The 288,358-nt window shown below is 41.7% G+C and overlaps 5 protein-coding genes, 1 non-coding gene and 2 pseudogenes across 14 annotated transcripts; 4 read left to right on the top strand and 4 right to left on the bottom strand.

Moving 5' to 3' along the window:
- Positions 1–15,814: 15,814 nt before the first annotated feature.
- LOC110310508 (alpha-enolase pseudogene) lies at positions 15,815–17,194 on the bottom strand (annotated as a pseudogene).
- A 7,826-nt stretch (positions 17,195–25,020) lies between these two features.
- LOC110310354 (glyceraldehyde-3-phosphate dehydrogenase pseudogene) lies at positions 25,021–25,751 on the bottom strand (annotated as a pseudogene).
- A 32,993-nt stretch (positions 25,752–58,744) lies between these two features.
- On the top strand, positions 58,745–59,559 carry LOC110310839 (synaptojanin-2-binding protein). The gene has a single exon (XM_021183952.2). The coding sequence runs from the start codon at positions 58,808–58,810 to the stop codon at positions 59,243–59,245; it is 438 nt and encodes a 145-aa protein (XP_021039611.2). The 5' UTR covers positions 58,745–58,807; the 3' UTR covers positions 59,246–59,559.
- A 344-nt stretch (positions 59,560–59,903) lies between these two features.
- LOC147000809 (small nucleolar RNA SNORA40) lies at positions 59,904–60,029 on the bottom strand. Its single transcript, XR_015045663.1, has one exon. It is a non-coding gene; the product is annotated as a small nucleolar RNA SNORA40 (small nucleolar RNA).
- Positions 60,030–76,782: 16,753 nt separating this feature from the next.
- Ranbp3l (RAN binding protein 3 like) lies at positions 76,783–139,655 on the top strand. Of its 4 annotated transcripts, none has more exons than XM_021183869.3 (15): positions 76,783–77,346; positions 100,881–100,939; positions 101,691–101,730; positions 102,554–102,631; positions 103,157–103,231; positions 114,070–114,141; positions 114,973–115,115; positions 119,538–119,644; positions 121,620–121,704; positions 126,232–126,334; positions 127,712–127,836; positions 130,613–130,733; positions 132,891–133,033; positions 135,099–135,291; positions 137,078–139,655. In XM_021183869.3, the coding sequence occupies exons 1-15, from the start codon at positions 77,256–77,258 to the stop codon at positions 137,119–137,121; spliced, it is 1,479 nt and encodes a 492-aa protein (XP_021039528.1). In that variant the 5' UTR covers positions 76,783–77,255; the 3' UTR covers positions 137,122–139,655. The 4 variants fall into 4 exon arrangements, with proteins under 4 accessions (XP_021039528.1, XP_029325411.1, XP_029325410.1 ...); XM_029469551.2 differs by lacking the exon at positions 137,078–139,655 and adding an exon at positions 136,440–137,051; XM_029469550.2 differs by lacking the exon at positions 137,078–139,655 and adding an exon at positions 136,437–137,051.
- A 3,706-nt stretch (positions 139,656–143,361) lies between these two features.
- On the top strand, positions 143,362–183,945 carry Nadk2 (NAD kinase 2, mitochondrial). Of its 2 annotated transcripts, XM_021183622.3 has the most exons (13): positions 143,362–143,845; positions 155,355–155,443; positions 156,231–156,319; positions 158,274–158,355; positions 164,315–164,398; positions 165,777–165,913; positions 169,940–170,018; positions 172,671–172,736; positions 174,090–174,185; positions 176,936–176,991; positions 177,179–177,232; positions 180,490–180,613; positions 181,947–183,945. In XM_021183622.3, the coding sequence occupies exons 1-13, from the start codon at positions 143,582–143,584 to the stop codon at positions 182,083–182,085; spliced, it is 1,359 nt and encodes a 452-aa protein (XP_021039281.1). In that variant the 5' UTR covers positions 143,362–143,581; the 3' UTR covers positions 182,086–183,945. The 2 variants fall into 2 exon arrangements, with proteins under 2 accessions (XP_021039281.1, XP_021039282.1); XM_021183623.3 differs by lacking the exon at positions 172,671–172,736.
- Positions 183,946–185,378: 1,433 nt separating this feature from the next.
- On the bottom strand, positions 185,379–229,281 carry Skp2 (S-phase kinase associated protein 2). 2 transcript variants are annotated; one of them, XM_021183336.3, is made up of 10 exons: positions 229,218–229,281; positions 214,330–214,601; positions 202,090–202,201; positions 199,268–199,411; positions 198,127–198,261; positions 196,441–196,539; positions 195,527–195,657; positions 191,118–191,169; positions 190,882–190,989; positions 185,379–187,698 (listed from the first exon to the last, which is right to left on the bottom strand). In XM_021183336.3, the coding sequence occupies exons 2-10, from the start codon at positions 214,502–214,504 to the stop codon at positions 187,485–187,487; spliced, it is 1,170 nt and encodes a 389-aa protein (XP_021038995.1). In that variant the 5' UTR covers positions 214,505–214,601; positions 229,218–229,281; the 3' UTR covers positions 185,379–187,484. The 2 variants fall into 2 exon arrangements, with proteins under 2 accessions (XP_021038995.1, XP_021038994.1); XM_021183335.3 differs by lacking the exon at positions 229,218–229,281 and adding an exon at positions 215,097–215,268.
- On the top strand, positions 215,460–283,750 carry Lmbrd2 (LMBR1 domain containing 2). 4 transcript variants are annotated; one of them, XM_021183334.3, is made up of 19 exons: positions 215,460–215,653; positions 223,103–223,339; positions 223,589–223,686; positions 225,597–225,692; positions 230,180–230,347; positions 231,246–231,456; positions 239,777–239,851; positions 244,976–245,089; positions 245,910–246,093; positions 249,202–249,383; positions 249,867–250,000; positions 251,477–251,582; positions 252,062–252,159; positions 256,269–256,372; positions 257,694–257,740; positions 260,341–260,446; positions 276,002–276,128; positions 277,929–278,022; positions 279,347–283,750. In XM_021183334.3, the coding sequence occupies exons 2-18, from the start codon at positions 223,166–223,168 to the stop codon at positions 277,987–277,989; spliced, it is 2,085 nt and encodes a 694-aa protein (XP_021038993.1). In that variant the 5' UTR covers positions 215,460–215,653; positions 223,103–223,165; the 3' UTR covers positions 277,990–278,022; positions 279,347–283,750. The 4 variants fall into 4 exon arrangements, with proteins under 4 accessions (XP_021038993.1, XP_029325538.1, XP_029325537.1 ...); XM_029469678.2 differs by having other exon boundaries at positions 215,460–215,645; positions 277,929–283,750; XM_029469677.2 differs by having other exon boundaries at positions 223,110–223,339; positions 277,929–283,750.
- The last annotated feature ends 4,608 nt before the right edge of the window (positions 283,751–288,358 follow it).

The raw sequence follows: 288,358 nt of genomic DNA, 5'->3' as shown, positions 1-288,358 counted from the left end.
CGTGCTCTGGGAGAGGGACAGTGGTTGCCCCTATGAAACAACAGACTCGAGATGGAAGAAAATGCTAAGGCCAGAGAGTGAGATATGGGTTCTGGCTAAAATGGAATGAATGTCTAAGGAGCGTGGATTTTGTTAAAAGGGAAATAAGAAGCCATCAAAGAATTTAAAGCAGATGAGGGGGAAAACAGTATGTATTAGGAGCTAGTGCCTCATACTCACTACTGATACAGAGACACAGACAAAGGCTTCCTTAGAAACCAGAGGAAAAGCAGAATCCAAACTTTACCCCTAAGCCTCCCATATATACGAGTCATCTGTTAGCAATATTTTTCATCTTGAGTAAGAGAGAATTATGGGAAAGACCATGAAATACACTGTTGGCATTTCCAGCTGGAGACCAGATTATCTCTAGAATACAGGCTAGTCTGATCAAACGGACGGTTCAAAATAGTGGAAGAAACTGTTTTTCTATGTTCAGGTCAAAATAGGTAGAAGGAAATGTTTTGTTTTCAATCACCTGGGGGACACATCTGTGACGGTGTTTCACATAAATGTATTTGAGAAGGAAAGACTTGCCCTGAGCGATCCTCCAGTGGAACAATCTTAGACCCAAGGGAGGGGGTGGGAGGATAAAATGGGCAGAGCACCCGTGTTCATCAGCAAGTTCTTCCTTACTATAGAAACAACGAGGCCCACTGTCCGACAGCCTCACCACTGTGACTTCCTCATCTTGATAGACTATGCCCTCAAACCCTGTCTCCTGTTCTCAACTTTCCTACTGCTGGGACCCTTTAACACAGTTCCTCACTTTGTGGTGACCCACAACCATAAAATTATTTTCATTGCTACTTAAATAACTGTAATTTCTGTTATGAATCGTAATGTAAATATCTATGTTTCCTGATGGTCTTAGGAGACCCCTGCAAAAGAACCATTCAATTAGTAGGAGGTTGCGACCCACAGGTTGAGAACCACTGCCTCAAGCCCTTCCTCTCTTCTGTTCTCTTTGTCGGGTATTTTCTCGCAGCCACAAGTAAAATAACTAACACAGCCACTGATTCTGAGAGCAGCTCCACTCCCTGCAGCTCTCCTCCACTTTCAGCAAGATTCACATTGAAATCCAGGGCTTCTTCCAATCAGCAAGTCAGGCTATGCCTGACGTGTGAAGCAGGCCCACGTGACTAATATAGCTTTCTTCGGGATGGTCCATTTTCTAAAGATCTTAGAAAACACAGTGTGTGTGTGTGTGTGTGTGTGTGTGTGTGTGTGTGTGGTGGGGGTTGAATTGACTGTCATTAGATATGTGCTTATTAATAGGATGGGCTGGGTTGCTTGGTACAAGCCTTACTTGACTTTGGAGATGGGCTTTGTCGTTTAAGACCCAGGGTAGCTGAACCATTTAACCAAGGCCAAGGAACTAGATTCAGATTTATATTTTTCATCTCGATGCCTACACAAGAACTGGGCTGGTGTTGCGGGGTGGAGGGTCAGGGGGGCTGCCTGTTGTGAGGGGCTGAAATGACAGGATGGCATCTCATAACAGGGGCAAAGGAATAGGGAAGTGGAAAGAGGGAGGGTGGAAATACACGGAGGACGAAAGCAATGGAGAGAGCCTGCCAACCCCCCCAACAAGGCTCAAACAATCCAGGCCTAATCCAAATCAGGCCAGGTCTTTGATTGGCTCATCCGGCTGAGTTCTCCAAGCTGTGGTTCCTGTAGTGTGCCCAGCTGGCAGGATAAAAACCATTTGAAAAAAAAAATCCGGAAATTGCCACTCTCCAGGGAGCATCTGTGAAAAACACTGGCCACAAATGAGCTGGCAGAGGTTCAGAGATCGCCATTTGCCCTGCTTCGCTCGCGTCTTGAAAGGGTTCCGGAGCTGTTTCCCAGATGGGCCTTTCAGCAGCTGGAGCTGCACTGAGCCTCGTGGATATTTTTGCAGAATGCTTCCGCAGGGCAAGAAGTGTGGTTAGGACTTCTTCCGCCGCAGACGAAGCTGTCTAGTACCTAGACATATAACTCTCAAGATATTTTATTTATTTGTGTGAGTCCATGTGTGTGAGTGTGTGTGTGTGAGTGTGTGTGTGTGTGTGTGTGTGTGTGGTGTGTGTGTGTGTAAATGTGTACAGATGCAGACCAGAAGAGGGCATTGGATCCCTTGGAGAGAGAGTTATAGACATTTGAGGGCTACCTGGCCTGCTATGTACATGCTGGAATCTGAACTCTGGTTGTCATGATTGTGTAGCAAGAGCTCTTTTTTTTTTTTTTTTTTTTTTTTTTTAGTTCTGAGCCCCATTTTTTTTGATTTTTTTTTGATTTTTAATATTTTTATTACATATTTTCCTCAATTACATTTCCAATGCTATCCCAAAAGTCCCCCATAGCGCCCCCCACTTCCCTACCCACCCATTCCCATTCTTTTGGCCCTGGCATTCCCCTATATTGGGGCATATAAAGTTTGCAAGTCCAATGGGCCTCTCTTTCCAATGATGGCCGACTAGGCCATCTTTCGATACATATGCAGCTAGAGACAAGAGCTCCGGGGTTCTGGTTAGTACATCATGTTGTTCCAACAATAGGGTGTAGCAAGAGCTCTTTAACTCTGAGCCACCTCTCCAGCCAACTGAGTCATAATTTTCAATAGACTTGTGAATAGTCCTATAGGGATGCACTACGTTTCTTTCTTAAAGCAAAGGACTTTTCATAATAATTTGCAATTTTATAAAATCTGAAGTCTTGTAAAAAGCGCTCAGGGTTGTGAGAGCAAAGAACTTCGAGGGCTCTGAGAAGTACTTTGTACCTTTGGACAACGCTGCAGGGGAAGAGTAAACAAGAGACTCTCATCCTGGGGGTGTGGAATTGTAGAAACTGGCCTCCCTTGCAGACATTTGCCCAGAGTCTAACATGCATATCACTGACACTTTAAGAATAAAACCTAGGAAAAGTCTAACCCAACATCTTATCTTTTTTTTTTTCTCCCTTGGTTTCAGTTTTGGTTTTTCAAGACAGGATTTTTCTCTGTGTAGCCCTGGCTGTCCTGGATTTCAGTCTGTAGACCAGGCTGGTCTCGAGCTCAGAGATCTGCCTGCCTCTGTCTCCTGAGTGCTGGGATTTAAGGAGTCTGTCACTACTACGTCCCGCGCTATCTTATCCTTTCTCATCCCAGGTTCGCCCCACGTCATTCAACCCTTTTACTGCACCATGACATCTCTCACCAAGGGACCAGCGATACACACAGAGAGATAATGTCTTTACTTTGGATTGTCTCAGAGTCCCGCCTCTTTCTCCTCTTTCAGAGTGAGTCTGTTGTTGACACTTCACCGCTGCCTGCTGCTTGGTGGTCTTTCTGCCTACTGGAAATGATGGAGCAGTTCACAAAGAGGCCTGCTGACATTTCTTCAAATAGTTAAGCATAAAATACTTTTTTTGCTGTCTGGATACACAAACTGTTCTATTCATGAACTTCTATCCTTCTGGTGGCCTCTCTGGTGACTTCTATCTGTCTCAGACAGATATGAAACCACAGAACTGACAGAGACAGAAACGACCTCAAGTGGACCGTAAGATCCAAGTGTAGAGAAGCTAAAAATGCCATGCTCAGGGTGGAACTCCCTCAAAGGCCTGTCTGTCTGGTGGTTCCCTCCCGAGTTCTCCAGCTTCCAGCTTCACTGAGAAGAGTTGTGAGAGAGCTCACAGTAGGAGAGGGGCTCTGAGCTTAGTAAGAGCAATGTAATCTCTCTAATGTCTTCAAATGAGAAGTAGAATTTTTTTTCCATTAACTTTGCTCTTGGGAATAGCCTTAAGATAGACCTGGATAATGCTAAAATCCTACTTCCTCTCTGGCCTATATGATCTTCCAAATCAAATGAGATCTTCAGGCTGAAAGGATAAAGGGCTAATCGCCCTCCTATATAAGTATCCACTAAGAGTTTCATGAAATCATTGTTTTTAATGGCTGAGTAGTACTGCATTGTGTAAATGTACCACATTTTCTGTATCCATTCCTCTGTTGAGGGGCATCTGGGTTCTTTCCAGCTTCTGGCTATTATAAATAAGGCTGCTATGAACACAGTGGAGCATGTGTCCTTGTTATATGTTGTAGCATCTTCTGGGTATATGCCCAGGAGTGGTATAGCTGAGTCATCAGGTAGAACTATGACCAATTTTCTGAGAGACAGACTGATTTCCAGAGTGGTTGTACCATCTTGCAATCCCACCAGTAATGGAGGAGTGTTGCTCTTTCTCCACATCCTCACCTGCATCTGCTGTCATCTGAGTTTTTGATCTTAGACATTCTGACTGGTGTAAGGTGGAATCCCAGGGTCATTTTGATTTGCATTTCCCTGATGACTAAGGATGCTGAACATCAGTCATTCAAGATTTATCAGTAGAGAATTATCTGTTTAGCTCTGTACCCCATTTTTATTTTTTAAGAACTAGATGACATCTATATTCAGAAGGTATCTTTTTTTTATCATTTCCAATTTTTTAATTAGGTATTTTCTTCATTTACATTTCAAATGCTATCCCAAAAGTCCCCCATGTCCTCCCCCCCTCCGACTCCCCTACCCACCCACTCCCATTTCTTGGCCCTGGCGTTCCCCTGTACTGAGGCATATAGTTTGCAAGATCAAGGGGTCTCTCTTCCCAATGATGGCCGACTAGGCCATCTTCTGCTACATATGCAGCTAGAGACACGAGCTCCGGGGGTACTGGTTAGTTCGTATTGTAGTTCCACCTATAGGGTTGCAGACCCCTTTAGCTCCTTGGGTACTTTCTCTAGCTCCTCCATTGGGGGCCCTGTGTTCCATCCAATAGCTGACTGTGAGCATCCACTTCTGTGTTTGCCAGGCACCGGCATAGTCTCACAAGACACAGCTATATCAGGGTACTTTCAGCAAAATCTTGCTGGTGTATGCAATGGTGTCAGCGTTTGGAGGCTGATTATGGGATGCATCCCCGGATATGGCAGTCTCTAGATGGTCCATCCTTTCATCTCAGCTCCAAACTTTGTCTCTGTAATTCCTTCGATGGGTGTTTTGTTCCCAATTCTAAGAAGGGGCAAAGTGTCCACACTTTGGTATTCATTCTTCTTGAGTTTCATGTGTTTTGCAAATTATATCTTGTATCTTGGATATTCTAAGTTTCTGGGCTAATATCTACTTATCAGTGAGTACATATCATGTGAGTTCTTTTGTGATTGGGTTACCTCACTCAGGATGATACCCTCCAGGTCCATCCATTTACCTAGGAATTTCATAAATTCATTCTTTTTAATAGTTGAGTAGTACTCCATTGTGTAAATGTACCACATTTTCTGTATCCATTCCTCTGTTGAGGGACATCTGGGTTCTTTCCAGCTTCTGGCTATTATAAATAAGGCTACTATGAACATAGTGGAGCATGTGTCCTTCTTATCAGTTGGAACATCTTCTGGATATATGTCCAGGAGAGGTATTTCAGGATCCTCCAGTAGTACTATGTCCAATTTTCTGAGGAACCGCCAGACTGATTTCCAGAGTGGTTGTACAAGCTTGCAATCCCACCAACAATGGAGGAGTGTTCCTCTTTCTCTACATCCTCGCCAGTGTCTGCTGTCACCTGAATTTTTGATCTTAGCCATTCTGACAGGTGTGAGATGGAATCTCAGGGTTGTTTTGATTTGCATTTCCGTGATGATTAAGGATGCTGAACATTTTTTCAGGTGCTTCTCAGCCATTTGGTATTCCTCAGGTGAGAATTCTTTGTTTAGTTCTGAGCCCTATTTTTTTAATGGGGTTATTTGATTTTTCTGGAGTCTACCTTTTGAGTTCTTTACATATATTGGATATTATCTGATTTAGGATTGGTAAAGATCCTTTCCCAATCTGTTGGTGGCCTTTTTGTCTTATTGACAGTGTCTTTTGCCTTATAGAAGCTTTGCAATTTTATGAGGTCCCCTTTGTCGATTCTCAATTTTACAGCACAAGCCATTGATGTTCTGTTCAGGAATTTTTCCTTTGTGCCCATATCTTTGAGGCTTTTCCCCACTTTCTCCTCTATAAGTTTTACTGTCTCTGGTTTTATGTGGAGTTCCATGATCCACTTAGATTTAACCTTAGTACAAGGAGATAGGAATAGATCAATTCATATTCTTCTACATGATAACTGCCAGTTGTGCCAGCATCATTTGTTGAAAATGCTGTCTTTTTTCCACTGGATGGTTTTAGCTCCCTTGTCAAAGATCAAGTGACCATAGGTGTGTGGGTTCATTTCTGGGTCTTCAATGTATCCCATTTTTAAATAGGGTTATTTGGTTCTCTGAATTCTACCTTCTGGAGTTCTTTGTATATTTTGGATATTAGCTCTCTATTGGATATAGAGTTGGTAAAGATTTTTGCCCAATGTGTGGGTTGTTGTTTTATTTTTTTGACAGTGTCCTTTGCCTTACAGGAGCTTTTCAGTTTTATGAGGTTCCATTTGCCAATTGTTGATCTTAGAGCATAAGCCATTGGTGTTCTGTTCAGGAAATTTTCGCCTGTGCCAATGTGTTGAAGGTTCTTCCCCGCTTTCTCTTCTATTAGTTTCACTGTATCTGGTTTTATGTGGAGGTCCTGGATCTACTTGGACTTGATCTTTGTACAAGGAGATAAGAATGGATTGATTTGCACTCTTTTACATGCTGACCGCCAGTTGAACTAGCACCATTTGTTGAAAATGTTGTCTTTTTTTTCCACTGGATAGTTTTGGCTCCTTTGTCAAAGGTCAAGTGACTATAGGTGTATGGGTTCATTTCTGGGTCTTCAATTCTATTCCATTGATCTACCTGCCTGTCTCTGTACCAATACCATGCAGTTTTTATCACTATTGCTCTGTAGAATAGCTTGAGGTCAGGGATGGTGATTCCCCCAGAAGTCCTTTTATTGTTGAGAATGATTTTTGCTATCCTGAGTTTTTTGTTATTCCAGATAAATTTGAGAATTGCTCTTTCTATCTCTGTGAAGAATTGAGTTGGAATTTCGATGGGGATTACATTGGATCTATAGATTGCTTTTGGTATGATAGCCATTTTTACTATGCTACCCTGAGCTGACCCATGAGCTTCATGAGATTCACAAGGCAGATGGATGGAACTTGAATATATCATCCTGTGTGAGGTAACCTGGTCTCAAAGGAACACACATGGTATGTACTCACTGATAAGTGGATATTCGCCCCAAAGAAGCTCAGAATACCCATAATACAACTCACAGACCATACATATGAAACCCAAGAAGAAAGAAGAGCAGACCAAAGTGTGGATGCTACAGTTCTACTCAGAAGGGGGAAGAAAATAATCTTGGGAAGTAGAGGGAGAGAGGGATCTGGGAGGGGGAGAGGAGGGGGAGGGAAAATGGGGGGGGGGCTGGTTCAGATATGGGAGGAGATGGGGGAGAAGTACAGAGGGTCTGAAATTTGAAAGGAGGTAAGTAGTAGTGGGGGGCGGGGAGCTGGGGATAGCCAGTAGAAAGTCCCATATGCCAGGGACCCAAAAGTGTTCCCAGGACCCAACAGGGAGGACATTAGCCAAAATACCCAACAAAGGGAAGATAGAACCTATAGATAGAACCTAGGGATCCATCCCATCTGCAGACACCAAACCCAATCACTATTGCTGATGCCAAGAAGTGCTTGCTGACAGGAGCCTGGCACAACTGTCCCCTGAGAGGCTCTGCCAGAGCCTGACCAATACAGATGCAGATGCATACAGCCAAACATTGTACAGAGTGTGGGGATCCCAATAGAGAAGTTAGAGCTAGGAATGTGGAGGTTTTCAACCCCATACGAAGAACAACAATATCAACCAAACAGACCCCCCAGGGATTAAATCACCAACCAAAGAGTACACATGGAGAGACCCATGGCTCCAGCCACATATGTAGCAGAGAATTGCCTTATCTGGCACCATGGGGGAGGGGAGCCCTTTGGTCCTGTGGAGGCTCAATGACCCAGGGTAGGGGAATGCTAGGGCTCTAAGGAAGGAGTGGGTGGGCAGGTGGGTGAGCACCCTCATAGAGGCAGGGGGAGGAGATAAAGGGTTTGTGGAGGGGAAACTGGGAAGGGGAATAACATTTGAAATGGAAAGAAAGAAAGAAAGAAAGAAAGAAAGAAAGAAAGAAAGAAAGAAAGAGAGAGAGAAAGAGAGAGAAAGAACAAAAGAAAGAAAGAAAGAACAAAAGAAAGAGAGAGAGAGAGAGAGAGAAAGAAAGAAAGAAAGAAAGAAAGAAAGAAAGAAAGAAAGAAAGAAAGAAAGAAAGAAAGAAAGAGGAAAAAAATGTATCCACTAGGTGGTGTCACACAGAAGAATTTGCAGCACATTTAAGTGGGTCTGGTGTAGTCACCTGGGATGCTGGCCAGGTCAGCCCTGCTATGTGTGGGACTCGATATCTTTCTTTTATAATCATGGTTTTATATGTGATCTATGTGAAGCTCCTATGGCTTAGTATCCTTTTGATTTTCTTATATTACAGAGAAACAAGTTTCTTGTTTACGTGGACAGACCCTTGTCTGCTGTGGCAAATGTGGAGTTTGCTGAAGAACCACTGCCAAACCTCCTGGAGACGGAAGACTGTGCTGAGAGGCTCACAAGCTCAACTGTGCACCAGAATTATGGAAGAGGGGATGCCACTGAGAAGCAGGGACTCTAAGATTTGAAGCCAGAGGTGGTATCACCTAGCCAGAGGCCTATCATCTAGCACTCAGAAAGTGGATAAAAGGAATATTGATACAAGTTTAGGATCAGGAAATCACACGTGCTCTCAGACACACACACACACACACACACACACACACACACACACACACACCATGGATTCCAGGGTTTATGCCAGTGATCTAGTCTACAATTAGATCTCAAATCTCTACATTTTAACTTGAAATTCCAGTGGTTCTGTCAGAAGTGGTCCTTGACTGTTCTTTGAGACCATTGGATAGAAGTGCTTTTAGAGCTGAGCCCTTGGAGGAGGTGCCCAGAGAATCGGCAACCGCCTATAAACCTGTGACCCATGGTTACTACCATACCTAAGTAATCAAAAGGGAAAAGCAACGGCCAACCAGTTGCGTCACTGAAGTGGACGTTTCTGGCTGTGTCATGTGATATAGGCTTACGTGGTGCTTTGCTGAGGCAAGACCCATGAGAGGACAGGAGATGTTTGGAAAGAGTATGAATAGGACTCAACAGACAGTGTTGGTGTGCTTGCATAGCTAGCTAAGTGACATAAGCCAGGATAATGGAAAGAGTCTTGGGCTTGCAATCAAGCCTAGATGCCAATACTAGATTCCTCCTTTGCTCTGCAACTCTGGGGGTGTATTTTAATCCCTGTAGGTTAATGAGGATCAAACAGGCTCCTGTCAAGTGCCTGTCACGGTCTAGTGTTTGAAGGGAAATCTAATAGTGTGTTTTCAAGCATTCCAGGAACCAGCTCAGGACCAGCTTACAAATGAGCAGATAAGTACTAGGCTCTGTAAAGGCCAGCTAGCCTAGCCATTCACTCCTTTAAACTCAGCTAAGCTACCTAGCCCAACCCAAAGTAATAGTTTAGAGTAGAATATTACTCACAGCCAATCTTCTCTGCGAGATTACCCATTGGTTAGGCTTTAAAAGAAACAGGGTATAAAAGACAGAGATGAATCCATTGCTGCTGCTGTTGTTGAAATAAAAAGCCAGGGATAATTGACAAAGATAAGACCTGGATGGTGTGCAAGTTGGACCCTCCTGAGGAAGGGTCATGTTGTTATATAAAAATTCTTCTCTGGCTCCATCAGCATGCCTGACATTCTCTGCCGATACCTGACTGTACAAGGCCATGAAATAAACTGCCTAGTACTTGCAATTCCCCATGTTCTTTTTTGTTTTATTAGATATTTTCTTCATTTACATTTCAAATGCTATCCAGAAAGTCCCCTATATACTCCCCCCCACCCCTGCTCCCCAACCCACCCACTGCTGATTCCTGGCCCTGAAATTCCCATGTACTGGGGCATATAATCTTCACAAGACAAAGGGCCTTTCCTCCCATTGATGGCTGACTAGCCATCCTCTGCTACATATGCAACTACAGACAAGAGCTCTGGGGCAATGGGGGATTGTACTAGATAGTTCATATTGTTGTTCCTCCTATAGGTTTGCGGACCCCTTCAGCATCTTGGGTACTTTCTCTAGCTCCTTCATTTAGGGGCCCTGTGTTCCATCCAATAGATGACTGTGAGCATCCACTTCTGTATTTGTCAGGCACTGGCATAGCCTCACAAGAGACAGCTATATCCTATCAGCAAAATCTTACTGGAATATGCAATAGAGACTGGGTTTGGTGGTTGTATATGGAATGGATCCCCAGGTGGGGCAGTCTCTGGATGGTCCTTCCTTCCGTCTCAGCTCTGAACTTTGACTCCTTCCATGGGTATTTTGTTCCCCATTCTAAGGAGGAACGAAGTGTCCACACTTTGGTCTTCCTTCTTCTTGAGTTTCATGTGTTTTGCAAATTTTATCTTGAGTATTCTAAGTTTCTGGGCTAATATCTGCTTATCAGTGAGTGCATATCCTGTGTGCTCTTTTGTGATTGGGCTACTTCAATCAGGATGATGTCCTCCAGATGCATCCATTTGCCTAAGAATTTCATAAATTCATTGTTTTCAATGGCTGAGTAGTACTCCATTGTGTAAATGTACCACATTTTCTGTATCCATTCCTCTGTGGAAGGAAATCTGGGCTCTTTCCAGCTTCTGGCTATTATAGATAAGGTTGCTATGAACATAGTGGAGCATGAGTCCTTATTACAAGTTGCAACATCTTCTGGGTATATGCCCAGGAGAGGAATTGCTGGATCTCCCGATAGTAATATGTCCAATTTTCTGAGGAACGGCCATACTGATTTCCAGAGTGGTTGTACCGGCTTGCAATCCCACCAATAATGGAGGAATGTTCCTCTTTCTACACATCCTCACCAGCATCTGCTGTCACTTGAATTGTTGATTTTAGCCATTCTGACTGGGGTTAGGTGGGATCTCAGGGTTGTTTTGATTTGGTGATTAAGGATGTCGAACATTTTTTCAGGTGCTTCTGAGACATTTGGTATTCCTCAGTTGAGAATTCTTTGTTTAGCTCTGTGCCCCATTTTAAAATAGGGTTATTTGATTTTCTGGAGTCAAAACTTCTTGAGTTTTTTATATGTATTGGATATTAGTCCCCTATCTGATTTAGGATTGGTAAAGATCCTTTCCCAATCTGTTGGTGGCCTTTTTGTCTTATTGACAGTGTCTTTTGCCTTACAGAAGCTTTGCAATTTTATGAGGTGCCATTTGTCGATTCTCAGTTTTACAGCACAAGCCATTGCTGTTCTGTTCAGGAATTTTCCCCCTGTGCCCATATCTTTGAGGCTTTTCCCCACTTTCTCCTCTGTAAGTTTCAGTGTCTCTGGTTTTATGTGGAGTTCCTTGATCCACTTAGACTTGAGCTTTGTAAGGAGACAAGAATGGATCAATTTGCATTCTTCTACATAATAACCACCAGTTGTGCCAGCACCATTTGTTGAAAATGCTGTCTTTTTTTCCACTGGATGGTTTTAGCTCCCTTGTCATAGATCAAGTGACCATATGTGTGTGGGTTAATTGCTGGGTCTTCAATTCTATTCTATTGATCTACCTGTCGGTCTCTGTACCAGTACCATGCAGTTTCTATTACAATTGCTCTGTAGTACAGCTTAAGGTCAGGGATGGTGATTCCACCAGAGGTTCTTTTATCATTGAGAAGAGTTTTTACTATCCTAGGTTTTTTGTTATTCCAGATGAATTTCCAAATTGCCCTTTCTAACTCAGTGAAGAATTGAGTTGGAATTTTTATGGGGATTGCAATGAATCTGTAGATTGCTTTCAGCAAGATAGCCATTTTTACTATATTAATCCTGCCAATCCATGAGCATGGGAGATCTTTCCATCTTCTGAGATCTTCTTTGATTTCTTTCTTCAGAAACTTGAAGTTCTTATCATACAGATCTTTCACTTCCTTAGTTAGAGTCACAGCAAGGTGTTTTATATTATTTGTGACTATTGAGAAGGGTGTTGTTTCCCTAATTTCTGAGCCTGTTTATCCTTTGTGTAGAGAAAGGACACTCATTTGTTTGAGTTAATTTTATATTCAGCTACTTCACTGAAGCTGTTTATCGGGTTTAGGAGTTCTCTGGTGTAATTTTTAGGGTCACTTATATATACTATCATATCATCTGGAAAGAGTGATATTTTGACTTATTCCTTTCCAATTTGTATCCCCTTGTTCTCCTTTTGTTGTCTAATTCCTCTGGCTAGGTCTTTGAGTGGTATATTGAATAGGTAGGGAGAAAGTGGGCAGCCTTGTCTAGTCCCTGACTTTAGTGGGATTGCTTCCAGCTTCATTCCATTAAGTTTGATGTTGGCTACTGGTTTGCTGTAGATTGCTTTTCTTATGTTTAGGTATGGGCCTTGAATTCCTGATCATTCCAAGACTTTTATCATGAATGGGTATTGGATTTTGTCAAATGCTTTCTGCGCATCTAACGAGATGATCATGTGGTTTTTGTCTTTGAGTTTGTTTACATAGTGGACTACGTTGTATATTAAACTATTCCTGCATCCCTGGGATGATGGATGATCATTTTGATGTGTTCTTGGATTTGGTTACCGAAAATTTTCTTGAGTATTTTTGCATCGATATTCATAAGGGAAATTGTTCTGAAGTTCTCTTTCTTTGTTGGGTTTTTATGTGGTTTAGGTATCAGAGTAATTGTGGCTTCATAGAATGAACTGGGTAGAGCACATTCTGCTTCTGTTTTGTGGAATAGTTTGAGGAGAATTGGAATTAGATCTTCTTTGAAGGTCTGATAGAACTCTGCACTAAACCCATCTGGTCCTGGGCTTTCTTTGGTTGGGAGACTATTAACTATTGCTTCTATTTCTTTAGGGGATATGGGACTGTTTAGATCATTAATCTGATTCTGATTTAACTTTGGTACCTGGTATCTGTCTAGAAATTTGTCCATTTCATCCATGTTTTCCAGTTTTGTTGAGTATAGCCTTTTGAAGTAGGATCTGATGATGTTTTTGATTTCCTCAGGTTCTGTTGTTATGTCTCCCTTTTCATTTTTGATTTTGATAATTAGGATACTGTCCCTGTGCCCTCAAGTTAGTCTAGCTTAAGGGTTTATCTATCTTGTTGATTTTCTCAAAGAACCAGCTTTTGGTTTGGTTGATTCTTTGAATAATTCTTTTTGTTTCCACTTGGTTGATTTCAGCCCTGAGTTTTATTATTTCCTGCTGTCTACTCCTCTTGGGTGAATTTGCTTCACTTTGTTCTAGAGCTTTTAGGTGTGTTGTCAAGCTGCTAGTGTATGCTCTCTCTAGTTTCTTTTTGGAGGCACTCAGAGCTATGAGTTTTCCTCTTAAGACTGCCTTCATTGTGTCCCATAAGTTTCGGTATGTTGTGGCTTCATTTTCATTAAACTCTAAAAAGTATTTAATTTCTTTCTTTATTTCTTCCTTGACCAAGGTATCATTGAGAAGAGTGTTGTTCAGTTTCCACGTGAATGTTGGCTTTCTATTATTTATGTTGTTATTGAAGATCAGCCTTAGTCTGTGGTCATCTGATAGGATGCATGGGATAATTTCAATATTTTTATATCTGTTGAGGCCTGTTTTGTGACCTATTATATGGTCAGTTTTGGAGAAGATACCATGAGGTGCTGAGAAGAAGGTATATCCTTTTATTTTAGGGTAAAATGTTCTGTAGGTATCTGTTAAATCCATTTGTTTTATAACTTCTGTTAGTGTCCATGTGTCTCTGTTTAGTTTCTCTTTCCAGGATATGCCCATAGATGAGAGTGGGGTGTTGAAGTCTCCTACTATTATTGTATGAGGTGCAATGTGTGCTTTGAGCTTTACTAAAGTTTCTTTAATGAATGTGGCTGCCCTTGCATTTGGAGCATAGATATTCAGAATTGAGAGTTCCTCTTGGAAGATTTTACCTTTGATGAGTATGAAGTGCCGCTCCTTGTCTTTTTTGATAACTTTGGGTTGGAAGTCGATTTTATTAGATATTAGAATGGCTACTCCAGCTTGTTTCTTCAAACCATTTGCTTGGAAAATTGTTTTTCAGCCTTTCACTCTGAGGTTGTGTCCGTCTTTTTCCCTGAGTTGGGTTTCCTGTAAGCAGCAAAATGTTGGGTCCTGTTTATGTAGCCAGTTTGTTAGTCTATATCTTTTTATTGGGGAATTGAGTCCATTGATGTTAAGAGATATTAAGGAAAAGTAATTGTTGCTTCCTGTTATTTTTGTTGTTAGAGTTGGGATTCTGTTCTTGTGGCTGTCTTCTTCTTTTAGGTTTGTTGAAGGATTATTTTCTTGCTTTTCTAGGGCATAATTTCTGTCCTTGTGTTGGTGTTTTCCCTTTGTTATCCTTTGAAGGGCTGGATTCGTGGAAAGATAATGTGTGAATTTGGTTTTGTCATGGAATATTTTGGTTTATTCATCTATGGTAATTGAGAGTTTTGCTGGGTATAGTAGCCTGGGCTGGCATTTGTGATCTCTTAGGGTCTGTATAACATCTGTCCAGGATCTTCTGTCTTTCATAGTCTCTGGTGAGAAGTATGGTGTAATTCTAATAGGTCTGCTGTTATATGTTACTTGACCTTTTTCCCTTACTGCTTTTAATATTCTATCTTTATTTAGTGCATTTGTTGTTCTGATTATTATGTGTCAGAAGGAATTTCTTTTCTGGTCCAGTCTATTTGGAGTTCTGTAGGCTTTCTTGTATGTTCATGGGCATATTTTTCTTTTGGTTAGGGAAGTTTTCTTCTATAATTTTGTTGAAGATATTTACTGGCCCTTTAAGTTGAAAATCTTCATTCTCATCTATACCTATTATCCTTAGGTTTGGTCTTCTCATTGTGTCCTGGATTTCCTGGATGTTTTGAGTTAGGATTTTTTTTTTTTTTTTGTATTTTGCATTTCTTTGATTATTGTGTTCATGTTTTCTATGGAATCTTTTGCACCTGAAATTCTCTCTTCCATCTCTTCTATTCTGTTGCTGATGCTCACATCTATGGTTCCAGATTTCTTTCCTAGGATTTCTATCTCCAGAGTTGTTTCCCTTTGGGTTTCCTTTATTGTGTCTACTTCCATTTTTAGATCTTCGATGGTTTTGTTCAAATCCATCACCTTTTTGGTTGTATTTTCTTATAATTCTTTAAGGGATTTTTGTGTTTCTTTTTTAAGGATTTCTACCTGTTTAGTAGTGTTTTCCTGTATTTCTTTTTTTTCTTCTTTCTTTCTTTCTTTCTTTCTTTCTTTTTTTTTTTTTTTTTTGGACTTCTGGGGCTTTTATTTATTTATTTATTTATTTATTTTTGGTTTTTTGAGACAGGGTTTCTCTGTGTAGCCTTGGCTGTCCTGGAACTCACTTTGTAGACCAGGCTGGCCTCGAACTCAGAAATCCGCCTGCCTCTGCCTCCCGAGTGCTGGGATTAAAGGCGTGCGCCACCACGCCCGGCTGGGGCTTTTATTTTTGCATGTAAACCACTGGGGGTTTCTTGACAGTGGGCACCCTAGAGATTACACTGGATTTGAGGGCTCCAGACACTAGCTGGGAAGTGAGGTGGCAGAAACAATGATTCAGACCAATCACATGATTGCAAAGCTGGGTCTCCAGCAGGGATTCTGGTGGTCAGGTGTGGATGCCTAAGAAAGCAGTGACATGGGAGGGGCACGCACTGGGCTGGCCGTGAGCCTCCTGGATGACATCAGGGACAGAGGACCTAACAGCTGGTATCTCCAGGGATCTCCAGTCCATGCTTTACTTGGCCAGGGGGTTCCTGAAGGACCTGCCAGCAAACTTGGCTTTGCTGCCCAGCTCTTCCTCGATTCTAAGATTCTGATTGTACTTGGCCAGGCGCTCAGATCGGCAAGGGGCACCAGTCTTGATCTGCCCAGTGCAGAGCCCCACCACCAGGTCTGCGATGAAAGTGTCCTCAGTTTCCTCAGGTCGGTGGGACACCATGACGCCCCAGCCATTGGATTGGGCCAGCTTACACGCCTGCAGGGACTCAGTCACGGAGCCGATCTGGTTCACTTTGAGCAGGAGGCAGTTGCAGGACTTCTTGCTCGCGGCCTTGGCAATCCGTTTAGGGTTGGTAACTGTGAGGTCATCTCCCACCACCTGGATGCCCGCACTAGCCGTGAACTTCTGTCAGGCGCCCCAGTCGTCTTGGTCAAAGGGATCTTCGATGGACACCACTGGGTAGTTCTGGATGAAGGACTTGTACAGGTCAGCCAGCTGGTCGGGCGTGATGTACCTGCTGGGGTCATCCGGAGACTTGATGTCCAGGTCATACTTGCCAGACCTGTAGAACTCGGAGGCAGCCACATCCATGCCGATGACAACCTGGTCAGTGTAGCCGGCCTTTGCGATTGCAGTCTTGAGCAGCTCCAGTGCTTCTTTGTTCTCCAGGATGTTAGGTGCGAATCCACCCTCATCACCCACATTGGTGGCGTCCTTCCCGTACTTCTCCTTGATCACGTTCTTCAGGTTGTGGTAAACCTCTGCTCCAATGCGCATGGCTTCCCGGAAGCTGGATGCCCCCACAGGCAGGATCATGAACTCTTGCATGGCCAGCTTGTTGCCAGCATGAGAACCACTGTTGATCACATTGAAAGCGGGGACTGGCAGGATGACTTCAGGGTTGCCGGCCAAGTCAGCAATGTGGCGGTAAAGGGGCATCCCCTTTTCCACGGTACCAGCTTTGCAGACAGTCAGGGACACTCCCAGGATGGCATTTGCACCAAATTTAGATTTATTCTCTGTGCCGTCCATCTTGATCATCAGCTTGTCAATCTTCTCTTGTTCCACAACATTCACTTTCTTGCTAACCAGAGCAGGCACAATAGTGTTATTGATGTGCTCAACAGCCTGTGAGACACCCTTCCCCATGAAGCGGGTCTTATCATTGTCTCGGAGTTCTAGGGCCTCGTAGATGCCAGTGGACGCACCGCTGGGCACCGCAGCTCGGAAGAGACCTTTTGCGGTGTACAGATCGACCTCAACAGTGGGATTCCCACGGGAGTCAAAGCTCTCCCTGGCGTGGATCCTGAGAATAGACATGGCGAACTTCTGGCAGTAGGATCGCTGCGAAGGAAAGAAAGAGGGTGCTGTGGACACCGAGGAGAGCCTGTCCTGTAATTCTTTAAGGGATTTTTGTGCTTCCTCTTTAAGCACTTCTACCTGTTTAGCAGTGTTCTCCTGTATTTCTTTAAGTGAGTTATTAATGTCCTTTTTAAAATCCTCTACCAGCATCATGAGATATGATTTTAAACCCGAATCTTGGTTTTTGGATGTATTGGGGTATCCAGGACTCGCTGTGGTGGGAGTGCTGGGTTCTGATGATGCTGAGTGGTCTTGGTTTCTGTTAGTGAGATTCTTACGTTTGCCTTTCACCATCTTATAATCTCTGGTGTTAGATGTTCTAGCTGTCTCTGGCTGGAGCTTGTTCCTCCTGTGATTCTGTTAGCCTCTGTCAGCACACCTGGGAGTCCATCTCTCTCCTGAGTCTCAGTGGTCAGAGCTTTGTGCAGGCAAGCTCTCCTCTTGCAGGGAAGGTGCACAGAGGTCTGGAACTCAGCTCTGCCTCTTGGCTGAAGATGAAGGCCCAAATGAACCCTGTCCAAGATGTTATGTTGCTTCTGCAGCCTGTGCACTCTCCTGCACGGACTGGTCTCTGAGAGACCCAGGATACAAGATGGCATTCTCACCTGGTCCCAGGGTCAGAACCCTCCCTGGATGCTGACTCTCCTCTGGTGGTGAAAGTGCGCCGAGGTCTGGGTCTCAGTTCTGTCTCCTGGCTGAAGATGAAGGCCCGAAAGGACCCTGTGCAAGAAGCTAAGTTGCTTCTGCAGCCCGTGTGCTCTCCTGCGCAGACTGGTCTCTGAGGGTCCCCCATGTTCTTATGAAATAAGAATGTGCTTACTATGAAGTAAGGAGCATTGTTTCCCATAATAGGAGTTTCTGTATTTTCCTCCTCTTTCTCTTTTACGTTTGTGTTTAGTACTCTTTTAGGGAGCAGGAAAAGAAGGCTGAGTAAGGCTTATGCTTCCTCAAAGAATGGTAGGTGGAGACACCCAGACAACACTGAGAATCCAGGGTATATACAGAGTTGAACGGAGTAGCGAGGGTTGGTCTATACAGCTTTCTCTGGTAGTTGATGATTTCTATGAACTTGAACTCTTCATGCTGTTACGTGACTTCTTACTCACAGACTGAGTTGGACTCTTTTATGACTCAGAATAATTATTAATTCTGGCAAAATGCTAAGGATTCAGGGGAAATTATGCTACAAATCAATGTCACTCAGTCCCATTTTTCTTTGGACCTGTTAACCTAGCAAGCATTTGAGTATCTCTAGATCTAAAGAGTGAATGGCAGTGGATTGCATTTTGGGACATAGATTTCACAGATTCAGTTATTGCCCAAAGTCTCTCTGTAGAAACAGGCAGAGATTGGTATATGTGATGATTCATAGCATTTCAATATCCATTTCAACTAAGAATGTCTTGTTTTTCCACATTATTGTTAAGACTATCTTGGGCAATAAAGCTTATTTTGGCCTGCATGGCATTCCCCCTTTTAATGGTTCTGAACATATAATAGACCTTTGAAGTGGAAGTTTCTGGATATGTCAGGTCATACAGACTCAGTTGGTGTTTTGCTAAGGCAACACCCATGGAAGAACACATGATGTTTGGAAAGAGTTTAAATGGGACTCAACAGACTGTCGGTGTGCTTGCATAGATATCTGTACAACTCTTTCTTTGTCTCCAATCTTCATCTTTGCTGATCTTCACTTCATTGAGAGAGGCAAGGCAGAGAGAACTTTACCTGGCATCCCTGCTGGTACTGGTTGCTGGCTTGGCGGTTTCTGCTAGATTGTGCCACTGTTGCTGATTCGTGTTTGGTATGCTGACACTACTGAACTGGACTGCTGGTATCCTGAAAGAGACTGCAATCATCCCAACGAACTACTTCTAAACACCCCCTTGTCCTATTTACTATCTTTCCTTCCCTACCTTTGGACAGTGGGCTAGAAGGGGGGTTAAAGCATTTGAGAATCCTTATTAAAATAGATTTTAAAAAATCTAAGCCTACAGATCTTTGCCTTTCATGTTTTAGTTTTAAAACATTATTTTTAGTACTGTGATAGAATAGTGACTAGTAATATTCAAACTATAAAATTTAACTCAACTATACATAATTTATATACATGTTCAACTATTATTAGCTAATTTCTCAAATCATGATGTATATTACAGGCAATACAAGCATTAATAATAATGTTTAAAAACCTGTATATTAAATTATCTTAGTAGTTGCAATTTGGGAACACACTTCATTGTCACATGGTATAACATGTATTTTCTTACATTATTTTTGAAAGACATATGAGTAAATGAGTCTCTGCCAAGGTATTTTTGTACACTTATTAGATTGTATTATTGCAAACAGTTTCCTCACCTGACAGTCTCATGTGGAACTCTGTTCTGTCAGGTTTAGTTAAGACTGGGTATTTCTGGCCAGTTCTGAAGCCATTCAACAGAGTGAAGGACTCAGGTTCTGTCTATTCTTCTTCTAGGACACTTCACACTCTGTTCACACTTTTCCTAGGAGACTTCACACTCCCTCACCTGTTGTATGAACCTGATTGTCTGACATGCAAGCACAATGAAGTCATCTGCAGAATGTTGGTAGAACCCATTTGCTTTCTTTCTCAGAATTTGAATGAACACAAAAAGGAGTTCTAATATTTTCTTTAGGCTTCCCACCAGGTGACCCCCATCCTTTGCAGTTATGTGCTGCACACCTTCAGCCAGAACTTCAGTCTCTGTCAGAGTAGCTTCACACCTGCACTGAACAGGAGGATCACAAGCACTGTGACCTGGGCTCTGACCAGAGGGTGGAGTTGGGGCAGGGTTAGGGTGGGGTTGGGGTGGGGTCTCTACTCCTGAAGCTCCTCTAGCAGAGCAGCAACAAACAGAACCATGACACATTAACATCTCAGTCACTGTGAAAATTCAGAAACTTCTACCTGGTGTAATCATTAAAGACAAATTTCATAGCTTAGAAAATGATTTTAGAGATCCGAACACACTTTATTGGGGGATGGGGAAGAGGGGAAGGAAAGGGAGCAGGAGACATTTTCTCAACTCAGTTTCAGGAGGAGAAAAGGGAAAGATAATGTCATGGTTTGTATATGCTTGGCCCAGGAAGTGTCATTCTTAGTGTCGCTCCTTGTTGGAGTAGGTGTGTCACTGTGGGTGTGGGCTTAAGACCCTCACCCTAGCTGCCTGGAGGCCAGTATTCTGCTAGCAGCCTTCAGATGAAGATGTAGAACTCTCAGCTCCTCCTGCACCATGCCTGCTTGGATGCTGTCATGATACTGGACTAAACCTCTGAACCTATAAGCCAGCCCCAATTAAATGTTGTTCTTTTAAGAGTTGCCTTGGCCATAGTATCTGTTCACAGCAGTAAAACCCTAACTAAGACAGATAAGCTTTGTCCATCAATGACTGACGCAAACTGGGTAATTCATTTATTAAAATAGATAGTCTTACAATTTCAGTCTATATATAAGAACTAAAAAACTGTATTTCTACAGGAGAATGCTATTCTATATCTTCTTTTACTCCTTTCTGTCCTTCCTGGAACACATGTAGCAAAAGCATTTTAATCTTTGTATCATGAATATTTGCTTGAAAACCATAAGCATCTTTTCATATAACCTTTAAAAGCATAAATAATATATTTTGAATTTTAAAAAAGATCCATAATATTGAACTATTAAAAAACAGCTAATACATGATATGTTAGTAGATTTGTTTGTTTAATAATGTATAATATAGGCTGCCGCCATGTTGTTGTGGTTGTGAGAAGGCCGTGGCCGGCGGAGACGCTCCAACGGCCTAGGCACTGGCCCCCGCAGACCCTGGCTGGCAGCCTCCTGGAGTGGCGGAGGAGGCCTTGCGGTGGCGCGCCTCGCCATGTCCTGCCGCCTGATTTCGTTGTGAAACCTGGTAGAAGAAAAAGTTCTCAGAACGATACTCATTTGTGCTTCAGAGTCACAGACTGGTGCAACCTGGCTAGGTAGAGAATGAAATCAGTGAACCCCCAGTTCAGCAGCAGATCCTGCCTTAGTAAATAGTGTAAAAGGTCTCAAGCAGAAGAGAAAGAATAGCCTTGTCAGAGACTAGAGAAGGACACGGTCTCTTCTGACCTGGCCCGGTCATGGATGAAGAGATGTGGCATAGCCTTGAGTGCATCCAGGCCAATCAGATCTTTCCCAGGAAGCAGCTGATTCGGGAGGATGAGAATCTTCAGGTTCCTTTCCTTGAACTTCATGGAGAGAGCACAGAGTATGTGGGCCGTGCTGAGGAGGCCATCATTGCCCTTTCTAATTACAGACTTCACATCAAGTTTAAGGAGTCTCTTGTTAATGTTCCATTACAGCTTATTGAAAGCGTTGAATGCCGTGATATATTTCAGCTTCATTTGACATGCAAAGACTGCAAAGTTATCAGGTGTCAGTTCCCAACCTTTGAGCAATGTCAAGATTGGCTTAAGAGATTGAACAATGCAATCCGACCACCTGGTAAAATAGAAGATCTCTTCTCATTTGCATACCATGCTTGGTGCATGGAGGTCTATGCCAGTGAAAAGGAGCAGCATGCAGACCTGTGCAGACCAGGGGAACATGTGACGTCAAGGTTTAAGAATGAAGTGGAGCAGATGGGTTTTGATATGAACAATGCCTGGAGGATTTCCAACATCAATGAGAAATACAAACTATGTTTAAATTAAGTTAAGAAATACAAATTAAGTTATCCACAAGAGCTCATAGTTCCTGCTTGGATCACTGACAAAGAACTGGAAAGTGTGGCAGGCTTCAGATCCTGGAAGCACATCCCTGCTGTCATCTACAGGCACCAGAGCAATGGAGCTGTCATTGCCTGCTGCCGACAACCGGAGGTTAGCTGGTGGGGCTGGCAAAATGCTGATGATGAACATCTGGTGCAGTCAGTGGCCAGAGCCTGTGCTTCTGACTCTCAGTCAAGTATCAGCAAGGTTTCCACACAGATGCCAGATCCTGGAAAGGCTGATCACTTGGTATTGAATAATCAATTCGGAGGCTCTTCCCAATCTAGTTAGTCCTTAGTTGACCTGTAGTTTTTGTTTGGGGTACCCAGCCTCACTGGTACATGGGTAACACAGTTCTGTCACAGGGTTTGGCTGTGTAGCACATAATAGATCTCAGTCCTCAGAACAGAAGCAGCAAACCCTTCTCTGTTGGTTGTTGCCACAATATGAGTGCCACTGTGGTACATGGTAGCAGTCAGCCCTGAGGATGAAGCAGCGTCTGACTCTTAGTCACTATTCTATTGCTGTAAAAAGAATCAAGACTGGGCTTAATGGTTAAGTACTGACTGCTCTTCCAGAAGTCCTGAGTTCAAATCCCATCAACCCATGGTGGCTCATAGTCATCTGTGACAAGATCTAATGCCTTCTTCTGGTGTGTTTGAAGACAGCTACAATGTACTCATATACATAAAATAAATAAAATCTTTAAAGAAAAAAATGTATAATATAAGATGTGATGGCAATTCTGTCAGAATTTCAAAGCATTGACAAATATAAACAAATATAAATGTGATATTTGATAACTATAGAGGGATTTAATATCCTTAACTCCTACTGTTGACATCAGCAATACTACAGTGGCCAGTTGATTATATTTATAATAAAATGAGATGCTGGAAATCCCATAATGTTCTAGAGGAATAAAGTTATAAATTTTCCATACAATTTAATTTGTCCATGAATATTACTCAGGTCAGGAACCTTCTTTTTCTTTTCTTTTTTTTTTTTTTTTTTTGGTTTTTTTCGAGACAGGGTTTCTCTGTGTAGCCCTGGCTGTCCTGGAACTCACTTTGTAGACCAGGCTGGCCTCAAACTCAGAAATCCGCCTGCCTCTGCCTCCCGAGTGCTGGGATTAAAGGCGTGCGCCACCACGCCCGGCTGGTTTTTCTTTTTCTTTTTCTTTTTTTTTTTTTTTTTTTTGGTTTGTAGGTTTGTGCCACTAGCTCAACTCCAGCTTTTTTTTTTTTTTTTAGGTTTTTCGAGACAGGGTTTCTCTGTATAGCCCTGGCTGTCCTGGCACTCACTTTGTAGACCAGGCTGGCCTCGAACTCAGAAATCCGCCTGCCTCTGCCTCCCGAGTGCTGGGATTAAAGGCGTGCGCCACCACGCCCGGCTAGGAACCTTCTAGAATGAGGTTCCCAGAACCTACCACACTGTTCCCAACAGGTACCTACCCTCCTGAGTGCAGAGCAAAGGAATTTTGAGGGAGTGTACTTGTGTACTTCCCAGAAGGTGTCAGGCTTGTGTTACTGAAGAATCAAGTTCTCTTGATGAGACCAAATTTAAGTGTCCTGCCTCTGATTCACGAAGTCTGGGTCACTGAAAATTAGGTGGAAATGCCCCCAAAGAGAAACAAGGGCTCCAAGAAAACAGATCTACGAGAATTAAGACTATTCAAATGAAGAAATGGTATGGCTAAGAGTCATCAGATGAAATTAAATTGTTCTCTGGTCTCCTCAGTCTCAAACAGGATTTATGTCATCAATCAGATCAGACACCATGAAATTTCTGATCATGCATCTCAGAAGACATGCAGGGGAAGGTGGAGTGTTTATCTTTTCACATAAAGGGCAGATTTATAGATCAGTAGAGACACTGAAAATACAGGCTGTGTGGAAAGACTTTTAATACAAAGCAGGGATTTGACTATGGTTCTTTTATCTGAGTGGTATTGTTACAATTCTTCAGGCTTTCCTGGAAATCAAAGAACTGTTTGGAAAGCCAATACATATGTGTGTGTGTGTGTGTATATACACACATGTACACACATATACATCACTGTTCTTATATGGGTTGTATGGGACATGACATTTTTCATAACATGTTTATGAGACATGAAATTTTTTCACTGGAATCCCTTTTACCTAAGATTCATCAAAAATTGATTCTATCTACAGTGAGTTCATTTTTTCTCTTTGCTTTTCAGATTATAGCTTTGTATTGTTCTTCATTTGAAAGTGATGCTTGTAATATTCTTCACTGTTGTTCCTAATGTCTCCTCCCCATAGGACAAATAGCAAATGTAGTATTAATAAATGTTTGCTTTTATTAATGGAATACAATAAAAAAGTGACATGTCAAATCCTCCTCTTCTCTGCCTTAAAAATGAAGCGCCTCAGATCAGAACTGCTCTTTCCTGACTGAATTTTGAAGTGGCCCCTATTTCAAGTATTTCTCTTGTTGACTAAAATAATGTAGTCAGATAACAATTTTTGCTAACATGTAAAACTAAAAATAGTTACCTTAAGAAAAGTATAGCTGGAGAGATGGCTCAGAGGCTAAGAGCATCCAGTGCTGGGTGCTCTTTCAGAGAACCACTCTGGTTTACACCCAGCTCCCATATGGTGGCTCACAATCATCTATACCTCCAGTCCCTGGAGGTTTGTTGTCCTCGTCTGCCCCCATGGGCACTGAACACCTGCAGTGTACAGGCATGCATTCAGGCCAAACACTCATACACATAGAAATAAATAAATGAAGGAAGGAAGAAATAAAAGATATGACTCTCAAAAGATATGATGTGTCAAAACCTAACTCTCTTTTGCCAGCCCAGTATTGATGTTTTGGGTTTTTTTTGGGGGGGACAGAGAACTTTATTGATGGTATTCAACAGAGTAGGGAGAGCTCTCTAGGCTCCTCCTGTTATGGGGGTCTGGGGTGGAAATTGTGAGGGAGATGCTCACTGTTGGGGGCCGAGTTGGGATAGGGAATAGTAGTATAATAGCAAATGTAGTTCCCAGCAACTGAGGGCCTCTCTCTTGCTCTCAGTGTTCTTGCTGGAGTGGGTGGTCCAGGGTTTCTTACTCCTTGGAGGCCATGTAGACCATGAGGTCCACTACCCTGTTGCTGTAGCCATATTCATTTTCATACCAGGAAATGAGCTTTACAAAGTTGTCATTGAGAGCAATGCCAGCCCCGGCATCGAAGGTGGAAGAGTGGGAGTTGCTGTTGAAGTCACAGGAGACAACCTGGTGCTCAGTGAAGCCCAGGATGTCCTTCAGTGGGCCCTCAGATGCCTGCTTCACCACCTTCTTGATGTCTTCATACTTGGCAGGTTTCCTCAGACAGCATGTCAGATCCACGATGGACACACTGGGGGTAGGAACACGGAAGGCCATGCCAGTGAGCTTCCTGTTCAGCTCTGGGATGACCTTGCTCACAGCCTTGGCAGCACCAATGGATGTAGGGATGATGTTCTGGGCAGCCGCATGGCCATCATGCCACAGCTTTCCAGAAGGGCCTTCCACAGTCTTCTGAGTGGCAGTGATAGCATGGACCATGGTCATGAGCCCTTCCACAATGCCAAAGTTGTCATGGATGACCTTGGCCAAGGGGGCTAAGCAGTTGGTGGTGCAGGATGCATTGCTGACAATCTTGAGTGAGTTGTCATATTTCTCGTGGTTCACACCCATCACAAACATGGGGGCATCAGCAGAAGGGGCGGAAATGATAACTCTTTAGGCTCCACCCTTCAAGTGGGCCCCGGCCTTCTCCATGGTGGTGAAGACACCAACAGACTCCACGACATACTCAGCACTGGCATCACCCCATTTGATGTTAGCAGGGTCTCGCTCCTGGAAGATGGTGATGGGCTTCCCGTTGATGACAAGCTTCCCATTCTCGGCCTTGACCGTGCCGTTGAATTTGCCATGGGTGGAGTCATACTGGAACATGTAGACCATGTAGTTGAGGTCAATGAAGGGGTCGTTGATGGCAACAATCTCCACTTTGCCATGTGGAGAGCAGAAGGCAGTCCTGGTAACCAGGTGCCTAATACGGTTCACAAATCTGTTCACACCAAATCCGTTCACACCGACCTTCACCATTTTGTCTACGGGACAAGGCTGGCACTGCACAAGAAGATGCGGCTGTCTCTGGAACAGAGAGGAGCAAAGCTGATGTTTTTGAGAAATGATTGGATGGTGATTGTGTAGGCATGAGGGTGTGATGGTTTGTATATCCTTGGACCAGGGAGTGGCACCATCTGAAGGTGTGGCCTTGTTGCAATAGGTGTGACCTGGTTGGAATGGGTGTGTCACTGTGGGTGTGGGTATAAGATCCTCACCCTAGTTGCCTGGAAGTCAGTCTTCCACTAGCAGCCTTTGGATGAAGACATAGAACTCTCGGCTCCTCCTGCGCCATGCCTGCCTGGATACTGCCATGCTCCCACCTTGCTGATAATGGACTGAACCTCTGAACCTGTAAGCCAGCCCCAATTAAATGTTGTTTTTTATAAGACTTACCTTGGTCATGGTGTCTGTTCACAGCAGTAAAACCCTAACTAAGACAGAAATTGGTACCAGCAGAGTGGGGTATTCCTGTGACAACCTGACCATGTTTTGGGGAGGACTGTGGAAGGACTTTGGAACTTTGGGCTTGAAGATCCATTCGTTGTTAAGAGCTCTGTCAGATGTTGTGTAGGAGCTTGGAAGATAATGCTGAGAACAGTGCAGAAGATGGAGGCCTGGTTTGTGAAATTTCAGGGGGAAAATTAAAGACTCTCTTCAGGGCCATTGCTGTTTTTATTGTGAAGATTTTGTAGTTCTGGTTAGCTGGGGCTGAAGAATCAGCTGTGATTAACAAGATACCAGAACTACTAAAGCAAAAACTTTGCATTACTGGGACTATTGATGCTGGTTAGCTGGAGCTAAGAAATTAGCGGTGATTAAGAAGAGACCAGCATCGTTGAGGTGACATCTTCTGGGAAGTGTTTTCTGAAAGCACAAAGAGGCCGTGTTCCAGAGATAGGCAAGGTTGTACTCCTTCTGCAGTGGGACTTGGTAATGTGTAAGGGTCACCCAGGTGGTACTGGTTTTGAAGGCATGAAGGGGTCACACAGCAGCTCAGGCTCGGCACTGTGAGAGGCCATGGAAGGCCATTGGTGAAGGTGCAGCCCCAGTTGTAATTGAAGGCCCAGGACTGAAGGGGTCATGCAGTGTTTTGGAGATGCCAGTACCACGAGATGACCACCAAGAGCAGCAGCAGCAGTGGAGTACAGGCATCTGGAGCCCAGAGGACGACGTGTGTGCTACAAAGGGCATGGCTGGAGAAGTGACCCAAGCCCTTGGAGGAGCCCAGAAGATCGTGAGTTGGATCCCAGACGTTGGACGGTTGGAGATTGATTTTTGCTTTGATTGTGACTGTGCCCTGATATTTTCCCTCTTGAAGGAAGAAACTGTTTTAGTGGAGCCCACAGTTAAGAGACTTTTAATTGTAAAAAGACTTTGGATTTTAAAAGAGATGGATATTTTAAAGAGATTGAAATTTTAAGAATATGTAAAGACTGTGGGACTTTTAAAGTTATTTAGATCTTGGGGATGAATAAGAATGTAAGGGTTGAGGCTTACTAGTGATGTGCTTGTGTGTCAAGTTGACAAGGGGTCAATTGTACTGGCTGGTTTTGTGTGTCAACTTGACACAGCTGGAGTTATCACAGAGAAAGGAGCTTCAGTTGAGGAAATGCCTCCATGAGATCCAACTGTAAGGCATTTTCTCAATTAGTGATCAAGGGGGAAAGGCCCCTTGTGGGTGGGACCATCCCTGGGCTGGTAGTCTTGGGTTCTATAAGAGAGTAGGCTGAGCAAGCCAGGGGGGCAAGCCAGTAAAGAACATCCCTCCATGGCTTCTGCATCAGCTCCTGCTTTCTGACCTGTTTGAGTTCCAGTCCTGACTTCCTTTGGTGATGAACAGCAGCATGGAAGTGTAAGCCGAATAAACCCTTTCCTCCCCAACTTGCTTCTTGGTCATGATGTTTGTGCAGGAATAGAAACCCTGACTAAGACAGAGGGTAAATGTGGGATGGACTATTCAGTTCTGCCCTAGAGGCATAGATGATTGTTTATGTTACAGAAACTCATGGATGCTATTCAGTTACGATAGATCATTTATATACTCGCACATGGTACTTTGCAGTAAAATGTTTTAAATATGTGATAACAATAACCATAGCCTGATCAAGACTCATAAAAGTTTTGTAAGCACAAAGTGTAACTCATGATGTCCCTTTGTTGTTTAGCAGAAAAACTACATGGCATTCTGGGCTAGAAAGCAAGCACATTCCAATTTAGCACATTTTAAAAATAAACATCTTACCTGGAAAAAATGGCACTACCTGTGTACTTATATAATGATACAATTATTTAGTTAATTATACATTACATACTTAAGTAGTAATGTAAATAATTAACTACATCTAAAGTACAAGGTTCTGGGTGTGTCACCCTATGTGATTATTAGCAGTTCACAGAGGGACAACAGTCTACCATCTTATAATTCCAGTTTTGAAGAGAAAAAGGCACAATAACCAACTTATTAATAAATTATTTTTAAGTAAATTTAAAAAAATCCTTTTTTTTTTTTTTTTTTTTTTTTGGTTTTTGAGACAGGTTTCTCTGTATAGTCCTGGCTGTCCTGGAACTAACTTTGTAGACCAGGCTGGCCTCGAATTCAGAAATCTGCCTGCCTCTGCCTCCTGAGTGCTAGGATAAAGCATGCGCCACCACACCCAGCTCAAGAAAAAAATCTTGATTCTCCTCTTGTTCTGACTACTGCCTCTGTTGTCTTAGAAGTCACCCAGTTTGGCTAGCATATCTGACACCTTGGGAGGGCCTTACTTTGCTCTTCAAATCTTTTATAGCCCTGTTTTCACACAAACTTTTAAAGTCAGAGCTTCAGGCTTTGCCCTCAGCAATGACATAGTTCTGTCCATAATCACTAGGGATCTGACCTTTGGGGTTCTTTCTCAATCTGAACTCAGTCTCCTCTTAAATTTGGAGCATCTCTGCAAGGTTGTGTTATTCTATGACTCAGACAACTGGGTCTTGAGGGCTCTGTTGACCAAAAAGAGTGAAAGACCACAGAGGGAATGAGATTGTGCATCCTAGCTCTCTGAGTCAGCCAAGTACACATTCCTCAAACCCATCCCCCACCAAGCTAGAATTTTAAGAATTAAAACAGCTCTTCCGGTCTGACCAGCACCGGGGTAGCTAGAGCGCAGGGTCGGCTGACACCTGCCAGCTACCCACGACACCCGCCACAGGATCTTGAGACTTCTGGTGAGTGGAACACAGCTTCTGCTCCAGTCCAATCGTGCGGGAACTGAGACTGCTTTGGTTGGGGAGGCAGAAATCCGGCCTGAGTAGGGCCACAAGCCTCTTCCGGTCTGACCAGCACCTGGGTAGCTAGAGCACAGGGTCGGCTGACACCTGCCAGCTACCCACGACACCCGCCACAGGATTTTGAGACTTCTGGTGAGTGGAACACAGAGTCTGCTCCAATCTTTAAACAGTGACAACGATAACAACTAACCCCAGAGATTACCAGATGGCGAAAGGTAAACGTAATAATCTTACTAACAGAAACCAAGACCACTCACCATCATCAGAACCCAGCACTCCCACTTCGCCCAGTCCAGGGCACCCCAACACACTGGAAAAGCTAGACCCGGATCTAAAAGCATATCTCATGATGATGGTAGAGGACATCAAGAAGGACTTTAATAACAAACTTAAAGAAATACAGGAGAACATTAAAGAGGAAGCACAAAAATCCCTTAAAGAATTGCAGGAGAACACTGCTAAACAGGTAGAAGACATTAAAGAGGAAGCACAAAAATCCCCTAAAGAATTGCAGGAGAACACTGCTAAACAGGTAGAAGACATTAAAGAGGAAGCACAAAAATCCATTAAAGAATTGCAGGAAAACCAGACCAAACAGGTGATGGAATTGAATAAAAACATCCAAGACCTAAAAAGGGAAGTAGAGACAATGAAGAAAACCCAAATTGAGGCAACACTGGAGATAGAAACCCTAGGAAAGAAATCTGGAACCATAGATGCGAGCATCAGCAACAGAATACAAGAGATGGAAGAAAGAATCTCAGGTACAGAAGACTCCATAGAGAACATCGGCACGACAATCAAAGAAAATACAAAATCCAAAAATATCCTAACTCAAAACATACAGGAAATCCAGGACAAAATGAGAAGACCAAACCTACGGATAATAGGAGTAGATGAGAATGAAGATTTTCAACTCAAAGGACCAGCAATTATCTTCAACAAAATTATAGAAGAAAACTTCCCAAACCTAAAGAAAGAGATGCCCATGAACATACAAGAAGCTTACAGAACTCCAAATAGACTGGACCAGAAAAGAAATTCCTTCCGACACATAATAATCAGAACAACAAATGCACTAAATAAAGATAGAATACTAAAAGCAGTAAGGGAAAAAGGTCAAGTAACATATAAAGGCAAGCCTATCAGAATTACACCGGATTTTTCACCAGAGACTATGAAAGCCAGAAGGCCCTGGACAGATGTTATACAGAAACTAAGAGAACACAATTTCCAGCCCAGGCTACTATACCCAGCCAAACTCTCAATTACCATAGATGGAGAAACCAAAGTATTCCACGATAAAACCAAATTCACACATTATCTTTCCACGAATCCAGCCCTTCAAAGGATAATAACAGAAAAAAACCAATACAAGGACGGAAACCACGTCCTAGAAAAAGCAAGAAGGTAATCCCTCAACAAACCTAAAAGAAGACAGCCACAAAAACAGAACACCAACTCTAACAACAAAAATAAAAGGAAGCAACAATTACTTCTCCCTAATATCTCTTAATATCAATGGACTCAACTCCCCAATAAAAAGACATAGACTAACAGGCTCGCTACAGAAACAGGACCCAACATTTTGCTGCTTACGGGAAACTCATCTCAGAGAAAAAGATATACACTACCTCAGAATGAAAGGCTGGAAAACAATTTTCCAATCAAATGGTAGGAAGAAACAAGCTGGAGTAGCCATTATAATATCTGATAAGATTGCCTTCCAACCCAAAGTCATCAAAAAAGACAAGGAAGGGCACTTCATTCTCATCAAAGGTAAAATCCTCCAAGAGGAACTATCAATCCTGAATATCTATGCTCCAAATACAAGGGCAGCCACATTCATTAAAGATACTTTAGTAAAGCTCAAAGCACACATTGCACCTCACACAATAATAGTGGGAGACTTCAATACACCACTTTCACCAATGGACAGATCATGGAAACAGTAACTAAACAGGGACACAGTGAAACTAACAGAGGTTATGAAACAAATGGATCTGACAGATATCTACAGAACATTTTATCCTAAAACAAAAGGATATACCTTCTTCTCAGCACCTCACGGTACCTTCTCCAAAATTGACCACATAATTGGTCACAAAACAAGCCTCAACATATACAAAAATATTGAAATTGTCCCATGCACCCTATCAGATCACCATGGACTAAGACTGATCTTCAATAACAAAATAAATAATAAAATGCCAACACACACGTGGAAACTAAACAACACTCTTCTCAATGATACCTTGGTCAAGGAAGGAATAAAGAAAGAAATTAAGGACTTTCTGGAGTTTAATGAAAATGAAGCCACAACATACCCAAACTTATGGGACACATTGAAAGCATTTCTAAGAGGAAAACTCATAGCTCTGAGTGCCTCCAAAAAGAAACTAGAGAGAGCACACATTAGCAGCTTGACAACACATCTAAAAGCTCTAGAACGAAAGGAAGCAAATTCACCCAAGAGGAGTAGACGGCAAGAAATAATCAAACTCAGGGGTGAAATCAACCAAGTGGAAACAAGAAGAACAATTCAAAGAATCAACCAATCAAGGAGCTGGTTCTTTGAGAAAATCAACAAGATAGATAAACCCTTAGCCAGACTCACTAGAGGGCATAGGGAAAGTATTCTAATTAACAAAATCAGAAATGAAAAGGGAGACATAACAACAGACCCTGAAGAAATCCAAAACACCATCAGATCCTTCTACAAAAGGCTATACTCAACAAAACTGGAGAACCTGGATGAAATGGACATGTTTCTAGACAGATACCAGGTACCAAAGTTAAATCAAGATCAGGTTAATGATCTAAACAGTCCCATATCCCCTAAAGAAATCCCCTAAAGCAGTCATTAATAGTCTCCCAACCAAGAAAAGCCCAGGACCAGATGGGTTTAGTGCAGAGTTCTATCAAACCTTCAAAGAAGAACTAATCCCAGTTCTTCACAAACTATTCCACAAAATAGAATCAGAAGGTACTCTACCCAACTCATTCTATGAAGCCACAATTACTCTGATACCTAAACCACATAAAGACCCAACAAAAATAGAGAACTTCAGACCAATTTCCCTTATGAATATTGATGCAAAAATCCTCAATAAAGTTCTCGCTAACCAAATTCAAGAACACATCAAAACAATCATCCATCCTGACCAAGTAGGTTTCATCCCAGGGATGCAAGGATGGTTCAATATATGAAAATCCATCAATGTAATCCATTATATAAACAAACTCAAAGACAAAAACCACATGATCATCTCGTTAGATGCTGAAAAAGCATTTGACAAAATCCAACACCCATTCATGATAAAAGTCTTGGAATGATCAGGAATTCAAGGCCCATACCTAAACATGATAAAAGCAATATACAGCAAACCAGTAGCCAACATCAAAGTAAATGGTGAGAAGCTGGAAGCAATCCCTCTAAAATCAGGGACTAGACAAGGCTGCCAAATCTCTCCCTACCTATTCAACATTGTACTTGAAGTCCTAGCCAGAGCAATTAGACAACAAAAGGAGATCAAGGGGATACAAATCGGAAAAGAAGAAGTCAAAATATCGCTTTTTGCAGATGATATGATAGTATACATAAGTGACCCTAAAAAATTCCACCAGAGAACTCCTAAGCCTGATAAATAGCTTCGGTGAAGTAGCTGGATATAAAATTAACTCAAGCAAGTTAATGGCCTTTCTGTACACAAAGGATAAACAGGCAGAGAAGGAAATTAGGGAAACAACACCCTTCTCAATAGTCACAAACAATATAAAATACCTTGGCGTGACTCTAACTAAGGAAGTAAAAGATCTGTATGACAAGTACTTCAAGTCCCTGAAGAAAGATATTAAAGAAGATCTCAGAAGATGGAAAGATCTCCCATGCTCATGGATTGGCAGGATCAACATTGTAAAAATGGCCATCTTACCAAAAGCAATCTACAGATTCAATGCAATCCCCATCAAAATTCCAACTCAATTCTTCAACGAATTAGAAATGGCAATCTGCAAATTCATCTGGAACAACAAAAAACCTAGGATAGCAAAAACTCTTCTCAAGGATAAAAGAACCTCTGGTGGAATCACCATGCCTGACCTAAAGCTGTACTACAGAGCAATTGTGATAAAAACTGCATGGTACTGGTATAATGACAGACAAGTAGACCAATGGAACAGAATTGAAGACCCTGAGATCAACCCACATACCTATGGTCACTTGATCTTTGACAAGAGAGCAAAAACCATCCAGTGGAAAAAAGACAGCATTTTCAACAAATGGTGCTGGCACAACTGGCGGTTATCATGTAGAAGAATGCGAATTGATCCATTCCTATCTCCTTGTACCAAGGTCAAATCTAAGTGGATTAAGGAACTCCACATAAAACCAGAGACACTGAAACTTATAGAGGAGAAAGTAGGGAAAAGCCTTGAAGATATGGGTACAGGGGAAAAATTCCTGAATAGAACAGCAAAGGCTTGTGCTGTAAGATCGAGAATCAATAAATGGGACCTCATAAAGTTGCAAAGCTTCTGCAAGGCAAAAGACACCGTCAATAAGACAAAAAGACCACCAACAGATTGGGAAAGGATCTTTACCTATCCTAAATTAGATAGGGGACTAATATCCAATATATATAAGGAACTCAAGAAGGTGGACTCCAGAAAATCAAATAACCCCGTTAAAAAATGGGGCTCAGAACTGAACAAAGAATTCTCACCTGAGGAATACGGAATAGCAGAGAAGCACCTGAAAAAATGTTCAACATCCTTAATCATCAGGGAAATGCAAATCAAAACAACCCTGAGATTCCACCTCACACCAGTCAGAATGGCTAAGATCAAAAATTCAGGTGACAGCAGATGCTGGCGAGGATGTGGAGAAAGAGGAACACTCCTTCATTGTTGGTGGGATTGCAAGCTGGTACAACCACTCTGGAAATCAGTTTGGTGGTTCCTCAGAAAATTGGACATAGTACTACCAGAGGATCCAGCAATACCTCTCCTGGGCATATATCCTGAAGATGTTCCAACCGGTAAGAAGGACACATGCTCCACTATGTTCATAGCAGCCTTATTTATAATAGCCAGAAGCTGGAAAGAACCCAGATGCCCCTCAACAGAGGAATGGATACAGAAAATGTGGTACATTTACACAATGGAGTTCTACTCAGCTATTAAAAAGAATGAATTTATGAAATTCCTAGGCAAATGGATGGATCTGGAGGGCATCATCCTGAGTGAGGTAACATATTCACAAAGGAACTCACACAATATGTATTCACTGATAAGTGGATATTAGCCCAAAAACTTAGGATACCCAAGATATAAGATACAATTTGTTAAACGCATGAAACTCAAGAAGAACGAAGACCAAAGTGTGGACACTGTGCCCCTTCTTGGAATTGGGAACAAAACACCCATGGAAAGAGTTACAAAGATAAAGTTTGGAGCTGTGAAGAAAGGATGGACCATCTAAAGACTGCCATATCCAGGAATCCATCCCATAATCAGCTTCCAAACGCTGACACCATTGCATACACTAGCAAGATTTTGCTGAAAGGACCCAGATATAGCTGTCTCTTGTGAGACAATGCCGGGGCCTAAGAAACACAGAAGTGGATGCTTACAGTCAGCTATTGGATGGATCACAGGGCCCCCAATGGAGAAGCTAGAGAAAGTACCCAAGGAGCCAAAGGGAACTGCAACCCCATAGGTGGAACATTATTATGAACTAACCAGTACCCCAGAGCTCTTGACTCTAGCTGCATTTGTATCAAAAGATGGCCTAGTGGGCCATCACTGGAAAGAGAGGCCCATTGGACTTGCCAACTTTATATGCCCCAGTATAGGAGAATGCCAGGGCCAAGGGGTTCGGGGTGGGTGGGTGAGGGACTGGGGGGGGGGGAGTGTATTGGGGACTTTTTGGATAGCATTGGAAATGTAATTGAGGAAAATACCTAATAAAAAATAAATAAAAAAAATAAAAATTTCAAGATGGAAAAAAAAAAAAGAATTAAAACAACCCTCAAACAAAAGATGCTGAATTAATTTGGTCCATGACAGCCCATATGAAAGACCACCATCCTAATTTCCTTTTCAACTTTATATACTCATGTGACTAAACACTGGTCACTGAGGTGAGAGTAATTACAAATGAAGCATACAGACCATAATAAGAAAGCAGCATGGTTCTTCCCACCCCATCTCATTTCTAACACCTGTCCACTGAGAGGTGGATATGATGGCAGGGCAAGACAATACTCAATGGCTGTCAGATAACAAAAGAAGTCTGGGACCTTGATAACTTGGCAAGGACTACCTGCCTTAACAGTTCTGATTTCGATAAAGGAAAAACTTCTGTTACACGTCCTTGTTATTTTCAGTCTTTGGGACACAAAGCCAAACTACATTTCAACTGGTGCAGGGGCCATCTGACTTAGTGGTCCTCACCAGAAACAGGAAGTGTGACTGTTTCCTGGGAAATATTTGGTGATATATGGAGATAGTTCTGGTTGTCATACATGAAGAGACTATGAAATATGCTGCCCATATCTACCCAGGGACACTGCCAAACACCCCAAAACCAAGGCAGTCTCCTTACAAGAAAAGAATTGTGCTGTCCCAAATACCAAAATATCAGATACCCTCAACTATCAAAAGCACCTGTGAGGTTGGTAAGTCACTGAAGCAACCCTAAGATCTAGAGACTGTCAGGCTACGGTGCCACACTGATGACTGTGACTAAGCCCATTGCTCTTGTTCTAACTATGCTATTTTACGAGTCACTATAATAGATCCACTTTATTTTCTGGGTTTGATGTTTAAGTCACTCCACATAGATCTAGGGCCAGCAGTGCTTCATCACCAGACTTTTGCTAAACGCCTACTTAATATAAATTTCTAGGCTGGTTTCCAGTTTTAAATCTAGTTGAAGAACTCAAGCATATATGAAAAGGGAAGGTTCTTAGTGTAACGGAGCAAAGGATGGAGCCTGGAGGAATCCGGCTGTGGATGCCAAGATGGGGAGATGTTAGAGGGCTCTGATAGAAAGGATATTGGCCACTGAACCAGGTTTTTAGGCCACAGACTTCTGATTTGAAGGTAATGTTTTGAACATCAAAGTCTTCACCAGGGTTGTGTAAATTATTAAGCACAGCCCCTAGGCACAAGCTCTTCCCCTAGGTGTTTGTAATGGACATTTGTTAGGCTGACCAGCTCCAGGCACAAGCTCTTCCCCTAGGTGTTTGTAATGGACATTTGTTAGGCTGACCAGCTCCAGGCACAAGCTCTTCCCCTAGGTGTTTGTAATGGACATTTGTTAGGCTGACCAGCTCCAGGCACAAGCTCTTCCCCTAGGTGTTTGTAATGGACATTTGTTTGTTAGGCTGACCAGCTCCTCATCACTTTGTTCTCTTGTCATGGAGTAACAACCTGCTTTCCCTTTGCAAGGTAACTCCTCTTAGTGGCTGACCACATTGGGGATTGCAATCACACCTTTTATTACAGATATATTTTATAATGTAAAATAATATGTTATAATTATTATATTATTATTATTTGTTGCGGGAAATATTAAAAAGAACGACAAGTTGGGCACCAACAGGCCATATGGCTCCAGTGGGGTGTTCTCACAGCAGATTCTCTGGCCCGGAGCTCCCAAGTTCCTTTGGTGGGTTGTTGCCACACCAGCCCCAATGCAATGATCACCCACCTCTCAGTTAGCTATCACAATTCCTAGTAACCTGATAAAATCAAAACTCGAGAGGCTTATAATTAATCAGTCAGGTTTATATATCAATAAACTCTCAATACACAAGATGCCCACACAATAAATTCAGGGCCAATTGATAGTGGTGGAAGCTTCCCACCTATATTAGACAAGTTACCCCAATTATTCTATCCCTACATGATATCATATCTACCTGTGGCTATTTAAAGCCATGTGGAGTCGGAATCATCCTGTTCATCCTCCATTTTGCTTCCTTCTCCTTCTCCTGTGTCACTCCCTGTCTCTACAACTCTTAGTTCTGCCTCCCTTTTCCCTCTCTAATCACAGGTCTCCTGCTGCACTAATATTTAAATTAATTGGACAGGGATTAATTAATACTGCCACAATTATTAATTTGCCACCTTGCTTTTCAAGCTTCTTTCTCTGTCTACTTGGCCCATCTAGATGAGACAAGGTGTCCCATTCTGTCTGGTCTTCACTTGGGTTTAGCTGTTGGGCCACTGATTGAAAAGATAGAGAGCGAGGCATGGACATTTCTCGATGGTGACTTTGCTGGTGGCTGTGTTCCTCTGAAAGGCTTGGCTTCTATCAAGAGCACTTTCTGTTCCACTACCTCTCCTCTTCACAGGAATCCTCTCACTGACCCTTCTGAATTCAGAATGGTAAGGACTTTCTATCCTTGTTTGCCTTAATACCCCATAGTGCTTCATTAATCACTGTCATACCTCTGTTGGTGTTCACACTTGTGGTGGTTTGAAAATGCTTGGCCTAGGGAGTGGCACTATTAGGAGGTGTGGCCTTGTTGGAGTAGGTGTGGCCTTGTTGGAGGAGTGTGTCACTTTGGGGATGGGCCACGAGATGCTCCTCCTAACCACATGGGAGTCAATCTTCTTCAGATGAAGATGTAGAACTCTCAGCTCCTCCTTCACCATGCCTGCCTGGATGCTGCCATGCTCCTGCCTTGATGATAATGGACCAAACCTCTGAACCTATAAACCAGCCCCAATGTTGTCCTTATAAGAGTTGCCTTGGTCATGCTGTTTGTTCACAGCAGTAAAACCCTAACTATGACAACATTATTGCCCTTTTATAATTCTCCCTCTGAGTACATAGCAGTGTGAATTTAACTGACCTAAAAACCTATCCCCAACCACAAGAGTAGACATGCTACTATTCCATGGAGTCGGATGCTAGAGTTGCTCCATAGACTGCGTGTTTGATGTATAACAAGACTGTGTGGAGCTCTTCCCTGAGGCTTTGAGGATGATAGTGGATACAGAATCACTTCCTTCCCGGTCACCAACTGGAATGTATAAGCCTGTTTGTCAATGCTAGCTCCTTTCCTGCAGACAGAAAGCCCAAGACTAATGGGATAGGACAGAAGATGAGACTAGTCTAGACAGAATTAGAGATAGAGACCTGAGAAGATCGTTTGAATCCCTGGCCCAGTCACACACAGTCTTTGTAGTTAGGTTTGTAGATAAGGTTTGCTCATTTTGCTTTTTTTCTGGATATTTGGGATAATCATAATTTTAGAAAGTGAGTCTGGAATGGTAGGGATGTGAGATACCTTGAAGGTGGTGATGGTGGTTGTAAGTAGGTGTTACTTCCCTTGGATGGAAAGAAGAGGTCTGGTTAGGCCTTGAAAAGATAAATGATACACCCACTTACAAATCCAGACCACAGTTATGTTGACCTGCATTGTGGGCCTGTGGTGAGGCAGAAACATCATGGCTGAGGCAGAATGGAAGAAATCTATGTACTTCAAGAAATGGAGGGAGAAAAGAAGAGGAAAGAGGAAAGAAGAAAGAGGGGGAGACAGAGGTGGAGGTGGAAAGACAGAGAGAGAAGAAAGAGAAAGAGGAGAGACAGACAAACAGACAGACAGACAGACACACACACACACACACACACAGAGAGAGAGAGAGAGAGAAAACCCTTCAAAAATCTTCCCCCAGTGACCTTCCTTCTGCAAACAGCCCTGTCTCCTAGTAACCTATTTAGTTATGAACTCATCAGTATGCTATTTAATACTCTAAGAAGTCCACACTCTCGTGATCTAATACACTCATGACCTAGTCAGCCCTCAACAGTACCAGTGCATGAACCAACTCTTCAAGACTTGAACATTTAGGGGGATGCCTCATCACCAAACTGTCACAACAACCATTGCACAAACACAACTGAGCATCCTGACCTGTCATGGAGGGAAGCACAAGAGTTGGCAACTTTAGAGAGAATCTGGACAGATCTCTCAGGACCATACCTGTGCAGATTATACTGACAGCGTGTGCTTCACTCTGGAACTGCACTGAATGTGCTAAAAGATGGCCCTAAGACCGCCTCCTCCCACTCATGGGCGCACATACTAAGAAAGCCTCTAATCTCCTCTTCAGTGTCAGGGATTGCCATTAGTAGAGCAACGCAAAAGACCGAGATGACTAGATCTCATAACTGCCCACAGAAAAATAGTGGAAAGTCTGATGCTTGACAAAAATCTCCAAAGGCCAACCAAGATGGCGGGGCCTGCCGAGCAAACAGGTGATATCTGGATTCTACTTTTGTGTCATTCTTCTCCCTTTAGACAAACGTCCTTTGTACAGTTTTATCTCAGTTTTATGCCATTAGTCCTGGAACAGACTCTTGCTGTTCCTAGATACTCTCTGGGATACCCATACAACTGTGGTACAGCTGTGACCCTCTCATATCTTCAGTGTCCTGGGGAAAAGGTAGACAGACAGGGAGGGACGTGTGCCAACTCATGTTGTCCATGCTTGCACCGAAATCAGCAACATTTGTTTGCGTGAGACTGGCTCGCAAATAGAACTTTAACATGCAGTATTGGTACTTTTGTTCCCTAAACGCTACAGCTTAAGGAATAGGGTCCCTCAGCTACTTACTTCAAAGGCCATTACTGTAACAGATAATCAATCACTGCTTCTATTGATGTGATTGACTACACAATCTTAGACAGAAAGGCAAGCTTTTCAGTTAGCGTTTTCAACTCCCCAGTTTTGTCTTTATGATAAAAGCTGAGGGTTAGCTTAAGTGCTACTTTGGGGTTCCTAAGGCTTTGAACTTTCATCTTTCTCCACGCACTAATTACTTGCATTAATATTTTTGTTTATATGAGTCAATATGTTTATTAGACTGCTCTAAAGAGCTCTTTCCTTAGCAACTACAATTAGTAATGCTTTTGGAATGGAGATTAGTGGGTCTGAGAGGGAATGTGGCCATGCCAAAGGGACACATACAATAAACAAGCCAAGAAAGGGCCTCCTGGTGACTTCAGAAAACACTGGAAGACCAAGAAAGTTATAGGGAAACAATTATGACACAGTCTTATGAAGGATCAATGAGGGAACATTTTACACACACACACACACACACACACACACACACACACAGAGAGAGAGAGAGAGAGAGAGAGAGAGAGAGAGAGAGAGAGAGAGAGAGAGAGTTTTTGCATGTATGTAAACACTTTAGCTCAAAGAGACAGTCCTTTCCACTCCTTCCACAACAAAGCAAACAATGGAAATTTCCAGGGCAGCCAAAGTCAGTTTCTACTTGTAGCTCCCTGTTTCCCGAGCTTGAGCCTGGCTTTACGGTAGCTACAGCCTACCCACAAAGTTTGCCTAAGGAACTGTAAATTTTCCATGCCCTTCTGTGTCTAAGTGCTCCCTCTACTTGCTTCATGTGGGAAAACTTCCTCTTCTAATAATTAAGCTTAATTGCTATTAAGATTATAGGGAGATAACTGGACAGACTTTTTAAAAAAATTGCATTTTAAGAACACCAGTGTAGAGTTGTACCAAACAGCAAGCTACAGCTGCTTGATGCTTAGATCTGTGTCATCTTAGAAAAGAGAGTATTTTCCGAATCAGTGAAGAGACTAGACAGAACTTTCAACATCATTATCCACCCGGCTTACCCAGCAGTACTTTAATGCTCATGAGGAAGGGCATCATTCATGGCTTTTGAATTTCCCTTCTTCCAAATACCAGCTCAGGAGTAGAAATGACCTGAATTTTGATTCAAAGAGCTCCTGGTTTCAGCTGCTATTGTCAAAGTTTCATAACTGCACACATGCTAGTAACAGCCACCCCAATACAAACTGTTGGTAAAGACAACAACAGCTTACTGAGTACTTTATAAGATATAAACTACTACTTTCAGCCTCACTTTACATTTGATAAAATGAAGTTTAGAGAGGGAAAATGGCTTGCTTGAGATCAAAGGAGTACATATTCAGATCTTGGATTTGAGTTCAGGTCATCTAAAGGTCAAAAATGGAGTTCTCTCTTCCTTCCTTCCTTCCTTCCTTCCTTCCTTCCTTCCTTCCTTCCTTCCTTCCTTCCTTCCTCCCTCCCTCCCCCCTCCCTCCCTCCCTCCCTCCCCCTCTCTCTTTCTCTTTCTTTCTTTCTTTCTTTCTTTCTTTCTTTCTTTCTTTCTTTCTTTCTTTCTCTCTCTCTTTCTTTCTTTTTTCAGCCTTTCCTTCCTTCCTTCCTTTCTTTCTTTCTTTCTTTCTTTCTTTCTTTCTTTCTTTCTTTCTTTCTTTCTTTCTAATGTGTACATGTGTATAAATGTTGTATATATGATGTATAGGTAATGTGTATATGTATAGACATATAATATGTATATGACATATATGTATATGTTGGAGATATATATGTGTGTGTAATATATACGTGTGCATGTGTGTGTGTGTGTGTGTGTGTGTATGCATGCATGCAAGTGTCCATAGAAACCAAAGAGAGTGTTGGTTACCTAGAGCTGGAGTTACATGGAGTTGCTGGGAACCAAACTTTTGCCCTCTGGAAGAATAGCAAATGTTCTTAACCACTGAGCCATCTCTCCAGCCCCAAAGATGGAGTTCTTAACCACTACATTGGAAAGCCTCTTACTGGGGTTGGGGGTAGTCACTAACTAAATGAATATTTTATTACTCCTCCTCTCTCCGACACCCTAAACCGCCTAGTTGCACTAAGGATGAAGTTTATACCAGATAATCAATTCTGCCTTTGTTTGTTGAAATCCCAATATTGAGTGTATTATTTGCATCTCAGCTCTCCAGGTTTTGCTCCCATTCCTATACTATCAAATACATTTCAGAAGAAAGTTTAAAGTGGGGTGGAAAGGGGCAGAGGGTCCTGGGCCCCTCAGTAAAGGGACAATCAGAAGAGACAAAGTATGAGGGAGAGGGTTCATCTTGAACAGATCAACTGTACTGTTCTGAGAAGTTATGGAAATGAGGCATGCCTAGCTCTTCCAACAATAGAGCGGAAAAATGCTGTCTTCCATGGGGCATTACTGGGTGAAAGCCAGCACTGTGTTATTGCCAGGTGGTGGATGGCATAGGAGTGGAGGAGAGAAGGAAAAATGGACGTAGGACATCTCCTGTAAACAAGCAGTTCTTTTGAAAATCCGTGCATGTGATATTTTCTAGAGAACTCATCAGTGCGACGGAGGCTGCTAATGGTGAGACATGTGTGAGACAGGGGCCTCTCTAACACTCATATAATACTGAATCGCTAGCCCCAATCTTACTGTTAATACAACAGCTATGGGAAGCTATGAGTACAGTGAGAAATGGCAAAAATCTTCAGAGTCCTGCAGAGTGTCGTCCTGTGGCAATGGTGAGATGTGAAGATGGAGGAAGCCTGAGGTTCTTGTCATATATTCCATTCAAGATGAATCCTAGGATCTTGCAGAGCCACCTAACCCTCTCAGGCCCCCTCCTACACCTATTCTCTTTTCCGTGCCAGAGACGTGTAGGTTCTGAGCACAGAAACGCAGCATCCTCCAAATCCCTGCTGTTTTCTCTTGAGACCAACTATACGCGGGTATCAGGAGGAAGGACACTACAGACCTCCTTGCTCAGAGCCCTTTCAGATGGGCAGAGGGAACTCTTCTTGTACCTACCTAAGACCATGGCTTTCTGACACCAGCCTGAGACCTCTGAATACAGCACTACTGGGGAAATTGTTTGCTCGTTTGTTTTGTTTCTCCAAAGTCTGTGGGCATAATCACAGGTGTCAGGAGATTCTGATATCGCAAAGATCACCTCACTCTCAGAACGGTTAACAACTAGTGGGAGGGCAAGGTACCTCAGTCTAACCCTCCTGCTCCCTCATTTAGACTCCTGTCCCACAGCATCTGGGGAAGAAAACAATTCTATCGGGTTGTCTTAGTTAGGGTTTCATTGCTGTGAACAGACACCATGACCACAGCAATGCTTATACAAGAAAACATTTAATTGGTTTAGTTTCTGAGGTTTAGTCCAGTATCATCATGACAGGAAACGTGGTAGTGTACAGGTAGACATGGCAGTGCAGAGGAGCCGAGAGTTCTACATCTTGATCTACAGGCAGCAGGGAGAGACTGTCACACTGGTTGTAGCTTCCACAGTGACACACTTTCTCCAACAAGGCCACACCTACTCCAAGAAAGCCACACCTCCTAACAGTACCACTCCTCATTCCCTATGAGCCAAACATTCAAACACATGAGTCTGACTTGGGGGGTGGGGATACCTGTTCACACCACCACATAGATCCTCTTCCAAAATTGATTATATATATATATATATATATATATATATATATATATATATATAAACTTTATGTGCATTGGTATTTTATCTGCATGTATGTCTCTATGAGGAAGTTGGAGCCACTGGATCTGGAGTTATAGACAGTTGTGAGCTGCCATATAGGTGCTGGGAATTGAACCCTGGTCTTCTGGAAGAGTTCTAGTTCTCCTAACAGCCAAGCTGTCTCTTCAGCCCCCAAGGTTTATTTCTCTAATAGTATAAGCTTTCAAGCATTTGCCCTGATTCAGCTGCCACTTCAAACCTCCTCTTCCCTAAAATCACAAATATGACCATTTTATTCAGTTTTCCTCTCTGCAATAATCCCTGGAGAATGTGCCCACTCCCTGGATGCTGCCCCCACAGTACATGCCTTGTATATTTTCTTTAGAATAGATATTTAGCAATCAATTTTGGGAACACCGTTTTGTTCCTGAGGTGCTGCTCCACACTTGTCATCCCCATGCAGTGAAGGCACTCTGACTGCTGCTGGGTAGAGAGGTGGTGTCCAAGGGAGAAAGGAATAGGATCCCTTCAGCTCTGAGTATCCCACATCCAGCCCGGAGAGGGGACAATGGGAGTTTTGTTACCATAGGAACAGACCTGACTTTAGGGTCAGGCTCGAGATTATTCAAACTGCCTTCCAGTTCAAGGGGGCCCAGCCTGGGTGCTATAGGTAACCACTGCCCAGGTAACCATCAATGAAATCTAGAGGCTGGGTAGCACATTGTCTATCAGAATTGGATCAGGAATTAAAGGACCATGGTGGAGTTGTGCAGGGATGATGGAGAGGCAGATGCTAGACTTGGCGTAGTGGCTAGAGTTCAGGGAAAGAGATCTGGCCTAGGAGGAGAACGTGGAAAGGGACAGATGATAAGGGGAGACGAGATTACATGGAAGGTGGTGGGCATTGTGAACTATGTCACCAAAGGTGTGAAGGCTGTGCCTTGGTCCTAAAATCCTGGCCCCCACAGCTCTTCCCAGGGACATCTAACACTGATCCATGAAACATTATATTTAAGAGCCAGACTTGTCCCCTGAGAGGCTCTGCCAGAGTCTGACCAATACAGCTGCAGAGGCACACAGCCAACCATCAGACTAAGCACTGAGACCCCAATGGAGGAGTTAGGGGAAGGACTGAAGGAGCTGAAGGGGTTTGCAACCCCATAGGAAGAACAACAATATCAACCAACCAGATAACCCAGAGCTCCCAGAGACTAAACCACCAACCAGAGTACACATGGAGGGACTCATGGCTCCAGCAGATGTAGCTAAGCTTCCAGATTCTTACCTTGGGAGGTTTGTCCCATCTTAAGGTCCTGTGAAGTAGGACACATACGTCTCATACACTGCCTGTTCCCAATATGATTAGCTCAAGACATAGTGTGTGTGTGTGTGTGGGGGGAGGTAATCCTATGTCAGAAATTCCAGTTGCAGGGAGGCTATTTAGGGAAACAAAAAAATGAAAAACAAAACAAAACAAAACAAAAACCCAACATGATAAACCACAGAAAGAAGAGCCTGGTGGTTTATGGAAATTCCAGCTGTACTTCTAGAAAAAAAAAAAAAAAGATTCTCTGCCCCTATCAGTGGGTGGGGCCTTAGCCCCTTCACATTTCAAGTACACATTTTATTCATTTATCCATACATCCATTCATCAGTTCATCCAGTGAATCCTTTCTGGTGCTTGTAGAGGATCAGGCACCGTGCTAGATGCTGGAGAAACACAGAGAATGAAATACACAGCTCCAGGTCCGATATTTTTGTGGTCTAAATTCATGACTCCAATATGACAGGTATACGTGAGGTTATTCTGGGAAAGAGAAAAAGCTGTACTGGATTTGCTATCCTTTTGCATCCTCTGACTGATGCTTTAAAAATGACGTACGTGAGGTCTGAGGAGATGAAGGAATACTTCCTATTTAGACCGAAGTGGAAAGTTACTGGTATGCTCAGAAGCGAGCTTACATAATTACGGGCTGGGCTCAGATAAACTATAGTTGTTAATTTCTAGAATTTCCTCGGGCCATGAGTAAACTGCCCTTTGACCCAGGTAAAAATATATGCCTACTTTAAGTGGAAAAATACACAGAGGGTGGAAATTTTATGTTATTTACCAGTAACCAGCTTCAGCTTCCTACACCACTTTCTGACCAGAAGGGTTGCTCAGTCTACCATTTTTTCCAATAGGTCCTAGGAGAATGGCTTTAGGCTCTGAGTGCATGGATTATGATTTGGAGTTCAGTCCCTGGAGTAAAAAGACAGTTCTGGATTCTCTCTCCATTCCTCACTAGCTTCGCAGAAGCTAAGAAGTACCAGGCACCACTGAGACTCAGGCCCATCAACAAAGTGTATATAATAATACCTCTCACACAGGGTTTGCAGATTTAAAGATGCGTTATGCAAAAGATATTAACTGCGTGGCGCAGGGTTAGAGCTCAGAGCATGTTAACTGTGAGGACCTGAGGTGGAAGTAGAGGGTAACAAATCCTTTCTCGGATGGATTTCTGGGCTGAAGTCAGTTAACCCCTGACAGGAAGTTGGTATCTTCATGTTCAGACATGGCCTTATGCTCAACAGACTGAGCCAGTTCGACCTGTCTTCTACTTTCTCACTTCACCTGCAAACTGGCTGAGAACATGCAGATCTTCAAGCATTTAGCCAGAGATCTGCTCAGTGGTAGAGTGTCCAGAGTTGAGGGTGGGCCATTCTCGAGGGTCTGTAAGATAAACAGATCCAGAGCCTCACTGGATCAATCTATGTGAGGTCAAGAGAAGGTGGCTCTTGAAAGGCACCTCTAGTAAGTGCTTGTTGAGTATAAAGTATGGAACAATTGAGCCCAAATGTGGTCACCCCTTGGCCTGGGAGAAAGATTTAGGAATCATAGTAGATGTCATCATTAAGAAGTGTAATTTAAATCTATAAGAAAGTGCAGTCTGGAAGAGTTAAAATCAAGCATATGGTGCAACCAACACTGAAGAGCGAACCAGAAAACAGCATGCTTGGCAGAGTGGGCAGGGAGTAAAGAGTTGGAGAGGAACTGAGGAACAATGACAGCTAAGGTCCTTAAACTGGCCACTAAAGGTTTGACAAGGGTTGGGTGAAATGTCACAAATAGAACCCAGATTGCTAGAGACTCTGGAGTGACAAAGGAAGTGAGGAGGGGTAAACGGGGCCAGCAGTTCATCTGTAGGATCCCTAAGGTGACAATCTATGTGAATGTTTTATGAAGCTTTTATATCCTGCCAAATTGCACAAGATTCTTTGTGACTGACCTACTTGGGACAGGGGGTAGAGAAATGATCAAATCTGGTCCTTTGGTTTGAGGGAGTGTTCAAATAGCAAAGCTTCCCTACCACTTCTTTGACCACTAAGTGCATTGTACCACCCTTTGAGAATAAGGTTTTTGAAAACTTCCTCCATTGCAGTCCTTGCTGGCAAGAATGGTTGGCATACATGTCCTTTGCCAGGTAAGCTTGGAACCACAGACACGGGCCTTCCAAAGATCCAGAGTAGTCGGGAAAGAGGCCAGATATTGAATCTCACAATGCATAAGCCACAAAGGCAGGGACAAGAGTCTCTTGATCTGCTAGGAGGAGACTTGGTTGCTCTTGGGTAAATGAGAAAGATAATTGAGCTTCAGTTCTACCACAAGGTCAGAGGCTCTGCATGAACAGAAAGGAGCCCTGGTGGTGTTGGGAGGCAGATCTTGCCTCCTACTAAATAATCACAGCCTCAAAGTTGTTCATGCAGATCAGCCGTGCAAACGCCAAGAAAAATATTTCCATGGTCGTTTTTTCTATTTCACAAAGCCAAGAGTCTTGGGCTATCACAACAACCTAATGTTTTCATACTTTGTTAGTATTAAAGTCTTTTTCCGTGACCTAACATAATCACTGCCCTGGTGTGTGTGTGTGTGTGTGTATGTGTGTGTGTATGTGTGTGTGTGTATGTGTGTGCGTGTGTGTGTGAGTGTGTGTGTGTGTATGTGTGTGTGTATGTGTGTGTGTGTGTGCGTGTGTCTAGATGTGCATGATATCTTTTAAAAACATCCCAACTGATTAAAGTTGCTGCTCTAAATTATCTCCATTTTACTAAGAAGACCTCCCATTTTTAGTAAAATCCCCTTTGAACTAGTGGTTAGGAGAAACAGTGATGTTGTTTAATCAAACATGACTACACATTCCTGGCACTACTTTTATCAGAAGATACCATCAGGTTTCCTTTATCAGAAGATACCATCAGGTTTCCTTTCCCCACTTGGACCTGGGCTGGCATTGAGCCCTTCTTTAACCAACAAATGTGGTAAAAGTTGCATTGTGCTTGTCCCAGGCCTAGATTTTAAGGATGTCAGCATCTTCTGCCTTTGTTCCCTTGTAGGATTCAGCCATTTTAAAAAGTGGTCCAGATGCCTTCATAGGAAAAATGGTATGTATGGCTGTTCCAGCCATTCTTAAGAGTGTATACATGTATGGACATAAACATATATATATATATGTATGTATATATATATATATAAAACATATTTGCAAGTTATGCCACTTTAAATGTAGCCTTAAGACTATTGTAAAAGGAAGTCCCTATTGGCTATGTGGTATAGGACTAAGGAATCATAGCCAGTAGCTGTGGATCAGCTTCTGGTTGATTGCAAACTCATGATCCAGGAAGACTAGTAGAAGACCCAGTCTACTGCAGAATCATAAAGAAAGAACATAGTTTTCACTTATGTCTTAAGTGAAAAAAGCTTTAGACATGTTTGTTACACAGCAAGTGTAACTGAAAGAGAAGAAGGAAATAGAGAACCTGTGCAGCTGGCTTTGCATAGTTTGTCTGAGGCCCCAAGAGTGGCAGAGCCTGCTCGTCATGGAGATGGAGAAAGTAGTGAAGGCCTTGCAGTTAGAAGGCAGAGGAAGCACAATTTGTACTGGCTAAAGCCAAATTATTAGACCACACTGTTGTTTGTGGTAATATATTAATTGATGTGTAGATCAGGCACAGGAAATGTTCAGTGGAAACACTGGAATTGAAGCTTGGCCTGCTTGAGTGAACCATTCTAAGGGAGGACAGAAGCCAGCCACAGGACAAATCTTCCTTCTAAAACCAGAGTTAAGAGGAAAGGTTCCAATCTTATCTGAGGCATCATAGACATAGACCTAGACAGAAGTGAGGATGCTTTTGTTTCTAGCCTCTAAATGAGGCGGAAGGACAGGTTCTCGAGGCAAAGGCCAAATTCAGAGTCTCCAGTAAAGATCAACGTGAAGTTGTATGACTTTGGTTTGTGGCACACAGCCTTTTGTTAAAACCTCACATATCTTCAGATGCAAAAACTTCAAAACATTTCTTCACAACACTCTTATGGGTAGTTTACAAAAATGTCCGTTGTATCAGAGGAGTTTATACATATGACTTTCATCTCATGAAGTGAATTAAGAATTGAATGTTCAAAGCATGCAAAAAAGGAAGTTCTAATAAAAGCACCATCTGCCTGGGATTAGAGTGATAACATTTGGGAATGGAAAGATGGCTCAGTGGTTTAAGAATATTTGCTGCTCTTGTAGTGGACCCAAATTCAGTTCCCAATACTCACACTGTGGTTCACAACCTTGTGTAACTCAGTATCAGGGGATCTGTCACCCTCTTCTGACCTCCTCAAGTACCAGTCACACATGTAGTGTAAATACATACATGTAGGCAGACACTCACACATGTAAAACTAACATGAGCAAGTCTTCAAAGATATAAGCAAGATATAACGTGGTAGTACAAAATGAAATAGAACTTCTGGGATCCCAACTTTACATAAGCAAAAAACCAGGCAGGAATATCTGCTCAGCTTCAGAAGCAGAAAGGTAGGAAGAGGGTTTTCTTGCTGGCGATGTTTTGGTGATGAGTGTGTGAGCATAAATACAAGATAAAGAGGGTGGAGTCAAGAACAATATAAAAAGGAGCCAAAGAATGAAATGAGAATGAAAACGAAATGGTAGTGGCAGAAGTGGGCACTAATCTAGAAACACAGGAACATTGCATTGGATTTAAGATCCCGTGTCCAAGGAAACTTAAAAAATCACTGTGTGCCAGTGACCAATCTGCACTACTGTTCTATCACCTTTTGAATGAGAATGTGTGCTAGTGTTCATAATTCCCTGTGCCATCTTCCTATGAGGAGCTTTGGCAAGGCACATAGATTGCCCTTTAAGTTCAGAAGTCTATTGGTAACATGGTTTGAGACTGGACCCAGTCTTTTGGAACTGCATTCAAATCTGGACCTGATCTGAATGACAGAATGCTGGCTATTCAGCCTGACCAGCTGTCATCATAGTATGAAGAATTGCGGATCTTGGATGGTATATTTTGCACTGGGATTGTCTTAGTTAGGGTTTCCATTGCTATGAACAGACACCATGACCAATGCAACTCTTACAAAGGACAACATTTAATTGGGGCTGGCTTACAGGGTCTGAGGTCCAGTTCATTATGATCATGGCAGGGAGCACAGCAGTGCCCAGGCAGGCATAGCACTGGAGGAGCTGAGAGTTCTACATCTTGTTCCAAAGGCAAGCAAGAGAACACTAACAACTTCCAGGCAGCTCAAAGTCTCTCAAAACTCACTACCACAGTGACACACTTCCTTCAACGAGGTCACACTTCCTAATAGTGCCGATCCCTGGGTCAACCGTATTCAAACCACCACAGGGAGGAATATAAATAGTTTAGAAGCACATTGTATTAAAGGTGGTCACAAAGTCTGTACTTTTACTCAATTAGGAAATGGTGTTTTTTTTTTTTTCTCACTCTTTTAGTATGGGCTGACATGGTGAACTTGTTTATCTAGTGGCTAGTGTGGTAAAGCCTACTCTAGTCCAGTAATAGACTTTAAGAATGAACAGCCTTTGCTTGATGAAAATGTTGGAATACCATGTAAGGAGTCCAGCTATCTTGACAGAGACACCACATGGCCAGCTCTAAGATACTCCAGCCATTTCATCTAAAATGGCAGGCATTCAATTAACTACATTGGGATGTTTATCTTGAGAGTGTTGTTTGTGAGGAAGCCGAGCAGTCACACTGAGATGCTACATCGAGAACACAGGCAGTGCATCTGTGGGCTGACACCCGAGGTAGTTACAGGAATGACCTCTGACAAGATTATAAGAAGTCCTATTCATTCAACCCATAGACTCATTAGAAATATTTGTTATTTTAAGCCACCAAGTTTGGGAGAGGTTTGTTTCATAAAATGAATAACTGACAAGGTAGGAACTTCAGTTGCCATATTCTAGACATGCATTTTAGCAGAAATGCCAGCTAAACGAGCCTTTGTTTGTTTATATTATAGAGGATTTCCCCTACATCTCAGGGTGACACAAATCAAATCAATACTAAGATTTACTTACCTCGTTTAATTGTTTTTGAGACAGTGTCACACTTCGTTGCCCAAGATGTCCTGGCTCTCTCTATGTAGTTCAGGATGCCCTACTTCAAACTCTTGCCTACTTCAAACTCTTGACCCTAAGCTAAAGAGCTATTGTGCCTACTGTTACAACTGCTGTGGGTTCATATGTGTATCTGCGCTACTGATGTAGAAAACACTGGTTTCTGAAAGACTCTGAGAGGAGCCCCTCGCTCAGACCTCAGGACAATAGCGGACACCCAAGAACTCACGATAGACTGAGCTTGTTGCAAACCACATGAGGCTTTATTTGGGGAAAGCCAGAGCTCTGGGGACGACTCATATGCCACACAGGGGTAGAGGAGTCGACCTCGAGGGGAAAGAGGTCCCAGTTTTTATAGGTCCTCAGGGGAGAAAGGAGAAGTGGGGGGGAGTAGGGGATTTCCAGATCTAAACAATGTCTATTCTCAAGAAATGGGTATGGGAGGGGTACAAGGAAAGAGTCTGGTGCAGGTGTAGCAACTCAGGATTGGCCGGGCTGTGGTTGCTGGGGAGATTTTCTGACTCTTTCTCAGAGACCAATATCACAAACACCTGGCAATGGGCTTCATCAGTGGGCACACACATGGATTCAAGGAATGGTCAAAACATTGGCAGACACACAGGTTTAAGGAGTGGCCAGAGCATTGTGCAACTCTATTTTTCTAAATCAGTGAAGCTAGTTCTGCTAACAGTGACATCTATCTTGCCAATTTCAGGGCTTCTGTGACCTTTTACATTCTGTCAGGATCTTTCAGTTTCTTATATTTATCCATCACCTCTGACTCCTACAATCTTTCTGCTCTCTCTCCCACAATAATATAGGAGCCCAGGGAAAAGGAATGTGATACACATATAAATGAGAATTCCCAAGTCTCTTATTCTCTACACCTAACCAGTTGTAAGTGCTAGTGTTAATCACCACCTACTGCAAAAGGAAGCGTCTCTAGTGAGGGTTAATTTTATGAGGCATTAATTTTATGGATGCAACAAAAAACACTCGGAGTTAGTTTAATAATATGTCAATTTAACAGAATAATAGTAGCATATTCTCCCCGAGAGCCTATGACCTGTCTGTTTAGCCACAGGTTCTTGGTCCAGTAATACTGTCAGGTATTAGGTCCATATTGTGGAGTGGGTCTTAAATACAACCAGAAGGTGGTTGGTTCCTCCAATTACATCTATGCCTTTATTGTACTGGTGTACTTGCCGTGCCATGCCAGCCGTGATTGTGGCTTGCAGTATTCACAGCTCACTGAGATTGGTGATTACTTTTTCCTCTAGTAGCATGAACAGCCCCTTCTAGGACTATGAAAGCTAACCATTAGGGATGGAGCTTCCGGCTGAGTACCAGCTTCTTTTTTATGTATTCTATGTCTCATGCACATGGTTTATTCTGTAATAGCGTCTTACTGTCAAGTTCTAGAGGGTAGCAAGGAGCATTGGCAAAGGCCAGCAATTCCAGTGAGATTGATGTTAAGCTTTTGTGTTAGTTACTTTATATTATCTTTCAGGGCATTGTTGCATTTAGTTATATGCTAAATCCATTTAAACTCTCTCTGTCTCTCTCTGTCTCTGTCTCTCTCTCTCTGTCTCTCTCTCACACACACAAAATGAAGTTTCTATGGTAGTAGGAATCTACATGACTTTTTAAAATGTCCTTAATATTAATTATTTCTCCTCGTATTTTTCCTTTACCCTACATACACCCTACCCACTTATCCTGACCTCTATCCTAATGTAACTCTTCATAGAAATTGGAAAATATAATATTAAATTTCACGTGGAAACACAAAAGACCCAGGAATAGTCCAAACTGTCCTGAACAATGAAAGGATTCCTGGAGGAATCTCAGATCTGTACCAGCTCAGAGCTATGTCAATACAAACAGCATGGTGCTATCATAAAAACAGACGCACTACTCAATGGGACTGAATTGAGGACTCGCATATAAATCCTGCAGCACATACACTCCTGAAGCTGCCTGATTTTGGAGAGAGAGAGAGAGTTTGAGAGAGAGAGAGAGGTTTCAACAAATGCTTTCAGTCAAACATATCAAACTTGATCCTCTTTCTCACTGTGCACAAAACTCAAATCCAAATGATCTAAGACCTCACCAAAAAAAATGCTGGCTTAAATTTTATAGAGGGGAAAGCAGGGATGAGCCTGAACTCATTGGCACAAGAAGATTTTCTAAACAGAACTCTCATAGCACAAGCTTTAAGCCCAACAATTAATAAATGAAATCCAATGAAGCTTAAGCTCTTGTATAGTAAAAGGAACCATCGTGCAAGTAAAGAGGCACCTACAGAGTGGGAAAAGAATTTACTGGCTACACATTTAAAAGATCTCAAACACCCATAATATAAACAACCCAATTAAAAATCTATCATAGAGCTAAACAGGGAGTTTTTGTCTTAATTAAGGTTTCTATTGCTGAAATAAAACACCATGACTGGAAGCAACTTGATAAGGAAATGGTTTATTACATCTCACAACGTGTGTGTTGTCTCGCATCCTAGGAAATGAGGAAACAAACTCAAAGCAGAACTTGATGTCATGATCTGATACAGAAACCATGGAAGGATGCTACTTACTGGCTTGCACCTCATGGCTTGCTCAGCCTGCTTTCTTATTCACCCTCTGGACCACCTCAGGACCACCACAATGCTCTGGGCCCTACCACATAATCAATCTAGAAAATGCATCACACAGGTTTGCCTACTGACTCAACCTGGTTGGGGTGTTTTCTCAGTTGAGGTTTCTTCTTCTAAAATGACGCTATCCTGTGTCAAGTTGATGAAAATTAGACGATACAGTTCTCAAAGGAAGAAATATGTATGGCTAAGAAGTATTTTAAGTGTTAGATATCTTAGCAATCTGACATATTCAAATTAAAACTGTTTGAAATTTTATCTTATTTCAAACAGAATGACTAAGACTAAGAAAACAAATGACAATACATGCTGTGAGGATGTGAATGAGGATCTCTTAGTCCTATTAGAATGTGACTTGGTGTTGCCACTATGGAAATCAGTGTGGAAGTTCCTCGAAGGGCTAGAAATAAATGTACCCTATGATCCAGCGATTCCACCCCTGGGCATTTATCCAAGAAGATCTACATTGTACTAGAGAGAGATTCTTGCTTATCTGTGTTCTTTGCTGCTCTATCCACAATAGCTAGGAAACAGAAACAACCTAGATGTCCATAATGAAATGTTTGCACAACACAGTATCATTCAGCTAAGGGAAATGAAGTCATAAAATTCTGCAGTCAACGGATGAAAGACAAATGTTGTGTGTGTGTCATCTCATTTGTGGATGATAGCGTTGATTTTTTATATATGTGCATTTTGTTTGGAATACCATAGAGGTTGGGAAAGGGACCATGGGAGAATTTCAATAGAGGAAAGATAGAACACAGTGATACAAAGGGTCAAATGGAACAATGAAATCAACTCTTTGATTAATGGTTTTTCAATGTTTCGTTTTTAAATTTTTATTGCATTTATTTATTTTGTGCATGAATATGTGCATTCCTTTGTGTATGTGTGTTGGGTGTGGTTTATGTACCATGGTTTCCACATCTTGGGGCCAGGGGCCAGTCCTCTCCCTCCACCAGGAGGGTCCCAGGAACTGAACTCTGATCATCAGCTTGAGAGTAAAGACCGCAACCCTTGCCAAATCTTGCTGGCTCCCTCTTCTTTTTTCCACTTTCAGTTTTACTGGTCTGTGCTGTAATTTTCTTCCTTCTGTTTTTTTGGGATTAGATCAGTCTTATTTTTATAGTTCCTCAAGTCTTTTTATTCTTTATAAATATTTTAGTTAAGTATAAGTATAGGTTTCACTAAATACAGTATACATTAAATATTATCAATGGATTATTTAGTGAATGTGTATTTTCCCATAGTACATACAGAATCCCTCCAACATGTTCACAAGAAGCCGTATGAGTATATCCAAAAATAATAAAACTTACAAAATGTATGTGGGTGAAAAAAACTCAATCACACTGGCTATTGCATGTCTCGTGTTTTGGGAGGTGCCAATCAACACGACTCACACAGTATCAAGAGAAAGCCATCAATCTTTTTCCTACTGCTCTGAAATTTTCCCCTAGGCAGTAACCACACAGTGGAAAATCCCCAGCATGAAAGTTTGTAGATGGAGAGTATAAACATACGCTGCTTGCTAGATTTGCAGGTTGATGGTGTCTCCAATAACGAACAGCTCTCTGAACAAAGGATCTGAATGGGGCAAGACTCAGCCCAGTAGCCAGCTGCACGGAGAACCAACGAGCTTCAAAAGGAATGGCTGGCATCTTTTCTTTTTATATTTGAATCCATGTTTACTTAAAATTATTTGTCCAAGTTTTTAAGACAAAGAACAAACCACTCAGTTGAATTTTTAAATTATAAATCTTTTAAGATATAGAGAACTTGAGAGGAAACTGGCATCCAGAACTATGGAATATTTTCTTCAAAGTCACTCACCTGGGCATGAGTGGTGCCTGCGTTCAGATTCCCAACCTTGTTCTCCTAATTATTAATAATTAATAAATACCAATAATATTAAATGCTTTAAAGTATTATCAATCCTATAATATTCCAAATTCTAGGTTGCAGAAGAAAAGCATCCTTCATCCCATCAACCCAGAGTAGGGGGAAATAATAAATAAAGTATTAATGGTGTGTGCTTTATAGAATGATGCGCTTTACGTGTGATAGAGAAGGCAAAGCAGAGGGGAACTGAGGGTTGGGCAGCGATGGTGAAACGGGATTCTAAATAGGGTGACCAGGTGTCCCTTGGGTGCATGGGGATTGTATGGAGACAGCGATCCTGAAATTTCTGAGATGCTCCCGTCTTGTTTGAGGAATAGATGTCACCTACAATACCTTCTGTAATATGCCATCCAAAATCACAGAAGGGCAGGCTTATAGTGCTGGGAAAACCTGAAAACCTGTCAAGCCCAACTTCTCAGCTGAATGATGAGGGCTCAGCATGGAGCACAGGGCATGGAGCACGGAACACAGCGCAGAGCCCAGACCCACCTCTCAATTGATGTATGTGTGTCTAGTACAGAACACAGACTCACCTCTCAGCAGATGCATGAATGCTCAGCAAACAGTGCAGGGTACAGACCCACCTCACAGCTGAAGTATGAGTTCCCAGCACAGAGCACAGGCCACACTTACCCTGATTTTCAGTGAGTGGCCCTGGACCCAGATCACAGTGTCTTGTATAGCACTGAAACCCTCCATCTTTATTGGGCTACCTCTGGTGACTCAACATTCTTATAGTGAGCACAGATCTGCCTCCTTCAGCCTCACCTTGTGATTCAGCCTCTACTCTTTGAAGCAACCCAAAACTGTGTTCAAACATTTTCCACCATTCCTTTGGCCAGAGACATCTCTGAGATAGTTTGCACAAAGTTATGAATGGGCCTGAAGTTAGATGGGACTGAGTTCAGACGTGTTTAGACATTATTCAAGATTGGGAAAGCTCCTTAATCCCCTTGAATTTGGGGGAAATTCTCATCCCGCAGGCTGCTGGGAGCATCTGAGACCATATCTGAGCTCAGTAACTGTCAGTCTCTGTATTTTTCATCTGTCAGGTAACATAACCGTTCCTTGTATTCCCTGTACTATTGAAAGCCATTTTATCTGTGGCCCCACAAGTAGAGCTAATTTAGATTCAGAAATCTAGAGCTCTTTCTGTGCCCTTGATACAATGGGCCTTTTCGGTTTTATCTCTTGATTTCAATCCTAAACAAAATACCCAGATAGCCCTGGCTAGCTGCTGTCTGGTTTTATGGTTTTTCCCACCACAGATCATCTGCCTCATTAATTGACTCTCTTACCTAGGGAAATGTAGTGAAGAGAGGAAAGGCTTCACGGAGTGAAAAGTTTTCCAGATAAGCACTCTGTTGCCAGCACATAGTGGGGATAACAAGGGGGAGTCACAGGCAATATGGCTGCCTTAGTCAGTCACTGCTGCTGCGAAGAGACACCATGATCAAGGCAACTCTTATAAAGGAAAGCAGTTAAGTGGGAGCTTCCTTACAGTTTCAGAGACTTGGTCCATTGTCACGGCAGAGAATATGGCACAGGTAGGTAAGGTGCTGAAGAGGTAGCTGAGAACTACTGAGATCTGCAAGCAAAAAGAGCATCACTGGGTCTGACAGAAACCTCAAAGCCCCGTCCCCCAGTGACACACTTCCTCCAAGAGAGACACACCCCTAAATCCTTCTAATCTATTCAAATAGTGCCACTCCCTGGTGACAAGCATACAAAAATATGAGCCTACGGGGCGGGGGTGGCATTCTTAATTCAAACTACTACAACAACTAAAGCACAGTGAGCTACAAGCACGGAGTGTTTTCTCAGATGTGATGTTCCATCTACTCAATGCAACAGACCCAGAGCAATGCTTGGAAGAGTCTTGGGGGCCATCCTGTTGCCTAACCAAATTGCCAAGAATTCAAGTATGGACTCCGCAGAGCCTCTTTGACAGGTAGTCTTACAGTAATTATGATGTAAAAGATGATGGCTGTAATATCAGATGTAATTACCTTTTATTAAATAGTACCTGTGTGTGGTGGTTTGAATATGCTTGTTCTAGGAAATGGCACTATTAGGATGTGTGGCCTTGTTGAGTTGGGTGTGGCCTTGTTGGAGGAAGTGTGTCACTGTGGGGGTGGGCTTTGAGACCCTTCTCCTAGCTTCCTGAGGACTGTCTGCTCCTGGCCTCCTTTGGAGGAAGATGTAGAACCCTCAGCTCCTCCTGCACCATACCTGCTGTCTTAGTCAGGGTTTCTATTCCTGTACCAACATCATGACCAAGAAGCAAGTTGGAGAGGAATGGGTTTATTCAGCTTACACTTTCCACATTGCTGTTGATCACCAAAGGATTCCAGGACTGGAACTCAAGCAGGTCAGGGAGCAGGAGCTGATGCAGAAGCCATGGAGGGATGTTCTTTACTGGCTTGCTTCCCCTGGCTTGCTCAGCCTGCTCTCTTATAGAACCCAAGACTACCAGCCCAGAGATGGTCCCACCCACAAGGGGCCTTTCCTCCTTGATCACTAATTGGGAAAATGCCTTACAGCTGGATCTCATGGGGGTATTTCCTCACCTGAAGCTCCTTTCTCTGTGATAACTCCAGCTTGCGTCAAGTTGACACAAAACCAGCCAGTACACCTGCCTAGACACTGCCATGAATCTGCCTTGGTAATAATGGGTTGAACTTCTGAACCTGTAAGCCAGCCTCAATTAAATGTTGTCTGCCTTGGACATGGTGTCTGTTCACAGCAGTAAAACCCTAAGACACTGTGTACCAGGCCTGCAGAAGTAAATGTTGTATATCCTTAGAAAATATAAAACAAACAATACAATTCATCCTTGGTCAAATTTCCTTGCAGCTAGCAGTGCAAAAACAGAAGAGCCACTGACCACTGCTCTTCCTCTTCTCCTCTCTGCAAAACCTCTCCCATCTCCTTGGCCCTTCTTTCCACTGGGAAGGTAATCAAATCAGTTCAGGCAGAATTAACTAATACTTGTAAAATCCTCCAATAGTCACTGCAAGCACATTCTGCGAGTCAACAGGTTCTTTGAAAGGTAATTAATTCTGGGTTTAAAAAAGACTCATTATAGCTTGATCCACCTTCACCTGCTCTGGGCACCCGCTGACCCCGGGTTTCCGCCCGGAGAGCAGTCAGATATGAACGGACGGGTGGATTATTTAGTCACGGAGGAAGAGATCAACCTGACGAGAGGACCTTCGGGGCTGGGCTTCAACATCGTCGGTGGGACAGATCAACAGTATGTCTCCAACGACAGTGGCATCTACGTCAGCCGTATCAAAGAGGATGGGGCTGCGGCCCAGGATGGGCGGCTCCAGGAGGGTGATAAGATCCTCTCGGTAAATGGCCAAGATCTGAAGAACCTGCTGCACCAAGATGCTGTAGACCTCTTCCGTAATGCGGGATGTGCTGTGTCCCTGAGAGTACAGCACAGGTTACCAGTGCAGAACGGACCTATAGTACATCGAGGTGAAGGAGAGCCAAGTGGAGTTCCTGAAGCTATGGTGCTGCTACCAGTGTTTGCCCTCACCATGGTAGCAGTTTGGGCCTTCGTGAGATACCGAAAGCAGCTTTGAAATGCTTGCTGTCTTCCAGTGTGTCCAATGAACTATCTCTCTCTCACTCACCATCTCTGACATCCTCCCATATTCTTTCTCCTCCACATAGCCAATACATGATTTAAAGTGACTGCTTATCACCCAAAACCCTGCTATTCAAAATCTCCAATTCTAATGGAAGAGTACAGGGGTTATTTGAAGAAAAGCTGTGGTGGTGGTGGTGCGGGGGAAGCCTTGCTTAGAATGAATGAGAAGTTACATATTTTACTAGGACTGCCAATAAAAACTCAGCTATCATCCAAAGAGGAAAAGCTCGGCCTTCCTGTCTCCATGGACGACACCTTTCTCTTAGCTGGCGTGCTTTGATGGCTAGCTGTGCTATGTGAAAGGGGGAGCTGATTTTTTTTTTATTTAAACGCTTTTTCTTGGGAAGTATTTGTGGCCTTTAATTTGTAACTATATACCTAGATGCCTATATTGGACATAGGCGAATGAAGTTTTTTTTTTCTTTCTTTTTTATTTTTTTAAATTAAAAAAGAAAATACATGTATACAGTAATACACACACACACACACACACAGAGTAGCATAAAATTGATGCCTTATGGAGAATTAAAGAGGTAAGAAAGCTACTGGTTCTTGGGTTTCTAATGGACAATTTTTGGGGACTAGGGGATCATATTCCCTCATATACAATCAAGACTCATATTGAAAAATGAGTTCTGGATGTAAAGAGAACTTACTTTTTCCACTTGCCTGTAAGTCTTTGTCCACAAGTTAAAAACATACACCATGCTAAGGAATGATCATAACTGAAACATTTCAAGAACTCTTAGCAGAGCATGTATATTGAGAATGGGGAAGTTAGCTTTAAAAGAGAATGCTCAGTCAGTGACATTAGGAAAATAATGACTGAAGCAATTAGTTAAAAATTGTAGAGCAACTGGTGTTACTCAGTAGCTACAGTGCTGTGGGAAATTGTAGTAAGGCAGCTCTACTCAAGTCAATTTGTTCAAAAGGCTTTGGGGTATAAAGATGAGTCCCATCAGTCTCTGAACTGCCTTAGTTGCTATTTTACAGTACTGTTAAAGGATCCATTGGTATGGGATGGGAAGCAGCAGGGCCCAATCAACCATCAAGACAGCTGAAAAAGATCATGTCTCAAGGTGGCACTTGAGCCTTCAAAGCTGCTTAACAATTCTCAGTTTCTAGTGTCAGACAAAAAGCCTAAGGGAAGGAACTGCCCTGCTGGCAGGATGGACCTGAATCAGCCTGCTTCTGACTGAGTTAGGATGAGAAGGCATTGGTATGGGTTTTCTTTTTGAAAAAAAAAAAAAAAAGTGTTTTTTGAAAAAGGTATTTTCCCCCAAAGCTATAAACACTAGTTTTGGTTTTAATAAGGTTAATGGACCATTTTTCAAAAAAGGAGAAGGAATAAGTTTTGTTTGTTTGTAGAGGGTGCAAGGAAATTTGGTGAGCATTGCTGAGGAAAGCCTGAGTCCACAGTGTAGATGAAGAGATGCTGGAGATGCAGGGATATTGGCGAGGTGGGAGCTGTCCTGTTCGTGTAGCATCTAAGTTGGTTTTAGAGTACTGAGGATAGTTGAACCAAGCCTATTTTTTTTTCACTTTAACAAAATAATTTCCTTCTTTTCAATACATTGGCCAGACTATTATTTTGACATAAGATTATGAAGAGTTTTCCTGACAGTCTAGCAGTCACTTAACAGATGTTGATTGCACATTAGTTTTGTCAGGACACCTTTATAAAAAGAGAAATGCACATATTTCATCCAAAGGGACATTGTGGTTACAGTTAGGAAGAAAACCCTTAAAATGGAGTTAGTTATCTAAGTATAAGTTGTTTATATTACAGACAGCAAAAGAAAATAGCTCCTGAGATCTGGGCACTGAGGATTTCATAGAAGAGGGAATCGTTAGGTGTCCAATCATCTAGTAAGAGCATGCATAAATAGAGGAAAAGTTAAGAATCTTATCAGGGTGAGTAATAAACACAGCCAGTAAGAAAAATATTGCCATGCAAAACAGAGCACAGTGCAGCAACAGAGAAGATAAGCAGACAACCAGCAAGTATTGTAAGGAATTCAGAAAAGGAAAGCCATCCTGTAGTGGCATCAGGGGAGAATGGAAAGCAAAGTCTAGAACAGTCCAGTGAGACTTTGCCTCTGGGAAAGCTCTTGATGCAGGGAGACATTTGCTTTAAACAGTCTTCACATAACTAAGCCATTCAGTTCTTTCTGAAACTGACTTAGTAACAGGAGCCATTGTAAGCTCCATAGAAGGCAAGACGTATTCCAGAGCTTGTCTTGACCAGCAGCACTCTGGAGGCCCAGTGTCTGCTACCCTTCTTGTATCTGATGGCATGGGTAACAGATCTGCCATGGGCCTGCTTACTTCTAGTATTCACCTCAGGGCTTGGAAATTGATTTTGAAAGGCCTTCAGACATAGAAAGTAAAACTAATGGCAAGGAGGATAAAACACTGCTGTGTGTTGTATTGTTGATCTAAATAAAAAATATCATTGGTAGAAGTTTTACTAACACTTGGGTCTCCTTAGGAAAGAAACACTTAACTAAAACATTTAATTTTTAGGCAAATACTGTAATATTTCACTCTTAGTTATATGAAAACTAGATGAGATGTTGAGAATCTATATAGATTATTCAAATTTTATGTTCCTTATAGACTAACTCAAATATTCCTACCACCTTAAAATTATATATGATGCACCTACCACATAAATTATAATGTTTAATGTTTTGAAAATTGATTATAGGTATTTTTAAGTTTCCATAAAGTATTTCTTATATTTGTCATTGTGAATTATATGTAATTCTAATAGACAAAAAAAAAAAAAAAGACTCATTATAGAACTTGCTCTTTAGCAAGTGTGAATTAGAAAGTCACCATGCAGTGGTGTGGTGCGTGCTTCATGCTGTGTGTTCATCTCTGTGTGTACATTATTTAGACTGACTGATGTATTTACCCAGCAACATGGCAACTGAATCTCTGCTCCATCTTTTCCCCTGCATTTCTTGTAGACAGAACAAATTTTGGGTCAAAAGTTTTGTGGGTATGTTGGTATTCTTGTCCCTTCACTGGGGGGGGGGGGTGTCTGCCTGGCTACAGGAGGCGGCCACTTCAGGTTCCATATCCCCACTGCTAGGAGTCTCAGCTAAAGTCACCCCCATAGATTCCTGGGAGCCTCCCCCATCCCAGGTCTCTGGCTTGTCCTAGAGAAGCCCCCTAAACCTCCATTGCCACAAGCAGCAGATTTCCATTCATTTTCCTAGCCCTCTGGCCCTTTCTCCTCTCTCCCCACACTTAGTCCTGAAACCCTCCCCCCCATTTCCCTCCCCGTCCCCTCTCCCACCCATTTCCCTCTCTCCATCCTATGATTATTTTATTCCCCCTTCTAAATGAGATTCAAGAATCCTTGCTTGGGCCTTCCTTCTTGTTTAACTTCTTTGGATCTGTGTCCTCTAAGATTCTTAAGCGGGAACCTGATCTCTGGGAGCAGAGGCTTCAATTGATAACAAGGTCATGAAGACAGATCCCTAACCTACCCTGGAAGGAAGAAGCTTAGAGAGACTGCATCTTCTCTGTGATAGGTGAAAACTGAGTGAGAACACAGATATATACAGCACCCCCACCAGACATCAGATCTGCTAGCACCTCGATGTTAGACTACCAGCCTTCAGAACAATAAGAAACAGGTGCTCTTCCTGCCCAGCCTTTGGGGTATCTATTATATCGCAGCTCAAACTGACTCACACATCTCCCACAAACTGAAGGAATGACCACTGCTTCTTCCCACTACTCCAACGTTTATACTCGTGTGTCAAACTCAAGATTTAATATAAAGGGCAAGGGCTTTCTTTGTTCTTCTAACTGTCATAACCTTGGTTCTCCTAATAGCTCCCAAATGTATTTTGAATACAATATATATTTTGAATACAAGATTACATAAGCAAACACCAGATCAAACACCTCAGGGTTCACTAACCAGCAAAGATGTTATTCCAAGCAACAGGCAGTGAGTTCTGAGAGAGACAGCTGTAAAAATATTAAGAAGACCACGGCAAGGTAAGCGCTGCTTTCTTATTTCTGGAACGAGCACAACTTGATAAGCCCTTGATTTTCATATCAAAGCATATCCCAAGGGAAGCCAAATCCAGAAAACAGCTTCGACTGCCTGCCTTCATGACCGAGTCTGGACAAAGTAAACACCAAAGTGGTGATAGTCCTTTGAAAAGTGGACGGTGTGAAGCGTAGCAGGGATTTATCCAAACACCGCGTCTTCAGAGAGTTTTGTAACTGTGTTGTCTTCGCCTCGCATGGACTGAAACTCCTTTGAGAAGGTGTGTGAGAAACCTTTACAGATGAAATGAGTTTATTCCGTAGCATTTTTAATCCACTTCCCTTCATAACTAAAATTTAATGTCTTTATTTATATCATTTATCTATATACTTCTATATACTCCTGCTTCTGGTCAACAGCAGCCAAATGGACCAACAGGCTATTTTGTTTTTCTCCAGTATTTATTTGGCTTTTTAAAAAACCTATTCTCTCATACATTACAACCCATCGGTAGGTTCTCCTGCCTCCTCTTCTCCCAGTACCTCCTGGATCTCCCCTTTTCTCCCCAGGATCTGTTTCCCTTATAAAGAAAATAAAATCAAAAGAGCAAACCTCCAAGGGATATCTACCCAGAACGATACAAGATACAATAAGACTGGACACAAACCCTCATATTAAGGCTGGACAAGGCAACCTTGTAGGAGGAAAAGGGTCCCAAGCATAGGCACAAGAGCCAGAGACAGCCCCACCCCTCCTGTTAGGAGTCTACACTAACACCAAGCTACACAAACATAAGGTACAAGAGGACGCAGCTCAGACTCATAGAGAGACTGTGTGTGTGTGTCGCTTCAGTTTCTGTGTTTCCCTATGAGCCTTTCTTCCTTGAGTCTGTGGCCTGTGTTTGAGAGGTCAAATCTTTTTAGTTCAGACTCATTTTAGAGAACCTGACCTAAGTTTGAACTCTGATAAACTAACAGGCTGGTACCTAGTATTAGTTTCCAAGTAGCTCCAGTCTCTAGGCTAATACCCAACAAGACCAGCATCTCCAGGTTATTCCTCCAACAAACCTGAAGTCCTGGGTTACAAGCCCACATCTTGCCTAATGACCACCAATGCAGAGGGGAGCAGAAGTTAAGTTTATGATATGACTCCCAGCAGCAGCCAATTATATTAAAGGCCACAGGAGCTTTCCAATTAGATGCTTGCACACTTACACACCACCCCCCTGGCTTGTTGCTTACTGTAAAGAGCCTGATAGATATCCAGGGTTCACCCATCATCAAAACCATCTTGCATGACGGTGAGTCATTGAAGGGGCCCCAGCTAGCTCGAATAGAATGAAGACCCTGCTGTAAATTGCATCAGATCAGCTCCTGTCTGTTTTTTTTTTTTTTGGGGGGGGGGGAGGGGAGTTAAACCCGTCCCTGGCACTACATGTTCTTGTGGTATCTTCCATCCCTCTGACTCCTATAGCCCTGCCTCTCCTTCCCTGGGTTGCCCCTGCCTCTGCCTGGTGTTTGGATGTGAGTCCTGCATTTGTTCCCATTGGTTGCTTTTTTCTCCACGGAGAGCAAGCTGCCTTTGCAATTTTCCCAAAGCAACTGTGTACATATGTGTTAGTTTATTTCAGAATAACTCATTCCATATACAGATCTATCTACATGTATTGGTATTGGTCTTTTCCTATTTACATTCCTATAACTATAACACAGCTGGGGAAATGGCTCAGTGGTTAAGAGCACTGACTGCTCTTCCAGAGGTCCTGAGTTCAATTCCCAGCAACCACAAGGTGGCCCACAACCTATAACTATAACAAATCTTCATCAAGTAATATTAGTTCTCTGATTCTGTTCTTTCTCAAAATAAATCTGGCCTAGTCTATGTCCTTCTGATTTCTACTCGTTAGTCAATTTGTACAGTTATATTTATTGAAACCACCAATTTCCTTCTGAAATCAGTAATTTTCCAGCTAAAACTAAACCTGGACAGACTGAGACCAGAGCAGTGTGGAGTCTTCTGTCCTATGAACATGGTGTGTTTCTCCATCACTCATGTCTTCAATGTTGGGATTATTATCGTGTTTTGTCAGATCTTCCTCCTAAGACTTCATCCTTCTTGATACTGTTGCTAGTGGTATTGTCTTGCTTCACTTGGTGATTTCTGTGGCTAGTACATAGAAGTACAGTCCAATTTCCACACCAATTTAAAAATCTACCTCTGTACTAAACTCATTTATTCATGTGGCAATTGTGCCTACATTTCTACATAGATGATTGTATCATCTGAAAAAATCATTTACTTCTTCCATTTCAGTCTGGGTGATTTTTTTTAAATTTTTAATATTTTTATTACATATTTTCCTCAGTTACATTTCCAATGCTATCCCAAAAGTCCCCCATAGCGCCCCCCACTTCCCTACCCACCCATTCCCATTCTTTTGGCCCTGGCATTCCCCTATATTGGGGCATATAAAGTTTACAAGTCCAATGGGCCTCTCTTTCCAGTGATGGCCGACTAGGCCATCTTTCGATACATATGCAGCTAGAGACAAGAGCTCCGGGGTTCTGGTTAGTACATCATGTTGTTCCGACAATAGGGTTGCAGATCCCTTTAGCTCCTTGGGTACTTTCTCTAGCTTCTCCATTGGGAGCCCTGTGATACATCCAATAGTTGACTGTGAACATCCACTCCTGTGTTTGCTAGGCCCCGGCATCGTCTCACAAGAGACAGCTATATTTGGGTCCTTTCAGCAAAATCTTGTTAGTGTATGCAATGGTGTCAGCGTTTAGAAGCTGCTTATGGGATGGATCCCTGGATACGGCAGTCTCTAAATGGTCCATCCTTTCATCACAGCTATGAACTTTGTCTCTGTAACTCCTTCCCTGGGTGTTTTGTTCCCAATTCTAAGAAGGGGCACAGTGTCCACACTTTGGTCTTCATTCTTCTTGAGTTTCATGCGTTTAGTAAATTGTATCTTATATCTTGGGTACCCTAAGTTTTGGGCTAATATCCACTTATCAGTGAATACATATTGTGTGAGTTCTTTTGTGATTGTGTTACTTCACTCAAGATGATGCCCTCCAGGTCCATCCATTTGGCTAGGAATTTCATAAATTCATTCTTTTTAATAGCTGAGTAGTACTCCATTGTGTAAATGTACCATAATTTGTGTATCCATTCCTCTGTTGAGGGACATCTGGGTTCTTTCCAGCTTCTGGCTATTATAAATAGGGCTGCTATGAACATAGTGGAGCATGTGTCCTTCTTACCGGTTGGGACATCTTCTGGATATATGCCCAGGAGAGGTATTGCTGGATCCTCCGGTAGTACTATGTCCAATTTTCTGAGGAACCGCCAGACTGATTTCCAGAGTGGTTGTACAAGCTTGCAATCCCACCAACAATGGAGGAGTGTTCCTCTTTCTCCACATCCTCGCCAGCATCTGCTGTCACCTGAATTTTTGATCTTAGCCATTCTGACTGGTGTGAGGTGGAATCTCAGGGTTGTTTTGATTTGCATTTCCCTGATGATTAAGGATGTTGAACATTTTTTCAGGTGCTTCTCTGTCATGGTGATTTTATTTTATTTTTTCTTGCCTTTTTACACTGACCAGAACATCCCATACAATTTTAAAAATAATGTTCATATTATTCCTTATTAATTTCATATAATGTATTTTTAATTGAACTGTTGAAATAGACATTCTTGTGTGTGTTTCTGGGGGGAATAATGCATTCTTTCATCATTGAGTCTGAGGTAGGTATGGGCTGCATATCCATTTCCTCTGTAAAACTGAGGAATTTTCTTTTTTTTTTCCTAAAGAATTATTTATTATATATGTAGGGCTACCTTGTAGCTATCTTCAGATACACCAGAAGAGAGCATCAAATCCGACTACAGATGGTTGTGAGCAACCATGTGGTTGCTAGGAATTGAACTCAGGACCTCTGAGAACAGCCAACGTCCTTAACCACTGAGCAGTCTCTAGCCCAAGGAAGTCCCTTGTATTTGTAACTTGTTAAAGATTTTAAAATCATCATGAGTGAGATCTCTCTTCTTAACTTCATTTTAATGACATAAAATCTACTCTAATTATTATTTTCCCTCTATATGTATTATATATGTCTTGACATTGTTTTCATTATGAATCTTGTGCTTGAATTTGTGGGCTTATAATGGTTATCAAACACACACACACACACACGAATTCACGACTCTGTTTATTTTTAGACTTAGGAATCATGAGGTCCCCATTGTGAATCCTGGGTACAAGCGCTATTCTGACCCTGTGTGATTGTCAGGCATCCTAACCTGACTCTGTTCCAAGTGATTGTATTTCTGGCCTAGGGTAGTTTCATGCTGTGCCCATCAGCTGAAGTCAGGAGCTGTGAGTGTTCTGACATGTGTGTCTACACAGCTCAATTCATGACCAGCATTCTCTCCTGTGGATTCCAGTCGCCTTGCTCATTCTGAACCTAGCTCTTATCATCCCAGAGTATTCCAAGATTGCATGGATCTCCTCCCTTTTCTGTAGACTTGAGCTGCTCTTAAGACATTAACTCGAGTAATCTTAGGGCTGACCCCATTTGTGTCCTCCCTTTCAGAAGTTTGTTACCTTTCTTGTATTGAAAACATGGTTAAGTACATTTTCTTGGTGGCCGAAGAGGCTCCTAGGGGAACAAATTTGGTCCTGTTTCTACATATTCGCTACCATTGTGTCTTGTAATATATAATAACATTTATATGGAGAACAATACATATCCTATGACAGAGATGCAGATAGATAACAATCTGGTTTTAAATTTTAAGATTTGCAGCACTTTCCACAAAACTTGACTCTTTATAGTAAGATGGTCTACATGCTGATGTTTGCGTTAGAAAGACTTTCATTTGGTTGTGCAAAGTTGAAAAATTAGAAATTGGTATCTCACTCAATAAAAAAAATTACTGGGATATCAAATTTCAAAGTCTAGAAAACAGTAGTTGAGATGTCAGAGTTACAAACTAGTAAACTCCAGATGGCTAAGAAATCATTAATTTCTTTGATGGTGGGACAAACAAATAAACAAACAAAAAATAATAACAAAAACAGAACAGTGTGAAGCTTGGCATCATATCCCTCAGTTTTATTTTCAGATTCTAGAATATACTTGGTGCCTAATATCCATTGGCTGAATAAATGGGTAAAATTTGTACTAATCCTATAATTGTCTAAGGCTGCTGCCCTGGCAGCCTCAGGAATTTACAGTAGAGCCCTCCTCCCATAATGGATCTGTGTCATTAAAATAAATGGAAGCAGTACAACTGATCGGCTTCAATACAGCTGATTTTCACTCTTTATTTTCACTGTTTATTTTTAAAATAAACAGAGTCACTCCTGTGACTGTCACACACTCCTCAGAAAAGGAAAAAAAAAAATGTCTGTTGTGCAAAGCACCTGAGGCCAAAGACATAATCAGTAGAATAAACTGGAGAATATCCCCAAAGCTGAGACAAACACAGACACAAACCAACCAGATGCCTACCCCATGGTCTAACCATGAATGCCCATTAGAATCACCCGAGATGCTTTAAAACATGGATGCAAAGCCACATACCAGCGTTTCAGGCTCAGTCTGGATGGTGGTAAAGAAACAGATATTGTGAAGTTCTGGGGTAATACAGTTGTGCACAAATCATACATCGGTGCTTCCAGTGACATCTGATTCAAAGTGTCCTATTTTCTAGTGAGGTGCTGTCAAAAAGTAGTGTTCGTCAGAAAAACTCAAATAAGACTTGATTAAAAGGCCACATCTTCACTTCGCTATGTGTTTTTTTCCAGTTCTCTTTTCCAAGCCCTGCTCTTGCTATCCAGCTGAAATATTAAAGCACACTTTGGTTTGCATTGGTCGAATTTCCTATATCTGTAATCAAACTTAATATTTTTATTTCACTGACTATCCAGTTCAAAACTTCCTTCTCAAGTCTCACCGGATTTCAAGGGGTGGAGCATCACACTTGAGGACAAAGTTAAGAGCAAGCTACAGAAGTGCAGTGAGCAGAAGGAAGTGGGACAGCTGCCTTGAGAAGCTTCTCTGTTGACTCCAGCTGAGGATGTCATCCTGTCTGCTCTGTGGGTGTCTTCATTCCATCCCAGAGTTCCTCTGATGTCTTCTATATATTTAAGTGATTCTCCCAACTCCACTGAGGAGTGGGGTCCAAATACCAAACTTTTCGTGTGTTAGAAAAGTCCTCTACCACTGAGTTATAACTGACCCTGCATTTAAGGCCGCTTAAACCAAGCTAACAAGTAGCTCAGTGAAACGGGCCTCAGTCTCCTGTGTATACCTTAAGCACACTAATTGGAAAAATACGTAAAGCCAAATAGCAAAGATTATTGAATTTATACTTGGCACATACTTAAAATCCCAGCACTTGGGAGGTAAAGGCAGGAAGACTAAAGATTAAAATTTAAGTATATAAAATGTAAGTATGTATCATGAATTATTTTAATGAAATTTTTATTCATTTCTCTCTTAAATGTATTCATCCTTTAAGAATTTCATTCGTGGTTTGATCAGCTTTGCCCCTCCCCTGACTCCTCCTAGATCCACCCCTCCCCTAACCTCACAATTTTCTCTTCTCCATTTTTAATCCATCAAGTTCAGTTGGTATTGCTACTTTATGCAGTTTTGTTGGTTTGACTTAATTGCATTATTGTTCACTTTCTTCTTCCCCTTTTTGTGCTAGGGGCTTTATGGTTTGCTGTGCTGGACATGAGTTCCTTCCCAATTCTCCTTCGATTATCTATCTCTCTTATGTCATATATTCTTGTACATTTGTGAATGTGGTTACCTCTTCCCTCTCTGTGCATAGAATTCCTTTAAGTATTTTTTTCTTAATTGTCATAAATTGCCTTAGTTTTTTTTTCCCTTGCTTTGAGATGTTATTTCTTCACCAATTTATCTGCCTTTTTTTTTTGTTTTGTTTTAAGATGTCCTTGAGAGTCACTAGCCTCTGTCTCCCAGATGCTGGGATTAAAGGTGTGCACCAATGCCCAGCTTTCTCAATCATTTTAAAGAGAGAGCTTTGCTAGGCATGAGTAGTTTGGGCTGTCATTTACTCACAAGGTTTAGAATATAACATTGTATACATTCCTGGCTTTTAGAGTCCCAACAAGCAATGTGATATTATTGTAATATATTCACTTTCATAGGCAAATTGACACTTTCCCCAGAGCTTTTAATATTGTTTCTTCACTTTTTATTCTTGACATTTTGATTGTGATATATCATGAAGTGATTTTTCTCTGGTTATGTCGATCTGGGGTCCTAAATTGTCCTGGCTGATTTTGTGGACAGGAGCCAGAGTCATCTGTGAGAAAGGAGCCTTAGTTAAGGAAAGGCCTCCATGAGATCCAGCTGTAAGGCATTTTTTCAATTAGTGATCAGTGGGAGAGGACCCAGCTCCTTGTGGGTGGTGCCATCCTGGGGCTGGCAATTCTGGGTTCTATAAGAGAGCAGACAGAGCAAGCAAGTAAGTAGCACCTCTGCATCAGCTCCTGCCTCCAGGTCCCTGCCCTGTTTGAGTTCCTGTCTTGACTTCCTTTAGTGATGAACAGCAATGTGGAGGTGTAAGCCATATAAACACTCCCCTCCCCAACTTGCTTTTTGGTCATGCTGTTTTGCAACAGCAATGGTAACCCTAACACACACATATTCATATTCATAAAAATATGAATATATTTTCATATGTTCAAAAATATATTCATATATTTCTTTATCTTTATTTTCTTCTGTTGTCAGCCACATAGCTTGTTTACACCACTTGGTTATTGTAAATAGTGTTAAATAAATACCAGTTTACCAATATTTCTGAGATGTGTTGACTTGGTTTCCTTTGGGTAACTAGCCAGGAATGGCAGAGCTAGGTCATAGGGCAGATCTATTTTCAGTTTTCTTGAGGAAGCTGCATATTAATGTTCACAGTGGCTGAACCAGTTTCCATGCCCACCAGCAATGAATTCTGGTTCCTTGTGCCCACACCCTTGCCAGCCTGTGTGGTTTGCTTTCTCAAGCACTACCATCCTGACCAGAGTGAGATAAAACCTTAACATAATCTTCATTTTGCACACTAAAAATGGGAGAACGCCTTTGCTAGCTACATATCCGATAGAGAATTAGTATCTAGAACAAAGAACTCAAAATAATTAAACAGGAAGAAATGAAGTACTCGATCAAGAAGTGAGCTAATGAGACAGTTATCGAAAGACAGAATGCGAATGGCCAACGTGGATATGAAAACCACACCAGCCACCAGAGGAATGCAAATTAATTTCATTTTTATACATTACAACCATTCTAAATGTGACATAGTTATCATAAAAGTAACAGAGAATGAGGAGAAGTAGAGATAGAAAAGGAAGAGAAAATAGATGGACCCAGAAAACCCAAATCACCCAACAAGGAAGGTAGTTACGACAGGATGGGAGACACTGATTAGCATTTATTCCCATTAATGTAAGCTTAGATGAAGTAACAAAAGTTTGATTTTATGAAGGTTTATTTACATATTTACCTGCAAAAAGCTCTTTCTGTCCAACCCATTTGATTCATCTTGGTGTCAGCACCTCCAGCACCTGTAGACAATGTCAGACTCCAGGGCCAGCTTACCCCTCCCGGAGGGCGGACATTATGGGACCAGGATCAACGTACTTTGGGTATATTTTCCCCTAAAGCAATCAAATAAAACAGCTTTTTTTTCTCTTGAACTCTGGTTTTACTTTGTTTTATTGGGGCTCTCAGAGTCTGACCCACCAACCAAGGAAGATACACAGGCTGGCCCTAGGCCTCCCCACTCATACGGAGCAGATGTGCAGCTTGGTCTTCACGTGGGTCCTGAACAACTGTAACTAGGGCTATCCCAAAAGCGGTTGCCTGTACATGGGATATGTTCTTCTAGCGGGGCTGCTTCGCCTGGCCTCAGTGGAGAGGAAGCACCTAACCTCAAAGAGACTTGAAGTGCTGGGTGTGTGGGGGGGGGAGGTTATCCATGGAGGACTACCACTACCACCTACTGAGAGGAGAAGGGAAGGGGGCATAGGGAAGGATGGAGTGCAGTGAGCAGGTTGTAAAGTGAATAAGTAAAAAACAAAAAATTAAATAAAAAAAAAAGATGTCTGCCACATATGGGGCCAGCGCCATGGGTCTCTCCATGTGTATTCTTTATTGGTGGTTCAGCCCCTGGGAGTTCTAGGGGGTGGAGGGGTCTGACCTGTTAACACTGTTGGTCCTTCCATGGGGCTGCAAACCCTCTCAGCTCCTTCAGTTCCTTCTCCAACTCCTCCATCAGGGACCCCCGAGCTCAGTCCAATGGTTGGCTGCAAGCTTCTTCCCCTGTATTTGTCAGGCTCTGGCAGAACCTCTCAGGAGACAGCCATATCAGGCTTCCATCAGCACGTACTTCCCAGCATCCACAATAGCGTCTGGGTTTGGCGACTGTATATGGGATGGATTCCCAGGTAGCGAAGTCTCTGGATGGCCTTTCCTTCAGTCGCTGCTCCACACTTTGTCTCCATATCTCCTTCTGTGAGTATTTTGTTTACCCTTCTAAAAAACACTGAAGCATCCATCCACATTTGACCTTCCTTCTTCTTCGGCTTCATACATCAGTGGGAGGAGAGACCCTTGGGTTTGAGGGTATTCAATGCCCCAGTGTAGGAGATGCCAGGGCAGGAGGATGGGAGTGGGTGGGTGGGTGAGAGCACCCTCATAGAGGCAGGGGGTGGAGGGATGGGATAGGGGTTCTGAAGGGGAGACCTGGAAAGGGGAAAACATTTGAAATGTAAATAAAGAAAATATCCAATTAAAAAACAATTGGGAAAAAGAGACTTCAATAAAGATAAACGAATGTGCAGCTTTGGGACATTAAATCCCACTACACAGCAACCAGATTTCACCATGAGGAGGAGGACCTGGGAGCTTTCCCACCTCTGCAGATACAGACTACAAGCATCTCCTAAACTCGCAGACATTCCACTTGCAATCCTGTGGCTCTCAGGTCCCTTGGGGCTGAGGTGATTCAGTGCACTAACCTTGGGTTCTGCTGACCTCCAGAGGGAGCCCTGCAGCAGCCAGAACTAGTGCTCGCCAGCCAAAGAACAGACATTATTACTCTGAACTACCACGGCCTTGACAATAAGACTGAGATGAGGTTTTTGATACCCAAGACTGAAATGTTCAATGGATTGGAGATTTCTGAATAGTGAGTCTTAGTCAGGGTTTCTATTCCTGCACAAAACATCATGACCAAGAAGCAAGTCGGGGAGGAAAGGGTTTATTCAGCTTACATTTCCACATTGCTGTTCATCACCAAGGAAGTCAGGACTGGAACTCAAGCAGGGCAGGAAGCAGGAGCTGATGCAGAAGCCATGGAGGGATGTTCTTACTGGCTTGCTTCCTCTGTCTTGCTCAGCCTGCTCTCTTATAGAACCCAGGACTACCAGCCCAGGGATGGCACCACCTACAATGGGCCCTCCCACTTTGGTCACTAATTGAGAAAATGCCTTACAGTTGGATCTCATGGAGGCATTTCCTCAACTGAAGCTCCTTTCTCTGTGATAACTCCAGCCTGTGTCAAGCTGACACACAAAACCAGCCAGGACAATACCTTTTATGAGTAGGCAGTGTCTCTGGATAATAGGTATTCAAGCAAACCGGTGTCTAGTAAAGCCATGTTTTCACAGAGGATACCAGTGAGAATTCAGGCAGTTGTATTACTTAGGAAGCTCTATGAGATTAAAAACTTAGAGTAACCTGCAATAATATGACTCTAGCTAGACATGTCCCTCTTTGATGGCTGATTTATTATACATTGTAAGATCCTGAAACTCAGGATCTTATTATCATCTTATTACAATCCATAATATTGCTGGTCAATATATTAAGGGTGAATGATCTGGGAGTAGGAACTACAACTGGCTTACATAAAGGAACAAAGATTCTGTTATTTGAAATTAACAGGAAGCCTAAAGTCTCAGTGGTAATTAATTATACCTGAACTATAATAGCCTTTTAAACATTCCATAGTTTTGAAGTAATATTGAGACCAGACCAGGTTCTCCAGTTTTAATCTGTTATGGATTTTTTTCCTGTCCTTTGAGGATGAAGATAAATGTCATGTTATTGTTTGAAGTCCGTGTAACATATTTCACCAAAGACTGTAAGAGCTGGAGGTGGTGAATTGATACTAGGAAGGAGTGTCTTCTGGACAGAAAAGGTGCACATATGAACTCGCAGCAGAGTAGCCTCAAGCCAGACTACACGGATAGGAGAAGGTGGGCATGAAGACTCACTCCTAGCAAATGTACTACTGACTGCTGATGGCTGCCAGGAGAGGAATAATCAACGCTTATCAAGAGTGTTGCCATCATTCAGTTGACCATGCTGCATCAGAAATCTACTTCCAACAGTATATACGATAGTTTAATATGATTTGATGGGGTAAAAGGAGGGACACCAAGTTAGATAGGTAGGGAAGAAGTGGACCTGAAAGAAGGTGGGGGAGAGGATGGATATAGTCAAAACTTGTATGAAGCTGGGCGGTGGTGGCACACGCTTTTAATTCCAGCAGAGGCAGAGGGGCAGAGAGGGGCAGAGGGGCGGAAAGGGACAGAGAGGGACAGAGAGGGGCAGAGAGGGGCAGAGAGGGGCAGAGAGGGGCAGAGAGGGGCAGAGAGGGGCAGAGAGGGGCAGAGAGGGGCAGAGAGGGGCAGAGAGGGGCAGAGAGGGGCAGGAGGCAGAGGTAGGAGGCAGAGGCAGGAGGCAGGAGGCAGGAGGCAGGAGGCAGAGGCAGAGGCAGAGGCAGAGGCAGAGGCAGAGGCAGAGGCAGAGGCAGAGGCAGAGGCAGAGGCAGAGGCAGAGGCAGAGGCAGAGGCAGAGGCAGAGGCAGAGGCAGAGGCAGAGGCAGAGGCGACAAGTGTATTTCTGAGTTCGGGGTCAGCCTGGTCTACAAAGTGAGTTCCAGGACAGCCAGGGTTATACAGAGAAACCCTGTCTCGAAACAAAACAAAAAAACTTGTATGAAATTCTCAAAACTAAACTCAAACTAAAAATATCATTTACCCATAGACTTGATGACATTGCAAATATATTTGAGAAAAGGAGAGCTGTGAATTAAGCAAGTAACTTTCTTGAGGACTAATGTAATGCATTTCTGCTTTGTAAATAGGGTTCAACTGAGAAGAGAGAATTCTCTAGTGAATGCAATACCATTAGATTGTTCAACTGAATTGTCAACTCTAATAATGAGACACCAAGTTCCAAGTATCTCCCCTAAGAGTAGCAGCTGACAAGCCTCTTACCTGTAACAATGTATCTTTCCACTCTACTCTTTGGAGAGCACAAAGATGCAGGTTTCCAAAAAAGAAGAAAATTCTCCTGGAACAGAGAATTAAGAAACACATGTGCGTGGGTGTGCATGTGTGTGCGTTCGTTCACACACATTTGGGTTTGGATACATGTGTGATTTGGTGTGCATTGTCTCAGGTGTGAGTGTATGCCCGGGTATGCACATACAAACATATGTGTGTGAGAGTGTGTAGATTTCATACTTAACTTTATATCTCGGATTGTGCCCAGGAATCCACTTCTTCAAGTCTACATCTTTATGCCAGCTTTATCAAATAAAACCCAAAATATAATACAAAAATTTCATTTGAATTAGTCACAGGAATTACAAAGGTGAAGTGATATATGCATTTCATGTGTTTTCAGAAATGAAAATATGCTTGGGAAATTGTGAATTGCCTTAGGATGAAAGAAGAAAACAAGAAGAGACACAATCCCCCTGCCTCTAGATATCATGAGGAGGCAACCTTATTAGGGTGTTTTATACCAGTTTCCAAATTCAAGCAGAGCATCTCGCTCAGAGTCACGCTGCAAGGCAGGACCTATGATGTTCTTTATGACTTCACTGAATCTAAGGAGTTTAGGGTTTGGTTTCTAACAGTGATGGACCGGCAAGCACAAGAAACCTCACAAGCTGCCTTGTCTTACAACCCAGAGGCAGCAGTGGTCGAGACTGTGCTGGGAAGCAAAGGTAATGTTTCCGGGTAGTGTTTTGTGCTCCTCTCCTGGAGCCTCGGAGCTGTTTACAGAGTTCGAGAGTCCCAGCAGTACATTTCCATGAGCTCCTGACCAGATCCAGCTGGATCTTTTCCATTTCGCATGTGCCGGAGAATAACTGCACTGCCCAAGCCCTGCTTTGGGCTTGGGCTTTAATGACAACACAGCAGAAGTAAAGTGGTTAATTGCTGTGCTGTCCGGACATCTTTACCATCCCTGCTTTGGTCACTCCATTAAAACAGAATGCTATTTCTTGCCTGCCTCTCTATGCTAATCAGCTAGCTCAGTCTCCTCCCCTCCAGCCTCCCTTAAGAACTGTTCACATCCAACTGTCACAAGGGGCGAACTCCAACCAGGCAGATTTAAGCCTTGATTTAATCCTGCAGCGCTTTCCCCCTTTGCTTGTTTCTCTAGCAGTCCTCTCTATACTAGAGGGACTGGACTTTACAGCAGAGAAGGAACTGAAAACGGCTAAAATTGAACGAGAGAGCTAGTTTCACCGAGAGACATCGTTTCTTTTTGAACATTCTAAAAGGGGAAAGGTCCAGGGCGCTTTGAAATAAACTAAGAGTTAAGTCGTGTTTCCAGCCAAATAAGTTGGCATCTTTATAGGCAGGAGGTGCGATACTGGTAAATATTTACTGCAGAATTCTTAGCCAGTAGAAACCCTGGCATGCTTTTCGAGGAGTAAATGTTTTACATGCGAGGCGAGATCTGCGCGTGCCTCTGTGTTCTTTCCAAGTAATTTCTGAAGGCAGTTTTTGATGTCTGACTAAGACAAACTGTGCTAGTGGTCCCCGAGTCACAGCCAGATCGTTGGTACCATGTCTACAACACAAAGGGAAAACGACAGCCACCTGTTCACCAGTTCGTGCACGCGTCAGCTGCAGGTGCAGGAGAATCTGCAACAGCAAGGTGGGTCTAGAGAGCAAAGTCCTGCGCTCTGTGACTTTCTGACCGTTTGTATGTCTGGGGAAGGGTGGGCTGGTGAAGAGCCTGGACTCTCTGGGAGGAAGAATAATAGGCTGGACAGTCGGTTCCCGTGGCCTCGCTGTTGATTTAAAGGATTATCATTTCTTGAACGACTTTTGAGAATACATATTCCTTGGAAACAGGTACTCAAACTTCTAGACACTGTCAGTTGTGTAGAGTGTGCTCGAGTGTGTATAATTGAAAACACCCATCAGGGCAAGGCTGACTGGGCTACTGAGGAAATTTAGCCAAGAGCAGCTTTGTTAGCCTGGCGCTAACCACATGTCCTACTACTGGTAGGGGCTCTGCTTACATCTAAGTTTGTGAAGACCTCTGACTCATTCAGTTGTGGAAAATGCATATTTTGACACTCATTTTTAGAATCCAAAGAGATCTGGAACAGACAGTGTGGCATTTGACTTGATGGACATCTAAACGCCACACCTCACCAGGCTTCCCACAAATAATCTTTAAAAGCATTTCAGATTGACTACCCAGCCAGACGATTGATACAAATAGACCAACTACTACTCTATTCCCTTGATAAGGACAACAGAAGACACTAGTGGAAAAGGCTGTGAGCTGATGACATCAGCACCACCCCTGCCCCTCCCCCAGGCTAAGAACTTTCCAAATGCATCTAACTCCTTGCAGCCTGTCATGGATCTAGGATATACAGTGCATGAGAGCCTCATTTATTTCTGTGTATACTTGGCTTTGGATTTCACTCTCCTGGTGGGTAGCTGCTAATGGACGGAAACCTCCCACATTCAAGGTAGTGTCGGTGTGCTAACATTTGGTGAATGTCTCAAGCCACCTCCCTGCAAGATTCCGGAGCTGAGCCGAGTGACCTCATGCCACACGGGGCTTAGCAGAGCAGGGACAGGAGATGATTCCTGTGTAAGGAGTACAGTATAAGCCTTTCAGAGCACGCTGCACCACCCAGGTTAAAAGAGGGAATTTTGAGCCAATAGCCTTAGACGTGGCACTGTCCACGTGGCTCACGTGTTACTAGGAAATCTTCGTTTTTGTCTAGGTGTTTCTTTGCTGCTCTCTTTTATTTAAAATGTGCAAGAACTCAGCTTCTCTCATTCAGATATAATATTTATAATAGAAAATTTGGTGAGAGGAGCCTCGAGAAGTGAGTAAAAAGAAGTCCTGTAAGTGACTTCCTAAAGACGCCTGCTGTGAATATTTTAACAGGCAGCCTAGTCTCTTCTTCAATGTATGTGCTTGGGCTGTTATTTTGCTTGCTTTTAAAAACAAAAAGACTCCACTTATTTGGCACGAAGTACTCTGTAAACTGCCCTTTAAATGCCAGTACATGATGGACAAATTCTTGCATCATTACATATGATCTCTCCAACATTATTTTTAGTGGGCAATATCAGACACTTGTCACTAAAGTTAACCCAGTTAAGCTTAAGTTAATAGTTATAACTGTACACAGACGATTCATTTCATGGGGCAAATTCTTAGAGGATGATATGTCCTAAAGATTATGCAATTTTTAAACTTTTTTTTTTTTTCTGGACAAGTGGTTTTCCACTCTCCAGGACTGAAGTTCGGAAAGGGCATGATCCCCGTAAGACTGGGCATTAGCTTTAGAGTTTGTTTCCAATTTTATAAGTGGAAAATAATATCCCTCTGTTGTTTTAATTTAAGGATGGCTGTCTTGATGGTTTCTCATTTACTGGCCATCCAGAGAAGCCTGGAAATATCATTATGATGACATACTTCCCAAAATACCAAGAAGGCTCCAGCCTGCTCCTCCCTTCCCAACCGGGAGCTCTTCACTTGGAATCTTTGGAAAGCAACCACACTCTTCTGGGGCCAATTCTGAAAATATATGCCCACCAAAACCACCATCCCTGAAGTTGTGAGGCATGCTAATGAAATCCAGACTAGCCACTGGGTGCCACAAGAAATGTCATCTAGAGGTCTGACCAGTGACCTGTTAAATGGCAGCCCAGTTCCTATAACCTACATGTTTACATCTATTGCAGTCTTGAGGTTTGAAGGTGCTCATTCGGTGTGGTGGCAATGGGTTTTCCCAAAGCTATATTTGTGCCTTGCTATTTTGCAAAGTTCAGCAAAGGTCCAAGGAGGCAAAGCTGTTCATTGCCTTCTAAAAGGAAGTCACTGTGGGTCTGTACCCCAGCTTCATTTGCCAGCATCCATAAGTGCTCCCTCCCTCTCTCCCTCTCCCTCTCCCCCATCTCTGTCTCTCTCTCCCTCTCTGTCTTTGTCTCCCTCTATCCATATTCCCCTCTCCCTCTCTCCCTCTCCCCTTCCCTCTCCCCTTCCCTCTCCCTCTCCCTCTCCCTCTCCCTCTCCCTCTCCCTCTCCCTCTCCCTCTCCCTCTCCCTCTCCCTCTCCCTCTCCCTCTCCCTCTCCCTCTCCCTCTCCCCCCTCCTCTCTCTCTCACACACAAACCATGACTAATTCCCTTTTTGGATGTTTGCTGCATGTGTTGATTAAGAACATATATAAACTCATATGAATATGAGGCTTTTGGCCTCACTTCAGCCAGGTTAATTCTAGTTCTCATCTACCATGTGGACTTTGATTTATTAACATATAACTCTGCTAAAGCATGGTCAGATTTAGTACACACATGTATTTCTAGCCCTGCACACAGTATGCTAATGTATTCTACTTTAACTCTGGTATTTGAGTCTTACTATCTAGTCATTCATGAAAATATACCATTTTGTTTGATTGCATAGATAGAGGTTATTAACTCTTTGACTGTTTGGGCAACAACTATGTGAAGCCTTGGGTTACATGCTTGGTAGATAAATGAATTAATCCAATTAAGCTAAGGTTCCTGTCCACCCTAAGCTGACTCTCAATGACAGACATTACACTTTTTCAGAACAGAAATTTAGCACCTTTCTCTCTCTTTCTGCTTCCTCTTACCTTACAGCTTCTTCCTTGCTATTTTTCATCTACTTATCTGTAATCTGGACAAAACTGGTAAGGATTGATGTTTACATCTGTGAGGTAACACAGACAACACTGGTAAGTATAAATGTTTTCATGTCAGGTTCATTATGCATTACATATATCAAACCAGCAGCCATTTTTGTGTTGTGTAGTGCTTTAAAATTTATAAATGACTTCATGTGTGTTCTCATTTAATGCATGCAACAAACATATAAAGTAGTGCACTAGTAATGGTGAGAAACAGGGCAATTATGGATGCTGGCAAGTCTAGGTATGAGCCTGAGCCCAAGATGAGACCGATGATGATGGTGATGGTGACGATGCTGCTCCAGTTGGTGGCTGCTCCTCTCTGTTCAACGGAGAGAAATCCTTTGTTTTATTCAGGCCTTGAGATGACTGGGGGGAACCTGTATACATTGTGAAGAACTGTGTCCTAAGCCATACATTTTAATGTCACTCAAAGCACTTGTAGATATATTGACTATATTGGTACTGTAACCCAGCCAAATTGAGCCATAAAATGATCTAAAACCCAGTGTAATGAGCTCATTTTAAAGATGTGTAGAAATACCCTCCAACCTTAAATGACCTTCCTAAGATTACATCATAATTAAGGGCTATTTGGAAAGTTAGTTTTGTTCTGTATAACTCTTTTCCAGAGTGTATACCTTAGTGTTACAATATTTGATCATTTTTCATAGGTTCATATCAAAGAAACTTTCTCACAAGCATCCAAAATGCCTTGGAATGCCTCTTAATATTCTTTGTGTGTATTGATACAATTCTGACATCAGTTCTTTGAGTTTCTTGTGATTCAATCCAATTCTGTCACTACCAAGAGGCAGCAAAGACTCCACACGTAATCACATAATCTTACAAGGCTGTCCCACTTCAGACACCCATCACTAATTCCAGGAGCTTGCAAACTAATCGCAGCTCTGCAGGATCAGCCACAAATTCAAAATGTCCTAGTCCTCTCCCAGACTTGATAATTCACCAGGATGAGCCACAGAATTCTGTATTACTTGACTTGTGATCATTCCTTCATTACAGAGGATGCAGATTATTAACCAGGTCAGAGATTTGAACTGTAGGTCTGGGTGGATTATGAGCAGAGGGGCTGGTCTCCACGGAGTCAGTTTGTGCCCTGCTCCCACACACTGATAGATTTATCAGCCAGCAGAACCCTCTGGTCTGTGTCTAAAGTTTTCATATGAGTTGCATTGATGATGTCATTGATCACTTGACTGAGCTCAGTTATCATTCCTTCTCTATATCCCTTCAGTGAGCAGAAGCTGAAGAGTTCAGCCTCCAATAATGTGGCCAGCCCTACCCTTAAAAATATCTTGAGTCTAATTGCCATTTCACTGGCATAACAAAGTCACATCTGCTGCTCAGAAAATTCAGTTTGTGAAGCTTTGTGAAAGACACAGGGACAAAGAACATGTATTTATTATATTTGGTCATTTTTCAGTCTGTGCTTTATCCCCAACGTACATTATTCTAGGTAGTTTCCTAAAAGTCAAGAATTGAAAGACATCCTCAGATGCCTGTTTGCTTTTTAATGAGAAACAGAAAGGGTTGGATTCCTCTGGGAGGTGTGGTATGGAGGAACTGGGAGATGTTAGGGGAGAGGAAAACATAATCAAAATACAGTGTTTGAAAAAATTTATTTTTCAATAAAAAACATACAAAATAGAAAGAAATACAGACTGACACCCCAGCCCAGCCTTTAATTTGTAATCAACACATTTTAATGATACCTACCATCATGTAGATGAACGTCAGAGCCTGAGAATGCAAACATGTCTTTTCTCTCAAGATTGATTTCATATGGGGGTTTTCTGAGGAATTAAATATTAAAAACTAGGCTAATATTCTTTAACACTTTGGATAGAGTTAAAATACACATTACATTTGGATTATTATGCGTATACTATTTTCTTCAATTCTTTCCTATAGCTATGTATGAATGTACTTTATTTATTACCTAGGGGACTTATGACATAAATGAAATAAACATACCGTACGAAGAGGGACTACAGTTGCTACTGCACCATTATAAATGTGTAATTCCTTTAGATGAGATTTTCATGAGACAATGTGATGGTTCTCCAAATAGATTTGTACCTTCCTTTGTGGTCCTGAAACACTGATGCTGTACATCCAGTGTGGCATCATGTAAATGACACATAGTCAGAATGAACTCGGACCAAAGGTGGAAGGATCCACACTGCAACCTAAAGAGAGCCTTGCGGAGGCTCGAGTGACTTTTGTTCTGACTGTGGAGAATTGCTTGTATTGATCTTCACACATGAATAGAGATAGATATGGATTACTTTTAAAGAGTTGGGAAAATAAGAAGCTTTGTGCCTGAAAAACGGTTTGACTCTTGTGTTCAAGCTTGGACTTGGTGTTGGGATCCTTACTTTAATAAACTTCCCCCATGGATGGAGTGGTGAACGATGGCTTAATGATGCAGTTTCTGTTTATAAAGTAAAGCGTTCTGGAGGTGGATGAACAGCGATAGCAATATCATTACTTCTTCTGAACTGAATGCTTGCCACAAGGACAAACTTTGTAGCAAGTGTATTTTACCACATTTTAGAAAGGTCACAGTTCCGCAAGGCCACATTTATTACATATTTGAATGCATATTTAAGGAAACCAAAGAAACAAATGTTGTTTGTTTTTCTAGTCTCCAGAATAAAGCTTTAAGGAAGTAATCAACTCATCCTTGGTTCTCAGGAGCTATTTCCTGGAAAACAATTAAATTGATAAACTTTTCAACTCTAATTGGTAAAATAAAAATCAAAATATTAGACTGGAAGTGAGCTTTCTTAACTGATGAGAGCAGAACTTTTATAAGATAAGCAATGTTAATGTCAATGGATAATAGAAGACAAGAGAATTGCTTTCTGAAGAACTGAGGGTACTCACTGCTACCACTTCTAGTCAACATGATGTTGAAGATTCTAGCCAGTGTACTAAGTTTCCTTGGAAGAAATAAAAGGTTTACATATAGAAAGAATGTAAAGTGATTTTACTAAAAGATGATAGAAAAACCCCAAAGAGAATCAGGAATAACAAGTCAACACACAAACTAAATTTTAACTCGTATATTGAGTTTAAAATATTATATGTGCAAATTAAGCCAACAAAAATGTGTATAAAGCCTGAGTACTTAAACACTTGCAAGAGGAATAATAGTACAGTGAAGTATAAAAGAAAATATCTATCCTTGGGGACTGGAGATAGCCAGATGGTAAGAGTGCTTATTGTGAAACTATGAGTACTGAGCTCAGACCTCAGCACCTATATAAAAAGCAGGGTGTGGCTTGTAGGTATACATGTATATACATATACATATATATATACATACATACATACATATATACATATATATACACACACATATATATACACATATACACACCTATATATATACATAGGTATATAGAGATGTGTATATAGGTGTATATATGTATAGGTGTCTATATGGCTATATATAAGTATATATAGGTATATATGGGTAATCGATATATATATGTAAATATATAAAGGTATATATAGGAGTATATATAGGTATATATGCATAGGTATATATGTGTGTGTGTGTATCCCTAGCACTGTGGTGGCAAAGAAAAGAGTATCCCTGGGCTTTCTGGCCACCAGCCTGGTTCAGAAAGAGACCCTCATTCAAGGGAGTAAGCTCTCTCTCTCTCTCTCTCTCTCTCTCTCTCTCTCTCTCTCTCTCTTTGTCTCTTTGTCTCTGTCTCTTTCTGTGTGTGTGTGTGTGTGTGTGATGTGTCTGTGTGTGGGGTCATGGCATGCATGTGCCATGGCTCAAATGTAAAAAATTAAAGGTCAACTGGAGGCTGCCACTATTCTCCTTCCACCATATGAACCCAAGTCATCAAGCTTGGCAGCAAGCCTGGTGCCTTTACCTGCTGGGCCATCTCACCATCCACACACATGGTTGTTGATGAATGTCCCAAATAGGACAAAGGGTAGTCTTTTCTGGGATAATTCTATAACAAATATGAGGACACGTTACTGAGGAAATGAATTTCAAAACACATTTTCCATAAGTTAGTTTGTGATGGGATGTGTCTGAAATATAAAAACTAAATGTATAAAGTTTCTAGACAAAAGCATAAGAAAATATCCCTACCATTAGAATGGACAGTTTTTCATGACAGACATAAAAATCAGTAAGCTATAAAAGTATGCAAATTAATTTTTCATCATTAAAACTGTCTTTTCTTTAAAAGATACTATGAGGAGGGCAGACTGGGAGAAAACAATTTTCCCACATATACACACAATTTGCAGCCAGAATAGTAAGAGTTAAGCACTCTCACAACTCAAGAATAATTTAATTTGAAATGTGAACCAATGATCTGATACATACTTCAAAAATAAAATAGCCAACAAGAACATGTAAAAGCCCCAACAGTGTTCTTTCTTAAAGCAACATGAAATAAGGCCACCATAGGACATCACTATGTCTCAGTGAATGCATAGTTTGAATTTGGGACATCATCCACTCAGGTCCATGAGTTAAAGCCTACTAACCTGGTGTGGTACTACTGGGAGGCACTGGAGCCCACTGGGAGGCCTAACGGCTGTGAAGCAGACAGGGAGCCTTTTGCTCCTTTTCCCTTCTTTGTAAAGTTCTTGACTATGAAGTGAGTGAGTGGATTTGCTGTCCTATGTTCTCCCGTACCGATGTGCCAACCCAGTCCCAGAATGATGGGATGAACTGACCATGGACTCAAACTTCTCAGACTGTGAGCCAGAATACATATGTCCTCTTTCTAAGTAGGTCATTGGAGATATTTTGTCACATGGAAATTACCATGGAAAGATTACTAATGTAACCACTATGGTTAAAATTTAAATTACATTATGATATGGCATTTGAAAGATGTGGAGAACTCTCGTGCCTTGCTGTGAAGTGGTTTAACCAGTTTGAAAACTGGGTCAGCAGTTTATTTAAACAGTTAACCCTATAAACCATCACTTCCACTGAGAATTAAGAAATTAATAAATGCACATAGCAGATTATGTTCATAAATGGCCACACATAGATAAGCACATTGTGTCTATTCATAGGCTGGAACATCGTTCAGTAGAAAGAAATGAATCACTGAAATACACAGCCGTGAACGTAAGACTCAGGAAACGCTATTTTGACTCATAATAAGTCAGCCCCAAAATATATGATGTATTATTCTAGCTACATGAAATTCTAAAACAAAACTAGGTTATGATGACAGAAATCGTGACAGTTGTTCCCAAGGTAAGGAAATTATTCAAACAGGATATGAGGGACCTTGTAGGCAGTGGATATATCTTACATCAGGACAGCGGTTTGATTACATGAGGACATAGATTTATCAAATCTTACCCACATGTCACATTGTCCCCATGGCCTTTGTGGTGACATCTGGCAAACCCACATTTTGCCGCCGTACCTTTCTCTCTTGAACCCAGATGAGCTGCTGCATGAAGAAAAGGGCAACACAAACTTAGTTCAGAAATGATGCTAACTCAATCTCTGGGAGCAACAACTAAAACCTAGTCTTGTAAGCCTTATTAAAATCCCATTCCTCAGGAGGTGAATCCTTGGGGATCCTCCATGATCCCGGAAAACTCTAGCAGCTACATCTTAACCCTCTGCTGTCCCTGTTCCAAAAAGACCTAACTCTCTCCTGCTTCCTCTCTTCCTCCATCCAACCCAGAAGCCCCGCCTACTCACCCAGTGATTGATTCATTAGGGGACTGGTTCACAAGAAGCCACCTAAGCACGTGACTCATTCCTCATTCCAGGTAACATCTCCTGGGAGAGCAGAATTAACATAAAATACAAGCAACCCAGAGCCATGCACAACATTTTCTTCCTATTTTTTTAAGTGTGAGATTATCTGGGAGGCGTTGCTTTCTAAAGGTGCCTGCAGGCTTCTAATAGCAACTTCAGTGCGTGACTAAGGGGTAGGAGTGTCTTTGTGATTTTTAACTGCTTGCCCAAGGAGCAAGAACATTATGGTGTTCTACTGGTGGGGTAGCTGCTATGGGGTCTCAGTATGAAGTGTGGGTCATTACCTAAGTGAGCTTAATAATTACTACAGCTGCTTGTTAAAATTATCCCTGAAGATTAGAATACCCATATTAATAACACAGTTACCTAACTCCCATATTAATAACACAGTTACCTAAAATAGCAAATTAATGGGATTAACACAGAATAAATGAAAATATAAAATCATCGTGTCACAGTTTGGGCTGAGAGTGCAGATTAGTGGTGGATAAGCGTGATAAGCGTGAACAAAGTCTTACAGTTTGGTTCTCTGAGTCCCCCAAAAGTAGTTAGGGAGAGACTTTAGTGGTTTTTAGGTCTTGCATAGAACATTGTTTAGAATCAATGGCTTCTCTGAAAGTTTTTTAAATTTGGTTTTTATTAAATCTATGGTGTCTTATAGATATTCTTGAAGTAAACAGCCAACGTTTAGTGAGCTTTATTTCCCGTCTCAATTTCCCCTCTTGCTTAAACTCACAACGTGCTTCATTCACTCTAGTAAACATATATATCGCGAACCTCTGCCCTGGATGAGGTACTGTGTTAAGGTTCCAGAGAGCAAAGCATTCAGAACTTCTTGCCCACAAGGTGCCACTGTCTGACAGGCAGAAGGGCAGACAGTAAAGAAAATAAACAAATAAAAATCTTAGTGTAAGTGGTTATACTGCAGAGGGATGAAATGTAGAATAGAAAGAATAGAGTGTCATGGCAGAGTGTGCTCCAGGCAGGCCTCTATAAGAGGAACGTGAAGAGGGACCTGCAGGAGGCTGGGGAGAAAGCTGGGCAACACTGGGGTCATAGCCCTCTGGGTTTAGTTTGGTGCAGATGCAGACTGGGAGGCTCATGACTTAAGACTCTGCATGTGATTCTAGCTGTTGGTTCACTTGCTTTAGTACAACATCACTGCATTGTTGCCTTCAGGTACCAAGGGATGACTATCCACACACCTATGATAAACGTTATTATAGATTTAGCATAGTACAGAGGTTAAGACCATACTGAGCCAAACAGAACACTTACAAGGATATCTGAGCATACCTGGGGGACTGTCCCATAACAGCTGTGCCAACTGGTGAGGCTGCATGAGCACTTGAGGGCCAGTGGCAGGAGGATTGCAAGTTCCAGGCCAGCCTTGGCTACAAAGCAAGACTGTCTCAAAGTTTTTACTAACCATCAGATGGGCACAGTTGCTGGAACTTGCTGGGTTTCCCTGTGGCTTTCCAATTAGAATGACTCAGGAAGGAGGCTGGGGATGGGGCTGAGTGTTTTCCTTTCAAACACATTCCCATTGACTATTTGCACTTCTGTGGGCCACACTTTGGGTAGAAGCACGTTGGAAGGACCAAAAGAGACCTGAGTGGTCTTAGGTGCATGTTAAGAAGATGGAGGACATTTCTATAAGAGCTTTGGTTTTGACTGTGCATGAGACAGGAGTACGAATATACTAATATACATACTAATTTGGGCCATTTGGTCATTTTACAGCTTTTGCATTCTTGTGGAGAGGTAACTGCCAAAATGTTAGAGGTGAGGAAAAAATTAAGTTATTCCTCAACAACTGTGTTGTCATGTTAAAATAAAACAAGTCTTAGGCCAAGCTCTTCTGAATGGACAGACACTTGTTAAGCACACATTTATGTGCAATCAAACACAAAGTACTTCACATGCTGTCCCAAACTTTGTTATCTTTAAGTAATCTGATTACACTTTGCCTACCAACTTTGCTCAGACAAAATAGCATTCCTCAGACAGTGTTCTGTGTAGTCAGTCAGTAGCCAGGGAGTCAGACAGTATTCTGTGTAGTCAGTCAGTAGCCAGGGAGTCAGACAGTGTTCTGTGTAGTCAGTCAGTAGCCAGGGAGTCTTCTATTTGTTAGTGGAGACTGGACCGACACTGAACTTGGGGGCCTTGCTGGAGCCTTCCATCCATTTGTGCAAGACGAGGAGGTACTCCTAAAGTATTAGATAAAATGTTAGATCAGCCAAGATTCTTGACTGTCAATGCTTTCAGTAAAAAGTCCTTTCTGATGCTTACGGCAATAACTGTCAACAAGCTCTGATATTGAGACAGATAAATGAGGGGCTAGTAGTGAGAGTTTCCTGGTGTTGGAAACAGCCTCTAGGGTCCAAGTCTTGAGGCATGTCATCGGTACCGCCCACCTTTGCCTATTCTTCCGGTGTACGTCCTTAACCTTTGCTGATGTCTTCTAAAGCCAGGTGCAGCTGTCATAAGAAAAGTGTCTTCTCACATGTTCTGCAATCAGAAATGCATATATAATAGTAATAAAATATGCACAGCACTCCCATGGAATAAAGAGACAAACCTTGTACAGCCTACACACCTGTGTACTGACACCAGAGCGCTAGGGCCTATCTAACTTTAATCTGTATTTTCTGTTCTGTGTAATGTGTGGGTGATGCTTTCCAACAGGGACTCACAAGACCTCACTCAAAACCAAGACCCTGTGGTTTAAGGAAACAACACATACCTGAATAAAATAACCAATGTTTTACAACCTTTTTGAGAGCAGAAAAGTATGTTTGTATCTTAGACCGTATCACAGCATTAACATGTCACTTACAAACAAATCACGTACGGAACATTTGCTATATGCCAGACACTAGCAATCACTTCACGTATTTATTTCATTACAAAAGGTAGCTAAGTTAACCTTGACTTGGGCCTGGGTCTGGATTGACTGCGCCATGCTCACTGCCTGGAAGATACTCTGGTTACTTGGGAAAGAGCTGGCCTGGTGGCTGGTGCCCTTGAAATCAGTTTGTGCATTGCTTTTTCCAGATAGGCAGTTATTAAGCCACCAGTTAAATTCTATATGGATTTTGAACCACGTCCAACTGATTTCAGGAGGGTGATTTTTAGTCTAAACAGAGTCGGTAAGAAAATACAGCTGTGTCAATGCAAATGTATGGTTCCTGAGCCAGCAACTTGCAGGCCAGGTGAGCAGCGTTGTTTGACGCTGAAAGCCCATGTCTTGTATATTTTATAAAATATTAAGCAAAGTAATACACCATGTTTAAAAAACTGGGGTGAAATGACTTGAGAGAAATGGTTTGAGTTTTTTGGTTAAACAAACTATCAATGTCCAAAGCTACAAGTTGAAAAGGGCTAAATCATGGTCACCACTATGATTCACCTTTTGTTTGTGTCATTGCTGCTGCTGCTGCTGCTGCTGCTGGGCAAGTGCTCTACTGCAGAGATATAGCCCTAGGCCCAGCTTTCTTTTTAAATGGAAACTGGATGCTGTGTTTCAAATGTTGGGTCAGCTTTTGTATTAAATCATTAACTGAATCTGAAATTTTAATCAACATTTTGGTAAAGGAAGTTTCACACCTGAGTTACTTCTTAATGAAGTTGATGGGCAAATCTAGCAAAATAACCAAAAGTCAGGATTCAAAACGCACTAAAAACTTTATTCCTCGTAAAGCTCCATTCCTTCTACCCACTCATCAGACACTTCATCTGCCAAGCATGGCCACAGACAACCAGGGGTCACAGGAATACAACCTAGGCTTGCGACCAGGGACAGTGACCTGGAGGGATTTGTACAGTAACCTGCTGAAGTCATTGGCACCAAAACTTGTCTTTTTCTGATATAATTTACAAAAAGTTGGGGTAGAGTGGGCATTGTGGAATATCCTTATAATCCTAGCTATTCTGGAGACTGAAGCAGAAGAGTCACCAAGCTCAAAGTAGGCGTGGCCTAGGGGCAAGTTCTGTCAAGGGCAGCCTGGGCAACTTAGGGAGATCTTGTCCTAAAGTAAAAAAGAAAGAAAGAAAGAAAGAAAGAAAGAAAGAAAGAAAGAAAGAAAGAAAGAGAGAGAGAGAGAAAGAGAAAGAAAAGAAAGAGAAAGAAAAGAAAGAGAACAAAAGAAAGAAAGAAAGGAAGAAAGAAAGAAAGAAAGAAGAAAGGAAGGAAGAAAAAGGGAAAAAGAAAAAATAGAGAGAAAGGAGGAAACGAAAAGAAAAAGAAAAAGAAAAAGAAAAAAGAAAAAAGAAAAAAGAAAAAAGAAAAGAAAACTAATACTTACTTACCCCGAAAGCATTAAGCCCTAGGTTAATCCACAGAATGGTCAACCAACCAAAAAACAGAAAAAAAAAAGTGCCTAAGTTTTAAGATAGGCAGGGACACTGCCATCTAAGGACCAAGAGTAAAAAGTAAGGAAAAGGTTAAAGTGTTGCAAGTTGGCCATTTCAGTTTGGGGTTGGCTGTGTTACCTTTAGTCATCTGCAGAGAAATGTGATTGTAGATAGACTGGGGGTGGGGAGTGGGGGGGCAAGACATATCCTGGCAGTACTGACTGTCCTCTCTTTATTTAATAAGACAACTTTATTTTTTTATAAGATGCTTCATTTCCAAACATGGATAGAGTGTTTCTCTTCTTGAGAAAAGAACTAAGCTAAAATCAGTTAAGGAGAGTGTCTTACTTAGGGTTTTACTGCTGTGAACAGATACCAAATCCAAGGCAAGCCTTATAAAGGACAACATTTAATTAAGGCTGGCTTACAGGTTCAGAGGTTCAGTCCAGTATCATCAAGATAGGAACATGGCAGCACCTAGGCAGGCATGGTGCAGGATGAGCTGAGAGTTCTACATCTTCATCTGAAGGCTGCTAGCAAAATACTGGTCTCCAGGAAGCTAGGGTGAGGGTCTTAAGCCCACACCCACAGTGACACACCTACTCCAACAAGGCCACACCTCCTAATAGTGCTACTCTTTGGGCCAAGCATATACAAACCATCATAGAGAGTAACTGTTTTGATGGTGAGGAAACAACACAGGCTTGGAGGGCCTTTTAGAAAACAAGTCTAGCTACAACCTTTTTTCCACCTTTGTGAATAATTTGCACCCTTCTACCATAAGCTTAAAATATTGCTACTCTCTTTGATTGGAACAAACAATTAACTCTTAATAAATGAATAAATATTTTTCTAAATAATTAATTCAAGTTATTGGCATTTATAAATCACTGCATGTCCAGGCTTCAAAGGTCACTCATGTCCACTGACATCACACAGCTCAAGCCTGAAACTGGGATTGAGAAGTCATGGTTAGGACAAAGAATGACGTCAGTGTACAGCTATGAAAGAGCTGCCACCACAGAAAGATAGAGAATGTATGATGAGGTAACTGGAAATTTATTTCATTTGAAAAATACCAGAGTACTTAGGGACCAGTGTATGGCTCAGGGTTAAGCTAGCCTAGCATGCATAAGGCCATAGGTTCAGCCCCCAGCACTGTACATAGAAGAAAATAGACCTGACATATAATAATTCCAATATTAAGCATATAAATGAGTGTGTGAGAACAGGGAAAAGAAGAAGAAAGGACAAGAAAGTGAGAGGTAACTCACGGAAGTGTAGAGCCAACTGCACCACAGAAATGAGGAGGAGGACAGGAAATCCTGATTTAAATATCCATCAATGAATAAATGATTTAAAATGCACTATGTATTATATAATATGAGGTAGTGAATGTCACAGTGCACTCCTCTTTTATATGTACTTCACAACTGAGCAAACGAGTGAGAGAGAGTGAGAGAGACGGAGACAGAGAGAGAGAGAGAGAGAACTAAATAAACATTATTCAGCCTTTGCTGCTACACAGATAAAGACATTATATGCTAAGTGAAATCAGCTAAATACAAGACAAAAATGGGGCCAGAGAGACGGTTCAGCAGGTAAACACATTGCCACCAAGTCTGATGGTGACCTGAATTCCTTTTCTGGAACCCAAAGGATGGAAAAAGAAAAACAACTCCCCCAAGTTGTCCCCTGACCTCCATGTGTGCACTGTGCTATGCACGTGTGCATGCACACACACACACACACAATCTAATTTTAAAAATAAATTTTTTAAGTCAAATATTGAGTCTTCCACTTCTATGAAGTATGTGGAACTGTCAAAGTCCATAAGTAAATAATGGTTTCTAGGGCTGGTGAATGGGGTGTGGAACAAGGTGTTACTGTTAACTAAATGCAAGGTCTCAAGCCAAGGCAGACAGTGAGACTCTGGGGATATGGTTGTGGCGAATGCTCTGCAGTGGTGTGAGTGTAGTTAATGTCATTTAGTATCCTTAAAATGGTAAAATGGTAAATGCTTTGCTATGTGCACTTTAGTATTTAGACAAATTAAAAGGTCACCACACAATTAGGATAACTTTCCCAGTCCTCAGATTTGATTTATTCTGAGACTCCAATGAGCATGAGATCTTACCACAAAGGGCTGTTTTCAACCTCCCTGGGAAAACCTTCAGGCCACATAAACTTTAAGAATGAAATCTGTTCTTGTACTTTCTAGACAGTGATGAACAAAGTATTTGTAGTTAAGTGTACAAAAGGCTACCTGCACAGAACAATCTAGACTTTAGCTTCTACAGCAAGCATAACTTTATCCATACTCACTCCCAGCTCCTGGGGGTCTGGAGGGTAGGTGAGCCTTTACATCAAGGAGCAGACTGTGCCTGGCCCTGGGCTTTCTGTGTGTCCCAGAGAGGAAAGGGGTTCTAGCCTGTGAGATTTGTGAGGCTGGATTGCAGGTTAGCCTCTTGTTTGTTGCTTTCCTTTTTTCAAAGACCTGACCACAGCAGAACACGTTGTTACCCCTGTGGAAATCAGGAAACAGGGACTCTATTCCCCTTGAGTACTCAGACTCAATGGATATGGATAGGTTTTAGAAATTGGAGAAAGTCACACTCATATTTTCATCCTGACTGTATTTTGTGAGTCCATGAAGGAATTTAAAAACTGTATCTCTCTGCTGAAATGGAAGAATCTGATACTTGGATATATAATAACCTATCGGTAGTCCTTTAGAATAGCGACTTAATTGTTATGAAGATTATTTTGTATCAAAATTACTTGCTGAATTTTAACAGTCAACACTGATGGATAATTATTTTGAGATTGACTTTAAGAATAAGGCACTTTGAACCCACGTGCCTGGCCAGGACACGTCTTCAGTGTCCTATGATGCCTAGACTCTATTTTCACTCCTCTCCTTTCTCAGCAAAGTGAGGATTCATTTCCAGCATATGGAAGCTTTTTCGCACTGTGAGCTATTCTGAGGGGAAAATGTGTGACTTACAAATGCTGTCAAATGAAATATGTATTGCCAAATGGTACTGGTTGACCATGCGCATCCTAGGTCACGTTCTACATTGTTATCAGCCTTCAGACCCAAACAAGGGAAGGGTGTAGAGAGACAGAGCTGATCACTCTGGAATCATCCCTCCAGAAGCTCACATATGCTCCAACAAACATATTTAAGTCTACAGGTACCCTTCTCACAGACTCACACAATGGTTCTTATTGATAATAAAATACCACCTCCAAACTATGGAGGGATGGGTATATTCTTGTCAATGGTAATACATTCTTTTGTTACTGTTTTGCCAGTGGCTGAGCACATTGACATGAGACTTCGTGTCGTTAGGATCACCATGTCCTTTGCCTGCAGACACTCTGGAACAAACCTCCTTAGAGTCAGAATATGAACACGTAACTAAAAACAAAAGACTCCTTCTATATAACTTAAAAGGCAAAACTCAATGTGTAAGAACAGGCATGCAGCATCAGATTGCATCACCACTAGGCTTGGCCAGGTCCAAGGGAGCAGGAAAGAGTGGCCACTCAGCCATACCCCACTGCAGGAACAACTGTTGTAGAGCTTCTCGTGGAAGCCCAGACGGAGGCTGGATGAACACGAAAGCTAGGAGGTTTGGAATCAGCTATGAGAACTTGGAACCTCAGGTACTCTCTGTATGACATCGGCACATGATATGATTTTTAAAGTCCTAAACCCTTTGTTGATAAAGGGTATAATAATCCACTCCTGAAGAGTATGTCATTGTAGTAAGAATGAAACATTTCTTATAAGCCAGGCACTGTGCTCAGTGGTAACCATAGCAACCTTCCTTAATCACAACTACTCAGTGAGGCATTAGGATCCACAGATGAGGAAGTCTGCTCAGAGGAGCCAATGACCTTCCTGAAATCACACAGCAAATTGAGGAAGGCAAACTTGGTCTCTATCTTCTCAAAGCTCAGGCTTCTAAAAGCAGTATATTCTGGCTCCTAGGAATCATTTATTCATTTGCCAAATAGAAATATATTTGAATATGTTTCTCAATAGCTAAAGTGCGATGCAAATGTGTAAGTCTTTGTACTACACCGGGGCATAAGAGCAGAGCTCAGCAAGGTCTAATGTTCACAGTGCTTGTTGGGGTCATATCCAGTTAAACATTCCACAAGGCAAATGGGCGAAGACAAGTCAGGATTTGCGTAAGCATTTCATATATCAGTTACTGCCTTGAAGAGGGAGGGGAGAAAGGAAATTATCCAAACAGCAGTCTCTTGACATTGAAGCATGCAGTGCAGCATGTTGTGATAGCCATGAAAAATAAAATGTATTGAAAATAATCTTTTTTTAAAAAAATTATTAGGGAATGAACTTTAAAAAATGAGTATCATTTTGCATTCTCATTGGTTCATTGCTGGACATTTTACCTTTTTATTGAAAAAATATATTTTTTAATTTAATTTTATTTTTAATTTATTTTTTACACTCCTTATTCCATTCCCGCCCCTCCCCATCCACTCTCCGACTGTTCCACATCCCACACCTCCTCCCCACCACACCGCATCTCCACATGGATGCCCCCACCCCCCACCCCATCTGACCTCTAAACTCCCTAGGGCCTCCAGTCTCTTGAGGGTTAAGTACATCATCTCTGAATGAACACAGACCCAGCAGTCCTCTACTGTATGTGTGCTGGGGGCCTCGTATCAACTGGTGTTTGCTGTCTGTTTGGTGACTTAGTGTTTGAAAGATCTCAGGGGTCCAGATTAATTGAGACTGCTCTTCCTCCTGTAGGATCGCCCTTCTCCTCAGCCTCTTTCAGCCTTCCCTAATTCAACAACAGGGGTCAGCTGTTTCTGTCCATTGGTTGGGTGGAAAACAGATATTTTAAAAATTTAATACATTTCATGATGGTTTTCCCTCTCTCCATTCCTCCCAGATCTTCCTGGCCAAGCAAATATTCCTTTCATCTTTCATTAGGATACAAACAGGCATCTAAAAATATAATAACTATAAAATCAAATTAGATAAAAGAAAACCAAACAAATCAGAATAGGAGAGAACAAACAGACAGAAGGAAAAAAAAACAAAGAAAGAAAGAAAAAGCTCAAGAAACACATACAGATCAGAGATGCACATTGACACACATAGAATCCCATAAAAAACACAGAACTAGAAAACCATAATATAGGAGCTGGGGATGGCTCAGGGTTTAAGAGCATCGGCTGCTCTTCCAGAGGTCCTGAGTTCAATTCCCAACAATGACATGGTGGCTCACAACATCTATAAATGGGATCTGACGCCCTCCTCTGGCATGCAGGGGTACATGCAGGTAGAGCACTCGTACTTAAAATAAGTCTGAAAAAACATAATATATATACATATATATATTTATAATGCATATGCATTATGTGCATACACGTACATAAGGGAAAAATACAAAGAACTGACTAGGCATTATAAGACAAACAAATCTTCAAAGCCACTAAGTTCCTTTTGTGCTGGCCAGTTACCTCTAGGCATGCTGTCTCACCTTAAGAGTGGTTTGTATATTTAGTTTGTACATCCATTGGAGAGAACTAAGTTTTCATTTGCAAAAAGCTATCGGTTGGACATAGCGTCTGAGTTAGGGATGTGGGCTTGTGTCCCCTGATAGCAGGCCCAGACCTCTGCAGACTCCACCCACGCTGCTACTGTCTCTGTGAGTTCCTATGTGCACAGAGTCTGCTGGTTTTTAGAAGGCCTTGTGTCCTTAGGATCCTCCATACACTCTGGGTCTTAAAATCTTTTCCGCCTCCTTTTCCTCATGGTTCCCTGGACCTTGAGAGGAGAGATTTGAGGGAGACATTTCATTTCGGACCAAGTATTCCAAGGGTTACTGTTCTGCAGTGTCCCTTTGTAGCTGTGGCTCTCTGTATTTGTTCCCATCGACAGCACGGGGGCTTTTCTCAAGATGGCTGACCTAGAGACACATCAGAATGACTTAGTAGTCAAAAAAAAAAAAAAAAAAAAAAAGGAAAAATAAGATAAAAGGGGAAGCAGTGTTCTTCACTTGCTTCTCTCTTGCATGTTTTTCTCATAAATGAATTCAAATCAAGAATTGCTAGGTTCCTGACAGTTGGCAGCTGACAACTCAGTTTCTAATGGAAACAGAAAGAGGTATTTAAAGTTGCAGAATTATACAAACAGGAGAAAGGGGTTTTCTTCCTTTTTTATTTAGCAAACTTCTGTATGTCTTACAATCAGCTGATACTTACAATACACAAATTGCGTATATAATTTCAGCAGGGGTGAGCAGCCTTAAGCCACTGGGGGGTGGTACTCACTTAGCCAGTGCTTTGTGGGTCTGCCTGATTCACTCTGGGGTCCTGCCATTCTTCCTTCAAGCCAGAGCAAAGCATAAGATAGAACTGAGAGTTCATCGTCATAGCGAGTTGTAATGAGATGAGACTCTGTGGTGTCACCAACCTCATCTATGGAGGCATGTCCTCAAATGTCATCACGGGCAATTTACTGCTTACTTCATCCTGTGTGCCTTTCACAGCGTCCCCCACACATGGCTAGAGACATCATCACACAGTGACACATGCTTGTGATTCGTGACTCATGTGTGAGTTGGGACCAATTCCATCTTCTGGGACCATGTTTTGTCTGTCTCAGAACATCATCAGAAGATTTTAATAAACTCCTGGATTTCATTTATTTTATCCTTTCTAAAAAGAACAAACAAAAACAAACAAAACAAAACAACAACAAACCTTTGCAGGGTTCCATGCAGTAACTCAGGTCATCTGATAATGATTTGTCTACTCTTCCTAAAGATGTGATTTTTTTCACATTTGACACTTCAAATGTTTCATATTCATTTTGAAGAATCTTAGAACTGTCATAGATGCTTTTGGTGAAATGTGTGCTTCCAGGCTAATTTTGCAGAAACATTATTAATTAGTGTTTAATAATTTCACCCAATGGCATCATATTTTTAAAACAGCAAACTTCTGCAACTCAGAGGGAATCATGCGAATCTGAATGACTGGTTTCAATATCAATAGTGACATTTCAATATCCTTAATATAGATATTACTTTTAAATTGACTGGAGTGGCCTGTGGATTTACACTGGATCATTATCAGTGTAAATCCACAGTGTGTGGTTTGAATGACGTCATTTCCTTCCTCACTAACTGCCAGCCTTCTCAGCACGTTCCGCAGAGTTAGTCACTGACTCCAGGAGTCTCTCCTGATGCCTTTGTAGATTTGACCTTGGTTGAAAGAAATCTGGTGTTCTTCCTGAGCGACTTAACTCACCAAGAAAGTGGGTCATATACAGACTTTAACTCACAATCTGCATCTCCGGCAGACTCAGGCCAATGCTGCTGTTTTATCTCAGTCATATCTTTTTACATGTGTGCATGTGTAGTTGATGGTTCTGTAGAGTGTATATGTGTGTGTGTGTGCACATGACTCTCAAGTGTTGGTCCTTGTCTTCCACTGGGTCTTTTGTTGTTCATTGAGACTTACACCAGGTTAGCTGGCTGCAAACTTCCAAGAGTTATCTTGTCTCTGACTCTAATCTTGTTGTGGGAGTGAGGGTTTACAACTGACTTAGAGTCCTCAGGATCCAAACTCAGACCTGTGACAAGCAACTTACTCATTAAGCCATCTCACCAATCCAAGCTTCACAATTCCAGGAGCAAGCGTTTCTAAGACAACTTCTGGTTACAGCTTGAATACAGAACTATATTGATGTTAAACTGTTTCAAAAGAAGGGGGAGGAGAGGCAGAAGAAAACTCACAGTAAGAGTAAGAAAGCGAGTGAAAAGAAAATGCTATTTAGGGGGCCAGATGGCTGAGCAGGTAAGAGCACTGACTTCTCTTCTGAAGGTCCTGAGTTCAAATCCCAGCAACCACACGGTGGCTCACAACCACTTATAATGAGATCTGACGCCCTCTTCTGGTGTGTCAGAAGACAGCTACAGTGTTCTTATGTATAATAATAAGTAAATCTTTGGGCAGGAGCAAGCAGAGCCGACTAGAGCGAGCAGAGGTCCTAAGAATTCAATTCCCAACAACTACATATGAAGGCTCACATAAATAAATAAATAAATAAATAAATAAATAAATAAATAAATAAATAAATAAATAAATCTTTAAAAAACAAAGATTTTTTTAAAAAAATGCTATTGCCGTGAGTGACTTTCTTCCACCAGAGCTACCACAAAGTAGAACAGCCACTGACTGCTGAAAGCATAAGAACCTAGAGGAGGGAAAGGAGTCCAAGTTTTAATGAGTGTCTTCTATACAACCTGTAACCTCATGCACCGTTATATGTTCACAGAGAGAGCGAGAGAGAGAGAGAGAGAGAGAGAGAGAGAGAGATAACATGGCAGGAAAAGCATGTGCATAAGAACTAAATAGTGTATCTCAGCAGGATGGATGGAAAAAAAAGTTATTTTGACTCAACTGGTTCCTGGGGAGTAACTAGAGTTAGTGTGGTGGAGTTTTAGACACTAGCGTACAGGACATAATCATGGGGAATGGAGTTTCCTTTTTTTTTCATGTTTATAAGGAGTGACTGTGATAATTCCTTAAAACTCTTCAGCTGGAGCTTTATTAGGCTCAGGGATGCAAATTAGTGATCATGGCACACCACTGACAGTATGTTGATAATGACTGCTCGAAGGAGATAGTATGAATTGATGTTTGACTTAGGCTCGTTAACAGTGTGTTATCATCAGCTGGTGTGGTAGTTTGAATATGAATGGTCTCCATAGGTTCATAGATTTGAATGTTAGGAAGGAAGGAAGGAAGGAAGGAAGGAAGGAAGGAAGGAAGGAAGGAAGGAAGGAAGGAAGGAAGGAAGGAAGGAAAGAAAGAAGGAGGGAGGGAGGGAGAGAGGGAAGGAGGAAGGAAGGGTTAGGGATAAGACTAAGAAGAGAGATGAAAAGTCTTATGGGGTTTTTTGTACTTTGTAGTATTTTGTAAGATTAATCTTTAACCCAAATATTGAAAACATAGTTTAGTATAGGCAACTCCAGTGGAGAAAATACGAGTTTGGGGATAATTTCACGGATAGAATCTATTGCATGCACACACACACCATAACGCTATTATGTTGCGACTTCATAACTGTAATTTTGCCACTGTTACAGATTGTAATGTAAATATTTTTGAAGATAGAGGTTTGTCAAAGGGGTTGTGACACCCAGGTTGAAAGCCACTGTTTTAAAGAGACCATCTTTCTTCTTATATACATGCTATATACTGTACTAAGGGGCGGCAGCATTAGGAAGGTTGAGAAGCACTGAGTTACGGGATCATCTCTACCCCTCCCCCCAGTGTTATTTCCATTATTGACCGCATCTATCAGCAATAGTTAGTATTTTACCCAAAGTTAAGCGTTGTAGATACCTTTCTGTTGCTGTGATAAAAAATACCATGATCAAGATAACTTATAAAAGAAAGCATTTAGCTAATGGCTTCAGGTTAGATAGAGTCCATGATGGTAGAGCAAAGAGACATCTTGGAATTCATACCTTGATCCATAACCACAGGGCAGAAACACAGAGGGAAGCAAGGAGTGAGGAAGGGAGGGGGAGAGGTTGGGAAAATTAGGAATAGCACCATTCTCGTGGGCCCTTGAAGTCCACTGCCTTAGTTAGCGTTATTACTGCTGTGAAGAGATACTATGACTGAGGCAACTTACAGAGGAAGGTGTTTAACTGAGGATTCGCTTACAGTTTCAGCAGTGAGTACATGATCATCATGGCAGGTAGCACGGTGACAGGCAGGCAAGCGTCAGGCTGGAGCAGTAGGTGAGAGCTCACGTCCTCATTGGCAGGTAGCAGGCAGAGAGAGAGAGAGGCAAACAGACACACACAGAGAGACAGAGGAAGAGAAACAGAGACAGAGATAGAGACAGACAGAAACAGAAAGAGTCAGACAGAGGTAGACAGAGACAGAGAGAGTGCAAGAGAGAGAGAAACAGAGACAGAGACAGAAACAGACACAGACACACAGAGAGAGACAGAGAAAGAGAGACAGAGAGACAGACAGAGATAGACAGAGACAGAATTCGAGAGAGAGAGACTGACCTGGCATGGGATTTTAAAATTTCAAAGCCCACCCCCAGTGACATACCTTCTCTAACAGGTCCACACATCCTAATCCTTCCAAAACATTTCCATGGACTGGGATCAAATATTCAAACATATTCTTCTGAGGTGGCTATTATTAATCAAATTACCACAAGAAAGCTGCAAACCAAAAAAACTTTCTTGAAGTATTTTTAGGTGGCATTGGAGACATCAGTGTGCTTTGATTTTTTGACTATTCTTTTCTTTTACAGAAAAATATGTCATTGCTCAGCCAATATTTGTTTTTGAGAAAGGAGGACACAATTTTAAGGTAAGATCAGGATATTTTGGTTCTGATAAATAATACTCTAAGGAGGTTTTTATACTAAGATATAGTAGCTGCATGAGTTTGTCTAGTTCCCCACAGAATGTTCATGTAGCTTGGATTCAGGGGCAGCAGCCTGGTTGAACTCTGTAGGTTGTGAGTAAAGTGCTCTATCTAAAGAAATATACTTATTTAGAGTGATTAAAAGATGGGGGGGGGTGCAGAAAAAGATTAGGATGGTAAAGAACTCCTTTGTTCCTCATTACTGAAAGAGCCTAAAACTGGGTATAAAAAGCTCCAGCATGCAGTTTCGATACTGGTTTGAAAGACTTAAAGAATCTATGTGATGTTGAAGCATCGCCCTGGAACTGTGGGAGCTGATGGATCAGCTGTACCGACCTTGTTATGGCTTTCAGAATTCATTCTTACATGCAGTCATTAACAAATGTCTCACATGATAAACTCAAGGAAGCTCAACTTCACTCCAGATCAAGCACGGCAGAATCCCAGGAGAAGGTGTCCGGAAAAGATAAAATAAATAAATAAAAGTCTGCATTTAAAACAACCACTTAGAAATGATTCCATAGTCGTTGAAATCTGTGACCATTGGCTAGACTTCTCTGTTGACATGTTCTTGGTGAAACTATGGTGTGTTGCTTTGTCCTTGTGAGCTGAAGAGCTCTGGCTCCTGAAAATTCTCTCAATACAGAAATAGGGTGGAAAATTGATGCAAAAACAGAGTTTCATGTCTTTTCAGAGACCTGCAGAAGACAGCCTGGAAGAAACGGCAGAGCCTGGTAATGAAATACGTTCTGATTTGCACAACACTGACCCTGTCTTAGTCAGGGTTTCTATTCCTGCACAAACATCATGACCAAGAAGCAAGTTGGGGAGTAAAGGGTTTATTCGGCTTACAGTTCCATGCTACTGTTCATCACCAAAGGAAGTCAGGACTGGAACTCAAACAGGTCAGGGAGCAGGAGCTGATGCAGAGGCCATGGAGGGATGTTCTTTACTGGCTTGCCTCTCCTGGCTTGCTCAGCCTGCTCTCTTATAGAACCAAGACTACCAGCCCAGAGATGGTCCCACCCACAAGGGGCCTTTCCCCCTTGATCACTAATTGAGAAAATGCCTTACAGTTGGATCTCATGGAGGCATTTCCTCAACTGAAGCTCCTTTCTCTGTGATAACTCCAGCTGTGTCAAGTTGACACAAAAATAGCCAGTACAGACCCCAAACTTTATTTTAAAAAAAAAAAAAAGCAAGCAAGCACAAGCATTTGGACTTGTGGCACAGGCTCTATGATACTTAATGGTTTTCCTGGTTTTTGAAAAATGGCAGGCAGAGACCCGAGAACAGTAATGTGAGCACATAGTCCCTGTGATTTCCTGCAGAACTTCAGGAAATGAATACTTTCCTGCGGAAGACTCATTTCTACCTGCTCCATGCTAATATGAGACACGTGTGGCCTATCATCACCTTAACATTGCTACTATTTAATTCTGGGCTTCAAGAGGCAGCACGTTGTAAAACACTGACCTAAGCCTGTAAGGGTTGATTATCCTACTGTACTGTGTGTTATTTTAAACAACGTTACCATTCCTATGAAATGTCTTTCAGAATTCACTGGTTTCTTGAGAAAGCGTGTAAGGTCTTCATCTGTTACGCTTCATACTACAGATCCTCCGTCTCTAGGAGGTAGGTATAGTTGTGACTTTTATGTGGAATGTGAAATTATTTTTTCTTTTAAAAGCTTTCCAACTGGCCATTGAAGAGTAAGCATCTACAAAATAAAAACATGCTGGCACTTTAAGAAGAACTTTATTACATATTGTTTTCTGAGCCAGTTGAGAACACAGTTTGCCCATCTGGGCATCAACATACCCCAGTGCTTCTCTGCCTAATGTGTTTAACAGCCTTTGGGCTTTGCAAAGCAGCAATTTATGTACATCTGTCTCCACCCACTACGAGTTTACACGTGGCATTTTGTGCCTAACAGAATGTCTAATACACAGTCAGCATTCAAGGAATATTTTCTGAGTTGAATGAAAATAAGGTTAATTTATGATCCCCAGAGTCAGTCTCTGTTTTGATTGATAAAAATCAGGAAAAAAAATGTTTTTGTTTAAATTGGAGATCTGAATTTTTTTTCTCCAAACAACAGAATCCCAGTCAAACAAAAGGCCAATTCCTTAGTAACCTGCATTTGCAATCTGCTTTTAGTGGCAACTTTGTCTCAAACGCGTCTGAGGTCCTCCTCCTTCACTGATGTCCCAGCCTTCCCTCCATGCAGGCCAGGTAAGGACGGACTCCTAGAACCTCACTCCTGACACTCTGGTGCCTCAGAAACCATTCTTCTCAGTGATCAGTTTTATCTCTTAGACAGCACAAGATTCTAATTTTTTGAGCAACAAATGAGAGATGAGCCATAGATAAGCATGCAAGAGGGCTGGCCATCTTACACATTTCACAACTCCACTTGGTGTAGTTTATTTTGGGCAAAAAGTTTAAACTTGGCATATTTTAGGACTTCATATATGAGAGAAACAGATGCCTACATTTAAAGACGAATTCTGTTATGTACCGGATGCTGAATCAGTTGGGAATTTAGTTAGCCTTCTTTCTATATCATAGGTCTTCAGAAATTCTCTTCATAATAAATAGGTCTTACAGACTTTGTATCATAAGCATTACTTTATGGAGGGTAAATCTACAAACTAAAAATGGTTTTCTTTGCTTTATTTTGTATTGTCTACAAATATAGCTTATATAGCACTCAAAATATAGCCATGCTTTTGATTCATGTTCTAAGGCTTAGAATGTGATTAATGAAAATTAATGACTAATGAAAATGTTATTTTTATTTACTTTAAATTCCTTATGCTTTGCCAATTGAACAATTTTTTTTATGAGATCCTTGCTTTATTTGGCAGCTGTTGCTTTAATCTTGATTTTGTTTTGTTCTCTCTCTCTCTCTCTCTCTCTCTCCTTGACTTAAGAGTAAGATTCTGAAAATTCATATTGGAATAAGTTCCTCCAACCATATGAATCAGACCTGAATTATTACAAATATTGAATAAATCCAGTTTCAAACACTTTCTGAAGTGTCTACATGGCACCATGTATTAAATCTCTAATTAGGGTTGGGCTTATATTTTTTCTAGTCCTCAGGCAATGTTGATTCCTTTTGAGCATGCTCTATGAAGCCACTGCCCCGTTTTCAGTTTAAACATTTTATTATTTTTTTTTTTACTTTTTTCCAAATTTTCTTTTTTTTTTATTTTTAATATTTTTATTACATATTTTCCTCAATTACATTTCCAATGCTATCCCAAAAGTCCCCCATAGCGCCCCCCACTTCCCTACCCACCCATTCCCATTCTTTTGGCCCTGGCATTCCCCTATATTGGGGCATATAAAGTTTGCAAGTCCAATGGGACTCTCTTTCCATTGATGGCCGACTAGGCCATCTTTCGATACATATGCAGCTAGAGACAAGAGCTCCGGGGTTCTGGTTAGTACATCATGTTGTTCCAACAATAGGGTTGCAGATCCCTTTAGCTCCTTGGGTACTTTCTCTAGCTTCTCCATTGGGAGCCCTGTGATACATCCAATAGCTGACTGTGAACATCCACTCCTGTGTTTGCTAGGCCCCGGCATCGTCTCACAAGAGACAGCTATATTTGGGTCCTTTCAGCAAAATCTTGCTAGTGTATGCAATGGTGTCAGCGTTTAGAAGCTGATTATGGGATGGATCCCTGGATACGGCAGTCTCTAAATGGTCCATCCTTTCATCACAGCTACGAACTTTGTCTCTGTAACTCCTTCCCTGGGTGTTTTGTTCCCAATTCTAAGAAGGTGCACAGTGTCCACACTTTGGTCTTCATTCTTCTTGAGTTTCATGCGTTTATCAAATTGTATCTTATATCTTGGGTATCCTAAGTTTTGGGGTAATATCCACTTATCAGTGAATACATATTGTGTGAGTTCTTTTGTGATTGTGTTACTTCACTCAAGATGATGCCCTCCAGGTCCATCCATTTGGCTAGGAATTTCATAAATTCATTCTTTTTAATAGCTGAGTAGTACTCCATTGTGTAAATGTACCATAATTTCTGTATCCATTCCTCTGTTGAGGGACATCTGGGTTCTTTCCAGCTTCTGGCTATTATAAATAGGGCTGCTATGAACATAGTGGAGCATGTGTCCTTTTTACCGGTTGGGACATCTTCTGGATATATGCCCAGGAGAGGTATTGCTGGATCCTCCGGTAGTACTATGTCCAATTTTCTGAGGAACCGCCAGACTGATTTCCAGAGTGGTTGTACAAGCTTGCAATCCCACCAACAATGGAGGAGTGTTCCTCTTTCTCCACATCCTCGCCAGCATCTGCTGTCACCTGAATTTTTGATCTTAGCCATTCTGACTGGTGTGAGGTGGAATCTCAGGGTTGTTTTGATTTGCATTTCCCTGATGATTAAGGATGTTGAACATTTTTTCAGGTGCTTCTCTGCCATTCGGTATTCCTCAGGTGAGAATTCTTTGTTCAGTTCTGAGCCCCATTTTTTAATGGGGTTATTTGACTTTCTGGAGTCCACCTTCTTGAGTTCTTTATATATATTGGATATTAGTCCCTTGTCTGATTTAGGATAGGTGAAGATCCTTTCCCAATCTGTTGGTGGTTTTTTTGTCTTATTGTCTTTTGCCTTGCAGAAGCTTTGTAGTTTCATGAGGTCCCACTTGTCAATTCTCGATCTTACAGCACAAGCCATTACTGTTCTATTCAGGAATTTTTCCCCTGTGCCCATATCTTCAAGGCTTTTCCCCACTTTCTCCTCTATAAGTTTCAGTGTCTCTGGTTTTATGTGAAGTTCCTTGATCCACTTAGACTTGACCTTAGTACAAGGAGATAGGAATGGATCGATTCGCATTCTTCTACATGTTAACAACCAGTTGTGCCAGCACCATTTGTTGAAAATGCTGTCTTTCTTCCACTGGATGTTTTTAGCTCCCTTGTCGAAGATCAAGTGACCGTAGGTGTGTGGGTTCATTTCTGGGTCTTCAATTCTATTCCATTGGTCTATTTGTCTGTCACTATACCAGTACCATGCAGTTTTTATCACAATTGCTCTATAGTAGAGCTTTAGGTCCGGCATGGTGATTCCACCAGAGGTTCTTTTATCCTTGAGAAGAGTTTTTGCTATCCTAGGTTTTTTGTTATTCCAGATGAATTTGCAGATTGCACTTTCTAATTCGTTGAAGAATTGATTTGGAATTTTGATGGGGATTGCATTGAATCTGTAGATTGCTTTTGGCAAGATAGCCATTTTTACAATGTTGATCCTGCCAATCCATGAGCATGGGAGATCTTTCCATCTTCTGAGATCTTCTAGAATTTCTTTCTTCAGAGACTTGAAGTTTTTATTATACAGATCTTTCACTTCCTTAGTTAGAGTCACGCCAAGATATTTTATATTATTTGTGACTATTGAGAAGGGTGTTGTTTCCCTAATTTCTTTCTCAGCCTGTTTATTCTTTGTGTAGAAAAAGGCCATTGATTTGTTTGAGTTAATTTTATATCCAGCTACTTCACCGAAGCTGTTTATCAGGCTTAGGAGTTCTCTGGTGGAATTTTTAGGGTCACTTATATATACTATCATATCATCTGCAAAGAGTGATATTTTGACTTCATCTTTTCCAATTTGTATCCCTTTGATCTCCTTTTGTTGTCGAATTGCTCTGGCTAGGACTTCAAGTACAATGTTGAATAGGTATGGAGAAAGTGGACAGCCTTGTCTAGTCCCTGATTTTAGAGGGATTGCTTCAAGCTTCTCACCATTTACTTTGATGTTGGCTACTGGTTTGCTGTAGATTGCTTTTATCATGTTTAGGTATGGGCCTTGAATTCCTGATCTTTCCAAGACTTTTATCATGAATGGGTGTTGGATCTTGTCAAATGCTTTTTCCGCATCTAACGAGATGACCATGTGGTTTTTGTCTTTGTGTTTGTTTATATACTGGATTACGTTGATGGATTTCCGTATATTGAACCATCCCTGCATCCCTGGGATGAAACCTACTTGGTCAGGATGGATGATTGTTTTGATGTGTTCTTGGATTCGGTTAGCAAGAACTTTATTGAGGATTTTTTGCATCAATATTCATAAGGGATATTGGTCTGAAGTTTTCTATCTTTGTTGGGTCTTTTTGTGGTTTAGGTATCAGAGTAATTGTGGCTTCATAGAATGAGTTGGGTAGAGTACCTTCTGTTTCTATTTTGTGGAATAGTTTGTGAAGAACTGGGATTAGATCTTCTTTGAAGGTCTGATAGAACTCTGCACTAAACCCATCTGGTCCTGGGCTTTTTTTAGTTGGGAGACTATTAATGACTGCTTCTATTTCTTTGGGGGATATAGGGCTGTTTAGATCATTAACCTGATCTTGATTCAACTTTGGTACCTGGTATCTGTCTAGGAACTTCTCCATTTCATCCAGGTTCTCCAGTTTTGTTGAGTATAGCCTTTGGTAGAAGGATCTGATGGTGTTTTGGATGTCTTCAGGATCTGTTGTTATGTCTCCTTTTTCATTTCTGATTTTGTTAATTAGGATGCTTTCCCTGTGCCCTCTAATGAGTCTGGCTAAGGGTTTATCTATCTTGTTGATTTTCTCAAAGAACCAGCTCCTTGATTGGTTGATTCTTTGAATAGTTTTTCTTGTTTCCACTTGGTTGATTTCACCCCTGAGTTTGATTATTTCCTGCCGTCTACTCCTCTTGGGTGAATTTGCTTCCTTTTGTTCTAGTGCTTTTAGGTGTGTTGTCAAGCTGCTAATGTGTGCTCTCTCTAGTTTCCTTTTGGAGGCACTCAGAGCTATGAGTTTTCCTCTTAGAAATGCTTTCATTGCGTCCCATAAGTTTGGGTATGTTGTGGCTTCATTTTCATTGAACTCTAAAAAGTCCTTAATTTCTTTCTTTATTCCTTCCTTGACCAAGGTATCATTGAGAAGAGTGTTGTTCAGTTTCCACGTGAAGGTTGGCTTTCTATTATTTATTTTGTTATTGAAGATCAGCCTTAGTCCATGGTGATCTGATAGGATGCATGGGACAATTTCAATATTTTTGTATCTGTTGAGGCCTGCTTTGTGACCAATTATGTGGTCAATTTTGGAGAAGGTACCATGAGGTGCTGAGAAGAAGGTATATCCTTTTGTTTTAGGATAGAATGTTCTGTAGATATCTGCCAGATCCATTTGATTCATAATTTCTGTTAGTTTCACTGTGTCCCTGTTTAGTTTCTGTTTCCATGATCTGTCCATTGGTGAAAGTGGTGTGTTGAAGTCTCCCACTATTATTGTATGAGGTGCAATGTGTGCTTTGAGTTTTACTAAAGTTTCTTTAATGAATGTGGCTGCCTTTGTATTTGGAGCATAGATATTCAGGATTGATAGTTCCTCTTGGAGGATTTTACCTTTGATGAGTATGAAGTGTCCCTCCCTGTCTTTTTTAATGACTTTGGGTTGGAAGTCAATCTTATCAGATATTAGAATGGCTACTCCAGCTTGTTTCTTCATGCCATTTGCTTGGAAAATTGTTTTCCATCCTTTCATTCTGAGGTAGTGTCTATCCTTTTCTCTGAGATGAGTTTCCTGTAAGCAGCAAAATGTTGGGTCTTGTTTGTGTAGCCAGTTTGTTAGTCTATGTCTTTTTATCGGGGAGTTGAGTCCATTGATATTAAGAGATATTAAGGAAAAGTAATTGTTGTTTCCTGTTATTATTGTTGTTAAAGTTGGCATTTTGTTCTTGTGGCTGTCTTCTTTTAGGTTTGTTGAGGGATTACCTTCTTGTTGTTTCTAGGGCGTGGTTCCTGTCCTTGTATTGGTTTTTTTCTGTTATTATCCTTTGAAGGGCTGGATTCGTGGAGAGATAATGTGTGAATTTGGTTTTGTTGTGGAATACTTTGGTTTCTCCATCTATGTTAATTGAGAGTTTGGCTGGGTATAGTAGCCTGGGCTGGAATTTGTGTTCTTTTAGTGTCTGTATAACATCCGTCCAGGATCTTCTGGCTTTCATAGTCTCTGGTGAAAAATCTGGTGTAATTCTGATAGGCTTGCCTTTATATGTTACTTGGCCTTTTTCTCTTACTGCTTTTAGTATTCTATCTTTATTTAGAGCATTTGTTGTTCTGATTATAATGTGTCGGGAGGTATTTCTTTTCTGGTCCAGTCTATTTGGAGTTCTGTAGGCTTCTTGTATGTTCATGGGCATCTCTTTCTTTAGATTTGGGAAGTTTTCTTCTATAATTTTGTTGAAGATGTTTGCTGGTCCTTTGAGTTGAAAATCTTCATTCTCATCCACTCCTATTATCCGTAGGTTTGGTCTTCTCATTGCGTCCTGTATTTCTTGGATGTTTTGAGTTAGGATCTTTTTGCATTTTACATTTTCCTTGATTGTTGTGCCGATGTTCTCTATGGAATCTTCTGCACCTGAGATTCTCTCTTCCATCTCTTGTATTCTGTTGCTGATGCTCGTATCTATGGTTCCAGATTTCTTTCCTAGGGTTTCTATCTCCAGTGTTGCCTCATTTTGGGTTTTCTTTATTGTGTCTACTTCCCTTTTTAGGTCTAGTATGGTTTTGTTCATTTCCATCATCTGTTTGGATGTGTTTTCCTGTTTTTCTGTAAGGACTTCTACCTGTTTGATTATGTTATCCTGTTTTTCTTTAAGGATTTGTAACTCTTTAGCAGTGTTCTCCTGCAATTCTTTAAGGGATTTTTGTGCTTCCTCTTTATTGTCTTCTGCCTGTTTAGCAGTGTTCTCCTGCATTTCTTTAAGTGTGTTATTAAAGTCCTTCTTGAAGTCCTCTATCATCATCAGGAGATATGCTTTTAAATCCGTGTCTAGCTTTTCCGGTGTGTTGGGGTGCCCTGGACTGGGCGAAGTGGGGGTGCTGGGTTCTGATGATGGTGAGTGGTCTTGGTTTCTGTTAGTAAGATTATTACGTTTACCTTTCGCCATCTGGTAATCTCTGGGGTTAGTTGTTATCGTTGTCACTGTTTAAAGATTGGAGCAGAAGCTGTGTTCCACTCACCAGCAGTCCCAAAATCCTGCGGCGGGGGTCGTGGGTAGCTGGCGGGTGTCAGGCAACCCTGCTCTCCCGCTACCCCGGCGCTGATCCGGCCGGATGAGGCCTGTGGCCCTACTCAGGCCTCAGTTTCTGCTTCCCTAACTAATGCAGTCTCAGGTCCCGAGCACTTGGATTGGAGCAGAAGCTGTGCTCCACTCACCAGAAGTCTTAAGATCCTGTGGCGGGTGTTGTGGGTAGCTGGCGAGTGTCAGCCGACCCTGCGCCCCAGCTGCCCTGGTGATTTTCTGACCGGAAGAGGGTTGTGGCCCTATGTAGGCCGGATTTCTCTCTCCCCAACCAGAGCAGTCTCAGGTCCCGCGTGATTGGACTGGAGCAGAAGCTGTGTTCCACTCACCAGCAGTCCCAAAATCCTGCGTCGGGGGTCGTGGGTAGCTGGCGGGTGTCAGGCAACCCTGCGCTCCCGCTACCCCGGCGCTGATCCGGCCGGATGAGGCCTGTGGCCCTACTCAGGCCGGTTTCTGCTTCCCTAACTAATGCAGTCTCAGGTCCCGCGCAATTGGATTGGAGCAGAAGCTGTGCTCCACTCACCAGAAGTCTTAAGATCCTGTGGCGGGTGTTGTGGGTAGCTGTAGAGTGTCAGCGGACCCTGCGCCCCAGCTGCCCCGGTGCTTTTCTGACCGGAAGAGCAATTGAACAATTTTATCATGCTGAAATGTTTAGCACAATGAAATGATTGGCACTATCTCCACATTAAACAGTGACTTACATTCTTGGGTATTTTTGTCTGTACTGAACAATCAACTGCATTTTCTAGTATTTATTACTATGAAATCTATTTGCTATCAATCATCTATCTATCAATCATTTATCTATCTCTCATCTATATATTCATTTATCTATCAGTCATCTATCTATCCATATCTATTTATCTATCAATCATTTATCTATCATCTATTCATTTATCTATCAATCATCTATCTAAATCTATTTATCTGTCTATCAATCATCCATCTACCATCTATCATCTATCTTCTTTCTTTTTGATTGATTGTTCTCTACCTAAGAACTTCAGTTTTCAAACCAATGAATCCATATTAATAACAAGGATTACAATCATAACTGTGCAGCAGTGTGTCAGACACTTTCCAGTGGCAGAAGAGATGCCGCTCAGTTCAACTGACTTTCAGAACCCACGTGGCAAGCTGTATAAGAGAAATGGGGGTAGGCTAATCCCAAGGACAGAACATTCTATTTTACTATGTTTCCTTGTAAAACAATGGGATAGTTTTACTTTATCTATGTAATTATGTCATCTTTAAAAATCAGATACACAAAGGATGACCATACTGGAAGGCACTAATGAGTAAGCACCATTTCTTTTTCTTTTAATTAGATATTTTCTTTATTTACATTTCAAATGTTATCCCCTTTCTTCGTTTCCCCTCCGAAAACCTCCTATCTCATCCTGCTCACCAACCCACCCACTCCTATTTCCCTGTCCTGGCATTCCCCTACAGTGGGCCATCGAGCATTCACAGGACCAAGGGCCTCTCCTCCCATTGATGTCCAACAAGGCCATCCTCTGCTGCATATGCGTCTGGAGCTGTGGGTCCCTCCTTGTATACTCTTTGGTTGGTGGTTTAGTCCCTGGGAGCTCTGGGGGTACTGGTTGGTTCATATTGTTATTCCTCCTATGGGACTGCAAACCCCTTAGGCTTCTTGGGTCCTTTCTCTAGTTCCTCCATTGAGGATCCTGTGCTCAGTCCAATGATTGACTGAGAGCATCCACCTCTGTATTTGTCAGGCACTGGCAGAGCCTATCAGGAGACAGCTATATCAGGCTCCTGTCAGCAAGTATTTGTTGGCATCCACAATAGATTCTGGGTTTGGTAACTGTCTATGGGATGGATCCCCAGGAGGGAAATGCAAATCAAAACAACCCCAAGATTCTACCTGACACCAGTCAGAATGGCTAAGATCAAAAACTCAGGTGACAGCAGATGCTGGCAAGGATGTAGAGAAAGAGGAACACTTCTCCATTGCTGGTGAGATTGCAAGCTGGTACAACCACTCTGGAAATCAGTTTGGCGTTTCCTCAGAAAATTGAACATAGTATTACCTGAGGACCCAGCTATACCACTCCTGGGCGTATACCCAGAAGATGGTCCAACATGTAATAAGGACACATGTTCCACTATGTTCATAGCAGCCTTATTTATAATAGCCAGAAGGTAGAAAGAACCCAGATGTCCCTCAACAGAGGAATGGATACAGAAAATGTGGTACATTTACACATCGGAGTACTACTCAGCTACTAAAAACAATGACTTCATGAAATTCTTAGGCAAATGGATAGAACTAGAAAATATCACCCTGGAGCTGGAAAGATGACTCAGCGGTTAAGAGCACTGGCTGCTCTTCCAGAGGTCCTGAGTTCAATTCCTAGCAACCACATGGTGGCTCATAACCATCTGTAATGGGACCCGATGCCCTCTTTTAGTGTTCTAAAGACATCTATAGTGTACTACTCATAAACATAAGATACATAAATAATTCTTTAAAAAGAAAAAGAAAGAAAATATCATCCTGAGTGAGGTAACCCAATCACAAAAGAACACACATGGTATGCACTCACCGATAAGTGGATATTAGCCCAAAAGTTTAGACTACCCAAGATAGAATTCACAGACCACAGGAGGTTCAAGAAGAAGGAAGATCAAAGTGTGGATACTTTGGTCCTTCTTAGAAGGGGGAACAAAATACTCATGGGAGGAGATATAAAGACAAAGTGTGGAGCAGAGACTAGAGGAAAGGCCATCCAGAGACTGCCCCACCTGGGGATCCATCCCATATACAGTAAGCAGCATTTCTAATATATGCTCTTCAGATTAATGAGAAAATGGTACAATTTATATTTGTTTCAAACAATACAGATAATAGACTACTAAATCCAACTTTGGCTAGAACAGCAATTCCACCCCAACATTCACGGGATGGTATGGTGAAGAGTACCTTAAAGAAGTGCTTCTTAGTCTCTTGTCGTCGTCATCGTCATTAGTTAGATGCCTGGCCACTTGCAGTATCAAGGCAATTGCCTCCCTTTGAAAAGTCCAGAAATCCTATACTGGTAGCCAACCCACAGCACCCACAACATCTAGAGGAAAACAACTTGGCATCTTTGTTACCATAGTTTAGTTTCTGTTACCTTGACAAAACACTGAGGAGAAACAACTTAGGAGAGGAACGGGTATGTTTTACCTTACAATTTATAGTCCACCACAGAGGGAAATCAGAGCAAGAACCTGGAGGCCAGAACTGAAGCAGACACGGGGGTAGGGTGGGACAATGGGGCTGCATCCTGGCTTACCCTCTAAGGCATGCTCAGCTTGCTTCTTCAACAACAGCTTGCCCGGGTGTGTCACTGGCCACAGTGTGCTGGATCCTCCTGGCATCAATCAGGACGAGGTCCCCCACAGACTTGCCTAAAGGCCTATTTTATGTAGGGTTTTTTTTTTTTTTTTTTTTTGAGTGATATTCCCTCTTCCAAGATGGCTCTAGCTTGTGTCAAGTTGACAAACAGCAAAGAAACTAATTAACTAACAAAGAAGCCAGCATAGTTGCCATCTTTATTTCTCTCCTGAGTATCATTTTTTAAAAGATGTGAAGGATTTCTTAACAGTCTTGTAGCATTCTCTGAGAGGTATTCAGACACACACAGGGTTCAGTATCACTTCGGGGTTTGCAGAATCTGCAAATTTCCTACAACACACCATTTAATTATAATAAATAAGATTACCTCTTCTATCAAAGGTTTACTTTTAGACTTTTTGAGAATTGAGCAAACGTAGTTAGCAAATCTCGCCTGGCAATCCCGGTTACTGAGACCAGCCCTCCAATCAGCACCACTTTCTAGCGGCATTAGTGCCAATAGCGACACCTACTGGTGATGCCTCAGCAAGCCTTTTCTCCAAAGTGCAAACTTTTTTAATTTTTAATTTTTAATTTTTTTAATGGCCTGGTTTGTTTGTTTGTTTGTTTGGATTTTTCTTATAGTGAGGAAAAACAATGTTTTTATGACATCACATCTGCTGCAAAGGAGTGATGACATGAACAATATAGAGCAAGGTATGAATCTTCCATTTCAAGAACCCCTGAAATTCTATGTCTCATCATCTATTACTTATCCATCTATCCATTATCCATCCATCCATCCATCCATCCATCCATCCATCCATCCATCCATCCATCCATCCATTCACTTACTTACTTACTTAGTTGAGGTACAAGGGAAATTGTGTTAAAACTTAGAAGAATAACAACAGGTCCAGCAAGCTCTATAACCCCCATAGCTGCCTGGAGAAGAGAAGGGGACAAAGCCACGCCATTGAGGCTGTCTTGAAGGTCAGACACTTGGTGGATAAGCAGTCACGTGGAGGGGGGAAGCTTTAGCGAAAGAGAAAGGAAGCTCGGAACACTGGTGGAAACCCAAAGTTTCAAGGGAGGCATATTTAGAGAAGAGATAAAAAGAAATAAATTTTAAGGTTTTCTAAATAATTTAGAAAAGTAGGTAGACTAATGACCCCATATGACTACAGTCTATGGCTTCTGCTTACCATGCATATTTTAATGTCTCTTTCTCCCCCGTGTGTGTGTGTGTGTGTGTGTGTGTGTGTGTGTGTGTGTGTGGTGTTGGGTGTAGGGTGTATATAGACAGGACAGAGTGACAGAACATGAAGGATAAAAATATTTGGTTAGACAAGCCGCGTGATCAAAAGAAACACTAATTTGGCAAAAAGCTAGGCAGAAAGTAAGCAGTGGGCGATTCACGGACTGCACTGACTTTGGTCTCTGAAAATTCAGTTGTGATAATTTTTTTTTCTAAAGCATTATTTAAAAATAGGGACAAAGCAGCATTTCATTAACAATTTATTGATCCTTTCATTCTGCTGTCTTAAGGACCCCCCGTGAGATCTTCGGAACAGGTTCTAAGACCCCCTGTTCTGCAGCCGTCTCAAACTCAGAGCTGTCAGAAAGCAGGCACAACATTTGGGCCCGGTGCATCGAAATCCTACAAAACTAAGGAAAAGGCCGAGCACGAGGTAAGAAAAATCCTTGGTAACAGAAGCGACAGTGAAAATGTTCTTGGTAATCTTAGGAAATGAGAGAGTGTTCCCCGGACCAGATTTTGTAGTTGCTGTCACTCTCAAGTGGAAAAACTGTGCGGCAGGCAGTGGGAATTCATGAGCGTAGTAGGACTGCCAGAATGATGACAGTATAAAACGCGGAGGGGCGGGGGAGGCAATGAGATGGGCACGGGCGGAAACTGTAGTCAAATAATGGGTAAGGTGTTCTGCATCCCCAGCTGTCCAACATCACAGTGAAGCAAGCTTTGTCAGCTTAGTTCACACTAGACACATCTTCATGGATAATAGCAGCAAAAATTACATACACAGGGTGCAGAGGTGGGGTAGGGGAACTTAGCAGCTTCCAGAGATGTATCGCTTCTGAATACCAGAAGGTCTGAATCCCTGACTGCAAGCTCTCCTAAGGCGAGAGCCTTTGTGTGGGGCATGCAGATGTGGGGCTCCAGGAGGTTCTGCGACTGCAGCTCTAGCTGTGGTACTCAGGAGGAATGGGGACACAGCTTAGGTGGTGGGAATTTGAGTTATTCCGTCAGCCATTTGTCTTCAGTCACTTGAGGTTGTTCAACTGGCTTTCCCTGAACACAGTGACAGTAAGACATGGCAGTGAGGTATATCAGCCATTTTGATTAAGGAAGAAAGCAGAGTGGAAATCAGTCTTGCCCAGAACTATCTACACTTAACCAAGCCAGGCACCCAGTACTCTACCATCAGCGAAAACAAGGGATTTGAACGGGTTTAGCGGTTTCCAAAATTGTTATGCTTCCAAGCCATCTTCTTTGTAAGATAGGATTTTGTGAGGCCCATTGTGATTTTTAATAATAATTTAATCAATTAAGCACAGCAGATGACAAGTAATTTATAAGGTAAAACACAATCTTAATTTTAGATTAGTATATTACTAAAAATTATCGTCAACTATAATTTTGTAATTACTTTTATCTATTTAGGAATACTGGAGAGTAAGGTGTTAAATTAGTCTTAAGTTTTGTAAGGAAATTTTTGAAAATTTACACAGCATTTTGGAATGGTGTAAGTATAGGCCAAGATTTTATTATGTTATTACATCCAAATTTGTTCCTTGCCATGACTTTTATAAATCTCCTCTGGGCATGGACGTGCATGGGTGTACATTTGCAGGTCAGAGAACTACCTTGAGTGTCATCTACCAGGAGCCCTTTCCTGTGCTTTGAGACAGGGTCACTCATTGGTTCAGAGCTTGACAATTAGGCTACCTGGCCAGCAGCCCTAGAAATCTGCCTCCCTACTGCCCAGCCCTGGGATTATAAATGTTTGCTATTGCACTTGGTTTTCTGGGCACTGAGCTCAGAATCTCAAGACTGCAATTTATTATTTATCACCTTTTTTTCTGCCTAAATTATAAAACAGAAAGGCTCCAGCTCTGGTTTGCAAATATTTCTTCATAATTTAAAGGTCTAATGAATAGGGATGTCCTAGCTAGATGAGAGGCCCAGCTGGATATGCCTATTACTGACTTTTCTGTTGTATGATGGTCTTTGGAATGAAATGAAATTCTATGAATTTCAATGAAATGAAATTCTATGACTCCAGCTTAACTAAGTGGATGTAATTTGTAGATAATGTGAAAATTATCCTAAAGTGAATTTATAGACTTATATTCCTTATTGACACATATCAAAACTTGATAAATCAGTGTCCACCCTGTTACTTTTTAATAAAAATATTCGCTGTCACTCATAATTAAAGAACTACAAACCAAAACAGGGCACCATAATATAGTATAACGTTTAATGTAACGTTAATAGTATAAACGTTTAATGAAAATATAAGCTTTGTATGTTGGGTGGTCTTATGTGTCAACCTGACAGAAGCTGGAGTCTTCAGAGAGGAAGAAGCCTGAGTTGAGGAAATGCCTCTGTGAGATCCAGCTGTAACACATTTTCTCAATTAGTGATTAGTTGGGGAGGGCTCAGCTCATGGTGGGTGGCCCCATCCCTGGGCTGGTGATCCTGGGTTCTATAAGCAGACTTGCTGAGCAAGCCACGGGAAGCAAGGCAGTCAGCAGCACCCCTCCATGGCCTCTGCATCAGCTCCTGACTCCACGATCCTGTTCTGTTTAATTCTTGTCCTGACTTCCTCCAATGAAGAACTATGATCTGGAAGGGTAAGCCAAATAAACTGTAGTAAAATATATTAGTAAATCCCAGAGTGGGTTTGTTACCCATCTCAATGGCTTATGCTTCCTGATAAAAGACACACACACACACACACACAGTCTTTCTGTGTGTGTCTTAAGCAGCACTGTAGATAGCTGGGCATCTGCCTAACTTCCATGTAGAATCTACCTCCTGACAATAACTCTGAATTACTGTTAACTAATTTCTATGTCCCATCTTGGCTGCTCTTGATCCTATTGAGTAGCAGCCCTGTGGGCCACATTCTCTTGGCCCCTTTACATCAGGGCTCTTCTCTGGCCAGAACACTCTTAACACATGGTGCCTCTCCTCCCACTCCTTCGTCTATGTCCCAAGCCCAGAAAATCTAAAAAACTCTGCCTGTGTCTCTTCTCCCCAGCTCTTGGCTGCTGACATCTTTACCAATCAAAATTAACTGAGGACAGGGTCCCAGAAGCTACCTGTAGATCTGCTCATACAAACAGTTTTGGGGGACCCAATTAACATTGGAATACAAGTAGCTACTCCCTAATTTGATTTTTGTTCAGGGTGTTTCCAACACAGCAATAGAAACCCTAACTAAGACACTTTGGTAACACTGTTTCTTATAGTCTTTAAAACTTTCCCTGTTGGTATTAGAAAATCAACTGGTATGTTCTTCCTTGTGGGAGACTGTTTCTCCTGCTGTCATCATGGCTTAGTTGCCTGTCCATTGTGTAGGGTTGAGGCCTTGTGCGCTGTCTCCTCACTTCTCCTGATCTGGTCCATTTTAGTATAATTATTACTGTCGTATGTGTTCAGCTTGTGTTTAGACAGTCCTGTTGGTGAGACTTTATGGAATGCTCAGTCCTGAAAACATACACATGTAAATAACATTACACAGACTAAGCATGGTGTGTTTGTGTATTTAGGAATTTGCATATATACATGAATGCAGGTGTGTATGTAACAAGAGTTAGTGAGAAAAAGAGGCTGTGAATTGGAAAGAGCACGGAAAAGCATTTGGGAAGATTTGGAGAGAGGAAAGGAAATGGGGAAATAACATAATTATATTATGATCTCAAAAAGTTAGAGAAATATTTACAAGGAATTGGGGAATTGACTTAGTGGTAGAGCACTTGCCCTGCAAGCACAAGGCCCTGAGTTTGATCATTAGCTCCTAAAAAGAAAATTCCTCTTATTTAGCATACACATTATAGCCTCTCCGTGCATATATAGCATCTTCATCCCTCCTCTCCTGCTGGTCCTATTCCTTCTTTCAAATAGTGCTCCCTAAACAGTGCTCTCTCTGCTTTCTTATTACATATTTTTAAAAACTTACATTCTGCAATCTCCATTTATTGTGTATAAATCAAGGCAAACATACCTTAAACTTCTTTACACAACGAAGAATAACATCTATCATTTAGACTGAAGGGTAATTTGTTTTAGTAACAAGGTCATCAGCACATACATGCTCTCTTGTAGGCTTTTGTCAGCTTGCAGGACCCCATTATAAGAGGGAAACGTTAATACTTTTATTGATTGGTATAAAAATTCAAGTGGAAACAGAACCCTTTGAAAACATGAACTCACCCCCAGAACAAATTTGCAGATCCCTACCAGGGGAAGAGAGATGTCCAAAAGCACAGTAAATATTGGACCAGATGAGTTTTTTATAGCTAGACTTACTCCAACTCTAAAATCCCTCTTCCCCACACTTATGGTATTAATATAGACTGTGCACCTTATGTAGATGCTCAAAACCAGCTTCAGCTGGCTCAGTTACCCATGGAAAATGTCAGGATGAAAAAATGGGCAGTTTCCTCTTACACTAGTGGAGCTCTTAGGATATTTTCAGAGATTAAATAGTCCTAAAAAGTAATTCTACTGATCCAGAAATAATAATTAAACCCAGTGGATGGAATATATCCATGTGCTTTGTAGGTCTAAGAAGAATGTGGTCTCTGGGGTCAGAAAGACTTGTCCTTAGTTAGCGTCATTCCCACTTGGGTGTGTGATTTGGGTGAGCTCTCTAAGGTCTGTCAGTCGGCTCGCATGTAGACTGTGGGCAGTGGAAGTACGGAGTGCACAGAGCTGTGAGGAGCACGTGGGATGAGGTGCAGGAAGGGCTGGCGCGTATCTGCACACAGGAAACGATTAACACGTGTGGCTGTAGACATAGCAAGTCTAATGAACTTTCAGATTGGCTTCTTCATTCTTTTTTTCTTTTTCCTTTTTCCAGATTCCTGAAGTTGGACATTCCTCTAGTTTACTAAGTGGAAATTTACCGAATGCCAGAAGCTCAGTCCAGCTGTCTACTGAGCCATGCATCTCAGAGGCACCATCGGGGTAAAACAGTCAACACAACTCGTGTGCTCCTTCTCCAAAGTGTTTGCGACTAGAAGGGTTTCAGATTTCTTTCTTTTAGATTTTTGTGACATCTGAATGCACATATGGTAACTAATATCTTAGGGATGAGATCAACTCTAAACACAAAATTCACGAACACAGATTTACACACACCTTAGGTGTGTAATCTTAATGTACTTGTATACAATATTTTTTAATGAGTTTTGACTATGACCCATTATATGAGGCCAGGAATTTTTTACTTATGATATCATTCCTCAATGTGTTTCAGATTTGGGAGATTTTTGTACTGGCAATTCTCTGAATAGGGATGTTCAATCTCATGAGAAACCCAAGAAGTTTCCTTTACCTTTTTGTTTCCTTTGACCCACTTCAACTCTCCATATACTGTAATTTTCTGATATCGTATGAATAAATTAACATTCGTCTGAAAACGTGCTTTACATATTAGTCAGGGTTCTCTAGAGTCACAGAACTTATAGAATGTCTCTCTATATTAGGGCAATTTACTGTAATGACTTACAGTCTGCAGTCCAACTAACCCAGCAATGGGCAGCTGTGAATGGGAAGTTCAACAATCTAGTAGTTGCTCAGTCCCACGAGGCTAGCTGTTTCAGCAGGTCTTCTGTATAAGCTGGGCTCTTGAAGAAATAGGTTCCAACAGATGGGCTGGCAAGTAAATGCAAGCAGGTGAACAAGAGTGAGTCTCTCTTCTTCCAATGTCCCAGCAGAAGTTGTGACTCAGATTAAAGGTCTGGATCTGGAACTTGCTTTGTCCCAGGCTGACCTTGAACTCAGAGATCTGCTTGCCTGAGTCTCCTGGGATTAAAGGCACGTATAATGTTGCCTGGAGCTAAGCTTTTCATGGCCACTCTGCCTCAAGATCTCCTTGTCAAGATCTATGTCTGAAGCCTGTGATCTTCTAGCTTCAAGATCTGGATCACAGGTGTGTCCTCCATTTCTAGACTGTAGTTCATTCCAGATGCAGTCAAGTTCACAACAGGAATAGCCATCACATTTTATAAGAACTTTAGTTTGGAAAGCTCTTCAGAATACCTCAGCTACTTCATTATCATTATTATAATATTGTATAGCCTTCATTACCTCATGGACTTGGGTCGGAATATTTCAAAAAGATATGGCCAAACTTATGGTACAAGTTATCTTGCTATTAATCTCCCTTCCTTTTTTCCTTGATGTCCTTTCTCCCTCTTTCTAATCAGTGGTGCTGGCTATGATTAATTGGCATTAGTTGTGCAGATAAGAGGAAAGCAGGGCACATGTGTTGAGTGAGAAGTTCACATTAGTTAGTATCACTGTTGATGACTGGAAAGTTTTGCCTGAAAGGACACAAACTGGCTGTGGACAAATGCTGGCTCACATGAGTACACTGAATCCAAGTAAAGAACTATGAGGTCAGAGGGATGCACTGAGAACCATTCGTGCATCTACCTACCAAGAGAGGGCTACATGTTTGGTTTTGTTCATCGTGTAGAACAATTATTTTTTTAATATAAAAAATAAAATTTCTTGGAGGAGAAGAATTAAGGCAATGCACACTCAAGAATAATTGATAAGACCCTGAAGACCTTGGAGTGCTAGCAACATCACTGGCCACTTGGGATAAAGACTAATGATAGAGATGTCTGGAGTATAACCAGATAAGGGATGGGCAGCCCTCCAGCTGAGCATGCAGCCCACAAAGTGAATGAGATCATCCACACAGGTCAACTCCAATCTTGTAACAGTCAGCAACAATCTTCTGAATATTACCCTTGGGAGTCCTTAGCTCACGTTTTCCCTCTCGCTTCTCATCCATTTCATCTGCACAAAGCAGTGTGTTTACCTTCTATAAAAACATATTAAGCCACCTAATTATTTTACTGGCTAAAGTTGAAAGTGGCTCCATCCACAAATTTAAGATACCAAACACTTTTTTTTTTCTTTTCTGTAGATGCCAACCAAAGGAAGATAAGTGTTCTTTTACAAGCTGCAGTTCTGACTTCGTATTTGGAGAAAACATGATTGAAAGAGTTTTGGTAAGCTTTTGATAAATTACCTTAGAGGAACTGTTGTTCACATCTCTGAAGGCAAATTAATTAGCATTCAGTTCAAGCCACTTCTTAGTGCTGGGTTAAAAGTCACAATTTCTTTAACTGTAAAAGGCTTTGGGAAGCATGTCCTATCTGTTTGAATAATAGATATGAAACCCATAGAGCAGTGCTTCTGAACCTGCCTACCTCTGCAACCCTTTAACTCAGTCCCTCATGTTGTGGTGACCCCCCCCCCCACACACACACCATAAAATCATTTTGTTGCTGCTTAAGAACTGTAATTTTGCTCCTGTAATGAATTAAAATGTAAATATCTCATATGCATGATGGTCCCTGTGAAGGGTCATTTGAAGCACCCCCCATACACACACACAGGGGGACACATTGCCATAGAGTCCAACAGATCTTTGACTTGTGTTGAGCCCAAAGTACCCACGGAACTCTCAGAAACATGCAGCAGTTGGATAAACTCAGTAATGTTTTAATATGGTATTTTCAGCAGCATTTTTTCTTTAACTTTAAAAAAATCGTTTGACAGCTTCCTATGCTATGACTTTTTGCCATTTTCACACCCCTCCCCCACTCTCCTCTTCCTCCCTCTCCTGCTGGAGCTGTTCCCAAGTCTCCATCCTGCATTCATGGCTTCCTTTCCTGTGAGCCACTGAAGTTAGAGTTCCTTGCCTGAGCATGAAAGAGAGGTTACTGGGTCTCACTGGTTACACTACTGAATAAATGTCCCCTGTTTACAAGAATGAACCAATACATTCTTATTAACCACAGCTGAACGTTTACTTTGAAAAGCATATATAACTCTTTACATTTGAAAAGAAAAAGTCTGGGTGTTTTACTTGTCTAGAAAATATACTTGTCAAGTGAAAACTCCAATTCTTGTTTGGTTGGTTGGTTGGTTTTGTTTTTCAAGACAGAATTTCTCTGTGTGACAGCCCTGGCTGTCCTGGAACTCACTCTGTAGACCAGACTGGTCTCAAACTCATAGAAATCTGCCTGGCTCTGCCTCTTCCATGCTGGGATTAAAGGCATTCGCCACCATTGCCTGGCTATTGCTATCATTCTTATTTAAACTCCCAGCTGTTGGGCCTTGCTCAAAACTTTGATTTCTAAGACAGTATAACTGGAAGCAAGGAAGAGCAAACTGGAAAAGCTGTAGCCTGCCTGCACACATCTCTGCCTCACAGGGTTTTCCAGCTTTACTTAAACTAGGGTGATGTCTGAGCTGGACCTAGGGGTCTTAGGGTTACTGTTATATGAGGCAGGTTAATGACGTGGCAGAGACTCTAATGATCAAAGAACATGGTAAGTATGTATGAAAATGTTACATTGTCACAAATGAGGGGCTGGGGAGACGGCTCAGCGGGTATGAGCATTTGCTATGGAAGAATGAGAATCTTTGTTTGAATCTTCAGGGCCTGTGTGAAAACTAGCCTAGCTAAAATGGCAAGCTTCTCCCAAGCGAGGGAGTAAGGGGTTTCATGGGACTAGGTAGAGAGCAATAGAGGGGAGCACCAATATCTTCCTCCTCTGGCCTCTGCATGCCTGCACTGCACTGCTGCACACTCACAAGTGCACATATACTACAAATGCATGATACACACACATGTACACACACATGCACGAATGCACAGAATGCTACAACAAATGCATTATCTTGTACATTAGCATATGCTAATAAAACGGAAAAGACTCTCAAAGCTAGCTGATTCCAAGATTTTTAGGGCTTTCCTCAGTCAGTTGGGTTTTGGATCTTGCTTGTTGTAGGTATAACCAGAATTGTCCTCAATTGCAAAGGTAGTTCTGTGGCCTTTTAGCTTAAAGTACCCTTCTGTCATTCCCAAGAAGGCCAGTTCTAACTGGTGGTGCTGGTCCATGCCTCACACCCTAGCACTGGCAGGTTAAGGTAGAAGGATAGACAGTTTGAGGTCAGCCTGCTTTAAATAGTGAGACTATCTCAGACAGACAGAAAAGAAGGAACGGGGAGGAGGAGGGGAGAGGGAGGAAGGGGGAGAGGAAGAAGAAGAAGAAGAAGAAGAAGAAGAAGAAGAAGAAGAAGAAGAAGAAGAAGAAGAAGAAGAAGAAGAAGAGAAGAAGAAGAAGAAGAAGAAGAAGAAGAAGAAGAAGAAGAAGAAGAAGAAGAAGAAGAAGAAGAAGAAGAAGAAGAAGAAGAAGAAGGAGAAACTTTGTTAATTTTGTATTTTATTTTTCCAGGTTTGAAGTCCACCTAAGTGGTTATGCAAAGCTAAAGCAGGCTGTACTCTAGAGAGGCTTACAATGTAGGAAAGGAGACAGAGACACATAGGAGAACAAGATACAATTGGGACCACAGAGGTTCGGTCTGAGGGAGTGCTTGTCAGTATTTCTCATGGATGTATTGGATGTAGCTTATAAAAGGACTGAAGCTTCCCATTTCTCTCAAAGAGGATATCCCAAGATGTTGGAACAGTCCAGAGAGTTTGTGTTTTTCCTCTAATTAACCTTGTGAACCCATAGCCTTGTGATACAGGGGTCAAGGTGCATTCCTGGCTTGTTGGTTGACTGTGTGCTTTTGGAATGAGTCACTGATCTATTTGAGCCGGCATTTCTATTTTCTTAAAGTGAAAACGCTTACATTCCATCATTACCTAGTTACAGGGACTATACTGATTTCCTGTTCAATAACACGGAAGAATCTTGAGTTCATAAAGGCAAGATTTGAATGTCTTCTTAAGTAGCACTGTTCCACATTTACCATTCTGCAGGGAGTTGCACACAGAGCTATGACTAGCGCAGTTGTTCATCTTTTCTATACAGTCTTTTGATCAAGCCAGCTCAGTCAGTCAATAGGTTCTCCAGTGCAGGAGTGAGGATTAAAAAGAAAAAAGACAATAAGACAACATTGTAGTATGGCCTCAGTCAATTCTAAGAGTGAAGGCAGGTTTAATTTTTTCCAATCCGCTTTTATACCATTTTAATTACATGCAGGTATTAAGGATGAGCAATTCAATGAGGGATCAAGCAAGACAATAAACACAAAGTCCCATTGAAAGAACCTAGTGGGGAAACCCCCACTCAATTCCCGATTCGGCATGCACCCAAGAATCATGAACAGAACTGAACGCCTTGATGTAAAAACATGAGGTAGTTTAATGGCAGAGCTCTGGGTCGAAACATATCTCACGCAGGAAACAGTGGATTTGACCGCTTAATGGTGGAGCTCTGGATCGAAATGTATCTCACACAGGAGACAGTGGATTCAACCACGAGACTTGGAAGATAGGGAGTTTTATAGAAAAGGGGTTGGGGCTGGGGGAGGAATTGGTGCGGTTTCACATGATTGGCCCATTTAAACATCAGCAGACTGTACATGCAGATAACATTTAACTTAGGTCAGAAAGGCAGGAGATAGGGAGGCATTGGGCCAGTCTGAACATGTCATTCTCTTTATCTTTATGGCCAAGCAGACTCAGGAATGTCTTAACGACGGGCCGGGCATGTCCTGGCCTGTTCTGCTATGTTCTCAGCCCCAGGTTTCAAAGCTCACAAACAACTCTTTGGGCTATTTGACAAAAATTACATGAATCACAGGTCTCAAGTTTTATTTTCTTTCACCATGATCTCTCAGGTGATTGCTGTTTCTAAGGATGATCAAGATATCTGAGCCTACTTCTTTGTTTTACCCTAGAATCAGATTCTTACTTCCTTGTCCTTGTTCTTGGCCAAAGTCAGGTCTCAGGTCTATGCCTGAACTTACTTCTTTGTCATGGCCTAATGTCAGATTCCTGCCAAGTGGCACCCCAAAGGTCTTTTGTCACAGCAGATATACAACTGTGTTGCAAATAACTGTTGGTGGACGGGGGTTGGGGGGGGGGGTGGGGGGTGGAGGAGGGTGGGGGGATGGGGGGGATGACACAGAGGTAAAGCTCTAGCTGTGAAGCTTGGTGAGCTGAGCTTGACCGGAGGGACCCACATGGTGGAAGAAAGAAACTGATTCCAGCAAACTGTTCTCTGATCTTCACACATGTGCATGTGCAGTCCTACACACACACACACACACACACACACACACACACACACACACACACATACAGAGGTGCTGACAAACACTATCAGAGGAAAACTTAGGATTCCTGTTCTCTGAAACAACTAGTGCAGTTTTCTTTCCTGGAAATAGACAGCAGTGGTTAATCTCTGGAATCCCTGAAAAACACTGTAAGAGAATCCAATGGTGCTTTGGTCAGCCTGGTGGGACACAGAGGGACAACACAGAGGGACAGCCACTCTGTGTGCTCTCTGCTACTCCAGCTTCTCTTATTTCCCTAAAACCAGACCCATCTGGACAGGTTGGGATAAGTGGGTTCTGTTTTTGACAATGCTTCATGATGGTCACCCAGTTCTTTGTGCAGAGGGAGCCTGGAACAAAAACCCAGTGTGCTGTGTTGAGAAAGAAAAATCTATATTTTGGCTTTAATGCAAATATCTAGGCATAAGATTAAACAGTGCATATTTTCTCCCACTTAGGGCACTCAAAAACTTACTCAGCCTCCACTTCAAAATCTTTCATATGCCAAGGAAAAAACATTCAAATCTGTTCTGAAATTCCCTAATGCTGTTTCAAATTCAAGTAAGAAATATTTAACTTCAATGTCTCCTATTGGTTTTGCTTTTGTTGTTATTTTTGTTTTCTGAGTTTTTATGTGTATGAGTGCTTTATATGCATGATGTGTGTACTCAGAAAGACCAGCAGAGGGCAGCAGATCCTTTGGGACTGGTGTTACAATAACCATCAATGTGAATGCGGGGGAATAGGAGTTGGGTCCCCCCTCAGCAGAGGAATGGAGACAGAAAACGTGGTGCATTTACACAATGGAGTACTACTCAGCTATTAAAAACAGTGCATTTATGAAATTCTTAGGCAAATGGATGGACCTGGAGGACATCATCCTAAGTGAGGTAACCCAATCACAAAAGAAGTCATTAGATATGCACTCACTGATAAGTGGATATTAGCCCAGAAACTTAGAATACCCAAGATACAATTTGCAAAACACAAGAAACTCAAGAAGGAAGACCAGCGTGTAGATACTTCATTCCTCCTTAGAACAGGGAACAAAATACCCATGGAAGGAGTTGCAGAGACAAAGTTTGGAGCTAAGATGAAAGGATGAACCATCCAGAGACTGCCCCACCCGGGGATCCATCCCATAATCAGCCACCAAACTCGGACACTATTGCATATGCCAGCAAGATATTGCTGACAGGACCCTGATATAGCTGTCTCATATGAGGCTATGCCAGTGCCTGGCAAATACAGAAGTGGATGCTCATAGTCAGCTATTGGATGGAACACAGGTCCCCCAATGGAGGAGCTAGAGAAAGTATCCAAGGAGCTGGGGGGATTTGCAATCCTATAGGTGGAACAACAATATGAACTAACCAGTACCCTCAGAGCTTGTGTCTCTAGCTGCATATGTATCAAAAGATGGCCTAGTCGGCCATCATTGGAAAGAGAGGCCCCTAGGTCTTGCAAACTTTATATGCCTCAGTACAGAAGAACACCAGGGCCAAGAAGTGGGAGTGGGTGGGTAGGGGAGCAGGGTGGGGGACTTTCAGGATAGCATTTGAAATGTAAATGAAGAAAATATCTAATAATTTTTTTTAAAAAAAGAAGAAGTTGGGTCTTCTGAACAGTGGACAGCACTCTGAATCCCTGAGTTATCTCTCCAGCCCCTTGTCTCTTATTTTTAATGACATTTACTTAATATCCACACAGTTTAAAAAGCCTATAACCCACTACTGAAAAAAGTTTTGACAAGGATTAAAACATATAAGAAACTTTAAAATTACTGGCTTAATACTATGGGAAAGTAAATTAGGTGGCTTAAATCTGTTTATTAAACAGTTTGGCCTTTAAAGTGTAAGGTAAGAAGATATAGCAAACAAGTTCCATTGCAGAGAAAGCAATCTTACATATTTTTTCTCCTGTATTTCTTTGAAACAGACTCGATTGAAAACATATCCCTAGTCGAATCAGCTGCTGCTTTTTCCTCCAAACCATCACAAAAATGCTTGCTTGAGAAGATTGATGTTATAACAGGAGAAGAAACTGAACATAATGTGTTAAAGGTTTGTATGATATATATACATACATATATATATATATATATACATATACATATATAGCTTTCCCTCGTCTTATATAGACTAAAGCTGACATCAGCAGAGACATCAAAAATAGCTAGGAATAGATAGAAATGGTTTCATGATGACTAAGTTGCTTGAATAAAAACTGTTTGAAGCTTGTCACATCACTGTTAAACTAAGATGGTGTTATTTTCTTTTCTCTGTGTGTTTGGGCATGCATGTGTTTGTATTTGTGTGTGTGTGTTTGTTTGTGTGTAAGCGGGGGGGGGGGGGGACTTACAACCACTCACTCTTGTCCTCTAAGAAGAAAGAGGCAGGGATCCTAACTTTAGAATCCTTTTGCCTCAGCTTCCTGAGTTCTGGGGTTATGTATACAGTGGCTAGGGTCCTGTCTTATAACTTCAGGCTTCCACTTTATCTCTCATGTCTGCTCTCACAACCAGTGCCGTTACTATGAGCAAATCTAATACTGAAAGATGACTTGATTCAAGTTTGTTTGTTTGTTAAAGTGTAGACTTTCACATAAATCAAGAACCTCACAGTATCTAACTCAGTGCTGAGTGGTGTCAGGGTTCTTATTGTGACCTCATTGTTTGTTTACAGGCACTCTATGCCCTTTACCCTTTCCTCCTTCTCCCACACTCCCCATCATCTCCACTGGGACTCAAGGATACTTTCAGTCTAAGTAAGCACATCTCAAATATAGTTCTGGCCTAACTGAACTAGGGGTCAATCGTTGGCTCACTTTTCATCCAGATGTACCAATGACTTCATATTCATGGGCGTAGTTGAGAACTGGCAACCACTAAATCACCACAAGGGACCCTGTGTTATCATGTCATAGCTCTCCATGTCTGTTTGTGGTGTTTGAAACATTTCAGCATGCAAATCACTCCATAATTCATTTCTTTCAAATAATATTATGTGGCCAAAATAATATCAAGTTTAATGCATTTATTGGCATATAGAGACATATATTTTTTTTAATTTTTAATATTTTTATTACATATTTTCCTCAATTACATTTCCAATGCTATCCCAAAAGTCCCCCATAGCGCCCCCCACTTCCCTACCCACCCATTCCCATTCTTTTGGCCCTGGCATTCCCCTATATTGGGGCATATAAAGTTTGCAAGTCCAATGGGCCTCTCTTTCCATTGATGGCCGACTAGGCCATCTTTCGATACATATGCAGCTAGAGACAAGAGCTCCGGGGTTCTGGTTAGTACATCATGTTGTTCCAACAATAGGGTTGCAGATCCCTTTAGCTCCTTGGGTACTTTCTCTAGCTTCTCCATTGGGAGCCCTGTGATACATCCAATAGCTGACTGTGAACATCCACTCCTGTGTTTGCTAGGCCCCGGCATCGTCTCACAAGAGACAGCTATATTTGGGTCCTTTCAGCAAAATCTTGCTAGTGTATGCAATGGTGTCAGCGTTTAGAAGCTGATTATGGGACGGATCCCTGGATACGGCAGTCTCTAAATGGTCCATCCTTTCATCACAGCTACGAAATTTGTCTCTGTAACTCCTTCCCTGGGTGTTTTGTTCCCAATTCTAAGAAGGGGCACAGTGTCCACACTTTGGTCTTCATTCTTCTTGAGTTTCATGCGTTTAGCAAATTGTATCTTATATCTTGGGTACCCTAAGTTTTGGGCTAATATCCACTTATCAGTGAATACATATTTTGTGAGTTCTTTTGTGATTGTGTTACTTCACTCAAGATGATGCCCTCCAGGTCCATCCATTTGGCTAGGAATTTCATAAATTCATTCTTTTTAATAGCTGAGTAGTACTCCATTGTGTAAATGTACCATAATTTCTGTATCCATTCCTCTGTTGAGGGACATCTGGGTTCTTTCCAGCTTCTGGCTATTATAAATAGGGCTGCTATGAACATAGTGGAGCATGTGTCCTTCTTACCGGTTGGGACATCTTCTGGATATATGCCCAGGAGAGGTATTGCTGGATCCTCCGGTAGTACTATGTCCAATTTTCTGAGGAACCGCCAGACTGATTTCCAGAGTGGTTGTACAAGCTTGCAATCCCACCAACAATGGAGGAGTGTTCCTCTTTCTCCACATCCTGGCCAGCATCTGCTGTCACCTGAATTTTTGATCTTAGCCATTCTGACTGGTGTGAGGTGGAATCTCAGGGTTGTTTTGATTTGCATTTCCCTGATGATTAAGGATGTTGAATATTTTTTCAGGTGCTTCTCTGCCATTCGGTATTCCTCAGGTGAGAATTCTTTGTTCAGTTCTGAGCCCCATTTTTTAATGGGGTTTTGACTTTCTGGAGTCCACCTTCTTGAGTTCTTTATATATATTGGATATTAGTCCCTTATCTGATTTAGGATAGGTGAAGATCCTTTCCCAATCTGTTGGTGGTTAGATAAGGCAGCATGTATACACAGTATCCTATAGTTTTATACAAAGATGAGAACATATATGTATGTATGTATGTATGTATGTGTACAAACATGGATAAATAAAATGCAACAGTTGCCACCTATTACAGAAGTGGAATATGGAAAGCCAAGGTTGGGACCCTTTTCATTCCTATTCTATGAATTTACAGTTTGAACTATTCAGGGATTGCATGTTCTAGAAAGTTAAATAAATCTCAAACTCTAGTTTATTTATCATTAACAAAATGATTTAGTACAAGATAAGCCAGGTCTAATAGTGTGAGGGCACAAGAAAGAATTTAATTTGAAAAAAAATTGATGTGTTGGACATTTATAAAAACTGTCATTTAGATCAACTGCAAGATCTTTGTATTCAACAAAGCCACAGAATCCTGGAGTGAAAGAGGCCAAGGGATTTTGCGACTGAACGACACAGCCGGCCGAGAGTGTGGAACACTGCAGTCAAGACTAAGTAAGGAACAATTTAGAGTAAGCCATGGTTTCTCAGGGTAAAATGTCTCACCAATAAACCTGAGGGTGGACTACAATGTTTCTAATGTACACTAGAAGATCACTTGTCAGACAGCACCCGTTCCAGTTTTCATTCCACCACTGACTAGCGACCTCAAAGAAATGGCTTGACCTTAAGAATTCAGAGTGTGAATAATTTAGTCGGTGGCTTATTCGGTGTTTGTGAGATTTATGGAGAGACTGTAATTCAAATCTCTTTGAGCAACTGTGGATGTTTGATGAGGGGCTGTGTGCAAAGCCCCTGTGTCACAGCTAAGCAAGCACACACCTGAACAGTGGTATCATTGGTATTGGAAAGGGTATAAAGCGAACAACTCTGTAAGGTGTAGAGTTTTGGGGGAAGAAATACCAGACACATCATAGATCATTGGTATCTGAATACAGCATGGAGCTGGGACAAAGGGTTGGTGTCTGTGGAACTAAGTGTATGACTTCTCTGTCCTGTGGCAGATGGGTGGACAGATTTTTATATGTTTTGCATCCAAAGGGCACCAGTGGGTTTTGTTCAGAGGCCTGGATTGCAAGTGAGCGTGGGCAGAGGGCTGGTGTGGTGGATTCTCTTGTCGGTCAATTCTGAGAAGTTCAAGTTTTAAAGGAACCACACGTACAATCTGGACCTGGGCATGTGAGGGTTTGTTGCCTTTCAAATGTCAAGCTCAAAGAATGGGAAGGGATAGAATTCAGATCAAAAGAACAGGAACAGGGTCTTCAACCTTGCAATGGACACACACATAATGCAACCAAGCGACATTTTCCAGGCAGTGCTGGTTGCTGTCTACTCTGGTTTAATTCTACTGCTTGCCAGAAAAAAAAAAAAAATTAAACCCAAGATTTCCAAACAACTTTGTTGTTGTTGTGTGAGTAATACGGGCTCACTATAGAAAGCGGAAAATAAGTCAACCAAAGAAGAAGTAAGATCGGGCTGGAGAGATGGCTCAGCGGTTAAGAGCACTGACTGCTCTTCTGAAGGTCCTGAGTTCAAATCCCAGCAACCACATGGTGGCTCACAACCATCCGTAATGAGATCTGATGCCTTCTTCTGGAGTGTATGAAGACAGCTACAGTGTACTTACATGTAATAAATAAATAAATCTTAAAAAAAAAAAAAAAGACTAAGTAAGATCACATTAGGGCCTACCTTCTAGGGACTGTCTGGTAATGCATTCTGTGGGTGCCAGTCTCTGTACATTTCGATGTCACTGTCCAGTTTGTCGTTTAGGGTGAAATGCTGATCTGGCCTTTTCTACATAGTATTCCATGATCATCTTCCCATATGAGTATCTCTCCCCAGTATTTTAAAAAAGATTTATTTATCTTATGTATGTGAGTGCCTGGTCTGCATGTATACTTTCATGCCAGAAGAGGGCATCAGATCCCATTACAGATGGTTGTGAGCCACCATGTGGTTGTGGGATTTAAACTCAGAACCTCTAGTAAGAGCAGTCAGTGCTCTTAACCACTGAGCCATCTCTCCAGCCTCTCTCTTCAGTATTGCTAATGGATTTGTAGTATTCTCTCTCATGGCTGAGATGTATGTTATCTGATTCAATGTTTTGACCCTTAAATCATTTTGTTTCTGTTTTTCTTCTTATCATAAACATTTCTCAGATAATCGTCACATCACCAGATCTTTTTTTTTTTTAAAGACATTTATTTTTTATATGAGTACACTGTAGCTGCCACCACCAGAAGAGGGTATCGGATCTCATGACAGATGGTTGTGCGTCACCATGTGGTTGCTGGGAATTTAAATCAGGACCTCTGGAAGAGCAGTCAGTGCTCTTAACTGCTGAGCCATCTCTCCAGCCCCATGTCACCAGATCTTATAGGAAGCCCCTCAAATTTAATAATTTAAACATTCTAGAAAAAATATGTAATTCTAGCACTGAAACTAAAGTAAAAGATAAACTTCTACTTTTCCCTGACATAAGGCCCAATTTGAAAACCCAGTTTTCATCTAGTTCCATTACCACTCCCTCCCTAGTGAAAACTCGGCTTGAGAGACAGCTATGGGATTAACTTTTCCTTCAAAAACTTGCTTTTCAGGTTAAGACATTGTGAACTCCAATCTGACTTGTTATTCTTGCCCCTGCCCCAGTCATGCGCAACCAAGGCAGTCTGAGGCTGGTCCTCAATAGCAGACTCTGGGCTCAGATGAAGATTCAAAGAGCAAGTCAGAAAAATTTGCGAATAACTGCGACTGATTTAGAAGATGATGGTATAAAAATATTTTTAATTCAGGTAAGTTACAGATTTCAGTGATGATTGGTTATTAATTATATAATAATGAGCCTTTTGCAGTTCCTAATTCATTTTTCCATTTGGCTATGATAATTATTATGGCATGCAAAGAAATCAGCCATCATTATGGTTATTGACAGTCTAATATGGCCCAATGTCTATTCAACTTGACACGAAAGTCAATATTAATCAATTAGTCCTTATTCTAAGACACTTGGATGTCTTTTCCTATCATTTCCTTTACTATTAAAATTATGTTAACAAGCATCTAAGTTTCCAGTGACTACATTGTGAGAATTGGCCCCTAGGAAGTTGTAACCTGTCACTCACCCAAAGACAGAGGAGGCTTGGTCACAGCCAAGGAGCTAGCGTGGAATGGAAAAGCACAGGACACACATCACAGCCAGTGCAACAGCAGATTCTGATTCTGAACATGAGTACATCTCCTGGGTAACGGGGTAGAAGCGCAGTCGAGCTGTTTGTTCCCTACGGCAGGAATGCCTGACCTCAAATACAAGCTACAGATACAAGAGAGCTGCCAAGAACAAAGCCTTCTTTTCCCCACCCCCAACCTCCAACCTTTGGCTGGGTTTTCCCCATAGCCTGAGACTGGGAAGACTTGAAAAAATATGAGTATCTAAATGATATTGGAGTAGGTGATAATATAATTGGTTAGGCTTCTACTAAATAATGGAGAAAGAATGGTATGTGATGATACCAAAAAATTAGAATAAGATATTAACTCCTGCTTATCACATAAGGACATAATACTCCTGAGGCACCGTGGTTTTCAGGGGGTAACGCATTATGTCTCTCAGACTGACTCTGAGATTGACTCTATCCACCATCACCACAGTGCTGCCCCACACTGGCTTTTAAACTGTGGCCCATTTACAAGAGATAAACACCAAACACAATAAAAATAATTTGTTGTGATCACCATCAATATTTTAACATTGTACCAATAGGCTAAGCATCCTTGATTTAAAACACTGGGATCCAAAATGCTCCCAACTCCAGCATGTTATGAAGCTCAACATGGAAATTTCCACATCTGACCTTGTGTGGTGGGTTCCAGTCAACAAACAAGGCACACTAAAATAGTGTAGAAAATTTCCTACAGGTAGTGTATGCAAGGTGTGTATGAGCCATAAATGCATTCTCTGGTTAGCCTTGGGCCCCACCCACAAAATAATTTCATTATGTATGTGTAAAATGTTTATTATAAAACCAGGAAAACCCCAAATACATACATATCTACATTGTACTAACTGTCTGACCTCCAGACAAGTTGTTTAGCATGCATTAAACTAACTCACAGGGAAAGGAGGCAGTAACAGTATACTTTATAAAGCTGCTGAGATCAAACAGCTAACATGATTACAAAATATTAATCTTTCTTACTGTAAGTGAGGGAGGGCTTCAATGCTGTAACTTAGGCATGCCCTTTTATTCTTTTCAGCCACAAGATTTTCATTTGTAAAGGGAAGAGGGATGAATATATTGGTACTTCTTGTTTTGCTAATCTGAATGGACTAAAGATACAATGGCTACGGCTCTGTCACTAGTAAATGACTGCTGCTATCATTTTATATTAATGGCAACCAAAAATGAGCTTGGGGAGGTTTTGAGAAGTCTGATGTCTGAAAATGTGACCCGTTGGCTGGAACTTCGCTTCTCCACAAAGCTATGTGGGTTGGAGGGTGGGTAGGTAAAGTGATGGACAGAGTCCTTAAACTTACAGTGGTCTACAGCATAAGGCAGCAGAAGAAGGACTAGCTTGAAGACTTAAATTCAAACAGGATTCCTGAATGCCAAAACTCTGTTTTCTCCATTTAAAATGTATGGGTTGAGAGCCCATTACTTTACTCACGTTGAGATACAATTTGGTGCAAAATGAATTGGCATCACTTTTTAATCACGTTGGGCTGTTGGTATTTATTTACCTTTCAGATGTATGTAACAGAATCTCTTCCTTTATAAACAGCGAGAGATCAAAAAGATGTAAGCACGGCTGTACTTATTCTCTACTTACAGTCTTAACAACTTAACCTTTCTCTTGAAGGCTAGTGCCAAAGATACAGCCTTTCTGTATGCAGCAATCCACCACCGTCTGGTCGCACTTCGAAGCCTCGGTAAGCAGGGTGATGGTGGTCCAGCCGAAAGCCAGTTTGATACAGCCCTCCTCCCTCAGCTCAGTGGCGAGAGCTGTGACGAGGATGAGGATGAGATCGCACAAGTCACTAAAAATGGATCAGGTAAATAATTCTTGTTTCGTTGAGTCAGAGCCTAAAAGCAATGCTGCAAGCATAGTCCAGCGTATTAAATAGGCTTTTCAGCTGCTTTAAGTGAGAGATGGTTGGGGCCTCGCTGTTTGGACCCAGGAGTGGGTTAGATCTGTCTTTTACAAGTAGTCTTCAAGTTAGCATCCCTGAGATATCCATAAGTCATTTACATATAAATTCCATAAAAGACTATTTCACAACTTAAAGAAGTACATTGCTGCCTTGAAAGTAACCACTACTCCTGCTCATCTCTCCACGGTCCTGTCTATTATTGGCTATAGGTGGAGGAATTAGCAATGTATGAAGTGAGGATCCAGGTAAATCTAAAGTCCTGAAAATCGTATTTTTTTCCCGTTTTGGAATTTGATTGCTTAGAGAAATATCTAAATTGTATAAGTATTATCTGCAAGGTCCTCCTTTGACTAGGGCAAAAAAAAAAAAAAAAAAAAGAATACTTTTCAAAGCTGGGTCAGGATTTACAAATAAACTGAATCAGAAATGAACAGGTTTTTCGAGTTTACTGCTTGTCCTGAAGTGAGGGTCTAAAAGTACCAACATCATTGTTGGTGGGGCGGTGCCAAAGGCCTCAAAAGCGCTGCTCTGTTCTATGGATGGAACTAATCTAATAGAGTCACAAAGTCATTTTCAGTGACAATTTCACTTACTCTGAATTCCATTTATGAGTTCTTGACACCATAAAATGATAATACAGTGAGCATTCCCAACTTTCAATCATTTTAAAATCTTAAAACTGCTTTTAAATTATATGTTATTTAAAAATTATCAAAGGACATATAAAACAGGATGAAAGACTTTGTTTAATATTATCATTAAAAGAAAAATTGTACCATATGTGCAGATTAGGATCACACATATAGTTGCTTGATTCAGTAAGCCAGAGAATTACAGGAATATGGTTTTCTACTTTAAACAAATCTATTGAGCAGAAAGTTTATGATTCTCCAAAATCTATAAAAGGAATAAGTAAATTATCTTTTATATTACTATGTTTATATTGTCCACAATAAAATGAAGCCTATTATAAATGTCAACTTGGAATAGAGACAAAATGGCAAGATTTAATCAATGAGACACAGTCATGAAACTTTTACTTTCAGAAGGGGTTGATATGCAACCATCTTACTGCTAAATCAATGGCAACAATATGCGCAGCTGTCAACCATGGCACCCTCTTCTCTGCTGATGCTTCCCCCTTTGCCCAGCATCTTCTTCAGGAGGTGTTGCAATCGATGCTACAATGTTACCAAAGCTATAAAATGTATGTTTGGACTTTGTTGCCCATGAATTAAATAACATTTTACTTGTCAGAAAATGCCACCTTTAAAATTATTAGTAACATTGTTGGTGAGATGCCCAGCATGCAAAGCATGTGTCAAGCAAGCCTGACAATGGGAGTTTGAGCCCCAGCACACATTTGAAGGCGAGAACCAGCATCACTAAGTTATCCTCTGGCCTCTTTACATATGCCTTGCACATGTGTGCTCCCCATCACACACACTCGATGGTGATGTTGATGATGATAAATCCAAAAGCCTGAAAAACAACACACATATATTAAAACCAACTACACTTGCTAAAGGGTGGGAGAAAAAATTATTAGCAATATTTTGGAATGTTAATTATAAAACACACATTTTTATCCTTCATTTCTTTATCACCAAGCTACTTATGCTTATCTACATTTGATATTAAGTCTAAATATCATACTGTGTAATAAAATATTTTAAATTTATCACAGATCCTTCAAGGTGGAGCCACAGACAGTCAATTGTCTGTTCATAAGCCCGCTCTGCTATAAACAGGACATCTACAGAAAGAGTGGCCACTCTATTGAAAGGCAAGATCATCCTAACTGAGAACACTCTACTCATACCTTAAAGAGTTTTTTAATTAAAGAAACAAACACAATTTATTGTAATTAAAAGTTTTAATTTTTCATTATTGTGGACAGAATTTAAGAAATGGCCTTCAGAATTTATCCTTTGTGGATTACTCTAGAATAAGATTTGATAACTAACTTGGACTATTCATTACACTGACAGATATATTAATTAAAAGTACAAATTGTCAGCTTTGATAAATCTTTGATACATACCTAAAGTATTTATTTTAAGTCACATATTGTCTGGCTATAAAATATAGAATATAGAATATTTTACTAAATTTACAGTAATCTCTTTAGAAAATACCATAACTGCAAGGCATTTCATTAAACCATGTGTATATTCTGAGAAATTTGTATTTTCACTTACACTTTGAATTTCCTAATACATACAAGAATTCTTTTACAAGAGTGCCCATTCATGGACTTTTATCCATTATATCTTATGTATTTGACTCAAAGTCAGCTCACAAGAGTAATGAATAATTGAACAAAATGTATTACCTATGTGTCAAAAAATGTACAGAAGCCAAATATCAATGTGCTTTATTTATGTGGTCATCTTAATAGTCTAGTAGGTGTAAGGCGGTGAGAGAAGCCATGTTTTAGCAAATGTCTCATTTATATATGGGCAAATGAGTATCTCAAATTCCATCATTATGATATAGTAATTTTAATAATTTTTTAGCAGATGCTTTATGCCTTTTTGATATTTTAGAGACACTTTATGAATCATGCATGAAAATCCATGTCAGAATTGAGGGCAATATTTTATTTTATTAGTATCCCCAAACAATCTCATTACAGGATAAAGATTCAAGGTCGTAAATGATTTTGGATGTGTTCTGAATCTTGATATGTTTATAATAAGACTGAGACTTTACAAACTGTTACACTGAGGAAAATATTCTTTGAAAGCATACATATGAATATATATTTTAAAAGTTGACAATGCTTTATTGATTCCATACAACAGAAGTATCCGCATGTGCCTATCTATTAATCAAATCTCAGCTTAAATCTGAAAGTCTGGCATACAATCGCTGAGTAAGGTCTTTTCGAGTAGGATTTAATTAATATGTTCAGAAGAAGAGAGAAAGACTTTCCACCAGGGAAAGGAGTAAACGCAGATGATTAAGATGATCTCTCTCCCCTACTCTGTGGCAGAGTACAAATCATAGGACGATTCTAACAAGAAACATCAGCAGAGAGGCATTTGAAGAAGATATGAAAGTACTGGTTCACCCATAGGATGTTAGCGTTGAGGGAACTTTCTGATTGTACGGTGATTTTTAAAGTGAAGCAGAGAACAGAGGTCTTCTCTATCCCTTGGCATGTTTCTTCTTGGTCTCATACTGGAATGGAAATGAAGTAAAAAATTTTTTTGTGTGTTCCAAATATTTTAATAGAAGTTGAATCGACTGATTTTCTTTGGTCTTCTGTACAGATGGCAAATGAGAAAGAGACTTACTTGTAACCCATACAGAAATGCCAGGAGGTGCCCAAGTAGGTTAGAATGTCAGCCTGGCAGAGAGACAGTGCCAACCTCAGGGTCATGAAACGGTGACAAGGAGCAGAGACATGACATACATTGCAAGAGTCCTCCATCTTTTTTTTTTTTTTCCGATACAGGGTTTCTCTGTGTAGCCTTGGCTGTCCTGGAACTCACTTTGTAGACCAGGCTGGCCTCGAACTCAGAAATCTGCCTGCCTCTGCCTGCCTCCGGAGTGCTGGGATTAAAGGCGTGTGCCACTACGCCCAGCTGAGTCCTCCATCTTGATTAGGAGAAACATTTCCTAGATTTTCTTTATCTTGTATTTTTATCTAGCCTCCTCCTGCCCCCACTTTTTGGGTCTTCTACACTCTTTGTCTCCTTTCAATGTGAAGCAATCAACTATACTATAATACTCATTTTCATAAGTTATTCAGACAGGTGAGTGGGAATCTTACATTCTGGATTTCCATATAAGCTATTTTTTATTAAAATCTGATTAACTGATTTCCAAATTTATTACATATGTATCTAAATTTATATTGAATTATATATCTTATATAAAGATAATCTAAATATTGTCTTTCAATAGTATTTACTCTAATTGTTTAGCATAATTATGAATCATTAAAACATTTCCTGCTACAAAATATTATCTTACATCCTTTCTGTTGCTGTGATAAAGTATCAGAATCAAGGGTACTTACAGAGGGAAGAGTGGTTTGGGTTTACAGTTACAGAGAAAGAACACACAATGATGGGGAAGCCTGGCAGGCAGGCAGGCAGCGCAGGAAGCTAGTTCACATCTCCAGCCACACATGGAAAGCAGAGCGAACCAGAAGTAAGATCAGGCTATAAACCTTCAAAGCCAGTGACACACTTCCTAAAGGTTCTATCCCAGTGTCACCAACCAGAGACTAAGTGTTCACACACCTGAACCTACGGGGACATTTATTAAACCACCACACACATTGATCAAAGATGCCCTTCAACCACAGGGAAAAATAACTCTTCAAGTCCTCGGCTGTATGAGCATTATGAAGAGGGGTATATGTCTTTCACAGAGTTCCATGTGCATGAGTGTTGTCGAGTCTGGGAAGAGTACATCTAAGACTTCTGGAAATCTCCAAGCTGCAGATATCAGTGACAGACAGTGTTTTCATAAAATGTTAGGAAGAGTAGCATTAGCTTTTAGGATGCAAGGATCATGTAGTTGCATGGATCATTCATTAGAAAACCATATTGGCTTTGCCATATTATCCCAGTGGGATAGAGTTTAAAATTTGGTATCTTTAAAATTTCACTTTTGTGTGAGGGTGTACGTAACTGATACCCAGTCCAGTGAGTTCCAGGAGTTTTGTGTTTTTGCGTTAGTCAGATCATACCTCCAGTATATACTCTACTATACTGATTACTTTTTTTTTTTTAATATCAGACTTCTTCTAGTTATCAAACTGGAATATGAGAATACAGTAGAACGTCTAAGAGAGTATTTGTAAACCTTAGTAATGGTGGAATTATTTAGCTGATTGAGGAATGGTCTCGCCTAGTAAGGTCCTGATGATTTGATAGGATTCTCACTAGAATATTACTAGGATTTTTAAATTTCTACCATCTATTGGATAAAAGCTATTTCACGATGACCTTAGTTTGTATTTTCTGATTTTTAATATAACTGAACATTTATTACTTCAGGGGTTTATTTATCGCATGTCTTTTAAATCTTTTAATGACTTTGCAAAGCTAATTATGCCATCTTGCCATCTTTGATGTTTTCTAGTATATATCACATAAAAGCCAAGCTCCTTGGTGTGGTCATAACACTTGCCATAAGCTTTCCCCATCGCCTCCCAGTGTCATCTACTGCTCACAGTTCACAAGGAATTCAAAGTTGCTTCGCTACTGGGTCTCGACATATTTGTTTATGCTACTTCTTCTGCAGAAACCCTTTCTCATTCTTGATGGCTCTATTATCTTACTGTTACTTCAGGACATTCTTCTAAATGTGCTCCTCTTAATTCTTATAAAGCACTCTAAAATTCTACTATTGTATGACCTCTGGCTCCTAAAGAGCAAAGACTCTTTATCATTCAATTTCTAGCACCTGATAGGATGTTCTACTCAAATATAATTTTGTGTCCACTGACAACATGTACATTTGAACTGAAGTGACATCATCCTATATAGTAAGATATAAATAAGGATTTGAAGTTCAGAAGAATGGTATGAGCTAAAGATGTTGGTAATAGCTGAAGTCATTTAAGGCAAAGGGAGCTAATAAGTCTCGGGTCTAATTTACAGTGGATACAGGGTTAGGTATTTATCAATTTCCGTACAACTTTACAAGGTAGCTACTGTTGATAAATAAGACAATCGGCTCAGAAAGGTTAAGCAACCAGTTCAAGGTTCACAAAGTAAATACACACCAAAGTTGGGATTTGATACAGTCCTTCAAAGCCCAAACTCTTCATTACACAACAGAGATGGATTCACCAAGTAGAGTGGAGTAGGGGTGGAAAATGACCAGGGAGAAGGCTAGAGGAGACAAGGGCAGAAGCTACATCCAAGGAAAGGGTCTAGAAAGAGGGGGACTGAAAGGAAGAAGGAACGCCATTAGGGACTGCTGGCGTGCAGCAACAGAAAGAATGGAGGCACTTCTGCACTTCACAAACCCGAGTGGTTTAAGAGTTAAATGGGTTCTTCTGAACAGCCACCTGGTCATTCGGTAACTTTGCAAATAGTGGTTAAGTAAGCACAGGAAGGAGACGTTGGCAGTTCCCTCAACTGACTGCTCCCAGCCTGCCCTGTTTCCCACCCCCAAAAAAGGTTGGCTGCAAGAATGCTTGGCAAGATGAACCGATTATTCTGTCCTGAACCTGTATCAGTGGTTCTCAACCTTAACGCTGCGACCCTTTAATACAGTTCCTCATATTGGTGACCCCCAACCATAGTTACTTGGCCATCATTGGGAAGAGAGGACCCTCGGTCTAGCAAACTTTATATGCCCCAGTACAGGGGAAAGCCAGGGCCAAGAAGTGGGAGTGGGTGGATAGGGGATCAGGGCAGGGGGAGGGGGGAGGGTATAGGGGACTTTTGGGATAGCATTTGAAATGTAAATGAAGAAAATAGCCAATAAAAATAAAAACAAAACAACAAAACAAAACAACAAAAAAACTTACTCCTAAGTAAAAAAAAAATAGAGAAATTGGTTATGATACAAAAAAAAAAGAAAAAAAAAGAATTGTAAGTTTGCTACTGTGGTGAAACATAATGAAAATATCTGATATACAGGACATCGGATATATGACCCAGAGGTTGAGAACCGCTGAACATATCTGTAAGTGGGAGTTAGGGAACAGGTAAACAACTGGGGTGTAGAAGGCTCTTTCAATCTGTAAAGTTTTAAATGTCCTAGACATGGGGATCGTAAGAACTGAAGTGGAAAACCCACAGGGGTTTTCCTGAGAGAATTCAAGACACATCCAGGAGGATGGTGTAATGAAGCAATGTTTTGGAAGAGGCAGAAGAAAGGATCCAAAATAAGATTTGACTAGGATATCCCATTGAGATGTTTCCAGCTAGAAGTGGGAGTCAAAAGTGTAGTTTTCTGTGACGTGAAAGAGAAAAATAGGTCCGATATCACAGAGGCATCTGAGTGTCACAAACATGAAATAGCATGCCCGGAATCCAGAGGCCACTTACTGGGAGTGCCAGGATCGCAAAGGAAAGGACGCCACAGCAAGGACCTCAGGGCAGGAGCCACCTACCCTGTCTTGTGACTTTCCCTTCATTGTAGCTTTCCCTTTTATTCTTAATCAGCTTACATGGTTGTGTAACTGTTCCCACAGACTCCGATAACTACCCAACATTCCAAAGTCAGATCAATAATCATCAAACACTGCTCTGAGCTTGCCTACAGGATAAAGTGCAAACCATTCTTAACCCTTCAGTCTGGTCCTACACAGCTTTCCAACCTTATCTCGCGGTCTAGACAGACACACAGGACTAGACAAGACTCCTTCCCTCATTATCCTCCACGATTCTCCCTGATAGCACTGCCTCTCTAGGCTGGTGGTCTTTTGGTGGTCACCGGAACACGAAGCTTAAGGCCTCTGAGCTCGGGCTAATGCTCTGTGATCCTTCTCGGTTAGTTGTAATTCCTCTCTAATAAAGGGCTCGGCATCTTTCTTTATTTGCCATCAGGCCCCGCAAAACGAAGCCGCTTGGAGCGAGGTCACCGCTCCCAGCTCTTACTCCAGCGACGGCCACATCAGCCATCCAGCAGACACTGGTTAAAATTTACCCCAGACGAGCACGACTAACTACCCAGAAAGCAAGTAAAAATGAAAGCACCTAGGGGAAGATGCGCAAGAAACTTGCTTTCCCGCCAGGCGCTCAAAACTCCGCCTGCACCCCCCAACGCCGCCCCAGACCAGTTCCAACTGGATTTCTTCGGGCAGCTCGAAAGCCAAATAGAATTTCGGCCCTTTCCCGGCCCCAGCCAATCCCCGCAGCCCCTCGGGCTCCCAAACCTTCCGGACCTCTGATTAGCTGACAGATCTGGCCCGGGGGCGGGCTTAGAGCGGCCTCCCTGAAAGGGTGAAGAGGGAGGTGGGGCCGGGCCGAGAGGCCACTGCGCAGGCGCCTAAGAAGACGGATAAACAAACAAATAAAACCCACTGCCCCGGGGCCAGCCCGGATCCCCGCCTCCCGGGTCCTCCCGGGGCTCTCCGCCCTCGCGTGCGTCTGGGCACGTCCCCCCCCCCCCCAGTGGCGCGTTCCACGCACGTCCCCGCACTTAACCTGTGCGCGGCCGGCGCGGTGCTGGCGGCAGGGAGCGCGAGCCTGCACCCGCAGCCCCGCGGACCATGACTTGCTACCGGGGCTTCCTGCTGGGCAGCTGCCGGCGCGTGGCGGGTGGCCGCGCGGCTCTGCGGGGCTCGGGCTCGGGCGCGGACGGCCGGCGGCACTTGGGGCACGGGCAGCCGCGCGAGCTGGCGGGCGGTGGTAGCCCCGCCGACGGCGGCTTCCGCCCCTCGCGGGTGGTGGTGGTGGCGAAAACCACCCGCTACGAGTTCGAGCAGCAGCGGTACCGCTATGCGGAGCTCTCGGAGGAGGACCTGAAGCAGCTGGTGGGTCCTGGCGGGGGACGGCCGGTACTGGGGGTGGGGGTGGGGGGCGACGGGCCACAGGACACCCCCAAAGCCCGACGACCTTCCTCCGATTGCCTGTGGGGCCCCTCGAGCATGGGACTGGGGCGCCCTGAGCCTGCCTCTAATTAGAGGGGGCTCCTGGGACTTGGGAAGCCACGTGTGTCCTCGCTCCCGCCTCGGTAGCACGGACTCCCATCGCTGAGAAGATGAGGGTTGTTCGCCCTGTTTGTCCTGGGGACCTCTCCCCAGGCCACCGGGAGAAAGGAAATTCTCCAGCACAGCCACTGGCGGCGGAGAGAGGGCCGAGGTGCCGCGGTCACACCCCCTTCTCGCCTGGGGACAGAGGCCTGGCCAGGGAAAGCCCTGCTGGATTGTGGTCGCCTGTCCCTCCAGGGTCTCTTACTGCTTGAAAAGCAAGCACCTGGGACAGCGAGGCAGGAAAGCTGACCCGAGATGGGTTTTTGTGTTGGAAGGTCAGAAAAGGAACAAGTATGCAGGCTAATCGAAGGCATGAACCCTGAAGTAACAGGGCCTCCGCCATACACCGTATTTGGTGTATTTACTAATAGCGTTGCCAGGTATGCAAACCCATGCGTGTATGTATGTGTGTGTGTGGGAAGGATTGAACCCAGAGTTCGAGCGTCCCCATTTTTGAAAAAAAAATTTGATTTTGTGCTACCCAGTAACTTTTGGGAAATGGGCTGTTAGCAGTTTATTTAGGACCCCCCCCCCCCATTATGCCTGTAATTGTTGACTCCAGACACCCGAAGGCTTTAGACTGAATTGTATATAAGCATTATTCAGTTATGTACAAGAATAAGTAGGCTGGCTGTTCTAAAATGATGCCCGTTACCTTCACATTTTTATTTTAGAGACAGGGGAAACAAATTGTAAATCTTTGCCTAGCTGCTGCGTCTTGTCAGTATTGTTTGGCAAGTTGACAAGGGTAGAAATCAGTGCAAATTTTTCTCTTTCCCCCAAGTGTTTGAAAGTATTTCTAGCAAACATTTGCAGTCTTTAGCAGAGTAGCAGCGGTTTGGCTGGCATAGTTTGTGTAGTTGAGTGAAATGAATGCAATGAAGTGGGGGATTGTGGGCTCGATGAGAGTGCTTTGTTTCTATTTTGGAAAAAGAGGCGTGTCCTTTTGGTTACATGCCCGACTCTGCAAGGTTCACCTTTTAGAAATTGTGAAATATCATGTATGCTTAGTCTCACACAATTTTATCTGAGCGTCTCTGGATTTAAAATAGTACACACAAGGAAAAGCAAACCAACAGAAGTGAAGGGGGACTCTCAGCTCTACCCCACAGAGGGTGGGATTGAACGCCAGGAGCGCAAGGCTCTCCCTGGTTGGATTGACTGATATCCTTTGTGCTTTTTAACGTCTCTGACCCTCATGAGTGAAACAAAAACGTTTGTGTTGCAATGCTAGCTTTCAAGAGTTTCACCTAGTTCCTGATGGGTTGGGCTAAATAGCTTCCAAGGTCCATTCTGGAGCCGGCATTTTGAAATTATTTCAAGGATTCTGGAAACGGGATGGCATTTGATTTGAGATTAACTCTTGTATCTCTGACGAGATGGCCCATAATAAAACTTCTTAAAATGTAGGGGTAATCGGTGTCTTCAAAAACTTGGAACTCCCTCTTTGAGTAGAGAAGCCTCCTAATGTTTGTCACTGGGTGATGCAGTTAGTCAGGCCAGCTTTGAAGTATGGGCTCTACAGCAGTCTTGTGATCACCAAGAGACTGCAGTTTTATTGTCTCCCTAACTTACTGATATGATGTCAGGACAGTATTTGCAGTGAGATTGCTTTAGATATACCTCTGATAAGAACAGCTCAGGAATACTAGGCTTTGTGAAGTTCTACGCCATGAAGGTAGGAACAGAAAGAATTTTATGTTATTTACTATATTGTTGGGGGTCAAACTGACTCATGAATTGGTTATAAAAGAAAATGCCCAAGGTCTTTCTTCAGGCCACTGCTACCCTGGCTACTGTTTCCATAATGTTATGGCAACAAGATTTGTATGAAAGCATTCTCTTTTTTTAACGTGTGTGTGTGTGTGTGTGTGTGTGTGTGTGTGTGCGTGCGTGCGCGCTCGTGCAGAATAGTTCTCTATTTGGAGGTCCTTGTTAAAATGAAAATAATAGATGAACAGATGACGTCTTCAGTAGTTTACTCTCAGGAAGCTCTGGATTTCTGACTTTGTGAAGGTAAAGAGTTACATGAAGTATCTTTTTAATCCATGAAGCCAGGATTATATCCTTTAGCTTGGGGCACATTTTGACTTCTCAATTAATCTCCCTGGTAGTTTTGCATCATTTCAGAGTTTTGCCTTTCTTCCCATTGAGTGGTTAATGACTTATCTTGGGGGACGGAAGACTTCTAGTTAAGGACTTTGCTTCCAAGTCCTGTGATCTTGCAAAGGCATAAACGACTCCTCCAGCCTATTTGTGCCACCAGAGGTGAGGCTGAAGGCAGAGGCAGGGCTCCTGACTGGACTCCTTGACAGTCACATGTTAGACACAACAAAACTGATCTGGCTAGGATATTATTGCCCAAACTACACTTTGTTTGCCAAAGAAAAAGTATTATTTAAAATACGTAATTGTACCAATCAGATAAGAAAGGGGCTGTTTTCACTTTGCCTCCTCTCATTCTGTTAGAATTTCAGAGGAAGCATCTTTAGTGGCTTTCTTTCTTAGATACGATAAGACAAAGTAAGTTCACTTAATGACACATCTTTTGGATTAAATTATTTCTGTTTATTGCCTTGGTAGCTGGTTCTTACGTAGAGATGTAACGACTTGCTTCTGTTTCCTCTTGTTCATACACACACACACACACGCACACACAAGCAAAATGGTATGTCTTAGGTTATGGTAGTTTGCAGATAACTCTCTTCTGCACAAATGCAGTCAGCTGTGTAACTAGTCACCAAGTTAAAGAACGTGCCCTGGTATCCTGCCAGGCAGGGCCTGCCTCCTCACCGACCCTTCTTGTTATCAGCTCTCCCAGCCTCAGGCGCCTGAGTGCTCTATCTGAGGCTGAACACCTGGCCCCTTGGCTCCTCAGCTTCTCCGTAAGCAGAGGCTCCCTTCAACCCGAAGAATGCACTGAAGTGCAGATTCCTGACCTCCCTTCCCTCTCACGGTTCTGATTCAGTGTAGAGAACCCGCGCTTTGTGTCTCTGAACCATGCGCCTAAAATTACTATGGGTGACTCAGAGATATACATGTTTTCTGTCTTCCAATTCCTGTTCATCCTTTGAGGGAAGGTTCAGCCATAACCGTTTAAGAAGTCCTTGATATTTGCCTCTGCCTACCAAGCTTATGTTAAATATTATAAAGACATGATGAAAAATGCCAATCTGTGATGATTTCTTACTTAGGGTCAGGTGTTCTATCTTGCTCATTCTCCCTACCCTTCAACCCATCCCTACCCTCATCCAGATCATGGGGAAATGATTCTGATCTTGGTCCTCTTCTTCCTGAGGCTGGTGCCAGCTTTTTCACATCGGGCCTAATTGCCATCCATCTGTCAGTACTCCATATTAGCCTGGTAAGGCAGTGATCACCAACATGGGCTCTCTAAAGGAGTTTCAGGCTAAGATGTTTGAGAAACAAATTAAACAAGTGATGGTTTTGGTGTCAGCCTGTCCGAAAAGATGTCAAGTATAGCATAATGTGGAAAATAGAGGCTGAGAGTATACCTCCTTCCACAAATATTTGCATTCAGAGGAAAAGATTGACGTGCAAACAGTATAGTTTCCTCTCTTCTTCATCTTCCTGCTCTGAGCAGCTTGTCTGCCTGCTGGGTCTTCTCTTAAGCCGAAATAAGATTGTCCCTGAGCTTTCAAGAAGACGAAGCTTGAATGTCACTGTAGCGGAAATGCTCCGATCTTTTTAGTCTTCACTGTTAGCTGCGTTGCCTGGGGGAGTGCTAACTGCAAGCCTGTGGCCAACCATACATGTGTCAGACAGAGGCTTTGCCTTCTAAACCCTGGTCGCCCTTCCTGGGGTCTGAAGTGTGGGAAGTCAGTTCTGTGTAGACCCAAGCCTTTTGTTTATTGCTGCATGTTTACATCGTGACCAGAAAAGTTGAAGTTGGCCTCACTTCACTTTTACTGATAAGTCACAGAGGTATATAATTTTAAATACCAGCCTCTGCGACAGGTAATTTCATGCCTTAGAGGAATTATGCTTTGTTTTTTTTTTCTTTATGATGAACCGTTAGATATGCATCATGTTGGAGATTTGACCCATTTTTGCAACAGATTGGAATTCACGCAAGGATGGGTCACCTAGTGAAAATGTTCTTATACTTAAAGTGACATTGATTTGGACATTTCCAAAGCAGGTAGCTTTTCTAAGATCACCAAAATGAACTAAAAACTTGTTGGAGTTAACGCTTGTGACGTGCTAATTAGTTCATTTGACACTGCTGGCATCAAACCCAGGGCCTCATGCACGCTATGGAGGGCTCTGCCACTAAGCTGCATCGTCCCCAGCCATGCGGAGTCGGTGCCTGTTTTTTGTTTTGTTTTGTTTTTTGTTTTGTTTTGTTTTGTTTTTTTGTTTTGTTTTGTTTTCCTTTAAAGTAGTCGCTTGGAAGCCCCTGCAGTTCTGGAGCGCTGCCTCTTTCACGAAGCATGTCTGTAATAGAGTCTATAACTTAAAAATCCACGTTATAAACACCCCAGGGCTTCCCAGAGGGCCCAGTGGGGAAAGCAAGACTGAGGACAGGAGTGGGGCATCCAAGGCACACAGTGGGAGAAGAGAACCGACTTCTCAGGTTGTCCTCTGCCCCCACCTGCGTTGCTGGCACATATCCAGTAAATAAAAGTGTGGCGTTGTTTAAATGAAAACGTGTTAGGGATAGTTATACAGTATTATCAGCGCCCTGAAAGCTTTCGGTTGACTTATGTGCTCTCTCAGTGGTTTTATTTAGTGCATGCATTAGTGAGTGAGTGGTAGAGCCAGGTGAGGACACTCGGAAGAGGTGGTTCTCTCCTTCCATGCTACGAGTCCAGGGTATCAACCTCAAGTTGCCAGGCTGAGCTGGGTGTCTTCACCCTCTGAGCCAGCCCACCAGCCCGACTTAACGTGTTTGATAAATAGCTATTTACCAGGCCATGTACTGAACCAGGGACACTCCCCCCCCCCCCCCAAAAAAAAAGATTGTTTCCAGAGTTTGGAAGAACTATTACATAGTATTCTAACTCTGTAGATAAAGTGGTCCGTGAGCATCCAGAAAAGAAAGAATAATTAGGAAGGGTAGAGATGAAGGAGGAAAAGACCTATGGTTTATTTTACAACTTTTACATACATTTTTTAGTGATATGTTTAGGTCTCCAGCTATGAAATATTTCAAGCCTGTAGAAAAGTTTCACAGTAGCAGGATCCCAATGCATTTAATTACTTAGACTTAGCAGATTCAGCTTTCCGTATTTGCTTTAGAGCTTTTAAGATGGATGTGTGTCCTGCACACACGAGTCAGGCCGGAAGATGACGTTGGGGGTTAACCTCAGAAACATTTTCCAGCTCCTTCTCAGAGGAGGTTTCTCATTGGTTTGGAGCTTGCCCCTTAGGCTATGCTGGATGGTAGTAACCCACAGGGATTCTCCAGTCCCTGCTCCCCAGCTCTGGGATCCGAAGTGAGGGCCAGCATGCTCAATTTTTCACTCAGGTGCTCGGGATTGGATGAGGTCCTCATATTGGTGTAGTAAGTACATTCCCAAATGTGTCTGTGCCCCTGCTTGAATGTATGTATGTATGTATGCATGCATGCACGTATGCAGGTATGTAAACATGCATGTATGTATGTATGTAAACATGTATGTATGTATGTATGTATGTAAACATGCACGCATGTATGCATGTATGGTAACTATTAGTAACTATTAGAAGTATAGTCCTATCCATCCAGCTGGTCTTTCCTGCTCCCACCGTTTCACGGGTGATCTCTACTAGTTTGAAGGTGCTAGGTATATACTATTATCATGCAGATGGTTTTATATTGATATGACTCTCCACAAATAGATATAACGTTCATGCATCTTTAAAAAGGTACAGTAATGATGTAGGTTTTAGAACATGTGCCTAGTATTTACAAATTTGCATTTCTTACTATTTTTTTCTTTAAGTTACCTGTATTGATACAAATGAATTAACTATGTAGTAATTGCTACATAGAGCTTCTTTTTTGGGATAATTAGGTTGTTTGCAGTTTTACTTTACTTTTAAAAATGTGATTATTACTGTGTGTGTGCCTGCATGCATAGTCTGTGTGGGTGCACATGCCGCAGCATATAGGTGGAGGTTAGAGGACATCTTGGTAGAGTTGGTTCTCCCCTCCCCCTTGTCCTGTGTTTAGGAAGGGAGCGCGGGACCAAGCTTGAGTGATCAGTGTCTCCCGTGCCTGGCCGTTCTGCTAGCACCAGTCTTCATTACTGTTCAGGACAATTCTAAGTAAAAGTAAGCGTCTCACATGCATTGGATGGGTTTCCTAATCTGAGGTTATCACCAACACTTAGCAAGGTTTAGCACTTGCCAACATTAGAGAATGAAATAACCCTTTATTTTTTGGGATGTTACTCAATATTGAAGGATGGAAGGATTTGTGTGTGTGAAGAGTTGAGACCAAGGAGTGAAGTTCATCTTAGAGCTAACAAAAACCAAGACTTTATGATCCAGTGAAAAATTTCACATTGTGACTCAGTACCATTGGGAATAAAATGCTACAGGAAACAGTTTCACCTGATTAGAGTATACTTTATTTTCTGCTTAATCAGAATGTTCTGACTATAATGTATTGCAGGGGCATAATCAGAGAGGTAGGCTGGACAAGATGGACGGACATTAACTGTGATTTTGAGAGTTAGCGTTCTCTGCTAAAGCTCTCCAGAGTTTTTTGTCAGTAAGTCTCCCTTCATAGGAGTAGGGTGTGGGGTGGGTAAGGTCTTGACTCTGAGTATTTGGGGTATAGGGTGAACGAAGATGACATTTCTGGTCTTGATTAGGTTGGGCAGGAGAGTTGATCAGACTTTTAAGGAATTAGTTTAGAAAACCCACAGGCAAGCTTTTACGTTCAGCTCTGTAAGAGCTGATGTAGTCCAGAGCTGAAGATGGCTGGCCGTGTAGAACTCGACACAGTTTGGAAAAAGTTCATGTGGAGCAATAGATAAGCTGGCTGACTGGCTGTGGAGGTGGAATGTGAGAGAAGACTTGAGGGTGACTGCTGGGTCTGGTCAGTTATCTAAAGAAATGAGGCCTTATTTAAGAGGCGTGCAGCTCTCATCACACGTAACAGTGGGGCCCTGTAGGTGCTTAGATATTTTAGGGTGAGACATTTGAAAATTAGAGTCTGAATCAAAAGAGTTTGAGCTGCCAGGACAGATTTCAGTTACTAGTCCATACTCTGGCAGCCAGGTCCCTGGGTTGGAGATAACTCAGGAAAGAAGTGAGCAATGCTAAGAAGCCCGAGGTGGGCCTTGAGCTTACTCAGACACTGGGAAACCAGTCCTGGGAAGGGAAGTTAGAGCCTGTGAGATAAAGTAGAGGAGAACGATCGGGGTCAGGGAGTTTTAGTCAGATGAGTCTGCAGAAGGTGGTGCTGGGGGTCAAGCAGTTGGTTCTGTAGCTGTCGAAAAGGCCTGGTACCCCACCCCCACCCCCACACACTGCCCAGGCAGCTTTGAGTAATAGCAAGCCACCTGGTTAAGTGTGTAAAAGGATGCTTGAACCATCCTTAGTGAGTTTACACTTTGATTATCTTACACAGCTGTGTTTTTCATGTGTGGTAAGGAGACTCTTTATTGACCTTTCATGGAAATTAAAGAGTCCAGAGTAATAACACTTGATGGACCCGTAAAGCAAGGCTTAAAAATTTGTAATTATAATGAGTTTAAGGCAAGTTCAGAAGTAAACATGCTGAACTCCGTGTAGAAAATTGCTCAAAATTGCTCACATAAAACCTCTGTAAAATGTGGCCAATCTACCCTCAATTTTCATTCTCTGATACTGCTGTGTGCGTTAACTGCAAGGCAGAGAGGGAAGGGCTGTTGGGCTTGGGTGGTTTCTGTAGGAGAAGCTGTGCTGCTTATCATGAGATATTCTGTCTGTAAATGTTCTTCTAGATTCTTCCGCTTTTTCCAACTTGAATAATCATTCTATTTATTTCTTTAATGGAAATAAGGCAGGCATTTTTGAAAAATACTATAAATGGATATGTTTTTGAATATGTAATATGGACCTTTACAAAGTTGAGAATGAAATCTAAATTTCTCGAACTTTGAAATTGTCAACCATTTTACAAGAATTCATACTTGATTTTTTTTTTTTTTCTAATTAAGGTGAGTTTTTTAGGTGTTTAAGACCACATTATTTTCAGGGATATATAACTGTCTGTTCTACCAGTTTGTGTTTTACCACTAGTGTGAGTACTGCTTACATGTTCAGGATATTCTAGTTGCTGTTCCTAACGTGTTTCCGGAAATGTTTCGCCATGTACCTGATTAGTGTGGCTAGTCCTTGTTAGTGAACCCAGCTCTTCCACCAGCTACACCAGCTACTCCAGCTACTCCACCAGCTACACTAGCTACTCCAGCTACTCCACCAGCTAAAGAAAATACTACGGGCAATTGCATTCTCTGGGAGAATGTTGGTCCTCAGGTAGCGAGTGTTTTCACACGGAGAAATTTGAGATAAGACCTGCTGCTCCTTGGCTAATCTTTGTCTTAATTCCTGCAGCCTGCTGAGAACCAGGAAGTAAGAAGAGAAGTTTCTCAGCCTGTTTATAAGTCTTTTGTTCCAGAGTGTATGTTCATACAATGCAAACCAAAAATTGGGACAAAAGAGCCAATATTTGGACAGATTATTGAAGTCTGGAGGCCAGAAAGGTTCTATTTCTAGCAAGTTAGAAATGATAAATTTGATGACAGCATTCTGAAAGACTTATTGTCCCTTTAAAATGCTTGTCAGCATTCTGGACTATTTGTAGTCTCCATTTAACAAATGTCCACTTAATAAATATAATTAAGCTTAACTAATATTTAAATAAACAGTAGTTGGGTACTCAAATCTTTGTGCACATTACATTTTTAAAATTTTCATTTCTAGCTTTGTAAAGTGTTCACTCCTAAAGTGAAATCATGTGTGGTGTTACTATAAAAAATGATACATACCCTCCACTTGGCCTCTCCTCAGTGTTGTCAGCGTTGCAGGCAGCCTCTCGCCCAAGTTGCCCTTGGAATCTGCGCATGCACTGTTGTTGCTTTCCTGAGACATGGATCCCTAGCAGACCTTCCTCCCCCCAAAAACCAAAACATACACGAATGAGTGAATGAATGAATGAATGAATGAATTCACTCAACAAATGCTTATCCAGTAATCAGATCCTGAGGGTACACAGAACAACAGAAGATCACTGCTGTATTAATTTGTATTGTAGTAAGGGGACATGAACAGGTTTTTAAGAAATACATGTGTGGTAATTTTAGATGTAGCAAATTCAGTGTGGAGGGAGTGAATAGACTTTGGGAAAGGGTAATTGGCTTTGCATCAGTGAGTGATAGGCTCAGGGCCTCAGCTTTGTTAGAGTTAAGCTGTCATCATACTGCAAGGCTGAGGGGAGCCAGGGTTCTGGGTGGAGGTGGGAGTGGGGTGGGGAGTGGAGGAGGGGTTGGGGGGGTATTGTAGCAAGTGCAAAGACAAGAGTGCAGGGAGTTACCACCGGTGTGTCAGAGTGAGGGCGTCTGTGGGGAGCAGGCTGGAGGGCCAGGCGCCAATAGGGAGCTGAGCAGAGTCTGTGCGGTTGTCCACACTGTGGTAAAGCTGAGTGTAAACGTGTGCAGGGATGATGCCTAGCATTGGGTAGTTGAATGTGGGGATAAGGAAGGAGGTGGTCTCAAGTGTGACTCCATCTTGACCAAGCTGTCGTCATGTAGTGAGGAGTCCTTAGAGAAGAAAATTAAGGCTTGGCTTTAGACATATTAAAAGAGGCATGTGGGCCAATTTGTGTTGAGTCCAAACTCTTTAGAGCTTGGGACTGCAATTGGGAATCGTTCTTTTGTAGTTCTGGAACAGGGTGTCACGGAGGAGAGGGTAGACAAGGAAGGCCTTTTGGTTCATCCTTGAGGGGTGGTCAGTGTGAAGTTTTATATCTTAGTAATGAGGGACAGAAGCCTCATGGTGAGCACTGTGCTTGTCCTTAATCAGAAACCAACAATTTGAGTTCATTGGCTGTGAGCCACCATGTGGGTGCTGGGAATTGAACCCAGGACCTCTGGAAGAGCAGTCAGTGCTCTTAACCTCTGAGCCATCTCTCCAGCCTCGAGTGAAGGATTTCTAGTTACCACCGTGCTCACTGCCGCTTTGGGCTGAACGTGATGATTCTAATGGACAGCAGCTCCACTTATGGCTGTCTGATATAATTTAGTATTCATCTATTAATTTTCATGACAGCCAGATGTATTTCTTTACTCTTTTAGGGTTCATACAGTTCTTTTAAATATAGAAGAAGGAAAACGTGCTTTAAACAATTCTTAGTGCTGTATTTGCAAAGAAAATACTGGGAAGGAAGGCATCCAAGTATTAACATTTAATCATGCCTAAGAAGTAAGACATTTGATTTTGTTTTACTTAAAATGCCTTTTACATTAGTGTTATGTTTGTAATCTTGCAAAAGCAAAATACAGTTGTCAAAATAAATGAAGTATTCTTTTTTTTTTTCTTCACAAGTACAGTACCAGGCAGACATGGTGGTACATGCTGGTATTAGAAATCCTGAGTGTAAGTTTGAGGCTATCCTCTGCTGCACAGTGAGATGGTGACTCAGCTGTTCCCTAAAGTAACCTACATACTAAATCATGTTTTGGAAGTTAATTTTACTCTGTAATTAAATAGTGATACCATTTAGATTTTATATTGGACACATACTTTACATGTTACTTTTTAGATTATTTGTGTTTAGAGTATTGAGGGTAAAACGATACTACCCGAATCACTCGGAAGAACAATGCTTGAAGAATATATTTCTGTACATCTGAACAGTATCCTTTCTCAGAGACATACCCAGCTCTTTCCTATATGACGCAGGGCAAAGTACAAACTGGGTCCATAAATGTGAACACAGGCAGCAAATCCAAGTGGGCCGAAGGTCAGCAGCTAACTGCCTCTGACAGAGATAGCTTGTCTTTGGCCCACAGATAGCCACATGTACCCTGGTAAAGACATTTAAAAAGCCATATAGAGTGTGCCTTTTGGAAACTGTTGACTGCATAGTTCACAAAACCTGATTTGTATTTGGTACTAAAGTTCTGATTTTTCTGACGTCTGGCCTTTAGTTGAATTTGAACTTGTAGTTTCATAGACAGTTACTAACATGGGCCATGAATTTTTTTTTTTTTTATTTTATGTAGGGCTTTTAAATGACATTGTGTTATATGTAATATTTTGATGTAAAATAGCATTTCTTCTTTTTTGTTAGCTTGCTTTGAAAGGCTCGAGCTACAGTGGACTACTTGAGCGACATCATATTCACACCAAAAATGTAGAACACATAATTGATAGTTTACGGTAAGTCCAAGCGATGGGCCCTTACAGGGGATTTTTATATTCAGGATTTCTGATCTCATCTGTACTAGCAGCTAATTCTCAGACTGTTAGTAAAACTTGACACATTTCCAGAAAATTATATTGAGATTAAAGGACCAGATTTTACCATTTTTCTAAGGAAATTTCTGTCTTACTGTTAAATTTCAAATCTTTGCAGTAGCTTTTTCCTAGAGAGCAGTGTTTCCTCCATTTGCTCGGTATTCCGCTGGCTTCCACTGTATGAGCAATAGATACGAGTGCTCATTAAAGTACTCCTTGCCTAACAGTGACCATTGTAGACTCCTCAGCTTGCAGTTGAGTCAGTCTAAGTGACTGTAAAAGAGGAGTCTAACTAAGACCGTGCTAATCACTAGATACTCCTAGTGAGGCATGAATATTGGTTGAACTTCAAGTAATAGTTGTTTTATAATGAATAGTAAGTTTTATATAATGAATATAAAAATACTTTTATATTAAATCTCAGCCTCAGAAGCAGAGGAAAATGAAGTTCTGATGAGTCAGTGTTACTGTCAGTGGCTTCAAAATTTGTTTTAAGCCGTATGGAGATTTGGTTGTCAACCTTTTATTTGCTTCCTGACTTGTCATAGTTAATTGGCTATATATGCTAACTTCCCAAACTACACCTTTGTTTCTCTAACAGATGATGGCGATGGTTGTTGTTATTATTTTGGTAACACTCTGCCTCTTAGAAAATGTCCATGTCTTAGCTATGTCACCTGAGAAAACCGTGTGCAACTTCTTACCCTAGGGATGAAGGGATTGAGGTTCGCCTGGTCAAGCGGAGGGAGTACGATGAAGAGACTGTTCGATGGGCAGACGCTGTCATAGCTGCGGGAGGTAACTGCTTCCCAGACACGAGGTGCTGGGCACGGGCTGCTTTTCCTGGGGTTTGTCTCCAGGTTCCTGGAGTGCCCCTGCTTTGAGTCCTTCAAGTCCTGCGAGGCAGTTTTTGCTGCTGTTGCATTTTTTCTTAATGTCATTTATAATCTGATGCTGTGAGGCTCTAGGCTCTCTTTAGTTGTAATTCAAAGGGTGCTTTCCGAGTGTATTTTGGTTTAATTATGGCAGCCTTTTTTGTTTGTTTGTTTGCTTTGTTTTGTTTGAGACAGGGTTTCTCTGTGTAGCCCTGGCTGTCCTGGAACTCACTCTGTAGACCAGGCTGGCCTTGAACTCAGAAATCCGCCTGCCTCTGCCTCCCGAGTGCTGGGATTAAAGGTGTGCGCCACCACGCCCGGCTTATAGCAGCCTTAAAGAGCCAATGAGGTTATCATTATTTGACCCCATCATCCCAAATGTATTTTTTTCTTGAGTTTTGTAATTATTAGTGACCATTTTTCCAGCTTTAAATTGAAAGTAGTTGTTGGAGAGAACATATTAAATTGGACTTGGTTGGATATGTTTTACTAAAATATAAATCTTTGAACTGGTTTAATAGGTCAGCGAAGGAGATGTTTGGGATTAGAGCCCAATCCTGGACAATGATGTCCAGTTGGTGACATTGTTGTCATCTGATGGGTTGTTGAGGTGAGAAATTCTGCCAGCCATCTTCATGTGCAGGACAGCCTTCTAATGTAAATACTTTTCTGCCCGTCTTGGCACTATTGAAGTTCTAAATCAGTGAAACAGGCTCAGCACAGTACAGCAGGCTCAGCACAGTACCGCAGGCTCAGCACAGTACAGCAGGCTCAGTGCTGTACAACAGGCTCAGCACAGTACAGCAGGCTCAGTGCTGTACAACAGGCTCAGCACAGTATAGCAGGCTCAGTGCTGTACAACAGGCTCAGCACTGTACAGCAGGCTCAGTGCTGTACAACAGGCTCAGCACAGCACAGCACAACAGGCTCAGGGCAATACAGCAGGCTCAGCACAGTACAGCAGGCTCAGCACAGTACCGTAGGCACAGCACTGAACAACAGGCTCAGTGCTGTACCGCAGGCTCAGCACAGTACAACAGACTCAGACCTGTACCTCGGACTTATTAGCACAATATAACAGGCTCAGCACAGTACAACAGGCTCAGCACAGTACCGCAGGCACAGCACTGAACAACAGGCTCAGCGCTGTACCGCAGGCTCAGCACAGTACAGAAGGCACAGCACTGAACAACAGGCTCAGATCTGTACCTCGGACTCAGCACAATATAACAGGCTCAGCACGGTACAACAGGCTCAGGGCAGTACAGCAGGCTCAGCACAGTACAACAGACTCAGACCTGTACCTTGGACTTATTAGCACAATATAACAGACTCAGCACAGTACAACAGGCTCAGCATAGTACAGCAGGCTCAGCACAGTACAACAGACTCAGTGCTGTACAACAGGCTCAACACAATACAACAGGCTCAACACAGTACAGAGGCTCAGTGCTATACAACAGGCTCAGCACAATACAGCAGGCTCAGCTCAGTACAACAGACTCAGCACTGTACAACAGGCTCAGCACAATACAGCAGGCTCAGCACGATACAGCAGGCTCAGCGCAGTACAACAGACTCAGTGCTGTACAACAGGCTCAGCACAGTACAGCAGGCTCAGCACTGTACAATAGGCTCAGTGCTGTACAACAGGCTCAGCACAGTACAGCAGGCTCAGCACAGTACAGCAGGCTCAGCACTGTACAATAGGCTCAGTGCTGTATAACAGGCTCAGTGCTGTACAACAGGCATAGGTGGAAGGGAAGCTGTAGCAGTTGACTGGGAGGGAATATGATTTAAAAGAGGACTGCAAATTTCCAGAATGATGCTACAGCTGCTCTATAAGACAAGTCTGGTTGTGTCTTGCACTCTGCTAGGTGATGGCACGATGCTTCTGGCTGCGAGTAAAGTCCTGGACAGACTCAAACCTGTCATTGGGGTCAACACTGATCCGGAACGGTAAGCGAGGGCTGCTTATTTTGTAATAAGTAATTTTATAGGGTTAATTTTCAAAATATTCCACATGTAGTCATTTTTGCTTTGTTTTGTGTGTTTCTTGTTTCATATGAATCATAAACTTTCAAAGCTATTCCCTATTTTCTCTGGTGCTCATGACGTAGGCTCTGTTGCCTCAAGGATTTTTCCATAGTACATGATGATGTTAAAGTGCAAGCATCTTTGTTCCTGGCTACTGTGAATATCAGAACATGTTCTAAAAACAATTTAGTAAAAAAAATGGAGAGTTGATTGCTGAGCCCCTGGGCAGACTAATACACATATCCCACTTCCTTACACAGTTCTGTGACAGTGGCTGGGCCTGGGGAGCTCTGTGTTGGGACAGTGACCAGGCCTGGGGAGCTCTGTGTCTGTGACAGTGGCCGGGCCTGGGGGAGCTCTGTGTCTGTGATGGTGGCCAGGCCTGGGGAGCTCTGTGTCTGTGACAGTGGCCGGGCCTGGGGAGCTCTGTGTCTGTGATGGTGGCCAGGCCTGGGGAGCTCTGTGTCTGTGATGGTGGCCAGGCCTGGGGAGCTCTGTGTCTGTGACAGTGGCCGGGCCTGGGGGAGCTCTGTGTCTGTGATGGTGGCCGGGCCTGGGGGAGCTCTGTGTCTGTGATGGTGGCCAGGCCTGGGGAGCTCTGTGTCTGTGACAGTGGCCGGGTCTGGAGGAGCTCTGTGTCTGTGATGGTGGCCAGGCCTGGGGAGCTCTGTGTTGCTTTCATCTGTCTGAAAACTTGTTTCTCTTTCCCAGATTTACGGATATTTACTGTTTCCGTTCCTCCAGCCAGTTAGTGACTATGACTGGACATTTTAAACTTTGTCTAGAGATCTGCCCTTTAGTGTTCGGTACTCAGCTCTCCTTTGTTTTCTTCATTTTATTTATTTCTTTGATGACTCCTTAAATATTTTGCAATTATTATCTTTCTCCTCAACTCTAGATTAGCTAGCTAGTCTCCCTTTCTATTCCTATATCATGCTTGAAAGAAATCATGCAGAAAAAATAAGAAAAACAAAAAACAAACAAACAAACAAAAAAACCCACCCAAACCTTAGAAACTTGGGCTCACTAGCATTCCTGGCTTCAGAGTCCTAACCGCTCTCGGGATCCGGCCTTGCCCACAGCCTTCTCACCCTCTCTTCTCTCTGTTCTCCGCTGCACTGCACAGAGGATGCTTGCTTTTGTGTTTTGCTGCATCTCTTCCCCCTGAGTCAGCCCTCTCCATGCTCACTGAGGAATGCTTGTCACTTGTCACTCACTCCCTTTCCTCTGTGGTCCCTCCAGGCCTGCCTGCAGGCTCACTCAGGACTGTGCCTTTTCAGGATGACTCTGCACTTCCTTTTCTGCATCTCGGTTGCTGTCCCTTTTCTTCCCAAGGGCCCCAACATAGCCGTGTCCTCGCCTCCCGGGCGAAACCTCTGAGCCTTTTTGGATTTGTCCCCAGCCAGTTCCCTGATGCTGTTTAGGAGACCATGGCATCCTGAGCCGAGCGAGCACACAGTGCAGTCCCTGTCCTTGTTGACGTGGGGGTTTAAGCGGAGCTCTTCCTTACTCTCTTGGCATTAAAGGTTCTCTTCCTTCTCTGTGATTTCTCCTTTGCGTCTGTTTCTTTTAAAGGAGCTCAGTTTTGGTCCTCGGTCTGTAGTGCTGTTTTCATGGATTACAGTTTGGGTCCTTTTGTGCTCCTCGTCTAGACTATCCTCTGCTTCCGTGCTCCTCCTCAGGGTGCCCACTGCAGTCACTGTCTCAAGCCTGACAGCCCCATCCCACCCGAGAAGTCTGGTTCTTAACTGGGAGAGCATGGCCACCTCAGCCTGCCTTTCCTTGGATGCTTTTGGTTTTAGCACTTAGATCCTTCATCTCAGGAAACTGGGCCTCGGGGGTCACCTTCACTGAGTCACGGGACGCGTCATCTCGTGGCTCCTGACTACGTTCTGCCCTAATCCCCATTTTCCATGTTGTTCTAGCACACTGGCTTTCCATCAGATGCATTAGAGCAGCAGCTGTGTGCAGGGGACCACTGCTTTCCTCTCTGCTTCCTTCTCATAAACAGAAGGAAGTTCTTGCTAGGGATGAAGCTGTGACTTCATCCTCAACCCTCATCACACTGGTAATAAAGTCTAGAAATCATCCATTGATTCTACCTCTCAAAAGATTTTAAACGAATTCTTTGAGAATTTCATACTGTGGATTTTATCATATTTGCCTTAAGTCCTCCCAGATCTACCTCCCCACCCCCACCCTCTCAACAGCTGCTCGTCTTTTTTATTTTTTACTTCTTTAGTTCAATCTGTGCTGTCCATATGCTTGTGAGTACAGCACTCTCCACTGCAGTGTGGTTGGCCTATCAGGAGCCGCACACTAACTGAAAACCGATCCTGTTTTCCCCAGATGCCATCACTGCCCCAGTGCTTTTGAGTTAGAGCCAGGGCTACACACCCCTCCTGTTCCATGCTCCGTAGAATGGTTGGCTCATGCTTGGTCCTTGACCAGCGCCTGCCATGCGCAGAAGACGCTGCTGAGTTCATGTCCTACAGTCTCCACTGCCACTCAACACTGCTGCTGTTAAAAATATTTCAGCGACCAAGCGTTCAAACATGGAAGCCTGAGGGGACGTTTTACACACAAGTAGTAATACAACTCATGATCTTATCTAACGTGCAAGTCTAATTATAGTCACAGCTTAATTGAAGTCTTGTACAACTCCCCTCTGATCCCAAGGATACGCAGCGAGTCTCTTAGTTAAGATGTGCGGGCTCTGCCATCTGTTGCTTCTCTGTTCTTCCAGACTCATCTGTCCTCATACATCCCCAGGAACTGTATATTCTTCAGTTGTAAAATGCGCATGTGTGGGTTTAAACTTGGCCCAGAATCTTTGTAAAGGGCTCAGTGTGAACTGTAACCACCTGAGTATCTGTTCATGCCATGGTAGTTGGAGACTCACTCAGGGACACGTTGGCTCTGGCTGGCTTTGTTGACCTAGGAGGTCGAGGGTGCTGTGAAGGAGTGAGCGAGGGCACCAGGGGCCCGCATGGTTTTCAGGCTTTTTACGTTCTTCTGCCAAGCGTGAGCCTGTGCTTATGCCGAGCTTCCCTGTGGCCGTCCCCTCAAGATGGAGTGTAAATGTATGCTGTGGTTCCTATGGAGGCTGCACCCAAGGCTCCCTGCATAGACAGCACTCAGCCACCAGCTTCCTGTTCTCTTACACTGTTGAGTCTTGTGGGTATAGGACCTTGTATCTTAATTTCACTAACATACACATAGTGTTCAGGAAACTTCCAAACAGTGAATGTAATTAAAAGATCTTAGGAGTAGACCTAGGACTTCAACCTGGCTGAATTAATTAATGTTCTGTGAGTACGTGAGATGATTAGCTCAGGAATTAACCTTCAACTTTAGTGTTGATGCATGGGCTTTTAGAAATTCCTAATAGTCTGTTTTTATAGCATTAAGATAAGAGGTTGTTAACTTAAGTGATTTTATGGTTGAGTTATATTTTCTTTTTTAAAAAGCTGGCTTTAAGTCATTAACTTGTCAGATTTTGAACAAACTGAGGCCTTTGATCTGCCCATGGAGGCAAGAAGACAGAACAAAGAGCTATTGTTCTAAATAGAAAGTAGAGAAAAAGAAAAGGTATTTATGCCTTGTCATGAGGTCAAAGAGGTTGCTGAGGGCTGCTGGCATGTAAGGAAGGCCTTCATTTGTGGCAGAGCAAACACTTGAAGATGGCTCGCTCCGTGAATTCATCTGAAGTAAAAATATCATTCAATGGGTGTCCCCTGTCTTTTGCGCTGACTACTGAGCTTGGTAAATGAGTAGCCTTTGAATGGCATGGTGGTCAGCCTCCCTCAGCATCCCAATAGTCCCACCCTGTGTGGCTTTGTTCCTGCTCTGTCAGAGCTGGCCAGTGAGGCCAGTGAACTTGGTGAGACACTGGACATTCTAAGCCACATTCTGAGTGAAATTGTAGCTTCTGTGTGGATTAAGAGCTCATTAACTGCTCAGTCTCCATGATACTGAGACCACTGTGGTACCTGGTGGAGAAAGGCTCACGTCAGAGAAACTCAGACCTGTTTGTAGCTGGAACTAGCTTGTCAGCCGTAAGTAATCTCGGAAATGGATCTAGTCAGGGCTTGTGATACCCAGAGCCCAGGCTGGTGTCTGAGCAGATGACCTCGTGAGAGGCTCTGTAGCTTCTGTGGACAGGAGTTTACACTTGAGCTTGACAGAAGGAGAGATTTTCTATAAAATGGCCATGTTTACCTTTTTTTTTTTATTAGGTATTTTCCTCGTTTACATTTTCAATGCTATCCCATTTCTAAGAAGGGCCAAAGTGTCCACACTTTGGTCTTCGTTCTTCTTGAATTTCATGCGTTTAGCAAATTGTATCTTATATCTTGGGTATCCTAAGTTTCTGGGCTAATATCCACTTATCAGTGAGTACATATTGTGCGAGTTCCTTTGTGATTGTGTTACCTCACTCAGGATGATGCCCTCCAGGTCCATCCATTTGCCTAGGAATTTCATAAATTCATTTTTTTTAATAGCTGAGTAGTACTGCATTGTGTAAATGTACCACGTTTTCTGTCTCCATTCCTCTGCTGAGGGGCATCTGGGTTCCACGTTTACCTTTTATAGAGTAAACATTGTGTGAGGTATTAGCAGATAGAGGCATTTTAAATGTTTCAGGCTTGTGATCGCAGCACCTGCAGCTATAAGCAGTCTGTGAGACTTTGTCTCAAAGGGAAAAAAAAAAGAAACAATAAAAAATTTAAAAAAAAATGAGGTCCTGCCTGTTAGTGATTCCTGTAGATGGGGAAATTTATTACCCGTGCTTGGCAAACCCTTCTTTCTCTCCTCACTGATGTACATTTTAGAATTTATTAATTTATCGTTCAGACTTTGTTTTGCCAGGTCTGCTCTCAGCCTAGACTTCCTGACTAGAGCACTCGGACTTGGTGATGAGAGTGAAGTTTCCAGGTGTCACTAGGAGTCATGTCTTCTCACTGCCCTGGGGCAACTTGAAAGGAATTTTACCATTTTGTAATTCTTGGTTACATTTTGATTTATAGATTTTATTTTATTTTTAAATATGTCTATGTATGTCTGTGTGGGATAGATTCATGTGAATTCACGGCAATCCTAGTCAGAAAAGGGTGTCAGGTCCCCTGGAACTAGAATTACAGATGGTTATGAGCCATCCTGCGCGGGTGCTGGGAACTGAACTGGGGTCCTCTGTGAGAGTAACTACAGGCCGTCTCTACCTTCGCTAGTGCTCATTTTTAATTTGTCTTCTGCATTAATCTGTGACTTTCTTGAAGTTCATCTTTACATTCTTTTTCAGAGGGGAAAGGTCCTGTAGGGATCGGCTTTCTCAGTTCTTTTGTTTAAGGATATCCTATGTGCTCCAGAATGCAGTTGGATTTCACACAGTCCACAGTTTGATTCCGCAGAATAACATTGCTGTTGCTGGCTTATCACACTTTGAGAAATAAGGAAACAATCCTAACATGACTTATCTGAAGTTAGCAGTTAAGTAATTTCGAGGATCCCACTCTACAGTGGGGAGTAGCCAGGGTCGAGGTCCCCACTCTACAGTGGGGAGTAGCCAGGGTCGAGGTCCCCACTCTACAGTGGGGAGTAGCCAGGGTGATTGGAAGCAGAACTTTGTTATCGTTCCTAGTTTCATCATACTGTGGAAACATTGGTGTAATTCTGACGTATGAAGGCTGACTGTGGACCATGGTTTGTTCAGTCCTTTTTTGTTGTTGTTGTTATTGAAAGTACAGACAATTCCAGGCAGAAATGAACTATAGCGTTGGAATTTAGAAAACTGGTCTCTGAAGTTTGGCGTTTAGTGACACTCTGACTCTTGTCTCCCATACCCATTTCCTCTGCACGCTGTGCCACCTGAACATCACAGGTCTGAAGGTCACCTATGCCTGCCTGTGCGATACACACATTCCTTCCCGGAAGCCTTACGGAAGTTCTCTCGTGGTGAGTTCAGGTAGGAAGTTCTTATTCTTCATATTTGATCCTTTAATTAATTAATATGTGGTATTGACATTGTTCAAAAAGAAGACAAGCAGAAAACTGGGGCACTTCATAGTTAACAAAAGCAGCCGTAAAAATTCCAGGGGCCAGTCCCAGGCCTCGCCTTACCTTCTCCTAGTTCAGTTAGAACTAAGTAGAGAGGACTACGGGACAAATGTTACTTGGCCCGTAATTGCAAATGAAGATTTTAGTCCTTCAGCGAGAGTGACCCTACCCCGCTTTTCCTTAGTCTTATTATTAATACATGTTCTTAGCATTTACAAGAGATAGTTAAGGCTGGTTGGTAAAACTGAAGGTTCAGTTTTGTATTTGTAGCTTTATGTAGTAATGGCTGAAGGATTGTGTGTGTAATCAAATCAGGCTGAGTTCCTTCCTAGTATCTGTGTTAGCTGTGAAGTGTGTATTTAGCAGTGGCATGGGAATGTGTTTCACAGAGCTGGAGATGTGGGTGGAGGGAGTGCTTGCCGTGACAGCACGGGGACCCCAGTGGTGACCTCTGAGCACCCACTTTTACCAGATTATGGCTTATGCCTCTGTGGAGTAATAGCTCACATTTGCCACTTCTTAATCTCTTTTCCTCCCCCTCCTCCTCCTCTTCTTCCTCCTCCTCCTCTTCCTTTTCCTCCTCCTCTTTTTCTTCAAAACAAACACCATTTTGAAATTGTGGGGGACTTGGATCTCACACACTCACCGTAACGAGGTGCTGTTTGCCTTCTGTGGTAGATTGTGCTGAGCAAACGCGTGCTTTTGTCTAGCTCTTAGGGATTTAGTGGGTTATTATTAAGATTAAAATTCAGATTACCTTGTAGGTTTTATCTAAGCTTAGACATTACCAACAACTGGAAAGAGATGTAAGTATCCATACACATCTTTCAGTAGGGACCTGTGGGCTTTAGGTGTTTGTGCTATAATTTATCCACGGAATAAATATCTTTTGCTTTTCTTTTTCTTTTTCTCTTTTCTTTTTTCCTTTTTCTTTTCCTCTTCCTTCCTTCCTTTCTTCCTTTCTTCCTTTCTTTCTTTCTTTCTTTCTTTCTTTCTTTCTTTCTTTCTTTCTTTCTTTCTTTCTTTCTTTCTTTCTTTCGTAGGGTCTCCCTATGTAGGTCTGGCTGTCCTGGAACTAGCTATGTAGACTAGGCTGGCCTTGAACTCACAGAGTTCTGCTTACCTCTGCCTCTCTAGTGCTGGTATTAAAGACATGTGGACCCACTGTGCTCAGTCTAGAATTAGCTTCTCATATACATCTTTCAGTTTGCTGAGACTATCATAATGTCTAATTCTTGCCTAAGTGTGTTTGATTTTACCATAACCTCCCTTTTCTTCACTTTCAGGTGGTTGTGGAGGCAGCGGATCAGGTTATATCTGGAAGGGACTGGCATAAACCCCACTCCCGTGGACCTTCACGAACAGCAGCTGAGCTTGAATCAGCACAGCCGAGCCTTTAACATTGAAAGAACGCACGATGAAAGTAGGTGGCCAGAGCCAGCCTGGAGCGGGCGCTGTTTGATTCCTAAGTTCTGAAACAGTAATTTACATTTCATTTGCTTTTAGTGTCACTAATAACTCCGAAAAAAATACTTTTTGCTGGCTTAATCTTGTTGTGGTTATTGTTGTTGTTCTTATAATTAGACTCTAAAAAATTAGACCACGTTTTAAGATGAGCTGTTGTAGGACAGCTTTGAGAAGTGGTTGATGAGGGATGAATTATCAGTACCTGGTGGGACAGTTGACACTTAGGGTAAGACCTTGCCACGTCCAGAGGGAAGCAGTAGAAACTGGATGAGCAGTGTGCAGGCGCTCTCTTCCGCAGGCGCTTCTGTCGCCTGCTTTAGAGGGGTTTTTGCTAGGATGTACTTTTAGTAGGTGACTTTCTAAAGATACTGAAAGCCGTTTTAAGGCGTGTGCTTGATGTCTACTTCAAATTCTCTTCATGATAGCAGGAAACACTGCCTAGAAAGTTTGCATTTGGGTTTTAAATACAGAAATAGGTTTGAGATTATATTTGATGATTTAGCTTTTCATTTAGGAGGAGACCAGAGGGAGCCCTTTACATCTTTGCACTTAAATGATGCAACTTTAAGCTAGTGGCGTTTTTTGCCATATGTAGTGTGTGACCTGTCCTTGCCTGGTTGGTCTTGTCACATGTTATAAAAAATAATTTATTTTTATTACCAGTTCACCTTTAAAGGGAGAAGAGATGTGAACTCGTTTTCTTTTTAAGTTTTAATTTTCTTAGTAATTATTATTGGCAAACACTAGGTAGGCAGAGGCAGTCAGGTCTCTTTGAGTTTGAGGTCTTCTACAAAGTGAATCCCAGGATAGCCAGAGCTTTATAAAAGAGAGGCCTGTGTCTTAGTGAGGGTTGCTACTGCTGTGAAGAGACACCATGATCAGAGCCACTCCTTCATAGGAAGGAAAGCAATTAATTAGGCCATGTTGTAGAAATTATTTAAGTTCTGCACCCGGTTTTCTACACCTTTGTTTATTGAGTTCCTGGATAAACACATACACACACACAGCCCTTTATATTTTTAATAACCTTAAGCAGCACAAGAGCTGGGCAGATGCCTACCCTCCATGCTGTTAGAATCTGCTTTCTTATTGATAATCCTGAATTATTACTTAGCTAGTTACTATGTTTCATCTGGGCTGCTCTTAATCCCAGTTGGCCAGCCCACAGGACCATGTTTTCTTTACTTCTAACTCGTGGCAGCTTCTCCTTCACCCCAAGCCTGTGAAACCTAAACCCCACCTATGTCTCTTCTGCCCAGTTACTGACTGTTAATTTACCAACCAGAAACAATATTTGGGGGCAGGATCACTCAGCATCTACATGTGGACTCTCTTGTCTCTGGGGCATCCTGACTTGGGGGCTCATAATAAGCATAAGAATACAAGCAGCATTAGGCCAACCCACTATATTTCCCCCTTTCTTGTCCAGTTAAGAAGGTTTTCTCTTAGAGTAAAACAATACATAGTAGGAACTATTTTGGAACAATTATGAAAATTATTACGACTTACCTTTAAAAGTTCAGTCTGTATTGTGTAACTTAGATGAGGTACTTGACTGTCCTATCGCAATGAGTTTACAACGCTGTACTTAAATCATCTTCTAATTTAACTTGTACTTCCACCCTAAAATCATCTTTTCAAGTCTAGAACGTCTTCAGTGCTAAACAACTTAAGTTTAACTATGAGCCTATAACTGTCTTCAACCCCGTCAGAGATCTGAGAAGGGATTAAATATTACCTGAGTGTGCAGGAAGAACAAAGGCACAAGCTTCCAAAACTACAGACATGACAGAGACAGTGACTGCCTAGACAGTCCCCAACATTCGTTACACCATTGGAGCATCTATCTTACAGTTCAGAGGTTTAGTCCGTGACAGAAAACATGGCAGAGTCCAGGCAGGCATGGAGCTGGGCAGGGAGCTGAGAGCTCTACATCTTGGTCCACAGGCGGTAGAAGGAGATTGTGTATACTACTGGGCATACCTTGAACACAGGAGACCTCAAAGCCGGCCCCCACAGTGATGCACTTCCTCCACCAGGGCCACACCTACTTATAGTAACACTCCCACTGGACCAAGCATTCAAGCACAAGAGTCAGTGGGGGCCACACCTATTCAAACCAACGCACTCTGTGTCTAAAACAAAACAAAGCAGACTCCTAAAAAACCCGAAATGCGAAAAATACTATATCCAGTGTAATAAACATGTGCGCAGACTTACGTAATGTGCAGGTCAGAGGTCGTGCTGGTGAGGGTGTGGCTCATTAGTGTATTCAGTGTCTAATGAGAGTTCATCTCTACTGCTGTGTGACAAATTACTCCATCCTTTAGCATTTTAGGCGTACATATTTATAACCTCACAGGATGTGAAGGTCATAATCCAGGGACATTTCAACTCTTAGTCCTGGTTTAGAGTTCCTCGGGAGGTAACACTTGAGCTGCCAAGCACAACAGCAGCGCTTGCAGATGTCACTTGCTGTTTCTCGCAGACCGCTTCAGTTCCAGCCACCCCACAGTGCAGTGTGTGAGCTGAGGGGGAGGGCAGAGACATGTATAGCGAGATAGAAGTGCAGTGTCTTTTCTAACCAAGTCTCAGAAGTGGGTACACGACCAGAGCGTCTGTGCTGCACCTGTTGGCTGTGGAACCCACTTCTGCTGTGACATAATGGAAGGGCATGAATCCTGGGTGGCAGGAGTTACTAGAGACGAGCTGCCCACCATACTGGGATGGACTCAGTAAGTGTTGACTTCGGGGACGTGTGTGAGAAAGGGACAAGAGAACTTTTGCCATAATGTCTATCCTGTGAGAGACACTTGACTCCAGTCCTGCTGCTGATGACAAGATGGGGGGAGAGGATGGGCTGGGGGGTGGGGGGTGGAGGGGAGGCATGGGGCTGGCATTTTCAGTTGAAAACTGATAAAGGACAAAAAGTAAAGGGACCTCTTTACAGGTGACAAGATCAAGTTTAATCCCCAGTACTGAGAGTGCTCGCAGGCTTTTCTATTGCAGTGACGGAGAACACTTACTTAATGGTATAGATTAAATAAAAGATGGGGACTTTTACAGATCTTGAAGGAAGATGTGCTGATGTTTTTCTAATGTTGATATTCTAAAAATACTTTTGAGGTTTCTCCAATTGAAAAAACACTGCTGTCTCCCTTCCTCCCCTCCCCTCCCCTCCCGTCCCGTCCCGTCCCCTCCCCTCCCCTCCCCTCCCCTCCTCTCTCCTCCCCTCTCCTCCCCACCCCTTCCCTCTTCCCTTCCTTTTCTCTCCTTAAAATTTTTTCTGTTGAAAGATGAGAACATTTTTCCTTTCCTTCCTCCACACCTTCACTTCTGCCCCTTCCTTGTTATCTTTTAAATTCATGGCTTCATTTTTCATTAATGGTTGTTATGTGCACATATGTATATATAGAGATGCATTCCTATATATGGCCTTCTCAGTCTGCATGCTACTTGCATGTGTGTTTTCAGCAGATCACTTGGTATTGATAACCAGCTGCTGTGTTTGTTCCTGGCTAAGAGCCCTTTGCTCTCAGCATCCCTTGGTGGCCTCTAGTTCTCTGTGGAGGCTTGGGGTATCGTGGGCTTTTCCTTGTTCACCTCGTAATGTCTGTAGTTGTCCCTGTTTAGTTCAGTTCACGCAGCCATGTTAGCAAGGCTTTGTGGTGTAGCTTCTGACATTGCTAGATCTTTCTGGGTTGGTCACCAGCATGAGCCACGCAGGTAATTGTGACCTAAGTGCAAGGTGTGCTTAGTCTGTTTCTTCTCTAATGTCTTCCAGGTGGAACTTCAGAGTACTTTTTTGGAGAGACAGAAGTGTGATTTGTTGATATAGGCCAGGTGACTTAGGTTTTATCTTTTGAGCAATTCAGGATGACTGTGTTAGTTATAGAACACAACGGTTTTAAAGCTGTAGAGTTTTATTAACTTTTTATTTTAATAGTTCTGTAATTCACTGCTCTCTCACTTTCTGCTGCAGGGTCGGAGGCGTCAGGACCTCAGCTTCTGCCGGTGAGAGCGCTCAATGAAGTCTTCATTGGGGAGAGCCTGTCATCCAGGTACCTTGGAGCTCATGATCCTGAACGTGGAATTCAGTAATTCCTACAACCTGCCTTGTAGAAATAATGATTCAAGTAGTAGAAACTAATTACTTAATAAAATTCTCTCCAAAGCCATAGTGCATACTGATAAGTATAGAAATAGAATATTGTGTGAGAAAAAGTTTGTGAAATGTGAAATTGAACAGCTCTTTGAGTCCTTGCTGCACTGCTCTCCAAGGCCTTTATCAGAGTGAGGATGTCTAAAGGCCTGGGGAGCCAGGCGCTAGGTGTACACTTGCAGGCAATTGCTAGGTAGTCTGTATCAACATTGCTTTTCTAAAACTGAATGCAGTTGCACATTCTTATAGCCCAGCTGCTCCAGAGGCCCCAACAGTCTTGTTAGAGCCTAGGCCATGGAGCTCGAGGCCATGGCTTGGGCAACAGTGCTAACCTATCCTCCTCCTGCCTCTCTTCACCCTCCTTCTTCCCCTCCCTGTCCTCTCCCCGTCACAACATAGTGAAAACATCTCTCTCTATCTATCTCTCTCTCTCTCTCTCTCTCTCTCTCTCTCTCTCACACACACACACACACACACACACACACGACAAATTTTTCTCTTAGGACAGAAAAATGTCCCTACTTGGTGTTTTTAAAGCTGATTTGCTTATTTGCTCATTTATCCATAGGATCCAGTTATGAATCACATATTCCATTTCACTGTTGTGACCGTATGCTTATACAATTAATAATTCCTTAGTCTTACTCACTTTTGTCATTGTGGCACTTATTCTTTTGACTAGTCTGAGCCAGTTGATTGCAGGACATCCCTTATTTTATGTCTGCATATGCTTCATAAGGTGTTTTTGATCCTGCTTTGTAGTTGTTCCATAAGGCAAGTGTATGACAGTTGAAGGTTAATGCCTTGATCAAGGGCTGGAGATAATCTCAGTGGCAGAGTGCTTGCCTTGCATGACTGAAGGTTTAATTCACAGTAGTGCATGCACATGCACGTGCACAAATAGATATAACTATTGCTAACAAAATTAATTTAATGTAAAAACAGAGTATCTACTCTATTACTGATAAATGTGTTTTTTAAATACCAACATTTTTTACCAATCTCTAAAACAACATGGTTGCTCCCTGTAAAATAACCACCATTAAATAAAGTCAGTCCCACTGTAGCACACTGCATGTAGTTTCCCCATTTTATACATTGTATGAACTAGGTGTAGACTGGAGCTGAGTTCATCTCCTACCACGTTGTTACCAGAACCACACAACTCTGTGTGAGCCGTGCCACTGAGTCCCTAGTTGTAACTTATGGACCATTGCTAGTTCTCCTAATTGCAGGTTATATCCTTTCATAAGGAGTTAATGAGGAGAGAGATTTGCTTACTAAAAGTGACTTCTACATTCCAGATAGTACTAAGTAAATGGTTTTATTATAAATCCAGTTTACATTAAAATGGTAATGACTAAGGGGGCAGAATAATTTAAAAAATCCTTTTGAATTATTGTGGTTAGTTTATTGTATGTAATATTAATTCAATAATAATATAGTGTGCTGAGGTGAGGGGGCTGTGATCGGGATGTAAGGTGAATAAATAAATAAACTAATGGAAAGGAAAGAATATATTGGTAGCCTGTTATGTAGCATGTATAAGTCACTAGGGAAACAAAGATACATATGAAGAAGGTAATATTAACATTTTGGAGGTTAGTACAAACATTGAAAATTTTAGAATATTGTTTCAAGAAATAAAGTATTTACAGAGAATTTATGAAATACTTAAGTGACAACATGTATTTATTTTAACATAGTAAGAAATGTGATCTGTCCATTCAGAAAGTTTTATCTCATGCTGCATGTCATATTTCACACAATATAGAGATGATAGATTTGTGATTATAGGAGAGAGGAAAAGACGAGAAAGGCACCCGACAGCATCTGTTAAATTAAAAAATTCTGTGAGTCCATGTTTCCTGTGGGAAGCCATTTTGGGCTTACTTGGCTGTGTTTGCAGAGGTGTGGTTAGCTGCAGAGAGCTGCTGCCTGTATGGCTGCATTCCTGGTGTCTACTGTACAAGAGGAGGGAAATTGACCCCAGATGACAGACTCTGGGTCAGTGGAGTCTCCCAGGGCGATGGCTGCTGCTGCTGCTGCTTTCTCTCTTGAGGCTCTCTGTAGATCTTCAGTACCATAAGCAAGCAGTGATTCCCTTTGGAGGTGGTTGAACACGTGTGACTAGTATGAAGGCTTTAGGGCTTATTTTTAAAACCTCTGACTAGACCCTTAGGCAGAAAGAACACGGACACAATAAGTTTCTGCTGTCTGTCAAGCTGTGTGTATTGTAATCTGTTACTTAGTGCTCACAGCAGATCTGGAGGAAGGTGGCTGTATTTATCAGTGAGAGCGGTGAGTTCCAGAAGGGTCAGATAATTTGCGTAGATCTCATAATTATTTAGAGACAAAACTGTCCCTTGAGCCTGTTATTCCTGCTCCCTGAGCTGTGGTGAGGCTATACTGTGCTCCGGAACCTTGTGCGCTTTGCTTGGAAGATGTGGAGGGCAGCAGTGTTTTTTTTTCCTGCCTCAGTCTTAATGTCCTCAGATGGAAGAACATTTTAAAAGCCCATGTGTTTTCTTTTCTGTCTGTTCTAACCTAGAATGCCTTATTGTTGGGCTGTAGCAGTGGACAATTTAAGAAGAAATATACCCAATCTAAAGGGACTGTGAGTTTTTTTTTTTTTTTTGCTGCTTTAAAAATAATTTCCCTTGAACAAAAATCGTGTGAATTAACTAATTCCAATTGACCTGCATGTAAAGTGACACTAAATTTCTCACCGTTTGGGCTCTACGCCTCTCCCCTGGCTGCCTTCCCCTCCCACTTACTTCTGATCCTCTCCGCTCTCACTCCTCATTTCCGCTTCCTTCTAGTACAGTAGCAGATGCGGCTGGGATGTGGCTGCCGTGTCTGTGCATAACAAGCATCTAATGTGCTTTTCAGAGGGAAAAATAACTGACCTATGAAATAGATAAAGGTGAATTGTAGGCCTGTTGTCCTTTATAAAGAACGAAAGAAACAAGAAGTTAGGTCACGTAAAACTCATTAGGAACTTGGAGAAGTTGAAGGAGTTAGACTGAGTTGGTCTAGTGTTAGTGTGCAGGTGTGTGTAGTAACCTCTTTTGAAAACCTGTATCTTATTAAGGTTTTAACTTTTTAATTTGCTGAAGAAACAGTCCAGCGTTTGTCCGTGACACCATTATTTGAAGGAAGTTTACATAGTAGGGTTTTACATACTTCAGTCTTTCTGTCATCCACTCTGTGTTTAAAGAATAGCATTATGTTCATTTGATTTCATATTTATGGAATATTCTAAAACATGTCAGCTGTTCAAGAAATGAGACTTCTAAGCCGGGCATGGTGGTGCACACCTTTAATCCCAACACTGGGGAGGCAGAGACAGGCGAATTTCTGAGTTCGAGGCCAGCCTGGTCTAGAGTGAGTTCCAGGACAGCCAGGGCTACACAGAGAAACCCTGTCTCGAAAAAAACAAAAACAAACAAACAAACAAAAAAAGAAATGAGACTTCTGATTTTACTTTTAGTCTTGTCTGCTGGTATAGAGTTGGTTGAAAATTTTCTTTATGGTTTTATCTGTTAGCCCACTACCATTTAAAATGGTCTATTAGCATATGGCTTAAATGAGAATGTCACACAAAGAATTAGGTATAGAGGGGACAGGCACCGAGAAAGGCACCTAAGGATGCGATTGACTGTTTGAATTCTGAAAGGAGGCGCCGCGTTAGGTCCCACGAGAGCAGCACTGATGGAGAGCCGTACGAGGCCTGTCTACAACACTAACCTTGGGATAGGAAGGGGTATGTAGATCAGGAGGCCATGGAGAAAAGCCTACGGGTGTCCTTCTAAGTTTTTCCCACAATCAGGACTGGAATTAGCATGGCAATTGATGTCTATGCCTGCCAAGTCAGATATGTCTTGGTCAAGCTGATTTACTTAAATTTCATGAACTGTGAGGGCCTCACACAGCTCAGTGAACAGAGTTTTCTGCTTTCAATCCCTAGGGCTTCCTACTATGAAATTTCAGTTGATGACGGCCCATGGGAGAAGCAGAAGAGCTCAGGGCTCAATTTGTGCACTGGGACAGGATCAAAGGCCTGGTGAGTAGCGTGGGCTGCTCCCTGTCAAGGTGTGCGGACCTCTTTCAGCAACAGAATGTACGTTCTATCCTATGTGGGTGTGTCCGCTGTCCTCTAGTGTGCAGGACAGCAGTTTGTGGATCCGCAGTTTAAAGCTCACCTTCCTGTCTGCAGGGTTTTCCGTCTTCCATGCATCGTTTGCCTCCGCCACGAATTACCCAGACTCCTCCTCTAGAGGAAAAACATTACTCTCTCCTTCTTGCCGCCTTTTGCTCTCCCCTCCGCACACATCACTTCAGATCCTTGCCGTTCCCAAATCGGTACCAGCTTTCTCAGCCTCTGCTGCTGCCACTTGGGTCTGGGCATCATGGTTTTTTAGTGGCTATTTGTGCCTGGCCTCCTTTTCTCCTTCATTGTCTGCTTTAACACTGGCCGGTGCTGTGTACAGACTGCTTGCTCTGACACGCACACCCTGGCAAGTGTTGCCATTGCCGACATTGTCCTCTTTCTCCGGGCCCTCACCCTCACCCTGCCCATCAGAGGTCTGCAGACACCGCAGCCTGCTTGTCATTCTCTGCACACACCTTTCTCTCCTTTAGCCTTTGCTTTTGTTCAATTCATCTTCTTGCTCTGGATTTCTGAATACTTTCCATTCAGTGTGAAAGCGTCCAGCCTTCAAGTGCAGTTCTCTGTAGGCAGTCGTCCTTAACCTTCTTTCAAAAGCACAATGGTGGCGCCCTTCATCCTTCAGCACCTTCTCACTGGCAGAGCTGGCAGAGCTGGCAGAGCTGGCAGAGCACGGTTACTAGGCTAACATGCGATGCCTTGGACATTTTCAAGGGTTTGAAAGGGTGCCTAGTGTTTTTGTTTTCCTCTTGTTCAAGTTTTGTGTGTTAGCAGGGTATAGTGCCTACTACGTATTTATTCAGATCTTTCTTAAATAAATGGATGCTCTCAAAACCAGCATACACAGTGTCAGTTTAGTTCTTAGCTGTGTGCTGTGGCGAGCACTTGAGAGGCCGAGGTAAGAGGGTGATAGTTTGAAGCTACATAGTAAGACTCTGCCTCAAAATAAAATAAAATAAGATAAACTCTCCTGTCAAATGTCACTCTTAGGTTGGGCTTGTGTGATGTCACTTGTTGCTGCTGTGTCATAGGCATCGCTTCACTGTTTTCATGAGCCAGGATGATTGACAGGATGGCTCTGTGGATGAAGCACTTGTTACCAAGCTCACCACGACCAGAGTTTAGTTCCCCAGGGCTCGCGTGGTGCAAGAAGAGAACTCCCAAACGTTACTCCCTGACTTCTATGTGCGTGGCAATATGTGTGCGCTTCCCATCTCCCATCCCATCCCCCAGAATTGTAAAAATTATATCATCTGATAAAATGCAAAACTAGTTTTTAACCGTCTCCTAAGTGTGACAATGACCAGGCTTCACTGATCATGGAAATATTTTTTCAACGGAAAATGGTAATAAGCACATCTTTGGAGGTCCACAGTGAGAATTAGAAATGGTTCCCGGGACTCTTTCCCTTTTCTTTCACAGCATTCTCTGTAAGAAAGGGCATATTATTGTCATTTGAGTATAGGGTGGGAGTTAGGTGAGCTTAATAAACCACTTAGTAGTTTCACCATATGACAGGAAGGATTAGGATTCTGTTTCTTTATCTTGTTTTATGATTCTTGAGGGAGAAAAAGAAGTTTATCTGAAAAAGAAGGATTTTGTTTTGAATATGAATTGTATGGGGATGTGAGACTCAGGGTAAGCTATAAAAACTCCAGGTAAGAGAAAACCCCCGGTCTCAGTGGTTTAACAGCTCATTAAAGTCCAGTGTGGGCATTCCTAGTGGACAGGTAGCTAGCTCTCCTTTAGTAGCGATGCAGAGAGGAAGGCTCCTGCCATGCTGTGGCTCTGCTGCTTTCCGACTCGGTGACTAAGGTCACTATGCTGAGCTGCAGGAGAGGCACTAGGGACTGTCCCCGTGGGGGCTGGTGAGCCAGCCTTGAGGGCATTGTTCACTTGGATTCCCTGAGGTACTTAGTGGCGAGGTTACATAGTGAGGGGGAGCTGAACTCTGAAATCTAACATGTATATGGGCTGAAAGTGTTTGAAGAAAGCTCATCTTTGTATGTCCAGACATTTCCCACTGGAGTACGACTAGGAATTGCAGTTAGCCAGTGATTGCCCTTTCTCATCGGTCCGGTTAATGTCAGACACGTTTGTACCCCGTAGACTGGCATCAGATAGCTGTTGCTTCTTTTTTTTTTTTTTGTTTTTTCGAGACAGGGTTTCTCTGTATAGCTCTGGCTGTCCTGGAACAGCTTCTACACAGAGAAACCCTGTGTCGAAAAAACCAAAAAAAAAAAAAAAAAAAAACCAAAAAAAAAAAAAAAAAAACCAAAAGAGAGAGAGAGAGAATAGAAAAAAAAAAAAAGACAGCTTCCAGTCTGCATTTTATGTGGAAATGGAATGTGTGGAGATACACTTCAGTTCTTACCCGGTTTATCCAGTTGGGTTCTTTGTGGAACTGAAAACAGGTTACTTTCAAGCCTTTGCAGTGCTCACCTGTTTTCTGCGTGCAGCTTCTGTATTTCTATCAAGAAGAGTAGGGAGAGTCACCCCTACAGCAATATAGTTTTTGTTTGTAGCCACTAATCTGTAGTTGTCTCAATTTTAAGAATCCTTTATATGTTAAGTACATCATACACTTCCCACTGCTAGTGTGCTTTTAGGACAAAACCTAGAATTATGTGCTTGTTTTCCTCTAGGTCGTTCAATATTAACAGGGTTGCAGCGCAGGCTGTTGAAGATGTTTTACATATTGGTGAGTACGGAAACAGCGGTTGTGTACTGCGAAGTTACTGTGTACTGTGTAATGGGCACGTTGTGTATTTGTGTTGCGTACTGCGGAGTTACTGTGTGCTGTGCAATGGGCTATGTAATGCTGCGTATCTGTGTTGTGTGACTTACAATATGAACTGAAGCTTTTCCCATCTTCCCTCTGTCAACAGCAAGACGACAAGGAAATCTGACTCTTCCATTGAACAAAGACTTGGTAGAAAAAGGTTGGTACCACATGGTGTTAGTTACAGATAGCTTATTTCTGTCAGCTTTGAGAAAGAACAGTATTATGAACATCTGCTTAATTATGGTACAACACTGTTCTGTTAATTGTGGCTTTAAAAAGGTAACTTTAAAGTAGGGCTTCCAAGAAAAAGCTTTTAAATTACATTTTTATTTTATTTTTTTGTGAATACACACACACACACACACACCCACGGGGTTTGTGGATCAGAGCACAGCTTACAGGGGTTGGTTCTTTTGTCTTTTGGAGGCAGGAGGATGGCTGTCTCCTGTGGATTTGAAGTCACTAGGTGTGAGCCCTCTTGCCTATCTGAATGCTGGAGTTTTTATAGTGTTCACTTGTGTTCACCATGAGCTACAGCCTGTGCCACGTTACTGCCACTCTAAGCACTTCCCGGTGACAGGATGAGCATGGATGGATTTTAAATAGGAAATAAGTGTTTAAATTCATGCTGTCGCTGTAGGTTTTTCCTTAGTCATGGCCCTGATTTTCATTGTATTAACACTATCGAATTGATTCTGCTTATTTTCAGTTTGAGACTTAAAACGATTTTAGTCATGCCTCATCAGTTAGCATTAGCACTAAATTGGTATCAAGGAAAGGAAATTGGCGCCTGCACTTTCCTGCTATATAACTTAGATTAAACAGCATGAGAAGTAAAGAAAGGTAGATGTGGTAGGTGTTCTTAGTGCCCTGACTGCCCGCAGGGCACCCGTGAATCAGATAAGCGCCTCTTCTGTGCCTTAAGTACAGCTATGCACTAATGTTACGGCAGGAGCAAACCCCAACACAGTAACCTAACACAGCTGAGATTTGTATAATTTCTACTGAAGTTGCACCCAGACTGCAGAGGCGGACTTAGATTTGATAGTGTGTAAGGCTACTTTCATTTGATAGTGTGTAGGGTTTTCCTGAGTGGGTGTTTGTGCAGATCGAGCCGTCTGCAGGAGGTAGCAGGTGAGTGGCAGTCGCCATCACACACCTTCCCACAACCTCTCTTTGGAAGTTTCTTTCATAGCCAACACATTTTCTATTTAACTTTTATTGTAGGTTAGATTTTTTTTTTTTAAAAAAGGAACCAAATATGGATTTTTTTAACCTTAAACAAGGATTTAAAAGAATAAAACTACTAGTAGAAGCTGTGTACCTTAATTGTCGAGCTTTTCCCAGATTAGTGTTGCTTGAAGTATTTCCTGGGGCCCTGAGCAGGGCCGGGCAGCAGGCTGTAGCTCCCCGTCAGCCACAGAAGGCACACAGTGCACAGGCCTCCTGGTGTGTGGCTGTGCTGCTCAGGAGGCCATGAGTACTAAGTACATTTCAGCTTAAAATGGGTTTAGTAAGATAATGTCCTTACTGTAACCTCAGGAACATACACATAAAATGCTACCAATAGTTCCACAATAAGGCATATTATTAGACAGTCAGCCTTACTGTTTTCTTTTAATGTGGTGCTCAGGTAAACTTTCACTTTTAACTTTCTTGGATAGATGTTCTTTGCTATTTTCTTTCTTTGTCTTTGAAGAAAACAATATTTGGTATACAGGCTGGCCTCAAATTACTCTTAGGCTTAAGTCATCCTCCTACCTTCAAGCAGCTGAGAGTGAACTCGTGTGCTGCCATGCCTGGCTTGTCTAGTTGTCTCTAATACTCGTGTGCCACCATGCCTGGCTTGTCTAGTTGTCTCTAATACTCTTGTGCCGCCATGCCTGGCTTGTCTAGTTGTCTCTAACTAATACTCGTGTGCCACCATGCCTGGCTTGTCTAGTTATCTCTAACTAATGCATGTTCTGCTTGCCGAGCTTCAGGTGCCTGTTAGATACAAAATGGGTCCTAAAAGTTTCTGCAGACATCCTCAGACACAGCAGTCTCACTGGAGAAAGCGTATGCCATTGATGGTTTGAGGTTGCATTTTCTTATTGTTAGCTCTGACGTGATACTTGAGGAAACCCGCCATATGCCAGAATTAACATCATAGGGTAAACAGAGGCAGGCAGCAAAGTGGTATGGTGGTGATGTAAAGGGTCAGCACTACAGATGGGACAAAACTTAATTATCTGGGGCTGGCGACAATGCCCAGGGAGAAACTCTGAACTCTTTTAACTCTTTAAGTGTATATACGTATAGACAGACAGATATGTATACATGTATACATTTGGTGGATGGAGCAGAGCCCAAAAGCCCCACGTTAGTTCTTCTTTCAGCCTTTTTATGCCTTCTTAGACAGAAGTTCTTTATAAAATTCCCTCATGGATAAAATGCTACAGCAAAGGGGGGTAAAAGAAGGATGCCAATAGTGAATTCAAAGCAGTGCTTCACTCATTCTGTAAGCTCATTATAAGTTTAAAGCAACAGTTTCCCACGGCCTTGCTCTATCATACTGCACACCTGGCTTTATCTGTGGACCTGACCTAGAATGAATGTTTTTCCTTGGTCACAAATCTGTCCCAAGCCTATTTTTCTTCTTAGTGCAATTTTTGAACGCTCATTGTATTCTTTATTATTCAGCCTTTGCTTACTAGTCTATGAAGAAGGCCACATTCTAGTCTTTTTTTTCTTTTTGGTTTTTCGAGACAGGGTTTCTCTGTGTAGCCCTGGCTGTCCTGGAACTCAGTGTAGACCAGGCTGGCCTCGAACTCAGAAATCCGCCTGCTTCTGCCTCCCAAGTGCTGGGATTAAAGGCGTGCGCCACCACTGCCCGGCTTGGCGCATTCTATTCTTGCTTCTAACTTTATTACTACATCATTCTGGCCAACAACTAAAACTACCTCCTTAAACTTTCTTCCTATGATGATCTGAATTCTATAAAGTCATTAATTCATCTAAATAGCATTAATTCATGTTAGTTCATCTTCATGTTGATCTGTAGGAAATTTACTCAGGAGGTGGGCTGATGCCCAGGACGCTTTAGGGTATGTAATAATGGTAGGAAAGGCATATCAGCAGCGAGCAGCAGTCTGGGATGAAGTCTCCTGGGCTGTGCCTCTCCAGAGTCTACCCACTGCAGCCATTAACTCCTACTTGTGGTATTTATTTCTCTCGTTTTCCCAGTTGTACCTGTTTCTTCTCTGTGGTGGCTGATGAATGCGTTTTGTGGGTTAATGATTGAACTTAATGGTCATTAATTTCTGAGTTCCCAAGAGATAGGCTCACCAAATGCTTTCAGTGGGAAAGAGCGCACTCTCAGATGCTTCTCAGATGGGACCATTCTTTATTAAATCTGCTGTTCTTCCCTTATAGTAACAAACGAATATAACGAATCATTGCTCTACAGTCCAGAAGAACCAAAAATACTTTTCAGTATACGAGAGCCAATAGCAAACAGAGTTTTCTCCAGCAGCCGTCAGCGTTGTTTCTCCTCAAAGTAAGCAGCCACTCCTTTCATTCCAGTGATACAGTGAAAAGAGCAACGGGAACACAGAAACAAGCAAAAGCATCCTTCTCTCATTGAGACCTTGAGACAAATGTATTTTTCTCCCCTTAGGAATAAACATTGTAGCCTTTGCTTTATTCATTTGAGAGTTAATTTAGGTGTGCATGTATTTATATTTATTTATGTTTTTATATTTAACTGTCTTATGTTGGAATGTTAACTAATATACAGAGGAGAAGGCCTCGTGACAGGCGATTGGAAAAGATACTGTAAAAACTTAACATGACAACATGGCAACAAAAGCCTGAGAAATAAAGATACTTGTAAAAGATATCTGGTCTATCTCAAGGTATCTGAGAATGGTATCTGAAATCACTGCCCCAGAAGCATAGACACAGTGCCTGCCACAAGTGGAATTCTGTGTGATGTCACAGTCAGAGTGTGGTGCCCGCAAATTGTATTAAGTTGCTTGAGGTTATATGTATAGTGAATGTACAGTGTACATGAAAAGTACATTTTGTTAGATTTAGGTTTCTCCCCAGAAATCTCATTTTGTTTATATAGGTGTGTCTATCTAAACACACACACACACACACACACACGTGTACATATATATTTCATCCCTAGATACCTCATTTTTTATACACACCCCCCACACATATACATATATACATATATACACACACATGATATATATAATCTTATCTAAAAGATTTCAATTACTAGGCATTTTTGTTAAGGGCTACTCAGCCTACATATAAAAATTGTAGCAAAGATACTTGGTATTTCGCAAAGGCATATTTAATAAACATCTAAAAAATGCCTTACCTTATTCATTTGTGGAATGAAGACATCCCCAAACTGTATGACTGAAACAAAGTTCAAGATTGGTCAGTTACCTACAGTGATGGATGGATAGTGGGTCTACTTGAGGAGGGGTGGGAATAGCAGCTGAGAGAAGGTGCTGGTGTTTTGTTCATTCAACAGTACGTCAGAGACTTACTTTTCTCTGCTTAAATTACATAACCTTAAGAAAAATGATACCGGACAGAGACTGTACTCAATCCTTGTAATGGAAATAACTCGGAAGTTCATGACAGTAACCCAGCAGCTCCTCCAGAAACGCTCAAGTGACTGGTTCTACCCTGAATTTTCGATTTGAGATCTAGATCATATTGTTTACATATTGTTTACAGTCACTGACTGTCCAATCAGAGGGCAGCCAACTCTCAAGCTTAAGGCCAAATAAGCTGCTAGTTATGGTAACAAAACCATAGGGTTGAGAACTTGATACTGATTTAATGAGTCATCTTCTTCCACTTAGAGTTTGTGTCCGTTCTCGATGTTGGGATGCCTGCATGGTTGTGGATGGAGGAACATCTTTTGAGTTTAACGACGGAGCAATTGCTTCAATGATGATCAATAAAGAAGATGAGCTTCGAACTGTGATTCTAGAACAGTGAAGGGTTTACTCAGACCCTGGATGTGATTAGTAGACATCTTTTTTCTGCAGATACAGATGACCAGCCATGGACCGACCTTGTTATGGTTCTTAATGACAGGCTACCACTAGAGTCAAGGTGACAAAATGGGCCGCGTGTGCTCTCCTGCTGATTCTGACAGACAAGAGCTGTTCACCGGGAGACGGACTAAGTGGACTAGAATTATGTCGAAGCTTCTGTACTATTTACAGTTGGTAACCAAGAGCATCGATATTCCTTAGAGGCAGGTTAAATAAAGGATTAAGTATTTAGGATTTGAAATTTAACTGTACAAGTGTTGTTTTCTTCCTAACTTTGTGGAATTGGCCATGTGTACCAGTTGATTAGTACATTATTTTTATAGTACTTAAAAGTAAAGATTTTTAAAAAAAATTTGATGATGGAGAATTTTGATAAATCCTGATGTTGACTTAACTGAAGTTGGTAAATTGTGTTTTCTATAGCTAAGAATTTTCTAATTCTAGGAAACCATGATGGAATCACTATTGATTGAAAACATGGGAGCAGTTTTAAGATTATTTGTAGAGAAATTCTGACTTGTTTTGGGTGTCATCAGTGCTAGATGAAACACATCTATGGGACATGTCATTGGCACTTTGTAAAGTATTGATTTCCATAGCAATTATTGTTCAGACAGGTAACTGAGTCCGATAGCCCCCCTCCTGATTTTGGTTTTGAATTTCTATTATGAAATCAAGGATTAGAAGGATAATCAATGATTGTGTTCTGTTAGTTCAGTAAAATGTTCAAAGACCCTTCCTTTAGTATTGGGAATGGACTCTTTAGTAAACACCTAGGACCTCAGACATAATTTTGGAATTGCCTTAAATTAGTATTGTGATTTCCTTTTACTGTATTCTAAAATTTAAACAATAGCTTTGCGGGATAAACAGCTTCCCCATCTTCTGGTATGAAAACCACTCTTAGTTTTGGAGAAAACTATTTTAATTCTTGACTTTGTTTTCATGAAAAGCTTCCCTTGCTAGATAATGGATGGTATTTTCATGCTGGATTTTCCAGACTTGTGTATTTTCAGTTGTTGGTGAATTTCCTTTTTTATTGACAAAATGTCTATTGAAGATTCATTCTGTGCCGTCTATCATATATCTGTATCATGTTATAGATATATATGATATAATGAATTGTTGCATAGACATCGAAATAGACTGTTTATGGAACTTGAGCTTCGTGAGCTCAGAAGTCAAAAACTAAAGCTAGGATGTATGATGAGATCAAATGCTCTTAGCTTTGCCAAACGCAACACGCTGCTCTTTAACAATTAAGAAAAATGAATGTCACTGTGTGAGGTAATTTAGATCTGTCTGGGCTTGTGTGTTTATTTAGAACACTTTCCTTGACTGTAGAAGGAAATAAGTGTTTTTATCTGAGCCAACTCTAATTTCTAGTTTAACTTTTTTTTAAAAAAAATGGATATATTTAAGATATCACTTTATATGAAAGTTAAATTCTACACTATAGAGAATTTCCCTAAGAGGCTTAAAATACCTTGTTAGAAAAAAAAAATGCCACTCTCGTCTTTAATGTACCTAGCTCTGGTTGTCCATGATTTACCACACATCTATTTATATGTACCACTAACTGGTAATGAGCTGTGTGGAATTGTTCTTAAACTACCCTTGGAAAGGTATTAAAATTACTTACTGTGCTCTGCCTACAATTTAACTTCTACTCTGTGGCAGGCAGGGATTTATTTGTAATAGACTGATGGCAAAGGATGTTGGAATATCAAAAATGTCTTTAAATGGGTTAACCTTTAATGACCACTTTATGCAAATAAAATTAAACCTTTGTCCATTTTTACTTTGTTTTCTTATTTCCTAAATTCTTCTGAAATCACTACATAAAAGCCCAAGTTTTCCCCTGAATACTATGTTTCAAGTCTATCCCCACAGGCATGTGATTCTGTACACTGTAGACTTAGTTCACTGCCATCATGTGGCAGAGTGATTATGTGAATCTGCCTATTCAGAGGGCAGAATGATTAATTCAAAAATGTATTTTTAATATAACTTAGTTCAGTATTTTTGATGTTCCATTATGCTTTAATATTCTTGAATGGATAGCTTTTGTATAACCAAACAATTTCATCTTTATGTAAGTAAAATAACAAATAGTTATGTTCACTTGAGTTAAAGTGTCGTTCAAAAATGAAGGGTATGGGGCTAGGGAGATGGCTTAAGCCTTTAAGACTTACTACACAAACAGAAAGACAAACTGAGTTCAGATCCCCAGTAGCCACATAAAATGCTGACTGGTCGAAGTTAGCCTGCATTAAGGAAGTGCAGCTGGATGCATGGATGATGGAGCTGGAGTGGGGAGGGGTGTGTGGCAGAGAAAGAATTGCTGGGGCTCATAGGCTGCTAGTCTGGGTGCAGGTTCAGTGACAGATGATCTTAAGAGCTAAGAATGATGCAGCAGGACACTTGCTGGCCCCCGAGGCACCCCCACGTGTGCGCATACACAGTCTGCAGACACAAACAGAATGGTGAAAAGTATTTGGAGGACACTTAACTGCTAAGATAGGAAAATAATATACATTTAGAATTTAAATCAAGAGAGGCACCTGCCACTGCGTTTATCTATATCCCTGTACTTAAGCGCATTAAAAACCTCCCAGGGGTAACAACTAATGCAATGAAGTAAGACGACTCAAGTGATCCAAACCATCTGGAGGGTAAGGGAAAACCCAGAGCTAAAGCCTGCGTGGGCTCCACGGTAAGACCTTATCTCCAAAAGGACTTCCCAAGTCTAGTCTCAAATGCAGTGATTTTACTCTATGAGGGATTGGAGTGCATAAGTCAACAAGGAGGCTATTTTGTACTTTAAGGAAGGTGGACTTTAAGGCATTTTAAGTCATATTTATTAGGTAAGGAGCTAAAGAGGACCCCCATTTTCTGGCCTCTGCAGGTAGACAGACAGACACACACACACTGAATGCAGGAGGTGGACCTTTAAGGGGGACTGATCAACACTGGGAATGGTGGTACAAACCTGTGATCCCAGCAAGCACCTGACAGGCAGAGACTGAGGATCCATCCCAAGTTCAAAGCCAGCGGGGGGCTATACAGCCATCTTAAAGCCACTGTGGTCTTATTTCAGAAACAGAAGGAAACACTTGGGAGACAGCGCTTCAATGCCACTCTGATATTTAGTGCTGACAATGCCAAAACTCTATCACTTGAGTTTTGTCTTAAACTTATGTTTGTATGAGGGAATGGATCGAAGCAGAGCAATGAATCTGGCCCGGATTGCTGAAACGTGTGAGGAGGCTCAGTGGCTGTACTTTACATTTCCCATCATAAAACAAAGTCAGGACGATGATGGTACTGCTAAAAAACCATCAGAAGACCTGGGAAATGAAAGGTTCAAACGGACTCAACTATTAGAAGCTCAGGCCTGAGCTATTCACACTGTCTAAAGCAGCATAGGCTGCTACAGTGGGATACAAATATCTCCTAAGTGTCATTGTTCTTGAGAGCACATGGAGGCCAACAGGTGCACTGCTCAGGTGAGTTGAGACATCACTTTTATTAAGCCCGACAGGACAGGTGGCTGAAATCTTTATCTGACCTAAATGGCAACCCAAATAGATGCTTTCTAAATTGAAGGACTGCAGAAAAGGATATAAAAAGCAGCTCAAGTACTTGTTCTTATAAAAATGTACTTTATTTTAAAATCAGTCTATAAAAGTAGAAATCACATACAAAAATACAGATTACTGCGACATGTATTACCGCGACATGTTGGCAAAAATAGCTCACAGCTGGACTTGCGTAAGGAAGATCAGGTACTGTATGTCTGAGGGCATCTGGAGGCCAGAGCCCGCCATCAGCCCATCACTAATGTGTAAACAATAGTTTCAAGTAGGAGTTAGCACTCTTTTAACTACTAGGGGATTGAAGCATGACCATTCTTGTCTGACACTGAAAATGTTCTTTAGGTCTGAGCAGATGAAGGCACTTCATGTTGTTAACTAAAAGTTTTTGATGAAGTTAATAGAAATGGATTGTAGCACGGAAATACTCTACAGAGGTAACTGCCTTAATTCTTTTTCTTTTCATTTTCTAAGAAACACAATTTGATCCCTTTCTTCTGTGTATCAAGTGCTAAAAACCCACCTGTTATCAAAAGGTTTAATGCCCGGTGATTCTTAAACACTTAGGTGAAGTGCAAGTCGCGGCACCTGCTCTGAAGCTGCGCATGCGCACGCTTCCCGGGTCTGAAGCTGCACATGCGCACGCTTCCCGGGTCTGAAGCTGCACATGCGCACGCTTCCCGTGTAGATTGCCGATGGACAGAAATCAGTTCAACCTAACAATTTTAGGTCCAGTAACCTCACGGGCAGTTTCAAGCGATTACTGTTTAAGACCACTTAAACGAATTTCAAGTTCTTGATTTCAGAGTAATATAAAAAATAACCGCAGTACTAAAGTAACGATCAGCACACCTGATCAGCTCAGAATTCTATCCGACTTTTCAGAAGGCTGACTAGAATAATATCACATTCCTAAAACAAAGCAAGTAACTTAAAAAAGCTAAACAACCCACATATATTGTAACATACATTGATTATAAAGTTTAAAAAGCACACAAGTAGATTTTCTCACCTAATTTAAGATTCTGGAAACATAGCAGAATTCCTAAAAACATTAAAGGATACTTCATATTAACCTGCTTTTAGAGAACAGCCTTTGAGGTTTTAAATCCTGCACCAATCCTGTCCCGCTTCCGGCTGTGTCTCTGTGTTTTTGTTTTCTCATTTAGAGTTTTAGGTACATCATGCATTCCTGTGCTTCTGTGAAACTAACCTCATACCTGCACACAGAGTAGAAATGTGTTAATTCCCAGAAAAGACCACCTCAGATGCTACCAGCCTCTGCTGCTTTCCGTCCAGCTCACCGTACATATAGCTTATTCTTCAAAGTCAAGTTTTATAAAATACTGAATAATTAAATAGATAGAAAGTTATGACAAACACCATGAAGATTGTTAGCCACGGGTAATTTTTAAAACTTGATTCTAAATAGACTTAATCAGAAGGGCACTTGGAAGAGTTGGCTCAAATGTCGCTTGTAAAAAAGCATGTTGAAATCATAAGCTCTCCTAAAATCTCCAAAGACCTGATGCTTAGGCCCTTAGGGCACAGCACTGACAGAATCGGCTCTATAGTTTTGAAAAAGTAACACTTCGTGGCTGTACCTCGCAAATGGTTCCCTAACATACATATAAAGTGAAGGCTAAGGCAAAGCCATAGGAAGAGTAACCAAGGACTCCAGCACGCGCGGACTTGCTGCCTGTGTTCCTCGTTCCAGAGGAAACACCGCCCTGCGGTAAGCATTTCATAGACAACTGGGCTTTTGCAGAGTCAGTCGGCACTTGATACCCCAAATCTCCAGGTTCTTCTTGCTGTCCATAGTTGGCCTTGCAATGGAGGTGAAATAGGCGCAGTTAATCTGCAGCCGAGGAAGAGCTTCCCTCAGTAGCTGAAGGGTTCCCTCTGGCACGATTCCAAAAACTTGTAGCGTTTTTAGTGTGGGAATTTCTCCAAGTTCACTGCAAAGAAAGAGCAAATTCCAGGAGGTGTGGCAGCTGTCAGACGAGTTATTACAGCCCACTGTCTATCACTGGTATCGGCCTGCAAAATGCAGCTACTGACATCATCTGTAAGAAGTGACTTATGGAAATAATCCAGGGGAAAAAAAAGCGGGGACAGAAAGCAGCCAGACCCGCCGCGCGGGTCCAGAACCAAGCCTGTGCGTTTCATTCAGGGCGGCTCCCGTGGAACTATGTAGTTTTATTTTTTTATTTTATTTTTTTTTAAATTGAGCTGGATTTGCCTCCTTTCTTAGTCCACGTAGCTCTCTGGAAGGGCTGCTGCGATGTGGGAGCTAGCAAGCCAGAAATGGTCAACGTTGCACTGTGATGTAACACATGGAAGTTAGGAATCTGGCCATGATCTTTCTTTGAACTATGCTCTCTCAACAGAGGCCACCCACAGACCTGAGGGCGGCTTAGCAATGGCTCACCCAGGCCTTGCTTCACCGAAACCCACCAGTGACTTCCTTAAAGTGTTCTCTACATGGGATTACACAGGGTACACATAAAAAAATGGGATACCAATTTACAGCAGACAATGACCTTTTCTTTCCATATTTTTTCCCCTATTATTGATAGGACAGACCTTTTTTGTACACATTTCATGTTACCCGATATACAGTTTTGTTATCGGTGAGATCTGAGGGTCACACAAACGTGACCCTGATTATCTAAAGAAAACCCTTTCTGGGTTTTGGTGCCGATTCTCTTTAAACAGGTCTATATGCCCAGCTTCGTCTCCCTGGTCTGTGTTTGCTCTAGGTTGGGACATAGTACAGAGTCGCAGGACAGGGAATGTTTATTTGGGAAATTCAGCAACCCCCACTCCCTTCCCCCCAGGGGATCAGTGAGCACAGCAGTGGCCTTTTTGTTGTCACAGTCAATATGTATTCAAATAAGGCAGGTTTGTATTGTCACTTGGGTGCCAATGGCTCAGCCTTCCAGCATATTCTATACAGTTCTACTCACCAGTCTCAGAACCACTGATGCGCCCTGACTGGCTGAAAGCAGATGGTTTGTTAGATCTGAGGCCCATCTGTGGTGAGGCTGGCTCCATGGGTCATCCCATTACCCCTCTAGTGTATGAATGGTAGAGGTAAGCACCATACTGTCTACTGCATGTGGTGGGGTACAAGATGCAGAGTTGGTAAATAGAAGCACGATGTAGACACGAAATGTGTTTGCTTATAAGGGGCATCGAGGTCAGGAGGTCACAAGAGATCAAAACAGAAGAGGAACACATTGCATCTTTGAACTTCTGGAACGTAGAAACAAAGAACTGCCGTGTACTGACTGTAGACGAGGTTACGCCCATCACCACTAAAGAGGAGAGCAGTCCCTAGCACAACTCCTATGTGACATTTGAGAATGGGGACACTTGGGAGAATTCAGGTTCTGGGATATCCAGGCAGCCAAGCTACATCATCTATGGTGGATAATATTTAAAAGAAGAAACTTGGTGGGAGTAAGGGAAAGGGAGTGTTGGCAGATGGCAAAGGAGCTTCGTGCAGCAGCTCTGGGTGGTGCCTCCTGCCCGGCCGTGCAGGAGACAGGATGAGACCCCACCACAAAAGCCCATCACTGCCTCTTGTGTGCGTTGGCTGCAATGCCAGTCAGGGGCATCTGCCTTTTCAGCGGGAGAGGAACAGGATACGTTTACAGGATGCTCTTTACATTTGTGTAAAACAGTTAAGATAGCATCTTTTAGGGCTCTTAGTTCAAGTTTAATGAAAAGGCAGTCATCATACAAGAGGCTGAGGCTGGATCATAGGCCAGCTTGGGGAATAAATGGTGAGACTTGATCTCAAAATCAATAAAAAGGACTTGCTCCTTTCCTCGCCTGCATAATCCAGCTTCTTTTTCTATAACCCGAAATGCCTTGTCTAATGAATTGTCAAATCTCTTAATTTCAAATCAGTTTTCTCTCCAACTTGGGTTTATTATGGAATGAGAAACGGGATACTGACCAGAAAAGTCAGTGGGAGACAACGCCAATTAAGGAAAAAGTAAATCTAGCCGGGGTTTGCAGTGGCGGGGGACTTGAAGGTTTTTGAAATATTTTAGAACACTATTAAAGACTCACATTTTACTTTCCCATCTCTGAGATAGGACATCAGCTATTTTTCAGTGTGTTTCGGGCTGCTGTGTGGACAGTGTCCTTGAGACACACTGGTATTTCTACAAAGAACTTCAGATGTGTTCCTCATCTCAAAGACACCAGAAGATCCTAGGAATTGTGGATGCTAGAATTCTGGATTCGGGGATTTGTATCAGAGTTCCATGCATGTGAATTTGAGCTGCAACATTTGCATCCTTTTTAGGTAGTGTTTTTCTAAACAGGACACTAGCTTAGCTAGCTAACGCACATGAGACTAGTTAAAATGATTGGTTTAGTCACATAATTACCAGACTTCCCAATTTTACCTAATTCTTTATAGATCATTTATTACTGAGAGTGATCTAATCCATTCATTTGAGAAATAAATAATTTGTTTTCAAATTCACCATTTCTAGGTAGGAAGAATTAAAAGCTGGCATTCCGATAGTAGGATAGATAGTACCATACTCTCCTCTAAGCCATATGACTCTTCTGCACGACACCGGCAGAGTGCAAGGGTCTGACCCCTAGTGGTTCTCAGTGAAACCGCTGTAGACTTTTATTTGGTGTAAGGAAGACTTTGGAATGAAGTAAGCAATCCCTGCATGAGATTCTTAACTTTCATGGACCTACATAAGATGCCCTCTTTTCAGATAGCATCAGACTCTCATAGACCAGTTCTTTTCACCCCCTCTGACCATGCGAGATGCCCATTACAGGAATTCCCTGTGAGCTTTAAAACTGAATGGGAGATGTTTCACACTCACATTGGGCGTGCCTTCTGTGCTCTCTGTGGGTGCCTCAGAGGAAAAAGCTTCCTTCAGACACTCGGATAGCATTCTAAGACAGTAGCTCTGCTAGTTAATAAGCTTAGTCAATTCAGGACATTCTGTGAACTATTTCAATATTCTTTCCTGGGCATTTTGTGGCACATCAATATCAATGTTCATGCTTTGAACATGTATTCATCCATCTAAAGATGGATTTTACTACCGAGTTTTGGCCTGTGCTTTTTCACCAGCGTAAATGTAAATCCTACTTACAGTAGAGTATCAGGTATTATATCATAGCACCGGCTGAGCGAGAGGTGTTGGAGGTAGTTGAGTTGAAAAAATTCTGGAAAGCAGTCATTCTTTAGCATGATACTGTCACTGCAACCAAAAGGAAGAAAAGAGTCAAAACCACGCCGGTTGCCAGTTCTGCTGCTTAATCCCTGCTTTAGATCCTACCCCATTTCACAAACAGCCAATGTACTCCAAAGTTTGATCTAAAACAGTACCTTAAGTCGAGGCGGATGAGGTTGGGGCATCGTTTAATTATGGTACAAAGATCTAGAAAAGGCAAACAGATGTCATGGTCACAGTCACTGTTAAACAAGGCAGGAGAAGAGGACATATGGGGCATCTGAGGCAGGCAGTTAGAGAAGTTTGACATTACACAGGACTGTCCCAACATAGAAGTTTCCTGCCGAGGGCATCCAGGAGAGCAGCTGGGAATCTGCCATAAATGTTAAAGGAACTGTGGGAACCCCTGGATTACAACTCTTTATGTAGCAAAGTAACTGGCTGGAAAGACCAGGAAATCCCAATTCATAACAGCAAACAGAAAGACAAACCCCAACAGAACCAAATGCCAGTCCATAAAGGCAAACAGCAGCGTACCAGGATGTCTCTTCAGCTCAGTGACGGGAATCATGGACACTTATTAAAAAATTGTTCTGCCATAACTGTAAGAATGAGTTTTCAACTCAGATTACAACCTAGTAAATTCCATATATTTTTGGGTTTTAAATGCAACTTTCAATGAATTACTTGTGGAATCTCGGGTTAGGTAAAGAGTGGCCACATACACACACACACAAAACTCACCAGGGCAGGGAGGCAGAAGCTGAAGAACTGCTGCATATGTAGACCAGTCTAGATTACACAGCCAGTTCTAGGCCAACCAGAGCTAGATAGTGACACTCTGCCTCAAAAATAAAACAAAGTTCTGCTATGCTAATCATATAGAAGTGTAGGAAAAAGTGTGTTCGACATAAGCTAAATAGATTAATAGTCTTAAGGATAAACAATATGAGCCGGGTGGTGGTGGTGCACGTCTTTAATCCCAGCACTTGGGAGGCAAAGGCAGGCAGATTTCTGAGTTTGAGGCCAGCCTGGTCTACAAAGTGAGTGCCAGGACAGCCAGGGCTACACAGAGAAACCCTGTCTCGAAAAACCAAAAAAAACCAAAAAAAAAAAAAAAAAAACCCAAAAAAAAAAAACAAAAAAAAAAAACCAAAAAAAAACCCCCCAAAAACCATAAAGGATAAACAATATATCAAGAGCATAAACATCTGCAGAGGGTGGAGCAAGAAATACTAGTGAATACTAGATGCTGGCAGCAGAAGCACTGGCTGTGAGGCCTCACAAGTTTGCAGGGTGGAAGGAGAAACAGACTCCAGCAAGGCCTCTGATCATCATGCATTGGCCATGATACATTCTGAGAGCCTCTGCTTCCCAAAACAATTAAGTGTAAAACAAATGCCAGGAAATGTTTTGCACGAAAAACAAAACCAAACACAGTGCGCTGTAATCTTCATCAAAACACACAACCTGCTACAAGTAGAGAAGGAAAGGGTTGAAGGGACCACGCCAGGTTGTGACCTGCCTGAGCGAGCACTGGGATTATACACTGTGCAGAAATTGTAGGAGGGTGACATAAACTGAGGCACTTTTTAAATGGAAAACAGATTTTTAAAATGTAATTGATTTAAAATAGATACCTCCACATAACATTTGAGTGATTGCTCTCATAGATGTATCTGTGGTCACATTTCCTCTATATTAGTTTTGTATTTTCAAATCTTTCTCAACATACTGATTTGGCCGTGTGGCAGTTATCCAGATTTATGTCTAAAACAGTCCGTTCCTGCCCTGGCTCTGTCCCTCTCCTAAACTGCACAGCACCTGATAATGTCATGGGTCCAGTGTCTTAGGCCAAACTTTGGAGATCATGAGATCACAGTTAACTGTGTTACTTACTCTTCATACCCGGTCTGCTGTCACCAAATCCTGTTATGCCAGTCCCAAATGTGCCCAGATCTGATCCTGTCTTAGCACCTCAGCCATTACCACCCTAGATTCCTAATTGTCCTCCCTGTTTGCCTCTCCCCCCACGCCCCTACCTCCAGCCTTTTCTCAATGTGGCACCAGAGTGCATAGTTTCAAGGGTAGGTCAGGTCACGGCACTGCCTCGCTCAGCATAGCCACAGCTCCTTCCTTCTGTGTTGGCGGCCTTACCTCTGCCACCACCTCATAGGTTAGCTCCCACACCAAAGGCCTTTGTACCCATGGTCCTTTGCTCCAGAATGTTCTCCCACAAGCGCCTATGTATTTCTCATCTAAATAAGAGGCCTTCTCTTTGACCACTACGTCTAGCTCCAGAATGGCTTTCCACAAACCTCTATGTATTCAGGTGTTTACAGGATCACAGGTCCTCCCTGGCCGTTCTATACAAAGGTAGTCCCTTCTTGCTACAGGAGACCTACCCACTCCACCTTACTCTCTTCCCTCCATTCTAGCTTCATTTATAGCATTCAGGAAGTCTGCTCGTGGTGTGTCTGTTTTGCTCTGTGTATTTTTATATCATCTTGATTTCTGAGAATAGCCATATAATTCTATAAGAATATAAAGTGTTTAAAGGGAAAATGTCGAAGTGATAGGAAATCAAGACACGGCTGCAGTTTTACAGGTCTCCTCTGCCTCTCTGTCTGAAGACAGGCATCTGCAATGGCAGTGGTTCAAGTGTAGATCTCAGACCACACATGAAGACCAATTATGTGAGACTGACAGATCTTTCTTCTTATCAAGCCCCAAACAAACAGTTTCCAAATACAACCTAAGTGTTAAGATGCATTTCAAGATGTTTGGTTCACATCGATTTAAACATAAGAAGTAAATTACCTTTCCCCAGGGTGAGCTAATACCACGCTCAAGACACCAGGCAGGGTTGATTTTAGTACCTAAATTGATTTGGCTTCATGCAGTTAGATTGAATATTAGCCAGAGGCTGAGCTATGGAGCAACAAGAACAACAACAAACACCATTCCTTTTGTAACCTCTTAGCTGTACAAATTAAGACTCTCAGTGTTATACACACAGCACAAAAACAGCCAAGTGTCAGCTTTACCAACACTATGGTTATTCCCCATCTGACTTGAAACGCCCGTGTTCACCCGCATTGTCTTTTAGATGAATTAAAAAGTTGAAGGTGTAAATGCTAGCTTATTAGGTTTCTAGTAGGATTATTCAATCCTAATAGTGTTGACAATTTTGCTGGATTTCTGTGCTGTTCAGCAGCAGTTCTGCCTGCTGACCACTAGATGGCAGCAGCACACCTGCCCTGAGACTGTCAAAACCATTCCTTTGTAAGCAAAGCTTGCTCCTAGATAAAAGCCACTTCTCAGTCAAGGCATGCTTTTGTACCCCTGGGGCAATGACTCCAGGTTCCCTACTTATATCTAATATGATGTAAATGCCGTGTGTTACACTCAACTGATCAGCGACTCATGCTGAGAAAAGTTCTTAGAAGTTCAATACAGATGCAGTAGTTTTTCCTGATTATTTTTGATCTGTTAATGGTTGAATCTGGATGCAGAACCCATAGATTGAGAGGGCTGACTTTATTGTATTTACCTACATTTACATTGGGGTCTGCATAGTAATTTTATTTTATTAAAACCAGTTCTTCTGGGCAGTGGTGGAGCAGCACTTGGGAGGCAGAGGCAGGCGGATTTCTGAGTTCGAGGCCAGCCTGGTCTACAGAGTGAGTTCCAGGACAGCCAGGACTACACAGAGAAACCTTGTCTCGAAAAACCAAACAAACCCAAAACAACAACAACAACAACAAAAAAACCAAAAACAAACCCAAAAAACAAAAAACAAACAAACAAAAAAAACCAGTTCTGGGACTGAGGAGTTGGCTCAGTCAGTAAAGTACTTGAGTTTGATTTGTAGCATTTGTGCAAAAAGAACAACAACAACAACAACAACAACAACAAAAACCCAAAAACCTAGGCGGCATAGCATTCACCTATAACCTCAGGACTGGGCAAATAGATGCTTGCCTGCCAGTCTAGCAATATCAATCAATGAGCTCCAGGGTCACTGAGAGACCTGGTCTCATAAAATAAGGTAGAAAGACTCAAAAGGCGGAGCCGTGGCTGAGAGCACTTGTTGCTCTGGCAAAGGACAGGAGTTGGGTTCCTAGAACACCCGACAACAAGGGGTCTGTTAACTCCAGTTGCAGAAGGTCTGATACCGCTACAGGCTCTGCACATCTGCACACACATGGGATACAGGCAGAAAACCCACACATACAAGGAAACATTAAAAAACAAAGATGGAGAACTACTGAGGTGGTCAGTCACCCAATGTTGACCTTGGTCTTCAAGTACACACACACACACACACACACACACACACACACACACACACACTGCTTTAAAGCACTCGCCGTCTAGGCCCTGGACTCACAGCTTGCTTCCACATTAGAAGCTATTTACCTTTGCCTGACTCTTCTGACAAGCAGTCCCTCTGCTGAAGACCCACACAACCTGCACACTGGACTAAGGGAGACAGCAGGTAGCAGACACTTCCCAAGCCCACCATAAAGCCTCGGTGGGCCCTGGCCTAAGAAGCTCTAACCTGTTTTCTGGAGGTTCTTTCGGTAGCCGCTGAGGTTCAGCTGGGTGATGGTGTTTGGTAAATGTGCCACAGCCGCTTGCACGTGCTTTTCAGTGAAGTCAAAGCACCAGGAGAGATTTAGCTCGTCCAGTCTGCAGGAAGGAAGGGGAAGAAGAGAAGCATGAATTCATCAGGGCAAGGGTGGCCTAAACTGGGCACACGGAACACAGGAAGCCAGATTGTTGACCGCTGCCTGCACGGACCATTCCTTGTGTTGTTCATTTGAAAAGGCATTTCTTTCTCTGAACACCCATACCCTGAAAGTTCCCCGGTGATCTGAGCAAAGGCCCCAGCCTCCATTTGAGAATGCAGGTTGAAAACTGTAGCTCCTATGTTTCTTTCTCAAAGCTACATTGTTGTCAAAAAGCACAGACAGCTATCAACACAAATGTTCTCTAAAACCCAGAGGATGCTATAACAATGCCTTTCTCCCAATTCTCTCCTGCTAGGAGAGCCAGAGAGTTTCAAAGTCAACGTCTAGTGATCACTAAGGAGACATAGTTACAAACGGTATTCCAGAAAGACAAAGAGATAGTTAAAGAACATAAACACAGGCTATTGTGCACCCCGAGCTCATGCCTCCTCTCACTTAGCAGTGCAAGTAAAGATGTAAATGGGATCACGCATATTAATGTGGTTCAGTTAGATATAAATAGAAATCAATCACACTGATAAATACATTCCTTCATTTCCCTTTAACAGCAGAGAGAAGGGAGAACTATCCAAGCACCGCCCCCACCCCGCCCCTTACAAACTGACTTAGCCTGAAAGTTGGAGTGGCAAAGGCACCACACTGCTCAAGCCAAGAATGCGGAGCCACTCCATCCAGACACCCAGAGGCAAAGCTTCACTGTGACAGCTCAGATCTTTCCTACCTGGAGCAGCTGCTTAGCAGAGTCGCCACGGCAGATTCAGAAAATCCAGAGCACCCACAAAGGTTTAGTCGCACCAAGTTTTCATTCTGTGCAAGAGTCCTAGAAAAGAGAAATGCCGGAAGAATGCATTGCATCAATGCCTGAAGACTGCATTGCATCAGTGGTGAGCCCTGGTGTGTGTGCCTGTGTGTGTGCAACTGTAATTAAGTACACATGATTTTTGAGTCAGAAATGGGCTTCAAAATCTATATTTCAGGCTGGTGAGATGGCTCAGTGGGTAAGAGCACTGACTGCTCTACTGAAGGTTCTGAGTTCAAATCCCAGCAACAATATAGTGGCTCACAACCATCCGTAATGAGATCTGACACTCTCTTCTGGTGTGTCAAAAGACAGCTACAGTGTACTTATTTATAGCAACAAATAAATCTTTGGGCAAGAGCCAGCAGGGACTGGGCAAGCGGGGGCCTGGGGGGTAGGGTGGCGGGGTGGCTGGAATGAGCAGAGGTCCTAAATTCAATTCCCAACAACCAGTCGAAGGCTCACAACCATCTGTACAGCTAGAGTGTGTACTCATATACATAAAAATAAATAAATAAATCTTTAAAAAAGATCTATATTTCACTAGTCACAGCTGAGTGACTTGCTTTGGCTACACATCTGCAAACTGGCGAGAGCATCTTCTTGCTGGGGCTGGAAAGAAGGTTAAATGACACAATGTACTGAGGGATTTGCAAAGTACTTGCAGCATAAATGTACAAGAAACACCAGTGAGTATATATCTATCTTTTATGTTAAAAGGCTCACCCTCTCCTCTTAGGGACCCTCAGTGGTGATGCGCTATTATTCTAGAGTTAATTCTTGGTTTGGTTTGATTCACTGGGTGAACTTGGACAAGCGATCTAGCCTTTCTGTGCCTCAGTTTTCACATATTAGGAAAGGTCGAGAACTTACAGCTTGCTCTCAGAATTATGCTTAGGCTAGCATGGCTCTCACTCTTGTTCCGGTTTTCCTATCAGGCTTCCTCTTTTCATCTGACTAATGCAATGTTCTCATATGCACGGAACTAGCAAATTAATTAAGTGCATCGCAATCTGACACGGCCCTTCCATTCCCAGAACCATGATGCACCATGCTTCATGGCCTCTTTGCTAACTACCAGAGGCTCCACAGAAGGCCATGATTCTATAGCCACGATCCTCCTCATCTCCCTGATGTGTAGGCTCCAGCTACGAGCAGCTAGTGAGGCATTCAGAACAGCAGCAGTTGTCCTGAGGCTGCTTCTGCTGTCCTTGTCCTATCGCTCTGGAGATCTCCTACCTGAATATCGTCAGTGGCCAGCCTGCAAGTCAGTCCTCTGAAGCCTGCCTTCGTGCATTCAGTCAGTTACCCCCGATGCTGCCGCATGGCCAGCAATGCATTTAACCAACACTCGGCCCTGTGGTTACCTGCCTCACCCAGGAACGAGGCGCAGACCATGTACTACTGTTCACCCCTCTTCTCTCTCACACCCAGAGCAGGTTCTGGTATATGGTCATCATTCAAGTGTCTGCTGTCTTGAATATCTTAGACAGTTCTGGTTATTTGGTATGTCCTTCTGGACATGTACACAAGGACACTGTGGTCATATACAAGAAACGCTGCCACACAAAGCAACTGTCTTCACAACATACTTCAGGTGTCACTCACTTGACAATGGGATCTGAGAGCTGCAGGCCTTCCAGGCTTAGATTCTGCAGCTTGGAGCACTCGGACAGAATCTTATGGAGGTTTGACACATTTATCACTGAGTTCGACAGGTCCATGTGCTGTACCCGGAATGAGCTGTATATAGGAGAGAAAAGAGGCCCTGTAAGGTGACTCACACAAGCACGCTCAGATCCCATCAGACTCCTTCCTGTCCGCACATGACAGCCAATCACAAACTAAATACCCCTTTTAAAAGAGCTGATCAGAAAACAAATTGCTTCTAGCTAATTCCTATCCTCAATCATTTTTAAAACTCAAGATTTCCCAAGCACGGATGTTACTGCCAACACGGTCGCACTCCTAATATTAAAAGGTGGCTATTATGAGAATGAGCTAGCCACACGTGCCCAGGGCGTGTGGTAAGCCTATGATGACTCCTGGCTGCTGGTCTGGGTGGAGGTTGAGCGCAACAACCGTGTTTACTAAGAGGAGGAGGAGGACAGTAGATGAACCAGTTTTAATGGGAGGCCTAGCGTTTAGCTTTAGATATGCTAATATCAAAGTACTCAAGTTCAGCCTTGGAAGCTTTTCAGTAATTAAAACTAAGAACTTTGAAGTGGACCAGACTAACGTAAGGGGGGGCGGGTCTGAGAATCCTGAGCATAAATGTGGGTGCACAAGACACAATGTGTCTGAGAGAGAACAGCAAGCAGAGACGGAGGAGGACAAATCCTGCACGGAACACAAGGGGAGGCTGTAGAGGAACAGACGGCAGGAAGTACAAGCATCGGAGAGAGGAAACAGGCCATGGAAATCAGGGAAGGTAACTGAGACGTGTTCTACCGTCTTTAGCTTGCTTTTCTCTTCCGCATCTCGCTGTTCTCCTGAGGAATCAGACAGCACGGACCCTTAGTATTCCGTAATTCGCAGCACCAGAGAAGTGCTTTTTAAAAACAGTTTACAAAACAAGAGAAGGTATTTTTTCCAGGTTGCAAATCTGTCCGTGACAGGGCAGAAAGCCCATGATGCTTTATGGGAATATTCCTCCGCTTTGATATGGATGGGCAGAGGGACAGATCACACACTGTCGACAGAGGCGTGTGAGCTGTTCCCACCCCCACATCCAGTCATTCCCTCTTACCTGAAGCTTTCACCCAGCGGCTGCTCCATAAAGGACCGAGGGCAGCGGAAGGCGACCACCCCTCGGGAGAGCAAGCGCACAGTCACGTCTGGGTGCAGATTTTTACCCGCGAGGTCGAGGGACTGCCAGAGAGACTCATCGAGCCTAAAACAGAGAGGGGTGCTTCATTTCGTAAGTTGGCCAAAGCCAATTCTGGGGACCCTTAAAGTCCCAGCCAACACGGTAGACATGGCCGCTGGGCTTCCGTAAAGCAAACCTGAAGAGCTTTTGTTTCCAAGCTGACTATGAAGTACTAAACATTTCTTGGTCACAGTAGCAATATGCTCCTATGTTTCTTTCTGTAGGTTATCTGATGCTAAAGCTAGAAATGCTAATAACCTGGAGCCACAGAATAAAATCCTATCAGTAAGTGTAATTTGACAAGTTTAAAAATCTCTTAAAAATGCTTATTATGGGCAGGAGAGATGGCTCAGTGGTTAAGAGCACTGACTGCTCTTCCAGAGGTCCTGAGTTCAAATTCCAGCAACCACATGGTGGCTCCCAACCATCTGTAATGAGATCTGACTCCCTCTTCTGTAGTGTCTGAAGACAGCTACAGTGTACTCATATATAATAAATGAATAAATAAATCTTTTAAAAATGCTTATTACAAGGTGCATAGGTTCCAAACTTCCCAAACGATCCTGATTTCTAGTTCTGCCAAGTGTGGATGGGTTGCCACGATTACCAGAAGTTTCATGAAAATATAAACGAAGGAAGAAAAATAGTCATTATTTCATGGGAAAAACCAATCACTCAGCCAGGGAGAAGTCACGGATTGGCTCTGTTCCATATTTGTATACATGCACAAGTGTATATGCATATTTATGCTAATGTTAAAGGAAAGAGGGAAGTACTAGATTATATGGATTTTCTAACACACATAGATATGCACACACACATACATTTAAAAAAGACTGCGTTTCAATCAGTGTTTCTTTTTAAAGCATTATTTTTGTTTACCTGTCTATGTCTGTGTGTGTGTCCGTGTCCTCCGAGGCCAGGTGGAGTTATAGGCTGCTTTGGGCTGCCTGACGTCCACTGAGTGAGACTTTTATTGAGAAACCATGCCATGCACAGAATTCTCTCTCTTAAACGTATTTGAAATAAACGCTCATCAACCAGTTTGAACTAGTTTTTCTACAAAACTTTGCTAATATGTGATTTGACTATTAAAAAGGCAGGCTATAGATCTGATATCCGTAAGAAAGTGGCATACTTTGTATATTTCTCTTGTCTACCCTGAAATCTATCTCAGAAAAAAAAAAAAAAAAAAAGACAGCAGATCATTCTCTGATTATCTCAGATCTCAATGTCTCTCCTTTCAAAGAAGTAAAGGGCAGCAGACTTCCTTTTCTAGAACAACCCAGGACTAGTCTGGAAGCATTCACGTTGACCCAAATGACGCAGTGTCACACTGGAAAGAGAAGATGAATTCAGCAGCCACCCCTCCCCCTAAGCCAAACATACCCAGGAATGGTTAAGGCTGGGAGCTAACAAGACTACTTAGTCTTCTTTTAAGGTGCACTTCACCAACCAATGTTCTTGACCCTGTAGTTTCTTCAACCCATAAACCAGGATAATACAAAATTATCGTTTTAGCCTACGGGAAAGGTTAAATTACTATGTCAGTTACTGTTCTAGGAAGATGGAGATTGCCGGACCCAAGGGAAGATGTGGGTCCCAGGTACTGGGTGGCCGAAGATACAGAGAATAAACAAGCCTTGAGAGTAATGCTGTCCTGCATTTGGAAATCGGTGCTACAGAGAATGGTTTATGTGCTCTAGCTACACTCACACCTGTAAAAAGGAACTCTGCAAGATTATGGTATGTTAATTGCTTGAGTGTAGTAGCCATCTAGTGACATACACCACAGCAAAACATATAGATTGCATACCTTAAATACACGCAAGGTTTTTTTTTTTTTTTTGCTTGGTTTGGAAAAAAATGCATACCTGGTGGGAAAAAATAAGCCTCTTTGGTGGAAATGAAATGTAGCCAGAGTTGTGGAAACCTTTCTCACCTACCAAGACAACTGTGCAGGCTTAGGCTTGCAGCTGTGTGTAGCTCAGTGGTAAGAGCTCTTGCCTCATCTGAGGCACTGGGTTAACTCCTGAGCATCCCACACAACAACAACAAAGCCATTCCTTATTTCCTGCTGGTCACTGCCTTCCTGGTTAACACCCTTTACATACACATGTTAAGTGTAGCCAAGAACCAGCTAAGACTACCTCTACTGGCCCTTGTTAAGCAGGCCCCACGAGCCAGGCAAGGTACCAGCACCTTTCATTTTATCCTTAGGAGTAATCCACGATGAAGGGTCAATTATGGCTATCTTATACACAGCATGGCTAGGCTCAGAAGTGACAGGTGACTTGTCCAGGTCATGGAGAGCCTATGTGAAACAGTCTGTGCTCACACTGTCCAAGGTCAGAGACTTGTACCCTTCTTCGGTGCTCCCAGCCGGGTCCTCAGTACTGGGCTGTCTTGCCACCCTCCAGATCTCCTTTGCTCTCAGCACACCACCCAGCCTAAACTGGTATATCCCTGGCAAACAAGTGCGGAACTGAACAGAGGCCATCAGAAATAGGGTAAGAGTGACCCACAGGAGACTCCTCTCATCTGACTGGGAAGTGACTTCCCTGACTTGAATGACAGGAAAAAGGGGCTGGATTTGCTTAGGTTCAGCTATGTTCTATGGTGTGGTTGTTGGTCTCGCCAGACTCACATAACCCTCTTCCTTCCCTCCTCTCTCTATGCCCAGAAGGGTGAAGAATACTCACGAGAGGCGGTACCACCTCTTGCAAACGCCCGAGACTCTCAGCAGCTCAGGGAGGCACAGACAGGAAAAGATCCCAAGGAGCAGCTCATCTGGAAGGGAGTCCCAGGAGACACCTGCAAAGAAGCAGAGCAGGGTCTCCATCTCTGAACTCTTCCCTGTCACAGTCTCGGGGTCCCGGCCAGCGCGCAGCATGCACGAGCACGCATCAAGCTCATGCCACATAGCGCAAAGGGAATTTCAGCAAACGGAACCCTCCAAACTCCCACATATCTCTCAGTACTACACACTGACTTACACTGTGGTGGTTTGAATGAGATTGTCCCCTCTAGTCCTGAACATTTGAATTCTTGCTTCCAAGTTGGTGGCGCTTGCTGTCTGATTAGGTTTAGGAGGTGTGACTTTGCTGGGAGCACCTCACTGGGGTGGACTTTGAGGTTTCCAAGCCCCAGACACTCCCTGCCAGCTTTCTCTGCTTCCGGCTTGAGAACAAGGTGTGAGGTCTCAGCCTTTGCTGTGACCCTATCCACTGCTTGCTCTCAGGACTCCCTGATACCCTTGCCATTACGGACCCCTCCCACCTGAACCCTAAGCCCAAACAAACTCTTCCTTTTGGTAAGTTGTCTGGGTCGTGATAGTTATCACAGGGACAGCAAAGTCCCTAAGGCAAGCGCTGCCGTGAGTGTCCCACTTTCTTAGCTGTAAGACTCAGGGAACCCTTGGCCCCAGGCTGGCAGAGACAAGTTGATTGGCCCTGGCACAGAGTAAGTCCCCAGCCACCCAATAAACTGTGGCTTGAAGCCACAAAGGCTCCCACTTTTATAAAAGGCAAAATGATCCTTCTTCCCTCTTGGAATACAGAATGTACACCCCAGTCCACGCACCTAAAGTAGCTATTATTTTGAAAGGATGCTCCCCTCCTTCCTCTTTCTCTTTCTTTCTTTTCTTTCTTTCTTCTTTCTTTCTTTCTTTCTTTCTTTCTTTCTTTCTTTCTTTCTTTCTTTCTTTCCTTCTTTCTTTTTTTTTGGTGGGGGTGGGGTGGGGTGGGAGTTGGGACAGGGCTTCTCTATGTAGCCTTGGCTATCCTGGAATTCACTCTGTAAGTCAGGCTGGCCCCAAACTCAGAGATCCTTCTGTCTCTGCCTCCCGAATGATGGGATTAAAAAGGCTTTTGCCACCACTGCCTGGCTTTCACTACTTAATCCAACAAGTATTTCAAGATTCTCTACTACTACTTATGGTGCCAAGTGTCCTCTCAGGTGTTAAGGGAAGATCAGCAGACAAAATAAGAACAACGAAAGAAAGACTTTACCTTCATAAAGCAGGCCTGTTATGGAGGAAACGGACAGTTATACTTGAAACAAGCACGCTGTGACACATGAAAAAGGATGCCAATTATGAAGAAAAATTCAGCCCGAAGTGAAACTCAGGCACGTGTGAACACTGTGGGGGTGACCGCTGCTCCTGGGGCAGCGATCGCTGAGTCCGATAGACCTAGGTAATGGGAGTAAGCCTCGGATCTGTGCTCTGAACCCCATAGAAGGCAGGCTCGCTTTGAAGAACAGAGCTAAGAAGGGTGGTGGCGGGGACTGGAATGAGAAGCAGGAGGGGAGAGCTATGGAGAAAGACCTTTGACTTCCATTTAACAAGGAACTCCTAGATGGTGGTGAGCACAGAATTGCCACCGGTCCCTTGAAGTTCTGGGAAGATCAGTGTGGCTGTGGTCACAGTGGACGGGTGTGGGAGAAAGGTTAACGTAGCTTTGTCTTAGAGAAGTGGTTTCTAGGAGGCTCTTCCACCAGCCTATTTACAGCTGATCTAATTCTAGGCTCTCTACCTTCCTGTCCCCAAGAGGAGAAAGGGACCTGTATTTGTTAAGGCTTATGGAGCTTACAGAGCACATACCTGAAGCAGGTACCATGAACAGGGAAGAGGCCTCAGAGGAGAAGGGCACTGGGGGCAGCCCACGGCAGCTGCCCTGTCAGCCTTCCTAAACTGTCTCTCTGAGACAAATCCTGCCTGTCTTTCGGTTTTTTTTTTTTTTTTTTTTTTTTTTTTTTTGGTTTTTCGGGACAGGGTTTCTCTGTGTAGCCCTGGCTGTCCTGGCACTCACTTTGTAGACCAGGCTGGCCTCGAACTCAGAAATCCGCCTGCCTCTGCCTCCCGAGTGCTGGGATTAAAGGCGTGCGCCACCACGCCCGGCTCTTTCGGTTTTTTTCAAGACAGGGTTTCTCTGTGTATCCCTGGCTGTCCTGGAACTCTAGACCAGGCTAGCATCAAACTCAGAAATCTGCCTGCCTCTGCCTCCTGAGTGCTGGGATTAAAGGCGTGCGCCACCAATGCCCGGCCTGCCTATCTTTCAACTGCATTCTTTCAACAGAGCCAGACACTCAGCCTGTGTCCACATTACTTAGCACAAGGATCAACCTGTGATGGTTCAACTGTGTTGCTTATTTAGAAGTGTGTCCCAGCCACCGGAGCCTGCTGTAATTCTTAGGATAAGTCATTCTGGGTCGCACCTGGATGCCATTCATTTAAAATAAAACTACTACTAATGGCTTCCTCCTATGGGAAGCCTCATGACCAATGAAGGTCCCTTGTGTACATGATCGAAACAGTGACTTATCTGTTTAGGCCTCCCAGGTCCACAAGATCTTGCAAAGGAAAATCTGATTTGTTTTACAGACTGGGAAGTAAAATTTGATCCAGCCATATATTTACTGAACGATCAATTCAATCCCAAGATTTGTTCTTGGGATACAAAATAAGCTAAGCACACCCAGATCCTTATTCTATTTTGAAGCTGAGAGAGACAAAGAAGACACTCCAACTATCTATCATGTTTGGCTCTCCGCAGCATCTGGGGCAGAAGGGTCATCAGGGAAGGCTTCTGGGAAGCTGTGGCTCCTCCGTGCTCAATCGAGGGCTGTGCTGTAAGTCTAGTTTGTTCTTTACCCAAGTGCAGTGTGGGAGATGAGGTCCAGTGCACTCTGCTAGCTTTGAACCCACCATGTGGCTGAGCTCTGATCTATTGTGAATTCCTCTGTCTCCCAAGTGCTACAAGTTGAGCTTTCATTCTGATCCACAAAGACTATATTGTCAGATCCCTGGTGTATCTGAGAATTACCACACTATAGGAAGAACTCAGCCCTCATGGGAATCCCAGCCGTGCTGCCCCTAGTCTATGATGTTGAGTAACTCGAGTCTCTCTAGGTCTGTTTTCTATCTGGAGGAGTTGCCTGGCAAAGCTGTCCAGTGCGGAGATGAGGTGATAGAGAAGATTTGAAATCATGCAGTACAGAGGCAGCCTTTCCTGTCCAGACTCCCTGCTTTCCCCACGAGATCAGCACATTCTCCTTCTGTATTGTTTTTTTTTTTTCATACTAGGAAGTATGCTAGTTTGAATTCTCATGAACAGGCAAAAACCCGTGATGAGAGGAGGGCCTGGTTATGCTGCAAGGGATTTACCCAAGCCCAAACCTCATATCTCCCTCAATCTCAGCTGTGGATCTCCCGAAGTAGATCCAGGTCTGACTTCAAGGGGTTTATCTGGCACTTAATGACGGGAAGCACTGGAGAAGTGGGGAAGGCAGATGCTACAGAGTGGAGGGAAGCCAGCTATGGCATGTTAACAGGCAGGCTGTCGCCATGGAAACTGGTTTAAACCTTCAGGGGTTCCAGGAACCTGGAACCTGCCTCTGTGCTGTCCCACCAGAGGGTCCAGGAGCTGCAGTAAGAGAGTCCACCAGGTGCTGTTGTATATTAACTCTGGGCTCATTGGTAACTTCTCAGCATAGCTGCCCAGAGAAAGCCCTCAGGCGCAGTTGCATCTTCTGCGTTCAGGAGAAAGCCTCGGGAACTAAGGAAAAGGTGAATGGCAAGGGACCATGGGTCAGCCAACAACAGTGTCCAATAAAGATGACTTGGGGAGGGAATTAGAGAAGCACGCCTAGAGATATATGACTGATGACCTCATTCAGTGTTTGCTAGTTTATGAGGAAGTTCTAAGAAAGCAGAGGAGAGAGAAAGAAAGACCAGCAAGGAATGATCCCATGATAAGAGGAAGTGTAGCATAGTGCGAATGCAGAGGCAGCAGACCCAGGCACCAAAGCCTCGCAAGAGAACACTTGCTCTGAGAAGTAATTTCATGTCACCACCAAAGAGCCACGCTCATGTTCCAGCAATGTGCAATGGCTAGCATGTAATTAGAATTTGATAAATATTTGCTAAGTGCATTGGACCTTTTATTTCTATTAATTCTTAACATGACTGGCTAACTTTCTTTAACCAACTATATCAGTTACTATAACTGGCTAACTTCCTTTAACCGACTAATAACTACAACAGTTTTAAGACCAGAACCTGAAACTGAATATTAGAAAATGCCTGACTGATATTTCATGGGGGAATGACTAACACTTCAGAGGTTTTAGTTTAAATACAGGCAAATATAGGCCTTATAAGACCAGTTTCTTCATTTGAACAATAATAGATAGGTTTGTAACAAACATCATGAGTGATTTTTAATTAATGAACTAGTTTTAGGAGCTGCGTATGAGATACAGCTCATGTCCAATAAATATCCTTAGTGGCAAATGTACTATTAAATAAATATATGACATAAGAGTGAAAACTGCCATCTACTAGAAGCCCTAAAAACCCCTCGAACTGACTGACTTTGCTGCAATATATACATACACACACACACAACGTATTATTACTCTCATTTTTATGTATGAGTTCACTTATTTCAATGAAGCCAAATGATTTCACAAAGGCAACATTAATTGTTAGGAAGGGTGCAGAACCAAGAGGCAAACTTGAGTTTCTAAATTCCTGTGCCCCAAAGTGGAAGTACAAGGTCACAGAGGCAGAGGCTTAATGTTGTCTCTGGTGGCAGAGAACACTGCTAAATGCTGCAATGTACCAATGAGATTACCATCAAATGGGAGGAGCAGCAGTCCAGAAAATTATATAGCCTTAGCTAAGAGCAAGGTACTCAGTGCTCCAATCATTTGACTATTCAGGATAACCCAGTTCTGGGGCCCCAGGGTGGAAGTGGGTGAGCCTGGAATTGGCTGCTGTCCTAGCAGATGAATGGGGCAGAAATTTGTCTCCAGTAGCTGTGCTGGTGGCTAAAATCCAGGCCGTGATACACTTAATCTAATTGTAATTGCCATATTTAATTCTCAAAACATCAGCCATCTGTTTCCTGGATTCTTGACAACATGGCTGCCTGGTCTGTTTGCAAGCACAAGAGTGAGCTATCCGGAGGTCTTTTCTCCACTCTGATCTAAAAAACCCACCAAGGCTTGCTATGGTGGCATAGCAAGGTAGCTAACCAGCACTGCTACCTGTTTCTTCTCAGGTGCAAACAAGCTTCCTCATCGTTAGTCCACTCCCCATGCCCTTCAACCTCCTTGGGAGAGAGGGGCATGGAGGAGTTCTAAGCACTTGAGCCCTATAGTATGCTTAACTTGTCTTATTCGATCTGCTCATTTCTCAGAAGAGCACTGACACACAAGATTCAGACTGCATATCCAAAATGATTCGAATGACACCCGAAATTTTGATTTAAAAAAAAGAACTGATTTTAATTATAAATTACGAGCGGAGCTGCCCACAGACTCGGAGGTGTTGGATCTTCTGGAACTACAGTTGCTGTTAAGAACCCGATATGGAACCCTTCCTGAAGAGCAGTAGATACTCTTTACTGCTAAGCCCTATGCAGCCTCCCAAATTCTGACTTTTACGATTGCTTTTCAGCTGGGCTTTGTGTGCACACCAAAACCTCCAGTGCTCAAGAGGCAGGAACCATCACACATACACACTTATGAAAACACATACACACAGTGTCCCTCTAGTTAAGTCTTATATAATGAAATCGTATTATAGGTGAAGGCACTGAGACCCTGATACTTTTTCTTTTTTATATTTGATTTTATTAAGAGTGCTCACACTTTGACCACTTTTACTGCTTTACTTTTGGTGACACATTATAGTCTGTGCTTTCTCCGCAGGGAACAGATTTCTGCCACGCTAGGTGAATGCTCCTTCATTTTCTCACAAACCACAGAGGCTGTACTAGTTGTTAATATATTGTATTCTGGGTACAGTGAGCCAGATAGAAAAACACACACACAGCAAACTTAGTGATTGTACCATTCACCCCATGCTCCTTTATTTCTGCTACTTTTCCATCCTTGTGGGATATGAGAAATAATAAAGAAATAAGGGTAAGCAAGCTATCAGAGTTGGGCTTTTTGTTCATTGTTACTACTATAGTCCCAATACCTAGAACAGTATTTATGCTTGCTATGCCAGAACTGGTGATGTATGTCCATATTCTCAGCATTGTTTTAAATTTAAAGGTTTATTTACTTTACATGAGTGCTCTATCTGCATGTACATCTGCATGCCACAAGAGGGCACCAGACCCCATTACAGATGGTTGTGAGCCACCATGTGGTTGCTGGGAATTGAACTCAGGACCTCTGGAAGAGCAGACAGTGCTCAACCACTGAGCCATCCCTCCAGCCCACATAATCTCAGCATTTGGCAGGAAGAGTCAGGAAGACTGCAATGTGTGAAGCCAACCACATAGTGAGTTTTAGCCATGGTTATACAGGGAACCCTAGTCTCAAAGTGAATAAATAAAAAGAAAACGGTGCCCATGGAAGGAGTTACAGAGACAAAGTTTGGAGCTGAGACAAAAGGATGGACCATCTAGAGACTGCCATATCCAGGGATCCATCCCATAATTAGCCTCCAAACGATGACACCATTGCATACACTAGCAAGCGTTTGCTGAAAGGACCCTGATATAGCTCTCTTTTGTGAGACTAGGCCAGGGTTAGCAAAACACATAAGTGGATGCTCACAGTCAGCTATTGGATGGATCACAGGGCCCCCAATGGAGGAGCTAGAGAAAGTATCCAAGGAGCTAAAGAGATCTGCAACCCTGTAGGCGCAACAACATTATGAACTAACCAGTACCCCAGCTCTTGACTCTAGCTGCATATGTATCAAATGGAAAGAGAGGCCCATTGGACATGCAAACTTTATATGCCCCAGTACAGGGGAATGCCAGGGCCAAAAAGTGGGAATGGGTGGGTAGGGGAGTGGGGGAGGGTATGGGGGACTTTTGGGATAGCATTGGAAATGTAATTGAGGAAAATACATAATAAAAAAAATATTAAAAAAAAAAAAGAAAACGGTAGAATGGCCACAAGGAAACTTAAAGCAAGCAAAGATGACTGGAAGTGTCCCCACAATGACTCCGACAGAACAAAGGTTTGGGAGCTGGTGGGTCCTGCAATCAATTTAGTAGGCTTGCTGCTGCTGCTGCTGCTACTACTATTTTGCTTTGAACAAAACATTTTATTTCTTTCGTGTAAGGGTGTGGAGGCTGTTAAAGTAGTTGGGTATCTCCTACCTTGTGGGTTTAAGAGAGGAAGCAGCTCAGTATTGATGGAAAATGCCTTTATGTCTGGAGCCATCTTGCCACCATTACCATTATTGTTACTATCGCAAGAATGGGATAGAATAGAACAGATAATATCCTAGGGAAAGGGGAATGATAATTCTATGAAACTCTTGTTTCAAATTCTCCTATGGCAATATAAAATATATTTCTTACTCCCTAAACAAAAATGTATGGGGAGAAAAATGTTTGCTTTGGGGTACTAAAACCACAGATTCTCAGGCTAAAGAAATTCTTTCCTCTGAACCTGTGGAATTCTGTACTTTGAACACGATTCCATGTGGATTGTGATAGCCTCTGAACTTTGGAGTTTTAGTCTGAGAGAGAACCTTTGCAGGGTCTGGAAGTTGAAGTGGCTTAACAGCCACGATAGAGCTAATCAACATATTAGTTCAAGTGCATTTTTCAAGGTGCTTACTTATTTAAAAGACAAGGAACAGGCATTTAAGAACCATGAATAAAATGTGATTGCCCTCTTTCCACTGCTGGCTCCACTTCTGCACTGTTTCCTGTTTCCTCCCAACTTCTTCCCTACTCTGGCCTGGCCCAGAGAGCCAGCCAGAACTGCCCTGCTATACGATGGGATGGTCACATAGTTTTAATCATCTCACATAAACAGATGCAGAGGAATTTAGTTGCCAGATGTGAAGCTGGAATGCAGCTCATAGTTAAAGCTTGCTTAGCAATGAAACAACAAAAGCCCTGGGCCAGTCACCAGATCTGTGTTCAGCAGGCATAGCCTGTCCAGCCCTAATCCTGTCAGAGTTATTAGCCACCTGTCCTAACAACTGCACACAAAACTCCCTGGGATAAGAATCCAGCTACACTGGAGGCCTATGCATGCTTCCGGGAGCTTGGTGGCACTCTTCTGTAGCAGCTGTCTCTCGGCTTACACCATGGGCCTCCTTCTCATCCAGAGTAATTAACAAGGGGATACTCAAGAAAGTCACTCCATGAGTAAGTGTATGCCATTGCCTTCTCTATCTCCTAATCCACAAATACCCTTAAAAGCCATGGTTATTTTCCTCTCTCACTTTAGATATTCATTTTAAGCATCAATCTTTTGTTTGTTTGTTTTGTTTTTCCGAGACAGGCTTTCTCTGTGTAGCCCTGGCTGTCCTGGAACTCACTTAGTAGACCAGGCTGCCCTCGAACTCAGAAATCCGCCTGCCTCTGCCTCCCAAGTGCTGGGATTAAAGGTGTGCACCACCACCAATCTTAAAGTCTAGGTTCATTTCTGTGCTGTCTATACAAGCACTAGGGAAGCCGAAGACAGGATCGCCTTGAGTTCAAGGTCAACCTGGACTACAAGATGAGAGTATATTAAAAAATAAAGGGAGGGAGGGGGGTCCATGTATGATACCTCACAAGCTGTCAGCACTTGTAAGGTGGGCTGAAGTAGTAGAAATGCTGAGATTTCAAGACTACATAGTGAATACAAGATTAACCAGAAGTATACAAGATTGGTCTTTAAAAAAATAAAAAAGCCAGGATAATGGTACACACCTTTAATCATAGCACTTGGAAGGCAGAGGCGGGAGGATCTCTGAGAGTTCAAGGCCAGCCTAGACTACAAAGTCCAGGATGGCCAAGCCAAAGCTAACCCTGTCTCAAAAAACAAACAAAAAACCCAAACAAAACAAGAAAAAAGAAATGCAGACTAACTGATTGGACCAGTTCAGTTCCTCTCTCCCCAACACCTTCGCTTTGCTGAGTAGCCAAGGACTCCACATATCCACTGGGATGGGAAATGAGTCACTTCTGCACGAGGGGCTCCTTCCCTCCTTCCAGCCCTGAGGACACTCAGGGTCTGAGCTACAACTAACACCTCTGTCTTCCTGGCAGGCATGTGGCTGTGTGCAGCTATTATATACTTTGTCTTTCTCTTCAACTCCATTTTGAAACTCCTAAGAGACAGCAACCCTCCCTTATGTTCTGTCTGGGTCCTCACAGCGTTTTGCTTCAAAGATGCCTTTTGTCCTACATCTGTGGACAGGTAGATGTGGAACAACACAGAGCAGTCATATTTTATAACCAAAGCTATGTACAATGGGCAAGTTAATCAAAACCTGTTCATCTTAGCAGGATCTATCTCTCACCACATTTGGTCAAACACCAAATTGCTACTATTAAAAACCCAGGCTCTAAAAATAAGAGTCACGTTAAGTTTTAAAGAAAAAGATTTCTATATGCGCAGAGTCGGATTAACATTTCTGTAGACAGAGGATGTATATCAACTGGCTTCTCAAGCCAGAGTCAGAAACCTATTATAAGCCACTGTCATACTAAGACCTTTACAGTTTTACTCAATGTTCAGATGAACACTTTAAGTAGGAATTATTGCTCCATTTCACAGATAAGGAAACTAAGGCCCAGAAAGTTCAAGTCACTTCCCAAGGTAGCTCCCAATGGCAGCATCAAGATGTAAATGTAGATTTGTCTGAACTTACTTCCATACCCCTCTAGTTAATCTCAAATATTATTATATATTCAGTTATGTTTTCACTTTGAGAAATCCCCATCTTCTGACTAAAGCCTCTTAAACTGGGACCAGAGAGACGAGCCACCATACCTGGCATTAATGTGGACTCACATGCTATAACTTGAAGATGACTCCCTTTCCTACAAAAGTATTGAGAAGCCCAAACAGAAAATATATGTTTTTGTTTGGAGACAACAGTCTCATTGCGTAGCCCTGGCTGTCCTGGAAGTCACTGTATAGGCCAGCGAGCTTCCAATTCACAGAGATCTGCCAGCTTTGGCCACCGGAGTACTGGGTTCAAAGGCATGGGACACCACAGGGGACTACAAAACAGGGATTTTCAAGCAAGCCACAGATCTGCTCACCACCTGCAGACAGCGCCAGAAGGAAGGACGGAAGAATCCATTTCTTCACGCTGGCTTTGCAAGGCTTCACTCTGATGCTTTCTTCAACCTCTTTTTCCATTCCTCACCCAATTTTAGTTTAGACTTTGGTCACCTCTTCCACTGCTTTCATCCTGACCACGGCTTATCATTCTCCTACCGCTCTACATAAATCTCTAGGGGTCTGCTGCCTATTCTCTACCCGGTACAGTTCAGCCTCAGCTAACCAATGTGTCCCTTTAGAGGGGTCACTGAGTTGGGGCGCAGATGGTCCACTCTTTTAATCCCAGAACTTGAGGCAGGCAGATCTCTGAGCTGGAGGCCAGCTTGTCTGAGTTGGAGGCCAGTGAGTTACATGACAAACAAAGAAACCCGTCTCAATGGACAACACTGAATGAGGGGAGAGGAGCGAGTGTTCCACTGAGGAAAGGTCAGCCCCACCAGAGGCCGCACCTCTCCCTACTCTGTCCACTCCCATTCTGCTTTCCTGTTCTCCAGCATCTTAAGTGGCTGTTCCCTTTACTTTAGGTCCTCTATACCAAGGGACATTTTCATGCGTATTCCTGCATTCTCCCCTCGTCTTTGCTTAAAGGTCACAGCCCAAATAAGGGTGTCAGCCAACACCCAGTTTGCAATCTATCTTCAGATTCCAAGACTTCCATTTTTCCTCAGTTTGACCCCCTCTTTGTTTTTAGCCACGTTGGCCTAACGTATTACATAAAGTACCATATCCATTGGACCTCCAGGATTTCCTCACTAGAATGGAAGTTCTAGAATGTGTCTGTTTTGTTCACTGCTATTATTCGGAGCCACTATACTGTGGAGGACAGTGTGCTCTCAAAAACACTTCCTGAATCACTCTTTTGAGACAGGGTTTCTCTGTGTAGCCCTGGCTGTCCTGGAACTCACTCTGTAGACCAGGCTCGCCTCAGAAATCCGCCTTCCTCTGCCTCCCAAGTGCTGGGATTAAAGGCATGTGCCACCACTGCCTGGCCCTGAATCACTTTTTTAAATGACTAGGGGGTAGGGGTGGGGAAACCTTGACAAGCCTCAGGTCAACACACTATATTTACCCTAAGGCTGCAGTCCTTGAGTCTGGATCCACCCTGGAGGCACTTTATTTAAAAATGTTTTGTTATTTAAAATGTTATTTAAAAATGTGAATCTGGGAAATCAAGGAGTGGGAGTCACTCGTGAGAGAATACTTTCAGGTAAATTCTGATTTCATCAATTCACCCTGCCTCCTGGAGACAGAACTGAGAAGAAAGCTGACATTATAAATCTATTACAATAATCCAGGAAGAGATGATGAAAGCTTGAAACAGTTGCCACACAAGAGTGAAAGACACAGTGACTAGCTGGGTAGAGGGGGCAGTGGGGATGAGACCACATTTCAGGGTTCTATGACTGTAGATGCAATGTCACAGTAAGGGAAGCGCCACACCCCCAGGGCCTGCTTGCAAGTGGAGCAATCTAAGTCTCTTCTACTTAGTAACATTTACCTTCCTAATGTGCCTACCAATAATCTAAGCTATTCTCATACAAAGCTTGCTCAGATACAAAGAAGTATATCAGAGACAAAAGGGGACCATCTAAGATCCCTGCTTCTGTTCCCATATGTCAGTGTACTGAGCTGGACTTTGAGCAGGAAGATTCCTTTCTAAGGAAAAGGGCAGGAAAAAAGTTTCAAGTCAATTGTTGACCACAAGATAAAGACCAACCAAGATTCCTGAAGACTTAATGACTGGAATCCATTTCACTGCCACACTTCCAAACTAGGCAATTTTAGGCACTGATCCAAAAGATTCCCCAAGGAAATAATTCAATCAAATCTAGTTAAAACAAAATAGTTCAACCCATTACATATACAATTTGGATCTCGGTGTCACGCCTTACCTGGAAAGTTCTCCCGGTTGAGCTTAGGCCGACGGATGATCACAAAGTCTTTGTCACTCCCTTTGCTCTTGACTCGTTTCCTTGGAGGGCTCTGGGGGTGGCCGAGGTTTGAGAGCAGTCCATGTGGGATGTTCTCACTGTCCACCTCCTCCTTCTCCAAGGCCGAGACACCCATGCCTGACAGCAGTTCAGAAGTCTTGCTGGAATCCCATCCCCACGTGAAGCTGGTGGTGACGTTGCTACTCTGGTCCGGAATCTCCTGAAGGTGCTTCCTGCAGAAGGGCAGACATTCTCTATTCCTTTTGAAAATACACCCCTAAATAAATCCAAGGTAGGCATGAAAGAAGAGTCAAGAATGGAGTGGAGAAAAGTCCCAGCAAGTGACAGTACTGCATTTTTAAAACGTGCCTACAAGCCAGAGAAATCCAAGAATGAAAGAGAAAAATCGGGAACACATATACTTCGAAAGGCTTTGGGATTTATGGTCACGCAGAAGGCCTCAATAATTTCTTCCCGTGGAGGGAAAAAGAGGGACGGCGCTCATACCATGACTCAAAGTAGCGGAAGGAAAACTTAATTAGGAAGCCAAATTAAACTGCACATTGATATTCGCACTAAAGTATTCATCCATCCTTTTTCTCTAAGCAACCATTCACATAACCAGATTATTTGAACAAGAAGCAACATTCGCGGCCTAAAAGAATTCAAACGGTTCATTCATGTTTTGCCCGTTTTTTTTTTTTTTTTTTTTTTTGCAATCGGTTTACCTGTGCATGGTGTCCACTGATTCAGGAGTTTTGAATGCTTGAATTAATTGAAGAGCTGCCTGCCTTCCAGACTCCTGTTTTAGCGCTCGGCTTAGAGTGATCCCCGGGGCCCCAGCAGTTGGACCCGCGAACTAGCAACGTTCCATCACCACCGCGCGCGCGGAGTTCTGCATCCCGCTCTCCAGCAGCCGCCTTCTGACGCCCCGTTGCCTGCTGGGAATTGTAGTTCCGAGCCTAGCTCGTAGTCCTGCCTGGGTTCCTCCACTCTGATTTCGGACCAACCCTCCAGATACCCACAACTCCCTGCGGCGCCGGGCGGGATTGAAGGAGGAGGAGGAGGAGGAGGAGGACAGGCAGGCGGAAGTGGGTGGAGCTCCGGCTGGCTGGGAAATGTCAGCCGATTGACTGGGAGCGGGTTTTCCTTTTCCCGGAGCTCACGGGCCTTCGGGTGATCACCGCCACGGTCGCCCGGGACTGAAGGATTCGTGACCCCGGCAGGCTGCGGCGGACGCGAAGCTTCTGAGTCCCTTCCAGACGCTGTCTGGCGAGGTCCGACGGTGAGCGTGAGGGGGGCGGGGACGCGTGAGGTGCGTCAGGGTCTGGGGTCCCGGCCCAGTCCCTGGCGGACATAGACTTGGGGGGAGCTCCAGATGGTGAGTGGCCGCCGCCGCCAGCCCATCTCCGGGGTCTCGATGGCCAGCCAGGTGAGAGGCTGCGGGTGGCACTCCTGCCATTCGCCTTCCTCCACCTGGCAGTGGGCGGCCCTTAGGACTGGGTCTGTGGACGCGATCCTTTCCTCACTTGTAAACTAGGCTCGAGGACGCGGCACACCCCACGGGCTGGCACTGAAGATCAAATCAGCGTGCGAGGGGAAGCCTTTTTCGAGCTAAAGCGCAGTTCCAAGAGGAGCGATGTTTATTTTTAAGGCGGCAGGAGCCAGCAGTGGTTCCCGCGTGCATCCTCTTGGATCCTTGATGAGTCTCCCAAATGCCAAAGGGAAAAAGGGAGGCTCCGCTTGCAAGGAGAGACCACCCTGAAAGCTGTTTAGGTGCCTCTGACTCAACCCACAGCCTGTCTTAAAATCTCTCTGCCTAGAAACGATGCTAATTTAGCCTCTGAAGAGGTCGGGGGCGATTAGATTAGAATGACCATGCAAAATTCAGGTGTGCAAACTGTGCAACAGGGGAGAGGGTAGGGGGATGCATTTCTAGTCCGGTAAAAATGAAGATTTATAGAGTTGAAAAAAAGCAGGCCACCTTCATCAAAAACATTAGAATATTGGTTTAGTATGTTAGATTGCATACACTTGTGTTTCTTTGTGGGGAGAGCAAGCTTCGTTTTATAGTGGAATTAAATCCTTCATGCTCAGTTTTGTCTTTGTTTCTAGCATAGTCTTTGCATCAGTTACTTCTTGAGAGGAAGAGATTCATGAACTTTTATTCCTGTGAGATTGGTGTAAAAAAAAAAAAAAGACCTTTTTGCAAATTGGTTTTACTTGAAAAGAAAGACTAGGAGAATAAGTATGTATTCACAGTCTGCTATGGAAAGTATCTTAAAATGAGACCTTCTGAAATAGTGTATAAAGTTATCTTTTGTTCCTTTGAAAAACTCATTTGCCTTCTCTTGAACTTTGTCCTTTGTAAGGATGTAACTCATTCAAGAGTAAACTGTAGTAAATATAAAACAAAACCTTGTTCAGCCCTGAATTCAGTTAAGAGTTACCAGAGACCTTAGGATATTTAAATTGGTGGGCACAAGGTTCTCTCTAGGAAAGGAAAGCCTATCAACTTTGAAATTAGGAGCCTGCTGATTTGCCATGATAATGAAACCGGTTTTCTTTTGCATTTCTTCTAATCACAGCTATTTCCATAATATACTGAAAAGAGACAGGGTTTCTCTGTGTAGCCCTGGCTGTCCTGGAACTCACTCTGTAGACCAGGCTGGCCTCAAACTCAGAAATCCGCCTGCCTCTGCCTCCCGAGTGCTGGGATTAAAGGCGTGCGCCACCACACCCGGCTGAGTATTGTGTCTTGATTCGTCTTGATTCATTTTGAAGACTAGTAGAATATTTTTAAATTATTTGTTATGAAAATGGAACCATAGAAATTATTTAAAACAAATTGTATTTTAAACAGATGTCTGGATTGGAGAGGAGACATGAAATTGAAATCTATTCTCTGTGGTCAGGGTACCTTACTTTGTTTTGTACATACTGGTGTGAGAACTTGGGTAAATGACATATCCACTCTGCCATCTACTCCTTATTAAGCAAAAATTCTAACAATCTTTTCTCATTAGTTTGTAGGAACTAACTAAACAAAACAATGTACGGTGTAATATAGTAAACATACATTAAATCTTCAAGTTCCTTTGTAAAAACAATACTTTGTGAGAAAGGAATCTCTAGATGCCAAAGTAATTGGTATTGGAATTCTTACAGTTCCTACAACTGAAATCCTCAAGGGTTTGTGGAGAGTTTAGAGTTCTCCTTACCCACTGACCTGGTTGCCAACTTCAGCTCTCAAGCCTTGCCAAAGATGAACCATCTGCGCCCGCCTCTTGTCACACTTAGGATCCTAGACACCTGGTTTGTCAGTTTCAAAACATAGGTTCTTGAGTTATCTAACTTTCATTATGCCATATAGATGAGTTAAAATACTTATTTACATTAATACTGCAACTGGGGTGTGGCTCAATAGCAGACAGTCTATATTTAGGCATCTGAAGGCCCTGGATAAAAGAAAAAATTAATATCAATTCTGGTGAATCTTTAGCTCTTGATGGCCACATTTCTTATTGATTTCAGAGTTTGGGGGTTTGACAGATTTCTGTCAGGGTTTTGCTTGTTTGTGTTCTCATCAGTTGCTTCTGTGCCTTGCTCTTTTTTCTCATTCTCTTTGGCTTAAGCGCCTTCTCTCTCCTGACCTCTCTGGTTTTGAACATTTGAAATTCCGAAATTATCTTAACCTTAATTTTTTTTTTCACACTGAGCATGTAGAACTTTTAACAACACAACATACATAGAAGACAGTACTCCTGAACCATTAATTTTAGCAAGATGGTTATAAAAGGCATTTGAAAATAATAGCAAATAGGAAAAGGTGGCGTTGGATTTTAAATACTTAAGGCTTTTGTACCCGATGTTTTAAAGGGTTCACTCTGACTACTTGTACATTAAAGTTTCATCAGTTAAGTCAGTTGGCATTTTATTTTGAGTAAAATCAACTTTTCTTCTATGGTATTAATGCCAACCCATGAAAACTAGGATGCTTCCAAATACGAATTATCATCTCCCTAAACCTATTAATGTTTGAAAAAATATGTCAACCTTTGTTGTGGTCAAAGGCACACTTTCCCTTTGGCTCTTGAAATCTTTTGCAGAGTTATACATAGTTACGACTCCACACATTTTCTACAGTAATGAACCCATTCTGATTATGTGCCTAAATGATTGACCTCTTCTTCCTGTCTGGCTTTGGGGTGCTAGATGCATCTTCTTGACATGGTTCTGAATTGTACTTATTCTCCTGCAAGCAAACAGATGAAGAACTGCTTAGGTGCCTTGCAAACTGAATGCCAGTTTGTTGTAAGGGAGCAATTGTTATTGTGAGCCTGACTCATGTCTTAGAAAGGGATAAGGGCGCACTCTGGGGCTATGGTATCACCACAGATGGTGAAAAGTAAAATGCAGTTGCGTCCCTTTCTTATAGATATACTTTTTTGAGGAAAGCTGATGGCTGAGGGTAAAATCAATACCTTGAGACTTTTGGAGCAGGTAGATATTTTCTAGAAGACAAAGGTAAGCAGCTAGCACATTGTCTTAGTTAGGGTTTCATAGCTGTGAAGAGACACTTTGACCAAGGCAACTCTTATAAGAGAAAACATTTACCCTGGGGGCTGGCTTACAACTTCAGAGGTTTAGACCATTATCATCATGGCAGGAAGCATGACAGCTTGCAGACAAGGTGTTGGTGAAGAAGCTGAAAGAGTTCTATATGTTGATCTAAAGGCAGCCAGAAGAAGAATATCTTCTGTAGACAGCCTGGAGACTGGAATTCTACACTGGGAGAAGCTTAAGCATAGGAGACCTCAAAGCAAGACAGGAAACCAGCTGGGCAAACTCTAAACTCTGTATCTCCATGTTTGATGTCAAAGGGTCTTTAGGTCTCCAATTCCTTTTTCTTCTTTGTTGCCTATCACACCAAGCCTGGATTTAAGTTCTGATTCACCTAGAACCTACTCTGTCCCAGGCTGGCTTTGAACTCAGAGATCTGTATGGTTTTATCTCCTGGGATTACAAATGTGTATCACCATACCTGGATCTAAACTTAGCTGGGTAGGATCTAGGCCAAAGTCCCACTCCCTTAATCTGCTATCTCCTAGAACACAGGATTTGGCTCCGTTTTACTTACTGGTGCCCCTTTAATACTTGAACCATATATTTGTTATTTTTCCTTTCTCAACTTTCTCCTTTTTATCAGAGTGATCTTTTCATAAGAGTGAATTTTTGTAACCACACAGTGGAATTTACCCCAGACTGTTTTGAGACTTCCTTAATTGTCAATGCAATTAATCTAAATCTCTTCTTTTACCTTATCCGTAGGCAGAATCCTCAGACAAGGGCAAAAAGTAGCCACCTTCTTCACCAGAATACCACAAAAGTGGTCTCTAGGCCACATACTGAAATTCTCCACTGAAACTTCTCGGGCCAGGTCCACACAATTTAACCTCACTTAAAGTATTCCATTGCTTTCCAAATCCACATTCTTCCAAACAAAAGCATGGTCAGGCCTATCACAGCAATACCTTACTTGTACCAACTTCTGTCTTAGTTAGGATTTTACTGCTGTGAACAGACACCATGACCAAGGACAGCATTTAATTGGGGCTGGCTTACAGGTTCAGAGATTCAGTCCAGTATCACCAAGGCAGCAGGAGCATGGCAGCATCCAGGCAGGCATGATGCAGGAGGAGTTGAGAGGTCTACTTCTTCATCTGAAGGCTACTAGTAGAAAACTAACTTTCAGGCAGCTAGGGTGAGGGTCTCTTAAGCCCATGTCCACAGTGACACATCCACTTCAGCCACACCTTCTAATAGAGCTAGTCTCTAGGCATATACAAACCATTACAGAAGTTAAAAATCATTTGCTGATGTTCCTATTGTACATTTACAATTTAAAAATATTTTCCAGGTAGGTGAGGTAGTACCTGCCTGTAATCCCAGCACTTGAGGTATTCAAGGTCATTCTTATTAGAACTGATGGTGATTCATGAAACCCTATTTCAAACAAACCAAACAACAAAATTGTCTCAATACTGAGGAAGTAGTTCAGAGCCAGTCTGGTCTATATAATGAATTGAGGTTAGCCTGGGCTCCATACCAAGACCATGTCTTAAAACCTTAGAAAAAACAAAATGACATTACCCAGTATCCACTGGTAAGACCAACTATGGTGCCATATGGCTGTCACCTCAGCATCCAAATAATTCACAGTAGCAGATGGATGCGCCCAACTCGGCTCTGTCGTGATTTTCAGTCCAGTGTGTTAGTAGAGACAGTAAGAACCTTTTGCAGCAGTAATAATATAATAATAATAAATAATAAGTAATAGTAGCAGCAGTGGCAGCAGCTTCTTTGTACATAAAATAGAGAAGTAGCTTTTTAAAGAGAAAGTAAGCTTTATACAGATTAGTGGGAAATGGTAACTGCAAAGCCGATTGTAACAAGCTTTCAATCATGAAAGTTGAGTTTGACAAAGCACAAAAGGATTTCAAAGAAGTCACTGTTGAATGTTTCTGGTGGTGACTTCTTTCAGAAAATGTTGAATTCTTGGCTATGGATGGTCTTAGAAAGCTTTAGTAAATGTCTAACTTCCTAAGATAAACTTAATATCTAATTGTCTAGGATAACTTACTTCTATAAAATATTTTGCCAAGGACCCCCCAACCAAGAAGCTATTTGCAGTTGATAGCTGCTGGAAAAGGAAAAACATCAGTTTTCTCCAATGGAGTGTCATTAGATATATCAACCACACTCCAGGGCAGCCTCGTGCCCTAGAGTAGTTGGCCAACACAAATAGACTCCTATGCTTTTTGTTGTCTCTGTCTCTATCTCTGTCTGTCTGTCTGTCTGTCTGTCTGTCTCTCTCTCTCTGTATGTATGAGTTTCTGTCTCTCTTTGTCTCTGTGTGTATGTACCCTTTGTTTGGTATTTTTATTTTACAGTTTTTTTATTTTGATTTTTGGTTTTTTTGTTTTATGTTCTTTGCAGAGAGAGAACATGAAGTTGGGTAGATAGGGGAAATGAGGATCTGGGAGGAGTTGGGAGAGGAGAAACAATATGATCAAAATATATTGTATATAAATATATATATATATATTTTTTTTTTTTTTTGGTTTTTCGAGACAGGGTTTCTCTGTATAGCCCGGCTGTCCTGGAACTCACTTTGTAGACCAGGCTGGCCTCGAACTCAGAAATCTGCTTACCTCTGCCTCCCGAGTGCTGGGATTAAAGGCGTACGCGCGCCACCACGCCCGGCTTTTTTTTTTTTTTTGGTTGTAAAAATATTTTTAAGTTAAAGATAATTTAAATAGTTGGCTAACATAACATTAAGAAACATACTCAAATGATATATTAAAATTGTATTAATGCAATTTTAAAAGTGATAATTCTTCCTTTATTCCTGCTAGCTTCCAAATAAATGAGACAGAGATTGTAAGATTTATTTAATCAATCTTTATGGCACAATAGCTGAACACACTTAAGTCTCCATTAATCATCTAAGCTAATATGGCTACCTCCCAGCCAACTCTCTGGAGATACTTGCATTTTAGTGTTTCTCTGGCTCTCTGCTCCAGCTGTGTTCCTGTGATGTTGCCTGTATGCTCTTCTCTTGGCTAACCCTTTCTCTTCCTCCTCCTTCTCCACCTCCTCTTCCTCTTCCTCCTCCTCTTCCTCTTCCTCCTCCTCTCCGCCTCCTCTTCCTCTTCCTCCTCCTCTTCTCCTCCTCTTCCTCTTCCTCCTCCTCTTCTCCTCCTCTTCCTCTTCCTCCTCCTCTTCTCCTCCTCTTCCTCTTCCTCCTCCTCTTCTCCTCCTCTTCCTCTTCCTCCTCCTCTTCTCCTCCTCTTCATTCTTTTTCTTCCTCCTTCTCCTGACTCCCAAGTCTCTCTCTCTCCCCCTCCCCTGGCTGAGATCAGAAGTCCAGTCCTATTCTCTCTGCTCAGACACTGGCTGATCAACTTATTGACAAATCAGAGATTATTGAGAAGCAATGTTTATACAACATTGAGGCAGGAGATACTAGATTAAGCATTACAATGCCATGTCCAAAACCAGACATGGGGGCAGAGAAATGAGCATTTGAATAATACATGGTTAATCCTTACACAGTGCATGATAACATTATGCCTATAAAATGTTCATATCTTAGTATTCAGAATTTATTAATTTTTAATATATTAGAAACAAGTGTGGCTTTTCTTTTACACTATTTTTCCTAAAGAAATGTTATTTTTATAGAGAGACAGAGTCTTGCTGTATAGTCTAGGCTGGCCTCTCATCAGCCTTCTTCCTCAGCATCCAAAGTGCTAGGCTAAAGGTGTGGTAGCACACTCAGCCTACTTGTAAACTTTCAAAGATGCACTTTAAGAAGTAAGTTATAGGGGGCTGGAAAGATGGCTTAGTGGCTAAGAGCACTGACTGCTCTTTCGAAGGTCCTGAGTTCAATTCCCAGCAACCACATGGTGGCTCACAACCATCTGTAATGAAATCTGACTTCCTCTTCTGGAGTGTCTGAAGACAGCTACAGTGTAATCCTATAATAAATAGTTAAATCTTTTTTTAAAGAAAAGTAAGTTATAAAAAGACTTGATATTTCAAATGCCAGTGTAAACTTATATGGCAAATTTCCAAAGAGTTTGTTAATACATTAATTAGGTTGTTATAAAATTTCCAAAATGTTATTTTCTGTGTTAATGTTATATGTTTCTTTCTTTCCTTTTTTAAGCGAACAGATATGGTCCAGAACTATCCATGAATCAGTTTGGTTGGAGATCGTGAACATTCAATAATGAGTGGTGCAGCTTTAGGACTTGAGATTGTTTTTGTCTTTTTTCTGGCATTGTTCCTCCTGCATCGCTATGGAGACTTTAAGAAACAGCACAGACTGGTAATCATCGGCACACTGCTTGCTTGGTATCTCTGCTTTCTCATTGTCTTCATACTGCCACTGGATGTCAGTACGGTAAGAGGGGGAATTGAGATACACCTTAAAAGACAATTGTAATCATACAATCTGGAATATGTTTTGAATATTGCTTTCTTAAAGTAACTAAATTATATGAGGTTATCCTTCCATTTTGAATTTAAATGCTGTTTTAAGAATTTAGCTGTTAAACAGTATAGACAGGAAAATAGGTAGATTATGAAATATCCTTTAATGACGTGGTGAATTCTTGGTTCTCATTATTAAACCCTGTATTCATTGCTTTAGACAATATATAACCGATGCAGGCATGCTGCTGCAAATTCCAGCCCTCCTGAAAGTACCAATGGCACGGGACTGGATGCGTCCGTCACTCCAGCTCCGAGGTAGTCCTTGTTTCTGCTTTCCTGTTCAATATAAACATTGCAACATCGCAGTTGATGATTTTACCACTTGTATTTTATATTCATAAAATTTCCCTTATTCCTTACTATTCATCCTTTCATTCTTTCTAGTATATTTATTGTATTGCATTGTTAATTATACATTTTAAATATACATCAGTACACAATGTAGTACCTAATGAGAAATTTAAAGAAGATATAAGTTTTAGTCTGTTTCTATATCTTCCTAAAATATAAAACTTCCTATTCCTCTCAGTTTGTCTTTTTGTAAAAAAATCATGGACATTCTCAACTTTGAGCACCATGAATAAATCTCTAAAGGAGGAGCGCTTCCATTTCATCTAACTTACAAGAGTTAACAGAAGTAGAGTTGGCTTGCTGGTACACACTTCTAATCTCAGCACAGCAAAAGTTCAAGGCCAGCCTCACCTACATAGGCAGTTCACAACTAGCCTGGGAGAGACATTGTTTTTAAACCCCCCAAATGAAAACAAACTAAAGCAAAATTATTGTGACTATAGGATATTTCTCTTGTATTACACATATAATAAACATTGTAGGGACTTGAGAGTTGGGTCAGCAATTAGGAGCACTTGCTGTTCTTGTAGAGGATCCAAATTCAATTCCTAGTACCCATGTTGGGCAATCCACAACAAAATATAGCCTCTGGCCTCTCCAGGCATGCACACACATACACACACACACACACACACAGAGAGAGAGAGAGAGAGAGAGAGAGAGAGAGAGAGAAACAGACATACTCATAGTTAAACAATGTTTAAAAGAAACATAATTTCACATGAGGAATAAACAATTTCAAAAGGCTATATTAAATTTTCATATAAGAAACTTATTTATGGTGACAAGACGCTTTCATTAGTACTTTGAGTAGTATTTATGTGCTTCTTTATATAGTTTTTAAAAGAAAATCTACGGCCTAGCGTGATAGCTCAGTAAATATAGAATTTGGCTAACAATCATAAGGACTTGAGTTTGGTTCTCAGAGTCTACATAACAATGCTGAACTTGGTGACATGCTGTAGTAAACTCAGTGCTGGCACAGTGAGTCTCCAGTGTAGCCCAACTGATGAGCTTCAGCCAATCAGAAAACTGTCTCAAGGAGTGGAATAGTGGTCTTGAGGATGACACCCAAAGCTGGCCTCTGATCTTGTTGCACACATGAACTTTCACACATATGGACATGTATATACACATGCAAAAAACATCTAACTTGAGTAAAGGTAAAGAGCTTATCTTTAAGTCACATAAATGTTCATCACCATTCAACACTATAGATAGACCAGTAACAGTTGGACTATTTTAAAAGTTCTTGAATTAAAAAGATAGGATCATAGTCTAGAAAACTTTAAAATAATCCGAACAGAATTGTGTATAGATGCTGGTGCTAACTCTGCCAATGTTGTTTGACTCGTATCAGTATTAATAGCTTTTTCTTTTATTGAATTCCTGTTCAATTCTTATTCTAACCTTCACTCCTGTGTAGCAATAAAAGACAAAGTATAATGAGCCCTAAACATGGCATGAGTAGAATTTTAAGTGTAATCATTAAGTACTTGATTCCATAAATCCATTTTTTTAAACGATTTTCACACTCTCAGTCATTTAATTAAATATTATGGCTTCCTTCCCTGAACTACCTAAGAGTACATTGGGAATTGGAAATGTCGATGTCGCTCCTCTTTAGAATGGATGGCTTTGTCCTTACATATCCAGTGTATGGTTTGGCAACTTTGGTTTTTAAATTTTCTGTGAGATATGATTTGATCAGTAATTATTAATTTGATGCATATGAACTTTGCTACTTACAAATTTATACTTTGATTTAAGAAGTTATTATTTAGATTAATTGACTTTAAATTGTTACTGAACAGACAGCATCCATGTTTCAAGCCATGGAGTTACATTCCAGATGGAATCATGCCAATTTTCTGGAGGGTAGTTTATTGGACATCACAGTTTTTAACGTGGTAAGTGGCAGTGAAGGCTGCATTATTGACTAAAGTGATTAGGCTTTAATAAACCTTAATTCTTTGAGATGTAGTATCCTAGTTTTACAAGAAGAAAAGAAAGAGGGGGGAAAAGTTCCCGAAAATAGAAAACAGAAATGAAAATTTTCTAGTGACATTTCCTTCCTTGATATTGTTCTTGTTTGAACTTCAGTCCAGTCCTCATTTAGCTTCGTTATTCATGAAAGTGCTATTTTGAAGGTCACCACTCTCCGCTGGTTTCCTTTCTTTAATTTTTGTAAAGTATGTTACATAAATTATAACACGAAATGGAATCACATAGCTTCCCCTCTTGCTTTCCTCCCTCCAGCCTATCCCAAATGCTTTCTCTCCCACCCATCCCGTAAACCCCACTTGCAAATTGATAGCCTCTACTTACTTGATTATCTCTGTTACTAAATACAGCAGGTCAGTTTTTGGCGTTTGTGTGAATGGATTCAGGGCTGACCACTCTACATGGAACAACCAGTAAGGGGCTTATCCCCGGGAGATGCTAGCTCTCCCTCTCCCAGCAGTCATTGGTGACCTGGGGTTCTTAGTCTAGAGCAGCGGTTTTCAACCTTTTCACAGGGGTCCCACATCAGATATCCTGCACATGAGATATTTACATTATGATGCATTACAGTAGCAGAATTGCAGTTATGAAGTAGCAGTGAAAACAATTTTATGGTTGGGAGGGGGGGTCAAGAAAACATGAGGAGCTGCATTAAAGGGTTATAGCTTTGAGAACCACTGCTCTAGAGATAGGACCCCACAAAAATCTCCCCTTTCTGTGTTAATGTGTCTGTTAATATTGCCATTGTTCCAGTGTTATTTATGCAGCTATTTCTAGGAGAGACTGTTTCATCACAGACTTCCTGGTATTCTGCCTCTTACAATTTCTCCTCTTCCACAGTGGCCCCTGAGACACAGATGAGAGAACTAAGATGTACTGTGTCGAGCCGGGCTGTGCTCCCAACAGTGTCTTGATCTGCACTGTGCCCTTTTGTGTTTTCTGGGATGGTCTCCATTTGCTGTAAAGAGAGGCTTTTTATGAGGCATGGTAGCCACATTGACCTGTAGGTATAAAGATAAGATCTGGAATATAGTAAGGAGCTATGCTGGTTTAGCAACATGGCAGAAGTAGATTCCTCTCTGATGTCTATGTCCTCACCAGTCCTGGGAGCTGGATAGGTTTTCAGTACCAGGCATAATTTCCTTCCTCCTGAATGGGCCTTAAGTCCAGTTAGACAGTTGCTAGTTACCATCAGCCATTTGCTATTTACTGCACCATTGCAGATATCTTGCCATACGGGTTATTGTTGTGGTTCATAGGTGTTTGTTGCAGCTGGATAGGCGATTTAATTGCTTCCCTCTCTTGTCAGCTTGTGTAGAATTTTCTTCAGGATGATAGACTGAGGGAAAGAAGTTCTCAGACTGTATCCAGCTCAAATAATCAAGTCTTGTATCCTGCAAGTGTAGTGTCTGTAGTAATAGAGGTTCACCCTCTAGCCCTGCCTGCTTATTCATACATTCTCATTTCCTGCATGGATGTTTCCTTGATCTCTGTGACCCAGTTCCCAGTGTTGCTCTTCCCTTGATCCTTGTGTTCTGTCATCTTGCCTGCCTGTCCTCCTCATGTACCATCAGCTACAGTTGTGGTTTTAATAACCAGGACTGTACCAAGTCTGTTTCTCTACCCATCTAGCTTTGTCCTCCTTCTGTGCTCTACACTGCAGTTACCCTCTGTCTTCTGATCCTTCCCTAGACACTCTGCAGGACACTAAACTCTCAGCGAATATAGCAAACACTGCAAGAGGAAGATTACAAAACACAAGAGAATAGGATCTTTGGAAGTTTATTCTTAATAACCGAACCCATGCCCTCAAAATTGTCAGATTTTCATTTGTCTTTTTGTTTTCTTTCTCTTCACTTTCTAAATTGTAGTTTTTTGTGACCCTTTTCTAGGCCTTCTGAAATGTCACCTTTGCTCTTGGCATGTGAGTTTACTGTTTGCTGCATTTAGAAGTTGTCACATGGCAGTTCTTTTAGTATCTGTCTTATCAACACAAATATCTGTTTACCAGTCCTTTTCTCCAGGGATGGGTGATTCGTTCTTATTTTGCTAGCCCCACTTCCTAAAATAGGAGCCTATCTCCTTAAGCTTTGTTACTAACTTATAGCTTTTAGTTTTGACAATGTAATTTCCTCATCATATAAAACAGTAATCCTGTGCACATAAAGAAATCTCTCGGGGGCTGGAGAGATGGCTCAGTGGTTAAGAGCACTGACTGCTCTTCCACAGGTCCTGAGTTCAATTCCCAGCAACCACATGGTGGCTCACAAACATCTGTAATGAGATCTGACGCCCTCTTCTGGTGTGTCTGAAGACAGCTACAGTGTACTTACATATAATAAATAAATCTTTAAAAAAAAAAAAGAAATCTCTCACATACAAACAAATATTATTTAAAATGTCAAATTCCTTTCCAGTCTCAACCTCACTAATATTATTACAACCATTGTTTTCGAACACTTTTTTAAAAAGACTGAAGTATGACTATGAAATCTTACAAAAAAGTGACCTCATTGTGTTAAGTTCATTTTCGAAGTGTATCAGTCCTCAGTGATACCAGCTGTTTACAGTGCCCCTGAAGTTTTCCTAATGTTCTTCTCTAGACACTCTTTACCCTTAAGAGTAGCCACAAGTTTTACTTCCATCATTATAGATTAATTTGTTGTGCTTAGAAATTTATAAACATAGAATTATATAGTGCGATTCATTCTCTCTCTCTCTCTCTCTCTTTTTCTCTCTCTCTCTCCCCATTCATACACTTGGGAGGTTTACCTATACAATTTTGTACACATCATTGTTTTGTTACTCAGTTCTGGGAGACATCTACTTTATGTATATACCATACTCCATTTGAGATCTTCATTTGCTCAGTTAATTTATTCCTTCCTCAGTTGATAGTACCCTTCAATACACTCCTGAGTCTATTCACACATACAAACCCTTCATATGCTTGACCTCCTGAAAGCACTTATTTTATGGTTTTCTCTCCTCTATTTTCACATACTTTCTTCTTGTTTCTGCTCCATATACTCGTTGGTTTTCTTCCTTGCCTCTTTACGGCTCTGTCTCAGTCTCCTTCACTGCTTCCGCCTCCCCTTTCCCTACAACGCCCTAAAAGGTGGATGTTTCTCCGAGGTCAGCCTAAGTCCCTTCCTTTGTACTTGATGTACTGGCTTTGCCAGATCTAACCTGGTGATGTTACTTTATTGCTGCTGACATCTGATAGCTCCAGAATCGGTTTCTCCAGTCCATTCTCAACTCTGAAGCTTGTATGGCAGCTACTCTGTCCTCCTACTGCTACTTTGTATTATGTGTCATTAGCTTGAGAGTCAGTCTTCTCTTGTTGTCCTAGTCAGGATGTTATTGCTGTGAAGATACACCATAACCACAGCAACTCTATGGGAGAAAGCATTTAATTGGGGCTTACTTACAGTTTTAGAGGTTTAGTCCCTTTTCACCATGGTGGGGAGCGTGGCAGCAGGGAGGCGGACATGGTGCTGGAGAAGTAGTCGAGAGTTGTACGCCTTGTGGCAGCAGGAAGGGACTATGCCAGTGAGCCTGGCTGGGTCTTTTGAGACCTTCAAGCCCTCCTCTAGTGACACATTTCCTCCAACAAGGCCACACCTACTCCAAGAAGGCCACACCTCTTTATCCTTTTAAACAGTGTCACTCCTTTATGACTTCAAACAGTCCAGTCAGCACATGTGCCCTGCTCTCACCTGGACCACTCACTACCATTAGCCTTCCCAGCTACCTGCACTTTGGTTTGCTCTCACTCAGTTTTCTATGGGAAGCCTGACAATGCTTGCCAGCCATACATGGTGCCCTGAGCTCTTAGCTGGCGTTTAAAGATGAGGCAGGAAGAGTGTGAGTGCGTGTGCTCTTGATTGAAATCCTGTGCTGTTTGAAAACAAAACCAATGTTTTCTTATTCTTTGTAATATATTTCAAAGTCACTCTAAAGCAGTAATGTTATTATTTATGTCTTTGTTTTTGAATCTGCTGGGTCTGTATAGCCAAGGCTGTCCTCAGAGTCAGCAGTCTTCCTGCCTCAGTTATCCAACTGCTACGATTACAGTTGTACCACAACCCTGGCCTCTCATGTGGCTCCAGGGCCTATTTTTAGACCTTTTAGAGGATGTGAAGTCATTCATGCTGTTTGAGTCTGCATGTCATCACAGCCTCCTTTGCTGTCTCCTGCTTTAGGACATGTTTCTCCCAAAATTTAATATTTAAAAAAATATCATTTATCATAGTTCATTCAGTAGTAACATGTTCTTACTCATAAAACATTTGTTGGGGAGAATTATATATTGAGGTTTGTACATTTTGGTATTTTAGATTCAACAGCTACACAATTGAGTTTTTGATGATATATTTTTCCATCCAACCAGGATTCTGTTACCTTTTATGCAATCATATGCAAGATCTGGAGGCTTTTCCATCACCGGAAAGATCAAAACAGCCCTGATTGAGAATGCAATCTATTACGGCACTTACTTGCTGATATTTGGAGCATTTCTAATTTACGTAGCTGTAAACCCACGTTTGCATTTAGAATGGTAAGAAAAGCAGTCTTTATAGCATTGTTGTATGTGTTTGTGCTGTTTCAGTTGATTTTTACTGCACACATGCAAATAAGCAAACACATATACAACATTATATGTCTTATAGATACCCTCAAAGAGTATCTGAGTAATGCATGATACTGAGAAAGAAAGGCCAGCATGGCATCTTTAAATATAACTGTTAGATGGTAGACTAGTAATTATATGTTTTTAATAGAATTTTAAATTTTATAAATGATTAAAAATTAATTTTCCTCCACGAGAACTTATAGTTTTTTTCTTCTTTTTGCTTTTAGTTTGAGAGAATAGTTTTCCTAATGTTATTTTGAACTCAGGTATTTCAATAAATTAAAATTCATTTGTGTATATAATGTCTAATATATGTATATTACTCCCAAATTTTTGTATAGACTAGTAGAGCTAGGTCTCATTGTTGGTGTAGGTAAACCATAACAAGTTAATTTAACTGTTTACAAGGGCTTTCTAATTAATCTTGACTAAAGAAGCACCTAGTGAAAAATGTTTTCTGTGGAGGAAATATATATATATATATATATATATATATATATATATATATATATATGTGTGTGTGTGTGTATATGTATATATATATATATATGAGTATTTTCTATGAATTATCTTACATTTTAATTTTAACTATAGTAGAAACAATGTTTCCCATTTTGAAGTATTTTTACATTTACACTCTGTCTTTCCATTCAAACATATAGATTATCTGCTGTGACTGGAAAGAGGCAAAAATTTCTTCCTATAAAATCTTACTTTTCCTCTATGACAGTTTTCTGAAATTTTATTTACTAATTAATTAGTCTTATATTTTTATATAAAATCATATTATATCAGCTATCTGTTTACATTTTCTATTTTCTAGGAACCAACTTCAGACGATTGGGATAGCTGCTGCCAACACATGGGGTCTGTTTCTCCTTGTGTTATTACTGGGGTACGGCTTGGTGGAAATTCCTCGGTCATATTGGAATGGGGCCAAAAGGGGCTATCTTCTTATGAAGACTTACTTTAAGGCAGCCAAACTGATGACAGAGAAAGCAGATGCAGAAGAGAATTTGGAGGATGTAATGGAGGTAAGCAAGCGTGGTCCTACAAAAGCAGCTCTGATTTATAACTCTGTCTCTGTTGATTGCTCTCCTGTCGGAAAACCAGCCATGTTCTGTCATTGGGTTTTGCTCCATTGTAACTTTTGTGGTAGATGTCTATTTTATGATAGTAAATGCTAAAACAGGCTATTATTTACATGTCTTTTATTCATCAATAACTCCTAAGTTGGAAAGTTGTTCAACATTTCTATGTTGTGCTGATCCCATGTGAGTTTTATTAACATGTTGGAGATCTCAAAAAATGTATATAAGTAGACTTGCACAGTTCAAACTCATTTCCAAGACTCAACTTTAATCTTACAATTTTACAAAAGAGATTTTTTTAAATTCCCATTTTATAATGAAGAAAGCGAGATATTAGGAGTTTAAATAATTTGCTTATGTACACAGAGCTAATAAGGAGAGCCAGGGAATATAGTTTTAGTTCACAGTTTAACAACATGAAGCTCCAGGTGGTAAGTGTCTGAGGCTTTGTTGCCCTGTGGTCTCTGTTGTGCATTCTTGGCGATTGTGGTCTGAAGGCAACTCTAGACTCTAGTGAGTAAATGAGAGCAAGCTTATGTTTCAGTCTGAGAACAGGTGGCAGAACGCTGGATTTGCTTTAATTTGATGACCCCAATTCTTAACTATTATCCTCTTGTCTTTTCTGTCTCTGAGCCTTTTGTTCTCAGCTTACTCCATCTTGCGGTCTTAAGAAACAGCATTCCTCAGGAAGCCTTTTACATTAGCAACAAGGGGCTGCTGTAATAAAAGTACCACAGACTGCGTGGCTTCAGCAGCTGTATTGCCTCCTAGACCTAGAGGCTAAAAACCTTAGAGTAACGTTTGTATCTTCTGAGAGCCTAATGAAAATTTTCATATTATTTGGTAGATATATCCTTTGAAACTTCTGAAAAAAACTTTATAGGTTTTGAAAATTTATACTTGATAAGACATTTGCATTTGATGAAAGTATCTTTTTATTTGATAGTGTTCTGCCCAAAAGTTGGCATTAAATTAAGTTGTTACAGCTTTGAGGAATTTGGATTTGCCAGTTGATTTCCTGTTTCTTCACCAAATGCAGATCAAGTGTATTGTTGGGTTCTTTGTTTGCTTACAGTACTGGGGATTGAAGTGAGTATATCACATACACCTCTTAGCTGCATACCATGGACTGTATCCCTAGCCTCTCCATTACTTTTTGTCTGTCTGTCTGTCTATCTGTCTGTCTATCTGAGATAGTGACAGGTCTCTCAAAGGTGCCTAGACTGTGAACTCACTTTGTATTTGTGATCCAGCTGCCTCAGCCTCCTGAGGCTTACCTCCTCACTGGACCATCTCGATGAACAAACAGTGTCTGAATGAAGTAGAGAGATGATCTGTTATTAGATAGGAACCCTTAGGAATGAGACATGAAAATTAAAACCTGGCATTTGTGCTTTGTGTGTTATTTCAGCATACTATTTATATGTTGAAAGTGGCAGGATTTAAACATTTTTTATGAGCAAAAGTCACATATAGAAAAGAAGGCATCCTTTCCCTTCTTCCCTTTCAGTCCCTTTTCCTTACCTCCTCATTCCTTCCTATTCTTTCCCCTTCTTTCCCTTTCATCCCGGCCTCCTTCCCTCCCTTTTTTCTCTTCCTTACCCCCATCTCTCTTTCTCTCTGTTTTTATTTGAGACGTGATCGTGCTATTTCCGTATATAGTCCAGTGTACCGCCATGTCTGGTTGACAGCATTCTTTTTTAATGGCTGTTTTAAAACAGTAACTGTCCTCCATAGATAGCAGAATGTTCATGACTACAGCAACTTTCTAGAATAGAGGACCAAACATTCCCTTATAGCATAGGATAAAAGTATACTTGACGTGCTTAATATAGAGAGGCTTCACAAAATCTGAAGAGAGATCAGAAAACATGAAATTTGACTAGAGATTTGAAGAATTGCTAGAATGTTGGTAGCTAAAAAGATTCTAACCAAATACCAGTTTACCAGATAAAGCATTGGCTTCCTAAACAAGCTAGTATTTTAGATCCTCCCAAACTTTAAAAATTAACTGTTGAGTAAACCTTAAATTTATAACAGATATATAGCTAATATGAAAAGTTAACTGTTTCAGTTCATGCTTTTATTTAATGTAGCTAATAATTCCAAGAAAAACATATTTTACATATATGGTCAGATTATATAGTTAATTTTTGAAGTAAATAAATATGTGCCAATTACAGACTTTAAGGAAACTTATAAATGGAAGAATACAGTGCACTAGCACCCAGAGTGACCTTTTGAACATACAAGTGTGATCTGCACATCTTAGCACATAATGCTTGTAATCCCAGCTCGCTTGGAGGTGACTTCAAACCAGCCTGAGTTACACAGCAAATTCAAGTCCAGCTTGAGCTATATAGGGAAACCTGTCTCAAAAACTAAAAAAAAAGTAAAGTAAGTAAAAAAATCTAAAAATGAAAACCAAATCTAATCTTGCCAGTCATGTACTTAGATTGAACGTAGCTCAGAATTAATTGCTAGTTAGATTTCTGGGAGGTTTTGGGTATGTTTCTCAGATCACATGCTAACCAGGCATTTAGTGTCATTTTCCTTCTGTAGTCATGCTGTTCTTTTCCTCTAATAACACAGCGTGTTCGTTTCTGTGTGGAGACCTTCACTCACCGACCTTGTCCCTCTTTGGAATATTCTCGTTTTCCAGATGAGGCTTACTCATTCGGTTTTGTTCCACTTAAATGATCAGTTCATCAGAAAGACTCCACACTAAGCTGTGGTCATCCAGAATGTCCTGTGCTGGGCTTTGCTTTTATAGCATTGCTATATCTTTTCTGTTTGTCTGTTTCCCTCAGTAAGCTGAGTTCCTTACAGGAACAGTGCTATTGGTATCAATTTTTCAGAGTATGCATATATTAGATCTTCATGCTTACCAGAAAGTTATTCTCCAAATAGATCACTTTTTACTGTATATCATGTTGCTTTGTTACTTTATTATATAATATAAATGTTATATAATTTTATGAAAAATCCTTTGGAATTTACAATTTCTTTGGAAGCTTGACTATTTTACATATTTATTGTCCAGTTCTATTTTGAGTTCTCATTTTTTTCTGTTTGCTAATAAGCAAGCTTCACATATTAGAGTGACTGTGGTGTATACATTTTTCATTATTTTCTTAGCTTATCAGATGGTTTCTCAGCTTTTCATTCTCTATCACTGATAGCTGTTCTCTAACACTCCAAGTGTTCATTTTAAGTTCCTTTTGTTCTCTTTATTTTAAGACTGCAGCCTGTAGGGCCTTTTCCTACTCTCCTTTCTCCTCCTCTCCCTCCTCTTCCTTTTCCTCCTTTTCTTCCTCCTCCTGCTGTTATAGAACAGTGACTCTACCTATTCTAGTTAAGTAACAAATACTATAGGCTGTTGTGATTCCTAGGGAATACTAACTTCAAAGACTCTGTTCCTAACCCACCCTTTGTTCTTCCCTCCCCTTTCTCCGTGTGGTTTACTTAGTAATGATGTTTGTGCGCAGGTGTACATAGCTGAGTGCCCAAGGTGAGTATTGCGTAGTTTTTGTTGATTGATGTCAACCTTTAGTTTTTGAGAAAGGGTCTCTCTCTGAACCTGAAGCACATTGTTTTATCTAGCCTGGCTGGCCAGTGAGCTTCAGGGTCCCCCTCTCTCCACTTCTACAGTTCTAGGGTTATAAGAGAACATCTCTATCCCTGGCTTTTTACCTTGGTTCTTGGGATATGAACTGAGATCTTCATGTTTATATGGCATTATCTTACCCACTGGGCTTTTTTCTCTACCCCTTTATGCCTTCTAATATTTACTAAACACTTACTTGTCAGCAGACCTTTGTCAGTGAGATTGACTGACAGTACTGTGCTGCATTGGTTACTGTTTCCATTGATATGATAAAATAATTGACAAAAACAGCTAACAGAAAGATCAGATTATTTGGGCTTACAGTTTGAAGGGCTAGTCAACCATGGCAAGGAAGGTGTGGTAACAGGAGTGTTAGGGCGCTAGGTCTACTGTTGGGAAACAAAGCGAGAAATACTGTTGCTCAGCTTACATTCTCCTATTTATTCAGATGAAGCTGGTATGGGTCCTCCGACCTCAATTAACCTAATGTGGAAAATCCTTCACAGACCTGCTTACAGATCTGTCTTCCAGGTTGTTCTCACAGATCTGTCTCCAAAGTCATTCCAGATCTTGTCAGGTTGACCATCAATCTAAGTCTGTCCATCACAAGTCTACCCATTGTCAATGCGATTCCAGACATATCACTTTTAAGCCATAACCTTTCACTCCTTATCCCCATGAGCTCATGGTCATCTCATAATGCAAATGTACTAGGTCTAACTTTAAATACAGTTTTTAGATTTAAATATATAAAAATAGATATATAAATATGTATAGTCTTCAACAGTTCCAACGTTGTTCAAAATGGTAAGTTCAGAGTCTCTTCTGAATCTTGAGCAATTTCTTAAATGTGAGTCCCTATACAGCCTAAAGGAAGTATATACGTCTAACATATGATGGTGGAGACTAAACATTCACACCCCAAAAGGAAAGAATAGGGGCATAGTAAGGAAAGTTTATATTAAAGCAAGAGCATAACCCAGCAGGAAAATACTAAATCCTGTGATTCTGTGTCAGGTATCTGGGCCCCAAAGAGCTTGTGTAACCCCTCTCCTCTAGTTCTGCCACTTGTAACACTTGTAACTTAGTCTCTTGGATATGTCTGGTACATGCCAGTGGATTCCTTGGTAGACCTCCCATGGTCCCAGAACAGTAATATCCTTGAGTTTCCATTTCAACTTAGCCTTCCCCTTCACTGTTTCATACCAATGGCCCTGTAGGGCCTTTGTATAGGGAATCTGACCCTGCTGCAGATTGCCTGTCCTCAGTAGCCTTCTGGAAGCTATGTAGAAGCCTCTAGGGCCCTCTCACTCTTTCGTCCTTCATGCCTCTGAAACCTTTACCATGTGGATGAAACCCGGACCTTTTGGACCATAGCTGCTATGGTTTCTGTCTGTGCAGACTCTTCTTCTGGAGTAGGAAACCCCTTTAGTGGCACTCATAATTCAGACTATTTCAAATGAGTTTGCATTTTCACAGAATCTTCAGTGGAGGGATTTTTGTCTTCAGATCTTCTTTCCGAGTTCCTCTAACTTTATAGTGTGCATTCTTTTCTTCACCAAACCCAGTCCATATCTTTGTAATCTCTCACTGTGGAACTGAATAAAAGCAGTGGGCCGTAGCCATAACATAACTTGAATGCTATGCTGTCTTGAAATTTCCACCATCAAAGAAATTAGTCCACATGGATTCTCAGCAGCTATGATTACGTGTAAAAGATCAAACTGGCCAGAATCCCAGCATGAATGGGAGAGGGGCCATCTAGTCCCACTCATAGCCAGGGGCTATTTTGATAATTCATGGCTGCAGGGGTAAGGGTAGTCTGTTTTCTTCAAAGATATGGTCCCTGAAAGGTTGCAGTACTCTCACAGATATTCCTATTTCCCTATACACACAGGAAGCGCTAAGTGTACTCAGTGGGTTTAAAAAAACCAAAAACAGAGGAAGGTGGGTGGGAAAAATGGAAAGCATAAGGAAGGAATTAGTGTGAATGAGAGATGGATTTGATCAAACACATTATATGCACATGTGAAAGGAAGTTACTTATGAAACCACAGTCTTGCCTAAGTTCACATATATTGTGTCTACAGTAAATAAATAAATTAATTAATTAGAGTAGTCCATTACTTTTTAATTCAGTCTTGTCTAGCTTCTCAGGACATGAGCAGAATGCCAGAATGAAGCAATCATGGCTTCTGTCCCAGATCCTGGTCGTGCCCTTGCTTACCTCCAAAACTGCATGAGTTGACCCTCCACATCTTTGTCTCACTTGGGCACTTCAGTTTACTGACCTTTTTGAGTTCTGTGGCCTGACACTGTTCCTGAGGCTATAGTGCTCACAAAAAGGGACCTAGCATGACAGCACTCCGGAAGACCCAACAAGCAGCCGAAAGAGTCAGATGCAGATATTTGCACCCAACCAATGGACAGAAGCAGCTGACCCCTTTTGTTGAATTTGGGGAAGGCTGAAAGAAGCTGAGGAGGAGGGCGATCCTGTAGGAGGACCAGCACTCTCAATTAATTGGGACCCCCAGAGATCTTACAAACACTGGACTACCAAACAGGCAGTATATACCATCTGATATGAGGCCCCCAACAAACGTACAGCAGAGGACTTCCTGGTCTGTGTTCATTCAGAGATGATGTACTTAACCCTCAAGAGACTGGAGACTCCAGGGAGTTTAGAGATCAGGTGGCATGGGGAGGTGGTGTGGGATGTGGAGCAGACAGAGGGTGGATGGGGGCTGGGCGAATAGAATAAAATAAAAATGGAAGTAATATGAAAGAACAAATATAAACCTTGACAGATCCTTTGTGAACTCTTTATTTTATTTTTTGAGATTTAATATAATTACATCATTCACTCCTTCCCTCTCTTATTTCCAGTCACTCCCACTTGTTTCTCCTTTCTCTTTTTCAAATCATGACTTTTTTTTTTTAGTTAATTGTTGTTATGAACATCTGCTGTATGTATGCGTGTAAACATATATGTACTAAATACAGGCTGCTCAGTCTGTATAATGTTATTTGTATTTAGGAGTCGGATAACCCATTGGTATAGTCTTTCTTCCCTGGGAAGACTTACTTAGCCCACTCTCAGCATTCCTCAGTTGCTTGCAGTTCTTTGTAAAGGGTCAAGACCTCTTGGGTGTTCCCCGTCCACATCAGCATGCCTGTTATTGCTGTCCTTGTTCAGCTCGTGTTTATGCAGAAGCGTTAGTGAGACTTTGTGGGTGTAGCTTGTGACAAGCCTAGGAGAGACAGTCTCACAGCGACTCACTGATCCTCTGGCAGGGATGCTCCAGCTCTTACAGTCCTTTGCCCCTGACCCCTAACCCCCACAGTGACCCCTAAGCCTCAGCTGAGAGAATTGTGTTGTAAATGTATCACTTCAGACTGGACTCTAAAACTGTGCATTTGATTCATTGTGGTTTCTATTGGGAAGAGAAGGTTCTTTGAGGAGGGTGGGAACTACACTGGTCTGTGGGTAAAAGGCAAATAAATGGTTATCATGCCATCCTGCCATTGTCATGGTTCATAAGCATCAGAGCTGGGTTGGACAGTTGGTCACTTCCCTCCTTTGGGAGATATCATGGCATCTTCTGGTACTATGAAAGCTAGTCCTCAAGGATAAGGCTTTCAAGTCAGTTCTAGCTCAGGGGTTTCTGGGCCCTATGCCTTAAATGTACAGTGTCTTCAGAAATAGAGATTTTAAAGTAATAACAGTAGGCTAGCGCTGACCAACAACTCAATAAAAGGACTTCTCATGCCCGTGTTGAGGTTTTTGTTAGATGTTATTTAGCTAGCTCTTGGAATAAACTTGTCAGCCCAGATGGGAGCATTTAATTTACACTATATATGTTTATTTATACATGCTGTGTCCAAGTTGCAGGTACCTCAAAGACCACTGCGAGGCTGATTTCAATGTAAACACATAGGGTCTTTATTACAAGCTCTAGAGCAAGTTCTCTCATCATCCCTGTTGCAGTAGGTCAGAGTGAGAGCCTCGAGTCTGGGGGTACAGGGTATTTATTGTAGTTGCAGCAAGCTTGGGCAATTTCCATATGGGTCAGCAAATTAATATTTTAAAAACTACATTTCTGGCATAATCTGCAGAAACTGAACAGGTGGACAAAACCACCTGAAAAGCAGATTGGCTAAGTTATCTGCACTCTCTAGGATGTCTTAAGTTATCTCTGTGAACCTTGACCCTGCTGTTGTAGCCTGACTGGCTGTTGCTATGGGATGTGTTGCCATAGGATGCTTACTCAGGAGGACTCTGATTTTCTTCCTGGAGTTGAAGTTTAGCCCCTGGTCTTGCACTAGATGGAGTTTCTTCAAAAATGGAATTGGCTGGGCTTTACATACACACATGTATTATAAACTTTTGAACTGTTAAATAATGCTTAGCCATTGTGATATATGAAATAAGCAAACAATGGAGGGAGACATTTAGAAATCCATAGAACAGTGAGGATTAAATACAGCTATTTGAATACTTTATTTTATAAGTGTTCTTAATAAATTTTATTCCATGAAAAAACTTATAATGGTAAATAATTTGAGCTGAAATTAAAATCTGGAACTTGTGTGAACTCTTATTTAAAATGTCTGATTTATAGAAATCTAAATATTTTTATTTTACTGTTTTTATAGGAGGTTCGTAAAGTAAATGAGAGCATCAAGTACAACCACCCACTGAGGAAGTGTGTAGACACAATACTTAAAAAGGTAATCGTGTTATATTGTTTCCGCTTTTTCTCATGAAGTACATTTTTACATACTACTGTAAATTAATGTTTCACATAGGAAAGTGTGATTAAAGAATGTATGGTTAAGGTTTTCCAGATGGATTTTCATGTAAACTTTACCATAAACAAAAGAGTAGTTTATATATAGATTTTTTTTTCCTGTTCTAAGTTTAGTAGTAATTATTGGCAGCATTTTACTTTGGAATGTGAAACATTTGAATATAATTGGAATGCCCTACAATAATTGCCATGGCATAGTGATGTAGGTACAGATTCACAGTACCATCGTGTCTTATTTAAAAGCATATCTCCTGTAGGAAAATAAGCTAGGGTCTGAGTAATTGTTTTTAATTAACTAATTTGTTTACATCTCAAATGTTGCTCCTCCTTCTGGTCCCTCCCTCAGAGTCCCTCCCCACCAACTCCTTCTCCCTCTCCTCTGAAAGTGTGCCCCCCCCCCCCCCCCCCGCCCCAGCCCCAGGTAACCCTCCTACTGGCATATCAGGTCTATCAGATTAGGTACATCCCCTCCCACTGAGGCCAGACAGGACACCCAAGAAGACTGAGCTGCCTGTCTGCTACATATGTGCAGGAGGGCCTCGTTCTAGCCTCTGTATGTTCTTTGGTTGTTGGCTCAGACTCTGAGAGCTCCCAGGGGTCCAGGTTTGTTGACTCTGTTGGTCTTTTGTGAGATTCCCATCTACTTCTAGGCTTTAGTCCTTTCCCCGAACTCTTCCATAAGTGTCCTCAACCTCCGTCTGTGCTTCTTCAGTCACCTGCTGGGTAGAGCCTCTCAGAGGACAGTTATGGTAGGCTCCTGTTTATAAGCATTACTGAGTATCATTAGTAATGTCAGGGATTGGTGCTTGCCCATGGTTTCACGTTGAGCTACTTATTCATTGGCCTCTCCTTAGGTTTCTGCTTCATCCCTGCTTTTCTTTTAGATAGGACAGATTTTGGGTCAAAAGTTTTGTGAGTGGGTTGGTGTCCCTTTCCTTCCACTGAGGGTCCTACCTGGCTATAGGAGGTGGGCTGTTCAGGTTCCATATCCCTACTATTAGGCATTAACTTAACTTCTAGGAGCCTCCTATTTCCCAGGTCTCTGGAACTTGCTAGAAATCCCATCCCCACCCCCTGCCCAGGCAGCTGCAGATTTTGGTTCATTTTCTTGGCCCACTGGGCCTCTCTCCTCTCTCTTCCCCAACCTGATCCTGCCTTTTCATTCTCTACTTCCCCCATCCCCATTCCAACCCCCAGTTCCCCCCCACCTCGCTCTGGCTCCTCTGCCTTTCATGACTGTTTTGTTTCTCCTTCTAAGTATGATTAAAGGCCATCCTTACTTGGGCCTCTCTTGTTTATTTCCTTGGGTTTGTGGGGTGCATCATGGATGTTCTGTATTTTTTGGCTAATATCCACTTATCAGTGAGTACATACCATGCCTGTTTTTTGGGGGTCAGGATGATATTTCCTAGTTCCATCCATTTGCCTGAAAAATTCATGATGTCTTTGTTTTTAAATAATTGAATAGTATCCCATTGTGTAAATGAACCACATTTTCTGTATCCATTCTTTGGGAAAGGGACATCAGGGTTGTTTCCAGTTTCTTGCTATTCTGAATAAAGCTGTTATGAACATAATGAAGCATGTGTCCTTGGCCTCAGTAATTCTTGCAACCATCTTCTCACATGTCATCTCATGTTATGTCTTATGTATTATAAATTACATAGACATTTAATAATAAGCTATACTGTTATGATTTTGATGGCGCTATCTTGAATTGCAGGCATATTTTTATGCCTCTAAAAGAATTATTTGAAAAGTTGCACAATTACCTTTTATATACTGTCTTAGTTTGGGTTTTACTGCTGTGAACAGATACCATGACCAAGGCAATTCTTATAAGGATACCATTTAATTGGGACTGGCTTAGAGGTTTAGTCTATTATCATCAAGGCAAGCATGGCATCGTCCAGGCATGCATGGTGCAGGAGGAGCTGAGAGTTCTACATCTTCATCTGAAGGCTGCTAGGAGAAGATTGGCTTCCAGGCAGCTAGGACAAGGGTGTTAAAACCCATGCTCACAGTGACACACCTACTCCAACAAGCCTGTACCTCCTAATAGTGCCACTCTTTGGGTCTCACATAGATTAACCATCACATTCCACTTCCTGGCCCCCATAGGCTTGGTTCAAACACATGAATCTATGGGAGCCATACCTAGCCATAGCTTAATAAAAAAGTACATTTAGTCCAACTTCCAGAGTCCCTATAATCTATAGCAGTCTCACAATGTTAAAAGTCCAAAGTTCTAAGTCTATTCTGAGGTTCATGCAATCACTTAACTGTAATCCCCAAAGCAAGTCAGGAAACCAACTGGGCAAACTCCCAAACTCTGCATCTCATGTCTGATATCAAAGTGGTCTTCAGATCTCCACTCCTTTTTCATCTTTGTTGACCTCAACAAACTTCTTTCTCCTGTGCTGGTTCCACTCCCTGTTAGCAGCTTTCCTCTGCAGATATCCCATGGCTCTGACATCTTTAACATCTTGAGGTCTCCAAGTCAACCTCAGCTTCCCAGCTTCTTGTTCCACTGTCTGGGATCCACACATGATCTTCTGAGCGCCTCCTAAGGGCTTCTGTAGCACTCTAGGCTTTGGTTGACTCCACTCCACTGCTGCTGCAGTTCTTGGTGATTATACCATGGTAATGGCATCTCCAGTAAACTGGGGTCTTCACCTACAATTAGGCTTCACCAATAGCCTCACATAATGCTCTCTTCATGGTGCCAAAACTTAACTTCTTTGCATGACCTCATTAGTCCTGGGCCATCAACTATAACTGAGGCTGCACCTTCACCAGTTGCCTTCCCTGGCCTCTCACAGTGCCAAATCTCAGCTGCTCTCCTTGACCCCTTCATACCTTCAAAACCAGTATCCCCTGGGTGATTCTTACACATTATCAAGTCCAGCTGCAGCATGAGGTACAACCTTTCCTACACACACAGCTGCTTTGTGCTCTGAGAAAACACTTCTCAGAAGATTTCACCTAAGTGATGCTGGTCTCTTCTTAATCACTGCTAATTTCTTAGTTCCAGCTGACCAGCATCAATTGTCCCAGTAATCTCTCCTAAGCTTGGCAGTATTGAAACTTGCTGTAGATTGACCTTGAACTCAGAGATCTGCATGCCTGTCTTCTAAGTGCTGGGATTAAAGAAAGGTGTGGTCTACCAAGCCTGGATTTAAGTCTTTCTGTACTTAGAATTTTCAGTGACCCAGGCTGGCCTTGAACTCAGAAATCTACTTGCCTCTGTCTCCTGGAATTAAAGTCATGTACCACCTTGTCTAGACCTAAGCTATTCATGACCTCTATGCATCAAGATCCAGATCAAAAGCCTGTGTCTTTCATTTCTGGATTGTAGTTCATTCCAGGTTAAAAATCCAAACTATACCTTGTTCAGCTGCAAATACAGATAGTAAGCTTAGCTGGGTGGGATCTTGCCGTGAGGTCACTACTCCCTTAAGCTCCTTATCTCCTTGAACACAGGATTCAGCTCCATTCACTTCCTAGTCCCCCTTTATTACTTGAACCATACATTTTAGATTTTTCCTTTCTAAGCTTGCTATGGTTGTTCAAAATGCTCTCCCTGACACTTAACCAGAGAACAAAGTCTCTGCTGGGCCTTTGAGGCTTCCTTTTTCAGTGCATTTAATTTAAATCTCTTTACGTTAGCCTCAGGTAGACTCTTAGGACAAGGGCAAAAAGTAGCCACATTCTTCATCAAAATACCATAAAAATAGTCTCTACGCCACATACTGAATTCTTGCACTATGTCTGAACAGTTCAAATCACTCTGGGCAACAATGTCTTCCATATTTCTACTAAGATGGTCCTTTAAGCCCCACATAAAGCATTCCACTGCTTTCCAAACCCATACATAGTCCCGAAATCCAAAATCTTTCAAACAAAAGCAAGGTCAGGCCTATCACATCAATATCCCAGTCCCTGGTACCAACTTCTTAGTTTGGGTTTTACTGCCATGAAAAGACACCATGACCAAGGCAATTCTTATAAGGATACCATTTAACTGGGGCTGGCTTACAGGTTCAGAGGTTCAGTCCGTAATCATTAAGGCAGGAGCATCATGGCATTGTCCAGGTAGGCATGGTACAGGAGGAGCTGAGAGTTCTACATCTTCATCTATAGGCTGCTAGGAGAAGACTGGCTTCCAGGCAGCTAGGACAAGGGTGTTAAAACCCATGCTCACAGTGACACACCTACTCCAACAAGGCTGAACCTCCTAATAGTGGGCCCACTCCCTGGCCACGCATATTCAAACCATCACATGTACCCAAATTACTAATGAAATTTGTCTTCTGTATTCTAAATCTGTTCTACTGGCTATTATTAGCTACTGTTTCTTTAGCTAAAGTCATGGTCCTAGGAGTAAACTTCCTAATAATTTCTCTCATATTTGTTGTTTTTGAGGCCTATTTAGGAAAGTTAATGAACTTGCAAACCTTAACATATGTAATAAGTAAGTAGCCGTAGGACAGATTATGTATGCCCCTTTCTGCTTACTGGGCCTTTCAGAACTTGTGTTTGTTTTTTGAGACAGGGTTTGTCTGTGTAGCCCTGGCTGTCCTGGAACTCACTCTGTAGACCAGGCTGGCCTCGAACTCAGAAATCCGCCTGCCTCTGCCTCCCAAGTGCTGGGATTAAAGGCGTGTGCCACCACTGCCCGGCTGGGCTTTCAGAACTTAAGCACTTATATTTTTCATGGTTCTTCTTTATTATTTAGGAAGATGATTGACATTTCATCATTAAAGTGCCTATCATTAGAATAATCTTCTCAAATAGTTGTTACTTCGTGTAGGTAAGCGCCCTCCACTTTCCTAGTCTCTAGCTAGTATAGCTGAGCATAAAGTAGAAGCGTGAAGAAACTCAACATACCTAGGAGATATTTCCTTGAAAATGTTAGCTAGTGAAAACCTAACCAGTTAGAAATGTCAGTAAAAGAAGAAAATTTAAAATTTCTAGAGTGAAAGATTTTTAATAAAAATAAATTTTTGTATCATTAAAATGTCATGAAATGTTTTTTGTTTAGTGCCCTACAGATTATCAGGAAAAGATGGGGAGGAATATGGATGATTATGAAGATTTTGACGAAAAGCGTAATACCTACCCAAGTGAAAAAAGTTTGGTGAAATTGCATAAACAGGTAACTTTAATTATTCATTTTAGCTGTTTTACATACAATTAAAGGCTGTGAATTAGATTTGTGGCTGTTCCCCTTTACAAAAGGCTTTCTGCTTTTTTGGCTTGGAAGTTAAAGTGCTTGCAACTCGAGTTTGAGGAGCTGAGCTCAGTCTCCAGCCCCTGTGTGTAAAGCCAGGCAGAGTGGTATGCACCTGTGCTTCCAGTGATTGGGAGGCAGAGATGAGAGGCCCAATGGCCAGGCAGGTCACCCAAATCTGAGAGAGCCAGGCTCAGTGAGAGACCTTGTGTCAAAACAGGAGGATGCCTGGAGAAGATGCCTGGTAGGGGCTTGTGGTTTCCACATGCCCACAACCACACATGCAGGCACCCACCTCTCCAAATGTGTGTGCATGCCAATGAAATATATATCTAAAACTCTTGATCTCATTTTTGTTATTGTTGAAATGTTCTAACTTTGTGTTTCTGGATAAGGATTCTCTTAGCAACTCAATATAAGAATTATGCTTGTCCTATTAATAGGAACTGTCATTTTAAAACATTAACATACTTGGTCACACTTAGAAAATCCACACCTTTAATCCCAGCACTTGGGAGGTAGAGGCAGGCAGATTTCTGAGTTCAAGGCCAGCCTGGTCTACAAAGTGAGTTCCAGGACAGCCAGGGCTATATAAAGAAACCCTGTGTCAAAAAACCAAAAAAAAAAAAAGGAAAGAAAATCCATTAGTATTATTTTATTAAGACACACACAAGCCCTGTTCTCTAGCAGAAAGTTGACCCAGTGTTCAGGCATATTGACAAGCTTATTCCTCTCTGTGTTCCAGGTGATTTATTCAGTTCAAAGGCACCGTCGGACTCAAGTGCAATGGCAGATTCTTTTGGAACAGGCATTCTATCTAGAAGATGTAGCAAAAAATGAAACTAGCGCAACTCACCAGTTTGTTCACACCTTTCAGTCACCTGAGCCAGAAAATCGATTTATCCAATATTTTTATAATCCTACTGTTGGTATGTAATTTAACATAAATTTTCTTTTTTTTCAATTTTTTATTAGATATTTTCTTCATTTACATTTCAAACGCTATCCCAAAAGTCCCCCATACCCTCCCCACCTCCCCTACCCATCCACTCCCACTTCTTGGCCCTGGTGTTCCCCTGTACTGGGGCATATAAAATTTGCAAGACCAAGGGGCCTCTCTTCCCAATGATGGCCGACTAGGCCATCTTCTGCTTCATATGCAGCTAGAGACACGAGCTCTGGGGGTACTGGTTAGTTCATATTGTTGTTCCACCTATAGGGTTGCAGATCCCTTCAGCTCCTTGGGTACTTTCTCTAACTCCTCTATTTGGGGCCCTGTGTTCCATCCAATAGATGACAATGAATTTCAAAGTTAGTAATTTTTCTACGAGGAAAATTATGTTTCATCACTACAATGCTGACTTTTACTTGTATATGAATTTGTTTCATAGGGTAGTATTAGATATCTGATAAACTTACCCTAAAATCATTATTTTACTTCTAATTCTCTCAGAAGTCATTGCTTGCCTATAGTTCTCTGTCTAGGGGGAGACCCTATGAAGTTTTCCCTCTTCTAAGTTAACGTATCCATTAATGCTGCCATTGTTCCAGTCTTGTTTTTACAGGCAGTTAGGAGAGACTATTTCACCACAGACTTGCTGGTGTTCTGACTTTTAGAGTCCTACTCTCTCTACCCTGATACTCCTAAGCCATAGATATGGGAGCTGTGATGTATTTTAAAAATACAAATAAAATATTTGATTATAAAACAGGTTACATAAAATACATTTTATAATTTTTTTTTTTTTTTTGGTTTTTCGAGACAGGGTTTCTCTGTGTAGCCCTGGCTGTCCTGGAACTCACTTTGTAGACCAGGCTGGCCTCGAACTCAGAAATCCGCCTGCCTCTGCCTCCCGAGTGCTGGGATTAAAGGCGTGCGCCACCACGCCCGGCCATTTTATAATTTTTATGGAAGCTGTTTGAAGTATTCACTCTCACTAATGATCTCACCATAAATGTATATCATGGCTTTCACTCTTGTTAGTATAAGAACCATATTAATTAGCTAAACTTTAAAAACTAAGCATTATAAATATTAACAAATTCCTACAAATTCATCAACAGTGTATGAAATATTGTCTCCATAATATTTGGTAGCATTTCTCTCAACATAATGATTATTTTTTAAAAAAAAGTTGAAACTTCTTAATATATTTATGCCTATGATTTTAAAATATGTATATATATAGTAAAATTATAAACAGTTTACATACATGATCAAACATGCTTAGAGACCAAAAATTAAGAAATGAATAAAAAGTAAAAATGAACAGAGATAAGGGTAATAGCTGTGGTAAATTAGGGGATAAGAGTTTGAGACATAGCTTATAATTTTTCAAGAAGGTACATAGAGAAGAAAATGATCGAAGCAGTAGGGAACTCTGGAGCAGTATTGGTGGGTAGTGGAGAGGAGACAGGAGATAGTGAACAGCGAAGAGAATAGCCTTGCTTTAGGAGGTGAGATAGACAGCATTAGTGTAAGAAAGTGTAGCAGTCAATGGTAAGTTTTCATCTAACTGCTATACTCTCTTGAGAATGGACTGACAAACGCAAAGTAGGAGATTTTTCAAGAAGGTACAAAAGAGTCCCATAGGAAAATGGATATGGAAGAACATGGGGAATTATAGTAAGCTGTTTAGATGTGCTGAGGGCCTGTTTGAAGTTGGTGATACTTTAAGGTGAGAATAGTCAGTAAAGGTGTGTCTTTGTTCTGCAGTGTACATGTGCACAGACTCACAGTAACCAAGGAGTTGGACCAAACAGTGGTTTAACCAAACAAGTACAGTGAACAAGAGAGGGTAAAGGCATTGAGACTGGAGAGTTGTTCTCTTTAAGCCTGTGGGATCTGAGCTGGGAAAGGAAGGGAGGAAATTGCAGTTGTTCAATAACAGTAAGAAGGTAAAGGAAGGAACCATTGCGTTGACTGACGGCCAGTCAGTACTCTTGCAGTACAGACGAAGGTATTGCTCCGGGAGGAGGAATTGGGCTGTATAGAAAAGTTACCATTGTCAGCCAGACAACGTCTAGGAAAGGCTATGGGAGTGAGTGATTGGCTTACTGGGAGGGGTAGAAGATGAACTCATTACAAGAGAGGAGATGAAGACGATGAGAGAAGAAAGAATTACCTGCATGGATATTTAAGTAGGAATTATTTGGAGGCAGTGAGCCTGAATCATAGCGTTTTAACAAATAAAGTGAAAATGTAGCCTTACTGCAAGCTGTAACTCAGTGGTAGATGATACAGCACACTCGAACCCTGGGTTCAGTCTTCAATGGTATGTATGGATGCATGGATGGGATTCAGACCTAAAAAAACCAGAATTTCACCAACTATTCTCATATATCCAGGTTCTTCATATATTAACACTTTATTAATTTCCTTTTTCTTTTTCTACATACACTTTTTACTTAATCTTTCAGAGATTTCCATATATGAGGCCTTTTGTCCCTTGGTAATTTCAGTCTATATTTTCTAAAAATTCAGCTACTGAAGTGTAACTCAAAAATAGTTAGAAAATTAACATTAATAATTTACTTTTATATACCTTATACATTATGTCATAATTACACTTAATTATGACAGGGATTTTTTGGAAAAAGAAATAAAGCACACAGTGTATTTTGTCATATTGCATAGTTGTCATATTTCTTAGTCTTTTTAAATCGGACACAGATTTTCAGTCCTATGTATTTTATTCTCTGTGTATTTTATAACATTGATGTTTATGGACAGCTAGTGTTTGCTGAATGTCCCCAAGTTGGAGTTTGCTGTATCCCTGTGATTAGACAGAGCTTATGTGTCATTTGCTGGAATCCCACAAAGGCGATGGATGCCATGCTCTCCTCAGTGCATCAGAGCAGGAAGCCCATGGCTCTCGGTTTCAACCCCACTGTTGATCTTTGCCTAGGGTCATGCCTGGTTTTGCACTGTGGCGTTGCGTTGTTCTCTGTAGTGTCTGATTTGCTGCTACCTGAAAGACTATAAATACTTCATACTGATGTCGTTTTCCTAACTGTGTTTTTCTTTTATTTTCCAGAGTGGTACTGGGAATGCCTTTTGCGTCCGTGGTTTCACAGGACCCTTGCTGTGGTTTTGTCTATCTTCTCTGTGATTGTTGTGTGGTCAGAGTGTACCTTCTTTAGCACAACTCCTGTCTTATCCCTTTTTGCAGTATTCATACAGCTGGCAGAAAAAACATACAATTATATTTATATTGAGGTCAGTTTTTCATATCAGTCATAAATATATATTTGTTTATGCACATGCTTTAACTGCTGTATCTTTTCTCATGTTTCTTTTTGTAAGAGTAAAAGGAGTAGTTTTCCACAGTGCTATTATGATGCAGGCTTAATCAACACAGACTATAAAAACTAAGAGCTGTAGCTGAAGATGAATGAAAAAGTATAGGACAGTGACAGCCGTTCTATGAGGCTGTGTTGGCCCCTGTTGTCAGGGAAGCTGTACACCTTACTATCTTCATTAGAGTTTTCAGGGAATAGTTAAATAGGATCTACGATATTCAACTGGTTGAAATGTACAGTTTTGTTTTCATAATTTCCTTTTCCTATAAGAAAAAACCCCACACTATTGTTGTATTTATATTTTAGGACATCAGTAAATGTAGCTGAGGATGAGTGCTAATTCTTGTGACAGTAAATAAAGTAATAAAGTCCTAACTCAAGTTGTAACTATTTTTTCCAGATTGCTTGCTTCCTTTCCATCTTCTTCTTAAGCATCTGTGTTTACTCTACTGTGTTCAGGATCCGCGTGTTTAACTACTACTACCTGGCCTCACACCATCAGACCGATGCGTATAGCCTTCTTTTCAGTGGCATGTGAGTACACTGCGCTTGGGAAAAGAAATGCCTCCGTTTTGCATAATAATTAAAGATCTCTTATTTCTTGTTAATGGATGTCGCATGAACATATATTTCTGTGAGCTAACTGTTCTATGTATATATTAGATAGTTTGCATATATATGGTGGCTATTTGCTGATTACCAGCTAAATTCTGCCTTTAAATTTATGGTAACTTAAGAATGATATGTTAGGCTGGGTGTTGTGGTGCATGCCTTTAATCCCAGCACTTGGGAGGCAGAGGCAGGCAGATTTCTGAGTTCGAGGCTAGCCTGGTTTACAAAGTGAGTTCCAGGACAGCCAGGGCTACACAGAGAAACCCTGTCTCGAACCCCCTCCGCCCCCAAAAAGAAAGAAAACCATGTGTTTCATAGAAAAATTTACAGGGCTGCCTTTAGCTACACTAGCCAGACTATCCAGGCTATTTATTATTATTCAGGTATATTAAGTATTTATAATATATATAATAGGCTAGACTTAGGGAAGTTCAAAGTAATATCTGGTGTCAAAATTTTGTCTTATAAAAATATCAAAATCACCACTGTGTTAGTTTTTTGTGACTGTTACAAAACCTGACACAAACAACTTAGGGGAAGAAATAGTTATTATGTCTAATGGTTTCAGAGACTTTAGTCTAGCATTACTTGATATTGTTTTGGGCAAGAAGTGAGGCTACACATGGCAAGAAGAGTATACTGGAGCAGACAGAGTTAACTACTTCATGGTACCTAGGAAGTACAGGCAGGCTGGCAGGACCCCAAGCATGCTAACTTTTGTTCATACCTCCTAGAGGTGACTTGTAGCTTCTTGTAGCTTGGCCCTACCTCCTAAAATAGAGCCATCCACTCAGACTTCTTACCATAGTGACATTGTCTGTAGTTGCTATACAGTATCAAACCTAAGAACTAAATTACCACTCTATTAACAGCAGTGTAGACTTTAATTAGTTCTTAGATTTTCATCCATTTGATGTGTAGACTGCTACAACTATCACCAGCATACAGAGCTTCCTCTTACCACAAAAAGAACCTCTTGTCACTATCTCCTCCTTATATTTAAACCTTTTCATTCTTCTAACCCTTCGTTCTCCAACCCTAGCTATGTAAGATCCTCATTTTATACTTGATCTTAGCCAGAGTGCTGAAATCAGACACCCTGAGGCTATATAAGTTAGTTATATAAGCATTCATTTCTTAAGGGAAATGTGATTAATAGGATTTCTGAATATGTCCCAGTAAGGGCAGTTCATGTGGAGAATTCAAATTATAGTTTGACTTGAATGAATATAATTGAAATATGTATATGTATACATATACATTTATGTGTATAGTATGAAAATAGCTGAAAATTATAGTTACAATGATCTGAAATGTCTTAATATATTTCACTATAGTGTAAATTGTATTTTGTTATATTTCAAATATATATGTTGGCAGTTTTGAATTTTATTGTAGGTTATTTTGCCGTTTGACTCCTCCTTTATGTCTTAACTTCTTGGGATTGACCCATATGGATTCATCCATCTCCCACCAGAATACCCAGCCAACTGCATATACATCTGTGAGTATGGTTCTTTAGGTTCCTTGTCTATGTAAGATGTTGTTAGGAGTCATCTTCTGTTATTAGTAGAAAATCTGTGTAACACATTGAACTCCTTTTTAATCACTAAAGCCTTCTCTTAAAGGTCATGTATGTAATTACTAATGATAGGATTAAAGTAATTTTCCATTTGGAATTTTTAAAAAAATGTTTATTTAGATTACTTAGATGAGCAGCATCAAAAGCCTGTTTCATAGTAGCATTAGCATGTATCTGTATATGCATATGCTTTTGTAGTAGTCATAAAATACTAGACTTCTTTAGAAGAAAGCCTAAACAGGAAGAAAGTTTAAGAAATTCATAACACTTAGTACTTTGCTTCTAAATTTTGAAAAGTCAAATTTGTTGTTGTAGCTTCAAGAGGGTAAATTTTCTAACGATGGGAAGGAAGGAGTGAATATCTGGAGCCCTGCTGACTTAACTCTTCTCTTGCTCTTCAGATCATGGGTTCCATGAAAGTTTTATCCTTTATTGCAGATGGATTCTATATATATTATCCTATGTTGGTAGTAATTCTCTGCATCGCTACGTATTTTAGGTAAGAAATTTAACATTACCTTTTTCTCATACTCTTAGTTGGATATAGATATCCATTTCCCTTGAAAGTCTACTGAGTGTTTGCTGCCTTGCTTTTAGTTGTTTGTGTTTTAGGAGGTTTGGGGAGCTAGGACAGTTTGCAGGGCCTTTTTGAGTAGTTGAGTCAGGTTCTCCATCTGCAGACAGTTCAAAGAATAGAGAAGTGGAATTATTCTGTTGCAGTTATATAGCCTGTAGAGTGAAAAGATTAACTATATGATGGGAACTCCAGAGTCGTGGGCTGCAGCCCTGCAAGCATGTCTAGCTTCTTTCTAATAACGTAAGTTAGTCTTTGGGCTTATTCTATATTGTTGCTGGGTTTTTAAATTCTGCAGATGCTAGCCAACACAAAGGGTCAGGTGAGGAGCACTTATAATCAAGATGTGTATATAAAGTTGGAAGAAAAATACTTATCTATGCTTAGAAGATGCACTGCTTGCTCTTTTTCTGGGCTCAGAGAAGATTATAGAAACTTGGCAAAGGTAAGGTTTAAAAAGGTTAAGTCTATTAACAGTAAGGAACTCATTCTAGCCATGGTTACCTACTTAAGACTTATACAAAATCAAGCCAGCTATAGTTCCTGCAGAGATGGGAATTGATCTCCAGGACCCATCCCTTCCTGAGGAGCAGTTGGCAGTTGGTAGGTGCTCCGGAAGGACGACATTTTTCTTTGAGTTAGCTAGGGAAGGTTTCCTGTGTTCCTGGCTGACCCTATCTATACCCATGCAAGTATGGAAAGCACTCAGTGGACCTAGTAGATTTTTTCTTTCTTTTTTTTAGAAAAAGATGCAAAGTTAAAGGAGGAGGTGTTAGGGAGAATGGGGACAGTTGGAGGAGGAATTAGGGATTGTATGTGATCACACTCATGATATACATGTATGAAATTCTCAACTTAGACCAAAGGATACAATGGCCTCAGCACCTTTTCTCTCCTCTTATTCCTTACTCTCATACCCCTTCAACCTTTGCTTACTGCTTCAGTGTCTCAACACGTATCAAATATCACTTTTATAAAAATATGTCATTAATATAAATTAATTTGCCTTTCTAATAAAAGTAAGTTTTATTAACTTTGGTTTATATCTTATATTATTTGTGCATAAATATAAATAACATTAGCATACTGATATTAGAATGTTTGTTTAAATCAATTCTCCATTAAGTTAAATTTTTTAGTTTTTGATAAATAAATTAGCAAAAAGATTATACTTTAAAATAAGACTGATGAGCATGGTGGCACATGTCTATAATTTTTGTAGTTTTGGGTTTTGTAGGCTGAAACAGAGGATCCCAAGTTCAAAGTCAGTGTTAGTTGTATAGCAATAACATGCTTCAAGAGAAGAGCATATATAAAATGAAGTATAATAAGACTAAAATGTTATTCAAGGCCAGCCTGGTCTACAGAGTGAGTTCCAGGACAGCCAGGGCTGCACAGAGAAATCCTGTCTCCAAAACAAAACAAAAGATTAAAAATATTAATATGAATTGACACCAAAATTATTGTTTTGAGTGTTTCCTCTAAAGTGGAAAAAACATTAGCCAACTTTACGTATTTAATGCTGTGCTGTTTATTTTTTACTCACTTAATAGTTTAATGAACTTGGCCCATGGAACCATAATGGAACTTCCTGAACTTTTAATAAGTACATCTTTTCATGTTAGTTTTCATATTGGCAAGATTAAAATTTTGAGATTAAATGACTCTGTGGCTCAAAGTAATATAAATTAGAATAATGCTGTGTCAAATATAAAATCTTAATAAAGAAGTCAGAAAAATGATTATAGAAAAGCAATCATTGTAGGGCTGGAGATGTAGCTGGAGAGGGAAGCTCGGGGGAGTGGGAAAGCGTAGTCTGAGGTGTAGGAGAGCCAGAGCTCGTTCAGGGGTCCCTGGGCCTGAGGTGAGATTGGGACCGTGGGGTTCCCAGGCTCTTGGACACTCAGGCACCGCTGCAGAAAAGCTGAAATAAGTAAGCTGGATCTAGCCGTGGCCAGAGGGAATAAGGGAGGAGCTGGTCCCACAGGTGAGAGTCCTTGGCTTGATGGTGGGCTTGGTTTGGGCTTGGTGGCAGTCATGGCTGGGAGTGCAGGGAGGCCTTTTATAGGAGATTAGACAGCAGCTCTGTAGACAAAGGCCACCTCCATGGCTCCCTACGGATCTCGATGGAAAGAGGCAGTCCATGGTTTTAACGTATTTATTGTCGTGTCAGAAAGTGGATGTGTAAAACCTTACCCCACTTCTCAGGGTGGGCCTGAGATTAAATACCTTTGCAGGGAGGAGTGTCTGGGAAGGAAAGCTTATTGGCTATGTAGGTACCTCATTAAAATGGAAATCTGTCTTGAGCCTCAGGTCACATGTGGAGGGGTTGGGGCATTGCCCTTATGTGACTGATGGCCACAGATCTATGGGGGACTGCAGCTAGTGACAGGGGCCTGGTACCCAGGAACAGGAAAAGCTCCAGTTGTCCTTTCAGGGTCTCCTGGGCTTTTAGCCTTAGCTCATCTGGGGACTTTGCTACCTTTCATGGACAGACACACACACACACACACCCCAAAAAAGGAAGAAAGAAAGCATTAAAGGTTTCTTCGTAAGCTGGGAATGATGTATGCTGTAAATGGGCAGCAGGAAGAGCCTGCCTTTTGAGAGCAGCCTGAGCTACACAGTGAAGTTTAAGTTCTAATTGAATCTGTCTCAAAGAAAGGAAGAGCTTTCCTCAAAGCCATGCACATAGTCTTCTTACATAACAGCCAATAGTCTGAGTTCATCAGATACTTATACTTTTCATAATGTAAGTCAGAGATTTTTATTTTAACTGCTGGTTTTCTTTACAGACAGACACACACACACACACACACACACACACACACACACACATCCACTTCTTTCTCCAGTCCTTCAAGTGATAAATATATTTATTCCTTAGGATTATAAGGAGTAAGAATTAAATATGAGTGAATTGTCTGATCCATGTATGATCTTTTTGAGGGGTGGGTTGGGAGCGGCGTTCAAGACAGTGTTTCTCTGTGTAGCCCTGGCTATCCTGGAACCCAGGCTGTAAACCAGGCTGACCTTGATCTCAGAGATCCACTTGCCTCTGCCTCCCAAGTGCTGATACCACCACTGCCTAGCATCATAGTAGGATCTTAACAGTATAAATTGTGCTTATCCATATATTGCTTCCTCCCTTGTATACCATGTTTTTAAGGTACTCTTGTCCTATATGACAGATTTAAATATCTAATAAGATTTCAAATAATTACCCTCCAGATAAGATATAATCATTACAGTGTATAACAGAAAAACTTCAATTCTTGAGTGAAAAAAAAAACCATAACATTAAAATTTACATAATTAAGATTTTTTTTTATCCAAAGTCTGAAATCACAGAACTCGGGAGGCTGAGGGAGGAGGTTCACTCTGAGTGTGAGGCTCGCCTATTCTAATACAGTGAAGACAGCCTGAACTTGAGAGTGACACCAGCTCTCAGAAACCAAAAGATTGTCTAAACAAGAACTCTCTACACGTACAGATGCTGATTTTATTAATTATCTTACTCATCTGCTGTGTAGCCTTTGCTGTCTTGTGCCTCTAGAGTGCTGGGATTAAAGGCGTGTGTCACCACTGCCCATGGAAGTGCTGATTTTATATGCATACTTGAGTATTAAAACTACTCTGAATATTTTAAAAGAACACATTGATTTTGTTACAGCCATCATGTAGCAATACAGGAATCCCTACTCTACTGGGAAATGCGACATAACATTTGATTGTTTTGTTTTTAGACAAAGTTTCACTGTAACCTCAGCGGGCCTCAAACCCATGACAGTTGTGCCTCAGGCTCCCAGATATTAGGATTATAGGCATGATGCTTCACATGCATCTGGATATAAGCACTGGAAAAAGAAAGAGAAATAAAGACCTTGTGCAGAGTGGCTCGCTGCATTGCTATGCAGTTTGCCATTCTAATACTGAGTCATGGTTTCTCTGGGGCTGACAGTGGTAAAGAACAATTTATCAAAATATTTACAAAATGAAATAATACTTATTGTTTCAAAATTTGCTTTTATTAGTTTGGGCACCCGTTGTTTGAATCTGCTTGGTTTCCAGCAGTTCATGGGAGATAATGATATGACATCAGATCTAGTTGATGAAGGAAAAGAATTAATCAGACGAGGTAAGATTTGTTATTCTAAAATAAATAAAAGGGCAATTTTAAGTGCTAAGATTCAAACACAAAATGAGTGAGTGCAAAATTTGTATATGATTTTATTCTACCTTAGGTGGTTTAACCTAAAAATCCATATGTCCTGTTTTCTTCACAAAAATATTTGAAAACTTAATGTAAGGTTTATTGTGAAGAAATTCTGTAGCATACATTAGTAGTGAATCTGCACTAGATAATAAGCATTTGATTTATGGTCTTGGACTTTGTGTTAATCATCCTTCTGACGATGTGACAAAATAACTGGGATAGCTTGCAAGGAGGAAAGACAGCTTACTTCAACATTTAAGTGATTTCAATCTATTGTTACTTCCCTTTTGGCCAGCATAGTGGATCATGGCAGAGAGCAAGCCAGTTTATCACGTAGAATCAATGAGAGACACAGGAAGGGGCTATGGTCCTAGTAGTATCTTCAGTCTACCCCAGTGATTTAGTGATTTAACTTCCTTCCCCTTGCCCCTGCCTTCCCAAGGCTCCAGCACCTACCAAAAGAAGTACAGCCTGCATAGCCTTTGGCCAGAACTTTAAAGAAAATACAACATCCAAGCCATAGTAGATTGGTTTGTCTTTGTTTTGAAACGTATTTGCCAAGTTCTATGTAACTATAAAGCTAATTAATTTAAAGAGTTGATAGTTTGCTATGTGCAATATCATTCAAACTTTTTTTTTCTCTTGGAATAAATGATCATTGATAAGAGAATGAGAGTACTATTAAAATACATAGAGCTTTCCTAAAGCCTATTCACAAAGAACATGTTTTATGTTTTCTTTTGTTCACGTGCTGGTAGGATGAGTGAAAGCCTTGATTTGGGGACGTTGCTTCTTCGTCTCCAGAATCCAGCCTTCATATGCTCTCTGAAGAAGTAGTGTCTCTTTGATGTGATAATTCTGTATTTGGCATAGAAACCCCTTCCTAATATTGATAAGAATGGTAAGCTGGAAGATACTGAGAGAATGGCTGTCATAATCTGTAGACTCTATCTTAAGGGAAGCATTGCACATACATCCAAAGAGCTTATATGAGAGCAGAATTATACAGAAAGTATAAACTTAGAAGAAAAGTCCAAAAGAGAGTAGAAGCTACAGAAAAACTCATCTCAGATCACCAAAAGGAAGAACATTTTTTTCACTAAAGGTAGACGGGCTCCAAAGCTATCTGTAGCCAAACAGGAATGTGTAGTAGGTTGTAGATACTGTATGCTCTTGCTTTGGTTACTCTATTTCTAATGAAACCATGTTATACTAAATTTGAGGCCATTTTTCTTGTCTTTAGAGAAAAGAAAAAGGCAAAGGCAAGAGGAAGGTGAAAATAGAAGAAGAGTAAGTATAATAGTTTATTAAATTGCTACTAACCATGAAATATCTTGGAAACACCATGAGAATCTTACTTGGAGTAAATAGTTACAGATGAGAAAAAGTAGGTAAAGGGCATAGGATTTTCTTTTCCCTTTAATGTGGATGAGTGTTTTGCCTGGGTGTATGACTTTGTACCAGGTGTACTGCTGTACTGGTGCCTAGAGTACTCGGAAGTGCACTTGGGTCTGCTAGACTGAATTACAGATGACCAGGAATGCAGCCCTGGCCACTTGGAGGAGCAGCAGGTACTCTTAACCACTAAGCCGTATCCCAGCCCTGGGTGTAGTTTTAAAGAAGGGAACACTTTTTAAGACTTTTACATACACATAGCGTGCTAGGTATCCTCTCAGATTGGGTCCAATATCCATCAGGTCGCTGACTAAACTATCTATACAGTGACTGAGTAAATTTATGCAGCCTTATTGATAATGTAAATTAGGTTGGTTTAAAATCATTATGCTTTTTTCGAATATGACATGTGTATTTTCATCTTTAATTTCTCTTTAGTGCTCCATTTTCTGAGGCAAATCTTCTTTGAGAAAGTGGGAAAAAATGAAAGAAAAGAAAATCTACTCACAGTTTCTTTAACTATTTAATGTTGATGTATGTAACTGTAATTCAGGGTCAGGGTTTCTTCTTCCCATTTGCTCCCAAATAATTGCAGAGTGTTTCTATGCCCACTCTTTTGAAACAATATCTATTTATTTTGAGACAGAGTCTCTCACTAGAGAGCCTGGAACTTGCTACGTAGACCAAGATGGCCTAGCACTTACTCGAGATCTACTTGTCTCTGTGCTGGGTTTAGCTCCTGAATGAATGACACAGAGACCTGGTATTTTTATTAACAAGCTGCAAGCACTAAGCTGGGCGTGGTTCTGAGTTATTCTTCTCCAGTTATGCTGTCTACTTCCCAGCCCTGTGGTCCTTTGCCTGCATCTGAGTCTTGCCCTGGTTCGCTTAGGTCCGCCTGTGTCCTCATGGCTGCTCTCCCATTGTGACCTCATGGCAAATCCTGGTCCATCTACATGGTCTCTCCACCTTTTTTCTCTCCCTTTCTCTCCTCTCCTTCTTCTGGCCCTCTTTTCCCTGGGACCCCCCCAGACTGGGATCAGAAGTCCTGCCCTATTCTCTTCTCTTCTTCCCAACTAATTGGCTGATCAGCTCTTTATTAAGCAATCATTGGTAATGGGAAACAGTGTTTGCTTAACATTTAGACTAGAGATGCTTGACCATGCCAATGTCCAGACTATAACCAGATGTTTGGGCATAGAGATCAGCATCTCAATTCACAGTGCACAAAGCCATCCCCCAACAGATATATTTATCCTGAAAAGTAATTAAAAGGAGATGTCGTAGTTGTCAGTGTATTGTACCATATGCCGATAAAAAGGAGACTTGTATATTTGGTATGGTAGGTAGCACATGCCTTAATCCCAGCACAGAGACAAGTAGATGTCAGTGAGTGCTAGCTATTCTGGACTACATAGCAAGGTCCAGGCCTACTAGTGAGACTTTCTCAAAATGAACATTTTTAAAGGATAGATATGGTTTTTATTTCACAGTTAGAACCAAAAGTAGACATTACTTCTATTAGGACAGTTCTTCTCAACCTGTGGGGGTTGAACAGTTCTTTCACAGGGGCTACATATCATTTTGTATTAAAATTTATAACTAGTAAAATTACAGTTTTGAAGTAGCAATGAAAAGAATTTTAAGGGAGGGGATTACCGTTATATGAGGTACTGTGTTAAAGGGTCTTAGCATTAGGAAGGTTAAGAACCACTGTATTAGAACTTTTAACTTTGGGCTGGAGAGATGACTCAGTGGTTAAGAGCATTGACTGCTCTTCCAGAGTTCCTGAGTTCAATTCCCAGCAACCACATGGTGGCTCACAACCATCTGTAATGGGATCTGATGCCCTCTTCTGGTGTGTCTGAAGAGAACAATGGTGTATTCATATTCATAAAATAAATAAATAAATCTTTTTAAAAAATTAACTTCTAAAATTTACCAGAATTGTAATAGACTTGACTACATAAAAATTTAAAAAAAATGTATTCAAAATTCCCAAAGTGCCTGGCATGAATGAATAGCTTGTATAAAACATGGAACAGAAGCTCTCAAATGACCGTTTCAGTTAGGTATAAGGTATAGAATGTTAGTTAATGAGGTCATACTGTCTTCCATGGTAACTTATAAGTTTGTGTGAGTCCTAGTCTTACATACAGCCTTAATTTGTTAGCAAAAGGGACTTATCAGATCTCCTGTATTTATAGCTTGCTCAAGTAAAAGAAGGTTTTTAACATCTTATATCTTTTATATGGTTAGAGTAAGCTTGCTATTATTATGGTTTTTTGAAGTTTTAGTTAGAATAATAAATAATACAATCATAGCCAGCAAAATGCTTTTGTTAAAAATTAAAGGGGATAAAAATTGATTTTAAAGATACTATTAAAATTATACTGACTTCTAATGAATTTCTGATGAAAAATGGTTATAGTACTTTGCATCTAGACTATTGACAGTATAACATTTGCTATATTTCGATTGGGGTTCTGCTCTAGGAGTGGAAAGAACGTTATGGACACAACAGAGAGGATTCCACTCGGAACAGAAACGTTCATCCTGACCCCAAAGAGTCAAATTTCTCAGACACTACTACCAATTGGTGTAAGTACCGTATTTCCTAGTTTGCTTAGGAATTACTTTTTAAATGTTTGCACTGTACAGAACTGGGACCATAGCATCTGGCATCACGAACATCTCTACACTGACTTCCTTTATCATTGTCTAGTGTGCAAAAGGAAGAGGAAGTGGTGTATCAGGTAAGTAATTGTGTTATTTTCAAGGTGTGTGCTAGGGAGGTAATTATTTCTACAACTTACCTTTATGGTTTTTGTCCTTTTCAACTAGTTGATGTAGGTTATTCATTTATCTTTATAAGAATTTGTTAACCCTTACTGAAGTGCTTTTCCATATATGTAGTGAGAGAAAAATAAATTTCTGTCCCCAGGATGTTCATAATTTAGAGAAGTACTAAAGATAGATACAAGTCTTCCACCACAGTGTGAGTTAGAAACCTGGGTAGCACTGACGCTGCACTGATGGGAAGAAGAAAGAAACCCATTGACCTGGGGAAAACACCAGGAACCCTTTCTTTGTGCAGGACTTTACATTGTGTAGCAGGCAAAGTTTTGTCATTGGGGAAGATGACCTATTGCTAAGGAGCTGTACTACTGAGGCTTCTGTGAATAGGGTTCTGCCCTGAGATTGAAAATGAAGTAGGAAATCTGAGCATCCTTCCCTAGCTATTCATTTGTACAGAAACAGTGTGCGGTTAGAGGAGGAATAGTCACACAGGTACCCTCCTAATGGTCTGAAAGCAGAAAACAGGTACCAGAAACATTCCTGTGTATTGAGGCCATCTAAACACAAGGAAAACTGAAGTCTGTAGCAGCTGAAGGGAACTAAAGCAGAGTCTAAATTCACAGTAAGTACAGTAGGTTAATTCAGTGCTCCAACGTTCATGACCCTATAGAATGAGGCATGCCTGCCCCATTTTGAATATATGTTATTTAGCTTAACTTCTGTATTCATTTACATGAAATTTCTAGTCTTTAGCAACAATTTCTGAGGTATATAAGGAAATAAAGTATAAGCCATCTTCAAAATATGAAATAGTAAACATCCTAGGCCTACAAGAGCCTCAAGTATTAGAATTATCAGGCAGATCATTGGTGGAAATATCTAATTAGTATGCTTAAAGATGTAGTGGAAAGGTTGGATAATGTGCATAAAGAGATGTAGGGAATTTCACCAGGCAGCTGGAAATTATATAAAGGAGCTAAATGGAAATTTTAGAAATATTTTAATGGCAGACTCCAGTGATGTTGCAGACTTCTCATGTAAGTTGTTACCGCAGAGAGTACACCTATGCTGAAGGAAATTACCCTGGGGGATAGAAAAAAGGTTCTCTCTTAGGAGGGTATTTTTATACCAAATATTTCTGTAATGAATATTGAGCTAAGTGTTCAGAAATGAATAATAGTTACCTAGATGAAAGGGGTTTTATCTAGAAAGTGACCAAGCTGTTGTGCTGTGAGAGGATGTTTGGGAACACGCTTTCTCATGACTCTAGAGCTTAAACATGAGTCCCCTAGCAAAAGGGGCTCCAGACAGTTTAGAGACACACACTTTCATCCTCAAAAGTATGGACGTTACAATGTAGGTAGCATTTGTAACTTGGAAGAACATAATCTTTATTTAAAATTTTACTTTTTATTATTGTTTCAATATTCATATGTATATTTGATCATATTCTAACCACTTGCCCATCTCCTTCTAGCTCGTTCCCCTTTACCCACCCAACTTCATAGTTTTTCTTTGTCTTAAAACAAATAGCAACATAAAAAGAAAACAAAGAAATAAAAACAAAACCAACCAATGAGACAAATACCACAAAGTATGTTTTGTGTTGTTTCACTATTCTCGAGCATGTGGCCTGCTCTGGGTGTGGTAGATATATCCAGTATCACTCCATTTGAAGAGAACTGATTTCTCTCTCTCCTAGCAGCTATCACTTACAAATAGCACATGCCTTAAGGACGAGACTCTGTGCCCACCTTAACCTGTCCATGCTGGGGTTTTGTGAGTTTGAACATGTACACATTCTGTCATAGTTGTGTGGGCAACTATGTATGCACAATATGCTGAGAGAAGTTGAACAACTCTGGCTCTCTCTCTCTCTCCCTTTTTTTTTTGTAGAACATGATTTTAATATTTTCTATTTTAATAATTATTCTGTCTGTTACTATTCAACAGACAGAATAATTATTTTAAGATACATTTCATTGTTACGTCTCCTGTATTTCTTTAAGGGAGTTATTTATGTCCTTCTCAATGTCCTCTATCATCATTATGAGAAGTGAGTTTAGATCTGAATCTTAGTTTTCCTGTGTGTTGGGGTATCCAGGACTTGCTATGGTGAGAGAATTGGGTTCTGATGATGCCAAGTAACCTTGGTTTTTGTTGCTTATGTTCTTATGCTTGCCTTCCACCATCTGGTTATCTCTAGTGCTGCCTGCCCTCTCTATATCTGACTGGAGCCTGTCCTTCCTGTGATCCTGGTTGGGTCAGAATCCTCAGAGTTCAGCTCTCTCTGGGATCCTGAGATCCTGGGTGTGTCAGAGCTCCTGGAAGTTCAGCTGCCTCTGGGACTCTGAGATCCTGGGAATCTCTTGATCCTGGGCAAGTTAGAGCGCCTGGGAGTGGAGCTGCTTCTGGGTGTTGTGGAACTGGCTGCAGAGTGTACACCCAAGGTCTGCTCAGGACACCAGCCCAGAAGGGAAGCAACCTGTGCCACTGGTCGGGTAGAGTTCCTGGGTGCCTGGTTCATACTGGTCCCAGTTACTTCTGGTATTGAGGCAGATGTTGTATCATCCTCACCTCTGATCCTATGTTTCTGGGAGTGTTAGAGCGCCTGGGAGTGGTGCTTCCTCTGGGATGTGGGACTGGCTGCAGAGTTAGATGGTCCAAGGTCTGCTCAGGGCACTTCTGATCCTACGATCCTGGGCGGATTAGAGCTCCTGGGCAACTCTAGCCCTTACAGTCTGTCTGTCCCCTTTTCTTTGAGGAGAGGGGAATGACATAAAGACATTCATTCTCTTTAGGGACGAATGCTTCAGAGTCTTCCACTCTCTGCTGTTGTCCAGATTTGGATCTCTATGCTGATTACTTAGTATAGTTAGTAATGAATTTAGCCTCTCTGAAGAGGTTTAAGCAATGCACTAATCTGCAGGTGTAGCAAAATACCCAAAGGTGTTGGATTCTTAGGGGCGAGTCCAATCTTTGTTGTCAGAATATCCAGCAAATGCAACAGCAAACCAGCAATAACAAAAGCAGCAGCGGTGGGGGCCACAGCTGCCTGCCACAGACCCTCTCAAGGCTGTTGCATTTGTACCCTTTCAGAGTGCCCAGAATTAACCACCTGCAGCTGGCACAGGTCACGCCCTCCTACACATACCCTAGACTACAAGACAGTCAGAGTTAACAGCTGTGGGGAGTCTGAAACAGCTTCACACCCTGCACCTAGGAATAAAACAAAAACATATTCACATAACATAACTGGGTTGTTCAAGAAACCAAGGCTCTCACTACAGTGGTTGGTTACTCTGCTATTACACCAATGGGTTTTTTACAGGCAGGTTGCTACTATAGCTTACAGGATTCACAGTGGAGTGAGACTGGTGGCTACTGTTCTCCTCTAGTAGTAGCATTGAATAGAGTAGTACCTTCCAACACTACAATGTTAAGACAGTACCTCTGAAAACTAGGGTAAAGCTCCCAGTTGAGAACCAGCTCATCTTCTCTGTGTTCAGTGACATGAAGTAGGATCTGCTGCTGCTTAGAAAAATGAATTTAATGACAGTATACAATATGAATTTTGGTGGGCTAGGGAAAAATAAAATATGACTTAGAGAAATGAAGCTCAGAAACCATTTTAAAGTCTGTTTTTATAGTGAAGTCAAGGAGTAATGTGGGCTTAAAGTGAGGCAATGGTACTTGAATAAAGACAGAAGATTGTTTGAAGGCTATTTAGGATAGAATAAATAGAGGTTTTAGCTAAAACTCAGAAACAGTGAAGAATCTATAAAGGTATTTGGGTACTTACTGAGTGAAAGTTTGCAGAATTGAAAGATCTGAAAGTATGAGAGAACTGTTAAGAAAAGAACAAACACAAAGCTTTAGATAGTGAGTTTATATCCAGCCACTTTGCTGAAGGTGTTTATTAGCTGTAGGAGTTCTCTGGTAGAATTTTTGGGGTCGCTTATATATATACTATCTTATCATTTGCAAATAGCAATACTTGGACTTCTTCCTTCCAATTTGTATCCTCTTGATCTCCTTTAGATATCTTATTGCTATAACTAGAACTTCAAGTACTATGTTGAAAAGATAGGGAGAGAGTCGGCAGCTTTGTCTTGTCCCTGATTTTAGTGGAAATGCTCTAAGTTTCTCTCCATTTAGTTTAATATGGACTACTAACTTGCTGTATTTACTTTTATTATGTTTACGTATGTGCTCTGTATCCCTGATTTCTTTAATACCTTTAACATGAAGGAGTATTGGATTTTATCAAAGGCTTTTTCAGCATCTAATAAGATAATTGTGTGGGCTTTTCCTTCCGTTTGTTTACATGGTGGATTGCATTGATGGATTTTCATGTATTGAACTTCTCTGCATCCCTGGGATGAGTTAGAGAGGCACTATTTGTTGGATGGATAAATGCATGAGAGAAACAAGGAATAAACTTAAGTGAATGACTTAAGCACATTCTTGATTAATTCCAAGTAACCAATAATGCATTAGTGTCACATTAGGAAAAAAAAAAAATACAAGCCCTTGCCCTTGGGCTCATTTAGTCAAGAATGATTCCAGATTTGAATTCTGTACTTCATGCTTCCTGTCTCCATCCTCTGTCTGTCTATGGTAAGAGTCTGAATCTGTGCCCACCTGAAGGCTGCCTTGTGAATTTGTCCCTGTGTGACTGTATCTGTCCAAGTGTGTGTGTGTGTGTGTGTGTTATGTGTGTGTGTTTGGAATAGCACAGAAAGAATCACATGGGGAAAGAATGAAATACTTCACAGAAACCTTTTTGGTTTTGTTTTTCAAGTGGGGTTTCTTTATGTAGCCTTAGCTGTCCTGGAATTAGATCTGTATCCAGGCTGACCTCTTACTCACCTGCCTCTGCCTCCTAAGTACTGGGATTAGAGGTGTGCTGCTGCTACCACCACCCAGATATTTTACATGAATCTTTAACAAGAGTTTTTCAAGGGATTCAGTCATTCATCCCAACAGAACCAAATAACAAATAGTACCTCAAACATCATTATTTTTCAGCCAATATCCATGAGTAGATATTCATTTTAGAAGATTTCTTTCAATCTTTGTATTTACTCCTTTTAGCATTTACATTGTTCCAGGTCAAGGACATGGACCAGTATATGACTTTAAGATTACAGTTATGCAGTAGCTTTGGTTGTAAAAATTGATTACATGAGAAACCCAAAGGTAGATAGATTGTTATATTGCTTTCTTTTTTTTTTTTTTATATTTTTATTACATATTTTCCTCAATTACATTTCCAATACTATCCCAAAAGTCCCCCATAGCGCCCCCCACTTCCCTACCCACCCATTCCCATTCTTTTGGCCCTGGCATTCCCCTATATTGGGGCATATAAAGTTTGCAAGTCCAATGGGCCTCTCTTTCCATTGATGGCCGACTAGACCATCTTTCGATACATATGCAGCTAGAGACAAGAGCTCCAGGGTTCTGGTTAGTACATCATGTTGTTCCAACAATAGGGTTGCAGATCCCTTTAGCTCCTTGGGTACTTTCTCTAGCTTCTCCATTGGGAGCCCTGTGATACATCCAATAGCTGACTGTGAACATCCACTCCTGTGTTTGCTAGGCCCCGGCATCGTCTCACAAGAGACAGCTATATTTGGGTCCTTTCAGCAAAATCTTGCTAGTGTATGCAATGGTGTCAGCGTTTAGAAGCTGATTATGGGACGGATCCCTGGATACAGCAGTCTCTAAATGGTCCATCCTTTCATCACAGCTACGAACTTTGTCTCTGTAACTCCTTCCCTGGGTGTTTTGTTCCCAATTCTAAGAAGGTGCACAGTGTCCACACTTTGGTCTTCATTCTTCTTGAGTTTCATGCGTTTATCAAATTGTATCTTATATCTTGGGTATCCTAAGTTTTGGGCTAATATCCACTTATCAATGAATACATATTGTGTGAGTTCTTTTGTGATTGTGTTACTTCACTCAAGATGATGCCCTCCAGGTCCATCCATTTGGCTAGGAATTTCATAAATTCATTCTTTTTAATAGCTGAGTAGTACTCCATTGTGTAAATGTACCATAATTTCTGTATCCATTCCTCTGTTGAGGGACATCTGGGTTCTTTCCAGCTTCTGGCTATTATAAATAGGGCTGCTATGAACATAGTGGAGCATGTGTCCTTTTTACCGGTTGGGACATCTTCTGGATATATGCCCAGGAGAGGTATTGCTGGATCCTCCGGTAGTACTATGTCCAATTTTCTGAGGAACCGCCAGACTGATTTCCAGAGTGGTTGTACAAGCTTGCAATCCCACCAACAATGGAGGAATGTTCCTCTTTCTCCACATCCTCGCCAGCATCTGCTGTCACCTGAATTTTTGATCTTAGCCATTCTGACTGGTGTGAGGTGGAATCTCAGGGTTGTTTTGATTTGCATTTCCCTGATGATTAAGGATGTTGAACATTTTTTCAGGTGCTTCTCTGCCATTCGGTATTCCTCAGGTGAGAATTCTTTGTTCAGTTCTGAGCCCTATTTTTTAATGGGGTTATTTGACTTTCTGGAGTCCACCTTCTTGAGTTCTTTATATATATTGGATATTAGTCCCTTATCTGATTTAGGATAGGTGAAGATCCTTTCCCAATCTGTTGGTGGTTTTTTTGTCTTATTGATGGTGTCTTTAGCCTTGCAGAAGCTTTGTAGTTTCATGAGGTCCCACTTGTCAATTCTCGATCTTACAGCACAAGCCATTACTGTTCTATTCAGGAATTTTTCCCCTGTGCCCATATTTTCAAGGCTTTTCCCCACTTTCTCCTCTATAAGTTTCAGTGTCTCTGGTTTTATGTGAAGTTCCTTGATCCACTTAGACTTGACCTTAGTACAAGGAGATAGGAATGGATCGATTCGCATTCTTCTACATGTTAACAACCAGTTGTGCCAGCACCATTTGTTGAAAATGCTGTCTTTCTTCCACTGGATGTTTTTAGCTCCCTTGTCGAAGATCAAGTGACCATAGGTGTGTGGGTTCATTTCTGGGTCTTCAATTCTATTCCATTGGTCTATTTGTCTGTCACTATACCAGTACCATGCAGTTTTTATCACAATTGCTCTGTAGTAGAGCTTTAGGTCCGGCATGGTGATTCCACCAGAGGTTCTTTTATCCTTGAGAAGAGTTTTTGCTATCCTAGGTTTTTTGTTATTCCAGATGAATTTGCAGATTGCACTTTCTAATTCGTTGAAGAATTGATTTGGAATTTTGATGGGGATTGCATTGAATCTGTAGATTGCTTTTGGCAAGATAGCCATTTTTACAATGTTGATCCTGCCAATCCATGAGCATGGGAGATCTTTCCATCTTCTGAGATCTTCTATAATTTCTTTCTTCAGAGACTTGAAGTTTTTATTATACAGATCTTTCACTTCCTTAGTTAGAGTCACGCCAAGATATTTAATATTATTTGTGACTATTGAGAAGGGTGTTGTTTCCCTAATTTCTTTCTCAGCCTGTTTATTCTTTGTGTAGAGAAAGGCCATTGATTTGTTTGAGTTAATTTTATATCCAGCTACTTCACCGAAGCTGTTTATCAGGCTTAGGAGTTCTCTGGTGGAATTTTTAGGGTCACTTATATATACTATCATATCATCTGCAAAAAGTGATATTTTGACTTCATCTTTTCCAATTTGTATCCCTTTGATCTCCTTTTGTTGTCGAATTGCTCTGGCTAGGACTTCAAGTACAATGTTGAATAGGTATGGAGAAAGTGGACAGCCTTGTCTAGTCCCTGAATTTAGAGGGATTGCTTCAAGCTTCTGACCATTTACTTTGATGTTGGCTACTGGTTTGCTGTAGATTGCTTTTATCATGTTTAGGTATGGGTCTTGAATTCCTGATCTTTCCAAGACTTTTATCATGAATGGGTGTTGGATCTTGTCAAATGCTTTTTCCGCATCTAAGGAGATGACCATGTGGTTTTTGTCTTTGAGTTTGTTTATATACTGGATTACGTTGATGGATTTCCGTATATTGAACCATCCCTGCATCCCTGGGATGAAACCTACTTGGTCAGGATGGATGATTGTTTTGATGTGTTCTTGGATTCGGTTAGCAAGAACTTTATTGAGGATTTTTGCATCAATATTCATAAGGGATATTGGTCTGAAGTTTTCTATCTTTGTTGGGTCTTTTTGTGGTTTAGGTATCAGAGTAATTGTGGCTTCATAGAATGAGTTGGGTAGAGTACCTTCTGTTTCTATTTTGTGGAATAGTTTGTGAAGAACTGGGATTAGATCTTCTTTGAAGGTCTGATAGAACTCTGCACTAAACCCATCTGGTCCTGGGCTTTTTTTAGTTGGGAGACTATTAATGACTGCTTCTATTTCTTTGGGGGATATAGGGCTGTTTAGATCATTAACCTGATCTTGATTCAGCTTTGGTACCTGGTATCTGTCTAGGAACTTCTCCATTTCATCCAGGTTCTCCAGTTTTGTTGAGTATAGCCTTTGGTAGAAGGATCTGATGGTGTTTTGGATGTCTTCAGGATCTGTTGTTATGTCTCCTTTTTCATTTCTGATTTTGTTAATTAGGATGCTTTCCCTGTGCCCTCTAGTGAGTCTGGCTAAGGGTTTATCTATCTTGTTGATTTTCTCAAAGAACCAGCTCCTTGATTGGTTGATTCTTTGAATAGTTTTTCTTGTTTCCACTTGGTTGATTTCACCCCTGAGTTTGATTATTTCCTGCCGTCTACTCCTCTTGGGTGAATTTGCTTCCTTTTGTTCTAGTGCTTTTAGGTGTGTTGTCAAGCTGCTAATGTGTGCTCTCTCTAGTTTCCTTTTGGAGGCACTCATAGCTATGAGTTTTCCTCTTAGAAATGCTTTCATTGCGTCCCATAAGTTTGGGTATGTTGTGGCTTCATTTTCATTGAACTCTAAAAAGTCCTTAATTTCTTTCTTTATTCCTTCCTTGACCAAGGTATCATTGAGAAGAGTGTTGTTCAGTTTCCACGTGAAGGTTGGCTTTCTATTATTTATTTTGTTATTGAAGATCAGCCTTAGTCCATGGTGATCTGATAGGATGCATGGGACAATTTCAATATTTTTATATCTGTTGAGGCCTGCTTTGTGACCAATTATGTGGTCAATTTTGGAGAAGGTACCATGAGGTGCTGAGAAGAAGGTATATCCTTTTGTTTTAGGATAGAATGTTCTGTAGATATCTGCCAGATCCATTTGATTCATAATTTCTCTTAGTTTCACTGTGTCCCTGTTTAGTTTCTGTTTCCATGATCTGTCCATTGGTGAAAGTGGTGTGTTGAAGTCTCCCACTATTATTGTATGAGGTGCAATGTGTGCTTTGAGCTTTACTAAAGTTTCTTTAATGAATGTGGCTGCCTTTGTATTTGGAGCATAGATATTCAGGATTGATAGTTCCTCTTGGAGGATTTTACCTTTGATGAGTATGAAGTGTCCCTCCCTGTCTTTTTTAATGACTTTGGGTTGGAAGTCAATCTTATCAGATATTAGAATGGCTACTCCAGCTTGTTTCTTCATGCCATTTGCTTGGAAAATTGTTTTCCAGCCTTTCATTCTGAGGTAGTGTCTATCCTTTTCTCTGAGATGAGTTTCCTGTAAGCTGCAAAATGTTGGGTCTTGTTGGTGTAGCCAGTTTGTTAGTCTATGTCTTTTTATCGGGGAGTTGAGTCCATTGATATTAAGAGATATTAAGGAAAGTAATTGTTGTTTCCTGTTATTTTTGTTGTTAAAGTTGGCATTTTGTTCTTGTGGCTGTCTTCTTTTAGGTTTGTTGAGGGATTACCTTCTTGTTGTTTCTAGGGCGTGGTTCCTGTCCTTGTATTGGTTTTTTTCTGTTATTATCCTTTGAAGGGCTGGATTCGTGGAGAGATAATGTGTGAATTTGGTTTTGTCGTGGAATACTTTGGTTTCTCCATCTATGTTAATTGAGAGTTTGGCTGGGTATAGTAGCCTGGGCTGGAATTTGTGTTCTTTTAGTGTCTGTATAACATCCGTCCAGGATCTTCTGGCTTTCATAGTCTCTGGTGAAAAATCTGGTGTAATTCTGATAGGCTTGCCTTTATATGTTACTTGGTCTTTTTCTCTTACTGCTTTTAGTATTCTATCTTTATTTAGAGCATTTGTTGTTCTGATTATTATGTGTCGGGAGGTATTTCTTTTCTGGTCCAGTCTATTTGGAGTTCTGTAGGCTTCTTGTATGTTCATGGGCATCTCTTTCTTTAGATTTGGGAAGTTTTCTTCTATAATTTTGTTGAAGATGTTTGCTGGTCCTTTGAGTTGAAAATCTTCATTCTCATCCACTCCTATTATCCGTAGGTTTGGTCTTCTCATTGTGTCCTGTATTTCTTGGATGTTTTGAGTTAGGATCTTTTTGCATTTTACATTTTCCTTGATTGTTGTGCCGATGTTCTCTATGGAATCTTCTGCACCTGAGATTCTCTCTTCCATCTCTTGTATTCTGTTGCTGATGCTGGTATCTATGGTTCCAGATTTCTTTCCTAGGGTTTCTATCTCCAGTGTTGCCTCATTTTGGGTTTTCTTTATTGTGTCTACTTCCCTTTTTAGGTCTAGTATGGTTTTGTTCATTTCCATCATCTGTTTGGATGTGTTTTCCTGTTTTTCATTAAGGACTTCTACCTGTTTGATTAGGTTATCCTGTTTTTCTTTAAGGATTTGTAACTGTTTAGCAGTGTTCTCCTGCAATTCTTTAAGGGATTTTTGTGCTTTTTCTTTATTGTCTTCTGCCTGTTTAGCAGTGTTCTCCTGCATTTCTTTAAGTGTGTTATTAAAGTCCTTCTTGAAGTTCTCTATCATCATCAGGAGATATGCTTTTAAATCCGTGTCTAGCTTTTCCGGTGTGTTCGGGTGCCCTGGACTGGGCGAAGTGGGGGTGCTGGGTTCTGATGATGGTGAGTGGTCTTGGTTTCTGTTAGTAAGATTATTACGTTTACCTTTCGCCATCTGGTAATCTCTGGGGTTAGTTGTTGTCGTTGTCACTGTTTAAAGATTGGAGCAGAAGCTGTGTTCCACTCACCAGCAGTCTCTAAATCCTGCGGCGGGGGTCGTGGGTACCCCGGTGCTGGTGCAGCCGGAAGAGGCCTGTGGTCCTACACAGGCCGTTTTTCTGCTTCCCTAACTAATGCAGTCTCTGGTCCCGCGTGCAATTGGATTGGAGCAGAAGCTGTGTTCCACTCTCCAGAAGTCTTAAGATCCTGTGGTGGGTGTTGTGGGTAGCTGGTGAGTGTCAGCCGACCCTGCGCCCCAGCTGCCCCGGTGCTTTTCTGACCGGAAGAGGGTTGTGGCCCTATGTAGGCCGGATTTCTCTCTCCCCAACCAGAGCAGTCTCAGGTCCCGCGTGATTGGACTGGAACAGAAGCTGTGTTCCACTCACCAGCAGTCCCAAAATCCTGCGGCGGGGGTCGTGGGTAGCTGGCGGGTGTCAGGCAACCCTGCGCTCCCGCTACCCTGGTGCTGATCCGGCCGGATGAGGCCTGTGGCCCTACTCAGGCCGGTTTCTGCTTCCCTAACTAATGCAGTCTCAGGTCCCGCGCAATTGGATTGGAGCAGAAGCTGTGTTCCACTCACCAGCAGTCCCAAAATCCTGCGGCGGGGGTCGTGGGTAGCTGGCGGGTGTCAGGCAACCCTGCGCTCCCGCTACCCCAGTGCTGATCCGGCCGGATGAGGCCTGTGGCCCTACTCAGGCCGGTTTCTGCTTCCCTAACTAATGCAGTCTCAGGTCCCGCGCAATTGGATTGGAGCAGAAGCTGTGTTCCACTCACCAGCAGTCCCAAAATCCTGCAGCGGGGGTCGTGGGTAGCTGGCGGGTGTCAGGCAACCCTGCGCTCCCGCTACCCCGGCGCTGATCCGGCCGGATGAGGCCTGTGGCCCTACTCAGGCCGGTTTCTGCTTCCCTAACTAATGCAGTCTCAGGTCCCGCGCAATTGGATTGGAGCTGAAGCTGTGTTCCACTCACCAGCAGTCCCAAAATCCTGCGGAGGGGGTCGTGGGTAGCTGGCGGGTGTCAGGCAACCCTGCGCTCCCGCTACCCCGGTGCTGATCCAGCCGGATGAGGCCTGTGGTCCTACTCAGGCCGGTTTCTGCTTCCCTAACTAATGCAGTCTCAGGTCCCACGCAATTGGATTGGAGCAGAAGCTGTGTTCCACTCACCAGAAGTCTTAAGATCCTGTGGCGGGTATTGTGGGTAGCTGGCGAGTGTCAGCAGACCCTGCGCCCCAGCTGCTCAGGTGCTTTTCTGACCGGAAGAGGGTTGTGGCCCTATGTAGGCCGGATTTCTCTCTCCCCAACCGGAGCAGTCTCAGGTCCCGCGTGATTGGACTGGAGCAGAAGCTGTGTTCCACTCACCAGCAGTCCCAAAATCCTGCGGCGGGGGTCGTGGGTAGCTGGCGGGTGTCAGGCAACCCTGCGCTCCCGCTACCCCAGCGCTGATCCGGCCGGATGAGGCCTGTGGTCATACTCAGGCCGGTTTTCTGCTTCCCTAACTAATGCAGTCTCAGGTCCTGCGCAATTGGATTGGAGCAGAAGCTGTGTTCCACTCACCAGCAGTCCCAAAATCCTGCGGCGGGGGTCGTGGGTAGCTGGCGGGTGTCAGGCAACCCTGTGCTCCCGCTACCCCGGCGCTGATCCAGCCGGATGAGGCCTGTGTTCCTGTTATATTGCTTTCTTAAAGGCAAGAGGGACAAATGGGCTGAATACACATAGGATAGCTCTATTGTGACTTCAGGGTGTGTTATTGACTGGCTGTGAGATCCAGCAACAGTTCTAGTCTCTTAAAATGTCATAGATTCTGTTATAATATTGTATCACCACATTAGGAACAAGGCCAAGGAGACAAAGAGATGATACAAATATCTTGCCTAAGTTTTCCAAAAGAACTCTGTCACAAAATTGAGTCTTTTAATTTCTATAATTTGTTTTATACTTGTGGGTGCAGTGCATACAGAGACCAGAAGAGAACAGCAGATACCCTGAAGCTAGACTTACAGGCATTTGTGAGCCATGTGACATGCCTGTTAGAAACTGAACTCAGCTGGAAAGAACCCAGATGTCCCTCAATAGAGAAATGGATACTGAAAATGTGGTACATTTACACAATGGAGTACTACTCAGCTATTAAAAACAATGAATTTGGGCTGGTGAGATGGCTCAGCGGTTAAGAGCACTGACTGCTCTTCTGAAGGTACTGAGTTCAAATCCCAGCAACCACATGGTGGCTTACAACCATCAGTTATGAGATCTGATGCCTTCTTCTGGAGTGTATGAAGACAGCTACAGTGTACTTACATATAATAAATAAATAAATAAATCTTTAAAAAAAAGCTTTAAAAAAACAATGAATTTATGAAATTCTTGGGCAAATGGATGCATCTGGAGGGTATCATCCTGAGTGAGGTAACCCAATCACAAAAGAAGTCATTAGATATGCACTCACTGATAAGTGGATATTAGCCCTGAAACTTAGAATACAGAAGATACAATTTCCAAAACACAAGAAAATCAAGAAGAAGGAAGACCAAAGTATGGATACTTCATTCCTCTTTAGAATAGGGAACAAAATACCCGTGAAAGGAATTACAGAGACAAAGTTTGGAGCTAAGACGAAAGGATGGACTATCCAGAGACTACCCCACCTGGGCATCCATCCCATAATCAGCCACCAAACCCAGACACTATTGCATATGCCAGCAAGATTTTGCTGAAGGGACCCTGATACAGCTGTCTCTTGTGAGGCTATGTCAGTACCTGGCAAATACAGAAGTGGATGCTCACAGTCATCTATAAAATGGAACACAGGGCCCCCAATGGAGAAGCTAGAGAAAGCACCCAAGGAGCTGAAGGGTTCTGCAACCCTATAGGTGAAAAAACAATATGAACTAACCAGTACCCCCCAGAGCTCATGTCTCTAGCTGCATATGTAGCAGAAGATGGTCTAGTCGGCCATCATTGGGAAGAGAGGCCCCTGGGTCTAGCAAACTTTATATGCCCCAGTACAGGGGAACGCCAGGGCCAAGAAGTGGAGTGGGTGGGTAGGGGAGCAGGGTGTGGGGAGGGTATGGGGAACTTTCGGGATAGGATTTGAAATGTAAATAAAGAAAATATCTAATTTAAAAAAAAGAAAAAAAGAGAAAGATTTGCTTCTTATAGAAGGCAAATAAAGTTACATTTAAGGAAAGAAAAAAAAAGAAACTGAACTCTGATTCTTTTTTTTTTCTTTTTTCTTTTTATTAGGTATTTTCCTCATTTACATTTCCAATGCTATCCCCAAAGTCCCCCATACCCTCCCCCCCAATCCCCTACCCACCCACTCAAACTTTTTGGCCCTGGCGTTCCCCTGTACTGAGGCATATAAAGTTTGCGTGTCCAATGGGGCTCTCTTTGCAGTGATGGCCGACTAGGCCATCTTTTGATACATATGCAGCTAGAGTCAAGAGCTCCAGGGTACTGGTTAGTTCATAATGTTGTTCCACCTATACTGATTCTTTTCAAGAGCAGCAAATGTCCAGTACAGCTGAGTCTTCTTTCCAGTCCCATTTTTAAAGTGTGTGTGTGTGTGTGTGTGAGTGTGTGTGTGTGTATGTATATGTACATGTATGTGTATGTACATATACATACACACACACACACTCACACACACACACACACATATATATATATACACTTGATCTGCCTAAAGCAAGACTTTGATAATGTAAATTGTTTACAAGAAACCCCTATGGAAAGGGGATACTTACTGGAACTGTAATGACCTAGATGTCAAGCATTACCCATGAGGCCACTGGCCACTGAATTCTTGCGGTGTGGATGTCTCTGTGTTGGCAGTATTTTTGGATAAATTAATTTCAGCTGTGTCTTTATAATTTTTAATATGGTGACTAGAAAATTCAGAGTAGTTATAGACTTTTTTATTTATCTATTTATTTGGCCAGTATTCCCGTATACTTGCTTCATGGGTTAGATAGTCTTTTCTTCAAGAGTTGAAGTTGAACTGCCGTATACCTCAAATTTCTAGCCAAAATAAATAAATAAAGGTTCACTGTGAAACCAAATGACACTTCACACTTCACTGTGGGGATAACCATAATTAAATATAGATTCTAATTTTTATTTTCTAAATCATCACACTACCTGCTCTGAGCTAGCTAGATGGCTCAATAAATTTTCCTTATTTTGTATTACTCTGTCATAATTTGAATCTGATTTTCTAGGAACCAAACAACTTATGGCTATTGTCTTCACAGTCAGCATTTACTGCAGTCTTGATTTTTTTCCTGTGATTCATAAATTCAAAGACAATAGAGAAGTAGCTAATGTTTTTCTTCTTTGAACAGCATCCAAATACACCAGGGCTAATAACAGGACTGAAAGAGACCGGATAGAGCTTCTCCAGGATGCTGAACCTCTGGACTTTAATGCAGAAACATTTACTGATGAATCTCTGGAACCTGAGTCAGGAAGGTGAGTGCTGGCTGTGTCATTTGGCTCTTGTGTGCTTCTGAGATTTTAGTGATGAGCTGATATAAGGAGCTTGAAAACAGCAGATAACTAAGCATAAGAAGACTATTGTGTTGAGGATAAAGCTTGGTGGGAGTTTGCTTGTCAGGAATGCAGAAGGCGTCGGTTGGATACCCTTCATAACAAGAGAAGAAAAAGATTTCTTTTTCATTAGCAATTCAAAAATGCACAGTCATATTTAATGCCTTTTTGGGTTGGTTTTGTTTTGGAGATCAAGCCTCATGTAGCCCAGGTTGGCTTCCTGCAGCTGAGGGAGGTTTTGATCTGGTCCTCTTGCATTGACCTTCTATTCCGGGTGTGCACAGCCAGAGGCGGTTTATTTAGTACTGGAGCGTTAAGCTCAGGGTGCTGTACATGCTAAGCAAATATCTACCCTTCGCATTTGATACCTTTTTATACTGTCTAGTTAGTTTGTTTTTAAAAATTATGACATTCTGCTAATGTGTGGTGATAGCTGCCTATAGTCTCAGCATTTGAGCAGCTAAGGTAGGAGGCTGCCCTCGTCAGTTAGTAAATCCATGCCAGAATCAGAAAGAGAGAGCTCTGCTGAAGAAAAACAAAGAGGCACCAAAAATTATATCATTCACTAGTATAACTGAAGTAGGTATTTTTATATAACACTAGTGACATTAGAATTAAGAAAGAAGTAAGACAGAGAACAAAGAATTATGACTATTTACATCTCTATTAGACATTTCCATTTATGACATTTATTATCTTTAGTCATATCTATATGTCTAATATGTTTCGATGTCAGACACAATATAAAAATTTTAACAACATTTTCTTTTATTGCAAAAATTCTTACTGGATTAATGTCCTCAAAGGCTCAGTAATTTGCCTTGAGTTGCATAGTTTATAAGTCAGGCTTTTAATTCCAGTACTCTGACTACAAAGCCTATCCCTTCAGTTGTTTTGCCATGAGAAACAGTAAAATAAAAAGTATAGGAAGAGAACGGCCATATGACCCTACTCTGCCACTGTTTACATCTCCAAAAGATGTGTAAGTAGGGTACCATACAGACACTATCTCTATCTATTGTTCTTCATTCATAGTGGCAAAGACATGGAGCCAGCCAGAATGTCTACCAGCAGATGAAAGGTTAAAAGAAAATGTGATCTCTGTATACAAAGGGATTTTACCCAACCATAAGGAGAAATGTAATCATGACTTTGCAAAAAAAATATTTGTAACTAAAAGTCATGAAAGGGTCATAAAAGTATTAAGGAGACGATGAGGGAGAAGAAAAAGATCTTAGGTGGAAGAGGGGATCAGAAGGGAAGACTATTTGTGAGGAAGAAGAAGAACAGCAAGAAGGGAACAGGGCTGGGGATAACAGTGGAAGGGAATGACTATGAATACAGTGTAATGGTTTATGTATATGTATGTGTGTGTATGCGTGTGTGTGCATGCCATAAATAAGCCCATTACTTTGTATGCTAACTTCAAAAATAAAAACAGGAAAATAACCATAGATACTAAAGGTGTTTACTATTTCATTAACTATAAATAGCAAAATCCCTAGAATACTCTATCTTTTAACATTAAGCATGGTTATTTATACAGTCGGGGGAATGTTTCTTACAGTTGCTAGTTGATTTACAATTAAGTCCTTTTAGATTATAATTTTGGGAGATAGTGTTCTACTTTTAGTTAGTGAATAAATGTTAATGGTCTTTAGAAATTGTGTAGTCAGTTCCGTTTTTGACATTTTAGATCATTTTTGTATGTTTACGTTTTAGGTATCAACCTGGTGGGCGATATCTCTCCATGTCTTCCAGTATAATATTTGAAGATATCTAAAGTCTGAAGTAATTCATGGATCAAGTAACCAAGGTCAACACATGAGCTCAGCCTTTATGAACATCTTTGTGCCCTGTATTTCCTCTGTTCTCTCTGTAAACGGTGTGAGGATAACAAAAACAGCATTGAAAATCGATCATATCTTAACAATATTAGGTTATAGTTTGTTGAATAGAGCATCCTCTTTTCTGATAGGCTTTATTGGATACCATCTGAAGCATCTGCCTTAGAAGTGTAGTTAAGTGGAAGGATTCAACTCATGAGAAACATAGAGCTAACTTGGTTTCATGCTAATTTTTTAGGAAAGTTATTTTAAAGTTCAATGAAGCCATATGTCACACTAAATTCTACAATTTTATAACTGTAATTTAAATTTTTACTATTTCTTTAAAAATCTTCAACCTACATTTTCCAAAGAACTGAAAGTGAACTGAGACCTCAAATAATTACTGTATTCACTAAACTCATGTCTTAAAGCAAGGCTTATGTATCAGACATAACTGAATGTAAACAGCTCTTCTTCAGATTTGTATACACGTACGTGGGATTGTGCATGTACAATTAAGATGACTCTTCAATTGATAGTGTTAGTGTCCTTAGCATGTGTATTCTAATTGGGTGATGTGTTATTCTTCTCCGTCTTTGTAGTAACTGGATCTTTTTATGGTTTTGACATTATTGCTTTGTAAAAGATTTTCATTTCAGAGAAAAATATTCATCTTTAACATTTAGAATATTGACTTAATGCTAATCATTCCATCCAAGAAAAATCCTAAATATTAATGATGAGTAGATTTGTTTGTTTTATAGCCAAAGACTTCCCCAGATTCTCTAATATTTAAATTTTTTTTAAGATTTATTTTATTTACATAAGTACACAGTAGCTGTTTCCAGACACACCAGAAGAGGGAATCAGACTCCTTTACAGATGGTTGTGAGCCACCATGTGATTGCTGGGAATTGAACTCAGGACCTCTGGAAGAGCAGTCAATGCTCTTAACCTCTGAGCTCTCTCTCCAGCCCCAATTCTCTAATATTTAAAAGATGCCTGTTTATACTCCTTGTAAAGAAAACATCTGGCTGTTCAGCTATTGAATGGTAAAAATAAAAATAATCCATTTATGAGTATTGCTAACACTTAAATTATAGCATAGAAAAAAACCAGAAAAATGTATTTGAATGAAAATATGTAGTAATAACTTGTTTGTTAAACATGCTTATTATTTTAAATTGGTTGTTTCAACCTTTGCATTTAAGCCAAAGTTGGGTATTATGTTTTAAAGAGCCAGTGTTTTATTACCAAGTGAACATGGCTTAGCATGTGTTACTAAGGGATTGTTCTATTTGTTTCTTACAGAGTACATTCTACATGGGGTGATCAGACTTGAGCTTGTCCAGGACAGCTTCTCACCTGTTTTCCTTGCAATTATTACTAGTGCTCAAGTGTTACTCTGTCCTATGTTGAGGACATAGTTCTATGCAGGTACTGAAAGGAAGTATTCAATTCTCATTACCTTTTTTTTTTTTTAATGGTTGCATTTTTTATGACCTTCCATATAGATTCCCCCTTTAAATAATTATCAAGAGATAGATTTACTCTGAATTGAAGGTTGCGTAGCCCGCTCGATCGATCCTAGGACACATATGCATATAACCTTTTACTGTGAATGCAGTCAAAGAGCAGTTGACCAGAACAGTGATAATGGAATGCTGCTTATAATTTCATGATTGGTTTCTGGAATAACTTAGGCAGATCACAGAACCTTTCAGTGCCTCAGTTTCTTCATTTTCAGAATGAAGGACGCATTTACTACTTTCCTACTGATCTACCTCTCTAAACTGTTGTGAGGGAGTTAAAGTGATGATCATGTGCTGGGTTTTAGAAAGACAAAGCAAGTTGTCTGCTGTGCCATGCTCTTGTGCTCTTGCTTTCCGTCCCTCCCCTTCCCTCCCTCCTTCCTTCCCTCCCTCCCTCCCTCCCCTAGTACTTTGAAGGGACAGGGATGGTTATCACAGGAAGGGTCTTTGAGAACTTCAAAGTCCCTAAAGCAAAATGAACTAGTTTGTCTGAAGGTAAAATAGTGACTCGCCATTTGTTCTGTGGATTTATTTTGAAATATTTTTCTTAAATATGTTTTTGGGTTTTTTTTTCCCTTAATACTCAGATGCTACGGTCAGAGTAGAAGGATAAATAGAGGACTGTTCAGTTTTACTACTAACTTTTATAATGCTCTAAGACAGAATGATAGGAATATGCAAAGAGATACAGGTCCTTCCCTTTAGGGTGACACCAACAGAAGTGTACATTATGTGCAGATGCTTCACAAAGACTGCAGCTCTCTGTAGGTTTGAGTTCTTTCCACAGTGAGTTTGTGATGTTTCAATGATCCAGAGTGTTCAAAATTTTAAAGAGTTTTTCTTACAGGGTTTTGTCCCCAACTATATAGAAAAGTTACTTTGCTGGGTAAACTTGAGTTTAGAAGGCAGTGGTTTCAAGCTGGAAGCATTGACTTTATTGCCGAGGAATTAAGTTAATATTTATTAAGCTGCTCTGTATAAAGCATTGATAGTGTGTACAGTATTTTTTCAGACACGTATTAACATATAATGACACAGTCACAAAAATATTACTACAGAATTCACATGCTTTATGTACAAAGTGGTTTCCTTAAAGGATTATTTCTGGTACTCTTTTTCTTACATGTTAACAAATATCATAGAATTATGTAAAATTTTGATTTTTTTTTTGAGACAGAGTTTCATGTAGCCCAGGCTGGCCTCAAACTCTGTATGTAGCTGAGGATGGTTCTGATCTCCTGATCTCCCTCCACCTCCCAAGTTCTACAACCACAGAAATGCGCCACAGCACCAGGATCAATATTTTTAAATAATTATTAATTAAGAATATTTAACAAGCTAATAACTCAAACTAAGTATTATAGAAAAAAATCTATAAATTTCAAGAATCAGTTATATGCGTTGTTAATTTACTTTTTAAAACTATATAACCCTTTTGTTAATAGCACATTTTTGTAAAAGAATTTTAAGAAGAATTAAAATATAAATATAATTATAAATATTTGCTATTGGGCCACATATAAGAGTTTTAGGATAGTTTTATCTCACAGAGGATCTCATTTCACAAAAGTGTTAAGAGTTAAATCAAAGCATGAAAATCCCCATCGTAAAAACCCATCAGATTCAACAGTCCACATTGTCCAAAAAGGAAAGGTTGCTGGTTGATATGTATCTGGCCTTTACAATTTAAATTGTGCAGTGTAACATGTAAGCATAAAATATGTTCAAATTGAGTGTGGGTAGGAACGTCACTGTTTTTAAAGTACATTTTAGCATGCTAATGGACAGATTTCATTTATGTTTATTTACAGACCTCATTTTATTCCTTTAATAGGTTTAAGGAATTTTTTCAGTAGTATATTGATTACCATATTACAGGGAAAATAAAACCTTTAACTACATTTCAGGCTGTAAAGTAAAATTTATACTTAAAATTTGAATGGGCCATGCCTGAAAAATCACAAGGATGATAGTACATTTGTACAGAGAGACAAAACATGTCCCTAAGGGATTACACACACTGCATTTCAAAGTGCTGTGGACTGTACAGTATTGGACTTTAAAAGCTGAGAGGTAAATGCTTGTAGGCTTTGTCTGTCTTTGTGCCTCCCTCCCTCCCTCCCACCTCCTTTACAACACGGCTTTCCTGTGCTGATAGACTTTTCTCTTTTGTTTATGTACACCGTTGATAATGAGCAGTACACTCAAGGAACTACTTGACTTCAAATCCTACTCAGTGAAATAGCAGTCTTATAGCTGAAGTAGTAAAACACATTTTGCTAGACTAGTGAACAATGTCTGAATAGAAGCATAGTGCATACTAGCTCAGTGCGTTTTCTTTGATGTTACTAAAGAGGACACTGCAGTAAAAATGTTTTCACTGTAAAGTTTTGTATAAAATGATTTTTAAAAACTCAACATTAAGAATGTGAGATATTTCATCATAAAAAGGAATTCATAAAAGTGCACATGTTAAAAGTGGAATAGATTAAGGGTTATACACCAGGCAGTGGCACACGCCTTTAATCCCATCCCTTGGGAGTTAAGAGGCAGGTGGATTTCTGAGTTTGAGGCCAGCCTGGTCTACAGAGTGAGTTTGAGGACAGCCAGGGCTACACAGAAAAACCCTGTCTCCAACAAAACAAAACAAAACAAACAAAACAAAACAAAACAACAAAAAAATTGAGGGTTGCAAGAAGAGTGAAATTTGATTTCTTTTTGGATAGTACTTCCAAATCAGTGCTTTTGTGGCTAGAGACTTGGGAGCCCAGGCAGGTTTGGCACCATTTCTGGGTCTCAGCCCTGTAAGCCAGCCTCCCAGGGTAGGCGCTGCCCTCCTTTCTCCTGCCAAGGGATCATGCTCTCACCTCCATTTCCTTCCATATCAGCCACTGTAACAATAACAAAGTTCCATTCTCAAATGATTTATGGGTGGAGATCAGGTGAGGTCTTGCTATAATTTAAAAGGTTTTTAATAAAGTAAGATTGCGTAATTCTGCTATCTTAAAAGATGTTTTTGCTTCTTCCTAGAAAACCCTTCCTTTTATGATTATATTGGTAACTTGTAAAAGAATTTTGTGGTGTTTGGTGCAAAAGAATATTGGGAGTGGCTGACTGTGGCAGACATGTAAGGCAAATCCACAGCCTATTAAAGTGCACAGCATTTGCATTTGGTATTATGGCATAAATCTCTATCTTTATTGAAGAATACTGGCTAATATCTTCCCTGTTAGGCATGCCAAGTTGTAGGGGAGAGATTGTGTTATTTATTTATTTTTTTTAAACAATCCAATGGATTTGTTTTTGTCTGTATTTTGAGAACAACTTGAAGGATTTTTTTTTTCATTTTAGAAGATAGAGTATGTATACCTGCCTTTTAAATTACTATAACCTAATATATATAAATTATAACATTGAAAAGTACAAAAAGCTCTAATTATTGATGTTATTTCCCTGGTATTTAATTTTTATAAATGGTTTTGTAAGTAAATAATTGTAGTATTGCTTTGAGTAGTTTAAAGTCATCCTTAAATAAGTTCTGACTCAACATACTGCCTTAGTACAATATTCTAAAGTGAAATACTCTGATGTGAATTTGAAACATGCCTGCATTTCCTAAGTTTCTTCCTATGTATATGTACATACACCAGTACCCAAGAAAAGCATACCAGAAGCCTGATTTCCACATTGCATTGATAAAGAGCTTGGTATTTTGCCGTCATATAATTCAGTTGCCTGGGTGAAATAGAACATAAATCTCTTCAAATGTCTGTCCATTCACAGTTTTCAGAATGGTAACTTTTCATTTGGGGATGCATGATGCCAAGTTTATCTGTAATCAGCTCTATTACTGGATGTATAACAACAGACATTTTCCTACCTGGTCAGTAGGTTGTAGATTTAACTGTTGTTTTTTTTTCCCCCAGTAGATTTTCACTACATTTTCAAACCTATATTTGGAAAAACCTGCAAAATGCTATCAGTAAGTTAGTTAGCATCTTTGGCCTTATCTATGCATAACGTTTCTTAGCTTAATTTTGACAAACTCACTGACAGGCAATTCCTTTGTAGTGTTGTAACTTACTGTGATGTAATGATTTTTTTAATGTTTATATGATTCATTATTAAAATATAGGATAATGTGTAGCTTTGCATGAAATAAATGACATCTCTATGAACTACAGTTTTGTTGATTATTTAAGTATCTTACTTTGTTGAGGTTAAACTGTTTAAGCTTAAGAGGTTAAGTCAGCTCTGTCACCCAGCTCTGCTCACTTTCACAGGTGGTGTCTTTGGCTCAGAGGGGCTCAGGGTCCTTTGGGAGGTCTCAGTAGCTTCTCTTATGGTGGTGAGCACTTTCAGGCTCTTGAACAACTGCCACAGCTGAGTGAATTTCTTCCAATTCACAATAGTAAGAACAGGGGGGGTGCTTTCACCAGTGGAAATCTCCTGTGCTTTCTGGCTGTTCAGGTCTTTTGAGACCCCACTTTGCACCAGATCTGCATGCAGTTTTTGAAACCCATGCCCTTTGTCCCCCTACCCAATCCTCTTCTTCACTGCCCTTTCCCACCCCTTTCATCTCATCCTGCCTCCCCTGACCCCTGCACACACGCGCACACACACTCACACACACACTGGTTCTCAAGTAGCCCAGGACTACCTTGAACTTCTTTTGTTCTTGCATCTCCTTCACTCTTTGGAGTCGTGGAATGTCCCGAGCTATCGTTCTTGCCGGCAAGAACACACTCTCAGACAACCGGATTCTTCTGCAGCAAGCTTTATTGCTTCTTCAGGAGGGAAGACCCAGAACCCGGAAAATGGTGCTGCTTATATAGCCCTCAGCGTGGCATGTCAGCACCTGATTTGGCGTGTCAGCACCTGATTTGTTGCTCGCCCATCACCTCATTACTACGCCCTGAGATGGGCAGTGACTAGGCGTGAGTTCACTCTCGCACCTGCGTACAAGGCTTGTTTACTAGTTAGGCACAGCGGAAGCCAGCACCATTTTATAATGGCGATTGCTCGTGGCACGGCTCTACACATCTCCCCCTTTTTGTTTTATTAAAATGAGGCTGGACTAGGTCTGTGTAATTATGTCCATCCGCTGTGGCTCCTGTCTTAGGTCGTTCCTCTAATGTCACAGCCTTTCTCGTCATAGGGTAATCCTATCGCCACCGGGCCCCGTGTCTTAGGTTGATCTGTGCATGAGGAAAGTTGCTCGTCCCTGGATACCGCAGTGCTATGTAACAGTAACTACTAAATGACCTAGGGCGAACTCTACCAAAGAGGCCAGCCAAAAAATGAAGAACTCAAATGCCGACTAATTCTTGAGCATAGATAGTGAGATTTCGGGGGAGTCCCCTTGTTCAATGGGAGCAAGTGCTTGAGCTATCACAACCTTGTCACGTGTTTGTTGGGCTCTGAGCTTGCAAACCAACCAGAGCATGAACACAAGTCCACAGCAGATGGCAGTACCAAATAAACCTACCCCCACCCATTCCTTAAAATAAGAAAATGCAGATGAAATCCAGGAGGAGAGGCCCTCTGTCAATGACAGGTCCACTTGCGTTGAGTTGATCCTTAAAACTGCCGTCCTCAGGGCCTCAAGAGTCTCATCGAACCCCTTGGACCAATTTCCTGCAAGATACAAGGAGAGCTGTCTAGACAGATTAGCTGCACGAGTAAAATTTTCATATTGGACACTGGTAATACACAGAGCGCCCAATTTTCTTTCACAACCCAACTGGGCCAACTGGTATAGGACACCTATATGTTCCTCAACCAGATCAAGGCACTGATTCAAAATCATCAGCCCTCCCTTCAACTGGGCACTAGCAGAAGTTTGGACATTGATGGCATCAGTCAGATCAACTGAAAGCTGATTTAATTTTGTGCCTGCTTGGACTGTCCTAGCCATAGCGTACCCTGCAGCTGTAGCAGCAGCTGCACTGGCTGAAATTGCTATGATCACGGCAGCAGTAATGCCAACATCTCTTTTTTGTTGAAACAGGGATAAGGTGGAGGGTGTTTCCACTGGAACAGGGGTCCAACGTGGGATCTGGGCCACCATCGCGCGGGTGTCCTTTGTTGCATCCCAACATTGAGAAATCCAACAGGAATCATTTACACAGCTTTCAAATTAATCATTAGACAAAATAAACAAAAAGGGAGGATAGACACATACTGGAGTCGATATATAGCTGGTTGGATTAGTCTGTGTCTTGTTTAAATCAGAGATTTCTTCAGTATGAATTATATATTTTTTTGTTGGTCCATATGCCCAATCAGGGTATAATTGGAGAGACCAGTGTAAATGGCCTTTCCTACAGCACCTCCTTTTAAGAAAACAGGGGGATTAAGATCTGTACAGCTTCCATCAATCCCACAAAGTAGCCATTTGTCGTAAGGGCTCATTCTGCGGTCCTGCAAGAAGAGGCCCGTTCTCATTACAAACTCTTCTTCAGGCCCAAACAACATATTGGGGAAGAAGGTAAAATATTTGTGCTCATCAATCCATCTGGCTACAGACGACTGGCAGTCTGACCATGGTGGCAACTCCCCTACATCCTCTCCACCACAATGAGGAGCAATCCTGGGTTGACGAGGACGCTCCGTCTCATTCCAATTGGGAGACGAGAATGTACCATTTAGCCAGACTGTCGATTGCCACCAAAAACATGTAACATGAATAATATTGTTTCCTTTTTCTCGGGTTTGGGTGATATTTACAGTCCCACTATCCAAAAATGATCCTAACATACGGATACTGAGCTGAATACAGTCCCCCTTTTGCGATAATTGAAAACATAGGGAACCCTGTTCTTGGAGGGAGCGATTTTCTCCTAACGGGACCCGTAAAGGGTCAAATGGCAAATATGGTAAGTCCAGTTTTTTATTAGTAGCAAAGAATTTTGGAAAAATTATAGCATCATGGCAAACTGGCATTGCTTTAGGGAAAGCCGAGAGAATAGCCCATCTCTGTTCGCCCATCATACTAGGAACCTGAGACAAGTTCAGCATTGTCAGCATCTTTCACACCATCCTTGATTAATATCTTGCGGGTGAGTCATTCCGGCAGCCAAAATGGGTTGTCTTCACTCTGTGGAAAAACACAGACAGCTCCCCTGGATCTTATTAAAATAGGATCCGGGCCTTTCCACAGACCAGATAAGACATCCTTCCATTTCACCATTTCTTTTGGTCTATCAGGGTCTGAGCTATGTCGATCAGCTGCAGAGCAACCTTGCTCATCAAGATTCAGAAAATTAAGTGTGAAGAGTGCCATGGATACAGCTACTCTTGGCACAGAGGGCAGAGTCTCATCAACTCCCCCTTTTTGTTTTATAAAATAAGACTTGAGTGTACGGTGGGCACGTTCCACAATGCCTTGTCCTTGAAGATTATAAGGAAGGCCAGTCAGGTGAGTGACATCCATTTGATGGCAAAATTGCTGAAATTTAACAGAGGTATATGCTGGCCAATTATCAGTTTTAAGGATTTAAGGGCTTGCCCCAAGCACTCCAAGCTTCTAAACAGTGTTGTATAACATGAGAAGCTTTCTCACCTGTTAAAGGTGTAGCAAACATAACACCAGAGCAGGTGTCAATGGAAACATGTAAATATTGATTTCTTCCAAAGGAGGAAATATGAGTGACATCCATTTGCCAGACCTGTAATGGCCTGATGCCTCGGGGGTTTACCCCTACATGAGGAGTAGGCAAAAATTGACAACAATTTTGACATTGGGTGGCAATGTCACGAGCTTCTTTCCTGGGTAAAGTGAAACGGTGGCGTAAAGTTTCAGCCATCATGTGGAAGCGTTTATGAAACTCCCTTGCAGCCTCTGCCTGCGAGGACAGAGCAGCAGCCACAATTCTAGTGGCTTTGTCTGCTAAGTCATTTCCATGAGACATGGGGCCAGGAAGGCCAGAATGTGCCCTGACATGAGTAATATACACAAGATGTCTTCTATGTAACAGGGCTGACTGAATTTGCTGAAAAATGTAAACAAGCTTACTAGAGGGTCTAATTAAACCAGCAATTTCAAGCGTATTAACTGCATTAACCACATATAAGGAATCAGATACAATATTGAGCGGTCCCGGGAAAGTTTCAAGGACCTCCAGTACCACCAAACACTCTACAACCTGGGGTGATGTCTCATTATATTGTTTAGATGTTACTTGGCCATTTACTACATATGCACCTATGCCAGATTTGGATCCATCTGTATATACCACCACCCCATCCACAAGCGTGTGTTTGGCTGTCATTACTGGAAAGACTATGGCTTGGCTTAAGGCAAACTGTAAAATTGGATGTTTTGGATAATGATTATCAATTTGTCCTGAATAGGAGGCAACCAAGACTGCCCAATTGTTAGTTGTTGCTGCCAGGGTTTGAACTTGAGCAGAGGTATAAGGTACAATTAGCATATGAGGTTCTTTCCCAAAATGAGTAATGGCTGCTTTTATCCCCCGAAGTGCAAGTTGGGCAACTGCATTAGGATACCACTCAATGATTTTTGCAGGGGAAGCATTAGGGTGGACTCACAATAAGGGTCCATTTTGCCACAAGACTGCTGTTGGGAACTGTGCAGTTTTTAATATGCACAATTCAAATGATTTTGACTCATCAATGCCTTGTAATTGAACATCTTGTAAGGCCTTTTCTACAGTTTGTAAAGCTTGACATGCAACTGGGGTAAGTGCTCTGTGGGAGGAGATGTGGGTATCTCCCTCTAATATATCAAATAAGGGCTTTAATTCCGCTGAGGGAATTTTCAAAAATG

This window comes from Mus caroli, unplaced genomic scaffold (assembly GCF_978045245.1).
Source record: "Mus caroli unplaced genomic scaffold, Mus_caroli_1 scaffold_16, whole genome shotgun sequence".
In the NCBI taxonomy this organism is placed as follows: domain Eukaryota; kingdom Metazoa; phylum Chordata; class Mammalia; order Rodentia; family Muridae; genus Mus; species Mus caroli.
The sequence above is the reverse complement of the archived record's forward strand: the minus strand, read 5'-3'. Positions and strand labels throughout refer to the sequence as shown.

Excerpts from the sequence above, each read along its gene's own strand:
- Ranbp3l (XM_021183869.3), top strand. The coding sequence starts at position 77,256 with ATGTCTACAACACAAAGGGAAAACGACAGCCACCTGTTCACCAGTTCG. Across the intron at positions 100,940-101,690 it reads AAGGAGGACACAATTTTAAG|AGACCTGCAGAAGACAGCCT; the intron begins GTAAGATCAGGA and ends ATGTCTTTTCAG. Across the intron at positions 115,116-119,537 it reads AGGAAAAGGCCGAGCACGAG|ATTCCTGAAGTTGGACATTC; the intron begins GTAAGAAAAATC and ends TCCTTTTTCCAG.
- LOC110310839 (XM_021183952.2), top strand. The coding sequence starts at position 58,808 with ATGAACGGACGGGTGGATTATTTAGTCACGGAGGAAGAGATCAACCTG.
- Nadk2 (XM_021183622.3), top strand. The coding sequence starts at position 143,582 with ATGACTTGCTACCGGGGCTTCCTGCTGGGCAGCTGCCGGCGCGTGGCG. Across the intron at positions 143,846-155,354 it reads AGGAGGACCTGAAGCAGCTG|CTTGCTTTGAAAGGCTCGAG; the intron begins GTGGGTCCTGGC and ends CTTTTTTGTTAG. Across the intron at positions 170,019-172,670 it reads GGGGAGAGCCTGTCATCCAG|AATGCCTTATTGTTGGGCTG; the intron begins GTACCTTGGAGC and ends GTTCTAACCTAG.
- Skp2 (XM_021183335.3), bottom strand. Across the intron at positions 202,202-214,329 it reads CAACCGGGAGAACTTTCCAG|GTGTCTCCTGGGACTCCCTT; the intron begins GTAAGGCGTGAC and ends GCTTCTTTGCAG. Across the intron at positions 191,170-195,526 it reads AAAGAACCTCCAGAAAACAG|ATCTTTGTACCATAATTAAA; the intron begins GTTAGAGCTTCT and ends TGCCTTTTCTAG.
- Lmbrd2 (XM_029469678.2), top strand. The coding sequence starts at position 223,166 with ATGAGTGGTGCAGCTTTAGGACTTGAGATTGTTTTTGTCTTTTTTCTG. Across the intron at positions 246,094-249,201 it reads TTTTTATAATCCTACTGTTG|AGTGGTACTGGGAATGCCTT; the intron begins GTATGTAATTTA and ends TTTATTTTCCAG. Across the intron at positions 251,583-252,061 it reads AGCCAACTGCATATACATCT|ATCATGGGTTCCATGAAAGT; the intron begins GTGAGTATGGTT and ends CTTGCTCTTCAG.